This window comes from Balaenoptera borealis (assembly GCF_965194805.1).
Source record: "Balaenoptera borealis genome assembly, chromosome: 6".
NCBI lineage: Eukaryota > Metazoa > Chordata > Mammalia > Artiodactyla > Balaenopteridae > Balaenoptera > Balaenoptera borealis.
The window spans coordinates 118,415,280-118,626,185 of NC_138863.1; the positions used below are offsets into that span (position 1 = coordinate 118,415,280).

At 45.4% G+C, this 210,906-nt stretch overlaps 3 protein-coding genes, 3 long non-coding RNA genes and 1 pseudogene across 23 annotated transcripts in view; 5 read left to right on the plus strand and 2 right to left on the minus strand.

Moving 5' to 3' along the window:
• The window catches only part of LOC309631468, a 102,757-nt gene extending 61,232 nt beyond the window's left edge, over positions 1-41,525 (minus strand). For 4 of the 6 annotated variants that reach the window (XR_014246268.1, XR_014246270.1, XR_014246271.1 and 1 more), the window contains exons 1-5: positions 41,300-41,523; positions 39,835-39,958; positions 37,151-37,216; positions 32,320-32,423; positions 28,961-29,010 (exon numbers count right to left, since the gene is read on the minus strand). This is a non-coding gene — a long non-coding RNA (uncharacterized lncRNA). Of the gene's footprint in view, positions 1-6,652; positions 6,718-19,653; positions 19,800-28,960; positions 29,011-32,319; positions 32,424-37,150; positions 37,217-39,834; positions 39,959-41,299 lie in introns of all 6 variants that reach the window. The other 2 variants (XR_014246269.1, XR_014246273.1) reach the window with 2 other exon arrangements.
• A 76-nt stretch (positions 41,526-41,601) lies between these two features.
• Positions 41,602-58,511, plus strand: DDX18 (DEAD-box helicase 18). Of its 2 annotated transcripts, XM_082397892.1 has the most exons (14): positions 41,602-41,784; positions 43,264-43,641; positions 46,142-46,282; positions 47,736-47,871; positions 48,230-48,330; positions 48,451-48,650; positions 48,744-48,858; positions 51,039-51,178; positions 51,932-52,093; positions 52,425-52,577; positions 53,225-53,338; positions 54,789-54,845; positions 55,169-55,346; positions 56,796-58,511. In XM_082397892.1, the coding sequence occupies exons 1-14, from the start codon at positions 41,700-41,702 to the stop codon at positions 56,936-56,938; spliced, it is 2,103 nt and encodes a 700-aa protein (XP_082254018.1). In that variant the 5' UTR covers positions 41,602-41,699; the 3' UTR covers positions 56,939-58,511. The 2 variants fall into 2 exon arrangements, with proteins under 2 accessions (XP_082254018.1, XP_082254019.1); XM_082397893.1 differs by lacking the exon at positions 54,789-54,845.
• A 23,397-nt stretch (positions 58,512-81,908) lies between these two features.
• On the plus strand, positions 81,909-98,941 carry LOC309631448 (5-hydroxytryptamine receptor 5B-like; annotated as a pseudogene). Its single transcript, XR_014249529.1, has 5 exons — positions 81,909-82,691; positions 94,909-95,254; positions 97,347-97,473; positions 98,637-98,718; positions 98,816-98,941. The product of XR_014249529.1 is annotated as a 5-hydroxytryptamine receptor 5B-like (transcript).
• Positions 98,861-107,649, plus strand: LOC309631455 (uncharacterized protein; the record flags this gene model as incomplete). The annotated part of the gene is made up of 3 exons (XM_082397931.1): positions 98,861-98,941; positions 105,262-105,497; positions 106,370-107,649. The coding sequence occupies 3 exons, from the start codon at positions 98,861-98,863 to the stop codon at positions 106,719-106,721; spliced, it is 669 nt and encodes a 222-aa protein (XP_082254057.1). The 3' UTR covers positions 106,722-107,649.
• Positions 101,152-186,613, minus strand: CCDC93 (CCC complex scaffolding subunit CCDC93). 2 transcript variants are annotated; one of them, XM_082397890.1, is made up of 24 exons: positions 186,174-186,613; positions 181,882-181,995; positions 180,272-180,366; positions 173,088-173,199; positions 169,010-169,108; positions 168,178-168,234; positions 158,079-158,179; positions 150,647-150,683; positions 147,913-148,005; positions 147,575-147,625; positions 146,627-146,713; positions 134,838-134,954; positions 131,156-131,218; positions 127,524-127,597; positions 126,317-126,398; positions 125,361-125,432; positions 124,025-124,078; positions 122,504-122,566; positions 119,319-119,427; positions 117,317-117,399; positions 115,239-115,276; positions 113,594-113,678; positions 110,725-110,838; positions 101,152-106,271 (listed from the first exon to the last, which is right to left on the minus strand). In XM_082397890.1, exons 1-24 carry the CDS (start codon positions 186,528-186,530, stop codon positions 106,218-106,220), a joined length of 2,211 nt encoding a protein of 736 aa, XP_082254016.1. In that variant the 5' UTR covers positions 186,531-186,613; the 3' UTR covers positions 101,152-106,217. The 2 variants fall into 2 exon arrangements, with proteins under 2 accessions (XP_082254016.1, XP_082254017.1); XM_082397891.1 differs by having other exon boundaries at positions 147,575-147,622; positions 186,174-186,612.
• LOC309631492 lies at positions 134,963-140,075 on the plus strand. Its single transcript, XR_014246309.1, has 2 exons — positions 134,963-139,150; positions 139,476-140,075. It is a non-coding gene; the product is annotated as an uncharacterized lncRNA (long non-coding RNA).
• A 13-nt stretch (positions 186,614-186,626) lies between the features above and the next one.
• LOC309631469 lies at positions 186,627-200,012 on the plus strand. 10 transcript variants are annotated; one of them, XR_014246279.1, is made up of 4 exons: positions 186,627-188,626; positions 192,009-195,459; positions 195,822-195,932; positions 198,835-200,012. It is a non-coding gene; the product is annotated as an uncharacterized lncRNA (long non-coding RNA). The 10 variants fall into 10 exon arrangements; XR_014246281.1 differs by having other exon boundaries at positions 192,009-193,508; positions 195,372-195,459; positions 195,822-200,012; XR_014246275.1 differs by having other exon boundaries at positions 192,009-198,942; positions 199,808-200,012.
• Positions 200,013-210,906: the final 10,894 nt, after the last annotated feature.

Sequence of the window (210,906 nt, forward strand, 5' to 3'; positions counted from 1 at the left end):
GGAGGAAAAGAAGATGGATTAGATGAAGAAGAAGAAGAAGAAGAAAAAGGGGAAGAGGAAGAGGAAGAGGAAGGAGAAGGAGGAGAAGGAGATGGAGGAGAAGGGGAAAAGGAAGAGGAAGAAGGGGAAGGGGAGGGGGAGGAGGAGAGGGAGGGGGAGAAGGAGGGAGAGAAGGAAACAACAGGCCCAAGGTGGGGCCACTGCCCCCAGTACTGCAAACTAAGACTTAACTGCAGTTCCTGATCAGCACTAGTGAGGTAACCTTGCTGGAAACAATCCTTTCTTTTCTTTAGCTAATAACCTCCTTCTCCCTCTAGGTTCTATAAAAGCCTTAATTTTGTACAGCTCCTCAGAGCCCCTTTTCTATTTACTAGATGGAATGCTGCCTGATTTGTGACTTGTTGAATAAAGCCAATTAGATCCTAAAATTTACTCGTTGAATTTTGTTTTTTTAACACTACTAAGATGCTCAGTGCTCAGGTTGGCAAGACCTGTTTAGAAGGTGGAATGTCCCTGGTCTGTACCAAGGTGGGCCTCGGAGATCCTTTGCCAAGACTTCCAAGCACCTCCATTCCCGCCCCGCCCCCCCCGGCAACCTTGGCTCTGTGGAGCCTCCGTTCCATGCAGGGTACTGTGGACAATCAGGACCTGGGTCTCCACTTCTCATGGAGACCACCACCACTCCCAATCTCTCCCTGGTCATAGGAAAGCCATTCACATTTCTGGGGAACAAGAGAGCCAAGCCAGGGCTGCCTCCTCAATTCCCATTAAGAGACCCTCTGCCCGTCATTTCGATGAGCTACCACCAGATAATACCTAGGTAGGGCCACACAGACACCTGGCTACCTTCATATACTGAAGCAAGGGAGAAAACCTCTCTGTCTTTCAAGTTCCCTAAAGTTTGCTCATCAAGGGACTTTGTACAAATAAGAAAAAAGTACCCCTTCCTCAAGACACATCACACATCACTGCCATCTGTCAGAATATTTTCCATGTTTTTTAGAACAAGACACTTATTGCCATCTTCCAGGTTTTGTGTAGTAAGTACACAAAGCCACAATGTATACAACATAATGGAGTCTCCTTAGACAAGGAGCCTTTTTGCAGTGCACAACCTGCACAACTTATAAGCCTAGTTTACAACTGTACATGGAGGCTCTGAAAGCAAACAGCAAAAAGCAGGATGCAAAATAAAACCCAGTACAAGAGGGCAAGGATGCTGAACGTTCTACCTGCTTAGAGAATGCACGCATTCTCTACGGCTTTCACAGTGCCTGTTTCCAAATTTGAATTATGCACCAGGCAGTCTGCTCTGAGATGCATATACGCAGAATGCAGACCACAGGCCTCCAGTATGAATACGAAAAATAACGGAGCACGTTTTCTCTTACTCTTTCAAAGTATCCAAGTTCTTACCTTATGGGGAGAAAAGACGCCAGAAGCCAGTCATCCAACCGCAAGTGCCAGCTTTCCACTTAAGCTGCCTTCATGGCCCAGTGATAAGGAAAACACTCCATACATTGTGCTCAGAGAATGGTTCCTACACCGCGTCAACAACAGCTCTAAAAGAACTGCATTTGGCTTCATTCACTGAGTGATCTTTGGCAGAGGTTTAAGGAGCCATGCTCCGTGGCCTGGGGTGATAAAAAGACCATTCAAATGCCTGGAGGGGGTGCATGGTGAAGCCAAGGTACATTTAATCGTAACAGCTTCTGCAGAGCTGGAAAAAGGAATCCAGGGAAATAGGCAAGGAGAGCAGACAATATATGTTTGTGCTGTCAACAAACTGAGACCCATAGAGAAAATCTTTTGGTGGCTGCCCCACGGTGACAATCCATCTCAGTGACACAGGGTTATCAGGCCAGTGCCTCTGCCTGCTCTGTCATCCCTCCTGTGAGCCAGTGCCCTGCGCACACCCGGCATAGCTCATGAGGGCCATTTGAGAGCTGGAGTGCCATGTGTAGTCACCACTTAGACACTGCTTCCCGGCCCTCTCTATGCCTTTATTCTCAGGTGTGCTGACCTGTTGTTCTCCATTCTCATCTTGTTCTTCAGCCTCGACACTTCGCCTGTTTCTCCAGGTACAACCTTGTTTCCTCTAGACATTGACCTTGATAAGCTCAAAATAATCCTCATGCCAAATATTATCTTTGGCATATTTTGGGGTGGTGAAACCCACTCCCCTTCAAGCCATAGACAACTATTAAATTGTTTCAGAGTTTTCTGGCAAGCTTGGATCCTTATATTACTTATATAGAATAAATTCCAAATGGAATTATACACTAAACCCAAACTTTCCTTCCTTCCTCCTTTTCTTCCTTTCTCCCTTCCTTCCTTCCCTCCTTCCCTCCCCTCCCTCATCCTCCTTCTCTCTTTTTCTCTTTCTTCTCTCTCTCTCTTCTTCTTCTCCTCCCCTTCCCCACCTCACCTCCTTCCTTTTCTCTTTCCTTAAATGGCTCAGTCCTTTTCTCATCTAGACCCCCATTTGCCTCCTTATGAAGTTTTCTCAATTAACCAGTTTGAATAGTCCATTCATTTCTCAACTTCACTCTTATAACTTAGCTCTTTTAAAGTTTCATTGGTTGACCTTTTTTTTTTTTTTTTTTTTTTTTTCAAATAAAGCAGAGTCTGTAGAAATCATGACTAAGGGAATAGGTCTTGGAGTCAGATAGCCCAGGTTCAAATCCTGACTCTGCTGCGGTGGACACTGCAGGCTGGCTCATCCAATTTCTATTTCCAACATCCTTATCCTTCATCTAACTCTGTTATGGAGGCTATAAATGCTAAAGGCTAAAGCAGCTAGAATTGCCCACAAGACGCTTGTCTTGTAAATGAGCTATTACTTCTTGATATTATTTAAAAATATGGTGGGAGTTAAGTGGGGTAGAGTGTGACTCGTGCCATACGGCGTGCTAGGTGCATTATGATTTTCCATTAGAACCATTTCTTCTATTTCCACAGGCTCTGGAGTACAGAATTTGAATTTTTTTTTTTTTTTTTTTACTAAAATGTTGCTGAAACCTTATTCCCCATGCAGTAGAATGTAGTATAAGTTGAGGTCCACATACTTCTTCCAGCAAATCCTTGGGGTCGAAGAGTCAAAAGGTCTTAGAAGATGATACCCTCAGCCATCTGCCTAGGGCTTTGTGTTGCCTGCTTCTGAGTTGGGGAGGGCAGTCAGGACTGAGCATGACCCATGGTCCCAGAGCAGGCTGGCTGAGCTGGGGAGGCAGGCAATTTTGGTCAACGGTTCCCTAACAATTCCACCAGGTTGTTGACAAGTGTCACTGAACATATTCTCTGAGAACACTGATCCTTCAAGACAATGGAAGAGTTTACCTGAAAATTGTATATTGTGGAAAACATGTACTTAAATAAATGTCAGCAACTCTACTTGAAAATATCTTAAACATTTACTGTGCAGATTTATATTGTTAATATCTGACAGGTGATATTTAATGCCATGTCTCTCAGGCATTATTTTTAAAGAACATTTTGGGAACTAGAATTACACAAATACCATTTGCAGATTTCTGACTTGATCAGCTCCCCTTCCTAGACCATGTCTGTAACCGAGCAGGACCCTCTGGGGCCTTCCCAGAACAGACCCCACCCCCATATCCTCTGCTTTAGCTCCTCTCTGAAGTACCGGATAATAGTATCTGATGCACATTTCATGAGTTGTTTTACAGATGCTAAAACCCCCAACGAATGAAAGAAATTAACTACTTGATGACCATGAATGCATAGCCCCCAGACCTCCCGGCACCTGAGGACTGATGATGTTGACCCCTGTGACACTACCCTGTTTCCTCACCATCAACCAATCAGAGAATTGTGCATGAGCTGATCACATACCCTGCAACCCCCCTCCCTCACCTGGCATTTAAAATGTTTTGCTGAAACCCATTGGGGACTTTGGGCTTTTGAGCACTAGCTGCCTGGACATTTTGCTTGGTGCCCTGCAGCAAACTCACTTTCCTTCACCACAGCCTGGTGTCAGTAGATTGGCTTTGCTGTGCGTGGGTGAGTGGACCCAAGTTTTGTCCAGGAACACATCTTGCATTTTACTGGAATCACCCCTGGGTAAGACTCTTAATGAGACAGGAGGGAAGGGGGCAGGGCACAACCTTTAAAGCAATGACATAGCCATAGGACATGACAAAAACTCGTCAGAACCAGCTAGGTCCAAGATGGTGGAAGATTCGACTTCCAGTGGACATTGAGCCTTATTATAGGCTCATTGTAATACATCAGCATGCTAAATGACACACCCACCAGCACCATGACAGTTCTGAGGCTAACCATAAAAGGCGAAAAAGTGGGCAGTAGCCCAATTCCTGGAAATCCCTGCCCCTTCCCCAAATAATTAGAATAATCCTCCTTCTCATTAGCCTATGAAATTACCCAGCCCATAAAAACTAACCACCCATATTTCGGGGCCTCTTGCCTTCTGAGATGGCCCACACTCTGTCTATAAAATGTGTATCTCTCTAAATAAATCCACTTCTTACCTACCACTTTGTCTTTCACTGAATTCTTTCTGCAACGAGACATTAAGAACCTGAGCTTCATTAAGTCCTAAGACCAGGTGTGTGATCTCAGTTAAAAGACTGTGGGTTCAAGTTCCAATCTAAGTTTCAGCCAGGTTCTAATCCTGGCACATAGGTTCAAGTCCCAATCTGAGGTGCACGGTTTCATTAACAGTGGAAGTTTCAGGCAATAGAGCAAGAGAATGAGGAAGAAGTGCTGATTCCTGGGTCAGATTTTCTAAATTCCTACTGTTCTACAGCTGTTAGACCACTTGTGGGTGAAGCCAACCCTTCTAGAAGTCAGGGTGGACACCTCCTTGGGCTGAGTGTTCATTTTTCCAAAGACATCCACAGAAAAGCCTTCATCTTAATCAACAACAGGAAATTCACCTTCTTCATATTATTAACAAGAAATAAAGATAAAAAGAAACCTGGGTCTCAAACATATTCTGTAAATCAGCAAGCCGGCAGCAAAATCGCTCCGTTGGCAGTGTCGAAAGGGGGAGCTCAAGCAGAGAGCAGCAGGGTAAGGGAAAACAAAAGGGGTTAAAAATCCACATTTCCCATCATCCTGGAAAGTTCCAAAGGGAAATGATTTTGTAAAACAACAAAATATGTATAAAGGACGAAACTAAACTATTCTTGTCCCACGCAGGCGGTGTTGTCCCACTGACAGCCGAGTGTTCTAACTTGGGAGTGTCTCCTCTCTCACGGGAAGAGGTAGCAGCCCCCCTCTTACTGGAAGTCACTGTGGACAACTTGCCCCCAGAAAAGCCTGCCTTCTTTGTACCTGATCCCAACAAATCTGCAGGCACTGTTGGCTCTCTTTTTGCTGTTTGCTCTCAGGCAAAACTGCCATTGATTTACAAATGCCAGTTCCCATACAAAGAACAACTGAAAGAGGAGAATTATGCCCCAGAATATGTGAGAACTGAAAACATCCCTCTTCGTGTTAATGGATGAGACTGCAAACGATAAAGGATGTCAATGTGTGAGGCTACCTCCTCCACCCCAGGGAGGTAATGACCCTGCAGGTAGAATTCTATGTGACTGGAGGGGGAATGGGAGAATGATTCTCTCAACAGAAGTTTCAGGGGACCTTCAACCAGAGGCATGGGCTTCCAGAACTGAAAACAACAGAACTCAGGAGACTCCAAGTCGGTATCTAACCCTGAAAAGTCCAAGGCCAGTACTGAAGATGGGGCCATGAAGCCAGGATCCAAAATTCATGAGCAGAAAGAAAAAGAGCCTGGTGTTTTTCATAAATTATCAAACATAATTCTCACAACAACCCTGCAAGTTTGTTGTTACTGGTCTCGGGAGATAAGCGACTTGTTAAATTAACACAGCCATGGGCAGTAGAACCAGCATTTGAGAGGGGTCTCAACCTTTCTGCTATTAAAAAATAAGACTTACTAAAAGTTTTAAGAGTTTATTTAAGCAAAAATTGATTCAAATTGGACAGTGCCAAACCAGAAGTGGTTAAAAGAGCTCCTCCAACAAGAGCCAGGGGAAAGATTTATACAGAGAAAGTACAAGAACAAAGAAAGGAAATTATTTGATTGGCTAAAGCTTAAATCCTAGTTGGCTATTTGTGATTGGTTGTCTTTAGCATTTAGCATTTTGATTTCATAACCTTGAGGCATTTACAAGCTCAGATTTCGGTTTGCCGTTGAAGGGGAGCAAAACTTGCCACCCCAAAATGTCTCTGGCATGCATGTGTGCTATTTCAAGCTGAAAACAATCAAGGCCCAAAAGACTGAGGAAGAAACTTTGACCTCCCCTCTAACTGCCGAAAAGAATTTTGACAGAGAGCCTGTTCCCCGAATACATCCATCACCAGAGAGATCTGCAAGGAATATGGGCGAGGTTAGGGGGGCGGAACAGGGCCTAGAGATCAAAGTCCACTGTGTGTCCCATTGTCTCTGCCCAGTCTAGCAGACCTTTATCTACCAAACATTTGCTATTCCATCTCCTTGTGAATTGCCTTCCTCCCCTTTGAAGTCCCAACCCCCTACCCCCAGCATCCTCTTTTGTCTTTAGCTGAAGATGGTATTTAAGATGAGGGCTTCAGCCCTTTGGGCGAGTTACTCATTGTAACATGTATACGTGTTACTAACCTTTGTTTGATCTTCTCCTGTTAATCTGTCTCATGTCACTTTAAATTTTGGACCAGCCAGAAGACCTAGAGGGGCAGAGGAAAATGTCTTCCTCACTGACAGTACTACAGCAGTAGAGCCACATCTGTCTAATGGCCTCCTTGTTTAATTAATTTAAACCCCCTCCAAGGCAACCGTTGCCTGGAACAGTCACTTCCAACTGACTTCTATTTAGTTTTTAAAGTCACATGAGTAATACATGAGTATGGTCTCTTCCCTGAGTAACAGGAACTCTCAACTATAACAAATAAGCTCCAACTCCTACTTGGCCACTACCCCCAATCCTGTCTTCTGAAGACAACCACTGCTACCCTTTGGCATCTCTGCTTCCAGAGTTTCTCCTTGCATTTACATCCACGTATGTGGACCCATGAAACATACAGTACGGTTTCATGGGAGTAACTCTCACCTAAATGGTGTCATAGATTGCTCTGCAGCTCACTTTTTTTACACAACAGTACATCTTTGAGATCTTTCTCTGTTAGAAGACCCAGAACTACCTCATTCGCTTTAGCCACAGCAGTGCGTTTAATAGCATGGCTGTGCCGTAACTTACGAAGACATTCCTCTCTGGTTGGGCATTTTAGTTGTGACTGGCTTTTTTTTATGTATCAATCTTGCCATGACATGTGGTGGTGATCCAGGCACATTTTAGAACTTGAGATAGGCCAGACCTCTGAGAATTAGCTCAGAAAGCACCGCAGGAGAGAGGGATGCAAAGCCTGTAACTGAAGCTGAGGCTCTGGAATTTCTGTCTGAAGATCCTCATCCTGCTTTCCCTAGTGGCTACAGATCAGATTTGTTGGAAACTGAGAAGTTACTGTTAAAGCAAGACACAGCCCATCTTCCAGTTTAGGAGGAGACTACAAAGAGAAACACATTTAAAAGCGGAATCAAATCCCTCCCTGGAACCAAAGCAATTAGTCCTTAAAGACTAAGTAATCCGTGCATCCAAAACCCAAACCAACTTGAAAGGTTAATATTGATCAAGTACGGAAATTTCAGCTCTACAAACCAAACAAAGAGGTTTTGAAAGATGCTACTCATTTTAAGTATTTATGTTTTTCTTCATTTTAAACAAATGAGAAAACAGATGAGTTCCCGATCCAATCCATGAAGGTGGAGGGTTACATTGGCTAAGAAAATCCACTGATGTGGACAAATGGAACCTACTACACCAGAAGGAGAGGAAATTCATTTTATTCATCATCTTTACCATTCCAGTTCGTCTTGGATTGCATGAAGCTCCAAAAGATTCAGTTGTATTCTGCTTGTTTCCCACCAGCTATGCCTGGGGAACTCCTACAATTCCTTCTTGACTCTGTCCAGCATCCTCTACTGCAAGGCTGTCCCTTCCCTCCCAAACTAATTTCAATACCAGCATAAGCAGTGCGTACATATCTAAATATCACAGCACTTCTTGATTGGCGTTCAAATAAATTACGTGTAAGCTTTTTCAGAGGAGATACTACGGTGTGTGTATTGTGTTCCCCCAATACATAACACAGTTTCTAGCGCATAGAAAGTTCTCAATAAACATTTATTGACCTGAAGATCTCTAAGGAAAGAGAGTACTCTTCTCATTCAATAATCGCTAAAGGTTTACAGAAATCAGACACGAGGGGAAAGCAGTAAGTCACTAACTCATTTCATCAATTCACCTCTAACTCCTCAAGGAATTAACTCTAAGAAGTAAAGGTTTTTCTTTCCCTCATTAAATTCAAGTACACTTCCTAAAATCTTCAGAATCTGGGATTTTATATTAAGGATTCTTGGTTAAATGAATAGATTTTAGAATCAAAGAACTCAACAAAACGTTCTACAGTTAATTGCAGCAGTAAGATCTAATACAGAATCTTTCACCTTTTCTAAAAAGCGTCTTTCCATTTGATAGATAAAAGCTCTCAGGTTCCACTCGTGGAGATTCTGTTGTGTCTCCTGCCTCAGGCTGAGGAAATGCCTCACGCCTGGGTGAGAATCTCTTGGCTGTCTCAGGAGCTGAGCTGAGGTTCAGGAGACTAGAAACCACTTCCAGTATTTCCTTTATGAAAGCACATGACCTTGGGCATATTTGTCAACTCTTGTGCCTCAGTTTCCCCATATGCAAATTGGGAATAATAAATATGTCCTGCCTACCTAATCAGACTGTCAGATTCTATCACTCCTTACACCACGGCCAAGCATCACCTCAGCTGCTGGAGGCTTCCTTAGCACTGCTGTTATACACATTCCCATCAAGAAAAAGATTAGATGCAGCTGCAGCGGACTGCATATTCTAAAAATGACCGCAGCAATATCTCTAGTTTCACATACTCGTCCAGTATGTTGCTACACCCCCCATTGAGAGCTGGAATCTATTTCCCCTCCCCTTGACCTTGAACAAGTCTCTGTGACAGTTTCCACAAACAGAATGTATGAAAGCAGTGCTCCATAAGATTCCAAGTTAGGTTATAAAGGACATACCTATCCATCCTTCTATCCACTCATCAATATATTTTATTTTTTGGATGCATTTCAAAGTAAGTTGCAGACATCAATACATATCATCCCTAAATACTTCAGCATGCCTGTTGCTAAGCAGAGCCCAATATTTGTTTGCAGTTCTTTTTTGGCAAAATGTACAGAAAGTGAAATACATAAATCTTACATGCCCAACTGAAGAATTTTATTTCTTCGTTTCAGTCATTGATATTTGAAGTCGTTTGTTACCATAGCATAACCCACCCTATCCTGGCTGATTCATTCCATTGAATGTTGTGTTGCCCTGTGATGTCACCCGCCCAGACGCCCTAAATCTTCCATTCAGTCTGCCACACACACGGACTGGAGAGAGGAGATGGTCAAGGAAGTCCCCAGTATAGTGATGTGGTAGCAAAATGGGACAGTGTACGGAGTGGTCAAAATGCAAGTAGAGATTAAGAAGTCTAAACTAGAAGACTGTGGTGTCAGAGGCAACTTGAAGACATGCAAGTATTCCTTCTCCCCCTCCCCACCACCCCCAAGACCACTAGAAAATATTGGAAGGAGACCCTGAGTATCCCCTTATACCCTGGCTGGGGATTTAAGCCAACTTGACTTTGTTGGCCCAGGTGATTACTCCCTCCTCCTTGAACACTTTCTTGGTTTGCCCTCCAGGATCACCCTCTATCCTGGTTTTCCTCTTAGCTTCCTGGTTACTCCTTCTCAGACTCCAGTTTCTCCTCACCTCTAAATGTTGGAGCACCCCAGAGATCAATGTCTGCATCTCTTCTCTTTCCCTTCCATACTTAGCCCCTTACAGATCACATCTAGCTCCATGGCTTTAAATACAATCAATATGATAAAAATTTGCAAATTTACGTTTCCAGCATGGATTTCTCCCCTGAACTCCAGATATCATGATCTGACAGCCAATTTAACTATTGGCTACCATTAAGTCTAATAGGCACCTCAAACTTAACATGTCTAGAATGGAACCTCTGATCATCCCAACTTTCATTCCTCTTGCTGTCTACCCCAACTAGGTCATGTTCACGGCAACTTTGCTCTTCCCATCGCTCAAGCCCAAAATCTTGTGTCTCTCTCTCTCTCTCTCTATCTCTATCTGTCTTTATCTCTCTCTCTCTCTCTCTACTTACTACGTCGATTCATTATTATCTTTACCTTTAGTATGTATCCAGATTCTGATGACTTCTAGACAATTTTACCACTACTGTCTTAGCCTAAGCTACCTCCATCTTTCCCCTGGATTATGTCAATAGAGTCCCAGTAGGTTTTCCTGATTCTATCTTTGACCTCAACAGTCTATTCTCAACATAGCCTGAGTGATTCAGTTACACATAAGTCAGAACACAGCATGCTTCTGCTTACACCTCTCCAATGGTTTCCCATTCACTGAGCTAAAAGTCCCTAACAAGCTACAAAACCCTATCTGATTTGGTCTCCCCTTACCTGCTAACCTCACCTCCTTCTATACTCCCTCTCATTCACTGCTCTCCAAACACATGGGCCTCTTGTCTATTCAAGCACCCTCCTGCCTGCCCTAAATCAAAGGAATGTTCTGCTAACCTAATTAGAAGATGAGTCAGTCGCAGGCTTGCTCAGAGATCAGTGATGTCCACAAGGATGAGACTAATTTTCTCCTTCTAGTCTGCAGACTTCAATACAGAGGCAACAATCTCCTTTTATGGTCGCAAGGGGAGTTGTCACAGCTCTAAGCCTTGCATCGTCCCATGAGAGTGTCCGAAAGAGAAAGCAAGGGAAGTATTAGCAAAAGGGCTCGAATCTCAAGTGCCTCATCTTGTCAGGGAGGTAAAACTCTTCCAAAGGGCACCAGCAAAGTGCCTCTCATATACCATAGTCCACAGCATACCCACTAGCAAAGAGGAACGTGATTCCTGAGAACTAAAATATTGCCTGCCATACCAGTAAACAAAGGCTGTTGCAGCCATCAAGCCATTACATTTCAGCTGCTGGGATGGCGACCTCTGAGGGAACTCAGGATGGAGACAAACGGGCTGCCCACTGCCAAGCCCATCTAGCAGCCAGCCCCTGCAGCCACCCCCATGGTGCACCCTGACGAGACTCAGGATGAGAAAACACAGGATACTGGCCCCAGATAGCTGAGGTGCATGTCAAAAGAATGATTTCAGTGAGCCCAGACTCTCGCATCTTCCCATACATAGAGAAGAGCTAAATTCCTTAACTTGAGATGTCTGGTTTTCTTTAATTAACAGTAATCTTTTGATGTTCCGAATACCTGGTCTTTGTTGCAAAAACTCCTCTATATCCTGATTCCCCCTCCCCCCTTGACTCTTTGGAACAGTTTTCTCAGCGTTATCTGAGATGCTGTGTCCTGAGCTTGAAGTCCTCAGAAAGTTCGCCGAATAAAACATAACTCTCCACTTTTAGGTTGTGCATTTTCTTCAGTCAACATTACCATGATAGTCACCATCTGTCTCACTGGGGCTGGGCATATTATGGCAACAACAAAGTAGACATTATAGGAGCAAGGAGGAATGGGGCAGCCAGCATCTCCTAGGCACCACTGACAGGCCACTAGATTCAGAAAGAGGAACCCTGGACCCAATACTTGCTCTGCCATTAAACTTACAACATTTATAAGTAATGCCCCCCTTGTAGATCACTGCTTCCTCATCTGCAAAATGAGGAGGCTGGTCTAGACATTGCCTTCCACTTTGAATTTTCTCTTATTCTGTGAACTTCCACGTGTCGTAAAGATCTGAGTCTTCCTATGTGCCATTCCTCATATATGTATACATCTCCTAAAATGATAGAAATGCCAGGATCTTTGATCATCTATTTCAAAAAGAGAAGGGAAATTTTAATGAGAACATTTTGTACTGCTCATTCCCGGCTGGTCTTTAAGAATAAAGGATCTTTTTCTACCATTACTGACACTTTAAAAACAGCCTTTCACATTCAGTAATTAGGTCCCAAAATCATTCAGCATAAAACTATGGCTTCCCAACAATTATTCTAGTGAGGAAGTTAGAATGACCTCTCATATCTGTGTTGCTAATGGTAATTCCTAGCCATTATCTTATTACTCGATTTAAATACAAGAAAATGGAAACAATTCTCTCCTTGACACCAGGACCTCCGTCATTAACAGAATATAGGACTGAAGTCTTTATATGACCATATGAGTAGTCTTGACACCCTGCTCTCTGAGGGTAACTGGCGCTGAGAAGCCATACAACAAATAGTGAGCTCCAAAACCTCCAGTGGAAGGCATAGGGAGATCGATCTATCTATGGAAGATGAGAATGAAAAAAATAGACGAAACTAAACCATGTGTTTTTACGTATTGCATGAATAAAGGGACAAGTAAATCAATTGCTTTGCCAGAAAGCTCCATTTAGATGCATCTTAGAATCTGCACAAATCAGCCATCTTACTTCCTCACTCCCTCTGCCTTTGGCAATGATTCACCTTGACTATTATCATTTGTCAGCCCTACTTCTTTGATTCTCGTGTTCCTGCAACAGTAATTGCAAAAATGCTTAGAGATAGTAAAACACAATTCAGCCCTTGGCCCTTGCACACAGAGATTCTTTCAGCTGACCTCTTACCAGAGTGGAATGGACATTGATTCAGGTAAGCCCTCTCTCAGCACCTGTTTTCACAGGGTGTGTCAACTTTTTACCCCCAGCCACTGTCCGTTAGGGCCTTTGGGTCCATACTTAATTGGTGACACAAAATGCGCACACCTTAAGCAAGTGTAACATTAAACATGCTGCTGCCTTCTGGTATTTATCAAAAGCTCAGTTTAGAGAAAAAATTATGATGGAGAATGTGTAAAATCTATCCTTCCATCCAGATATTCTAAGGTCCACTCTTGAATTAAGCTAGACCAGCAGGAATTTGTGAACTAAGACTGTCTTTTGCCTTTCTCCCTTTCATATTCTCAAAGGCTTTCACTGACTTGGGCTTTGGTGTGACGCCATCAGTCTACATTGAGAAACACAAGAGACACACCAGTGGAGCCTCAGGTGTCTACACGGAGGAGGTTGAGGACACTGCTGCACTATACAGTGTGCTCATTAGAGAGAATCCCAGAAGGAATGTTATTCTTGCCATAATATCAGAATGAACTGTGCCTCTCCTTAGGGATGGGTTTGTTTTTATTCTCATGTACTCTGAATAGTACAACCAAGCAAATGTTCCTTTTCATTTAGTCTCTAGAATACTTACAGAACAATTTGAGGCCCATCTGTTTCAAGAGTAACAGATTGTATAGTCTGCATTTTTGTTTTGCCTTCATTCCTGGCCCCTTTTCATATCTCCACCAGTACATTTCTTTCTTGTTTCTCACCTAATCCTATTTATGGTGTTTTAAAAAATTAAATGTATCCTTATAAATGCTTTAAATCATTTATGGACAATGGAGGGGAAGATTTTTATTCATTTGTTCAGGCAAATTAACATGAAAGTAAATCTTACCAAATTTTAAGAGGCATTTTAAACGTGGTCCTCCTTCCCAAAACCTCTGGGAGATGTGGTAACACACACAAGACATTCTGACGATTTGCTGGTAAGTGGCAACTAACAAGTGCTTCAATCCACAATGGTTCAAAGGTCTACGAGAAGGCTGTGTCTAACAACTGTGCAGAGGGATAACTAAGGGCGGGAAGGAATGTGGTTACCGATTACTGGCCCAGAACTGGAAAGATGGGCAGCAAAAGCAAATATTGTGTGTTTGAGACTTTTTGCCAAAGCCTGGCTTTAGCATGGTAAAGAGCAATGTGTGAAAGACTCCAAAAGTTTGACTGAAGGAATATTGGTAGCACAGAATGCCACATCAGGCCAAAACAGACAGCATGTGATACCCATAACAATTCCACACAACCCTGAACCACCACCTTGGTTGACCAGATCATGCAATTGTCACATGTATAGATTAGAAAGCTTCACTTTTACTCAGAATGAAGAAAGTTTAAGGTTGAAAATGAAAAAATAAGAAGACTTGATCAGGGCTTCCCTGGTGGCGCAGTGGTTGAGAATCCGCCTGCCAATGCAGGGGAGACAGGTTCGAGCCCTGGTCTGGGAGGATCTCACATGCCGCGGAGCGGCTGGGCCCGTGAGCCACAACTACTGAGCCCGCGCGTCTGGAGCCTGTGCTCCGCAACAAGAGAGGCCGCGACAGTGAGAGGCCCGCGCACCGCGATGAAGAGTGGCCCCCGCTTGCCGCAACTAGAGAAAGCCCTCACACAGAAACGAAGACCCAACACAGCCAAAAATAAATAAATAAATAAATAATTTTTTTTTTTTTAAAAAGAAGAGTTGATCATATCAGCTGCTGTAAAGAAAAATATAGCTTGCAAATTTTTTAAAGGCTAAATCTTTAAATTCTCTGGGCTGAATATTGGGAGATGGGGGGTGGAATCTACAACAGATGTAATTCAATTCTTGCATTATATGTTGCTAAAATGACATTGCCTGATATTAAAAGTTCCTATAAAATAAAAAATCCTCATGAACAGCATCAGAAATAAAAACCAAGTCCTGAAAAATTACACCTTCCAGCCCAGCCTCATTCCAAATCAAAATATGTATCTCTTTTATTCATAAAATGATGCATATACTTATGAATAAAAGCCCAAAGCTGGGCATTTTGAAATGAGTTATCTAACCTCAGAAAGCAAATAAGATCATTTCCTGTCACATTTCTTCACTCCTAGCAATTACCTGACTGAATTTTAAACTGACTCTAAACAGGGAGGGAGCATCTATTTGCCCTGGCTGAATATTACAGCATCCATACGCATGTTTTCTTCCTTTCTGAAAGTCTATCTCTTAATAAGATTTTTTATTAATTTCCTCAAGCAGATTTCCACTATCAGATATGCTGGTCATGCCTCACAAATGGCCTATGTTTTAGTGGTTACTGGTCATTATGTAAGGAAAGAGGGGAACATCTCCTTCTGTGTGACTCAATGATTTAATAATTATTAATGAGACATTATGCTTTTGTACATTTCTGACAGATGATTAAGTACACTATAAATGTTTAACATCGTTCGTTCTCTGTGGTCTGGAAATGTGATGCCAGATGCCTACCCATGCTTCACACAATCAGAAAAGACAAATTAGATCATGGCAATATGGCAGCATTGTTGATTTTTTCAGTAATATTTACAATCTTCAGGTAAAATGTGAAATGAGAAAAAACATGTATGATGATGGCAGGTCCTTTTTTTTTTTTTTTTTTTTTTATTTATGGCTGTGTTGGGTCTTCGTTTCTGTGCGAGGGCTTTCTCTAGTTGTGGCAAGTGGGGGCCACTCTTCATCGCGGTGCGCGGGCCTCTCACTATCGTGGCCTCTCTTGTTGCGGAGCACAGGCTCCAGACGCGCAGGCTCAGTAATTGCGGCTCACGGGCCCAGTTGCTCCGCGGCATGTGGGATCCTCCCAGACCAGGGCTCGAACCCGTGTCCCCCGCATTGGCAGGCAGACTCTCAACCACTGCGCCACCAGGGAAGCCCGATGGCAGGTCCTTTTAATTGAAAGATTTTCCCCACTCATTTGGAAGCAATTTATCTTGTAGGCAGTGGTGTTGGGATAACTCTTGGGCAAACTTCTTGAGCTGTGTCATCTTGCATCAGGCTCCGGATGGCCAGAGGAGTCTCATTCTCACCCTTTGACTCAAGGCTCATTTTTGCCAATCCTTGCACACAGGAACTTTGGCCCACAGACCAAAGTTGCATGTCAGAATCACCTCGAATTTTGCTTAATATAGATTCCCAGGCCTCCCTTAGCCCAATTAAACCAAAATCTCTGGAGGTGGTCACAAGCACTGGTATTTTATTTTTAACTTCAAAGTGTTTCTAAAATACAGCCAGGATTTGAGAACCCCTGATATATACAATCTGCTGTGCCATATTTAAAACATGGACCCAAAATCCTTTGACAGGTGTCCCATTAGGAGGAGAGGTCTAGGGTCCCTCCTCTAGAATCTGGGCTCCATGACAACTTGACCAATACATTAAGGCAAAAGTGACACCATGCCAGTTTCCAAGACCAGTCCTTACCAACTGGCAGCTTCTACTTCCTTCCTGTCTCTTAAGACCTCATCCTTGGAATCCAGCTACCATTCTGTGAGGAAGCCCAAGCAGCTGCCCCAGAGTCTAGCTGAGCAACTAGGCTTCCAGTCATGTGAATGAGCCACTTTGGAAGTGGCTCCTCCAGCCCGCAGTAGACCTGCCCCAGATCTCATCACAGAGACGTGCTGTCCCTGCCAAGCCCTGGCCAGACTTCAGATTCATGGGCAAAATAAATAATCAGTATTTTAAGCCATTAAATTTGTGGTGGTTTGTTAGGCAATAAATAACTGGAACAACTGCTCCCCCAGATGGTGTCATGGAAAGGGAATTGCCCTTTGAAAAGTTGAATCACAAGCATTAATGGGCTCAGTGCCTCAAAAAATGCAGGCTTCCACCTTCTCTTTGGCCAAAATAATGAAATTCCTCTCCCTTCTTAACACACGATATAGCTCCTCCATGAAGCCTTCCCAATCTGCATTAATTCTCTGTAATTTTGTCCAATCATCTCAAGTCTTGTTTACAAAATTAATTAGCACTTCGGTCACATAAAATTATGAACTCAAAATTTTGGATATCAATTTTCATTTGAAAGATAGTTTGATGAGAAGATAATAATAGTCTTTGAAGAGCCAAATTCTGGAAAAGGGTACAAAGGCTTAGATGGAATTGATAAAAATCAGATTGAGTAAGTAAAGAATGCAATGATGGATGGAGAAATGACAACGTGAGGGGGTAAAGGGGGTTGTTTACATAGTGAGGAGCTAAGTGTCAGCAGTGGGCCTTAGAATATTCACTAGTTGGCTCCGGTTGCCATAAGAAAATACCAGACTTGGCTGGCTTAAACAACAGAAATTTGTTTTCTCACAGTTCTGGAAGCTGGTAGTCCAAGATCAAGGTGTGAAGGTTTCTGGTGAGACCTCTCTTCTTGGCTTGTAGATAGCTACCTTCTCGCTATATCTACATATGGTCTTTCCTCTGTGCATGCTGGGGGAGAGAGAGCTCTGATGTCTCTTTCTCTTCTTATAAGGACATCATTCCTATCAGATCAGCCCCCAATCCTTATGACCTCATTTAACCTTAATTACTTCCTTAAAGGCCCTATCTCCAAATATAGTCACATTGTAAGTGAAGACTTCAACAGATGAATTGGGCGATACAATTGGACACAATTTCATCTATAACAGAATGGGAAATCCTTGGAAAAAATGGAGAATTACACCTTCTCTACATGCCCCAGGCTGGGTGGTCATTTTGCCATAGCTGTTACTAATAACAATAACAATGACAATCATTATTGATCAAAAACCAAGTACCCAACATTTCACATTATCACATTTGCTCCTCAGAACAACTCTATAAAATAGGTTCTATTTTCTTCATTCTTACAGCTGAGGAAGCTGAACATAAGAAAGTTCAATAGTTTACCCATGACCTCATAGCTGGGAAATATCAGAACACGAATTTGAACACAGGTCTGTGGTCTTCAAAGCCCCTGCTTGCAATGCTAAACCAAGCTACCTATTTCTTTCATTCATTCCTTTGTCCCTTCAAAAATTATTGAGCACCCATTATGATCCAGGTCCTGTGTTTGATCCTAGAGATGCAAAGTCGAGCTGCAGAAAAAAAAGTATTCTGACACCTGTTAAGACAGTAAGGAAGACTTTATTCAAGGGACTACCACAATTTGGGGTGGGGGGGAGGGTGCAATAAGGGAGAGAGGTCAGGCTCAACCCTGAATACAACAAGGACAAGGGGGGGTTTACAGCCAAAAGCAGGGTGAAGGTCAGTGGATGAAAAATTACTAAGGTAGATGAAAAATTACTAGGAGGAAATAGTAGGAATAAGGAGAATTCTTGCTAGACCAACTCAACAGTATTCTTGCTGAAGGCAGACAAGGGTGATAAGATATTGATAATTTTTCAGTGGATGAAAAATTACTAAGAGGAAACAGTAGAGATAAGGAGAATTCTTGCTAGACCAACTCAACAGTATTCTTGCTGAAGGCAGACAAGGGTGATAAGATATTGAGGGTGAGGGATTTGATTAGATATCAAGGGTAGGGGATTTTTTGATAAACTGACCCAGCAGGATTTTTGCTTAAATTGGACTAAGTGGGCTAAGGACAGCATCCAAATCAGGATCTAGTCAAGAAGAGGGCTCAGAGGACCCTGACTAAAGTCAGGTCAAGGAGAGAGTCTTTGCTACCCTGCTTGCAAGGAGTTTATGGTTCAATGAAGAGAAAGACGCCAGTCAGCAGTTGCCGTGTGGCAAGATAACTCTGTGGATCTCTTACCACCCAAATCACTAGGCTTCCTCCAGTTCTCAGAAATAAGTATTTGCACCTATATACTCTGGTTTTGAAACTGGCAGAGAAAAGTGCAGGAGGTGCTGTGTGTGCCCCTGTTGAAGCCAAGCCAGAGATGCCACGACTGTGAGACGCTGCTTCACAGAAGTTAGAAGCACTTGGAAGTGATCTCAACCACGGACCAGGCTCCACTTATTTTTGACACTCAATAGCTTCAAAAAGCAGGTTATCCCTAGAGGCCTCCTACACAGGTTTCCTCAGAGCAAATCAGTCATTTCTCCGTGACACAGTCTTTGGTTTTCCTTCTCATCTGTTTCCTTGGTGCCACTAACCAAATTCCTGACTTGTGCTCAGCCAGCCCGAAAACACAGAATGTTACTGGATCATCCTTGCCTCTTGGTTCAACTTTTATTTTAAAAGCTGGATTCCTTTGCAGGGCAAAAAGAATCTGCCCCTAAATTGATTGGGAGGCTTTAAGAACTCCAGCAGAATTAATGGCCCCGGTTTATCCCAGTTCCCATCACAGACCTGGATATACTGCCAGATTGACTGGAAATGGCCCGGAATGATTCTGAAGTTGCTCCTAGAGATTAGAGGCACACGGCTGCTTTCTGGGATAGTTTAAGCGCTGACCAGTATTGCCAAGAGGATCCTGAGGGAAGAAGCCTCGAGAGGTTCCTGCGGTCCACGCCTCGCCCTCTCTGCTTCCTCCACCATCAGTTCTTACACTTGCATCTCTTTCAGCCTTCTCTGTGCCAGAGCCTCACCTCTGCCTCTAGCCTCTGGCAAGAGCACAGAAATTATCATTTATTGTTTTCAATTTTTAATATTTGAAACTGCTTTTTTCCCTACACTTTCCAAAACACAGCACTGCTGGAAATATTTTAATGTTCCACATAAAACAAGAAAATTGTAATAATTTGTCCCAAAGATTTTCAGAAAAGAATATAAAACACTGGCATAATTACATAGTCTTTAGCTCAGGGTATTATATTTCTATTATATAGTTATGGACCTGCCTTTTCTTTTATTCCCATTGGATAGAACAGTTTGCTTTAAAACCTTTTTTTAAAAGTTCTGTTTTAAACGTCACAAAATTTATATACTGACAAACCTGTATTGACATTTTCAAACTCTGAGGTATTTCCACAAGACAGTTTACATCTGGAGCAGCCCGGGCGTATATGTTCTGGATGATAAAGCATTTAGATGTTTGGGGATGTCAGGCAAAATTCCAGTGAGGAAGGAGCATGAGATAACCTAAAAAAAGATGTCAGGATGGGAGACAGTGAGTTTGGGGAAAACCTTCTTTCCTGACGGACAACTAAAACGCCCTGGGGTTCACCCTGGCAAACAGGGTGCGAATAACTGAAACTCTTTTTTTTCCAGAGATGTTAATCAAGAAGTGAGTTCAGGCAGTTGCATAGTCAAACTGCTGAATTCTTTCAGTTGAGTAATATCGCCAGTGCAAGTAGGAAATGTGTTTAGATTTTCTCAGTGATGTAAATAAACCATGTTTAACCTAGTTCTGTTATACTCTATTAGAATAGATAGAAAAGGGGTCTCATGTTCAGTGACCTCATACCTCGTCATGACCTAGAAAAAGTGGTCACGTAGGTAACATACAGAGTGAAGCTTCCTGGGTGTATTATCATTGGATGTAACATAGGCATGAGGGTGGGAGACCAACAAGACATGCCTGATTTGACCCTTAGTCGTCTGGTTTAAGACTTTTCTGACCCAGAAATTCTAGGATGGTGGACATACGGACTTCTATGGTATGACAGTTAATTTTATGTGTCAACTTGACCAGGCCACGGGGTGTCCAGATATTTGGTCAAACATTTTTCTAGGTGTATCTGTTTCTGGGTGAGATTAACATTTGAATCAGTAGACTGACTAAAGCAGATTGCCCTCCCCAGTGTGAGTGGGTCCCATCTAATCTGTTGAAGGCTTGAGTAGAACAGAAAGGTTGAGTAAGGTAGAATATCTCTCTCCCTGACTATCTTCAAACTGGGACATTAGTCTTCTCCTGACTTTGGACTTGGACTGAAAGTGAAACTCACACCATCGGCACTCCTGGGTCTCAGGCTTGCCTCTGCAGATCTTGGGACCTGTCAGCTTCCATCATCGTGTGTGCCAATCCCTCATAATAAATCTCTTTATATATGTCATTATATGACATACATATATAACTATATGTATATAATCATACATCATCTTCTAATGGTTCTGTTTCTCTGCAGAACCCTGACCAATATACTTGGTAACCGTGGGGCGCATAAATCAGGCCCTGCCCCAACAGAGGAATCAAGAGAGAGACAAACAGATGCATACAGGTACAGAGCAGAGACACACAGAGAGAGGCAGATAGAAAGAAACAGAACAAACACACATGACAGAAAGAAAGCAGGAAGGTATGCACACAGACATATATATGCACAGAAGCACAAAGATAAGAAAAAGGTGAGAAAAAATACAATCCCTCATTATGTTCTCTCTGATTCGCTCACGGAGCTTTATTTCTCGATTTCAGGGAGCACATCTGAGGGGGAAACATGCCCCTTATATCTTAACTGCCCCTCTGCCCAGTCAGAACCAGCTGTCAAAGATGCCTGTGAGCCAGCTACCTGAGCGGACCGCACAGCGCCCGGGAGGAGAGGAATGGCTCCGACACTTCCTGGATACTCACATACGAACCTGCGGCCACACCCCAAGCCTGAGACCCTCTGTAGGTGACACCATGTAAAGATGGCTCACTGTAAACCGGCATCTCAACGCAGCTGCCCACTGAAGAATCCTCAGACCTGACCCGCCCTGGACCAGTTAAATCAGAATCTCTAGGGCCGAGGCATTGCTGCTTTCTGGAAGCTCCTCAGGGGAACCAGGAAGCAAACAGGTTTGGGTTCTACTGCTTAAGTCCATTCGCCTGGGTTGCAGAGCTCAAACCTGAGAGCGATGCAAGTAGCCAGGTTCGATGATGTTTGTCACCTGGGCACACGACAGTTATCACTGACATCCCACGAGGTCTACTTTCTGTGCCACTTTCAAAGCTCCAAAGAGCACGGACTAATCCCAATAGCACACTGTCACCCTCTGGTGCCAGGCTAAGTGCTCTACAGATGTTGCCTCATTTACTCCTCACAACACCCTGTGTCGTGTAGGTATTACCCCCGTTTTTCAGGTAATGAAACTGAGGTCAGAGCGATTAAATGGTTTGCTAAGGTCAAATAGCTAGTACGTGGCAGAGGCAGGGTTTGCGACCAGATCTTCCACTCTGCTGCACAGAAAACACAGTGATGGGAGGCTTGGGTTTTATTCCTTTCGTGTTTCATGCTGTCTTCCACACAGATCGTTCTGAAAACGAAAACCAGCATTGCCTTCTGTGCAGATCACAGGGCCACACACAGCAAGGCACGCGGCGCTTCCGCCTGGGTGATCTTATTCTGGCCACACCAACTGCACAATATGCTGTCACTTACTTCTCCTGGCCTGGGAAAAGACACAGTTAGAGCAACAGCCCACCGCAAATGAGGGGGTGAAAGAGCTTTAAGCGTCTTCATTGACTTTAATTAAGCTCACCAGAGAAGTAGATCACAGGGGATTCTGCAGAACTTTCTTTAGTTTTATTTATCTTATTCTTAATTCCGATTTAACAGAAAAATATTTTCCTCAAACCTATTCCACCAGTTTAGGGCTTTCTTTATCTATTAAGAAACGGTGCCATCTACTGATACATTTTCACACTGTTCATATAAACCATGAAACAAATAATCACTGTTGTTTACACCTTAATTATGAATGCTTTCCAAGATGTGGCCCTCCTTTCCAAATGTCTGTTCTGCACTTACAACCATATATATTATTTTCTTTTATAGTGCAAATGACAAATGAGTTTGGAATTCCACTAGGACTTTCAACCATAGGTCTTGAAAAATGGTGCCTCAAATCAAGATTTAATGAGGTGGGGAGCCAGGAGGCCCTGCACAGCAGTGACCACACCTGTTCACCTGAGCCTGCCTGGGAGCTGCACAGCCAACCCAGGAGGGCATGAACCCTACATTCCAAAATACCTAGGAATCAACCTAAAAATAAGTGTGTTTGACTGCTACACAGAAAATTAGAAACATTATTAAGAGAAGTCAAAGTATATCTAAATAAATGGAAAGCTATACTATGAATTGGGATACATATTCACAACAGGACTGAAATCTCCCCCAGAAGGAATAAAAATTGGTTCTGGAGGGATGAAAAATCTTACTGTCCTTATCTGTGTGTAAGGCACAGATATACGGTATCTCTGTGGCATTAACATTTCATGGAGGTAGGGGGGTAATTAGAGGGAAAAAGTCTAAAAAAGACTTCTTGGAGGAATATTAGGGAAAAAAAGGTTGAGAAGCCTGAATTAGGAGATTCAATATTGTAAATGTATCAATTCTTCCAAACCAATTCATAGATTTAATTCACTTCTAATGAAAACTCCGAGAGAGAGAGAGAGACAGTAAATTGACAAGCTGGTCATAAATGTATATTGAAGGGAAAGGAAGGATGGGCAGTTTACCGTATATCAAGACTCAAGATAGTGCTACAGTAGTAACAAGACAGTGGTACTGGCCCAGGCCAGGCAAAGAGACCACTGTAGACTGGAGAGCCCAGAAACAAATACATGTACTTTTTGACACTTGGTTTACAGAATAGTGGAGAGCGGACTATCTTGTCAACAAATGGTACTTGGATTTCCATAGGAAAGAAATGAAAACTGACCCTTCATAACTTCTGGTGGATCATAGGTATAAAGACCCCAGACCAGCAGTATCAGCACCACCCGGGAACTTGATAGAAATGCAAACTCTCCAGCCTCGCCCAAGATGTGCTCAGCCAGAAAGTGTGGCAGTGGGTCTCGGCCAGATGGGTTCAGTCAAGGCTTTCAGGTGACTCTGATGCACAGGAAAGTGTGAGAGTCACTGTTTTAGATGCTAAATTAGGGGATTATTTGCATGATCAAGGTAAGAAACGGCTTCCTAAACAAAACATAACTATAAAGAAAAAGATGGGTAAATAAAAATGCAGACCTTCTGTTCATCAAACGAGACCGCAAAGAAAGTTAAAAGGCAAACTAGGCAGTGGAAGAAGAAACTTGCAACACAAAACTGACAAAGTCTTACATCCAGAACATATAAAGAACTATCTATCAGTAAGAAAAAGGCAGACAACCCAAAAGAAAAATGGGCAAGAGACCTGAATAGACATTCATTAGAAGATAACATCCAAATCGCCAGGTACCCAGTAAATTTAGAAATTAGAGAAATAAAGGTTAAAATTACAGTGTAATACGATTACAGACCCATCAGAATAGCTGAAATTAAAGACTGGCAACATCCAAGTGTTGGTTGGTGAGACCATAGAACAGGAGTTGGCAAACTCTCCTTATAAAGTGCCAGATGCTAAAATTTTTAGGCTGTGCAGTCAAGAGATAAAACCAAGGATATATACACATACATGTATGTATATGTGGTGCTTACATACATACATGTTGTACTTTACAATTTTAGTTTTATATATATGTGCGTGTATATATATATAGTTAAAATTGTAAAATACATATATTCATATATATATATATATTTCATGTTTAGCTCTGCCTCATTCTTGGCACTAGATACTCAATGCACAAAATAACAAATGAATCAATTACCTTTAAGAAAGTAAGTACCTTTCTCTTTAACTTTATTAATTACATAAATAAAATAAATTGCACTTCCTCCAGAGCTGATGTCAGTCTCAGTTTCCACATCTGCAAGAGAATGGCTCATCAGCTTCAACTCCAAATACTTCGAAGATTTTTTTTTTTTTTTTTTTTTTTGGCTGCGTTGGGTGTTCGTTGCTGCGCATGGGCTTTCTCTAGTTGCAGCAAGCAGGGGCTACTCTTCATTGTGGTGCACGGGCTTCTCATTGCGGTGGCTTCTCTTGTTGCGGAACATGGGCTCTAGGCGCGCGGACTCAGTAGTTGTGGCACACGGGCTTAGTTGCTCTGTGGCATGTGGGATCTTCCCAGACCAGGGCTCGAACCCGTGTCCCCTGCATTGGCAGGCGGATTCTTAACCACTGTACCACCTGGGAAGCCCCACGATGATTTATTTATTTCTTAAAGACTTTTTAAAGATTCCAGGATGATACCTGAAGGCACTTCCGACAAGTGCCTTGCCAAATGTTGTCACCTCTCTATTTGAGCTGTTCTTAGAAGACTGAACCCAGGTATCCATAAACACAACAAAATTCAATAAAGGAGCCACATTCAGTCCTGCCTTATTTATTCAGTGATGTGAGGGAAGGCAACTTTTATGATACATTGAGTTTGTCTCTTTTGCATTTAGTAATTCATCCATTCAACAAATATTTACTTAGAGCTTACCATGCCAAAACTTTTATTTTCACCATTTTAATGCAAATATTTCTGAAATATTTTATATCTTTCTCTGCCTTTTACACAAAGAAGGTTGAGCATAATTTAATCTTTTCTTAATGATTCAGCCTCACCATGGAACCAAACTATAAACTGTTGGCTTTCAAATACTATACATTTTAAGCGAGAAGCCTCATTATACAATTCTAACATATGAAATAGATAAAAAGAAGAGTTGAAGTGAGAAATAGGGGTGTGGCAGAATCCCACCCACTTGGTATTTCTGGGACAACACAGAAAACTAAGATTCCAGGAATCATCATTAGAAACTTCCGGTGCCACATAGTAACACTCTCAAAGGCTGCTGAAAGATAGAAGGCTACTCCTATGCTCAATAATCCTAAATTACAGTCCAAAATTTCTGTCATTTTTTTAAGTTTGAATGTGTTTTATAGTGTCCTTCTCAATGTCAGCAATCGCTTCTTGCTGCCTATCAGCATGGCTCTCTGTATCTGTTCTCCTCCGCCCACCCACCCCCAACGTTTGTGGTTTCTGCAGATGAGAAATCAAAGTCACCATTCTTCATAGGAGTGTGGGTAGATCAAGAGTCCAGAGATTAGTAGGACTTGAGAGGCTCTTTCCTGAATAAAAGACATGGGCTTTACATTTTGGACCTTGAGCGATCTATTTTGACAGTCACACATCTGTTTTTCTAATTTCCAGATTGCCAAATATATACTTGAAGATAAGTAACCTTTAATGAAATCATAGCATTCTCTAACACCATATACAAAAATAAACTCAAAATGGATTAAAAATGGAAACGTGGGCTTCCCTGGTGGCGCAGTGGTTGAGAATCTGCCTGCCAATGCAGTGCACATGGGTTCGAGCCCTGGTCTGGGAAGATCCCACATGCCGTGGAGCGGCTGGGCCCGTGAGCCACCACTACTAAGCCTGAGTGTCTGGAGCCTGTGCTCCGCAACAAGGAGGCCACAATAGCGCCCGCGCACCGCGATGAAGAGTGGCCCCCCCTTGCCACAACAGGAGAAAGCCCTCGCACAGAAACGAAGACCCAACACAGCCAAAAATAAATAAATAAATAATTAAATAATTTAAAAAAAAAATGGAAATGTAAGACTGGAAACCATAAAACCCCTAGAAGAAAACATAGGCAAAACACTCTTTGACATAAACTGTAGCAGTATTTTTTTAGATCTGTCTCCTAAAGCAAAGGAAATAAAAGCAAGGAAATAAAAGCAAAAATAAATAAATGAGACCTAATTAAACTTAAAAGCTTTTTCACAGCAAAAGGAAACCATCGAGAAAACAAAGAGACAACTTAATGAATAGGAGAAAATATTCACAAATGATATGACCAATAAGGGGTTAATATCCAAAATATATAAACAGCTCATATAATTCAACATCAAAAAAACAAATAACCCAATTAAAAAAATGGGCAGAAGACCTGAATACACATTTTTCCAAGGAAGAGATACAGACGGCCAACAGGTACATGAAATCATCAGAAAAATGTAAATTAGAACCAAGATGCGTTATCACCTCACACCTGTCAGAATGGCTATCATCAAAAAGACCACAAATAACAAGTTTTTGGTGAGGATGTGGAGAAAAAGGAACCCTCATACACTGTTGGTGGGAATGTAAATTGGTGCAGCCACTATGGAAAACAGAATGGAGGTTCCTCAAAAAACTAAAAATAGAACTACCATATGACCCAGCAATTCCACTCCTGGGTATTTATCTGAAAAAAAAAAAAAAAAGAAGCACTAATTCAAAAAGATACATGCACCCTAATGTTCATATCAGCATTATTTATAATTGCCAAAATATGGAAGGAACCTAAGTGCCCATCAACAGACGAATATATATATACACATATACATTGGGTTGGCCAAAAAGTTCATTCGGGTTTTTCTGTAATGGAAAACCTGAATGAACTTTTTGGCCAACCCAATATATACCACATCTTCTTATATATATATATATATATATATATATATATATATATATATATTCTGTGTATATATATATATTCTGTGTGTGTGTGTGTGTGTGTGTGTGTGTGTATATATATATATATATATATATATATATATAAAATACAATGGAATATTACTTAGCCATAAAAAAGAATAAAATTTTGCCATTTGCAACAACGTGGATAGACTTGGAGGGTATTATGCTAAATGAAATAAGTGAGACACAGAAAGACAAATACTGTATGACAGGGGTCCACAACCACTGGTAGTGGTCCGCGGCCTGGTAGGAACTGGGCCACACAGCAGGAGGTGAGCAGTGGGCAAACGAGCGAAACTTCATTTGCTGCTCCCCATCACTCGCATTACCACCTGAACCATCCCGCCACCCCCGTCCATGGAAAAACTGTCTTCCATGAAACCAGTCCCTGGTGCCAAAAAGGTTGGGGACTGCTGCTGCATGATATGACTTATGGGACTTCCCTGGTGGTCCAGTGGTAAAGAATCCGCCTTCCAATGCAGGGGACGCGGGTTCGATCCCTGGTCGGGGAACTAAGATCCCACATGCCGTGGGGCAACTAAGCCTATGCACCACAACTACTGAGCTCGTGCGCCTCAACTAGAAAGCCTGCGTGCCACAAACTACAGAGCCCATGCACTCTGGACCCCATGCACCACAACTACAGAGCCCACACATCCTGGAGCCCTCGCACCACAACTAGAGAGAAGCCCGAGCGCCACAACGAGGAGCCCACGCCTCAATGAAAGATCCCGTACGCCTCAATGAAGACCCCGCATGCCGCAACTAAGACCCAACGCAGCCAAAAAAAAAAAAAAAAGAAAAGAAAATAAATAAATAAAATAAATAAATATTTTAAAAAACATATTAAAAAAAAAAAAAAACAGATATTACTTATATGTGGAATCTAAAAAGTAAAACAAACTAGTGAATATAACAAAAAAGAAACAGACTCACAGATATAGAGAACAAACTAGTGGTTACCAGTGGGGAGAGGGAAGAGGACAGGGGTAATATGCGGTAGGGGATTATGAGGTACAAACTACTAGGTATAAAATAAATAAGCTACAAGGATATATTGTACAAAACAGGGAATATAGCCAATATTTTATAAGAACTATAAATGGAATATAATCTTTAAAAATTGTGAATCACGATGCTGTAAACCTGAAACTTATATAATATTGTACATCAACCATGCCTCAATAAAAAAAGAAGATAAGTGACCTTTAGTTAAGTAAGGAAATTCTCTACCATCAATTCAATGAGACTGAATTAGCATTGTAGATAGTAATTCCATTTTCTCAATTGAGGAATGTTTCTAGAATCTCTAAGAACCATATCTACTAGTAACTTTCAAATGCAAATATTTGGATTGACTCCTGTACATTTAAATTTACTTATATAAAATACTTATCTATAAGAACTGGGGAAGAAATTATTCTCCGCACCACACACGTACATAAACACAAAATCTGTGCCCTTCATTTAACCCAACAGTCTTGGAGTTCACTGAATGAAAGAAGTTGTTGCCAGAAATAAACTGTTAAATTCATTCTAGGATGATATGCTCACCCCTGGCATTTTGGAGCCCTACTAACGGCAGCTGTCTTAGCAAACTGACATAATTTCTTGGTATTATGAGAGCACTGGGTAAAAGAACGCATCAAATGGATTTATAAGGTGAAAATCTAAAACATACAAGTTGACAAAGAGCAAGCACACCATAAAGGCACACAGATTCAGTTACATCCAATGACCAATTACAGAAACAAATTCAGTTCAATAACTTAACCCTGAATATATGTTTCTCTATGGGCCTTAAGCATCCTGCAAATTCACCTTCAACTTTATTTCATATCACAAAAACATTTTGTCTATATAGAAACTGTGGAGTTTGAGGAAACAACAGTTTTAATAGAACTGAATGTAGTATCTGATTTCACATATGTATAAAATCTAAAATGTGAATAATGTCTTAAAGGACATCTCTACTCACCAGATTTGTGATACTTGAATCTCTCCTTCTGATTCTTGGCAAGTGGTTATCTGTTTATCATTGAATACAGGGCCAGAGAACTTTCTGGATTAGTTCTATATTTATTCATTTATATTTATAAATTATTCATTATTATTTATATATTTATTACTAGAATATATTCATGTATTATTAAATAGTTGTATTTGGTACAACTTTAATTTTGAATTCAATGTAGGTTTCATTAAAACTATAAAATTCTTTCTAATACTTGAGAATACTCATACTTCAGATACGTAATGCTAAACCTGCAAAAGTCAGTTCAAAACATAAGCAGACTAAACAGATAATCTTTCATTTCTTCATAATAATAAAGCCTTACTTCCTGTATCTCATTTTTAGTGGTATGAATCCCTCCTCCCCAAAGGAGATTATTTAAATAAAAATGCAATATTTTGAAATGATGCAAAGTCTGCTGATAACTATCTGAATGTGAGAAATATTTCTCTAAAAATTTAAATGGATTGCCCAGATTAATAAAATTAGTTTAAGGCTACAAATCATATCCCTTTTGAGCAATTAACAGTTATCTTTCAGGTAACATAATTAAGTATTCATTTGAAAATAATTCAAGGTTCTTGAAATAGATCTAAAGGAAAATTCAGCATAGATCTGATGCAAAGGATGGGGTGTTAAGAAAACTCACCATACACTCAGAACAGACTTTGCAAACCCCCAGTTATTTTAGCTCAGTAAAAAGACGGACAAAAAAGTTAGCTGTTTTCTTTTTTGCTTCTAATTTAAAAAGAAATAAACCTTTTTTCTTACCACAGCGAATATCAAATTTACACAAAACCTTAGCTCATCAAATAGAAGCCAAGGTATAAAAGATTATTCAACATTACAGTAAAAACTTGATAAAACGCAGAGTACATCAAAGCTATTTCAGCAGCTGCTGCTACATTCTGGGCAAAAATATCCATGGGAGAAAGCCAAACTTTAAATAGGGTCCAAGGCACCCCTCCAATTTGCACCAGGGATATTTTATCAGCTCTGCTCATTGAAAGAGACTACGGTCCTAGAAATCAGATAGAAACGCTTTCAGGGCCCCCTGGTGGTGATTTATAGACCTCCGGCATCAGATACAAATGACCCTGAATCAAATAAACCAAAGCAGCCAGGGCCCAAGACCAGGTTCTACAAACTAGTATCTCCTCTACATGACGCTTAGCATTTTTGTGTGTATAGTTTGTCTATCTCAGCCAGAGTTGATTCAATCTCTCTACATGTAGCCTACCACAAGAAAAATGTTTTTTCATTCCTCTCAATTTGCTACAACTTAAATAAAAGAACATTTAGTACCTTGACACAAATAACCCTCCCTGTCTCCCTCTTTAGATAATTTTAACAAAAAGCATATTGTACAACACTGTGCTTAAGTGTTGTGCAATACAAACGCATAAATCTGCATGGAATCTACTTATTCTCAGCACTGGCAAATGAATTACTGTCGGCTTAAATCTTTCAAGTGTCAATATGTTGTTAAGAGTGGTGGATTTAACAGGATAGAAAGGAGTATATAACTGATTTTCACCAGGAACTACAACCCAAAAAAAGGAGCTAATCAATGGCCTATAAAGTCTGGAATGCTCTACCTGGCCAGGTGAGGTTGATCCAATAAACCAGTCCTCTAAATCTACCAGAGAGATAGATGGTCCTATTGGTAGAAACAGAATTCACCAAAGAACCTGCACAAGGTGTTCAACACTTAGCCAAATATTATAATCAACTGAGAAATCTTTTATAATGAGGAAGCCAGCCTACTCCCAGAGATTCTGATTTAATTGGTTTGGAGTGAGGTCTGGACGTGAGTACTTTATAAAAGCTCCCCAGGTCACTCTTAAGGACAGTCAGAGCTGAGAAGCGCTGCACTATTCCTAGGGGCTCTAAGCTAGGCAGTCAGTCAGGCTGCACCCATGCCTGTCTGTGGCTGAGTCCAGACTACAAAGGGTCACTTCTCTCATTCAAGTTGCAAACAAAATAAAGCATAATCTTACCGCAATTTACATTAAAGTTACATTGTTGGAAAATTCTACAATGTTAAAATCATGCAAAAATACTTTGTATTTCTATGTGAAATGGAGTTCAGTGCCAAGCTCAGATAATTAAACACATAAGTACATATGAAAGTCATGTGTGAAGTGAGACAATACCTTGTATAGAAGACTGTCCTGTGAGCTGTAGGCAAACACTCTGTTCCTCTCCCGCTAAACGCCTCCTACTATTTTGGGGTACAAACAAAAATGCTCCCACAGATTTCCAAAGAGCCTCCTAGGTGGCAGCACTGCCCCCACAAGAGGCAGGTAATACAGCCCTTGGCTTTAGTATTTATACACGCCGTGTGCACTCATAGAACCCTGCTTTTCCTTTATAATGATACAGCCACATGTAAATATTTGCTTAATGTCTGACACCTTCATACTCAGGGCACCAAGGGAACAGCGACTGTGTCTGCATTTTGCTCACCATTGTGTTCCTAGTGCTTTGCACGCTGCCAGCACACAGTGGGCACTCAATCAATTTTGCTGAATGAATGATTGAACATGATTCCTCTGGTGCTGAGTGCTGACACAGCAGACAGCTCCATGCATGGCTGTGTACTAGAGTCAGAAAAGGCACTAATGGGAGTCCAGAACAGTCAACAGAACTATTGCCTTGATTATTAGAGTTCATGTGTATGTTTCCTGTTGTCTTAGATCAGGTTGCTATAACAAAATTCCATAGATTAGGTGGCTTATAAACAATGGAAATTTATTTTTTACAGTTCTAGGGGCTGAAAGTCTAAGTCAGGTTGCCAGCATTGTGAGGACCCTCTTCTTGTTGCAGATAGAGGATGTCTCATTGTAGCCTCACATGGCAGAGAGCAAAAAGCAAAGAAAGCTCTCCAGTGACTCTTATGAGGGCACTCGTGACCTCATCTATTCCCAATGGCCTCCCAAAGGCGCCACCTCCTAAAACCATCACATTGAGGTGGTAGAGCTTCAACATAAGAATTGGGGGGTGACACAAGCATTCAGTCCATAACATCTATTAAATTTAATGCATTGTTCCTTAAGAATTATGAAGTTAAGCTTGTACTCTCCAGGCTCATTGGGGTGCAAACATTGCAGAGTTTGACTTTTTTTTAAATTTTTAAAAAAAATTTTTTTTTTTGAGTTTGACTTTTTAAACTCTTACCCTGTCCTGTCAGATCCCTGTATCTGTTGTGTTGTGAGGTCCCTTAAAAATATTTCAGTTTGATTCTATAACTTCTCATCTTTAGTTATTTAAAAATCTAGCTCTTGAATATGTCAACCTCTTATTCAATTCAAATCTCTCACCTCCCTCTAGAGCAGTCTAGGTGTTCCTCTCCAAAGATTTGAAGAGGAGGAATGAGGCCTTTGTCTGTTACATTCTTCTTCCCTCCTCTTTCTTGTGCTTGTTCCTTGGGTATCACAGTGAGGAGAAGGAAGAGGAAAAAAATGTAGAACACAAGGGAAAATAACTAACCATGTATACTTTTCTAGCACTTTTAGCTCCATTGCAATGCCTTATCTAAGAAAACTGATGGAAGATAAACCAATGCAGGGACTAAAGGGTCCACAAAACGTAGATGAGATTGATGTTGTAGATGTTCTGGAGCGGTTTACTGCATGGGACAATGAATGGGGCACGCGCCTGACAGGAAGATACTCAGAGGCTGCCACCTAGGGGTCAACTGGAAGATACGCGTGCATCACAGAAGGACCACCAATGCCTATGGGAACTTCTTAGGGAGTTCCTTGTCCATGGAAACTGCTGGGGCAGTTTGCCTCCCCCTGTGCCGGCATTGTGGTAAGGAGCTAGATAAGGGATGGTGACTAGAAAAATAGGTAGAGTAACCTCCCTATTGCCAATACGTGATTGTTTGCCTAAGAAGAAAGCACTTCCAAGTAACAACAACAACAACAAAAGGAGAACCAACTCACCATGGAAAATCAAGAAAAGTACAGTTGTACAGTACAACAGCTGGCATCCAGGGTCTGGCATCGAGTGAACATGCAAGAAGAGTTACTGACTGGAGGAGGGAGAGGAGGTGGGAGATGGTAGAGCTGAAGGATCGTCAGCAATAGGAGACAGGGGGCAAGCCGCAATGTCACTCACGCCTGACATGGATGGCACAGGTTCTGGTTCCTTGCTAGATTCACTTCTATCTACGCTCTTGAAAAAACGATCCAGTGATGTCTGCGTGGTAGCTTTTTTTTTCTCGTCACAGATGACACGGTAGCACTGGATTGCATTCTGAACAGCTGTTGCAACCTTCAGGTACCATTCTATGTTTGGGTACTGTATCTCAAAAACTAACAGGGCCTCCTCAGATAAAGAAAATCCCCTTGCCATTTCCTGTGTCGTGAATCTCTTTGGTTCTTCAGTTACTTCTTCTTCCTCTTGTCTCTCTTCGTCCTCTCTCTGGGCCTCCAATTCCATCAGGTCTTCATTAGTAAGCTCCTCATGTTGCACAGCAAGGAGTTCAATGAAGTCATCCTCTTGCAAATCTAGCTCCAGCTTCGGGCTAAGTGTCACTAAAGCTGCTGAAGACCTCTTTGGACTCCTCATCCACCTTCTCAAATCCACCAAAATCACGAATAAACTGCAGGCAAAGGTTCTTCCAAACCCTATTCATGGTGATGGCCATAACCTCACACCAAGCAAAGTCAAGGTTTTTTATGGCCTTCTGGATGAGCAACAATACTCCTTCCAAAATTGCTGCAAGGTTGTTCCTGTTTTGTCACTTGCCTTTACTGCCTGACAAAAAGTATGACATAAATAATATTTCTTGAAAGTCGCTATAACCCCCTGGTCCATAAGTTGGATGAGCAACGTAGTATTCGATAGCAGATGCACTACTTTGACGTTGGGATGCAAGTCATCCATGAATGGGAGGTGGCCCCGAACATTGTCGAACAGCAAAAGACTGTTGAATGGGACGTCCTTCTCCAAGCAATATTTCTCTACCTCCAGGATAAAGTGGTGGAAAAACCTGGAAAATGGTCTGTGTAACCCAGGCTTTGGGGTTACTCTTCCACACAACAGGAAGAGAACCCTTGGCTATATTTTTAAGGGCTCTTGGGTTCTCTGAATGATGAACTAAGAGAGGCTTCAGCTTCATATGGCCAAAGCATTGCTACCAAACAACAGAGTTGGCCTATCCTTTGCTGCTTTATAGCCTGGCATCAACTTTTCCTCCTTACTGATGTAACTTTGGTCTGGCATCCTTTTCCAGTACAGTCCTGTCTCATCCACATTAAAAACCTGCTCAGGTAAGTACGCGCCTTCATCAATAATTTCTCAAAGTGTTTCAGGAAATTCCCGGGCAGCTACCGTACCTACACTCGCTCCCTCCCACTTACTTTTACCTTGTGAAGGTTGGCTCTAGCCTTGAACTAATGAAACCAGCCATGGTTGGCATGAAAAGATGCACCCTCTGATTCTTTGCCATGTTTCTTTTTCAAGTCTTCATAAAGGCTTTTAGCTTTCTCTTGAATCAGCATTAAGCTGAGGGGGACTCAATGCTGATGCTGGTCCTGCAACCACACACTGAGAAGTTTCTCCGTCTCCTCCCTCACTTTTCCACGCTTCTTCGATATTATTGTCAACATCATCGGCGCAGCAGACTTCACATGTTCCACGATCTCGTCCTTGTTCTTTTGAACCGTGCCGATGGTTGAACAATTCATGTTATAAGAACGAGCGATGTCTACCATCTTTTTGCCTTGCTCCACTCTCTATTTTCACTTTTGTTTCCATCCTTATTGCTTGGCGCTTCTTAGCAGTACCAGCTACATCACCGCTGCTTTTACGCTTGCTTCTGGACATCCTGGGCTTGAAATAAAGATACTGTACTACATACTCTATACAGTATTGTAAAGTACACAAAAGCACAACCACTTGTAGCGGATGCGCGCACATGACAATGTACGCCAGACATGTGAACTAACTTGTGTGACTGGACATGCGAATTCACGTCCGCATCTTTGAAAGTTTGCAGCTTGGAGGTCAGTATGCAGGGGACTTACTGTCTATGGCAGTAAGTATGTTCCAGACGGAATTTATTACTCCCATTACAGATCACCACCCCCACTCTACCCTCAATGAATACATCAACTCTATAGGTGACAGTTCTTCTTTTGATTAAATTAATCAGTAAATCTCTCCAGTTTTATCCTCCAAATTCACCCTTGATCCATACTTTTCTTTCCATTTTCCCTGTCATTAATTTATCCAACATAATTTAATTCAATTCACTGAGTACCTACTATGTGCTAGGCAGAGTTCTGGAACCGAAGGATAGTATCTCTGTCTTTAAGTAGCTCACAGGGTACTAGAAAGAAAGATATTCCAGAGAACACATTACCATCCAGGAGCATCAGTAGAAACACAATGCACAGGCAGTCCCGAGGAGGGAGTGAGCAGCTCAGCCCACAGGGGTTTGGGGGAGCTCCCCAGAGGGGGGCTGCACTGAAACAGAGTCTTGAAGGATGAAGAGAAGGTAGCTGACTGGGGGGGGGGGGCAAAACTAAGTGGAGGCAGGGAAGGAGGGGAAGGTGTGCCAAGCAATGGAGACCACATGGGGGCATGAAACAAGCACCATGAAATCCCATCACTTTATTCCTGGACTAGCAAAACAGCCACCAGCCAGTCTCAATTCCCTCCCGTATCCAATTCCTCCTGAACATTGCTGACAAAAAAGTCCTCCAAGAGCATAACTTTGGTCATCCCCACTGCCCTTCTCAAGAGCCTATATTGTCATACATTATGCCTAAACTTCAGGCTCTTACTTAAGGACCTTACAATCTGTTTCCACATTTCCTTATCTTCCCTATTACTTACCCAACTGCCCTCAAAAACTTCTAATGACTCTACTCCTTTGCTGACAGGAGGTTCAACCCCAGCTTACACCTCTGTTATGCCATTCCACAACCAAATTCTATCCATGCTTAGGACCCAGGTCCTGTGCCACCTGTTCTTGTTCCTCCTTTACCTGCTCCGGCTGCCAAGAATACTGGGCAATTAGCATCACAGACTCAGAATTTTATACAGAAAAAACATTCGCCCCATTTAGTCCATCTTCCCCATCTTTCCGTTGACATTCAAGCAGCAATCCATCCCTACCTTCACTCATTCAAGAGGTATTTGTGGGCCCTCTATTATATGTACTTCTTCTCAAACTAAATGTTCCCACTAAGCTCATTTTCCCTTTCCCCTTCCTCCTCTCCACCACTGTCCTCCAAGCTTTCTTCTCTTCCTGTATTCTATACAGCACATCTCAAGCTGGAAAATTCAGAAGCATCCTCTACTCCTCCCTCTCTCTTAACTCCCTCATCCAACTGGTCACCCAGTTACGTTAATTCTTTCTCAGAAAATATATTGAAATTCACTCTGTTCCAGCCCCATGATCTTCATAATGTCCCTACTGAACCATTGCAACACCACCTGATTGATCATCTCACCTCTATTCTCTCCACTGCTGTCAGAGAAGTCTTCTCAAAACAGGGTGTCAAACATTTATTGAGGGTCTACATAAATCCAGGCACTGTGCTGGCATGGGAAGTCTAAATGGGAAGGGAGACATCTTTGACTTTCTCCAAAATTGTGAGCATGTTGACAGAGGGAGCTTTGGCTAATTTAACTTTATATTGCCAGCATATAGCCAATTACCTGTCACATCATCATGGATTCATAGATACTAGTTTGAAAGAATCAGTGAATGAATGGAAAGTTCTAAATGTCGGTGGTCTCTAAAGATGAATGAAACAACACTCCTGTCTTCAAGAATGGAAAATTAACTGTGAAGTAAAGACCCAGACAATAGGTGTAATATAGGAAGGTAGTTTGATAAATTGCATGAAATCAGTTGGTGAAGAGTCAGACTTCTCATAGTTCTCACTGTAGTAAAGCAGCTAGGTAGAGGGTTGGGGGGTAGCAGTTGCTTCCCTAAACTCATTCTCTGAAAGTGGCCCATTTTCAAAATTCTTTTAGGGAAATAAGTTGACCTGGTGGTTGTTAAAATTACTATGACAACACTACCTTGGGAAAGACAGGGTAAGTAAGCATGGGAGGAGGAGAGATCTTCGGTTGTAAAATAAAGAACCAGTAAAAATGACATGTTAGGAAATAAGATGTAGAACTTACCAGGTTCTGGCTGGTAGCCACTACCCTCATTTATTCACATGGATTATTTAGAAAATGGCAAAAATCCTGGGACAGAAAACAGATATTAGTGGAAAGACTGGTGAAATCTGAATAAATCTGTAATTTAGTTAATAGTAATTTGCCAGTCTTAATGTCTTAATTTTGACAAATGTCTTACAGCTACATGAGCTGTTAACATAAGGGGAAGCTGAGTGGTGGGTACTATCATTGCAAAATTTTTGTAAATCTAAAGTCATGCCAGGACTTTCCCCGTGGTGCAGTGGTTAAGAATCCACCTGCCAATGCAGGGGACACGGGTTCGAGCCCTGGTCCGGGAAGATCCCACATGCCACGGAGCAACTAAGCCCATGCGCCACAACTACTGAGCCTGCGCTCTAGAGCCCGCGAGCCACAACTGCTGAGCCTGCGAGCCACAACTACTGAAGCCCACGCATCTAGAGCCTGCGCACCGCAACGAAGAGTAGCCCCTGTGCAGCAACGAAGACCCAACACAGCCATAAATAAATAAATAAATAAATTTTAAAAATAAATAAATAAAGTCATGCCAAATAAAAAGTGTATTAAAGTAAATCCCAATTCTGAACTCTTATTTCCACAAGGTACTGGATGAGCAAAGGTCAGTCTATGATTCTGTCATCAGTGGTCAGATTGGAGGGCTCAGGGGGCAGGTAGTCAAAGGAAGGTGTCTTTTTGAAGTTCTCACTTTCCCCCACCAATCCCTATACCTTTTCAAGCCTCCCTCCCCAAGCCTGGCCCAAGCCCTGGACTCTCCCCTGCATAGCTGCTCTTGTGGTCCTGTACTGTTATTTAATGGAATACTAAGGCTTGTCATTGCCAGCCTTTTCTCTGGCCTCAGATCTTTGCATGGCTGACTTTGGCTCCACAAAAATACCTCCCACCCTGAGTAGCATGCTGCCCTGGCCTCCTATCCGTCTCTCTCTATTATATGACATCATCTTGTTTTAATGTCTCTCCAGCATTTAGCTCCAAGAAAAGTTACGTTGTTCGCTCACTTATTTAACTGATTAATATCTGTTTTACTGTACTACTGTACAGTAGTACCTCTCTAGGCACTTAGTCCCTCTCTAGGCACTAAGCTCCCTGGAAACAAAGACCTTGTCTGTCTTGTTCACTGCTGATTCCCAGGGCCCGAAACAGTACCTGGAACAGAGTAGATTTTTTTAAATTACAAATGAATACACTTAGAGAAAGGTTATATACTCTAGTCCCTAGAACCACTGCAATAATCATGACTTGGAGAATTGTGGCAATGCTCCCTAAAATGCTCTCTCATTTTCATATCTGTCAGTTCATTGATGAAGACATTTCTCAAGCATCTGCCATCTGCTTAAGACAATACCGAGAACCAGGGTCAAGCCACATGAAGGGTGCAACACCCCACTTACTTACAGCAATGTAGCACTTTCCTACACACTAAAGGGTGGTTAACCTTATAGAAAATAGCATTTGAAAGTCCCTAGGAAAACGTTTCAAGCATCCAAATACAGTGATTAGAGAGTGAGTCAGTTATTTCTGACAAATTCTAAGGGATTTGTGAAATAGACTGATTTCTTTTCCCAGTGAAGTGAGGCTTTTTTTTTTTTTTTTTGAATGAGAAGAAATTTTGCACGGACAAATCTGCTTTTTATTATACAAACACTTGTCTAAGCCTTAAGGATCTCAAATGAAATTGAAAGAATGGTATGGGTAAGGAATATGGTCCATATTAAATTTAAATATTTCTAGTAGGCAGGTAAAAGACATCATCTCCACGCCCTGTTCTGCCTGCCTCTAGCCCAGTGTACATGCACAGTGGGTACTGAATGAAGGACTCCACTTCCAGACTAGGGTGTTTTTCCTGTCATGTACTTCCCTTCTCACTGCACAGTTTACCATGGTTGTTTTCCATGTACGTTCTGTAAGCTCCACAAAGGCGAGCCACATCGATCTTACCCACAGTTCTATTCTCAGAACTTAGCACACACCAATCACATACTCATAGCACAGATATGCTCGGAAAATAATTGCTAAATGAGTTAATAATTGAGAAATGAATATATTCTGGGGAGACAGACATCTGGGATGGAGAACCAAGGCAAAAAGTTCTAAAGACATTTACAAACATATACTAAATAGATATTAAGATAGGCTCTAGCAGTGAGAGACAAAAGGATTTTCAGAGGCACATGTTTTTAATTGCCACCTCTCCAAACCTCACAGATATTTTCTGAAGTCCAATCCAGTGATACTTATTTGTTTACCAGACCTGGTCTTGGAAATTCACTCTGTTAAAACTCCTACCCCCAATTTTGAGAGTTGATGCAAGGTTATCACCTCTCATCCCTTTCCTAAAAGTCTAGAAAAAGTGGCATCAATAGCCTTATATATGGCTACTGAAAGGTTGCCAATCCCTAAAATTAAGCACTTCCATGTACCTTAAGAAAGTATGGAAGATATTAGTTGTTGCACCTAAGAGTGATGGATGTGAATTTCAAAGTCACAGACCCAATATTCAGGTGTGTAATCATGTGAATATATGTTTATGTATATATAGAGAGAATTAGATATGTATGTATATTCTGTGCTCTTTCATGTGATCGTCAGGTATGACCACAAGAGGAGACACAGGAGAGGCTCACGAAAACAAAGTTTATTATACTCACAGGTACTAGAAGGAGGAGGCATGCCACACCATGCAGGGCCACATGGGAAAGCACCAGCATCCCATACAGGCAGAAGCGGCAGGACCAAAGGGAGAGCCTAGGCCACAGCCTTTACTGGAGGTTCCTCAGGAAAAGCAAAGCAAGGAAAAATAAACAGTTTGCAGTTGACTGGTTTAAATAATTTAGGTGGGCTGTAAACTATAGGAGTGGTCCATAGTTGCTTGGTACCTGGCCCTGGGATGATTAAGGCAGAGGAATATTGCCTCTTGGGGTACATGGGCCAGATGGAGGAGGTATGGCTCTGCATTACTTAGTTTGCATATTAAAGGCATGCTCCTGGCTGAGTCTTTTGCTCTCTCTAAAAACTGGCTAGTCCCTGGAGGAGCAATCTCTCTCCAGCCAGAGTTTTTTAAGATGTCAAAACTTCACAATATACAAAAAAATTTTTAAATATAAAAAATACAATGTATATAGACAAATATATAAACTGATATATATCAATTTAAACTGCCACATATATATTTAAACTGAGATATGTGTGTATGTATGCATGTATGTATATCTGTGTGTCTGTGTGTGTGTGTCTGTGTGCCTGTGTGTGTCTGTGTGTCTGTGGGTGTGTGTGTCTATGTGTGTGTGTCTGTGGGTGTGTGTGTCTATGTGTGTGTGTCTGTGTGTGTGTGTGTCTGTGCGTGTGTGCCAGTTTAAATTTCTGACTCATCCGTTAACCCACCGAATTAGTAACAACTTAAGCACATCATGGTTTGTCTCAATTTCTAGTCCAATTCAACGTGATTTCTCAGTCAGTTTATTTACATTCTGTTTAAACTCCCTCCCAAGTTTTCTCCCTCTCTCTTCTTCCCTATGATTATGTCTAATCCCTATGAGCTCATGCTCTGCCACTCCAAGTGAACAAATTATTCTAGCTTTCATTAACCCTTCCAATTATCGTTCAGCTCAAATTGATTATTGCCAAGGGGAATTTGAGCCCATTAGGACCAATTTTTAAAGAAAAATGTGAATTTCCACAAGAACTATCCCAAATTTTTAATGTTGATAACATTTTTTTTTTTAATGTACCCTCTTCCACACACACAAAAATGTCTACTGGCCAGCCAGATTGTAATTTCTGTCCTGACTTCTGAAGGGTCTGTGGGTATGAGCTTTGGGGATTATAAACCTTCATTTTTCAAACTGCAGCCAATCCTTTAATAGAGTAGTAAAATCAATTTAAATGCATTCTAATCAGAATATTTAACGGACTCAGAATTTAGGATGGGATGAATGGTATCGAAGGAAAAACATCAAAGTGAAACAAGAATTAGGGTATTGCTTTGAGAAATGTTATATTTATGTGTGGATTACTGGGTAGCAAGTGACATGGAAAGTGCATTTCTCACTAAGGAGAGCGATCAAACAAGTTTGAAAACACACATATACGAAATTCAGGTACTACTCAACTTACATCGTCCAGGATCCAAAGAGGGTAGGAACATAAGAATGGAGACTCCCTAAGGCCCTCTCCTCGGCCTTGATTTTTCCCACTTCCCCCGGAGAAGCTCACACTACCAAATGTCCCCAGTGCTCTGCAGGCTCGGGCACACCGGGAAGGAACACAGTGCAGAGCCAGGCCTACGTTCCCCTAGACGGCGCTGCAGAGAATCCGTTCTCCCAGGGTAAGACGGCGCACGAGCCCGGAAGCATTTCCGCTCCGGGCCCACTTCCGCTCCGCCGACCGCGAGCGCTCCTGTGACGTATTTCCGGCTGGCTGAACTGAGCTCGTGTGGCCGGGAAGGAAGTAACGTCACCGGGGAGAGCAGAGAAGCCGGGTTGCGGCGCGGCCGTGAAGGCGCTTCACCGACAACATGTCTCATTTACCGATGAAACTTTTACGCAAGAAGATCGAGAAGCGGAACCTCAAATTGCGACAGCGAAACCTAAAGCTCCAGGGTGAGATGCGCTGAGCTTCGCGGCGGCCTGGGTTGCGGAGGGAGCCAGCACGTGGGCCGTGGCGCCCTGCGGCGGCCGCGGGGCCGAGCGGCGCTGGTGGGGAGGCCCTGCGGCCCCGATGTAGCGCTGGCAGCGTCCCCGCAGAGCGCGCGTGCTTGCGGAGCGTGGAAAGGCAGCCCGGGGCGGCCTCCCGTCGGGCCCCGCGCAGATGCCGACTCTCCGCGTGGCCCCCGATCTGCCCTTTCTGAGCAGCAGTTTGTCCTTACAGAGTTCGGGCAGGAGGCCTCTAGAGTTCGTTTCCAGCCTGCCCCACTTCCACCCTCCCTTTCTGACTTCCTCACCACCTCTAGGGTCATCCCCAACCCCCATTTCCAATCAGGCACGTGGGACTTTCTCACCTCCCCCCATCTTCCTTTCACATCATCTATCTCATGTCTCTGTCGCTTCAGAACAAGCTGGGTGTCATTCTTCACAGAACATTCCTGATAACCTTGCCTTCCCCTACGCACCTGCCCTCTGTTTCGACTCTTGAACTCCATCATTTTCAGCTCCCAAAATGTCTTTTTGCACATATCATACGCATGTGCGTAATCTCGTGCCCTGTCTTCCTGTCACCCCTAACTTTAGGTTGTAAATTTCTTAAGAACTTCTACGTATTTGCATCTTTAAAGACTTCCGTGAAAAGCATTTTACCTGAATGTCACTTTTCTTTACCTACCTCATTTGCAGTCCTAACTTCCTGACAGTGGGTCAGACATCCTGAAGTTATGATAACCTTTTTTGGTCCTGTATAATTCGGAAGCCCCCTAGGGCAGTGTCGGAGGCATAATGCCTTACACTAGCTGGTTTTCTGCAGAGATTAGTTGATTGAAAGAAATTCTGGAGGAGAGAAGAGGTGTGTGGGTTTTAGGAATAATGTTTTTGAAGTTCCCTTATATTTCCATTTCCTATAGAATAACAAAGCATTGCTAACTACTTCTTAGTTAAAGGTAACAAAAGATGGTGCTTCTTCTGTGTGTAAACAGAAGCTTTTGTAAAGACAGTCTTAGGCATTTATATATGATAAATATCAAGACAAATAAGTGGTTATATCAACAGAGTTTTCAATTCACTGATGTCTAGGAAAGTATATCAAATACCTAATATTAGAATGTATATTTTGTAAGTAACATTGGCCCCATTTGTTTATTTAACCTCACTGAAGTTTTCCTGATCCAGACTTTTAACTCCTTACGGACAGAGATGTGGTTTTTGAAGTTAAAAAATCAATGCAGCTTTCCTTTTTTTTTTTTTTTTTTTTAATTTATTTGTCCTGCAGTAGAACACTGTAAAATTGGAAGGTGTTTTAATATACATGACAGGGAAGTAGAAACTAAATCCTTTCAGTCCTGGAAGCCGTGACATTTCTCATTTGGGATACCAGCGTTTCCAAGTAAACCTCTCCTTCTTTGTCACTGTGTGTGCTCTGTTTTTAAACAGGGGCCTCAGCTGTGAGCTTGTCAGAAGCTCAAAACGGAGATGTGTCTGAAGGAACAGTGGGAGGTGGAAAAATTAAAAAGGCCCTAAAACAGTCTGTGACTGTGGGCTTGTCAGAAACCCAAAATGGAGACATCTCTGAAGAAGCAGTAGTAGGTGGAAAAGTTAAAAAATTCCTGAAACAGTCTATGAATGCAGGCTGGTCAGAAGCCCAAAATGGAGACTTACCTAAAGAAACAGTGGAAAATGTAAAAGTTAAAAAATCCTCCAAGAAATCTACCACACTGACCAGTGGAGAAGCAGCATTGCAGTCTCCCAATTCAGAATCAAAAAAGAAGAAGAAGAAGAAAAAGAGAAAAATAGTGGATGATACTGGGCCTGGTATGTATTTTCTTTGAACTTAAGCTATTCAGGTTTTCAAGTTCTCATTCTGCTTTTCCTCTCTTCTTCTTATGTCCACATGACACGCAAGACTCCTCTGTACTTACTGGCATACGAGAAACTAGCCTGGTAGCTAAAGCAAACGTTGTGGGGGGGGGCGGATTGCAGTTTAACGTTTCTCAAAATACTGCTCTTCTTTGGCAGTTAACTATCTGAGCTTTTTATGATAAACAGAACGTACTATGACATAGTATTGGGCTGGCCAAAAAGTTCATTCGGGTTTTTCCATAAGATCTTATGGAAAATATTTTACGTTTACCTGTTTCCAAAGAGAATTATGGAATTACTGACACTAAAGAAATCTGGGCTGGTAGTAGAATCTATCTTCTTGGGTCTTTATGTGTCAAGGACTTTGCATTAGTGATTCTTCTCATTTACGTCTTTTTTGCCCCATTCCTTTTTCCTACAATAAATTCCTACCTTCGAAAGGCAACTTAGTGATAATTTGGATATGCAAAGTGTATAAAATAGCAGTTAGGAAACTTCTGAATAAATGGAACGTTAATTTCCAAGTGAGTAGAATGGCCAGGATTGGGGAGGCAGGGCTATTTTCTTTTGCAAGATTCTTGGATTGAATAAGCTTAGGTGAAAGAACAGGCATTTTAATTGAAATGTGAGCAAGCAGAGATTTCAAGACAGGATAGAACAGGTGTCAGCAAACTATTCAGCCTTCTGCCTATTTTTGCAAATAAAGCTTAATTGGAACACTGAGATGCCCATTATTTTACTTGGCCTTTGTGGTGATAGAGACCATATGGCCTGCAAAGCCTAAAATGTTTACAGTCTAGCCCTTTATAGAAGTTTGCCAGCACTTGTGTTAGCATATCCTATTCATCTTTTGTCTGAAATAAAGGTTTCATTTAGAAAGACACTTTGAATTTTCCAAACATGCATGGCTGTCTTTTTGCTACCTACAGGCTATAATACATTTGTAAGTTATGGGAAATCGTTTAAACAGAAAGTGAAATAAGATAGAGAAAAGCATGAGGATTAGACATTACAGTTTTGATTTAAAGTGATTGTAATCCTATTCTAAAATTATTAGTGCCCTTAGGATTCTTGTTCTGAGTATGCCTAAGGAAGTGATATTATTTCTTCTCTCAAGCATTGAATCACAGGGCTGGGAGTTTAAATCCTATTGGTAACCTTTAAGAACTGTCTTAAGGAAAACAAGTAATAAGCCTTGAAGACCAGCTGATAATATCCATGGCCTTTGAACGTGTGGGTCCTGCAGTGTTGACCATTTCCCAGAAGGGTGGTAGTAAGGTCCAAGGAAGAGGCCAGTCCTGGGCTACAGAGAGTCCTGAGTTCTGGTTTAGGTCGATTCTGTTCTAACGAGCATCACTAACTGCCAGAAACTTGTCAAAGCCCAGCACGGCAGTCAACCCATTTGGCCCAGGGTGGAACATTTAAGAGCATGATGGGAGGTGAGACTGGGAAGGTAGTTTAGGGGACTGTGTTACGAAAGTCGTGGATGTAGAAATGAAAAGCCAGGAGGCCTTCCCTCTCCTCCCCTCACCACTTACATTCAAGGAACAGGCCAGGTTCTGTCGCCCAGCTAAGTAGATTGTTGCTCTTGCTTTGTAGTCTGCCTCTAGTACCATGAAGAGCCTTTTGTGTTTCTGTTCCCCTTTAAAACAAAGTTAGCTTTTATAGAAAATTTATGTTTAATGGCATAGGAGGAAAGACCACGCTTGTTATAAGTTTTTTTTAAAAACGTTAATGACTTGCCCTTGTTTTTCTCAGTGAAGTTTATAGAACTGGGTGTGATTAACATACTTAAATTGTTTAGTTCAGCTTATAAAAAATTTCTTGCTCACTTAAGATGGTACAATATATAAGTAGTAAGTCAGACAGAGAAAGAAATATTATATGATATCACATATATGTGGAATCTGAAAAATAGTACAAATGAACTTACAAAACAGAAACAGACTCACGGACAGAAAACAAGCTTACGGTTACCAAAGGGGAAGGGGGTGGATGAATTGGGAGTATGGGGTTAACAGATGCGTGCTACCATACATAAAACAAAGAACAAGGATTTACTGTATAGCACAGGGAACTGTAGTCAATATAATGAAAAAGAATTTTTAAAAAAGAATGTCAACATATACATATATGTATGTAGAACTGAATCACTTCGCTATATACCTGAAACCAACACAATATTGTAAATCAACTATACTTCAGGAAAAGAATATGTATTAAGAAGCCTAAAAAATAAAGTTTGTTGGCAAATCTGTGTGTCCCACTGGGTTTTTTAATATAGCCAGATTTTTTAATCAGGAAAAAGAGATTCTTAGCAAATTAAAACTGAAAATATGTTAAGCTTTTGAAAATACGCCTTTTTGCATCACACATCTTTTATTTTGTGGTCTCATTTGGTATTCTTATTTTAAGAAAAAAATTTGTGGGGGGTTTGTCCTTTAATCCAAAGATTCCAAAAAAGCAAAAACTGAAGACAAAGGAGACTCTGAAGATGGTGCCCAGGCTCCTGAAGAAACAGGAAACAGTGTGGAGAAGCCAGACAATGAGGACGATGACAGCATGGTGCCCAGCCTGCCCCTGGGACTGACAGGTAGCTATCAGTGCTTTCCAGATAGATCTTCTCTAAAATGTCATGCCTCCTTGGATTATCTAAAAGTTCAGTTGTGGCATTTAATTTACCTGGAAAAGATAAGTATTGACAAGAAATGGATTTATAGCTTAACTATTTTTATCATCCACGTTGTGTGCCTTAGTTCCTGTTGTTTCTTTCTCTGTTTTTCCCTTTTCTTTATTTCTAACACTAAATATTTTGACATGCACACGAATAGCTCTTGGGGTCCTCTGTTCCTTTGGTTTGTCACTTTCTAAAGCTCACTTCATGTAGTAGTAGGAAAATCATTGGCCCGGAAGTCTGGAACCCAGAGGTTCGTTACTGGCTCCGTTACTAAAAGAGAAGGGTGAAATTAACATTATTGAGGGGCTTGTGCCAGAGTCACCTCCTTTAGCCTCTATTTCTTTACCTGTAAAGTCAAGCGTTTAAGCTAGAATCAGTTGCTCCTAACCAGAAATATCTAGCAGTTGCTTGGGTTATTTGGTTTGGGTTTTTTTGTTTAATAATTGAGGCCCAGCACCCAATCTCCATAATCAAAATTGCAAAGGTTATGGCAGTGGTTCTCAAACAGGGTAATTTTACCTCCCAGGTAGGGTGACCAGCTCATCCCAGTTTTCCCATTCAAAGTCCTGCATCCCTTAAACCTCTGTCCCAGGCAAACCATGAGGGTTGGCCACCAATATGTTTGGTTGTCAGAACTGAGGGCAGGCTACAGGCATCCAGTAGGCAGAGGTCAGTGATGCTGCAGGACATCCTATAATGCATAGGACAGCCTCTCACAACAAAAAATTATCCATCCCAAAATGTCAGTGGTGTCAAGGTTGCCAAAACTTGGGTTATAGCCAGGGCACGTGTGGGGCGGGGAGCTCCCGGGTGATCCTGATGCCTCCCCCTGCTGGAGAGCCACAGCACACCTGATCTGTGGGTACAGTCTAACCATCTGTGGCTACATCTGACTCTTCTCAGTTGTCTTTTTGGAGTGAGAGTTACTATTTTGATTGATTTCATATTCAGTTTTTATTACACTGAATGTTTTCACTTTTTATTTCACATTTCTTAAACATTTCATTTCTCTCTGAACTCTCCCCCAGCAAACCACCCCCATCTCTCCCCTCTCCCCTTCCCACCACCTTGGCATTTTCATTTCATACAAGTCCCTTGACTGTACCACCTCTCCGTCTGTTATTTTGTTACAGTATAGGCTCTGGACTTTACATCACACAGCCATTAGCAGTGGAGAAACTTTGAAAGTATAAGGTTTTTTTCTTGATATTCTATAGGAATGGTTGGGGTTTATTCTTATTGGAAGAAGCTCTTCTAAGCTTGACACCAACCCAGTAATGTTTTCAATCAGCAAAACTAATTTAGGAAACTAGCAATATTAACTATTAAGAAAAGATAAATTTGCTAATGATAACTGTCTTCTCCTTAGGAGCTTTTGAGGATACTTTGTTTGATTCTCTGACTAATCTTGTCAATGAGAACACTCTGAAGGCAATAAAAGAAATGGGCTTTACAAACATGACTGAAATTCAGCATAAAAGTATCAGACCACTTCTGGAAGGCAGGTATGATTAACATTGAGGTTTGGGCATTAGTATCTCTATTTTTAGCGCTAGTAGTTTGGAAAGAAAATACCAGTATGTTCTATCGATCTTGCACCGTGTTGGGTAACATACCCAACCTTCGTTAAAGGCTTTAGCTTATTTACTGATGTTTGGAGAAAATTGTTCGCTTCTGTTTTTAGCACAATTCTTATTTTTGAGTTGAGTATTTAACCCACGTGATTGATTTCAGTGATAGAGAAGGTGGGGACTTTTTTCTTGTTATGATCTAGCCTCAGTGCCTAAAACATGTGTGATAGTACATGGTACTTGTTGAGTGAGTAGACTAAATGTCTCTCTCCTTTTCCTTTTTATTTTTTAGGGATCTTCTAGCAGCTGCAAAAACAGGCAGTGGCAAAACCCTGGCATTTCTCATTCCTGCAGTTGAACTCGTTGTTAAGTTAAAGTTCATGCCCAGGAATGGTAAGTCTGTGGTCCCACTGTTTCTGCCAGTATCTCACTGGAAGTCTGTTGTAGCTGTTGGTGGACTCCTGGTGATAACTACAGTTGGACTTTCACTGTATATCCTGTTTTGCTTTTTAGGAACAGGAGTCCTTATTCTCTCACCTACTAGGGAACTGGCCATGCAGACTTTTGGTGTCCTTAAGGAGCTGATGACACACCATGTTCACACGTATGGGTTAATAATGGGTGGCAGCAACAGATCTGCTGAAGCACAGAAGCTTGCCAATGGGATCAACGTCATTGTGGCCACACCAGGCCGTCTCCTGGACCATATGCAGGTAAGAGAACACTGTTGTGTGGTCCCCATCTTTTGTCTGTGTGAAACATAAACTTGACAGCTAACAGTTTTTCTTTGTCCTTTGTCTTGTCAGAATACCCCAGGGTTTATGTATAAAAACCTACAGTGTCTGGTTATTGATGAGGCTGATCGTATCTTGGATGTTGGGTTTGAAGAAGAATTAAAGCAAATTATTAAACTTCTGCCAAGTAAGTAGGTAGCATCTGCATGTGGTTTGCCGAGTAGCTGTTGGAAGTAGATGAGAGTTTTTCCTGTATGAAAACTACTAATGTCAGAATTTTAATTTAGCGAGTGAAGTGGTTGTGCCGGTCACCCTCAGATGTAGTTTGCAACATAAGCATCACTCTCACTAGTGACTTAATGCAGTGGTTTTGCCATTTGAGAGGCTGCCGTGCGAGCCGAACAGTCTTAACGTACGTCTCGTTCCCGTCCGTCCCCGCCCGTCCCCGCCCGTCCCCGCCACCCCATCTCACATCTCCTGGTAGCCATCGACTTGCTGCCTTCTGTGTTATGTTTGAGTGGTACATACCTTGGTTATAGTACTTGAAACATTATAAACTGCTTATGTCTATAAAAACACCATGGTTCGGTGCATTATACAATTAGTTTTTTAATGCTTCATTGAGGTATAATTAACATAATAATCTACATATTTTAAATGTATGCTTTGATACGTTTTTGTCCTGTTTACACCTCGAAACCATCACCACAATCCATACAGTGAACATTTCCATAACCCTCAGAACTTTCTTTGTGCGCCTTTGTAATCCCTCCCTCTCACTGTCCCCCGCTTCCAACAGCTGCCACGCACCTCTCTCTCACAGGTGACTGTGGATCTGATTTCTGTCATTGTAGATCGGTTTGCATTTTCCAGGGATTCATATGAATTCATATGCAGTGTAACTCTCTTTTTGTCTGGTTTCTTGTGCTCAGCAGATGCTTCTGTGATTCGTCTGTGCTGTTACACATATCAGTAGTTCTTTGCTTTATTCCTCAGTGACGTTCTCGTGTATAAATATGCCACAACCTGTTTATCCATTTAACTGTTGATGGACCACTGTGTTGTTAACGGTTTCTGTCTACTACAAATAAAGTTGCTATGAACATCCATCTGCAACTCTTTTTGTGGGCATATATCTCCTTTTCTGTTGGGTGATTACCTTGGAATGGAGTGGCTGGTGAATGTTTAACTTGTACCAGTTTACATCCCCATCAGCAGTGTATGGATTTCCAGTTCCTCCTGTTAAGTCTTGAAATTAGGTAGTGTTAACCCTCCAACTTTGTTCGTTTTCAAAATTGTTTTGGCTGGTCTTGTCCTTGGCATTTCTATATGAATGTTAGAATCAGTTTGTTAATCTCCGGGGGTCTTGGGGTTGTACTGAATATTGATCATTGGTGGAAGACAATGTTGAGTCATTCAACACGTGAATGAGGTAGATCTTCGTTTATTAGCACCCTGATTTCTCTCAGCAGTGTTTCAGAGTTCAGTGTACAGGTTTTTTCATATCTTTTGTGAGATAAAATTTTTCACTTAATTGTTTTCTTGCCCGATTGAGCTGGCCAGAACCTCCAGTATAATCCTGAATGGAACTGGCAAGAGAAGACATCTTTGTCTTACTCCTGATCTTAGGTGGGAAAGCATTCAGTCTTTCACCGTTAAGTATGATGTTAGCTGTAGATGCTCTAGATATATATGCCCTATTATCAGACTGAGGGTGATCCCTTTTGTTCCTAGTTTGCTAAGATTTTTCTTAAATTAGAAATAAATGTTAAATTCTGACATGTTTTTTCTGTGTCTGTTGAAATGATCAGATGTTTTTTCTTTAGTCTGTTAATATGGTAAATTATATTGGTTAACTTTCAACTGTTAACCAACCCTGCATTCCTAGAATAAACCCCACTTGGTCATGATGCATTATCCTTTATATATATTTCTGGATTCACTTTGCTAAAACTTTGTGAAAGGTGTGAGTTGGGAAATAAGCTCTCTTCAATGTCCTGGAGAGTTTATGAAATATTGATAATATTTCTTTCATAAGTGTTTGATAGACTTCAACAGCAGAGGCCATTGGGGGCTGGAGTCTTCTTTGCATGAAGATTTTAACTATAATTTCCTTAATAGATACAAGGCTATTCAGGTTTTCTATTTCTTCTTGAGCAAGCTTTAGCAGTTTCTTTTTCAAGGAAACTGTCCATTTCATCTTAGTTGTCAAATGTCTAAAGTTGTCCCATGATGTTCCTTTCTTACTATTTATAGTGATACCATGTCTCTCATTTCTGATAGTTCCACTGAGAGCATTTTTAGTTGTGAAGCAATTCTAAGGGTTCCCTGAAGGATCTGGGTCATGTTTATGTGGGTGTGTTTCAGCCCGCAGACAGACCATGCTCTTTTCTGCCACACAAACTCGAAAAGTTGAAGACCTGGCAAGGATTTCTCTGAAAAAGGAGCCCTTGTATGTTGGTGTTGATGACGATAAAGCTCATGCAACCGTGGACGGTCTTGAGCAGGTACGTTTTGTCAATACCTTCAATTTTAAGGGTCGTTGGTGTTTCCTTGCAAGTGTTTGGAGGATCGTCTAGAAAGCAAATGGGTTAATGAACTGAATATATCACTGCCAATTTTAGATGAGTAAAAAACATTTTGCTGTTTAATAATCTTTTGCACTAAGATGTGAGGTGAGCTAGAAGGCGGAGAGGCTGGTTTCAGGCGCCTCACTGTGGAAATGAGGTGACAGAGATCCAGACTAGCTTGATTAAAAATAGAGCTTAAGGTTGAGTCTTTTGCTGAATGATCTGTTTCCTGTAACACTTCAGCTTAAAAACCTTTCACTGGTTGTTGAGTTTTTAAAAATATATTCACCCAGCTTTGTTATCATGTTTAGGACAGTGCACTTAAGCTGTGGTTATTTGAGGTCTTGCTGTTAAGGACCTTCTAAAAATGAAACATTGATACACTTTGAGGGTTCCAGTTAATAGAGGTATTGGTACATTATGATTACAAGAACTTAATAACCGGTAGTCTCAGAAATATGGGAAGTATTTAGTATCCAGTGATTGTAGTCAATAAAAGGAATCAAAAGAGTTAAAATTAGTCTTATTTTAGGAATGCATTGTTATAATGAAGGCAGTAATTTTGCTGTAGGTGAGGCATAACCGTGTATGTGCTGTATTAATCTGTGCTCTCCATCAAATTATATTAGTTGATGAAGCTGAAAATGTCCGTTTGATTCTTCTGTGTCTGTCCACTTGCACCTCTCCTAGGGATACGTTGTCTGTCCTTCCGAAAAGAGATTCCTCCTCCTCTTTACATTCCTTAAGAAGAACCGGAAGAAGAAACTGATGGTCTTCTTTTCGTCCTGTAAGTCCGTGAAATACCACTATGAGTTGCTGAACTACATCGATTTGCCTGTCTTGGCCATTCATGTAAGTGATTATGATGAATTTATTAAAAACAGGTTACACTTATCAAGCTATATAGATCGTGGGGATTGAGGTATTGCTCTCTCCTCCAAACATAGTTCTAAGTCGTTTGGGCAGTAGTGGGTGACTGGTCCTGTGTGGAGGGAGCTTTGCTGGGGGTGGAGGGGTGGGAACCAGAAAGGAGGAGCGGACACCATCCCTTGAGGAAATAGGACAGGTTATGAACTTGAAATAAAGCAGGGTAATAGTTCCACAGTTTGGGGATTCTACATCGAGACCTCCCACAAACAACTTCAAGTTTTCTGTTCCAATGGATGTTTTGTTTTGATTCTAGGGAAGGCAGAAACAAAACAAGCGTACGACCACGTTCTTCCAGTTCTGCAATGCAGATTCGGGGATCTTGTTGTGTACAGACGTGGCAGCTAGAGGGCTGGACATTCCTGAAGTGGACTGGATTGTTCAGTATGACCCGCCGGATGACCCCAAGGTTCCCTGAGAAATACCGCATTCCGCAGAATACCCCTCTAGTGTGCAGTGACTGCAGGACTTCTCTGAGGCTGATAGCATTCAGGGCTTTTGCAGGACCCAGAGAGGGTGTGTGCAGGGAGATTCGACAGGTGTCAGTGGGACTTAGGTTAGGCATGTTATATGCTTGGAAGGATCGGTTAAGAGCAGTAGATGTCAGAAGGAAATAAAATTTGCTTACAGAGATAGATACCATTCTTTACTATATGTAGTAAAATAAGTTTTATTGGGTATTTCAACAAACAATAGATTATATAAATTATCAGCCAGCATTTAAATGTGTTTCCCAAAGCCCTTTTGAAGTTGAAGCACACTTAATAGTCATCTGATTAGGTCATAGAATTAATGTGAATGTTCTGTCTAGCTTTCCTTGGCCCCGGGCATGGCTGTGTTACCTCTGTGCGGATGCTCCCTGCGGAAGGAATGGGGGGCCAGCTTTGGGGAGCTTGGTCACGGGCTGTGTGGCGCCACTAGGTGGAGGTGGGGGCCGTCTCACACTGCTGTGCTGGCACACTGCCGTCCACTACCGTGCAGGTTCTGGACGTGCAGATCGCCACAGGTTGCCATGGAAACCAGTGTGTTACCTCAGGTTTTCTCTCTCCATCAAAGGAATACATTCATCGTGTGGGCAGAACAGCCAGAGGCCTGAACGGCAGAGGGCATGCCTTGCTCATTTTGCGCCCTGAAGAATTGGGTTTCCTTCGCTACTTGAAGCAATCCAAGGTAAAGCCCTTCACTTGGAGAACCTTAAGCTGGGGACAGATTGCTCTCGGGAGGAACTGGTTACTGGTGCACATGGCCTTAAGCACCATTTCTCGGTGTGTCCGAGGAGTCCGGCGTCGTCGCCATGCCGTTCAGACAGTTGTTAGAGCAGCTTAGCGGGTGAGATTTACGTGGTCGCCCCCAGGAACTGTGAGCGGGAGACTGTCCCCGAGGCCCCGTCCCTGAGCTCTGTGTCGCGCAGGGTGCGTCCCTGTCCCCAGTCTCCGCTCTCGTCCCCGCAGCCCTGTTTGAAACCGTCTCCACTCCTTGTGAGCGAGCTCCCTCACGCCGGTCATCTCTGCCCCTGCTCCCCCGCTGCAGCCCTTCTCCACGTGTCTGCACCTCGCCCCAAGCCCAGGGAGCCCATGCCCTCCTACCTCTTCCTCCTTCGGGCCCCTCTTCGTTGACTCCGTCCCTCCCTGGCACTTCGCTCTTTACCATCTCAAGTCTCTGACCAAAAAATAACTTCAACCCTAAACCCGCTCTCCTCTCACGAGGTCCAGCGTGGCTACTGCCTGTCGCCTTTCCTCAGTCTGCCGTTTTGAAAAGTGGGTTACATTTCAACTCCTCTGATTTTGGTCTCCAGTCCGCCCTCATCTGGCTTTGGCCTCTCTGTCGCCAGGTCGTGAGAATGCTTGTCGGGCCTTGTCTTGCCTAACATTTGCCTCTTCACGGCACAGTGTCACCTGGTGGATTTTCGTTGCCCCCATCGTGGAGCGGTTCCTAGGGATTGCCATCAGCCCTCGCACGTTTTCTCCAGATGCCTGTTTCCTGGCTCTCAGAGAGCCTCTGCTTCCGCTAGCTGCTGTCTCCTCTGGGAGGCCCTGCTCTCCTCATGACCCCCAGCACGGGTGCTCGGCAAGTTGTCTCATCACTTACCTGTCTCCCCACAAGGCGGCAGGCTCCCTGACGGCAGGGCCCGTGACTCGGGCAGCTGTTCTTTTCCCCCAGCATCTAGCACCGGTCTCGCACTTTCCCAGTCATCTAATAAGTTACGACTGGTAAGAAATATCCTTCCTGTAGGAGTGTGTGATCACTGTGACCTAGTGTCACAGACCCCAGTCACAGGGCAGTGTGGTGTTGGAGAGAAGGGCTAGTGGTTCTTTCAGCTGGAAGCTTCAAGCTGCTTCATCACGTTGCACCCACCGAGATCTTTATTTAGAGAGAAGGGCTTCAGTGGTTCATTGCCCCTGCCAGTTTCTCGCCTTTTCTTTCACGAGGATTCCATAGCATGATTCACGTGCAGTCAGCAGAGGGAGGTTAAGCCTGTCCCATTGGCATTGGGAGACGAGCGAGCAGGTGTCTGGCCCGTGGGAATTCCACAGGCCTGTTCCCCTTCCGTCTCTTCAGTGCCTGATGAGCTGCATCAGAGCCATCCTGCTTTACTAACCTGCATGCTTTTGTTTTCTAGGTTCCTTTAAGTGAATTTGAGTTTTCCTGGTCCAAAATTTCTGACATTCAGTCTCAGGTATGCAGGGCAGAGGGGGAGGAAGGGTCGTCCCAGCACCACCTTCGTAGCGTCTCACTGACACTCTCTGTCCTCCGAGTCTCCCTGTTCATAAAGTGAGAAGTTCGGACCGAGCGATTGTTTCCGTGTCTTGTTGCGCTGGTGACCACATTCCAGAGCTCTCTACCTTGTTTCCGTCCGTATCTTACAAGAATTTTGTCGTCATTCTTAACTGCAGCCTGATTTTGCAGATATTACAAAGCTTGGAGCAAGTGTAGTGGAACAAATGTTTTATATGACGTGCTTTTTTATTTCATTAAAAGCAATATTTCTTTCTGTTTCAGCTTGAAAAACTGATTGAAAAGAACTACTTCCTTCATAAGTCAGCCCAGGAAGCGTATAAGTCATACATTCGAGCATATGATTCCCATTCGCTGAAACAGATCTTTAATGTTAATAACTTAAACTTGCCTCAGGTTGCTCTGTCGTTTGGTTTCAAGGTGCCTCCTTTTGTTGATTTGAGTATCCTTTTCTTTGTGGTTATGAATTCGTCCAGGCACTAAGGGACAGAAGCGTGACCGGGGGCCTTGGGGCTTAGCACTTGGGCTGGTGTGTCTGCTCTGGCTGAGGCCTGCAGGGCCCAGGCCTTCAGGCTGGTCACTGACCTCTTGTCAGTGCTCACGTGGGGTGGGCAGGGGTTAATTGTCAGGGTGGAGACTACAGAAGCGAGACAGTTCATGGCTTTAAAAAAGATCGCCGAATTTGAGTGGCAGACAGCAGGGGGAGTTGTACGTTGTGTGGAGAAGCTCAGAGGGGCGGGGCTTGGCGGTGTGTGGCTTCACTGTACAGGGTAAAGCTCAGAGGGGCGGGGCTTGGCGGGGTTTGGCTTCACTGTACAGGGTAAAGCTCAGAGGGGCGGGGCTTGGCGGTGTGTGGCTTCACTGTACAGGGTAAAGCTCAGAGGGGCGGGGCTTGGCAGGGTGTGGCTTCACTGTACAGGGTAAAGCTCAGAGGGGCGGGGCTTGGCGGGGTGTGGCTTCACTACAGGGTAAAGCTCAGAGGGGCGGGGCTTGGCGGGGTGTGGCTTCACTGTACAGGGTAAAGCTCAGAGGGGCGGGGCTTGGCGGGGTGTGGCTTCACTGTACAGGGTAAAGCTCAGAGGGGCGGGGCTTGGCGGGGTGTGGCTTCACTGTACAGGGTAAAGCTCAGAGGGGCGGGGCTTGGCGGTGTGTGGCTTCACTGTACAGGGTACACAGAGGAGCGGGATATCTTGAAGCTGCAGACAAGATGGGACCTCTCAGAGGGCTTTCATCCTCTCAGTCCTTGAAGCATTTCGTGCAAGGAAATGGCAAGACCAGCGAAAGAAAATAGCCTAAGAGCTACTCAAGATAAAAGGCAAAGGGAACACGTCCAGTTGCTTCTGTTGTGATATGTAATATGTGTTTTATTACACACTTTCAACAGAAGCAGCAGCCAGCTGGAGTGAGGCCTGCTCGCTAACACCGTGGTAGTAACTCCCACGGGGACTTGGAGGACCACCTTTGGGTGGCCGTCCGCATCGTGGGCATCGAGTCAGTGTCTGCTGTTGTGAACACATGTTGAGTCCCCGTGTGACAGGAAGAGCAGCTCCACTCGGTCAGGCACCTCTGAATCAGCTCCCAACAGAGGTGAAAGTCATTTTGTTTTGACACTGGGAGTATTTCTTAATGTGTTCCTACACACTTAACCGATTTACCTCTTCGGCTTCATTGCGTGGAAGAATAATAGAAGTATTACACTGGCCTTAAAAATCTATCCTGCTAGTTTTATTCCACCGTCACGTGGCCACTGATTGTCTGGAATGTTCGCGTGTGTTCGTGGCCTGGGGAGGGGTGGTGGGGCCCCTGGGGTACAGCTGGCTGGTTCTTCTGCAGACGGTAGACTGGAGTCCTTGTCTTTGTGTTGCTTGATTTCCTTAACGTCCCCCTTTAGACGTGAACAGCAACGACGGCAAACTTAAAAAAAGGGGCGGCGGCGGTGGCTTCGGCTACCAGAAAGCCAGAAAAGTCGAGAAGTCCAAGATCTTCAAGCACATAAGCAGGAAACCATCTGACGGCAGGCAGTTCTCTCACTGAAGACACGCCTTTGTCCTGAAATGGAATTTTTTTTTTTTTTCTTGCTCTAACAAAGGAATTGTTGTTGCCGTAGGATTTGGGACTCGTCTAACGAGTATGAATGGACTTGGGGCGCCGGCACTGACATTTCCAGTGGGTCTCCTCTTCGGGGATATAAAACAGTTCAGTATTTCTTGATTGGCCAAGGACGAAGCAGGGGACCTTCTTAGTCTGTGTGATGATAGAATGTGTTTAAGTTTAAATCTTTTCTTCCCCAGACTGGTTAGTGTTGTAGTGTAACTCCTTTGGCACCTTTCCTTCCTGGCGTCTGAAGATGTGTATGGCTTAGGGTGCCGTGTCAGCCTGCCACACAGGGCAGGTGCCACACAGGGCAGCTGACACTGGACAGCTGAAATTATCTCAGTTTATTTTTTTGGTTTTGGTTGTTTCTTGGACCTTTCGTTGTTTCTTGGACCTTACTTCAGTAGTTTTCTGACCCCTCCTGAAAATGCTGCCACGTAAAAGGGCAGAGAGCTTTGGGAAATACCTAAGACGCACCTCCGGTTAAAGGTGGCACTGTGTTTTTTATATGTTGGATTTTAAAACAATGATCCTTTCTCCATTTTACTTTTTTAAGGGTAAGAAATACGGGTTGTCATTGTTATTTGAATAAAGTGCCCCAGCAGTCCTGACATGGAGGGTAGGGTGGGGATGAGATCTGAGAGTTTTGAGCCTCATTTACAGGTGTAATACTCTGCTGTTCTCCATTTGGTAACTTAGCAGACTTTTGTTTTTAAGGCACAGAGAATGGTGACACTCCTCAGTCAAACTTGTTTGTTTGAAGTGGTTTGGATTTTGGTGAGCCCTTCCAACTCTTCATAGTACTTAGAAGGCAAAGCATCTTTTTGAGAAAAATTGCCTCTTCCAGATCCATGAAACAAAAATAGATTTATGGTGAAAATTGAAAATGAACACACATCAGAATGAGCAACAAAGTCAGTGGTTTAGTCAGATGGGGTTTTTTGTTGTAGGAACTTTTGATTTCTGGTGTGTTTTATGTTTTATTTCTAGTGTGTTTTGTAACTACAGAATGGTTATTACATTTTGTAGTTATTTAAAACCAAAGTTGCTAGCATTTTGCTGTTGTACCAGTTCATGTTCATAGATTCCTATTAAATATAAGTATCAAATGTAGAAGAAACAGTCTGGTAAACAGCACTGCAGTAGGAAAAGAAAAGAATGATACACTGTTCCACACCTGGGCTGGACCACTGTCCCCCTAGCTAGACATGTCCTGGGTTTCAGACCTTGATTGCTGGACTTCCGGCATTTAATAACTCTTTCTCTTTCCAGTAACTATTCTTTTTTGTTTCAGAAATAATCATGTTTCAGAAAGTACACAAAAGCAAAGAGAATATTTAATCACTGAACAGAAGTAAATACTGCCAATATTTTGATACATAACCCTCCAGTGTTTTGTACACATACTTTTTCATTTTTTTTATCAAAGGTGTAGTAAGTCATCCTTACCCACTATTTGTAACCATCTTGTTTCATAACATTATTTTCCTGTGTCATTAAATAATTACATCAACTTTGTATCTCATTTATTACTATGCTTTAACCTTGCCTGGTCTGCCTGGATTTGAGTTCTGGATGCCTGCATGTCCCACACTGGCTCTCCTTGTCTCAGTGTGTCTAGTGCCTGTTTTGTCATTTGTGAGAAAAGTATATAAACAGGAGGTGGAAAGATTGTTCTTGCTATGATAACGGCTTACTTCAGGACTTGCTGGGAGTCCTATGTGAAATTGTGCTGGCAGGCTGGTCCATCCTCGGGACATCCAGGCAACCACACTTGACCAACCTGGCCAGGATTCACATGTGAGGGAGCGGTCACTAGAACCAGATACGAGGGCAGGGCAGCACCATCTGCAAGGCTTGTTTGCACAAAGAGAAGGCCCCCTTAGGTTCCTGTGCTAAGAACACAGCTGCTGGCGGCATGTGTGCGGCCACTAACTTGACAAATGGGATTAAGTGGCCTCAGCCAGGAAGGCCAGGCAGTGTGGACTTGAAGCCACGCAGATCACTGCCAGCAAGTAGAGACCTTTGGGTCCTCTGGGCTGCACGTGTGTCACTGCTATTTCTAAATTCATGTTGGTCTTAGCTGCCCAAGTTAAAGCTGAATTTGGGATATCCAAAAAAAGGATCTTGTTTATTCAAAAATACATAGTGGTGGGACTTCCCTGGAGGCGCAGTGGTTAAGGATCTGCCTGCCAATGCAGGGGACGTGGGTTCGAGCCCTGGGCCGGGAAGATTCCACATGCCGCGGAACAACTAAGCCCGTGCGCCACAGCCACTGAGCCTGCACTCTAGAGCCCACGAGCCACAACTGAGCCCGAGTGCCATAACTACTGAAACCCACACGCCTAGAACCCGTGCTCCACAACAAGAGAAGCCACCGCAGTGAGAAGCCCACGCACCACAAAGAAGAGTAGACCCCGCCCGCCGCAAGTAGAGAAAGTCCGCGTGCAGCAACGAAGACCCAACGCAGCCAAAAATAAATTTATATTTTTAAAAAAAAATCGTAGTGGTTAAAAATGAGTGCTCTGGAACCAGAATGCCTGGGTTCAAATTCCAGCTCTGCCTCTTTTCTGGGCCTGTGAAATGAGTAGAACAAAGAAAGTAATAAAACCTACTTTGTAAGGTGGTAAGAATTGAATGCACTAACATGTAAGGTGCTAGGACAGTACGAAGTACCTGTTAGTGGTCTTTATGAATACCTAAATCCTACGCCAAAGGCCTGCTGCCCAGCGGAATCAGGCACAAGGACTCACTGAGAAGCCTGAGCTATCTTGGGCCTTCTGGAGAACAGGCCAAGGATTTCTGACAGCCCAGGTCCCCTGGAATTCTGATCAGACCCAGGTTTTGGGAAGTGCTCCAATCCTGCAGTACCTTCCTAAGGTAACTGTCAAGGTGATTCATGCAGTTGTCAAGGCTGATTTGTATCGGGTGTTTGCTGGAGGGAACAATGACTTTGGATAATGCTAAATGTTCATGAATCAAGAGCCTGCTAGGTGCCAGGAACTGCAGAGGACACAGATGCGTGTGGCTGAGCTCCTCTTAGGAGCCTGGTAGGTCTAGAGAAGATAGATGTCGTAAGCAATTGTAATATTGTTTTCCAAGTCATGTGACATGCAGATATATAGAGAAATGTCCCAGCTATTTCTAAGCCTGGAAATTCTGCATCCTTGGGTTCGGGTGGACTTTAGCTGATAAAGAGCTGTTGGAACCTTCTCTACCTATGGAAGACAGGCTTCTGTTCTGGGAAGTGGGTTCCCAAATGCCACACAGGAAATGTGCCACACAAGAAACCCCGAGATTTTTTTTTTTTTTTATGATTTTTCTTGCCCATGCCCAGGAGATTGTCCATATAGGCCTTTAGCAGGGCAGAGGACTCTGGATGATTCTCAGCAAGGCTAGGTGTGGGAACATCCAGTCTAGAGTACAAACACAGACAGTCTCTTGCTAAACCTTGTAATGTTCTCATCCTGTGAAGTAAAACTGCCAAACACAGGAAATGGCGTTAGTGTGTTTAGCCATCCACAAAGCAGGGTGGCCAGAGGAGACACCTAAGACTCAGGCTTTCCAGCAAGAAACAGCTGTGCCTTTGTCTGAATGCCTTACGTGGGAAAGCACAGTGCAGGACAGCACAGCAACCTTGGCCCCCTTTCCTGCCCCAGCCAGCCAAAGCCCCGAGATCCCCCAACAGTGCTCCGTTCAACTGGGATCCAGTTGGTTGGCGTTAGCACAGGAGATGTCATTAAGAAAGCCATTCTCCCCTCTAGGACTCAGCATCTCATCTGTAATTTAAGGCAGGGGGAGGGGAGGGGATGCAAACAAATTTTAACTAGATGACCGCTGTAGTGGGCATTTTTGGTTTGTGGGGCTGCCCAGCATCTAATCTCCTTCCTGGCTTCAGAGACCGAGCCATGTAAGTCCTGGTGCGTGGGCAGGACCACTTCCCATCGGAAAGCAGAAAGCCTCCCCTCTAGTCAGGAGGGCTGTGACCTAGGTGTAACCTGAAGGTATCAGAATGCTGAATCAGGTACTAAAAAAGACACAGACGCAAGTGGCGGGTTCCTCATCCATCTTCCAGAGGCAGCTGCGTCAGGAGCAGAGGTGCCTCCAGCTGTGGCGTGCAGGCAGCAGCAGGACTTAACGCCAGATTGACTGTGGGACGTGACTTTGGCTGTGGTCCTGCCCATTATCGACCTGCCCCTATTTCTGCCTCTTCTCCAAGCCGGGGTCTCCAGCCATCCACTGTCATTTCAATTAATTCCTTTCAGTTTAGATCATTGAGTGGCCTTTTGTTGCTTATAAGAAAGAACCTAAAGAAATAACCTCTAAGGCCCCTCTAACACTCAAGTGACTCTCAGATTTGGTTTCTCTCTCTCCCTCTGTTGGGGGAGGGTAGAAAGTCCAGGTTGCTTCCCACCATCCAGGCTCTCCCCGCGCAGACTCCTGCCTCCTACACAGGGAAGATGGCTGATGTGGAGCAAAGCCAGGACTTGAAACATGCAAACATCCTTGAGGCAAGGACGCATCAAAGGAGGAACAAGCGGCAAGTTCACCACCTCCAGGGAGAGATCATGGAGTACTGCTCTGGATCTGGGGGCCTGCGGGGCGGGAGAACGTGGGGCCTTCGCATTTCTCAGAGCCTCGTGTGGAGGATTGGCGCTGGGAACGGACCGGGCTGCCCTCATCGAACCTTCCAGGGCCGCAGCTTCTGGAGTCACAACCTGTGTGAATCCCGACTCCACCACTGACCGTGAGGCTTTGAACAGCGACTTCCCTCTCTGGGCCTCAGTTTCCTCATCCACAGAAAGGGAGGAAGTCACGGCATCCGCAGAATTAAACGCTGTAGAGCAAGGGAAAACTTGGGCACCGAATGGAGCCGAGTCAGCTCTTGGAAATGACAGCTATTGAAGCTACTACCGAGAACATCAGAAAAGGGATAGGGTGGGTCAGAAACGAAACAATGTTTCCTCGGACGTACCTGCTTTCTCACACCCTCTCCCCACCATCAAAACGTCATGGTTTCGGACGTAGGCCAATAAAGCCCGGGAGGTGTCGTGCGCTTTCTGTGATTCCGCATCTCGCCAGCAGGGGGCGCGGCAGCCGAGCGGGAGCGACCGGCGTCTGCGGCTGCGTCTGCGCTCCCGCGGCCCCTCTGCGCAGAATCCGCGGGTTGATCGGTCTTCCTTTTGTTGGCAGAGGAGGGACCTAGGGGGCTCCTTCCCCCGGCCCCAGGCTAGAGGACAGGGGGCGGGGCGAGTAGGGGGAGAGCAGGGGTGCCCGCTCGCCAGGCTCCATCCTGCTCGGGGCTGGCGCGGGTGTCCCCAGATGCAGACGGGACACAGAGCCCCTGAGCCCTGACAGAGCGGGCGATGCAGGCCGAGGGTTCAGGAGCCGTGCCTCGCAGCCCTGATGCTCCGGTCAATAGGGCTACCAGGGCGGCTGTGATAGAGGAAAAATGTTAAAGGTCAGAAACCACGTGAGCGCTGGGCCTCAACTTTGTTCAGGTAACGTGTATTTGCGCATCTACTAAGGGTGGAACCCCAGGAGTGTAGGGGCGGTTCTGATGCCATTCTAGAAGCTTACTGTGAGAGGGATATGACATAAATACAGGGACAATGTACTATACAGAGAGAATAACCATCTCCAAGGGTTAAATGATAGAGAGCAGCTTTGGGAAGGTGTGACGTCAGAGCGGAGTCTTGCAGGAGGCTTTACCTGGAGCAAAGGGGGTGACGGAAGGGAGGAACCAGGTGTCCAGGCAACGATGTGAACAGCCTGAGCAAAGGCAAAAATGAAGCAGCTTGGGTAAAACAAGAACGGCACCGTCTACCTCACTGGGCTGCTGTAAGGAGTCTATGAACCAATATAAGCACTTCAGATAAACTAGCTGCTCTTAGCCAAGCAGGACGTGTACTTTAGGAGGCAGTGAGAGACGAGACTAGGAACTTAGGTGGAACTCAGAGAAAGGAGGCTAGAAAGCCAAGCCATGAAGCTTGGACTTTAATTTGGTTTGCAGTGGAAAGAAAGCGGGTGCAGTGTCAGATTGTGCATTAGGAATCATGCTGGCTAATGTTTAGGGTGGAGAGGACCAGGGTGAAACTGGAGGTGGGGAAAGCTGGGAATTAGAGAAGGAAACAAGAGCAGATATGAGACATTGTGATGCTGCAGTCCTCCAGACACGACACTGATGGTTTCGGGGGTGACACTGGGGTGGCTCAAAGAAGACAGTGTGCTGACCACAAAGACGGGGGGGGGCGGGGGGGGGCGGGGGGGGGCGGGGGGCGGAGAGGAATGTGGTGCCATTAGCAAATACAAAGAAGCCGAGGTGTCACCTTCACCTTGAGCATGTAACCTTAACTCATTAACTCACTTTCCTCCTCTAACTAATGGAAAACCATCCCTGCCTCGAAGGATTGTCGTGAGAATGAAATGAATCAACAAATGCAAAGCAGCTTCTGCATAGCAAGGACTGAACAAGTTTTAACCCCCTCGTCTCCCATCATGAAAATGCTGTCTTGTGTTGCCTTTTAATTATTTCATGTGACGAAGCTTTAGATTCTTGGCCAGTTCATCAGTGTACATACAAGTATTTTCCAAGTCTCCAATTTAATTTTCTTACAGATCATTTTCGTACTTTGTGCTTACATCTACCTCATTTGGAAATTTTTCTCTCTCTGTTTCTTGATGTCTCTGCATCTAGACCAGTGGTTCTCAACGGAGGTCAGTTTTGTCTCACAGGGGACATTTGACAATGTCTGCAGACGTTTTTGGTCGTCATGATTGGGAGGAGGATGCGGCCAGCACTTATCGGGTGGAGGCCAGAGATGCCGCTAAACAATCTTCAGTGCACAGGACAGGCCCTCACAACAGAGAATGATCCAGCCCCACATGTCAGTGGCATCAAGAATGGGAAACCCTGATCTAGACCCTCCTTGAGGGCATGGCTCTGGGTCTTATTTATCTTTGTACCCCTTGTGTCTAGCACACAGAGTTAAGAGTTTAATAAACAGGGATTGAACAGAAAAGAAATCAGGAAGAGGTGCTGATTTCTGGGGAAGAAGAGGGACTTCGGAGCAAGCCAATGTTGAGAATTCAGCAGGATCTCCAAGGGAAGAGGCAAGAAGGACCAGAAGTAATAAGAGAACTTGCAGCAGGACATTTGGAGTCATTCCGTCACCCATGAGAACTGTACTGAGTAACTGCTTTGGATGAGGCGCTGTGCTAGACGCTGCAGCAGCAGAGGGGAGCAACTCCATCCCAACTCATTAGGAGCTTGTGGTCCACGGGAGGAGGAGACACTCGGAAGTAAATCCATCATGAGCAGAGCCTCGTGTGAGCCCTGAGGATGGGCCGCTAATGCTGCCTGGGGATTCATGGATGACGCGAGCATTGACCAGAGACAGGAGGGCCCGGGAGAGATCTCTTGGGTAAAGAAGAAGAGCAAGGACTGGAAAATATTCCAGGTGGTGGCAACTGCTCGTGCCAAGCGAAAATGATGGAAACTCCGGGGGCAGGGCTGCATGAGAGGATGGTGAGGAGTGATGTGTGGTGGGGAATAGCAGGTGAGCCAGGGCTCTGTATTTGGAGAAGGGTAGGAAGCATTTGTAGGTGGACACAAAGACAGAGGGCGGTGAAGAGTCCTGTACGGCAGCTACACGGTGTCCTGTGTAATGAGCACTGATTTCCTATTAAATAAAAGGATTCTTGAACTGCCACCTTGCCTAGGTCAAGAGCCGCTGTAGTGTCCTGGGAAGGTAATGCTGTTTGCTTTTTTAGGATAGAAGAGGCTTAAACATATCCTTGGGCAAAGGAGCGAGAAGTTGAAGATGGAAAAGAGAAAGTGACGGTAGTCGAAGAAGCAAAGCCTCAGAGAAGGCTGGCAGGTGAGTAATTGATTTAAATAGGATACTTTCCTGTTTGATGTCTTCCCCACTCTAAGTAAAACTTAAGAAGTGTCTGTTTCCTAACAGCATCCCTGAGCATCCTTGGCTTTGACATTCTAGCTCCCCTGGCACCAGATCCTGGAGGTTTTCAGCTCAATAGGGACCCAGGTGAAAAGACCAGGTTCTGGTTAGAGCAGGAGTACCTCGGATATGTTGGGATCTGTGGCAGCCAAAATAATGCCCCCCCCAATAATGCCCATGTCCTAATCCCCAGAAACCATGAATACACTACCTTACGTGACAAAAGGGACTTTGTGGATGTGATTAAGTGATAATCTTGAGATGGAAAGATATCCTCGATTTCCCAAATGGGCTCACTGTGATCACAGGGGTCCTTATAAGAGAAAGGCAAGAGGGTCAGACTCAAAGAAGGTGATGTGACAACAGGAGCAGAGATCAGAGAGTCAGGGAGAGATTTGAAGATACTACCCGGCCAGCTTTGAAGACAGAGGAAGGGCTGTGAGTCAAGGAATGCAGGCAGACGCTAGAAGCTGGAAAAGCAAGGAAACATTCTCTCTGGAGCCTCCAAAAGGCTCTGCTGACACTTTGACTTTAGTTCAGGGAGGCCCACTTTGGACTTCTGATTATTGTAAGATAATAAATTTGTGTTGCTTTACACCACTAAGTGTGTGGTAATTCATTACAGCAGCCGTAGGAAACTAATATAGCACCTTTCCCCCATTTTGAGTTGAAAGACTTCTTTGTACCTGTGCACATTTCCCGGGATCCTTGGCAACCATTTGGAAGACACAGGCTGTAAAACACTGGACTTCTGCATTCAGCCTTGGAACAACTTTCACAGCTGTGGAAACTGGAGTTTAAATCTTAATAGAACTCCACAGGAATTTAAGACGCTTTAAAACAAGCTATCTTTTGACCCCAAATTAGACATCTGGCAGTCTCATTACAGACTCTTCTGCAAACCCCAGTGTGGCAAGGAATTAAATTCACCAACATTCTCTGCTTCAGAGAAGTGTCCTCTGCGAACGCCAGCTGGATTGAACCCTTCCACATCTGTGATGGACAGAGTGCCGCAATGTATTCAATACCTACATGTTTGTTTCCCTTAACTCTTTCAGGTGCCTTTGGGGAATAAGCGGTGCTGGAATGGTTGGAGTACTCAGTTTTTTCGTCCACCTTCATTTCCCTCAACTCTAAGTAACAGCTTTACATGCCGGAATAGGTTACCATAGCAATATTTTCTAAGCAATAGATGATGGGCTGAATTGCACTATTGAAGAAGCTCAAGAGAAAATATGAATAACAACCTGGGAGAGTCCAGCGTGCTACAGAGCCTCGAGGCTGTTAAAACAAGGGGCTCAATGGATTCGCTAGTGATCGATCAGAAAGGTGCGACCCCCAGGTCATATAAAGTGCAGTGTGGGCAGCTATGAATCACCCTCAGAACTCCCACCTCCTCATCTCCAAGTGACCCATCCATGAAGCTCAAATGACAAAAGACCAATTAAATAGGTTGGGGGGAGGAATCTTTGAAATTCATATCAAAAAAGGGTACTTGACAAAGCTCTCCTACAGGGCTCCTAGGAAGATGGTGGTCACCCTGACAGAATAAGTTTTTGATTTTTCTGAATCCCCACCTAAAAACAGAGCAGCCAGAGAGCAAAACAAAAAACCACAGACAATAATTACATCAAAACAGAGCAGCCAGAGAGCAAAGCAAAAAAGCCACAGACAATAATTACAGCAAAAAGTAGGTTACAGAGTGTCCCGTTGAATCCCAAAGCACAGGTGAGTGGGACAAAGCAGCAAACAGCCACAGACCTGCTGGTTATTGGCAAAGTGCAGGAGGAAACAGTGGGAAATAATGCAGCAGCTGATGGATCTAAGAACAGGAGAAGCCCAAAAAGAACAAACAGGGGGCCAATTTGAGACCAGCAGCTGAAACTGGAGGTTTTCCCACTCTATTGTGAGTGAGGGCAAGGTTGGAAGGGCTGGAGGAGTCCAATTCCTTTGAACCCTTTTTTGGTAGCTCTAATGAGATATAATATATATTATTATACCATTCATGTACCATACAATTCACCCACTGAAAGTTTTTTTCACATATTCAGGGAGTTGTGCAACCATCACCACAATCAATTTTAGAACATTTCCACCACCTCAAAAAGAAAGCCGGTACCCATTAGCAGCCCCTGCCCCCTGCCTCCAGCCACTGGCAGTCAGTAATCTACTCTCTGTTTTTATAAATATGCCTATTCTGTATCTTTCACATATATGGAATCATACAATATGAAGCCTTTTGTGCCTGGCTTCTTTCACTTAGCATGTTTTCAAGATTTATCCATGTTGTCACGTGAACTAGTACTTCATCCCTTTTTATGGCCAAATAATAATCCATTGTATGAATATACCACATTTTATTTAAACACTTGTCCATTGACAGGCATTTGAATTGTTTCTGTTTGGGGGTATTATAAACAATGCTGCTATGAACATTTGTGTACAAGTTTTTGTGTGGACACATATTTTCATTTCACTTGGGAACATACCTAGGAGTGGAATTGTTGGGCCAAATAGTAACTCATGTTTAACTTTTTTGAGGAACCGCCAGGCTGTTTTCCAAAGTGTCTGCACCATTTACATTTTTAACAGCAGTGTATGAAGGTTCTAATTTCTCACATCCTCAGTGACACTGGTTATTGTCTGACTGTGGCTTGTAGCCATCCTAGTAAGTGTGAACTGATATCTCATTGTGGTTTTGATTTTCATTTCCCTGATAGCTAATGATGTCATGAAGATTTTCCTCCATGTTGTCTTCTAAGAATTTTACAGTTGCAGCTCTTACATTTTGGCCTTTGCTCTATTTTAGTTAATTTCTGTATATGGTATGAGGTAAGGGTCTAACATAATTTCTTTACGTGTGGATATCCAGTTGTCCCAGCACCATTTTTTGAAGAGGATGTTCTTTCCCCCATTGAATGGTCTTGGCATCAATGTCAAAATCAACTGGCCATGAATATATGGGATTATTTTTGGACTTTCTATTCCAGAGGTCTATTGTGTCTGTCTTTATGCCAACACCACACTATTTTGATGACTGTGACTTTGTAGTAACTTTTGAACTTAGGAATTATGAGTTCTACAACTTTGCTCTTCTTTTACACAATTGTTTTGGCTATTGGCGGTCCCTCGAGACTCTGTATAAATTTTAGGATCAGGTTTTTTATTCTGCAAGAAGGCCATTGTGATTTTGATAGGGATTACATTGAATCTATAGATCACGTTGGGGAGTATTTCAGTCTTAACAATATTGTCTTCCAATGCATGAACATAGGATGTCTTTCTGTTTCTTGAAGTCTTTTAAAATTTCTTTCAGCAATATTTTGTAGTTTTAATTTACAAGTCCTGAACCTCTTTGGTTGATTTTATTCCTAAGTATTTTATTCTTTTTAATGATATTGTAAATGAAATTGTTTTTAATTGCCTTTTTGGGTTAGTCACTGCTTGTGTATGGAAATATTCATTTTTGCATGTTGATCTTATAGCCTGCAACTTTGATGAATTTGTTTATTAGCTCTAACAGTTTTTTGTGGAATCTTTAGGGTTTTCTTCATATAACATCATGTCACCTGTGACATGTCTTAGTACCTTCTTTCCAATTTGGATGCCTTTTATTTCTTTTCTTGCCTAATTGCTGTGGTTATAAACATGGTGAACAGAAGTGATGAAAGTGGGTATCCTTGTCTTGTTCTTAATCTTAGCTTTCAGACTTTTTCACTACTGAACATGATATTATCTATAGGTTTTTCATTTATATCCTTTATTATGTTGAGAAAGTTCCCTTCTACTCCGAGTTTATCTAGTGCTTTATCTTCAAAGGGTGATAGATTCCTCAAATGCTTTTTTGCATGCAGGCATAATTTTTAAAGATTTGGAAACAATACCCAAAGATTACCTTATACTTTTCCTCTATTTCGTGTTCAAAACATATAAGGAAAAGAAAGAAAAGAGAGTTTTATTTTCCTTTGTGATTGACTGCCATTAGCCCTTCTTGAAGTCATTAATGAAAATAATGGCTAGTATTTGGCTAGGGAAGTTTTTAAAGAAAGACAGTCTGAGGATTCCAGAATTTGTCACGAAGTCAGTCATGGCAGGGTAAGAGGTGGGTCTGGTTGTAGCTACTTCCATAGTCCTGTATCATTTCACCCTCAATAAAGAACACTCTGATGCTGGGAGTTTCATATCTTGCCAACAGAATATAAATGTTACTCAAAAGAGACAACAAGGACTATCAGCTCTTTTGACTAGATGAGTTCAACTGTCAAATTGCTCAGGAAACAGAAGAATCTCCACTGGACCGTACAGGCATAACACTAGAGACTTGACAAAGAAACACAGAGAAAGAAAATCCTCCATGACAAGATCATCTAGGAAGTGAAAAGCAATTTGAATGGAGAGCTTCGTAACACAAAATGTGAGCTCTTTTAAGGCAGCTTAAGTCCAGTGTATCTATTTCTAAAAGGCTTGCAATAAAAATCAATATAGAGCTAGGTTATTAAAATTGTTGCAAAGTAAGAAAAAAGAAATATACAAAAATAATTTCTGCAATTAAGAATGAAATATGAACCACAATGATATACCACTTCACATCTACTAGGATGTCTATAGTTTTAAAAATGGAAAATAACAAGTGTCGGTGAGCCCGTAGAGAAATTGTAACTCTCACACATTGCTGGTGGAATGTGAAATGGTGCAGCTGCTGTGGAAAACAGTGGGGTGGCTTCCCAGTAAGTTAAACATAGAGTTACCATATGACCTAGCAATTCCACTCCTAGGTACATACCCAAAGGAATCAAAAACATGGACTCAGTTACTTGCGTGCCGATGTTCATCACAGCATTATTCACAATAGCCAAAAGGTAGAAACAACCCAAGTGCCCATCAACAGATACGTGGTTAAACAAAATGTGGTTTATACACTTCAGTCCAATATTATTCAGCCATAAAAAGGAATGAGATGTTGATACATGCTACACATCGTCCCCGCCCAGATGCCAAGCTCCCTTCTCACGCCACTTGCATCAGTGGAATTTTCACCCGCCTGCTTTCCTTCCTCCAATTTAGTCCCAATGCTAACCCGTCATAAAAACTGCTGGCAAAATATCAATAATACTCCTAAGCACACAAACCCAGGAGGGGGAAATCATGGCAGTACACGCCCTGGTACCTCTCTCAAACTCCCTACACTATGTGCCAACATCCCAGGAGGGGGAAAGTGTAATTGCAATGGAACAGTCAAAGGTTGATAAAACAGCTACACATGTAGTGAAATTTGGATCCAGGTTGTCATTTACAACCAAGTAAAAAATAGTGGATTTTTGTTAAAATAAGTAAAATTAGGAGTGATTTTCAATAACTGGCATCAAGTATTACTATGAAATCTCTGCCCACCTGGCCCCAACAATGAATCAGTGTCACCAATACCTAGATAAGCTTCCTTGTGTCCTCATCTGCTCCAATATGCCTAATTGCTCCTCACCGCTTGTGGGTATTGGATGTCACAGCCTGGCTGTCAAAGTTCTTCCAAATCTAATATTTTACCACAATCTAGCATACCCTATATCTAGCTCCCTCCCACCCCCCATCAAATGGTGTTTGCTTTGCCTTCCTAAAACTCCTGTTTCACAAACTAGGGATGTTCAGTCTCAAATTGCTTGAGTGATTCCCTCTGTCAAAAGCATCCTGTGTTGTTCTTCTTTTCCAATCCTACCCATCAAGAAGTCCCAACACTTACAACACCTCCTCCAGGAAGCCCCCCTCACTATTTTCACCCCATTGAAATTTTCCTGTGAATGTGTTTTTTGAATGGTAACTTAACGACTCATTAGCCTTCATCTTGTATTGCTTTCAACCTATTTAATGTGCACTTCCTCATCCATCAAATTGTGTCTTCGGTATCCTACCTCATCACAGCTGTTGCAGGTGGAATTCCCTAGGACACAGATGCTGGGGTGGAGATTAGTGTGCAGGAAGTTTATTGGGGTGTGGCTCAGGGGAAAACATCACCTTCAGGGGCTGAGGGAGAAGCTGAGCTGGGACACAGTCACCAAAAATTCACAGCTAAGCCCACTGGGGGCTCTGAAGCTGAGAGGATCCTTCTGAGTCTCAAGTTGGAAAGGGGGGCTGAGACTTTATAGTCTGTGTTGGTCATGGCTGAGCGGTCCTGGGAGGGGCTGCGACCTGGGCCAGGGGCTCCCTTCAGCAGAGGCAATTCCAGAATAAGCCAGGGGTGGAGGACTCTCTGTGGCAGCTCCCCCAGCTGCCAGGGGACCAAGTCCTTTGATCCTAAAGGGGGAGCTGGTTGTCAACTCTGAGGGCTTGAAAGGAAGTGAGGAAAGAAAGGGGGAGATGGAAAAGAGGGAAGAAGGGGAGGGGTCCATCGTGTTACCCTGGGTCTTGTTTGGAGCGGGATGTGACAAGATAGTCACTCCCTTATTAGGGCGACAAGCTACAAGGAGACAAGAGGACGGCCATGCAGAGCAGTGGTGTCCTGACCAAGGGGCTCTGCTGGCCGCCGGTTGAGCTGGGATTTGCACCCACGCGTGTCAGGCTCCAGGGTCCCCCTTCATTGTCCTCTCAGTTGGCAAACTGAGCCTCTGGTCACGTCATCGTTTGGGAAGCATCTGGAGATGTTGAAGGAAAAGCGGGCTCAAAACCAAGAAAGAGAATTTTGAAAGCCCTCTGCTTTCTCTGTAATCCTTAGAGACTGAAAGAAAAGTTTCATAGAAAGAAAATAATTCCGTGCACAATAAAGGTATTTTCTTTTAAGGTAAAAGTTAAGTTTGCCTAAAGTAAAGAGTATCCAGAGACCAGACTTTCTGTAAAGCCCAAAAAGGAATTCAAACTTTTGGAGATAAAAGAGTGTGCCTGGAATGTGTTGGAATCTGAAATTATAAACGTCAAAGAAAGTCCACGGCGCAGGCATGATAATGACTCCCTCTTACAACCCGCAGAAAATCAAATTCCAGGAAAGAGAAAGATCAAAACGATAGAGGCAGGGAGGAGAAGCGGAGGCAGAGGTGAGCCCAACTGGCATGGCTTGGGCGACTTGAAGGTATTATTCCCGCTTCCAACTTCTGAAGCTCATTTAGCAACCAGTTATCACAGCAGGGAAATAGGAACCACCAAGGCCTTTCCTGCAGCTCAAGAATCTGAATTCATCTCAGAACACCCTCCCTCCCCCCAGGAGGAATGAAAGTCCAAGGCTTCTAGAAATCATAATACCTTCTGCCCCCAAGGATCTTGGGCCAAACTGGGGTTTTCATCCAAGACTGTGAGGCAAGACAGTGAGTGAGGAATTTTTCCTTGAATCCGTACTTAAATCCATGCCTTTTTCAAAATATTTAATGCTTTTCTCTAACACCTTATAGTTAAAATTCACCAACAAGCAACAGATTGGTAGGATATTTCTTTATGGCTCTCTGTATTCATCCTATAAATCTATACATTAAATATACCAAGTATCATCTGGTCTTGATCGATTTTTCTAATCTGTACTTCTCTCAGTGAGGTGTTTCCTAATTGACCTCTCCAAATTAAGAGACTTAAGAGATCTTGGATTTATTCTGTTTTCTAAGCACTTCTCTCTTTTGCTCCTCTGGAGTTAGAAATTGCAACTATTGGTCATTCTAGGGCTGATGTTTCAGTTACAGGATCTGGGGCTAAATCAACAGCTCAGATAGGGTTCAGGGTGCAAATTAGCCTGCAGGGGGAATGTGGGTAATTCCAGATCTCATTACAGCCGTGCTTTCCAATTTTGCCTTCCTGTGAACTGCTTAAAATGCGGGAAAAGTCCACTGAGACACCCCTTCTCTTCCATGCACCCCCTCGTCTTCCTTATTCTGTTTCTAACCCCTTCTGATGCTGGGAAGCAACATGTGGGAAGGTGAGCCAGAGGTAATTAGACTGGCTAATTCCCTGACTGGTGGGAAGAGACCACTGAGCGTGGAAAACACTGAACTAGGCAGGGCCCTCCGTTCAGTGGAACCACCCTGGGATGTAACCTATTGATGCAGGGTCTTGGTGGCTCTTGGATAGGCTTTATTATCATCATTGACGTTGGAGAACTTTCAGCTGTAGGCCAAGAGTCTTTGCTAGAGGTCTTTGCTTTAGTAAGAATGGAGGGATTTTCAAGGGTTGAGGTTTGAATGCATGGAAAATAAATTACCTTTGGTCCTGGAAAAGAAAGTAGCTGGGGAAAAAAATGGAACCCATCTGCTAATTAAAACTCCAAGAGTTGTAGGAGGAGCAATTACCCTAAGGCACTATCTCTCCCACATTCCTGCAAACAAATTGGCCTCAACACCCACACCGTGGAAAAACAAACGCCAATCATGCCTGGATGTTTCCTTGAACATGTTTCCTCTTCCCCGTCACCACCTGAACATTAATGTTACTTTGAGACTGAGTTGCAGATAAGCTCGTTGCTTATCTGGAAAAATTATTTTTGCCCACTTTTATTCTAAAGCAAAGTCACAGGAGTGGGGAGGCTGGGACCAACACCAAACCCAGATCAATTCCTTCCTGTGTGTGAGGTGAGAAAAAGACCACCTTCTTCCACTCCAGATAGAACACAAATCTCTGGGTGGCTGAGGGCTAATTATAGTCATTCATAGCGTAGGAGAGGAATATGCTTTAATTGTTAAATTTCAATGTAAATCATAATTGAGGAAATGTGGCTAAAAATCGTTTTATAAAGGCAGATGACACTATGACATATGTTAATGTATAGAGGATGCGTTTCTAGATTTATTTCTAACTATGGATACAAAGGGGTACCTGCCTGAGGCTAGTCCTTGTGCTTTTTAAAACCTTGATAAAGACAAGCAGTGGGTGTGAGGAGGAGAGATGGCTATTTTAAAGTCACAGGCAGCTATTGCTTTCTCTGGAGGTGGGCACCTGAATTTCACCTTTGCCGGCAGGCAGTTCCTTTGAGCATTTTGGTTATGCCAAGGTAGGGGTGCAGTCCTTTCTGGAATAGAGATGTTCAGGAAACACAAGGAGGGAAACTGGTCCGCATGGTTCCATAAAAGGGCATGTTCACTGGGTGTGAAATACGGGTCACATTTCCTTTAGGGGAAAAAAATTCCTCCAAATGTGGATTTAGACCATACTGTCCTTAAAGTTTCTTTGTTCTTGTGTGTGTGTGTGTGTGTGTGTGTGTGTGTGTGTGCGCGTGCGTGCACGTTCATGCAGAAGCATTCTTGTTCAGGAATTTAACCGTCTGTATTAGGAGCAAAAAGGAGCTGGGATGGTAGCCGGAAGGATACAGTGACATGTCTGCATTTCACACTTGCTTTGTAAAGCTTCACACCAGGCGTCAATGCAGATTAAATAACTCTGCTGTCAGGGAAGGTACCCCTTTGGGTTTTGCTATTGTCTAGGTGAGGGGAGCGACTAAGGAAAGGCCTTAGGAGGAACATCTGTTTCTGATGGGACCTTCTAAGGGCCAGACACCCCAGAAATGGGCTGGGCTGTGAGGACTGAGGGGTTGAGGCTGGCACTCCAGATGGGTGAGAACTCCACAGGGGCCAACCCTTGGAGGGACCTTATCACCTACAATATGGTGATTTGGAACAGCCATATCCAGCCCCCAGTGCTGTTGTCTGATTCCTGAGAAGCTAAGGCAGGGGCCATGCCAATGTGGAGGAACTTTCTCTGGGAAGCCATAGGAAGGGAAACTAGTAGGACTAAGACTTCTGTGGTCAAGCAGGACATTTGAGAGGGGAGAGGCCAGCCAGAGAGACATGTCTGAAATACCTAAGTCAGTGGTTCTCAACTTCAGGGGCTTTGACCCCCAGGAAACATCCGGCAGTTTCTGGAGACATTTTTCGTTGTCAGCCCTGGGGAGGTGCTGCTGGCATCTAGTGGGTGGGGGTCAAAGATGCGGCTAAACATCCTACAGCAACAGACTTCTCCTCCCACAGCAAAGAATATCTAGCCCAAAATGTCAACAGTGCTTAGGTTGAGGAACTCTGACCTAGATGGAGGTAGTAAATGTGCTTAGATGTTCATATGCAAATATACTAAAAGCTCTGTCTCAAAGATACTAGTAATGTTGGTTTTAAAAGAAAAGGTTGTCGGGCCAAAAACAAGACAACGAGATGTGTTTATTGAGGGTCTAGTGTGTGTTTGGTTTTGTTATGTGTTCTGGGGTCCCAGAAACCAACAGGACAAACATCTTGTCCTCATGGAATTTATATTCTAGTCGGGAGGGCAGGCCCCTAAGAATCGGGTACACTTCAGATCATAATTATGCTATCAGCTCTTGTGAATTAACACATTGAATTCTCCCAACAACCCATAGTGAAACATGTGCTACTATAATAACCTCATTTAAAAAGACACTGAGGCCTTAGACCGTAAGCACCTTGTCCAGGGTCCCACCACTGACAGTGAGTCCCAATCTTGACAGCATTTAAAATTGCTCTTACTGTCAAACAGACTTTAGAGCTTCACTAGCTATATAATTTTGGTACCATAATTTAATTTCTCTTGCTTCTTCCTTTATGTGTAGAATGGAGATTATAAAAGTGTCACAGAAGGTTTTTGTGAAAATTAAGTGTGTCGAGTGATAGAAAGCGCTTGCACAGAGTGAGGGTTAATAGGTCGTATAAGGAAAGTGGAAAGTAGAGAGAGAATAGCTGAAAACCTGCTTTAGACCAGTGGTCCTCAAAGTGTGGACCCAGAGCAGCTACATCTGGGAGCTCATTAGAAATGCAGACTCTTGGCCCCCAGCTCAGGCCTAACTCTGGGGCTGGGCCCCAGCCATCTGGGTTTAATACGCTCTCTGGGTGACTGTGATGCACGTTGAGGTTTGAGAACTAATGCATGAGACCAGTCTGAGGCGGTGGTGTTTGGGCTGTGATATGGGGGTGCTTCTCCACTAGATCCTAACTTCCTCCCCAACTACAAACTTTTACTTTTTTTTCAGTTTTTTTTGAAACTCTATATTTCCTCCCTTCTCTTTTGCTGTTTCTTTACTTTTGCTTGGCTTCGTGCTTAACCGAACCCTTCTCCTCACCTTCCACGACCAGATATCTTCCCTGATACCCTTCCACACCCTCAACTGCTCTCTACCTTCAGTTAGCTGGTTCTTGGCTCTCTTCATTCATTCATTCACTCACTCATTCATTCATTCATTCATTCACTCACTCATTTGTTCTTTCATTCACTCATTCATTCATTCACTCATTCATTCATGCATGCATGCTCGCTGAGCCACACCCGGCACTGTGTAGATGCTGGGAGGAAGGGCAGGGAGCGACCCAGCCATAACCTCAGGGATCCTGCTGCCTTCCATGGGAGAGGCAGAAACCTGCCCTGTCCCAGGACTGGCCTCAGGGCCCAGCCAGAGCAAGAGCACTGCTGAGGCTGGGGGTGGGACAGAGGTGGGGACCAGGACCAGCTCCTCAAAGGAGGTGACACTTACACTTGGTCTGAGACGATGAACAAATAGGAAAAGAGCCCGATAAAATAACATTAAAAATCATCTGGGAGAACACAAGGGCAATAATATCAAAGAACAAATGCTTTTTTATTAACAGCAGAAGAAGGTAATCATGGGAGATGCATGGAAACACTAAAGAGAAATAGCGGGATCAGCTGACTAAAGATGATTGAAATGTTCTACCTCTGTTTTCTTTAAAAGCAAAACCTGACAAACCAGAAGGCAATGAACTGCTGTTCAGTCAATGTCGGGCACTTCCTGATTATTCTCTGCCGGTGCCTTGGGTTTGTTGTTGTTTTTGTTCTTCTTCTTTGGCCTCCAAGCCTTTGCTCACCCTCTTCCCCCAGCCGGCTCTGCCTCCCTCCTCCTTCACCTCCATCAGGGAAAGTCCTCCATCTTTTAATGTCCAGGTCAAAGGCTGCCTCCCTCTCTGCTCCTTCCCATGGGAGGTGACTCCTCTCCCCCAGCAAGATCAGACACCTTTGTTTCTACTTCTAATCAGAAGTTGGCACATTTTGCTGCATTCCGGTCATGCAACAGATGGATGAAGGGTCTTCGGGCCAGGACAACATCTCACCTGCATCCGTACCACCTCAATGTCTTGCCCTCAACAGTCAGGGCTGGGCTTCGCTGCGGACGATCACACAGGGCCTGGGGATGAGAAGGCCGATCACCATCTCCTGCTGCACCACACACAACGACTCCAGAGGAATCAAGGAGTTGAATTCCCAAATCCATCCATACACTTGAGAAACAGAAATAAAGGGCAGCAAAGAAATTTACAATTGCAAAGTAAATTGCAGACATTGGTGGAGACAAGATCAATGAGTCCTATTATATAAAGCAAATAAATTATTCAACAAAATGTAATAAAATTATAAACATGAACACAGGAATGACAGAAAAAAGTATGTGACAACAACACAGATGAAAATCTGCTCTATAATTACACTGAAATTGATCAATAGTCATAAGGTCGGTACCCAGATTCCTGTATAAAGTAGTTAAAAGGAGATGAATGGTTTCTACACAAGAATATATAGACAGTAAATCACCATGTGGAAAAATCAGGGCTTTTTTTAGCCATTGAAGAAATGCAAGTTAAAACAATTAAAATAGATCATTATACACCAATTAAACTTTTTTTCGAATAAAAAAATTGATTTTGTCAAGGCTGTCAGTCTCTCTCTTGTTTCTCCAAAGCCAGGGCCAACACAACAGTGAATCCAATAAATCTCTCTAAGGTAAAGTTTGAAAGTATGTAAAAAGAACAATCACGCAGTTCCTACAATTCAACTCAGTTATTAGATTTGGGAGAAAATGTATCAAGGAAATAATCTCAAAGGGGCAAAAGAATTTTGCTAATTGTAATTTAAAAATCAGCAAACCAGAAAGACCTGGCAAGTACTGTGCAGGGCCTGGGAGTTTACCTGGCTTGCAAGCTAACAAGCTACGCTGTAACTGTTTCCTAGATGCTGTCAGAAGACAGGAGACCCCCAGGTCAGAGACAGAGGACTTTATTCCTCTGGAGAAAAGCTGTAGCCAGAGCTCCAGGTTCATGTATGCCGGCTCCCCACGTTTCCCAAGTCCCATGGGGGTTACGGAAAGGGCCTGGGCTAGATCCTGCACAGGCAGGGGTCTCTGTTACAGGAGAGGAACACTGAGCTTGGGGGGCTCACCACGGCTATAGTAACAGAAGCAAGCTTGCCTTTTGCCCATGGGGAGAGGTTACTTCATCCTTTAAGGTGGCTTGCTGCACACACAACTCTGAGAAATGGCCTAGATAATGAGTCAGGGCCTTGTAACCTTGGCCTGCCCTACATGAATGTGCAGGGGGGCTCGGGGCTCCAGGATCACCTCTCCCAATAGTGACTCATTTACTCATTCAACATATCCATTCAAATTTATTGTCACCTTCTATATGCCTTGCACTGAAATACAGTTGACCCTTGAACTGTGCAGGTCCACTTATACACGGATTTTTTTTTTTCTATAAATACCTACTACAGTACCGCGTGATCTGCAGTTGGTTGAATCAGCAGATGCGGAATCACAGATAGGAGGGGCTGACTAAAGTTATAGGTAGATTTTCCACAGCGTGGCACCCCTAATCCTCGGCATTGCTCGAGGGTCAACTGTAGAAGTTAAGGATACAGCGCTGAATAAATTTCCTGCCTGAGAAGAGCTTATATAGTAGGGGAGGCAGGTATCCAAAAGGAATTAAATAACATGATGGCACTCTGCGAACTGTTGTGAAGACAAATAAAGCGGAGGAGTGGGATAGAGCCGTCTTTAGACAGACCGATGGACTATAGATCCGATGGTCAGGGAAGGCCTGAGATGGTGACACTGGACCAGAGACCAGAAGGAAGTGAATAAGCCACACGCCTACCTGAGGGAAGAGCATCCCAGGCACACCCCAAAGCCCTGAGAATGGGACGTGCTTGTCACCTTAGAGGAATGGGAGGCCGCGCAGCTGAGGTGTGGTGAGCAGGGGAGAGTGGTCTGAGATGAGAGTAGAAAAGCCCAGAACGACTTGTAATGGAGACAATATGATTTTCTAAAATGACAAACAGACTTTTTACATAAAACAATTTATGCAGAAGAAGTCAATGAAAACCATCAGACTGAAGCCCCAGTCCAGTGAATGGAGGGCCACTTGGTGTCATGGACAATTGGGGGATGGGGGTCGGAAGAGCTAAGCCCCCCCCCCGCCATCAGTCACCAGGTGACAAACCTCTCGCTGTTTCTCCATCTGCAAATAGGAAAAATGCCTAAAAAGCTTGCGGGTACGATCAAGTGAAATAAAATGTGTGAATGTATTTTGTAGTTACAAATACTTGAGAGAGTAAAACTGTAATAAATCGATCTGCATCAAACATCACAAGAGAATGGAATCTAAGCTCTGAACTAGAAGTTAAAAATAGTAGCAATTGTCATCATTTATTGAACACTTAGTCAACTATGAAACCATACTTTTACAATAATCTCCTGACAGGTGTTAATTATCCTCATTTCTAAAATGAGGAAACTGAGTCTCAGAAAGCTTAAGTTGCTCGAAGTCTCTCACCTAATACATGGAACAATGTAAAAAGTGTAACTATGAAGAGAGTATATAGCAACACGAAAAATGTTAAGAGAAATCTGGAAAATAAGAAATTGACTTTAGGCATGAAAAATGTATGTGGATAGAAGCAAAGACGGGAAAATAAAAGCATGTCCTGCATCCGACTGGGGCAAGATGAATGCTTCTACATTTTTGATATTGTTTGCTCTCGTTACAATGTTTGCCCAATAAAATAGGAAGGAAATTCTTGTGAAACTATTTCAAATGCTAGTCACCATTTCCTTCTACAGGATGGTCTTTGTCATGTCAATTTTCGTCCCAAATCCAGCTTTTTCCACCATCAAGTGCAAACCCTGCTCCTTGGCATTTGCACTCTGCATGTCCATCTCCTGGTGGCTCTGCCCCAGCTACTCACACTCTGGCCAGGTCCCACCCTCCATTCATCTCATCCAACATCTAAATACCTTCCTGACAGTTCAGTAAGCCTAAGGGCTTCTCTGACCACAGCTGCCCCCATCTCTGTGATCCCTGAACAACCTATCATTTCTGAGATTTTTTGTCAGCCACTTGACACTTACGCCTGCAAGTCCAAGTTTTTTTTTTTTTTTTTTTTTTTGGCTGTGTTGGGTCTTCGTTTCTGTGCGAGGGCTTTCTCTAGTTGCGGCAAGCGGGGGCCACTCTTCATTGCGGTGCGCGGACCTCTCACTATCGCGGCCTCTCTTGTTGTGGAGCACAGGCTCCAGACGCGCAGGCTCAGTAGTTGTGGCTCACGGACCCAGTTGCTCCGGGGCATGTGGGATCTTCCCAGACCAGGACTCGAACCCGTGTCCCCTGCATTGGCAGGCAGATTCTCAACCACTGCGCCACCAGGGAAGCCCAAGTCCAAGTATTTTTATCTTGGCTCCTTATGCCCCAGGAGTGAGTCTGGGTGTGTAAGCAAGGCCAGTCCCACACAGGATGCAGAAGGCAAGAGTCCCCACTCTGTGAATGGACGAGGAAGGGAGAGTAAGGAGGACATTCTCTGTGTCCCTCCTGCAGGGTCCAGATCCCCAAGGATTGCCCCAGATGCCAGGGGTGGGCTGCTCAGAGGACCAGGGAAGAAACACTTCCCCCCGCTGCAGCCCAGGGAACCTTTCCAGAAAGAGCCTCTTCTGGGCGCCCTGCTCAGCCTGAGGCTGTTCCCGGGGTGTTAGTAAGAAGCCAGTGAATGGCCGCCAGTCCGGCTGCCCTGACAAGAGAAGGGGCGGTTTGGGCTCTGTGGTCTTTAGGTTTCTAGTCTACTCCCAGGCACAGAAGTATTGCAGCTTTAGGCCGATTTTATTATGACTGAACTATTTTTTAAAGTGTAAGAGACTGAAAATGGGGGTTGGGCAGCGGGTTAGGGGAATTTCTCTTCTCACTGGTTTCCACCTTTGCCCAGGGGTCCACAAAATATAAGCCGATCCTCACCCTGGATGTGAAAAACTGGAAGACGTACACTCGGGTCAGGAACTTCCGCAAAGGGAGGGCGGGGTGGGAATGCGAGTAGGGACGTGATGGGACGGGTTAGCGATGGCGAGGAGGTGGCGAACCCTCCCGCGTCAGAGCCGCTGCCAAACTGCCTAGAAGCCGCCTTCTTTCTGCACAGAGCCAGCGAGGGAACTTCTCAAGGCAGCCGGAAGCCTCGCCGGGCCGAGGTGCGGCAGGCAGGATGGAGCCGGGTTGAGGAGCTTCCCGTTTGACATACCCAACACCTGAGTCTCTTAGTTCACCTAGGATGGGGATCGAGGAGACCAGAATCTCTCGGTCCGGGAGAGGGCCGGTCCCTCCGTTTCCGGATGTCAAACTGTGCCCCAGGCTGGTCCCAGGGATCCGCGAAGGTGGCGGCCGCGGGATTCCTCGGCGACTGTGAACCTTCTCCGCGGACTCCCGCGTTACGGTTCTCTCGGCGCGGCGGGGGCGGGGAGACTCGCGGGACGGCCTGAAGGCCCGGCTCCAGTCGGCGGGCTCTCCGGACCACCCGTCCCCGCGCACCCCGGGCGCAGCTCGGCTCCAGGGGCCGCCGGCTCGTGGTGGGGTCCACTCTCCAAGCCCGCCCTGCGCGCAGACACCGCGTGCTCGCGGATTCCCAGCCCTACGACAGCCCGCTGCCCCGGGGACGGCGAGGAGACGCGGGAAGCACCGGCGCGCCCGGCGCAGCTGGACTCCTGAGGGGTCCCACTCTGTTTTGTTTTTTTTTCCTCCACTGGAAAAGAGGTCCACGAGGGCTCCAAGCAGAGGCGCCAAAGGAGGGCTGCGGCACAATGAGGGACCGTGGTAGGACGAACTGGACCCCCTCTGCCCTCCCCGGGCACACGGGGCCCCCCTCCGACGCCCGCGCCCTCCCTGTCCACGCTGAGCGCCAGGGGCGGCTGCGTCCCCGCCGAGGAGCCGGGATCCCGCGCGCCGCGCGCCATGGAAGCAGCTAACCTCTCGTTGGCCTCCACCGGGGTCGCGCCCTTCGCCTGGGACCCGAAGCCTAGAGCAGCAGCCCAGGCCCCGGCGGGGTCGTCCAGTTGACCCCAGGCGGCGCCGCCCTGCCTGGTCGAGAGCCACCCTTCTCTGTCTTCACGGCGCCGGTGGTGACGCAGCTGGTGCGGCTGGTCGCGGCCACTTTCCTGTGGAACCTGATGGTCTTGGTCACCATCCTGCGCGTCCGCGCCCTCCACCGTGTGCCGCATAACGTGGTGGCCTCGACGGCCGTGTCGGACGAGCTCGTGGCAGCGCTGGTGCATCACGCCCCTAAGCCTGGCGAGCGAGCTGTCGGCCGGGCGACGGTGGCGTCTGGGCCGGAGCTTGTGCCACGTGTGGATCTCCTTCGACGTGCTGCGCTGCCCCGCCAGCATCTGGAACGTGGCGGCCATCGCCCTGGCCCGATACTGGACCATCACGCGCCACCTGCCGTACACGCCGCGCACCCGCCGCCGAGCCTCGGTGCTCCTGATCGCGCTCACCTGGGCCCTCTCCGCGCTCATCGCCCTCGCGCCGCTGCTCTTCGGCTGGGGCGAGGCGAACGACGCTCGGCTCCGGCGCTGCTAGGTGAGCCAGGAACCCTCCTACGCCGTCTTCTCCACCTGGGGCGCCTTCTACCTGCCTCTGGGCGTGGTGCTATCTGTCTACTGGAAGATATACAAGGCGGCCAAGTTTCGCGTCGGTCGCCGCCGCAGGGCTGTGCTGCCGTTGCCCGCCACCGTGCAGGTGAGGCGCGGGTTGAGCAATGGGGCTTTGGGGAAGCGGGTCGCTGCGGGAGGAGGAAGCTTGGCGAAAGGGAGAGCTGGCGGTGAAAGTTTGCGCACTTGGCGCACGCGCGAAAAGGTTGGCCCCCAGCGGAGCCGGAGCGGCCGGGGAGTTTGCTATCTGCTCTCCTGCAGCGCACACCGAGGGGCGCATCACCTGCGCCTGGCGCGCACGCGAAGGGTCCGCCAGCTGCGTAGCTGGTGCGCGCGGGAGAAGGGGTTCCAGCACGTGCACACTGGGGCTGGAGCTGGACCCAGCACCGCTGCACCATGCGGCTGAAGGGGGCGACAGGGGCAGCGTTGCTCGGTAGCGGTGAGGGCACGTCTGATTTCGCTGCGCCCTCTGTTGCTTTTCCCCTGGAGCTATTGTGTCCTTTCGAGTCTTCTGCCGCCAACTTCCTAGTCCCGGCTAGACCAAGCGTGACTGCAGGGGGCTGGGAATACGTCCTGCAGAGGAGCGAATTCCTGTGACCGTTCGCCCCTTATTTAATGTCTCCACTGCGCCCCCGTCCACACCCTGCTGTCCAGAGACGATTCCCCAACCCTATCGGCCAGCTCCCTGCCAAGGCGGAAGTGAGGATAAAAATGAATCCAGGTGTCGCTTTGCTTTCACTGTCCCAACCTCAGTGCTATCTTTCAGTGACTTCGGAACGAGATAGAACCGTGGGTTGAAATCCCAGCTGGGGACATTGGGGCAGTTGCTTAATCTCTGTGGGCTTTGTTTCCTCAACTTTGAATAAGTGAATTCCTACTTCATAGGGCTGTTGGTTTACGTGAGAGGAAGCATGCGAGGCACCTAGCACAGTACCTGGCAAACGGGGAATGGGGGGCAGAGCTGGCTGGAGGAAGGAGATCCACAGCGCGTTGCCTGGCAATCTACAATGGGCCCGCGCATAAGCCTGGAAAAGACTGAGATGGAGGAACCTGCATTTGGCAGAACTTCTCTCCATTGTATTTAGAGTCGGGGCTTTCTGCCTTTTGGCCAGACCCTAACAGATGACAGTTCCCTCCTCACCCTGGAAGCCCCAAACTCTCCTTTTGAGTGAATGGGGGTTTCAGGCTCTCAGTCCTAGAGAATAACAGGACTTATTGCCCCTTTCCTAATACAGTATATGGACCAGGGAAAGGGGGCATGAGGGGGGAGGGAAAGAGACGGGGTAAGTTCTTCTGTTGTTAGTTTTGTTCTACTTTTGAAAGTTAACTCCGATACTTAGGTTATTCAAACGTGTGTATTTTTAAAAGCAGGCGTCTCGCCAACCCGCACGCCCTTCATTAAATGGCAGAGGAGTTTTGTAGGATAAAATAGGAATGTCAGCTGGAAAGTGTTGGTAGGGGAGAGCTTTATTCAGAATTAATGACGTCCTTTGAAAGGTCCCTCGGAAATCTTGGGGTGATCATCGCTTTTCTCTCTGCTGGCCGAGGTAGGGCTGGCTTTTACTGACTAGTGCGCACCCAGAGAAATCATGGTGAAACGGATGCCAGAAAGGCTTGCCAAGCCTGAGTTGAGTGTTCATTTTTGACAGAACCCATTCAGGCGGGTGATACAAAGCAGATGTGCCTGGTCGGGAGCCTGGCCAATGGGGAGGCCACTGGCAGGGAGAAAGAGCTGTAGGAGGCGGGGCAGCGTGGTGCCCTGATTTAGCCACCCGCTGGCGCCACCTGCTGGGGCGAGCCCCTTCCGCACCTTGTGCTGCAAGTCTCTGCTCTAGGACACAGCATTGGTCTAAGTCACGCTGAGTCCTGACTCATATGATGCTGAGATACATCTACAGATGAGATGGGGTTCGAGAACACCCTGCTTCTTTAGGCTCCAGCAAGCTGTCACTCAAAACTCCTGGGTACTGTTGCTGAGTCAGCATTTGCAAGCTTGCTGACCACAGGACACCCAGACAGAAATTTAAAATAATGTGCCGGGAGTACTCTCTCCATGCGTTCCCCCACCTGCTTTTGTCTGCCCTCCGGGGAAATGAGTCAAGTTGCATTTAGGTCCTGCAAAGTGTCTTTACTGCTTTCTGTGGGTGACGGAAGCACTTAGGAAGGCAGAAGGCCTCTGGTCATGAGGCTGTGCACACCCTTCATCTATTTTCAGGATTCTGTGACTAGGTCCCAACACTAAAATAGTATCCGAAAGGGATCTGCAACAGTGCCTCAAGTTTTTAAAGTAGAGAAGGAAAGAAATGCTGACTGAGTTCCCTCTTTCAGGCACTGTGCCACTTTACCTACATCCTCTTATTTAATCCTCAGGGTCCAGACAAATTGGCACTACAGTCTCTGTTCGTCAGGATAAGCTAAGATATGCTGTGTAACATAGAACCCCCAGACTAACGGTTTATCTCACTCTCATTCAAAGTTCAGTGTGGGTCTGCCGGCCCTCCTCCTGCTCAGCTCTCCTCCAGGCGGTGACTCATGGATCCGGGCCCCTTGTCATCCTTTAGCTATGCTGTCCTGAACATGTGGCTTCCAAGGTTGCTGTGGAAGGGGAAGCAAGACCTGCAGATACAGCATCTTTTACCTGCTTTACCCTGAAGTGGCCCTTCGGGTCACAGTCCGTTGGCCAGACACGGTGAAAACTTGGGGAGCCTCTGGCTATTTGGTGAACACTAACGGTCTTCGCCACACAGCTCTCATTTTACAGATGATCAAACTCAAGTGCCATAAAGTGAGTTCATCCACGACCACACAGGTACGGGGTGGAAAAGCTGCAGTTTGTCCCGGATCTAAAAGTCACTGTTCTTTTCCACCCCTTTTTCAGTATGCCATGCTCTCTCCAGGAACGTAACTTCTGAGCACTGTCACAAGCATCTCACAAGCATCTAGACCTGCATGGGAGAGAGGCAGTCATATCACAGTCAAGGTGGGTCATGGGGATGTCAACTAAAAAAAAAAGCACAGCCTAAAAGATGAGAAGTATGTTTTATTCAGTGGACTTTCTGAGGACTTAAGCCCGAAGACAGCCTCTCAGGTCTCTCTGAGGGACGGCTCCAAAGAGGTAAGGAAGGAACCAGGATATATAGAGAAAGCAGGTAGTCGGAACTTCAAAAGATTACTGTTAATTAAAGAAAACCTGATATCTTAAGTTTGTTTTTTTATAAATTTATTTATTTATTTATCCATCTTTGGCCATGTTGGGTCCTCGTTGCTGTGCACAGGCCTTCTCCAGTTGCGGCGAGCGGGGGCCACCCTTTGCTGTGGTGCACGGGCTTCAGTGGTGGCTTCTCTCGTTGCGGAGCACGGGTTCTAGGCGTGTGGGCTTCAGCAGTTGTGGCGCACGGGCTCAGTAGTTGTGGCTCGCGGGCTATAGAGCGCAGGTCCAGCAGCTGTGGCGCACGGGCTTAGTTGCTCCGCGGCATGTGGGATCCTCCCGGACCAGGGTTTGAACCCGTGTCCCCTGTCTTGGCAGGTGATTCCTAACCACTGGGCCACCAGGGAAGCCCCAGATATCTTAAGTTAATGAATTTAGCGCTTATCTATGTACGGGAAGATGCAAGAGTCTGGGCTCATTGAAATCATCCATTTGATTTGCACCTTAGCTATCTGGGGCCTGTATCCTGCTTTTCTTTGTCCTGAATCCCCTCAGGGTGCACAGTTCCGTGGCTGATGGCTTGAGGGCCTCAATATCCTCTGTTTACTGATATGGCAGGCGACATTTTTCATGCACAGGGAGCAGGATCTCAAAACTAGGCCCGTGAACACCTTTCCAGGAGAGCTGAACACAGTTGAGCACAGAGGTACTGCCAGCTTCTCTTGGGAGACGGGATTAATTCCCACCTGCATCCCTTTTTTCAGCCTCATAGACTGAGCACGACACACAGAGTATATTCTGCCCTCACCATGCACCTCCCAGGGGTTATGACTGTTTCCTTCTGCCCTGTGCCTTTTACTGCTTGGAAGAAGAAAAAAACAAAGCCAATAGAGATGATTTGTTTGGCTTTTAAAATGCGACATCGAACATTTTGTTCTTTTTAATTATCTGATATCTGTGCACAAGTTGATACTGGGGCCATTTTATTCATTAGGCACGGTGAGTACACTACCGAGAGCCAGCATACTTATAGGGGCCCGTGGAAATAGTTTAAATTTAATTTCTTTTAGAGGAAAAAATGAATATAATTGTTAATGAATATGTAATAATGAGCCCAGCCTCGATTACATTAGTCTTTATAATAATATGGTCATAAAATATAATTTTTAATATTTTTTAATGGAGGAAGGACCCACAGAGGCAAGGATGCCTCGGGTTCGTGAAGGTTATAACGTGGCCCTGGGTGATACCCTTCACTCATTCACTCAATCAATAAACATGTGTTGGGAGACAGTGTGCACAGTGGTTAAGAGCGTGGGATTTAGAAGCAAGGAGACCTGGATTTCAATTCTTTTTGTGCCACTTATTAGCACTTCAGCCAAGTGAGTTCATCTCCATCTGCATTCCCCTGCAGGTAAAATGGAAATATTGCCATCTGCCTCTTAAAATTCTTGTGAAGAGTAGATGAGATAATAGTGTATGTGGAGTGACTAAAATAGTAAACCCTAAATGATAGCTGCTGCACTATCTTCATTATTACTTTTTGAAATTCTTCTTATAAATTATAAGTAATAAACTATTATTTTATACCTCTTACCATTATAGGTGGGTTTGCTATTTATGTCTTAACAATTAGTGCAAAGCTTAGCGTCTTAAGACCACAAACATGTATGAACTCACAGTTTCTGTGGGGCAGGCATGGGGAATGGCTTAGCTGGGCGGTTCTGGCACAAGGTCTCTTGTGGTTGTAGCTGTGGCTTGTTTGCATGTCTGTTAGCAGGACGTCTCCACAAGGCTGCTTGAGTGTCATCACAACATGGCCTCTGGCTTCCCCTAGCCTGAGACAGTGAAGCAAGGAGGAAACTGCAGTCAGTGCCTTTTATGATCTGGTCTCAGAAGTTATATTCCATCACTTCCCTTATATTCTATCCCTTAGAAGTGAGTCACTAACTCCAGTCCATACTCAAGGGAGGGGGAATTAGGCTTCACCTTTGGGAAACGTGTCAATGAACCCGTGGATGTATTTTAAAACCCCTTCAAAAAGACACGCAGATGGGTTCAAGGTTACTTGGCTGACTTGTAGTGACCTATGCATCAGACAATGTAGTAGCCTTTGAGGTTTCATAGAAGTGGTCTCTGCTCTCAAGGGATTAATTTTAGTAAGCCACAATTACAGAATTAATAATAAATTCTTATAGGTGCTTTTCTAGAAGTCTGTCCAGACGGCAGTGATCCCAAAAGACTGATAGTGTATGGGAAAGCACTTTGGAACCTGTAAAGGTCAAAATAAATTTGTAGTATTGAGCTATAGCGTTTACGATGACTTGGATTGGAATTTTAGATAATGTTATATTACAAAATATTTGGCTCTCCAGCCCACTTCTCCACATTAGTAGATTTGTGTTGCGAGCATACAGTATATAAGCCCTAAGTGACCTGAAATCTGTACAGAGCCCTTGACGTTTTTGCCACTTTTCCAATGTTTAGTTGTCATCTGTTCCTCTCCAAAGACCAGCGGCTGGTGGGCTTGTGTACAGAACCATGTGTGAGACCTGGGTTCAGTCAGAGCTCAGATATGGGAAGAGGATGGTGGAAAATCATCACCCTTGTTCTGATTCCACCTATTAAAAGAAATATGACTGAAACACATTCCCATGCCAGACTGCAAGGTTATTTTAACTTTAGAAAAATAAATTGTATTAATCAAATTGTATCAGTGGTAACAATACATCTGGCTTATGGTTTGATTCTTTTAAGATTGGCACTGAGAGTTTCCAGAACTACTTGGGTGGATGAAGGAGCGTTTTCTCTATACTTTTAGAAACATCCCTGGCTTTCCCCTCTCTATAAACTTCTCCCTTGTTCTCTTACATCATTCTGCTCATTCTGTCTCTTTACATCTGCTTCCGTTTCTCTTTTCTCTGATTGGACTGTTGGGGAAGAGTGGAAAGGGCAGGGGAAACGAAAGGGGATGTAGATGGGCATGGTGCAGGGATCATGTGTTTTCACCAATGACCTTTAAATCCATGTAGTTCTTGGAAGAGATTGAGCTTCTCAGTGGTAGAGTGACATCCAGACTCCATGGTTATTAACCCTTTGGTAAGTCACAGAATTCGTTGAAGACTGAACAAACCTTTGGACTTGCTGTCCAGAAAGGCATGTAGGCACTTGCTTGCCCAGCGTGCCTAGGGCACTCCCTGAAGCCCATCTCTGGAGAGTGAACACTCAGCCTTTCCTCCTACTGGCTCTCCCAAGGGATGGAACCCCCAGTGCAGCAGGAACTGGGCCTCTCTGAGGCGGGGCCGTGGTGGTCAGGGGGAGCCATGGCCCCCTAAGAAGGCCGGTCAGAACACTGAGGCTGGACGATGCGTGTGCAAAAGGCGAAACCCCCCCTCTCTCCATGACACCCTCCTTCTGTGCACAGACTCTCTGGCCTGGGAGTCTAGGCACCTCGGGGTAAGAGCTCTTGCCTCAACAGATGACCTTCCATTGGCCTCCACCCATAAAGGGGGGTGACTAGATCAGATGACGTAAGAGCAGAAACAAATGTCGTGTAACTTTAATTAACACGCTTGATTACAATTTCCCCTTCTCAGCATTAACTCCAGTGGTGCCTTAGCCATTCCAGGGTGACTGACAGGCCCCGCCAAATCCATGTTTTCCAAATATAAGATTAATAGTAATTGTACTTTATATTATCATCATACCCAAAAGTTTAGCAAAACTGTACTCTGTGGTGTATGTAATTACCCTCAAGGGAAAATTAATCTTTTTCAAGCCCAGCAGTGCTCTGCTTTTATTTTTTTTACAAGAAAACATCCTTAATTTATTTTCTGGCTTCTTTTGCACAAGAGAAGCCGCTGAGAAGATTTCCTGGTCTAGTTTGTCAGATAAGCTAGACAACTCCTGTTTACTTTGAGGGGCTATCTTGGTTAGTTATCTCTTCAAGATGCCTTTAGAAATGCAGCTTGGAGCTTGGTTATCTCAGTGCACCTTGGGCCGAGAGAATGGAGCTCTGGATATTCCAACTCCTGACCCTCCGAGCTCTGGTTAGAAATGGGGGATTCCAGTGACAACCCAGATTGCCTTCAACCGAAATCGGAAACGTCTCAGTGCCCTCTGCCCTCTGCCCTCTGCCCTCTCTCAGATGTTGCAGGGCTTGATTAGTCACTAGGGTTAGTGTGCCTCCTCACACCAGCCTTGTGAAAAGCCTCCCTGTACTGGGTGCCTGACCATGCATCACAATGCAAACTGGTTGGTCCCAGAAGCGATTAGTAACCTTCCTTCTTTCTGCTTTCCTTTTCTAGTTCGCATTAGGTTGTTCATCCGACAACATTAGAGGTTTACATATGTGGCAGCTGGAATTTTTGTTTTTTTAATTGGGGGGGTGGGGAAGGGACAAGGGGACATGAAGCTGACATTTCTGAGGTCCTGCCATGTACTACTGTCTCACTGTCATCCTTCAGGGAGCCCAGCATATAGATAAGGTTCTTCGTGGTTGGAGATGTGGAAATGGGGGCTCCGACTGGAATCCTATCTAATCACTAACTTGCTCTGAGCCTTGGTTTCCTCATTCCTTCTTTACTGGCTGCTGTTATAACTGAGGAAGATGGTGTGTGGGACCACATGGCAAATACTAAACCACTCTCAGGAACTGTGAAGGTCTGAGATTTTAGCCTGTTTGCAAGCAAACAAGTCGGCCTACCCTAGTTTACTGGACCCTGGCAGAAGGCAGGAGACCCCCAGATCAGAGTCAAAGGCCTTTATTACTCATGGTACACAGGCAGCACAAGCTTCATGTGTGCGTCTGTTCCCCCTTTCCTTCAAAGTTCCATGGGAGTCACATGGAGTGGCCCACTGGATTGGCATCACAAATTAGTAGAGAAACTCCCAGATTAGGGAACTCAAGTCTGTATTGACCAGGGTTGGCCAATAAGTAAACCTGCCCTTTGCTCTTAGGAAACATGAATCTTTTATGATGGGTTGCAAGTAAACCTGCCTTCTTTTCTACTGGGAGGCACTATCTCTATCTTCCAAGGCTGTTTGCTCTTCAAACATCCTTGATAAGCTAGTCCAAAACAAGGGCTGTCAGTGTCTTTGCTAGCAAAATGTGCAGAAATGCAAGAGACTTAGAGTTTTCTCCCCCAAATATCTATTTAGTCAGTAAGTGTTTATTGAGATTTTACTATAGGGCATATATTACAAGGTGCTGGGGACTTTTCAGTGGACGGGACACACGAGGTCCCTGACCTCCTGGAGTGTTGATCGTGACACAATATTCAGAATGATGATTCAGAATCCATGCCCTGATATCAGGGTGCTTATGGGAATAGTGGTACAGAATATTTGAAATTGGGACTTGATGGGGAATTCCGGTATGTAGTCCCTATATCCACAGTAGGTGATTCATAAATCTCTGAGAATATATTGTCTGGCTGATTTGGTCCTTAATTAATTTTAGGTGGAAAAGCCTCAGACTCTATGGAGATGTTTAGGTGAACGCATCTTTTAGGTCATGTCCCCTTCTCCTCCCTTCCATTCCCTGGCAGAAAGAAACCATACAGGCCTGGAACCAAACAGGCTGGGCAGGCACCTTGGTTCTGCTTTGCCCTGCTAGCGTGGCCTTGGCCATGACATCTGATGTCTCCAAATTTCTGTGTGTCCAGAGCACCTGTCCTTTTACAGCAGGACCAAAAAGTGGCGGGTGCTACTGGTTTTGTGCCTTCAACAGTCCGTATTTTTGCCTTCAGATTAGTGGATTCTAAGCCAGCGTCAGAGGCTTGTTAAACCTGAATGGTCAGTTTTCCCACAGGTGTACAGAGGAAAGTCAGGGCAAAGAGGCTGAGGAGACACCCAACCAAAGAGGAAAGACAGAGAAGCTCAGGGATGGCCCCAGAGCTGGTTGCTAGAGCTCCTAGACATTTCCTAGGAAGCCGTAGATGTTCATTCTGAAAGCATCCCAAGCACAAATGTGATCCTAAGATAGGTTCTGTGTTTTCTCAACTGTAAAATGGAGATAATCCCTCAAAGGATTGGTGTGAGGATGAATCAAAGTCATTCATTACAAGTGTTTAGCATAGTCTCTGTTTTACAGTGGCTTTTCTGGAGTTGTTCTTAGTGTCTTTTGGTTTACTGTTGGATATTACATTTCAAATGAAAAAAGCCAACCTTGTCAGTCTCCTAGCAAACCAGGGGGACTGCCTTTTCTTTCTACTGCCTTTTCTGTTTCTCTTCCCCCAGGATCCCTTTGAACTGAACTGACCCCATGTCTTTACTTCTGTAGCATAACAAGGATTTGGAATTGCATTAACCCAGGGAGGAACTCAAGTGCCTGGGAGGTCATTGAGGTCAGCGGAGAAATGGCTGGGAAAGTGCCCATTAATGAGCTGAGTGGGAGAAAGACAAACATCACCTGACACTTCCTCTTGTGCTCTGACACTACTTTTCCCTCCGGAAAATGGACTGCTACGATTCACGGGGTGATTTCAGGGTGACACGTTTTATCCCCCAGGCTTCCTTTGGTGGATGATGGTGGTCTACTATGAGGGAATTGGTCAGTGTTATCTCTTCTAAAGGGGAGAGGTGACCTGCAACTCCCACCTGTCTTGGGACCGGAAACCTTGGGACGGCTCATTAAAGAGGGGGAGCCCGCTGGCCCCCAGAGGGTGTGTGTTTGCCAAGACAGGCCTTTGTAAGGGGCAGAGGGATGGAGAGGAGGGAAGTGCTGGTTGGTCTCCACGAGAGACCTTTTCCTTCTCTCTCTCCAAGTGGCAGCGGGCAGATGCTGGGTTTACACTAACAAAGGAAAGGACTCAACTTTGTCCATATCGCCATGATCTGTTTCAGGCTGACCTAGTGATTTTCTGAATAAATAGAGATGAGGGTGGGGAGGAGTAGCAGAGACCAAGAATTTGAAGGTAGAGCTGAGGGTGAGGAGCCCCAGGTGTGCCAGGTCAGACCACGTGGTCGCCTTCTTGGCTCCCACCGTCCTGCCCCAGGCGAGAGGAGACAGGGCTCTTCCCTCTGTGGACACTGTGAAGTGCCCCGCGGTTGGGTGGCTCTCCTGATGCCTGATGCCAGTTGTGTCTGGGAGGGAAACTAGATGCAGTCCTTGCCTGGGAGCCCCTTGCCTCTGAGTTTTCTCCAGCATCATGACTGGCAGCATTCCGGGAAGGAAGAGAACTGCAGGTGCAGACCATGCTGTTGAAATGGCAACTTAGCAGCTGTTTCCTGGGCACCTGTCAGGCGCCAGGTGGTGTTGCCAGGCAGGTGCCGTACAAGGAAGACCCAGGCCTGCCCTTGTTCAGCTTGGCCCCGAGGGGTGCCACATATAACACCCATGATCACACACATTGCTACAAAGGAGGGGAACATGATATCAAATCACAGGGAGATGTGACTGAGTTTAGAGGGGTGCTGACTGAAAAAAAAGTACAACGTGGGAGTTGTGACTTCTTAAGTTTTATTTGGGGCAAAATGAGGACTATAGCCTGGGAGACAGCATTTCAGATAGCTCTGAGAAAGTGCTCCAAAGAGGCAGGGGGGAAGGGCAGTATATATGTGATTTTGGTGAAGGTGGAGTACATACAATTGAGCACATATTTTTTTGCAGAAGGTTTCTGCTAGTCACGAGGAGCAGTCGTCACCATGAAGGATTTTAGTGCTTTTCTATATATGAGGCAATGCAAGAATTGGGCTCATAAAATCGTCTCCTGAAAATATTTAACTATCTGAAGACCTGTTCTGCCAGTTTTTCCCAGAGCAAAGAGGACCTCATTCCTGCTCTCCACCCTGAACGCCTTTCAGGGGGTGTTGAAGGTCAGCCACTGCAGCGGCTCATGATTTAATCCTTGTAGAGGTAGATGGCAAGTGCCAGTTTGTAGTTGACAGGGGCAGGAAGGCCACTCTGAGAGGGCTGGTGGTCTTTAAGCTGAGACTCATCAAAGAATGGGGGTACAATGGAATACTACTCAGCCATAAAAAGAAACGTAATTGAATTATTTGTAGTGAGGTGGATGGACCTAGAGTCTGTCATACAGAGTGAAGTAAGTCAGAAAGAGAAAAACAAATACAGTATGCTAACACATATATATGGAATCAAAGGAAAAAAAAAAAAAAAGGTCATGAAGAACCTAGGGGCATGACGGGAATAAAGACACAGACGTACTAGAGAATGGACTTGAGGATATGGGGAGGGGGAAGGGTAAGCTGGGTGAAGTGAGAGAGTGGCATGGACACATATACACTACCAAACATAAAATAGATAGCCAGTGGGAAGCAGCCGCATAGCACAGGGAGATCAGCTCAGTGCTTTGTGACCACCTAGAGTGGTGGGGTAGGGAAGGTGGGAGGGAAGGAGATGCAAGAGGGAAGAGATATGGGAACATATGTATATGTATAACTGATTCACTTTGTTGTAAAGCAGAAACTGACACACCACTGTAAAGCAATTATACTCCAATAAAGATGTTAAAAAAAAAAAAGAATGGGAGTGAGAGGGTGGAGAGAGTGTGCCTGAGGCTCCTTAAATGGTAGCTAATTATCACCACAAAGGCATTCGCAGCTTGTTTATTTTAAGCTAAGCAATACAAAATTATCTCCCAATTTAAAGTGAATCCCTTAGCACAGGAGCTATAATTTCTTGCAGTATTGATGTTTACAGGCTGCCTCTCCCGGGAACTTTGTGAGGGGCAGGCCTGGGTTTGTTCTCTCCGGGGCCCTAGTCCCAGCCCCGCCCGCCTCCACAGTATTGAATGGTGAGTGCTGTGCACGCAACACGTTCCCAGTTCCCGACCATGGGGACTTGGTCGCCCGGCTTCCCAGGTCGGGGAATGCCTCGGCCGGCGGGGCGGGGGCTCAAGCCAGGGTGTGACACCAAGGCACCGGCTCTTAACCGTCTCCTCGTCCCCAGCTTTTTAGATCATATTATTTGACATTGTAGGGACCACCACTCTCACTCCCTGAAAAGCCTTCAGAATTTATTTTAACCTACAGTTTCAAGGACTTTTTCGCCTAATATTTACTGATGGAGCATGGGATCAATGCGTCTTGAGTGAGGCTGGAGGGGAGGGGTCGGCCAAGGTTGGAGTGGCCTCATGTCGCTGTACCATCCGATGATACGTTTTATTTCTGAATTCCACGTTTCCTTTGTTCCCAGGTGAAGGAGGCCCCTCCCGAGGCTGAGATGGTGTTCACGCGGGTGGCCTTTCAGATGAACAGAGCCTCGTGGCGGAAGCGTGAGGAGAAGCGGGCGGCCGTGACGGTGGGCGTTCTCATCGGCGTGTTCGTGCTGTGCTGCAGCCCCTTCTTCCTGACGGAGCTCATCAGCCCCCTCTGTGCCTGCAGCCTGCCCCCCATCTGGAAAAGCGTATTCCTGTGGCTTGGCTACTCCAACTCTTTCTTCAACCCCCTGATTTACACGGCATTGAACAAGAACTACAACAATGCCTTCAGGAAACTTCTCACCAAGCAGAGATAAACCCAGGGCTTGGAGAGACACGCAGGTAGGGTTGTGGGGAGGGAACTGGGATCTCTCCCCTTCACCGGAGATCTGGGTGGGAGCCTTCCCCACAGCTGAGTATTAATGACGTTTGGGAACCGTACCACTTGGGCCTGGACTATAGGAGCAGCAGTGCCAAAGGTTCTCCAGAACAACAGCAAATGGTTGGCAAGCGTGCAGCTATGTCCTCTTGCCGTGTATGTGGCAGACATTGCTAATTGATCTCGGCACATCTCCCCACTGAGGAGGAACCTGGCCTCAGAATCCTCTTCAGACAGCACATCAGGCGGTTACTGCAAATTGGCTAGAATTCATACAAGACTCAAAGCTGATTTGCCCTTCCTTTATCTAATTAGCATATTCCTCAGCACAGGGTCCCAGTGGCCTGTTTGGTGGCCCACTCAGGAGCCTGTCTTCTTTGTGAAACAGCCCTCCCCTCACCCTTATCCACCCAATTCAACTTATCTTTCCCAAATTCCAAGGCAGTGTATCCCAATTTGGGTGACAAGGATCATCTGAACTTTTGTTTTCTAAAAAAATTGTCCAGTTCAACCCATATCTACTGAATCAGACTTGCAAAGAAGAGGTCTGGTAATTTATATTTTATTAAGTTCTCTAGATGATCTTTTTTTTAATCAGTGACACTGCTGGATGCTTAGGCTGCTCTTTAGAGCAATTAAATTGGCATTTCTGGGGGGTAAGATCCGGGCAGTAGTGCTTTTTAAAGCTCCCTGGGTGATTCCACTGTGTCGCCAGCACTGGGAACCCCCGTGAGGCCTTTCCTCTGCTTCTGTGCAAGGGAGAGCAGCTGTGAGAAATGCTTCCATTACTTCACCATTCTGACTTGTAGACGTAATAAAGTACTTCTGAAGCATTCATTTCTGGGTTCAGAATCATTCACACGTGATTGGTCACACACACGGATACATGTTCGTATGTACATACACTCACGTGTACGTCACTGTGATGGGGAAAATGTCTGTTGTGAAACTAAAACACAAACACCACCACCAACTCCTCCCCCTCAAAACTGCCACAGTGAATCTTGGCCTTCCCGAAAATATTAAATGTGGCCCAGGTATGGAGGAATCCAGAGACCTTGATGAGGGGGGGTGCCTGGACTAAGTCATCTTGGCCAGAGTCTACCTGATTTTGGAGGTGGCTGGCTGCCTATTGATTAGGTGTTTTAATTTACATGAAACAGTTCACCCCACCACTGGCTCACTTGATGTCTGAGGTATGCAGACCATCTTTCAACTAACAGTATAGAGTATCTGTACTTTGGAGTTTATCACAATATAGGTCCACTGGGCCTTTTCCAAAATCTTTGGGACAGATAGAATCCCTTTTTAAGTTTTAGAAATGCAATATGGTGTGTAATCCATAGATTAATTAATACCCCCAGCTGGTCTGGGCCAGCAGCCTCTAATCAAACACATGGGTACTTCTGCAGTAAAATGCATGAATATTTACACTGTGAGAAAAGAACTAAAAATAACCTCACACTGGGTCAGATCAGATTTTATCATCAAATGAGTTAGAAACAACCTTTGTTTCCTGAGCTTTCTGTGCTTTGCTATTGAGGACCCGTATAACCTCAAGCCATCTGAAGTCCCAAACTTGCTCAGCCCTGCTGAGAGGAGGGATTCTGCAGGGAGTCTGGGAAGAGTACGTGGTCCAACCATTCCTTTGCTGCTAGAGGACGGGACATGGCCCCTAGGACAGCCTTCTTGGAGTCGTAGTTTGGAAATATGTTCTTCTCTTTCATTGAAGGTGCTTCAAGAAATAGTCTTATGAAACTTATCAATGCCTTTGACATAAAGCTGTAGTTGAAGTCATCTGATTACACTCTTTGTGAAGGCATGTTTTCTTATGATAATGGGAACTTTTAATTGACCATCTTTCTGTTTTTATTCTGATCAGGAGGCAGAACCAAATATATGGCTTAACTTTGGAATCTATGTAGGAAGGGGTAACCTACTTGTGTTTGATGTTCCTAGCCAGTCTATAATCCCAATTCTTATTTAGGTTCTCCCTATTCTGGCGTTTTATGTCTTATTTGTACTTTACCATCATATTCTGTGTATTTCCTACAGGCTGCCTCAAATCCTCTGTGAACTGAGACAGGGAAGAAAGGACCGGGAGATGACTGACAAGCTGGATACAGTGGAAAAGGTGGGCACATCATTACTGATCAAATGGCATCCTCAAACATCGTCACCGGTGGGTTTTAAGGGCCATAGCTCAAGCTTGGGGCTAGTGAGGATCCTCCCCTCTTGGTTGAAAGACGCTAGGTGGTGTTAATGGTCTTCTCCCCGTCCCTCCCCTCATAAAACACACAACCAGGAATACATTTAACAGTACTCTTTATTGAGCACCCACCGCGTGTAGCTGCTATACTAGGTTTCATATACAAATACTCGTTTAATCCTACGTCTATCCTACAAGGTAGGTACTGTCCTCATTAAATCATGTTCCAAGAGGGTGAGAAGCTTGCCTGTGGTCACACAGCACATGGTAGAACAGTACCTGGACTCAAGTCTGCCTGAATCCAAACATGGGAAAGTGAAGGGGACACAACAGAGATCTGACTGGACTCCATGTTTCAATGTTGGCTTGCATTCCGCAGCACGGAATCCACACCTGGTGTAGCAGCCCCACTTGCATTGTTCTGGTTGGATTTCAGGCAGGAGCCTTAGAGGAAGAGTCTAGGTATGGTTGGGGGGTGGGGAGGGGAATGCAAGTTTTTGGTTTACTCTCACTATTGGATAGGATGCTTTATCACTGTGTTCATTTGGCCTGGGCTTTGACTTAATGCAGGATCATTATGGAAGCATCCCAGGCAGAAGGAATCATTTATGTTGAGTTCTTCTTGAAAGGGAGTTGCTGGCCGGCTAACTTGATGGCAATTTCTGTTGGATCTTTCAGAGTTGAACTTTTTCTTCAGTTAGTGAGGCCTTCCCTGACTACTCACTATAATTTACAAAATGCTCAGTTTCTGAGACAGAGCAGTTGATGATTAACTTTATGTAAGGATGTACTTGTAATTCCTTTCAATACAGAGTATCAGAAGTAGAAATCTATAGACAAACTAATGGATTTACAATAAACATTGCAGGAACTCCCTTAAGCCTAATGTCTCTGTTCTGCCTCAAATCTCTCTGCCTGTAGGACATGAGGGAGAGAGGGTTGGGAGGCTGTAAGAGGAATTAATCTCTTCCTTGCCAGAATTTATTTGCTGATTAAGTTATCACTAAAGGGTCTTCATGTCCAAATCCAATTCCATAAAGTTCCAGGCCTGTAGGGTGGGTGTGGCTAACCTCATAGTTTTATTTTGTAAATTTAGTCCTGCATAAAGTATGCTCCTTTTCTCCCCTTTATCGCAGCCTCCATGTTTCTTCAGGCGTGTCTGAAGGGAATCTGGATTCTGCTCACGACTGCTGTCCTCTGTGAGCATCTCTTCCACATGTGGGTACCACCCCCGGAAGCCCTCTCTTCTGGCCCCTGACCTTCTCCCTCCACACTAAAGCTGGATGATACAGAGAAGTGTCTTTTAAAACTCCAGGTCACAACTTGTCATGAAATCAATTGGTGATCATCTCAGACAGCTATGTTCTCAGTGTCTGTACACAATCACTACAGAATCTGGGTGGCGCAGAGCGACAAGCCCTCACTCCCTGCTAAGGTGTCTGTGAGTTGCTGGGATTTCACTGATCCAGGCTGGGCTCTTCTGGGCTCAGCTTCAAGCTGCGGGTTGGTCTCCATGTATCTCTGAACCTTCTCGGGCCAGCAGGGTAAGTTCTTTTCCAGAGAGATGTGCAAGGGGACAAGCCCGGCACACAGCACATTCTCAAACCTTTGCTCCTATCAAGGCTGCTAATAACCCACAGACCAGACTGAGCCCAAAGTCAAGGGTGGGGAAGCACATTCCATCTGCCAGGGTGCCGTGACAAACGTGTCCGCTCTGGGGAGTGAAGAATGCAATCCAATAATTCAATGCTTAGCATTTTCCAAAAGTTACGTAGGACAGGAAAAACAGCAGAGTGTAGTGTGGAAAGGTTAAGCACTGTCTCATAAAACCCCTTCCAGGCACGTTTCAGCTGGATTATCAGTCACCGCTTAGCCGGACTCCCCACTTCTGTCCTTGGCGCCCCCTGCAGTCCGTAGTCAGCACAGCCGCCAGAGGGGTCTCTCCTGAAATCTTCTCAAAACCCTCCAGTGGTTTCCCACGCAGGACCCCTTCCTGCTCCTCGGACTCACCTGCTAGGCCTGCTCCTACCTACACCTTGACACTTGCTACCCCCTCTGCCTGGAATTCTCTTCACACGGTATCTATCTATGTGATTCATCCCTTCACTAGTAGTGAGGTTTTGTTTATTAATATTTATTTAATGCTAAGAACGCAGATATCCTAAAGAAGGGGCCGACAATTAAAGAACAGTCTTTTTTTTTTTTTTCTAAATAGGATTTTCGTAATAAAACCACTAGTGATTCAAACCACTAAAACAGAAAAGCACACAAATCTAGAAAAATGCACAACATATTTTCTCTCTTACTGGAATTAATCTGACAACACCTAAATATTATCTTTAAGAAAGAGCAATATTAAAATTGTGCAAAGAGACAGTACCCATAGCTTTTAAACCATGAAACCAGTACCTGGCGTGTAATCAAATGAAAGCATGTAAAACAGTCTGCAGTTTATAGAATCGAAAGAAAATCAGGGTGACTAAAAAGTGAAAGAAAGGCAATTAGGGGGGCTTCCCTGGTGGCGCAGTGGTTGAGAATCTGCCTGTCAATGCAGGGGACACGGGTTCGATCCCTGGTCTGGGAAGATCCCACATGCCGCGGAGCAACTAGGCCCGTGAGCCACAACTACTGAGCCTGCGCGTCTGGAGCCTGTGCTCCGCAACAAGAGAGGCCGCGACAGTGAGAGGCCTGCGCACCGCGATGAAGAGTGGCCCCCCGCTCGCCGCAACTAGAGAAAGCCCTCGCACAGAAACGAAGACCCAACACAGCCAAAAATAAATAAATTAATTAATTAATTAAAAAAAAAAAAAAAAAAGAAAGGAGGAGGCAAGCGGTCCCCACGTTGGTTCGGAAGCTCGTCGTGCCTTCTGGGAGCCAGGCTCCTTCCAGCCTTTCACTCAGGGTGCCGCTGTCCCTTCTGACGGCCTGGAAATGGCGAAGGCTGCTCCAGCGCCCTGCTCCTCCCCAGCCACCTGCGGAACAGAAGCGCTTCTCTGCATCTCGTGCTGATCATCAGCAGGAAGGAGGTCTCCTCCGTATTGGCCGTAACTGGGCTAGACACCCAATTATGTGCACGTCTGTAGACCAATTCTTGGCAAACAGAAATAGAATTCTCATGACTGTTTTAGGACAGCTGTCACGATTCCTCTCCTGGGGCTGGACACACTGCCGCCCAGAGCTGGACAAAATTGGTTCCGCTGCCCAGGAGAGGGACCACCCACATCAAGTTTCCACAGAGGGCAGGCGCAACTCCCCCGGGCCATGACTCAGAGGTCCCACCTCCATCTTTTAAAGCCCGAAAAGCCAGAGCAACACGGGTTGTGCCGTGATCCTCATGAGACGGAGGCAACCATACAGCAGCCCTGGTCTGTTCCCGGGATGCACTCACTTCACCGTCCCCCTGACCGCGTCCCCTTCACTGCCACCCAAACCCACTCACGTAATCAGAGCAGAGCCACTCTCACTGCTTCGTCTCCCCGGAGCTGTTCCTCCGGAAGAGGAGGGCGCCCGCTTCGCTTCTCTATTTCCCCCAAGACCCAAGACAAGGAGATTAACTACTTCGGGCTCAAGGACTTTCAATTCCTAAAGAAAGCAGATGCAGTGAACAAGAATCTGATGTCATGTTTCTATTGTTTAGAATAGTAAACAAAGTTAAAATTTAAAAACTTTATTTTTTGAATAGATAATACATGTACATGGTACAAAATTCAAAAGGTACAAAAGGTACAGAGTGAAAAGTCCCCCCCAGCCCTCTTCCCAGAGGCACGCAAGGCTGTCAGGTTCCCGTGGGTCCCTTCAGAGGCGCTCTATCTGCACACACACACGTACGGACAGGGACAACCACAGGCATTTTCTCCATCCCCTTCCATTTTTTTCTTTTTTTTTTTTTTTTAGAAACAAACACTACTAAGCCAAGAGCCTCTTTTTCCCCACTTAACCATGCATCTTAGGGATCATTCCATGGCAGTACATACAGAGTGGCTTAATATTCCATTGTATGGATTTGCCACAATTTATTTAACCATTGCCCTATGTTGGTGGTAGTTTCCAACTTTTTACTATTACAGATAATGCTGCAATGAAAATCCTTGTATATAGGAAAAATCCTTACAAGTAGCATGGCTGGCCCGAAAGATTTGTGCATTTGCACTTTTGACAGGAATTGTCTGACTACCCTCCAAGGGGATGTACTGCTCATACTTCTGTATCCAGAATGCTGTATCCCAGGGCTGCTTCCCACTTGTTGGTTTCATGTGGCTCAGTCATTTCATCCAGACAAGTTACCTTTATGCGTGGCTTACTTTGAGCCAAAACATACTCATGACCCGATCACTGTCAGTAATGTGCTTCCTTTCTTCCCCCTTCCCCCCATCTACATGGGGAGAAGATACTTCTGTAAAACATAATTCCTTTGAAAGGCCTGAATCCTCTGACACCTTTCTCATCCCAACTATCAAGGTTAGAGTGTAACAAAGACTCTGGGATCCTCTAAAGCTGCGGAATAAAATTGCCTCCTTGTTCTCAAGCTAAGCATAAAATAGATGAAAGGTTCAATCTAAACTCTGCTAATACGGGGATGCATTGCTGCAATTTGGAGAAGCTGTTTTATCCAGCCAGAATTTCCTCATCAGCCACTCTAGCCAGACGCCGAGGAGACCGCGGGGAACAATACAGGCGAGGTGCCTGCATTTGCTGCTCTTACACACCAGAGGGGAGGGCAGGCAACACATGTCACAGAAGACTACATAAGAGTCCAACAATGACGTGTGCCATCAAGACAGCACAGGGGAGAGGGCAGTGTGTGGTCAGGGCTGCAGGCTGACACTGAGGGGGCTGTGTGAGCAGCGGGGGGTCTGTGAAGGCCCTTGCCCACGATCTGGGAGGGAGGGCAGTCCAGGCAGAGGCAAAGCAGATGTGAGCCTGGCACTTTTGAGGAACTGACGTAAGGCTGACGCGGAGAACCCGTCGTGGTCCCCACGCTGTCAAAGAGGCTGCAGACCAGCCACTAAATCTCCCCTAATGTTTTTACACATTTATTGTGAGAACAGGGGAGACCATAACATTATTTTTTAGTAGCATTTTCAGCCTATCACCATGTGCTGTGAGAGGGAATGCTGTGGGCTGGCGGAAAAGGACCAAGAGAGGGCCTGGGGACTCTGAAGACGCATCACACAGGCCCCCCTCCCGGCCAGTGCCCAGCCACCCGGACAGACAGCGGGCCCTCACCCTACGTGGGCTCTTCACCGTCCGGCTCTGCAGCAAGTCGTGCTTTCCTTGAGGCCAACGCTGGCCATGTGCGACTCATAAAGTACCTCCTTCCTCAGAGTGTGTTCTAAGCCAGGGATCCCTGACTCCCAGGGCGGTAGTGGTCCGGGGCCCGTTAGGAACAGGGCCGCACACAGGAGGTGAGCGGCGGGCGGGCGGGCGGGCGAAGCTTCATCTGCTGCTCCGCATAGCTCCCCATCGCTCGCATCACAGCCTGAACCACCCTCCCGCCCCCTTCTGTGGAAAAACTGTCTTCCACGAAACCGGGCCCTGGTGCCAAAAAGGTTGGGGACTGCCCACTAACTGCAGCTCAGGCTCCGCCTAGTAACTCAGCACGTGCTGCCAAAAGGTCCACTCCCCTCTCACACTGGTCACCCGTCACCTGCAGAGAGGGCGACACAAGGCCGTGCTGAGGCGACGGAGATGAGGGTGGCACAGGTTTGCAGGCCACAGCTGACGGCCCAAAGCGCCCTCGGGCAGGGCTGCTCTGGTCACTACAGACGCGATCGGGGCTGTCAGCCTGACAGCCTGCGGCCTTCCCCATCCCCTGCGCCTGGTTTCAGGAGGCCCAGGAGCTGCGGGGTTCGTCAGGGAGCGGATCCTCAGCCTGGGAAAGGCCTCCTGTCTTCTGGCCCCGCTGCCGGCCCAGTGGACACTGGTAGGACCCGGCTCTCCACAGAACATGGGCAAGGAACCCACACCCAATTAAAACCATACCCTGCAGACTCTAAGAGAGCTCAGGCCTGACGAGCTTGGGCTGTGCCCTCCCTGTTAAAAAGGGAGACAGGCCCCTGGCTTGTAACCTCAGCGCCTCCCTCGGGTGTGATTAGCTGAGCCCAGTGAGCCAGGAGCCGGAACCCAGGCCAAGGACTGCAACAAATACATCCCCAGACGCCTCGTGATCGTCTGGCATGTCCTGCTCACAGCAGCTCTGATTTCCGTTTAAACCAAAGCAGCCCCGTGTACTCCCTGAGGTGCAAGTGGGATGGAGGGGAGCCCCAGCCCAGAGGCTCCCCGAGAATCCCAGGGCACCTGCCGTCAGCAAGCTCACTGCTCTGACTGAGCAGGGACAATGGACCGCTCCCCGGGGAATCCCTGTTCCTCCCGAAGCACAGGTTTCCTAAAAGTAACTTACTTTTTAGCTCCAGAAAAGCCTGTGGGCTTAGCAGAACAGCCAGCCATACTCTGTGGGCACACGGAAGGACACAATCCTGGGAGGGCCCCCTGAAGGGCTTCTGAAATGATCAGGGCCTCGCGGCATCTCCTCAGCCTCTGAGGCCTAACTGTAAAGCACGTCCTCGTTTTATGTCCTCATTACTCACAAGGGCACCGTCCGCCCTGTGGCTTATCTGTGGCAAACAGAATTCTCAAGACGGGCTTCTGTAGTTTAATTCAAAATGTGCTCAAGGAACAGAAGTTGATTTATTATCTGGCTTAGGCCTCGTAGATTAAAAAATGGGAAAAGATATCTACTGATAACCTCCCTACACCAAAACCAAACCAAACGAAACTGTTTAGAAACAGCCCAAAGTAAACGCCCGTACTTTTAGAAGAATTATTGGTTGCTTTGGATTAGTCGTGCCCTACTTTCCCCGATCATCTAGAAGGAGGACCGCCACAACCTCCGATATTACCTGCTCCTCCTCCCTACCACCTGTGGATAATACACGAATAATCCAATTGCTCAAAAGTTGTTAGTTAGGGAGTGGGCCTATGAGCTTCTCAACAATATAACCAAGATGTTTCTCTGAACCCGAAACGGTTTCCAGTCAAACTGTCGTCTCCTTCCCCTGCCCCCGGGGCACCACCTGCTCTTTGGCAGTCACTTGCTTCAACTTCATCGAGTCCTTTCAGAACCCACAAATGACCGGGCTCAGGGCACGTGAGAAGCGCACGGCCCAGGCGCAGTGCCCTTATCACTGGGCACCGGGGGCGGCCTCCTCATGGGGTGGGCCTCGCTGCCAGGACACAGAAGCCAAGGGCTGCTAATCCAGCAAGAGGCTGTTTAAGTCTGTACGCATCAGCCCTGCTTAACGCATACACCAGGGAACTAAAAATGAGCGCGGTGTCCCCGTGGCTGCACTGAGAGCCCTACTTGCATGTTTCAGCTTTTATGTTTTATGGCCCAAACCTGCTGACTGGTACGTGTGCAAGGCGCGTGTGGAATGACGTGCAAGTCTCGTGCTGGGTTCACTGACCCCAAGCTGCCAGATTCCCCAGGGCTGGGGCAGGAGGAGTTCCGTCTGGATGGACTGCTCCTTCCGGAGGAGAAACTTGAGCCCTCCACCTTCCCTTCAAGGCCCTGCAAAGGCGGGTCCCAGCCCACCTTTCCAGACTGGTCTCTAAAGCCTCCTGCAGAGACTGGCCGCTCACTCCTCTCTCCACAAGCATGCCTTGCACTCTCCCCACACCCTCTTCAGTTTTAATCATAGCCATACGTTATCCAAAGTGGCCTTCCCACCAGTCTCTGCTATTACATTGCTGTTCCCCCTTCAGATCCAGCCCAGCCCCAGCCGGCTCCACGAGGCCCTCCAGATCTCCACCCACCTCGCTGCTCTTCCTGCTGGGACGCCCTCTGGCACCTGCTCACGGCTGGTCCCTCCGCCACTTACACGCTGGCCTGGATGGCCGTGCCCGGTGGGAGAGCCCATCTCCGGGCCCAGCCCTGACCTGTGCAAGCGGAGGGCGTGTGATGTGCTCTTAGCGAGGGGGAGGCACAGGACCATCCACGGGTAGGCTGGGACTCCCAGGAGAAGAGGGCGAGGTGAGGGGTCATTCTTACTTACGTGTCCTCAAGCTGAGGCCCTTGTTTTCGATTTCTGGTGGGATGGACTTGAGCGGAGCCTGAGGGTGAAGCCAAGGCAGGTGCTGAGCTTTCTTTCTAGTTGCTACACCATCAAACCTGCTGGCTGGCACCCGAGGGGACGGGAACAAAAGGCACCACGGGCAAGTGAAAGGCCCAGGTGAGCAACACTCACCTGGGCTGGTCATTCAGCTAAAACCCTTGTTTATTAGGGAAAAAAAGTCCCGGAGGTCAAGCTCTGGGGCCACTCGCCGGGAGCCTGGCAGCAGGGTCTGCGCCTCCCTGCTCTCTCCCTCAGCGCCTCCGTCTCAGCGGCTGCTCAATTAACATTACTTTATTCAGAGTCCAGACAAACATGGTACCTTCATATGTGCAATGTCACTGGGGAAATAAGAGCTGAATCGACACAGAGAACAAATACTGCCCACATTTCTTCACCGGAGGATGGGTGTTATCCGAGCCACAACGGTTGCACCATCTGATTCCATCGACAGCAATGGAAGCAAACAGGAGAAAGGAAATATCCAGGGTGTCGAGATCATCACACCTGCATCTTTGCTGCAGTGTTCAGAACCATTTCACCATCTTGTAGTAGATACACGGCATTTAGAAAAAGACATCAGTGACGTACGATGCCGTCTGGGAATTTTCAGGAGGCCTTGGCTTTCACCTTGGACAGCAGCACCTCGTTCTTGCGGCCCTCCTGGAGGGGAAGCAGAGAGAGAGAGAGCAGAGAGGTGGGGGCCGCGTCAGCACCCGCGTGAGGCTCCGATGGCCTCTCCATCCTTTCCCATCCCGCAGGGAGCCCTGCGGACCATGGAGCGGCCTCCTTGCACGCCGCCACCGGCATGGCATAGCTTCCTGGCCACACGCTGACCTTCAAGGCCCCAGCGGCTACAAAGACGACTGGTTTCTGGCCTGTCAGACTGAGGATAGGAGAGGATTCGGCACTGTCGTTCCAAAAGACTTCAAGACGCCTCTAAGATCCCAAGGGACAGAAGCAGAAAGCAGACACCTATGTGCCAATCTCGGACCCCTCCAGCGAGGAAGGGGGAAAGTCCTCGGAGACCACGGCCTAAGGAGTTATAAGAGGCAGCCCCAGTCCACACAGCAGGCAGAGCACGTAGAAAAGCTCCTACCCCGGCAAGAGTGAAGGTTAAGAATACCCTTGGCTTTACGAGAGAAACCCACAGAAGACAGAGGGAGAGAGACGCGTCAAGGGACGCCGCCCCCTCAAAGTGAGCTGAAGGAGAGCCCTCACTGTGCGCGCAGGGGTCACTGGGGCCTCCCCCGCGTGGGGAGTCTGGCGTCCAGGGTGCAAGGCCACCGCTGCATCGTTCTGTATCCCCTTCTTCCAAAGCTTATCACTGTGTGTCCTCCTTCCCCCTTGTTCGTGGTGGCCTTGACAGCTCAGGGTACCTCCATCTGCTAGCACACCATCTCCACCCCTTCCCCGGGCCACGTCACAAGGAGCCGAGTGAGAGGTGAATGCGGTAGGGGGAAGCGCCTGGAGGGGTCGAGCCTGAGGGTGCAGGCCTGGCTGTGTGGCTAGGCCTCCAGTTGCCATGCTTGGCTGGAGATCCACTTAGTGTGGAGGAAAAATTTTCTGTCACCCTTGGCCCCTCTGCATCCAAGACCCCTAAAGTCAATGTTTCCATCTCCCTGGGCCCGGCCAGGCGCTCCCACTTGTCTGGAGGCCCTTTGGTCTTTCTGGCTGCAAGGACCCTGGTTCACCCGTCGGGTTTCTGCGTATCTTCCACTCAGACCTGGGGAGGCTCTGGGCTGGGCGGGGGTGAAGCTGAATTGTTCTGCCAGAAGCAAGATACTCGGACATTTTTTAAGCACGTGCTTTTGGAGGGGTAGATAGTTAATTTTTCCTGGGGATGGGAAGAAAAAGAAGGTGAAGATAAGTAACATTTGTTGTGTCAGAAAAGGTGAGAAGAAAGTTTTCTTATTTAAAATGAGTTACTGAGATTTGCTTGGGCGAAAAACCTCCAGCCAAAAAAAAAGGCGGGGGGGGGGGCAGGGGTAAAGACAGAACAAGACAGGCAGAGTCATGCTATTATACTGTTACACTACTTTCTCTACTTCCGTGTGTTTTTCAAAATTTCCATAATAAAAGGATAAAACAATAAAACAATGAATAAATAACTTTTGTTACCCACCTCACCTTCTGAACAAAGAAAAAAACCCCAAAAACCAAAACAAACAACTCGTAAGCGTCAAAACACTGCTGTGGCAGAGACCACCGGGGTGATTCTGCTCGTCACACCACACTGAGATGATGCTTGAAGTTCTCAGTAAAGACATCCTTGGCTGTCACCTGGTGCGTGAGCACTGATTACATTTCATGGAATCTCCTCAGAGCCTTTCGGGACTACAAAATGATACTGTCTGTCTGTTCAAAGCAAATACAGAAAGGGCCCTTTAGGTATTTCTTTCTATAAGAAAAGGGAAAATGTCTCCTCCCTCCTGCTTCTTTCCTGCTGAAGACGGTACGGGGCTCGCTACGTGCCAGACACCCTGAGTTCCGCTCACCGGAGATTACGTCCAAAAGCCAGCGTTATAAAAATGTATGGCTGGCATTCGTCAGAACCAGGCTAGAATCTGAATCTTGGTTTGGTGACCTTGTGACAGACTGTGCTTTGAGAAACACAATTAGTTGGTGTAATAATGCGATTCAGGTGATTCCAGAGTATGTGTTATTTCCTGGCAGACTGGTTATTAAGAAACCGTCCCAGAGCAAGCAAGCTAATGGGATTTTAGAGACAACCCGATGTTGCCAGTCAAAAAGGCCTTGATCCCAGAAGAGGCTGGATCAGGACGAGGCCATGACCCGGTGCCGGCACGGAGCCCACAGGCGTCATGGGGCTCAGTTAACGTGGAGTCAACTGAAGCATAAAGGGACGATGGCAGTGGTCAAAGGCCACGTTCTGGCTAACACCGTGCTCTGCAGGAAGAACCATCACTGCCCAGGACGGTGCTGGGGACCAGGCGGCAGTGAGGGTTCAGAACTGGGGAGCAGAAACGCAAGCAGGTTGGGCAGAGGCACAGACAGGAGGCAGGCAGAGGGCTCTGGGAGGAGAGTCCATCCTGGGATGAAAGTCTGCCTTTTCGAACTGTGTTCCTTCCACAAATGAGATCTTACCTGACACTGCAATACGTAAAAGAGCAGAATTCCTCTGCCTGGGGGAATGGGGTGGAGACTGGGGAGTAGCAAGCAAACCTCAACACCTGTGATGGCCCCAAGTTACCTCAGAGGATCTTGGAAAAAAAATTTTAAGATTTGGGAATGCTAACCTGTGGTGGTTAATTTTAAATTTTTGCCAAGTAAAATGATAAAAAAAAAAAGGAATGCATACTGTCACTATCATTTTATAAGAGAGAGCAATTTTAAACATCAAAAAACAAGGGGACATGCAATTTTTTAAAAAGGTGAGTCCTTTAAGTGAAATACACTTAGCTATCTGAGGAGCATATTACATTCCACCTTCCCCCTTTGAAAACTGAGGCCAGCACCAGGTCCAGCCTGGGGTCTTCTCGGGCTCTGAGGGCCCCACCCTCAGTCTCTGACTGAGAGTAACTGTGCCGAGGAGGCGGGAACGTGGAAACCTCAATCTTGACACGTCTGAGGGAACCTTTCCTTCAGAGATCACCCCAAGCCTTCAGCCTGACAGCCTGCAGTGCAACCATGAGCTTTTCTACTTCACTTTCATTTGCTTTGCTTCTGACAGCTTATACTTACCCTCCTCAACTCATCTGCTTTCTGGTCCTGCTGTCAAAGGGCAGTGCTGGCGTTCACGCAACACGTGAAATGTAATTCTCCTCTGGGCCTCTTCTCTTTGCGCGTTATTTGGGAAGAGCGAGCTCTGATGGGGAGCAGCGGGTCCCTATCTGTTCCCTGTCAGCTCCAACTCCTGCCGGCCACAGGGGCTCCCAGGCCCGGAGCACCTCGCCTGGCCACTCTGCCCAAGGCCAGGTCCTTCTCGTTGGAGAGAGGCCTTCCCTGACCACACCCTCTACATTAGTCCCCGCCAAGGCAATGGCTACAAGTACTTCTTACTTGTTACTACTTGTTTATGAGGGTCTGCTTCCTAGCTTGCTCTCTGTCTCCCCGACCACAGTGCAAGCTCCCGGACACAGGGACCCAGTCTGTTTTACGACCTGACGTATCTATCCCAGGGCCGTGGCAGGAGCTGGAAGAAATTTGTTGAAAGGACGAGAGAATCTGAAACGCCTACGGTTGTGGTTCTCAAAAGTTAAGTTACAAAAAAGGGAAGGAGAAGTAGAGAAGAAAAAGACAAGGAAGGGAGAGGGAAGAGCCTTAAAACAGGTAAGGACCAAATTACTGTTATGGAAAGATTGTATTTTTTATTCCGCTGACCACACCCCAGGATACAACTACCTTTAGCCGCCCCCTGTATTTTCAGCAATCTCTAAATTCACTAAAACCACATGGATTTACATTAGAAAGGGGGAAAAAATTCCTGAAAATAAAGCTGATGAGACAGATCTTGGCAAGCAACAGAATGAAGTCTCCTTTCTGGAAGTTTTCTTAAGAAAAGAGCACGTTTCCTTCTGGAATGATGGAGAATAATCCTGCCCAAATGCAGGGAGAAAAGACAGGGGCAAACAAAATTCATCTACGTGTGGGTGTGACAGGTGCCAGACACAGACTAGATGCTCTCCTCTCTCATCTGACCCAACAGGGATGAGGTCCCTCCCCACCTGCACAGCTGGCGAGTGGCAGGATCTGAACGCAAGCCTGCCACACTCAAATTCACTCTCCTCCCATGTGGCTTCTCAAGGTCCCTCCCCAGTCTAAGACTGGGAAGAGGGAAAATGCTAGACCTGAACCCATAGCAAACACTGTTTCCAGGTGGGCTGATGATGCCATTTTACTTGTGAGTTTAATGTGGTTACCGAGTGTTAGGAAATTGAAGTGACGTTTCTTAGAATGTTCAGTTAGAGCCTCAAGATGGGCCACAGAACGATGCAATCGCGATGCACGCTTTACTGTCACATCGACTGCCAACTTGCTATCTCCCATTTCAGACCAGTGGAAAAACAAAGCAATGCTCTGGTTTGCAAAGGCTCATCTGGGGGTGAACACAAATCTCGCCCAGCCTTACATGCCAGCCCAGCCCTCCTCTTACCTCCTTGAACTCTTTCACAGTCTTAAAGTACAGCCTCTGTTTTTCTAACAGTTCCAAGTACTGGTCGTTCAACTGGTCTCTTCTCATTTTGTTCTCTTGCTTCTTCTTCTCCATCTGTTGAAACAGTTTGGGAAACGGTGATGAAAGGCATGTTCTGACCAAGGGCAGCTGGCAATGTCCAACTATTACTAACACTTTCATGAATTTCCTTCCAGTAGTTTCCTTCTATGCATCATTTTTGAGGTTGGTTTATTTATTTGCATAATATTGCACAGAGACTCTATAATTTTTCAGCAATTCTCCTATCACTGGGCGTTAACTGTTTCATTTACAGTAAGTCCCCTATATACGAACCTTCAAGTTGTGAACTTTCAAAGATGAGAACGTGCATTTGCGTGTCCAGTCACGTAAGTTAGTTCACGTGTCTGGCATACGCTGTCATGTGTGTGCATCCTCTACAAGTGGTTGTGCTTTTGTGTACTTTACTGTACAGTACTGTATAGAGTACAGTAGTACAGTATCTTTATTTCAAGCCCAGGATGTCCGGAAGCAAGTGTAAAAGCAGCGGTGATGGAGCTGGTACTGTGCTGTACTTTTCAAGGTGCTATACTGTAAGATTAAAAATGTTTTCTTTATATTTTTGTTTGTTTTTTATGTATTATTTGTGTGAAAAGTATTATAACCTATTACAGTACAGTACTGTATAACTGATTGTGTTAGCTGGGTACCTAGGCCAACTTTGTTGGACTTAAGAACAAATTGGACTTACGAATGAGCTCTTGGAACGGAGTTCGTTTGTAGGGGACTTACTGTAATGAGTCTTTGTGTGTGTGAATGTAAACAATTTCACAAGAAACAGGCAGGCAGTTCCCTCTTTATTCAGCAACTCTTCCATGGACACCTCATCTGTTGCTCGCACTCACTGCTCGTCTGTTCCGTGTACACCCTGCACCTGACAGTTCCGGGGAAACCTGAGCTCTGGGGTACACACCCCCCCCCCCCCGCCACCTCGATCTGAGCAGGACCCATCATGACACCCAGATACGGAGGGCTATGATTTTGTTTCTTGTAAATAAACACAACAAAAGACATCCATCCAAATGAGCACTGTTCTGCAGAGCAGACTTACTCCATTCGAGTGCCAGTCAATATTCAGACCCTACCTGGAACCCTCGTTGAGAACTGCTTTTGGAGTCAACAGAATGAATTCACTTAAAACAGACAGTCCTTGGGTGCCTGCTACGGGCCAGGTGCTGCTGTCAGGCACCAGCAGCACAGACCCGTGAGGAGAGAGCCCTCCCTGCCCCGGGACCCGACCATCCTTCTGGTGCCCGGCCACCTCGCGGGGGCACGGGCACAAGGGCTGCCTCCTTCGCTGGCCAGCTACTGAGGTGCCTTCGCCATGAAGCCTGGGGGAGGATGGAGAGAAGGAAGGGGTCGGGCCCATTTCTTTCCCCAGGAATGCATCAGAGAGTAAACAAAGGGGAAGCCAAAGGGGAAAAACCCCAGTAACTTCCCGTTGTTCTTTACTATGAACAAGAGCATCTCCCTGAGGACGAGCATGGCGACTGGAAAGGTCCCCGCACTGAGGCTGGGTGGTTACAGGCCTGCGGTTGGCCAGGCTCTCTGCCCCCACTTCCCTCTCACCCCAGATCATCAAGAAGGGACTCCACTCCCTCTTGCAAGAGAGCCTGTCCACCCTGGGTAAGGGTCCACGCACGGGGACAGGTGCTGCCTCAACTTTGCCCTCATTTTTGACGTTGAATAGTCTTGTCACCAGTGACATATTTTTACTTTTTTCTTTTTTTTTTTGCTCTTTTGACATGATTTTATTGATGTCCTTAATAGTAAGATGAATATTTTGCTACAGGGAAAGGGATATGGCGAGCTTTTACCCGCAGTTCATCTCTGGTGAGATGGGATTCCAGGCAGCTTGAATGAGTGCATTTTTAGGACAGGTCCTACAGGCAATCCTTCCTTTCATGTGTTTACACTCTGGTTGCCCTCATTGGACCACTTTGCCCCAGGATTGTGAGAGGAGTGCCCTAAGTCCCCAGAAGGTTTCACTGCCGTGCCCGAGGACCAGGTGTGTGATATGTTTTAAAAACACGACCAAAAGCAAGAGACACTGGAAGCACTAGTTAGGATTTGTCTGGCTATGGTAGTGGGAGGCTGTGGCTGCGTGTCCGGCTTCCAGACCGTCAGCAAGTCTTCTTTCCTTCTGACCGAGTGGCCCCTGCAGAGCCACAGAGCGTGGAAGTCCCCACGCTGCGCCCCGTCTGGATGGTTCTCTGCAAAGCTATCTCTGGAGCACCCACACCCCTCTTCAGTTCCTCTCTTTTCTCTTCTGACTTCTGAGACTCAATATCCTCTCACTTTAGCAGAGTTCAGCAATTACTTGCACTTTTTACAGGGGGTTCCTGGAAACTAAAATGCTCTGAAGATGCTAAGGAATGAATCCCTAACGGTAGAATGTCAGGAACCAAAGAGCCAGTGAGGATGTGATTCTGGGCAAGAGAGAAGGCCTGCTGGTGAAAGTCAGTTTCCTCATCTGTGAAATGGGGGGAACCCCACTCACTTCAGAGGGCTTTTAGGAGGATTAGCACAGTGCTTGGCACATGGTAGGTGTTCAGTCCACAGAGCTGTTGCTAAGAACAGCCCGTGAACGACCAGTGCAGGTAGCCCATGGAGCTGGCCTGCCCACTGCAGGGTCAGAGGCCTGGTGGGACCCCTTGCAGAGACACTGAAGATGTGTCTTCAGAATTGAGAGCACATTCCCAGGACAAACAGAAGAGGCCTGCTTTCCCCAGGGCCTTCTTCACCACCAGTGTGAAACCCTGGCTGCATTACAGAAAGGAAACCATCTGACCTTCATTCGATTTTGCTTAATTCCTTCTACGATCTGTTCCATCTGACGTAAAAACTGGTCCCGGGAAGCGGGGGAGGCCATGGCTCTGAAAGAAAGACCAGCAGAGGTATGACCAGCAAACAGGACTCTCAGAAAAGAGGAGGCGCCGAGGAGTCAGCCCTGTACCCAGATAACGCCCCAAGACGCAAGCAGGCATTTGCAAGGCAGGATGGACCCGTGGGGCCCCCGAGATTCCAGGCAGCCAAAGATTCTAAACTCCGAGGAAGGCATGAAAACTAGCCTGGTCTTGTAACTGAATAGTAATCTTCTTTTCCCACTCTCCCTATAGTTTTCTTACTAATACATATTTTCTTAAATAAAATAAAACGTGACTAAAATTAACAATTTTTTTTTTTTTAATTTTGAATGATGGCAGGCTCTGCTTAAGAACCTTAGTTTTTAAAAATCTGCAGATTTAGAGGCACTGCTCAAGACTGAGAGACATTTTCTGAGATTTTCCTAAAACCAGGCTGGGAAACCTGGTCCTGTTTCCAGGAATAGCAGCTAAAGAAGTGATGTCCTAAAACATGCCCCTTCACCTCCAGTTCTGCAGAGGAAATGACATCAGAAGGATCACAGCACACGGATACAAGAATAAGAATTCTTCCAAAGGACAGGCTGACAGAAAGCAGAATTCGCCACAAAAACACTCAAACCTCAGCTTCTCTCAATGATCAGGGGATAAAGACGCAGGCACCATTTTTAGAAATGTCACAAGGTTGTTAAGTCACTAACTGAATCTGAATATTAAATGGGGCTGTGAGGATTTTTGTTTGTTTTTAGTTAGAAATGAAACTTAAAGTCTAGAGCTTGTTATCCATTAAGATCTTAGTTGCTGGTCACCTGCCAGGGGACAGCAGAGACCTGTGCTGGAAGGAGAGGAAGCCTGATGGACGGAGAGCCAGCCTGGGGCTGCCCGGATGGTGGGCAGGCCAATGGCCATGCTTGAGGGCTGGTATGATTTGGGTACAGATGGGCCTTGCCATCCAACTTTTGGAGAACATATTTATACCTGAACGAAGTAGTTTAGAGTATGCACATGACTTAAAAGACAAAATCTACCACAAGATTTGAAAAGTATTTTAAAAAATCATATAGATTATTTCATTATTTAAATTTTATTTTATCTTATTTTATTTTTTGGCTGCGCCACGCGGCTTGTGGGATCTTAGTTCCCCGACCAGGGACTGAAGCTGGGCCCTCGGCAGTGAAGGTGTAGAGTCCTAACCACTGGACCGCCAGGGAATTCCCTCGTTATCTAAATTTTAAAGTATCTCTATGTGCTCAAAAACAAATGTTATTAATCTAATCCTAGAAGGACAAAAGTAATCTATGAAGAAATCATAGTAGTTAGGCATAGTCAAATTATTTGAAAGTTCACCTTTTCCCTAAGCTATTCCTTGGTGTTTTTAAAATTCACTGTATCATTAAGTTTTTCCAAGAACTCAAGCTCTGCGTAAACCAAGGCACATCCGCACGCAGCAGCAGGGGTGAAAGCGTAAGAATCCCACCCTGGGCACTGAGCCTTGCTCGATCAGGCAGAGGTGAGGCAACAAAAGTGCAGGGCACACGAGCTACTGACGGGAGGAGGACCGAGAGCACTTACTGTGAGAAGTTCTCATGAACTGAGTTCAGCAGGCTAATCTGGGGAGGAAAGAAGAACAGAAACAACAAGCAAAGGCTGAAAGATGCCTGGGCTAAACCCCAGCCACTGCAAGCTTGTCACGTGTCTCTGGAGGCTGATGCTGAGATGAACACACCTTGTTCGCACAGATGAAAGTAACATGAAAAAAAAGAGCAACGTGTTCTCACCTCCAGAGTTTCCCCGGAGCATCTAGCTTCCCACAGCCATGACCACAGGAATGACGGAACCCAAATCCCAGCTGGGAAGCCTAAGCCAACACTAGGGCCCTTAGGGCTGCACCACAGCCCTTTCGATCTCACCAGACACTGCCCTTTATTCTCAGGGCCATCAGCTTAGCAGAGGGTCAGTGGGCGCAGAGGGTGACAACACTGTGCCCGTTCGTTCTACTCCTTCCCACAAAGTCTCTGCCAATGCGGCCAGCTGCCGGGCGGCCCTGGGAGCCTCCACGGGGGGAGGGTGCGCCATTCAAGGCCCCTCTCCCCTAGAAATGCCATAGCCCGCACCTAGGACCCTCTATCTGTCCTGATGATCATCCAGGGCAGGCCTCTGAGTCTGGAGTCTAGAAACCTAGGTTCTCTTTCTGGCTCTGTCACTGACTCGGCTTGTGAGCTCAGGACTGGGCATTTACTATACTTGGACTCAGGTTCACACTCTGTAAAACGGAGATGATATTCTTGGCCTTGTGACTCCACAGGCATGTTGAAAGCTAAAATATCACAGGTATAAATAGACTTGAGATAAAATGTACAGTTTATCCAAATGCAAACTTCTAACCGCATTAGTATGGCTTGGAATTAAACAGCCCCACCCCCTGCATACTCCTTGTTTTTACAAGAATGCAACAATTTTAAACACTGCTGATGAAGAAAGGTCAGTGGGGTTCGAGCCTTCCTCAGAAGGGGCTGCCCGTCTTCCCTCACCAGGCGGGAAGACCCCAAGGCCAGGGCGTGCAGCAGAGGTACCCCCAGGGCTGACGTAAATCCCCCAAACGCACTCGGATCATCTACTCTAACGTTTAGCAGATGCCTGTTCTGTGCCCATCACTGGGTACGGCCCTGGATACAGAGAAAACAGAACCCAACCCCTCCTCAAGGAGTGCCTCTCGGAGAAGAGACATTGATCTGGTTTGACTGACAAGAGGCAGTCGAGGACAGTACTCACTGATGTCTCCATTTGGGTCCAGGTAAAAGACACATCTGTAATATTGTTCTTAGTAAAGTGGTAATTAGTGCGGGTTGCAGGATGATGATAAAATAAAAATAGGTTCTGTCACCCTCAAGGGGAGGGGGAGGCAGGAGCTAACACATATCACCACGAGCGAGGGACTTCACAGGCATTGCCTCGTTCTGTCTCCATCACTGCAGGAGTTCTCCCCGTTTTACAGGTGAGGAAGGTAAGGCCGCACTGACACCCAAACCCGTGTGAGTCCAGAGTGCCTGCTGGAGCCGCCACACTGCTGCCGACGGGAAGACAGCGCTGCTTCTTCCTAGACACAGCTGCACACCTGCCCCGATCGTCTGCCTTCCATCGAGGGCCCTGACCACCAGCGGATCTGGCCTGAGCCAGAGTCACACGGAGGGGCAGCCCCGGTCACCCCTCCCACTCCTGCTTTCGTTCTCACAATTCTTTTAGTTCACGCCTCTGTCTGCCGCTGAGGATTCAACCGCCACCTCCCCCCGTCAACTCTGACAGCCCACCCTCCCCATTTCCTTTAGCTGGTTCTTTCCTTCCTCTAAAACTCAAACTACAGTTTCACCAACTCCAGGCCCTCCTCCGTATGCAGCTCTCGAGCTTCCAGGATGTTTCTTTTTATGACGTCGTCTCTCACGAGGCACCACACAGCTGCTGGCCACCCTGCGCAGTGGGAGCCCCGACGAACCCGCACTTTCTGACTCTGGACCCGGCACTGGGCACACGACAGGTGTTCCTCCCACTTCAGCCGAAGGCGTCGCGACACCAGGTCCGTGTGAACTTCCCGCGCTGACAGCACGGGTAGCTGCTCATCTGATTATGCTTCTTCTTTCTATAAAGGCTCTTACCTCTTTTTCCAAATAAACCTTTTTGTCATCCAGGGTATTATACAGAGTGAAGAACTGCTTGGTTTCTTTGTGCACTGCTGAAACTGCAAATGCAAAGAAATCAGCACATGAGTGAGAAAATGTATCAGAACAATCCTGCGTACCCTCTCCCCGCGGAGGCACCGCAGGACTCGGACCTGCCAGCGCTGGCTCTCACTCGCCGTCTGTGCGGAGGCCCCACGGGGCACACAGGCCGGCGCAGGGCTGCCGCAGGCTGACGGCACGCGTGTGGCAGCCAGGACGCGGAGCCAGCGGAAGCTCCCTGTCGGCGTGCGGGGCTCGGGTCTGTCCGAAGCCCTCCCGGTGAGGGGTCCCGGGAGGAAGGCGGAGGGACGAAGCAGCGCCATGCCAGCTCTTCCTGCCTGCGGGCTCCCTCCCTTCCCACGCCCCTCAGCAGCAGCAGCCACAGCCGGCTCACTTTCCTGAAGCCCGTGCTTAGGGAGAAAGAGTTAACTTAAGGCAGGAACTATTTTCTGCTGAGAAACTGCCATCGTTGACACCTGCCCCTGATCACCTGAGTCAAATGGGAGGACCGCATGAAACATCAGGGTGGTGGGGTTAAGACGCGAAAGGAAGCGTGCGTCTGGACCCATGTTCTGAGTAGGGACAGTGCTCCGGCTTGAAGCAGGAAGGATGGCTGAGACGCCAACATCTCAAGGGAAGATCTGGGGTATATTCTGAAAGAAGACTTGGAGTTTTCCAAGCGGGAACTGCAGGGCACTGGCCTCCTGGGCCTGGGACCAGCTCACAGGGGTGGGGGACACAGGGACTGCAGGGGGGCCAGCTGGCCCAGACAAGGCAGGACTTAGGATTCTGAAGACTGTCCACCCAGTTATGGGGAGCTATTAAGTATCAAGGCTTTTAAAGCAAGAGTGTAAAATGATCAAATTGTGTGTGAGAAAGACCCCTCAGGCAAGAGTGCAGACAAGGGGTTAGACTCTGGGCAGTGATGAGAAGGTGGCTGCAGCAGAGACGACAGGGGGGTCTAAGTGGGCTTGACAGCGATCCCAGTGACCGAGGGGAAAGACGGGGAGGGAGGCAAGTTCAGTCTTGTATGTGCTGAGTTTGGGGTACCCGGGAGACAAGCAAGAGTGGGAGCCCAAGGAAGGGGTGATGGTCCAGGATCTGTTTACAGAGGATGTGAGCTGGGCCTTGAAGGATTTTGTCTAACAGAGTGAAGAAGGGGTCCCAGGCGCAGGTTAACAGGAGTCAAGGCCTAGGATGTCAAAGTGCATGGTGTGTTCAGAGGCAGCATGTGGACTGAGGAGGCCAGAGTGGGGACTGAGGGCAGGAAATCGGGACCTCCAGGCAGGCCACTTAGACTGGGGAGGATCCTGGGCAGGATGAGGAGAGAGGCTTTCTTCAGCGGGTCTAGGAAGCGCCTGAGGATTTGCCACTGGAGAGAAGTGATGTGACTGGATGGGTGGATGACGGGCTCACAAGGGGCTGCAGACCAGCTAATACTCGCTGGGCTGAGCTAGGATGCCAGGGAGGACAGATATGGCAGCAGCATGCGCTCACTGATTTAGGCCGAGGGAGACCCAGTCCTGAATCCCTGGGTGAACGTGGTGCTGTTAAAGGCAAGGACCACACGAGCAAGAAGGTTTGCAGAGGAGAAGAACAATGGGCGAAGGCTGATCTAGAGATGCCGGGGTCACGAGGTTCCGTGTGACGTTGGAAAGTGGAGCCCGATGACTGACAGGGATGAGGGTGGGCTAGAAGCATCGCTCTCAGAGCTCAGTCAGCGTTAAGTATCTGTCCAGGGAGAGGGCAGTCAGAGCTCCATGGTGTTTCTCCTGGGCTTCTGGGCTACATGAAATGAGTGGGCCTGACGATGAGCTGGGGGCCCTCCCAGGGGTGGCTTTCATGGACGGCGCCACCACGCTGAAGTGGGACAGAGCCCCTCGCCTCCTGCCCCTCCCAGGGTCAGCCTCGGGAGCTTGTGTGTGGTCGATGCACCTACTCTGGCGGTAGAGTTCGATAAATCTCTTCTGATACTGTATTAGCTCGGCTCTGCTGGGCACTTCGTCAATCCTGCGATGCAAAATTGCTATTTCTCGGTTTCTTCGAGCCTAGATGCAAAAGGGAGGGCGAGACAGCACTGTTTGGTGAAAGGCCTCACGTGCCCTCTGGGGAGCCAAAACACTGCCCCCACCCACCGTGTGCCCACACACCCGCCCTGGAATGCAGGCACCCGACGCGGCTGCGGCCTGAGGCGCGCGTCTCAGACCCTGACTCCCCCGGCAACACAGGGAGAAGGCGTCAAAATGATGGATCGGAGGGAGGATTCTGAACGGGAGGGCATGTGTGGATGGTGCCGCCAGCCAGCCCACCAGGCCCCCAAGGACTCCAGAGCAGCTGACTCCCGGCGCCAGGCAGGGACCAGACAACAGAAGTGCTTCCCAGGTGACAAGGGGGCTGCCCTGCTGCCTCCGTGCAAATCCCAAATCCCTTAGCGTGTTTGGAAAGCTCCTACAGTTCCCTCCCAAAGCAGCTTTCTGGCACTTTCCCCCTCCTGTGAAACGAACTGGGCTCTTCTAGCTGAACTGCCCCAGGTGCATCCGGGGAGGCAGGGCTGTGCGTGGCACCGGGGAGACCTCGGGCTCCGAGGCGGGCGGCTTCCCCGAGGGGCAGCGCTGAAGAGGGCCACCCAGCTCCCACCACAGGTTCACGGCCTCCCCGTCCTCCCCGTCTCCTGGCCCACTTTATCACAGCGGTAGACGGGGACCTCTAATTCATTAGGGTGCAAAAACCCCTCCAGGCGCAAAACCCACTATCGACTCTCGTGATCAAACCAAAATAGTGCCTGCTGCTCCGGCTAGAGTGGAGGGAAAGATGCACGTCTCCCTGTGGCCAAGGCTGCACCGCCCATGCGTGCTCAGGCTCTGGCTCCTATACCTTCTCAGGAATCCAAAGATAAAATCATGCACTCTTTTCACTGTTTCTTTAACCTCTCCTTTTCTACTGGCTTCTTCTCATCGGCATTTAAATACGTTCAAGTCCCTGACCCTTAAAAAGGCCCTTCCTTAAACCCTGATCACCTTTCAGCTTCCATCTGTCTCCTCCCTTTAACAGCACAACTTCCCGAGAGCAACGTGCCCCACTGGCTCTGACCCCTCCACTCCCCTCGGTCGTCCTTCAACCCGCTGCCGCTAGCTGCTCCCAACACCCACTGGCACCACTCTTGCCAAGGTCACCGCAGACCTTCTCTCTGCACCTATGGCAATTCTCAGCTTCCCGCTTTCCTGACTTCTGGCAACACCGACCCTTCTCTCCACTGGGCTCTCTGCTCAGCTGCCATGAGACCTCGGGCTCCTGTTTTCCCTGGGTCTCCGGCTGCCCGGTTGGTCTCAACCCTCATTGGTGGAGTCCTTCTTTCCCTCTTCTCGGCCTGTATTTTCACATCCTAGGTTATCACCTATACAGCGCTGACCCCCAGATCTCCAGCCCAGACTATTCCTACTTGGGTGAGTACCCCAACCTTTAAAGGCCCTAAACAGATCTCATGAACACTTCTATTCACACTCCCATCCCCTTCAGCCCTATCCTTTCTCCTTTAGGCTTTTGCTCAATGAATAACACAAGGATCCACGCTGGTGCCCAAGTCAGAAATTCCCCCACCATCCTCGACTCCACTTTTTCTCTAACCCATCCCAAGTTCCATGGATACAGCTGCTCAGCCTCTCACCTGCCAGTTTATTTCTGTCCATTTTCACTGACCCAGCCCTGGCTCAGGCTTCAGCAGGCTTAGGGTTCTACTGCACCTTCCCTCTAGCCAGTATGTATGACTGACCCCCAGGTCTCCAGCCTGCAGTATGCAATTCGCATACAAGCCCCCTTGTACTTTGATGTATACGGACATATCTTGGTTCTCAAACAGCTAGCCAGCTCCCAGAAGATAGAGCAACCCATTTACTATTCCTGGGATCTAATGCAACACTGAACACATAGTAAGCACACAGTCAAAAAGTTTCCAAGGATGCAGCTGTACTGTCCTGATTTTATTTAATTCTGTGTCTCTTTAAGATTGGTACAGTGTCTTTGTATCAGGACAAATTTGACTCCCCGGAATTTAGCCAAACAACTCAGCAAAATAAGCACGGGCCAGAGAAAGGAGAAAGAGGGTCCCATTGGCCCCTGCAGCCCCTTGGCCACTCCCGCCAGAACCTGGCCTTCCTTTCCCAGAGAACAGAGAGAAGGCCCAGGCCAAAGTGCAACACAAGTTAACTCCTGGCTTTTGAATGTGCATGAGCCAGACCCTGGCAATGTAAAAGATTCTATAATGTAATTTTGATCTATGTGAATTTAGAGCCAACTTTAAAACTCCCCATATTTGATGGCCTTCTCACAAACCCCTAAGGTTATCTATCAATTAAGACAGCTAAAGTGGGCACTTAATTTTAGGGGAAAGGTACTAGACAAGAACACAATATTTTTAAGTCTACCTTATCCTCCCCCTGACTTTTTTTTAAACAGCTATGAGATATAATTCACAGGCCATACATTTCACCCAAAGTATACAATTCAATGGTTTTTAGTATACTCACAGAGTCGTACGACCAGCACCACTACCTAAAATTGCAGAACTTTTTCATCACCCCAAAAGAAACCCGTACCAATCAGCAGTCACTCCCATGTCTCCCGACCCCTTACCCCCACCATTAGGCAGCATTAATTCACTTTGTCTCTACAGATTTGCCTCTTCTGGACATTTAACAATTTTTTGTAGTTTGCGGAGTACAAGTTTTACAATTCTTTTGTTAAATATATTCCTAAGTGCTCTGTTCTACTGTAAATAAAATTTTCTTAATTAAAAAAAAAAAGTACTGGACAAGAACATTAGACCTCTAATCTTGGCTCTGGCACCTTCCAGCTGCTTGTACTTCACAGATGTGAGTCAATTTCTTCATACAGAAAATGAGGCTAATAGCTAACTTTCCACCCATCTCAAATCAAACGAGATGATGGTGAAATAACATACCAATGTGAGGTGTTACAACCAACATAATCCACTGAGCTGCACTCCAGATAGAAGAGCAAACAGCAGCTTTCCCGAGTCTCTCCACTCTTAGATGCTGAGACTTTCTACTTCTGCTATAGGCACACAAGCCTAGTTAGAGGCATTTATTGGCTCTTGTTTTCACTCACCTGTAGTAAACGGATCTTGTAAAGCTTCTCTTTCTCCATATTATACCGACTGTCTAGGTCTTCCTGAAATTGGAAAAAAACACAATTATCTGGGAATAGGAAATTTTCATTTTTTGATGAAATCTTTTGAAGTTGAACAGTTTTTATATATCTCCCTCATCCTGAGGTTCCAAATTTCTTTTTTCAAATGGCCGAGTTCAGGGTCGGGTCCTAAGTCCCTTGACACTCTTTCACATCACTTTATAACAACTCTTCCTTCTTCCGGGACCCAGGCTGCATCCAGGGTTCTTAAGTGAAGTATCCCCCAAGTCCACGTGCCCTTTCCTCCCGCACCAAAAAAAATCCACGAGGAGGAGGAGACAACCGTTATTTAAAAGCCTGTTGTTCTATGTCTCTGTGTTTGGAGATGATGATGGCTTGCTTCCTATGTTTCTGTTTAGACCTGCACCCTCCAATATGATAGCCACCAGCCACAAGTGGCTATTTAAATTTACATTAACTAAAACTTAAAAATATTCAGTTTCTCAACTTCCCTAGCCACGTTTCAAGTGCTCAGTAGCCACATGTAGCTAGTGGCTACCATATTGGACAGCATAGATAGAGAACATTTCCACCACTGCAGAAAGGCCCTTTGGACAGAGCTGAATTAAAAGAGAGAAACTAGCCCCTCACTGAACCCAATGGGGTAAAAGACATGGCTGGATGGTTTGCTGAACTGGGGAAAGCTACAATAGTGTCAGAGGTGCCCCTTTCCCACTGTGTGCGTGCACACACACACACACACGCACACCGCAGCTCCTCCATGGGGCTCAGCTGCAGGCAAACCTCAGTAGCCTTCACCATGGGAGTCCCGAAGCTCACTCTCTAGGAGCCTCTGAGGGCACGAAGGGAAGAGAAACCCTAAAGGAGGAGAATGTGAGAGGCTTTTCCTGTTTCTCTCTTCCTTCTCCTCTTCCTTTTCTATTCCTTTCTCCTAGAAGCACCTGTTTAACAGGGGTCCGCAAACTATAGCCCAGCAGCTAAATCCCACAGCCCTCGGGTCAAATTCGCCTCTGTGCTTAGTTTTGTAAATAAAGTTTTACTGGAATGTAGACATGTCCTTTCACTTATCTATAGACTACGACGACCACAGCGGAGCTGGCCCACAAAGCTGACAATATTTACTACCCAGCCCTTTACAGGCTGCTGACCCTGGAATGCAGTCCCCTCCAGAGAGAGCTCTCTCCCTGTGCACTGCTCGCCCCTCGGAGCCTGGGCTGTGACGGGCACGTGTGGACCACACAGGCCTGTCCCCTTCCCGGCTCAGATGCCAGGGTGGGGACGGCATGCCTTGTGCCAGGTGCCCGCCGTCAGGGCCGTCCCCGGGAGGTCCTGCTCCACCCAAGGGGCGGATGCGGAGATGGAGCCACGCCCCGAGAGCCCGAAGACAAGGAGGTGGCCGCAGACGGGATGAAAGGACGCGTGAGGAGCTGCCACACCCGCAGAGGACAGCGGCGGTCCTGAGAATGGGCAGGTACTTACGTGGTGCGTCATCGCCGGCGTTAGGGCACCGTGCTGCTCTCCCCCGGAGAGGGTCTGCAATGAGGAAAAGTAAAAGAAAAAAAGAAAAAAAATGTTTCTGAGGAAAGGGATGGGACAGAAAAGCTGAGGGTCCAGATGTAGGAAGGGGGGGGGGTGGGCAGACCACGTCTGAACAGGGCAAAGCCTGCACACGGGCCCCAGATTTTAAATTGTTCTTCAATGCCTCTCAGCCACACACTAACAAGCTAAACTCTAACTGTCTTTGAATGTGAGTCAATCCCTCTAACAAGGTGTGACTGCTAAGAAGAGAAATGCCGTCCTGAAAGTCTGTGATTTGTGCAAACCCAGAGGCTGGCTGAGCTCATGTGAGCCTCTGAGCTCCAAGTCTTAGAAACAACTGGAAAGGCTGGATGTGGGTGGGTGGTCCCAGGACACCACCCACTGCACGGCCTCACTCTGCTATCCCCGTGCCAGTCCTCACGGCTGTGGCTGGAGTGGCACAACCCATCAAAACAGGGAGGTGGCACCTCTGAGGCCCATCTCCCTGCTGAGCAGGGCAGAGTGCCACACAGCCCCGGTGGAAAGCATCTGGACTCATGCTGGCTGCTTGGACAAGTCCCCTCCCCTCTCTGAGCCCCAGGTTCCCTATTTCCCCAAGAGAGAGGGTGCAGTCGATGGGGTCCAAAGCCACACTCAGCTCTCACATCTTAAGCACAGGGAGCCTCAGCAAATAAGCCTTGACTGGAGTGTGAGAAGGGACAAACCACAGCGATCCCTACGATCTCATTTGGTGAGAGAAACAGACTTATTTTTCTGCCCTTGTCCACACTAGCTCCTTGGAAGATCAAGGCCTCTGTTCCGAGAGCCAGTGGGCCGTGTTCCTGAGCCCGGGGTGTTCCCGTGCTGCCAGAGCTCTGACCTCACATCCCGTGCTGCTCTCGGCTGCCTTCCTGTGCCCCCGGGCAGGAGCGCAGGGTGAAATGACCAAACTGGCACAGAATTTACAGGCAGATGGCACGAGTGGGAACAGAGCTCAGGGGCCTCCTGCAAACACCCTGTCCCTAACAGAGGGGGCAGCCGCGCTTGTGACCCGTTAATTCTTATCTGGAGTTGCTGCTGGCCACACCTGTGGACGCTTTGACCCATAGAAGGAAGACAAAGGACAGGGACAAATATCTCAGAAAACTACTTGAGAAATGTGTGTTCAGAGGACCAGGCCGAGGAAAGTCTGGTCTTTTTCCGCACCAGACTCTTCGCTGGTGAGTGCTCTAGAAACCCCTTCACGGTGGAAGTCACACAGCCCCAGCAGACGGGAGCGCTCCTCCACAGCCCGTACCTTTTCATCTCTGCCTGGAGCCCTCTCAGCCTTCAGGGTTTCAATGTCCTGCTGCAGCCGTGCCATCTCCTCCTTAAAAAGTAATACGAACATTCGTAAGATCTGGACAGGCTAGTAATCGGAGGTAATTATTTACCTTGATCTAGAGTCTTTTTTTTCACATTTCGTGAGTTTACGTGGAGACAGAAAGTCCATTAGGCAGTAGCTCCCCAGACCCCCGATTTTCAGCCTGGGAAGGTTTACTCAGGAGGATACAGGCAGCTGTACCTCCATCAGAAGGCACCTTTCTTCCTAAAGGACAGGCGAGGCTCGCAGTAACCCCTGGGACACGGAACGAACGAGTGGCTTAGAGCCCGGTCCAAGCCTCCTTCTCCGTGCCGACCCTTCTCCACCTTTCCTGGGACCTTGCGGCCCAGAGCCCTGCCTCACCAAGGCACTCCTCCCCTGCCACCCGGCCCTGCACAAGTCAGGCCAGCTTCCGGATGCCTCTGGCGCCACGGCGGCCTCTCCCCCTGGACTCACACACGACTCAACTCCCTTTTCTTGCCTCCCACGTGGTCACCTGAGCACGTGCCCGCTACCGGACCACGAGGTCTCACGTGGCAGAACACGCAACACACAGACACGCCAGGTCTTCAGGGCGTCCCTGGTCTCCTAAGATGCTATGCCTTTCGCACTCTGTGAGACTTTTCTTTTCAGTACATTTGGAAATTAGGAAACATCGTTTGTTAGACTGTGCTCTCAGTCTGGGGGTTTGGCACACCTAAGTCACTTGCGGTGTCCTCGGAGGGCACCTACCGTAGTCCTCTACTCCTCTCACACACTGCCGCGTGCCCGCTTGGTGAGCCTGCTTTTCCGACCGCACCTGGACAGGACCCTCGGCAGCACAAGGGAGGGAAAGCAGGAGACTTTACAAGAATCTCGGTTAACGTCTGCCGACACCGAGCAACACTTACTCGACAATGTGCTTTAAACTCCTGTTCCTGACTTTTCAGATTTTCATTCATGGCTACAAGGGCTCTCAAGTTCTGCAGGATGCTGAAAAGAAAAGACCAAAAAATGACTGACTTGAGACAAACTATTATGATTTTATGAATCACGGGGAAAACCAAGACCCCAGATAAAAAGGGATTTCTTTCTTAATTTCCTTGTCTCTCCCAAGAGTGTCTAACGGGCTTCCCACAAATGGTTATGACTACCCTTTAACTGACATTATTATTCATTTATACGCCGAGTCCATCAGGCCACATCCAAACAAACACTATAGAATTCAGCATTAAAATGTCAGCTGCAGAAACAACAAGGCGTTTCAAGATTACTGTATATTTTTAATGACACTAATTACTTAACAGACTCAGAGCACAGACAGTATCGTAATTTTAATTCCCATTTTTCATTTCCCTTCTGAAAGGAAACGAGTTGCTTAAGGTCATTAAAAGCACTAATTTGAAATTTAAAATGTCAAGTATCTAATAGTACTTTGCTCCACATCATGAAAAGAGGGTTTCTAATCATAAAGCCAAGTAATCTGTAGGTACTTCTTTGCTAAAAATATCCACCAAACCCAGAACTGCTCAATCTGTCCCTGAAGCATTTTATTATTTCATGATTTCACTCAAGTGAGTGACACTTGGGAGATTTCACCACCCAAACAGTTTGGTGTTAAAACGGTCAAATGTCAGTGATTATATTTAATTTAAATTGTCTAAATACAATTAATTGAAAAACAAAACAAAACACAAAAACCCAGCAGCTGTGTCTTGGTCAAAAAAGACTGTACCTTCACTCCCAAAGGACAGGGGACATCCTAAAACGTGTGCTGTTAAAACCTGGTAACAATGGTTGATTCTAAAGGGAGGGGGGCAAGGGCGGGAGGAGACTTTTCGGCGCACGTCCTTTTGAACCTTGAATGTATTACTTAGTTTTTAAAAACAGAAAAAACAAAACAAAACGCAAAACGAGCTGCTCCTGACCCCAGGGGGAACTGGGGGGAAGAGGAACGAGGCTAACTCAGCACCCCCTGGGCAACAGGCGCGCCCCAGACCAGCGGAGAAGTAACTGAGCGGCACGGGGCCAGCAGCAGTGACCCCCGGCTCGTCAGCCCTGCACTCAAACCACCAGACACCTTCACGGAGAAAATAAGCACATGCTGAAACCTCTTACCCTGGATCAGCTTTGGCTTCTACCTTCTCAAGGGCGGCCTGTTCTTTGTCCAGTTTCTCACCATAACTCTTGAGCTGCGAGAGACAAGGAGGCACGTTGGTGGGACAGGAGATGTCCTCTCCTTCCCGGCTCACACCTGCACCCCCTTCCTGACAGCCCACTGGATTTGGCTGTATGTTGAGAAAATAGGTGGACGAGAGGAAGAGGATGGGGGTGGAGGGACAGCATGGAGAGGTCAAAACCAGACCCTTCGTGACACGTTCTGTTGGTAAATGAGACCTTAAAGGCAGTACCTTTAAATCACAGCAGCAAATGGGTGGAAAGCCAAAAGTAATGCTGACAGCAGGTGCCTTTCAGTAGGAAGAGGTAAATAATAACAGTGGCTGTGAGAGACAGACCTGGGTTTCAATTTCAGGATACCACTATCACGGCTGCTTGACAGGGGCAGGGTTAAATCTCCCATCTTGAAAAATTCCACTTTCTTTTTCTGAGTCAGACAGTTGGGGATTTTAAAAAAGAAATTAAAAAAAAACTCAGATTTTAATTTTTGAGGTGTGCAGATCTATCACACAATAGAATACTAAGCTGCTATTAAAAAAAGAAAGAATAAACAGCTCTTTTATGATGCTCTCTAACATCTACTGTTGGTTGAAGAAAACAACATATAAAACCATGATTCCAATGTGCCTGCAATGTGTATAAAGGAAGGTATACATTGGATGAACACAGGTATAAAAGAACCTACATGTTATTTGTATATGCATGAAAATTTTCTGAAAAGAGTCACAAGAAACTGGTCACCCTCTGGAGAGAGTAGCTGAATGCTTGGGTTACAGGGGGACACCCTTCATACTTTTTGAATTTTGAACCACGTGAATGGGTTACCTATTAAAAAAAAACAAGTTAAAGAAGTTCTAAGAGTTCTAGCTGAAAATGGAAGACCAAACACAAGCTGCAGCAAGCTCCTCTTGCCTCAAGTCCTAGAAAGTCCAGGCGATTCTGCTGGATCACAGGAGTTGGGTACCTCGGGGACAAGGAAGATGGCAGCAGAGAGGAAGGGCCCGTGGAGGACTGCCGTGTGGACCCAGAGGACGCAGGAAGGCCTGGGGTGCAGGGCTGGGGTCTGCATCAGGACGAGCCAGCGGGCTACGCAGTGAAGCCTGGCTCCCTTAACCCAAGAGCTGGCGCATGGGTCCCAGAGGCAGGGCAGCCCCCAGAGAGCTGGCAACACGCGGCAGCAGAGACGGTGCCCCAGCCCCGAACATCAGGTACCACTGGCTGATCCCACCAAACAGTGGGACCCACCCTTCCAGAATAGTCACTGCATAAAATGGACACAGAACCCATACAGTTGGTAACAGAAAATTTCAGAATCAACAGTAAGCACACCATGAAGAATTATCAAACATTTGAAGAAAGATATAACCATAAAAAATGTATCAATTCAACAAATGAATTCTGATCTGAAGGAATAGTTTATAGATCAAGAAAAACTTCAGACACAGTTAATGCCCTCAGAGAGGCAGGACAGGATACTGCATATTTAAAACAGAATGAACCTCTCACGTACAAAATCAAAGCTGTGATTGCTGAAATTGAAAGCGCACAGGCTAGAACCTGGGGGCCTCCGCTAACGCAGGGGCCTGCGGCAGCCCCCATCCCCCCGCCACACGTCAGGGCTCCCTTCTGTCCTCTACCTTCCGTGCTCCGCTTCACTTTTCCTAAGGTTACTGGGAAGGCAGATCTTGCCTGTTTTCCAGTGCTACCAGGTTATCCTGCAAGGCAGGTTTTGCTGAAAAGGTAAAACCTGGGCACACTGGCATGAAAGGGCTCAGGGTGCTCATCCTGCCCAGTCCTTGCCTTGAACAGATAAGAAGATTGAGGCCCAAAGGCAAAGTTCATTACTACTGATTCAGGTTCACAGTGTTCAGTATTCTGACCAAATCCGTCTTCCATGTAAGTTGTTCAGCACTAGGTTTGGGACAGCCTCCCATTTTTCTAGACGGGAATCAGTTTGACTGCCCTCCTAGACAGCAAGCTCGCTAAGAGGTCATTGGTGCCAGACTGTTAGCCGTGGAATCTGAACGGCCCCTCGGCTTTAGTTTCTCCAGCTGCAGAACAGGGATATCAACAGTGTGTTGCCAGGGCTGTTATGAAGATTCAATGACTAATACAAATGATGTGCCCAGAGCACACCCAGCACACTGTAACGTTAGCTGCTACTGTTATGTGAGGATAGGAAGACTATCTCCTATTATTGACTTAACTCATACCTTCCACCTTTCTAGCACTTGTACGGGGCTCAAAAAATATTTGATTTAGTGCTTAATACCAAAAGTGACTTGATAGCCATTCTGGATTTATATCCTAAGACAAGTAAGTGTTTTGGGAAATTGATATCAAGATGTTTTGCCTTTAATCTCTTCCAGATTGTTATAGAAAGATGGATCCATGACTTGGCAAACTTCAAGCCAGGGACTGTGTAGCATGAAAAGTAAGACAGCCGCAGGGATTCCACCCCAGGAGTTTGCCATCTAATCCAGAAGGAATGGAGTCACAGAATAGTGTAAAGAAAGCTGATGTGTCCAAATGCAACACAGGCATCTTTAGAAAGAATTTTTTGAAAAATTCCTCTAATTGTCATCCTTGCGTCTGCCCTTTTCAAACATTCTGACAATAATTGAAGCCACCAGTCCAGCTCAGAATTACAAAGCTTTGTTGGGTTTATAGCAAAGCAGTGAACTAAGTGCTGCATACCGCTAGAGAAGTGACAATTTTAAAGGGGCAAATTTCATGTGAAATTAAAAAAAAAAAAAATAGGGACTGCCTCGGCTTCAGAGATGCCTTTGAAGGCCAGTCCCGCTTCCACGTGGTCCAGAAAGCACTAGGTGGGGCCCTCGCGGGGAGACCCTTGTGAAGTACAGCTGTAGCCCGAGCACCAAAATCACAGTGGGTAGAGCTCTTCAGACCTGGGTGAGGATTAGCTTTCCATGGAAACAGGGACAGAAATAAAAAGAACTAAACTCCTCGCATGGCAGAGCTGGTATCACCAATGTTTGTTTTCCTCGCCTGGCTTCCGAGGCAGTCGCAAGCGGGAGGTAAGTATGCTGTGATGCTGACGGAGGACGGCACGGTCGCCATCTGGGTCAGGACACGGACCACAGGGTCAAACAGACCCGCAGCCCCTCTTCCATTCCGCCTAGGAGATCACCGGCAATTGTGAACAACAAATTACACCCTCTGTAGTCGTGTCATCTCACAAAAAGAAACCTTCTCACTCTCAAGGAATCCAGTGTTCTGGAGCAGGGGCCCTTTACTGTGAAAGACGCACCGTGTTCTTCAAAGTGGCCGCCTTGCCTGTCAGGCCCACTGTCCTCAGGAAGCCTCCCTGACCCTTGCAGCCCAAAGCGATCTCTCCCACCCAGACTCTGATGGCTTAGAACACGGCAGTGGGGATAAACTGATGGCTCGAGCCATGCACTACCATGTGACTGTCCTTTGTCCCCAGATGGGCCTGAGCACTGAGGAGGGGATGGTGACCCCTCCACATGGACTGATGATGCAGGCATCCCATCAGCAGTGCAGGTCAAACGACTACCAGCAAGACCCATGGAGGAAGGAAACCTGCTCACCTCTGTCAGGGTTTTCTTTTTTTCCTCGTATCTGGCTTGTAGGTCGGAATGACTTGCCTGCAGCTGTAAATGAAAGATAAAAGACATCTGTTCTCATCTGATCCTCACAATGGCACAGATATGGGAGGTATCTGCATTTCACAGATGAGAAAAGGGAAGCTCAGAAAGATTTAAACTAAACAAATATGGACGTTTTTGACTCAATTAGCACCACCTACATGTCAGGTGATACACTAGGTTTTCTGCGTAAATCCTAACAGTGAATCCTTACTAAATTCAATGGACGAAGACATTATCCTTATTTAACAGATGAGGAAATAAAGACTCAGAGGGGTTAAGTTACTTTACTAAAGTTTCGTAGCTGATAACTGATAAGGCCTGGGTTCAAATTCAGGTCTCACTTCCTTGTATGGCTACAATCACTTCAGTTAACAAACTTGCCCGTTCACAGGATACAAACTGCATTGCTGCACTCGAGATGCTAGCATAGAATTTGACTGGATGGCAAACAACGCCAGACAGAAGAAAGGATTCAGGACTTCAACGTGAAGAGAAAGAAAATGAACTACCTTTACTGCTCCAAGTTATACAATCGTAAACTTACATCTCAAAAATGTCATTTCCCTTTTCCTTACAAAAAAGGTATATCTTGTGCTGTCTATGAACTTTTAGATATCTGAAAACATTCCATTCAAAGCTCAAAGCGTTTGTTACATTTCTACTTTTGAAAAGGGGATGTGGTAGAAAACCACAGTTAAGTCTCATCAGACACTTTGGTTGTTACCTGCGTACAAATTAACAATGAGAAATTGTATTTTGTATCTCAACGATTATTTCAAAGTAACTCAGCCCATTAAAAACATTTATTTATTTATTTATTTATTGGCTGTGCCGTGTGGCTTATGAGATCTTAGTTCCCCGACCAGGAATTGAACCCGGGTCCCAGCAGTTGAGAGCATGGAGTCCTAACCATTGGACCGCCAGGGAATTCCCAACTCAGCCCATCTTTGAACCTGTAAGCAACCTATTAAGAATTATGTCACCTTCAGAAATCATTACTCTTAAACTGTGCTTCTAGTTACCAGTCTTCACAACTGATGAATTTCCAGCCAGGCCTCTCAGGAAGCCACCTCAAGCAGAGGGCAGGAGAGAGAGGAGGGAAGCAGGGGGGGCTCTGGCTTCTTGCTTTTCAAAGTGTGCCATCTGTGCGACGAGGACTTTTATTAACCTGTCTGTGTCACCAGTAGATGAGAGCATTTCTGGAGAAAGTTTGTTTTTCTCTTGAAATCCTAATGACTTAACTCTTGAAGCTCCAGGAAGTCTTCCTGCTATTTTCGCACCTGCTTCACCGACCTTCCTGCCCCCCTCTCTCCCCTGCACCCACCCACCCATCTGACATGTACCCAAGGCTCTGCTCAAATGAGGTGTGCAGTGGAAGGCAAAGAGCATGGCACAGGCCTTTCCCTCAAGGAGCCGAACCAGTAAACTGGGGATTAAAGTGTGAGAAGGGCTGGGTCACAGACAGGCCCCGGGGAGGCCAAGGAAAGAGTCGGCTTGCTCATCAAGGAAGGAGTCACCGACAAAGACACACGGGGGCTGGATCCTGACAGGGAAGACATCGCTTCTCTTTAATTAACGAATCACAGATCTGCCCAGCTTTTCTCTAACAGGGGCTGTCCCAATAGCTTAGCTAAGTTTTTGTCTTGCTGGAGTCCTCCATGATTCTCCCATCTCCATCTTCTTCTTCATCATGAACCCCGAGACTTACCCCCCAAACTTCAGCTGCTGGTTAACACTTCCTTTCTGGATTCCTCTTTCTTCAACCTCAGGTTTCTTGTCAGCTATCTACTAGCTGCCTTCCTGCTCTATGCCTTTGGCAGCATATTCCCCTATTGGACCATGTTCTTCATTCCTTCTCCTTCTTTTACTCCTCCTTCCATCTCTCTGTTGGGCTAAGGCTCTCTCCGTGGTTCTCAACACCAAGGTCGCAGGAGAATCCTGGTCACTTTCTACCCTCGTGGCCTTGTAGGAGAGGTTCTTGGATTTAAAGAGTTTGGATTTTCTCATATACTATTGGTAGAAGTATAAATCAGTAAAACAATTGGTGAATAATTTGACAGTTTCTAGAAAAATTGAAAATGCATATTTTTTTGATCCAGCAATTCCACTTCTTAAAATCCGTTTTACAGAAATATTTACATACTTGCACAAAGATGACTGTACAAAGATGTTCATGGTAGCATAAATTTACAACTGGGAAAAAAGTCCTGGGGAAAAAACCTCATAAATTGAGGACAGGTGAAATAAACTACAGTACATATATACTGTGTATATATACGATGTTCTTTCATCAGAAAGAATGAGGTAGATCTATATGTTCCAATCTTGGTTCCACTGCTAATAAGCTGTGTGACCACAGGCAAAACTACTTCACTTCTGTGTCTCAAGTTCTTCATTTGTAAAATGAGCGTAATAATAGTACCTCCTTCACAAGAATGGTGTGTGAACTGAATGAGTTAAATTTTTTTTTTAATTAATTAACTTATTTATTTTTGGCTGCGGTGGGTCTTCGTTGATGTGCACGGGCTTTCTCTAGTTGTGGCGACCGGGGGCTACTCTTTGTTGCTGTGCACGGGCTGCTCATTGCGGTGGTTTCTCTTGCTGTGGAGCACGGGTTCTAGGCGCGCAGGCTCAGTAGTTGTGGCCTTAGGGCTCTAGAGCACAAGCTCAGTAGTTGCAGCGCACGGGCTTAGTTTCTCCGCGGCATGTGGGATCTTCCCGGAGCAGGGCTCGAACCTGTGTCCCCTGCGTTGGCAGGTGGATTCTTAACCACTGTGCCACCAGGGAAGTCCCTGAATGAGTTAATTTTGAAAAGCACTTTGTAATTACTCTAAAAAAAAGTCCTTATTAGACATTACTATTACTGACAGAGAGATATCTGTGAAAAACAAACTCAATTTTTATAACCAGACAACCCCCTCTCCCCAGGTGAATGAGCATATATAAGAGCTTGCAAAGCCTAGGAAACAGTGGGTTGCTCTAGGGAATGGGACTGGGCAAGAGTACAAGGGGATTCCCATTTTTAACTTCATACAGTTCTATACTATTTTGTTTATTTACAGTGAGCTTGTATTATCCCTATAATTTAAAATTAATGAGCTGAAGCATTTAAATTTATAAAGACAGAAAAAAATGATGTATTTGTCTAGAGTATGTCTCCTCATCACTACCTTCCGACCCCTGAGAGCAGAGATCGTAACTTGTTCCTCTTTCACCACCACGGCCTAGTTCAGTGCCCAGCACAGCGGTGCTCAGCTAATCTTTGTGAATTAATAAACGCTCTTCTTGCCCTGTGATCTTCTTCTAGAACAGAGGTTGGCAGATATTCTCTGTAAAGGGCCAGACAGTAAATACTTTAGGCTCTGTAGGTCTCAATTCTGCCACTGGAGCTTGAAAGCAGCCACAGAACATATGTATACAAGTGAGTGTGCATGTATTCCAATAAAACTATTTACAAAAACAGGTGGCGGCTGGACTGCCCGAGGGCCTGCGAGTGTCGACCCCTGTTCTGGAATCTCCTTTGACCATTCTGACATGGAGATCTTAACTCCTTCCCCAGTTTCTCTCTTCTTGAAGAATGGTTTTATTTTACTTGAATAAAATTATGAAAGAAAACACTCACCTCTTCCAGTTGTTTGGTCTTCTGCAGAATCTGCTTGTTCAAGGAAATCACTTTATGACGATGTAGTTGGGAGGTTCCTAATTTTTCTGGACTTTCTTCCGCTGATAGCTCAGACTGCTGTGGGAAACAGACGGAAGACCCAAAGGCTTTAATGAGCCCACCCCAGTGCATTAAGACAGCCCTGTCCCTGCTCAGTCTGGGCAGAACACTACTGGGCAGCCGGTCACAACCAAGCCAGTGGGGCCCCGGGGTCCAGTGCAAAACCCAATTCAGAGAAGAAGATGTTGACCCAACGACCAAAAGCCCTATTAAGAGAGTCTACATTCCTGGCACAGTGAACAGCATGTGCAGAAGCACAGGGATAATATAACTGCGGTTAGGTTGATAGCACATAAGCAATAGGTCCTCATCAAAGGGTCTCAAATAGAGGAATAACATGGTCATCTTAGTATCTTCATTAAGACCATTCTGCAGTTATCCAGAATGATGAATTGATTCACTTTCATCAAAGTATTATAAACATATGGTTAAAAAGTTTAACCATTCGGAAGCACTTACAATGAAAAGAAACAGTCTCTCTCTCACCTTATTCTCCCCATCCACGGGCCCATTTCTTATTTCTATTCCTCTGGTGTTCACAGAGGATAGATTTGAGAGGGGTGAGAGTTGCTGAGAGGGGCCAGGAGGAAGGTGCTGAAATTGTGTAAATGACGAAGGGATGGAGAAGAAGGGCTGGACAGGACGTAGAGACTGTCAGGACGGGAGGTGAGGAAGGGAGAGATTTCTGGTTGGGGTGATGAGATGAACATAGCAACGTTACCAAGAAACCATGCAAAGAAGGGGGCAGCTTGGCGCAGATACTGAAAACAAACACTTGCCTCAAGACCCCAGAGAGGGAAGTCCCAGGAACAAGAAACAAGAAGTTTGACCCTATTCCAATAGGCATCTTTAAAACACTTCTTGGGTGATCACAGAATAGACAGCTTCAATGACCAGCCAATGAACACCCATTATAACCACACTGCCTTCTTTACTGGAAGTACACCAATTCCAAGCTAATCACTGATTTTAAGCCCAAGCACAACGAAACTGTATGAATATCTGATTTTCCCTGCATGTTTTAACAGTGATCATGAGCTTCAAAGTTTTGGAAGGTTTACCTCTGGTGGAAAGAGACAGAAAAGTGAGACGGAGAAGAAACTGGATGGTACAGTCACCACTTATCTTGGTTAAGGATTTCCCTGAATAAGTCAGAGGCACTATTAATAGAGGATAAGTTTTTTGCTGCTTAATGACTCTAGAGGTGGGAGTCAACCGGCAAGATACGGCTGCATAAAATGGCAGGAAACATCATTTTCTACCTTGTGAGCTGCTAGGCCATAAAGGAGAACCAGGCGTTACAGACTAGCTAGCCTTGAGACCAGGGATCTTTGGAGAATGTCAACTAACACACTCCAGCTTATCTGAATTTCTTCATTCTGGAGTTAACTTTTAAAATGCAATTAACTCTGGGCACATCAAGATATTTACAACCTGCAGTCAAGGGAAGGAGAACTGTTCCTGAAAATTATTCGAGAGCGTAAAAAAAGGGGGAAAAGGAACGAGCACTCCCTCTTGATTTTCCAATCACTTGTCAGAAACGTAATTATAATTAACTGATTATATCTCCTCCACTTGGACTACATCATCCTGAACTATGTTATCAATTTGGCCACTTTTGTCTGTTATATATTTAGTAGCTTTCTTCTTATAGTTCATTTCAGATTTGGGTTTTAACATCCAGCTTAGATTCCCTTGATACTGATTTCCAAAATGTCACTGGCATATCCTCAGAGCGTTCTGCTTTACTAGCAGAATTACGTAAACCTTCCGTCTCATGATTTATTGATGTCTGAAATGGAATTAATTCCCCAATCATAGGAACTACCCCACGTGGTAGGTCTCTATGTTTGATGTCAGGATTATCTTGAGTGCCCTGACCTCCTCTGGCTGTCTCTCTGGCTTTGGATCAGGTCAAGCTGTGGGCAAGTAGTCTCCAGGGGACCCACGTCTCGGTCACCTCCCGGTGAGACCTCCCTCCTCCGGTCTGTGGGGGTGAGGGGTAGGCACATACTCATTCAGTGCTGTCCTGCACCTTTGGCATGAGTTGGATGATGTCTCCCCCTCTTAGCATGCCTTCCTGCTGAGAAACTGCTTTTATGGCCAAGGTCCCCAAAGAATGAAAACTGCATTTCCCACCCAGCTTCCACACCCTCTCATCAGTGTACCTGGCAACACGCACAGCTTTGTTTAAGACTATGACCTTTGACTTCACTTCCAAGAACCCTTCCTGCAGGAAAACCAGTAGCTAGCTTGCAACCTGGGAAGAGGACTTCCAGGCTAGCTGGCTATTCCTCCCCACTGCCCCTGCCTCTCTCTCAATTTAAATTTTTAGCCACATGGTCCCTTAAGATCCTTTCAGGGGGTCTTTGAGGTCAAAATCCTTTTCATAATGATACTAGGATATGATTTTTTTTTCACTCATTCTCTCATGATTGTACAGTGAAATTTTCCAGCTGTTATATGACATGTGACGGTATCACTGCTCTGATGTTAATATGTAATGCATTTATCATTGTTATTTGTCAATGAACTAATATGTAAGTTTTTAGGACCTCCTCAGTAATTTTTAAGGGTTCTTATAGGGTCCTGAAACTAAGAATTTTGAGAAGCATTACTTTAAGGGGCTGGCTCTCTTGGGAATCTACTCACAGACTGGGGCAGCCTCATTACCCTGACTCCAGCCAATGCAGTGGGCCCGCCCACGATACTGAGAGGGGAAGCGCTTTCTGATTCCACCCTCACTAGACAGCTGCTTCAACCAGCCAGAGAGAAAATACTTGTAGTGCACCGACAGGATGCTCAAGTCTCCATACGAACGTACTATTACATCTCTGTTATGACAGTGTATGTCCCAAGCAAACATGGGCTTTCAAAACCCTTTCTCTTGCTGCCAGGTAGCAATTCTCACTGCTCTGTGCCGCCCCTTAAACGTGCATCTGCAAAGCACTCATGTACATGTCAGGCTATTAAGTGCCATTTCCGCATCTGACATTTCTCCAGTGCAATTAAAATGAATAATATGCACACGAACTGGCCCACCGTACATATAAATTTGTGAATTCCTCCATTTGCCCGAGTCTAGAGATGGTGCTGTGCAAACTGCTTTATTTAATGGGAAGTTATTTTTGTAACAGAAAAAAAATCATTTATTCCAGAGCTGAAACTGAAGAGAGTTCTTAACCTAGTCAACGGAAAGCTGATTGCTCTATATTTCAAACACACTTTTTATTAAGTAACTGAAACTTTTCATTTCTTTCCAATACCCTCCTCAAAGCCAAAAGAACTAGACCGATGAGGGCAGCAACAGGTCTTTGAAACAGTATGGCTCATCTGACATTCTGTTCACTGACAGTCACAGTGGGAAGAAAACTGAAGATCACCAAGTTGGATCCTAAAGGATGAAACAAAGTTGGACGGATGGAGAAAGGAGAACGGGCTTTACAGCCAATCCTGGACAGAAAAAAATTAAGTCCCCGGGGTATATTAACTGATTTTTACTTGAAAAGCCCAACATCTCTCAAAGAATGCCAACCATCTATAAATATTCCTTTGTGTTTACATTAGAGCAGGGGCTAAAGTGCCAATCTAATTTTGTTCAACAATTTCAGATTAAGAACGTGCTTTCAAAACCACAGCGTGGATTAAGATGACTTCTAGTGCAGATTCAATGTTTTCTAATAACTGACAGATGTTTGCAATTTCTGTTCTTAGGGGAACCAGATATAAATGTCACTCGATAATATTAGTCCAGTTCAAAATAGTAAATTCCTAAGAGAAACAAAAAAATGATTACTTTAGCTAAAACTATATACTTTCATAATGAAAGAGACCCAAAAGGTTATCTACATATCAACCTTCCTAATACAGGAATCTCTCCTATGTCATCCCTCTCCCATTCCCCCACTAAAATATGGCTACTAAGCTGTCAATAATAAAAGATCCTTATCTCATGAGGGTGCCACAAGTTCTCCATACTGAATAGATGAACTTCAGTTTCTGGACCTTGACAAACCCTCCCACTGAAAACAAGTAAACAGACAATATAAAATATTTATTTTTTTAATCTTAAAAAGAAAAACCTATGTGCTAGCAAGAATGTAAGAAATCCTAAAAGGCCAAAAAGTTAGTAAAAGTGGGAATCCAAGAGGTAGGTGTACCCATGGAGGTTGGCTTTTTTCTTGAGAGTACTTGCCAAAACCAGTTGATCTCAGGCTTTGATTTTTTTTTTTTTTTTTTAAAGAAATTCACGTTCTTTTATTTATTTATTTATGACTGTGTTGAGTCTTCGTTTCTGTGTGAGGGCCTTCTATAGTTGCGGCAAGTGGGGACCACTCTTCATCGCGGTGCGCGGGCCTCTCACCGTCGCGGCCTCTCTTGTTGCGGAGCACAGGCTCCAGACGCGCAGGCTCAGTAATTGTGGCTCACGGGCCCAGTTGCTCCGTGGCATGTGGGATCTTCCCAGACCAGGGCTCGAACCCGTGTCCCCTGCATTGGCAGGCAGATTCTCAACCACTGCGCCACCAGGGAAGCCCTCAGGCTTTGATTTTTACAATTCAACAACTGCTTTGCATAATCCTTGACACAGATGTAGGAGGAAAAAAAAATCTGCAATGAGATTCTGTGACAACAGATTTGCCCTTGTGCAGTTATATAATCTAAATTCACACACTACCTGGATGGTCCAAAAAACCTACAAGTCAAGACTATGTGTACAATGGGCCTGAGCTGGGGTGTGCCCAAATGCGTGTCAGAGCAAAAGAAAATCCTCTCTGGAAGAACAGAGCTTCAACTCTAGGTCTCAAAGAATTTCTATAGATAAATTTCCAAGCAGTATGAACTGACAGTCAAAAATCAAAAGCATGGGCTTCCCTGGTGGCGCAGTGGTTGAGAATCTGCCTGCCAATGCAGGGGACACGGGTTCGAGCCCTGGTCTGGGAAGATCCCACATGCCACGGAGCAACTAAGTCCGTGAGCCACAATTACTGAGCCTGCGCATCTGGAGCCTGTGCTCCGCAACAAGAGAGGCCGCGACGGTGAGAGGCCCGCGCATCGCGATGAAGAGTGGCCTCCGCTGGCCGCAACTGGAGAAAGCCCTCGCACAGAAACGAAGACCCAACACAGCCATAAATAAGTAAATAAATAAATTTAAAATAAATGTGATTTGAATAAAATATAAAATCTGGTTTAAAAAAAAAATTGTGTCAAAAAAAAATACCTAGGAATAAACTTAATCAAGGAGGTGAAAGAACTATATTCTGAAAATTATAAAACACTGATAAAGGAAATTGAAGATAATTCAAAGAAATGGAAAGATATCCTGTGCTGTTGGATTGGAAGAATTAATTTTATTAAAATGGCCATACTACCCAAAGCAATCTACAGATTTAATGCAATCCCTATCAAAATACCCATGACACTTTCCACAGAACTAGAATAATCCTAAAATTTATATGGAACCATAAAAGACCCCAAATTGCCAAAACACTCTTGAGAAAAATGAACAAAGCTGGAGATATCATGCTCCCTAACTTCAGACTATGCTACAAAGCTACAGAAAGCAAAAACAGCATGGTTCTGGCACAAAAACAGACACGTAGATCAATGCGACAGAATAGAAAGCCCAGAAATAAATCCACACACCTATGATCAATTCATCTATGACAAAGGAGGCAAGAATATACAATGGAGAAAAGACAGTCTCTTCAACAAGTGATGCTGGGAAAACTGGACAGCTACATGTAAAAGAATGAGATTAGAACATTTCCCAACACCATATGCAAAAACAAACTAGAAATGAATTAAAGACCTAAATGTAAGACTTGAAACCATGAAACTCCTAGAAGAGAAAATAGGCAGAACACTCTTTGACATAAATCGTAGCAATATTTTTTTGGATCTGTCTCCTAAGGCAAAAAAAAATAAAAGCAAAAATAAACAAATGGGACCTAATTACACTTAAAAGCTTTTGCATAGCAAAGGAAACCACTGACAAAATAAAAAGACGACTGTTGGAATGGGAGAAAATATTTGCAAGTGATATTACCCACAGAAGGTTAGTATTCAAAATACATAACAGCTCATACAACTCAATATCAAAAAAACAAACAACCCAATTAAAAAGTGGGCAGAAGATCTGAACAGACATTTTCCAAAGAAGAGGTACAGATGGCTAACAGGCAAACGAAAAGATGTTCAACATCGCTAATTATTAGAGAAATGCAAATCAAAACCACAATGAGCTATCACACATCTGTCAGAATGGCTATCATCAAAAAGTCTACAAATAACACATTTCGGTGAGGATGTGGAGAAAAGGGAACACTTGTACACTACTGATGGGAATGTAAATTGATACAACCACTATGGAAAACAGTATGGAGGGTCCTCAAAAGCCTAAAAATAGAACTACCATATAATCCAGTAATTCCACTCTTAGGTATATGTCCAAAAAACTGAAAATGCTAATTCAAAAAGATACATGCACCTCAATGTTCATAGCAGGATTATTTATACAACAGCCAAGATGTGGAAGCAACCTGAGCGTCCACCAACAGATGAATGAAGAAGATGTGGTGTATATACACACACACACCCCACACACACAATGGAATATTACTCAGCTGTAAAAAATGAAATTCTGCCATCTGCAAAAACGTGGATGGACCTAGAGAGTATTATGCTCAGTGAAATAAGACAGAAAGACAAATACTGTATGTTATCACTTATATATAGAATCTAAAAAAACACAAATGCACAGATATAGAAAACAAACTAGTGGTTACCAGTAGGGAGAGGGGTTGGGGGAGGGACAAGATAGGGGTATGGGATTAAGAGATACAAAGTACTACGTATAAGATAGATAAGCAACAAGGACACATTGTACAGCACAGGGAAATACAGCCATTATTTTGTAATAACTTTGAACAGAGTATAGTCTATAAAATACTGAATCGCTATGCTGTACACCCGAAAGTAATGTAATGTTGTAAATCAACTATACTTTAATAAAAAAAAATTTTTTTAAAGTACCTGGCACTGAGAAGGCACTCAGGGTAGATTCTTCTGATTCCCCAAGACAGATCTGTGCCTCTAGATGTACAAAATGTTTTCAGATCCTGTCTCAGGGAGATGTTGACCAAGAATGATTTAGTTGCAGATGAGTCAAAACGGTGTACAGCTGATCAACATGCGGCATTGAGGAGAGTCCCCTCCTGCCTTTCTAGGTACCCTGAACCTTCCCTGGCCCAGCCTTGCCTGGCTCAGCTTCCTTTCCTTCCTTCTGGGATAGCAGAGTGGAAATATTTTGGGGACAGTCAAGCTTTTAGTTTTCTGCAAATCGCAGTACTAGATTCTTCTTCCCTGTAAAAATGAACGCTACGATGCAGTGAGCGTGTTGGTCAGTAATACCACGAAGCACAGCGGCGCCTCACCAAGTACATTCTGGGAAGAGTGTCACCCTCTGGAAACAAAGGGAGACGGTCTCCCCGGCCGGAGCCTGCTGACACTCATGAATTATATTATCTGGAAGCTTATTCACACTCCTCTTCCCTGCTTTACAGGAACCATATTAAATTGAGTTATGTATCTCAGGGACTTGCTCTGAAAAACACGGATTATGTACCATGTGACACTGTTGTAAGAACCTGTGAACTTTACAAATGAAAGAGAAGCCTGCACATCTTTTTTACTTCATTTTTATCTCTCAATGCCTGTCGACTTTCCAACCACTCGCACCAGGCAGGCTGTTTGACTCATTCCCTAGTCACAAAATCACTTTCACACTTCCATCCTCCCGAAGTTATCGTGTCCCTTTTCTTCACCAAGCAAAAATCCATCCTGATCTCAGCCTAATTTGGGTTTCTTTCAAGTGCCACCAAAGGCTTTCCTCCTGAGCGTTCCTCAATCCCATCTCTACTTTCAAGGGTTTCATTACTGAGGCCAGGAAGGTAGGGGCATGGGTTTTTACATGAATTGCCAGTGCCCTGTTTCAGCCCAATTTATGGCAGTAAGATTAAAAACAAATACGCTGTGGTGGGCAACCTTAACAGAGCCCCACAGTCTCTGCAAACGCGGTGGGATGCATGTAATTGCATGTACATAATTATGCCACATAAAACTGTAATGTCTGTCTGTGGGGAGGTGCTTCCTTTGCTGGCTTTGATGAAATAAGCGATGTTGGGGAGGCCCACCTGGCAAGGAACTGAGGGTAGCCTCCAGCTGACTGCCAGAACTGCTGACCTCAGCCAGTGGGTGTCAGGGAACTGAATGCTGCCAACAACCATGTGAACCTGGAAGTGGATCCTTCTCCAGTCAAGCCTCAGAGGAGACTGCAGGCCAGGTCAGCACCTTCACTGTAATCTTGTAAGAGTCTGAGACAAAGGACCCTGCTACACTGTGCCAACCACCGACCCACAGCAAGTGCAGTAATAAACTATGTTATTTTAGGCCACCGCATTTGTGTACTATTCCTGTGCAGCAATACATAACTAAATTCAGAGAAAGAGAAAAGCAGCCCCTGACATCTGAGAGCTAATCTGGTACTCTCAGCAAGGCCTTGATGTTGCTGGGAGCTGGCCTGCATGTATACTAGGCTTCGGTGTTAAATATAAATAATTCCAGAGAACAGCGACATCAGACAACCACAAGGACCGACCACTCTGTAATCATGCTTGTACACGGACAAAAACCGAACATTGTTCAAATCCCCTAAATGATCAAACATCCCCATATACCAGATAACACGGGCATACAAGCTTTAACCTTGATTCACTTCCCTCGTCTCATAGATTTCTTTAGATTCCATTCACTGAATTGCCCCTCCTTAAGGCATACAACACAGAGCAAAGCTCTACTTTCTTGAACCTTCCCCCAAATCCCCTAAAACAAGTCTGAATCCCATAAGTCTTTCCTAATGCCTCCTTACTGAGATGCTGTATGATTCCCCATTGGTGTGTGGTCTCCCTCACTGCAACCAGCAATAAACCCAACCTGTTCAACTGTGGGTATGTTCCTAGTGGTCTCTGGCTGGAGGACACTGACAAGACTATAGCAAACAAATAAAGCAAATAACAAAAACAAAAAAGCAAACATGATTTTACCATGGAACTTGCATAAAAATAGAAGTATAAACCAATAGAGCAAGAAAATGCATAGTTTAAATTAGATCTAAAATACAAAAATATAACAAAGTATCTCCAAATGAGTATAAAGAAGTTATTTGGTAAATGATATTAAGTGGGTAGGAGCAGGAAAACTAGGCTGGATGTACATTTAGACTAAATAAAAATGAACTCTACATAGGTTAAAGGATTAAACATAATAAAAAATGAGCTGAAATGTAATGAATTACTTTATCAGATCCATGTAAAAACTATTTTGAAGATTAGAAACATGGAAAATGTTTAGAATTTGATGTGACCAAAAAAAAAAAAAAAAAGCAGATTGTAAAAGTGCAAATAAAGCCTACCATTAGGTGCATGGCTATAATGTGCCAGGAACTGTTTTAGGCATTTTGTTCACATTTCATTTAATCTTCACAACGCCGTGGCAGGAAAGTTATATTATTCCCATTTTATAGATGAAGATACTAGAGCAAAGAAGTTAAATAAACTGCCCAAGGTCACACAGCTGGGAAGTTGAGGAGACAGACATGAACCAAGATAGGACTCCAATGCTGTGTTTTTAACTACACTGTTCTACCTTTTAGACACACATGATGATTGCAACTAGGTGTTACCATGGTTAACTGGGGACAAACACTGGATTAAATATGCAAATGTGAAATAACTGTGATACGGGAACAGGATTAAAGGCAATTTAATTTTAAAAGCACTCGTCTTTAATGCTATATATTTAATGCAAACAACACAGACAATCAAGCAATGAACTGGTGAACTCCAATTCTCCATGAGAAGTTTTAATTACATACGTCCTTGGAAAAAGACCTGTCCAAAACTACTATTTCACTCTTTTCTGGAAGAACAGAACAGATGTGGAGAATCAAGAATACAGAATGCAGCCATCAGATCACTGTACAAGGGTGAGGTAGGGAACGCTCAGGGGATAGAGACCCAGCAGGAATTGCTGAGCTGACGGGGAAGACAGGTAAGCTTCAAGACTCGCAAGCAAGGACAGGTAAACTAAGGAGGGTCTGCCTACTTGCTTCCCCTCTTATAACCTGAGCTCCTATCTACTTGCAGTGGGCAAGTATGAAGATAAACATCAGAGTCCCCGTAGGAACCGCAGTGAGTGCCCCATCCATTTGTCTTTTTGTAAAAACTGGATTCAGCAAAGCTATGTGGCAACCTAAGGGCAGGTACAGACTCACCCTCTTGCCACTCAGGTGTGTGAGCTGACTGCACACCAAGATAACTTCTTCTTAGGGCAGTGAATTAATCACTCTTTCCACAACTATGTCTTCAAGTCTTTTGATTTTACTGGTACTTTTAGGATGACCTAAATCTTTTTCCGGTCAAATCTCAGATGACACTTTGACAACTGTCACCTTTTCTAGGTGGTAACTTAAAATACAGGATACTCTGGATTCTATGAAAGTTGGATTAGAAAACCCATGTTAAGAAGCATTGATTTGGAGGGTGGGGAAAACAAGAGAACTCCATTCCCCAGACATTCTATGCCATTTTTAAAAAGCTGGTTTATAACATTACATGAATTTATGTGTACAACATTTTATTTCGACTTCTGAAAGTGTGTTCACCAACAAAAGTTGTTTCCATCCGTCACCGTACTGTTGACTCCCTTTACCCATTTCGCCCTCCCTCTGCCTTCCTCCCCTCTGGTAAGCGCTACTCTGTGCCATTTTACTCAGTCTTGCTCAGAAGGCCCCTCACTTGGCGGGAGATGACCACCTGCTGTGTTTACGGCAGATTATAACTACCAGATTACAGGTGGCACCTGTTCCCCAACTACATCATCTGTGCAACTGCTTCAGAAGAATATTGCTCAGAGGGTCAGGGCAGAGCTAATTTGTCGTCAAGCCTTTTGAGACAGGGAAGGCAAAGCTGGATGCTTCAACGGACATCAAAGTTTTAGTGGGGCAGCCACTAAAACGTGGGGAAGGAAGGATGTGAAACAATGCCCTGTAAATCTGATTTTACCGATACTACATTTCAGCCAGACCAGAATCAGTTATGTGCAAAATGATTAATCACTGTCTCCCTGAAATATTCAAGGTCCTGCTGCCTATTCTTAGGATGGAAAAAAATCTAACGCTGAAATATGACTTTCAGGCTTTTGTTCATTCTATACCCTTTTAATAAAGCAGAACACAAAATTTTGCCTTGGGCTTGGCTGACTTATGGGGTTTATCTCCTAAGTGGCAAAGTTTCATCCCTCAGCCCCATCACCAAACTGAGCCCAAGTTATAAGAAGCCTGGTAGAGAAGGAAAGACGCAGGTGCTGTACCTAACACATCCATTTATCAGATGCAATAACTGCTCTGAGGGACAGGTTTTCTCTTTATATTTATAGAAAAACAGGCACTGCAGAAGAAGATGAATTCAGCTAACGGGTAGGCAATTGCGGATGGCTCTGTATGGTACATGTTTTGGACAAACGTGGCTGATGAATTACAACTTGCCTCCCTCACTGCTGGGAGGGGGGAGGGAAGCAGGAGAAGGCCTTGGGGCATTATCTGAGGCAAAGGCTCCAGCTGGGTCCCCACATACCTTCTCTGCATACTCAGACACAATCTGCTTGATCTCGGCAGAGCAGAGGCCCACGATCTGGCCCACGGAGCTAGCGGTCAGACGGCTCTGCAATCACAGTGGGGGGGTGTTCTCAAGGCCGTGCACTGTCTTTCACACCACTGGAAACCCTGAACACTATTAAAGTAAAATAGATAATATTCCCAGGGGAAAAAATAATTTGGCTTTTGCTCATGTGTTCGGAAACACGGAAGGGAGAAAACAAGCTTCAGGGCGAAGGTGAAGTCACCTCCCTCCTCCTGAGTCACTCAGCAGACTGTGTTAGATTCTCCTCGGACCCTGGGTATTCTGGAAAATCATTCCAGGGTTTTTACTGCTGAGGATCACTAAAAAGAGCCTGAAGGGAACTTGGCAGGCATAGGACTCAGAGGAAAAAAGGACAAATGGGAGAGGAAAAGGGATCTCAGAATTCCTGAGCTATCTCTTGACTGCCACAGGCCCCTCCTGCCCTAAAAAGGAATTCTCCTTTCAAGGCACTTGGTTAAACCTTTTACACAGGTCATGAGCTCTGGGAGGAGTGAATACAAATTTAGGACCCTATCATCTACCTAGGTGGTGTAGGAGGGAAACCAGGGCTCCTTTGGCACGGGATGCCACATGCAGTTATGGAGGGGCAGGGCTGAACCACAGCTCTCCTGCAGAGGCCCTGTGATGCCATCCCAGCTGGGACAGCCTGTCTTCACATGGGTCCTTCAAATCTCCCTCCTAGAGGTTCCCATGGACGGCAACACCGTGCATGTATATAAATGGTTTCCAAAAGAAAGATCCCAAGGAAACGGGAAGCAGGGTGCTGAAACGAGAGGGCCCTGAAGGTGGACACTCGGAAGAGGCCCCCTCATAGCAGAGCCGGGGTGGTGCCAAGTCTCCACCTCCACACCACGCCCACCCACAGGACCACGCCTGCCTCACCTCCTCACGTGCCATGGCAGTCATCTTGGTCATCAGGGACTGAATACGCTGCTAAAAGAAGAACGGGGAGAGGTAGCAGTGAGCAGGTCTGACCACACAAGACTTAAGCAGGGTGTCGAAACAGGTCTTCGCAGTGGCATCCAAGGGCTGTTTCAGCCGGTCTCGTTTTACGGTGAGCCTCATGGGAGGTGATGAAAGGAAGCTGAAAAGGGCGTGAAAGGCCAGCCAGCAGCAGCTGCCTGTGGGAGGCAGCTGGCCATCCTGGAAGGCTGCGGATGAAAGCGAGATTTCCCCCACAGACTTAGGCGGAAACCTCAGGGGCTACATGGACCGCTCACCTCCTCAGCAGCCTGAAGCTCGTCTTCCTCGCGGGCGTCGGCTTTCTCTGCAGCTGACAGCCCTGCGGGAAGTGCCATTTTCTTGTCCTCGGCCTGGAAGGGAAGACGGGAACACAGCTGAGCACTGCAGTTGGAGATTCAGTAGAGAAAGGACAGCGCTGCAAAGGAGCATGAGTCTGTGAAAGAAAACACACAGATCTGGACAAGTCACCCAGTCCCCGGGAAAGAAAGCGAGATCCAGAGACCGGGGCTTCCACTACAACCACAGACCGAGCAGCTGCAGCCTCGGGTCTCGCCCAGTGCCCGCCTCCATTTCTGAACTGCTCGCCGACGCAATTCCTATCGGGTCATACACCTTTGCCAGACTTACCCTTACACTTTGCTTGGGTCTTCCCCTACTTTAATTCCTGCCAGGAGCAGATCACTGCCTTAAGATCACTGCCTGCTTTTCAGCAGAGACCCATTAGTGGGATATGAAAGTAATTTAGCAGGTACGATTGGCATCTAAATAAAACTAAATAAAAATAACAGAACACAACACATCCAAGTGCACTACAGGTAGTAAAGGGTTATATACCGCTTTGTGAAACTTTTCTTTTTGGGTTTGTATCTGCAGGTGTGTGCAGTGTGTGTGTGTGTGTACTGAACCATGATGAAAAACAGAATTCTTACTGCCAAGAGTGGTCAGCAAAGTTTGAAAACCACTGGTCTGAAGGATAAGACTCTAAACTGCTTGCCCTGGTGCTCAAGCTCCAGGCTGTGGACGCAGCTCAAGCTCTAAATGTACCGCACCACACTCAGAACACCTGGAGTAACGGCTGCTTCCCAAACCTGGGCTGCAAGTCTAGGGTTCTTGGTTTTAGCTCCATCTTTGCCATTCACCAGCTGGCAACCTCAGGCTTGCCTTCTCTGGATACTGGGGTCTTCTAGGGTTGAACGAGAGGACTGCCCTCAGACACCCTTCTGGGACCATCCCAGTTCTGAGATGCATTTCTATAACAAGCCTATGACTGACCCTGGGGCATGACCTGAGCGCCTGCATATATCTACAGGGGATAAGACTTCCAGTTCAAATGTGCCATCTTACATGAGAATGATAAGGCAAGGCCAATGTGAATAATATTTCATGGGTGTCTCATGATTTTTCCAATCATAACCAAATTGCCTTATTTCAGAATATAGTCATATACATAGACATTTTTTTCAGACTTAAAATTACATATTACACATACACATCAAATTCTTATACACTAGATGCCACGTGACACTCAAAACCGGAAAAAAAACCTTGCTTTGGAGGAAATGGCTGTTTGGTTGAGTGAAAACACAAATGTGAAAGAAATAATAAGAAAACCAAAAAAGAAGATGTCATAATGAATGCATAAATGATTGTTAATGATAATAATAATGATGATAGTTAATGCTTAGTAGATGTGCACTATGGGTTGGATTATTCTACATCCTTTATATTTTAATCTTCACAACAATGCTGTGAGGTAGTGCAGTTTCTGCCATTTTACAGATGCTGTGAACTAAGGCACAACAAAGTATACTGACCAAAGTCACACAGTGAAGGGGAGGAGCTAGGATTTGAAACCAGCCAGTCTGGTTTTAGAACATATGCTCCAAGTCACCGTCAGTGCCCTCCACGGACCGAGACAATGACCACAGAAAGCAGAGGGAGCCCGGGGTCAGGGAAGGCTTCCCGGAAGGACTGAGGAATGGGGGATCTGGACAGAGGAGGCGTGGCAGGAGAACAGCAGGGGGAGTGGTGTCTCATTCAAGAAAATCTGGGGCTCAGGAGGGAAATGAGGAAAGAGGTTTTACTAGATCTCAAGCTGTGGACTCTACTTTTTAAGAGGCCACTGGCCACTTTAGTTAGCATGTCATTATTGAAAAGGCAGTGGATAAGAGCACAGGCTTTGATGTCACACAGATCTGGGTTCAGATTCTTATTATGGCACGTTAGGAGCTGTGTGATCTTAGACCAATCACTGAGCCTCTCTGAACCTCAGCTTTCTGCCCTGAAAAACAGAAATAAGTATCTTCCTCATAGGGTTGTTCAGAGGAATAAGTGAAAAAATACACGTAGAGCCCTGAACAAAGGGCCTGAACACAGGAACGGTTTGGCACTGTAAGATTTATATGCCTGCCCTGCTGCTGACAATTAAGAATCATGAATGAATACTGATACATACAAAAAAAAATACATGAATGAAGAGAAATCCTTGAGGCTCTTTCATGAACTTATAAAACCCCATCTTGACTTTCCGTTTCTTCCACACCAGGCTGTCTTAGTACAGGGCCAGCCTGTAACACATGCTGTGCTCTCTCTCACCGCCAGCAGCCTGTTCACACCTGTGTCGGGCCTCTCTCATCAGATGAGGAGCGCTCAGGGCTCTGGGACTGGACTTCACCTCTACAGTTGTCGAGTTACTGCAGGCCATCTGTCTGACCCTGGTGTCATGACTTCCAATCACCCTTCACTTCCAGCCCCGCGATGAGGCGCTGCCTCAGCTCCCCGGCCTGCAGGAGCAACAGACCGGGGATGCCACGAGGCAGATTCAGGGGCCACAGGCAGGCAGCTGGCACGTCCCCGCTGCCCGGGGTTGCCCAGGGACCAGAGCCCTGCTGTCCCACCCCTGCCGGGAGCCTGTCCGTGTCAGACAGAGGCAAAGGGGAGGAGCGCTTGCGTCTCTCAAACATTCTCTCCCATTAGCCAAGCTTTTCTTACCTTCTCTGCTTTGCTCTGGCGGCTAAATCCATACCTCCTGCAAGCCACAAAAGAGGGGAGTTCAATTACTATTAAAAAAATAAGTTTGATCACATGCATTTTAGTTGGATTTTTATATGAAAAGCACCAAAGAGAATTTAGGCTATTTGGTGACTGGAGAACATGTTTCAAGTGCCTAAACCAAAAACATATTCCACTGTTTTCGAATAAAGGGCCCGCCATTCTATTTGCCATATAAATACTATAAATGGGAGCTCTTCCTGCAGAGTGCAACGTTCTCTTTAAGTGCGATTATTACTCTTTGAATCGGGAACTGGATTTCAGATCCACGGTTTAAGCTAAAAGCCTTAAAAATATCTGTATGATATGTGAATGTGTTTGCTCAAGCTAAACGTGCTCTCTAATGACTACTTTCATAACCTCATGTCCAGCCCATTTTTTATTCTCAAACACAATCCAAGCATGACGCCAATAATGTTGTGTGCTCACTTTACGCAAGCTTAAATTCAAAGACGCTCACAAATGCACTTTAGTTTAAATTAGCTTTTCAGGTTCTAATTAATATCTATTTTTTAAAGCAATGCAAAAACCATTCGACCTAGAACAAAACACCCAAACTCACTTACCTTTAAATAGTTTTTAAGGAAATAAAATCACATGCAACCATTTAAGAAAAACAAATTAAGGGCTCCTGCTCTGCCCTCACTCACACCGCACCCTGCTTGCTGGGTCATGTGCTGGCCTCTGAACTGGTCTCGGGCCTCCACGCCCCCTCTTCCTTCCCCATCCCTTATTCAACCTCCCGCTGGCCTGGTCCACATCTGTCACTGGCAGGGAACACATGCCCTTGTGGGCACTGTCACTAGGGCCTCCCTTCCACGGCCCCGCCTAACAACCGCTGAGCCTCACCGCCAGCAGGTCACCTTCCCCACTCCTGGGCATCGGCCCCTGAGCGGAGCTCTGCACACACTGTGCTATTCTCCTGGCTCCTCCTACTTTCCTATTCACTCCGCACACCTCAGCTCTAAAGCCACCTCTTCTCTGAAGCATTCCCAGACTTTGCTTTGGATGGTTTTAGTCATTTCCAAAAGTCAGTTCCACTTTCAATCTGAAAATCTCAATCTGGGACCAGTGCTTTGCCTGCCATGTGATGAGCACGAAGGGAAACACACACTTGGGCACAGGATTTCTTAGAACTTTGCTGACAAATCACAGGCTTAGTTTACAGTTGAGTCTGGTATACAAGGTGGGTTGGGAAGTAGAAAAGTCAGGACAATGGGTTTAGCTAGAGTCTTCACTCTGGTGCCAGCAAACTGTGTTACATGGGGGAAATTGCTTCACCTCTCTGAGCTTTGTACCACTGATATGGGATTGCAAACATGATCCCAAGCCCTGTTTAAACAGCGTCCATAGGATTTCTATAAATTACCACTGACGGTACGGGAGGGCCGGAAGGAGATACAAACTACAGGCTGGGTAGTTTGGGTTGGAAACTTGTCAATTGCTCAAACACTCTGCCCTGGCTGATCCATCCCTGTGCCTGTACGTGTTCCCCCTACTTCCTGGACAGAAATCATGTCCAACTCCCTGTTTGCCTGTCTGCATCCTTCTCCAAGAAAATGGAGAAATCAAGAAGCCAAAAGTATCACCAGACCTTGCAATAGGTTGTCTTATAACTGGAGAGACCAAAAGTCACTGCTGGTTACACTGTGTCCATCCTCTAGGCACAGATCTACAGGTCCAAAGTGCAGCAGACCAAAGTTATGTTTTGAGTATCCACCCAAATCCTGTACAGGACCTTATGGCAGATTCTGTGAACTGGCTTAGTCAACATCTAGCATCTTTCTATACTGTGGAGGCAGGAGAAAAAAACAACTCTATTTTCCACACTCTCTTGCACCTGGGGTTCTGAATACCACTTAGGTTCCATCAGTGAGATGCATTTGCTGGAGTTTTCAACGTGTAGCAGTTAGAGAAGGAGACAGCAAAAGCACAAAGGATCTACTGCACTGGTGCGGATCACAGTAGAAGTAACCTGGTCCTGGGGCCAGAAGCTGTCACGGTGGTTTTCTGATTTTGGCAAAGTGGGTGGTTTCTTTGTCAGCAGCTGCAGTACCAGCTTCCCAACTCCACAGGCTGTTCACTAGCTTCCTGATGATGGAGGCAGAAGCAGAATCCTAGGCAGCCCAGATCTAATGTGACACTTGGGAAGTGACCGTGCTCAGCCTACGTCACATCTCTTAACTCCTCCCATCCAACCCCTGCAATCAATCCTTTCTGCTGAAACTAGTGGGAAGGTTTTGTGTCCTGAACCAGGGAGCGCCGACCAACAGAGGGTCTCTCTGAGGTTTCCCACTCCTAGAAGTGTCCTTGCACCCTGGGTATTCTTTTGTTTCCCAGGCCTTCAGTCTGTGGAGACCTTCAGGGCAGAAGACATACCCTCAGGCAGACGGGCCTTATCTAAGGCCCAGGAACTTTACAGATTTTCCAAATAAAGCAGTAAACAGCTAAATCTGAGTAATTCAATTCCCAGGTCCCAGCTACTTCTCCTTAAAGACAGAGGCTCTGGGAAGACTTTTCTGACCACCCAAAACTAGGTCAGGCCCACACAGATATGCACTTCTGTGTTGATACCCATGGGGTACAATAATTATGTGTTATGTGCAATCTGTCTGTTGAGCCCTGGAGGGGAGGAAATTTGCTTCATTCACTTTTTTTTCTTTACATTTTTTAAGTTGAGGTATAATTCATATAACATAAAATTCACCATTTTAAAATGTATACTTCAGTAGTTTTTAGTGTATTCACGATTTTGTGCAACCACCACTACTGTCTAATTCTAGAATAGTTCCATCACCCAAAGAGCTCCACACCTAATACACATAAATAGCAGTTAGTCCAATTTTCCCCTATCCCCTTCCCCTGGCAACCACTAATCTACTTTGTCTCTGTGGATTTGCCTATTCTGAACATTTCATATAAATGGAATCATACAACACGTGGCCTTTTGTGCCTGGATTCTTTCACTTAGCATGCTTTCAAAGTTCATCAATACTATAGCATGAATCAGTACTTAATGCCTTTTCATGACTAAATAGTATCCCATTGTATGAAAAAAACACATTTTGTCTGTCCATTCAGCAGCTGATGGACATCTGGTTTGTTTCCACTTTTTGGTGACTGTGAATAGTGCTGCTATGAATATTCACTTTTGTATCCCCAGCGTCTAGTGCAGTGCCTGGCACATAGTAGGTAGTTGATGAACGTTTGCTGAATGAAGAGTCCCGCTGACTCTTCTAAAGGTTTCCTTCTCCATGTGACATAGTGGCAACGCTTCCATGACACAAAAGAGCTGTCCTCAGCTGCCTAACAACGCCTGCCTCATTTGCTCACTGGTCCCACATCTCTGGGAGACTCTTCCGTGCTGTTTGAGTTTCACCAGGAGAACATGATACCCTTTTGCCACCTATCATCCTCACAAAAAGCAGGGAGACGCTTCATCTTATTTCTACTACAAACACTTTTACTTCTCTTTCATTCTTCCTAGAGCATCCTTTCATGCTCTATCCTACAACCTACCTTTCCTCTTGCCCTGTCAGCTGGGCCCTTTCCTCTCAAGCGCCAGCCTGATATGCAGTGCCACATGCTTCAGTGTGCTCCTGGATTTCCCGTTGTTAGCTCTGACCCGCCAACCTGGCTGACGTCTACACCGTCAACACCAACAGAGCTCCAGCCCTCTCACCACCCAGTCACTTCCTCACACTCCAGACCCAGGACTTGGTCTTTATCATCAAGGATGTACATCTTCTAGAACTTTAAATTAGTGTTCACATACCCAAGTTATTCTGGACATACTTAAACATATTCCAATAACTAAAGCATGTATTAAAAAAATTTAAATTTAACTTAATTATTAAAATTCTGTTCCTGAGCCATACTGGTCACATTGTAAGTGCTCAACAGTCGCATGTGGCTACTGGCTACCATACTGCACATCACAGTTCTAGAAAACAAACTACCTTTCTGCCCTAGGGCAAAGTAAGACAGATATCAAATCATCTGGAATCCAGAACAAATCAGGGGCATAAAAAAGCCCTAAATACTAAGGACTGTGGATTCTGTTCTTTGTTCATTCAACAAGCATTTACTAAATACCTCTATGAGCATGTCATGGGCCTTCAGAGGGGACACAGGTTGGGAGAGACATGTCATATGCACTTAAAATGCATCTCCCCACAGTGACAGTTTCATAGTGTGGTTAGTTGTTTAAGTTAGCTCCTAAAAGTTGACTGGACCCATAATATAATTGAAATACTATAAAGATACAATTGTGTTTAAGTCTAAAATCGAAACTATGAGTCTTGTTTTTCCAACAACATAACATTTAAACAAATATACCCAACATGTTTTTAACAAGACACACAGTCCATAAGGTCCTCAGCATAGTTGGCCAGGCTCAAAGTCTAGCCTTATTTGAGCAACTGAAAGCCAAAAAAGGGAGAAGAAACTGGGATGCTGGCCTCAAAGCCAGATGCTCTGTGGGCTTAGGCTGATGACTGACCTCTAACCCCAAAGAAGAAACACTGTTTTCTGACCTTCTTATTCTAGGAGTCAAAGTATTTTCCCTCTTGTCAAGAGGTGAGATGAAGAGGAAAACACGGACAACAGATGAGGGATTAGGATTCCCAGGTGGGGATGAGCAATTAAGGGACGCCCCAACAGTGAGGGGGAGGCAGGAGGAGTGGAGTGAGTCCCAGAGGCAGCAGGGGCCCAGCCCTGCCTGATTAGGAAGGAAAGCGAAGAGGGTGAGGCTTCTCACAAAGGGGCTGGAGGGAGGGCTAGAGCTGGGGGTAATGAGAACACAGGGACGAGGAGAACTGAAAGGAGAGGCTGAGGTTAGGCTCCTCATCTGAACCTAAAGGTCACATTTAAGGGCATTTGAGAACTGAAAACTGCCGCTGCTCAGGATGATGGTGATGAAGATGATGGTGGTGATGGTGACGGTGATGAAGATGAAGATGATGGTGATGATGATGATGATGAAGATGGTGATGGTGATGAAGATGGTGATGGTGATGAAGATGATGGTGGTGATAGTGATGGTGACGGTGATGAAGATGAAGATGATGGTGATGATGATGATGGTGGTGATGGTGATGGTGATGATGGTGATGATGATGATGGTGGTGATGGTGATGGTGATGATGGTGGTGATGATGATGGTGGTAGTGATGGTGATGATGGTGGTGTTGGTGGTGGTGGTGACAGCACCTAACAGTTGACATTTACTGTTTTCTACATGAGACAAACTGTTCAAAGTCCTTCATAAAGACATTGTTATGTAATCCTCATCGAATGGGAGAGATCTCAAGCAGTGGAGAGTATTGACTTAAAACCCTAAGGGAAGAGTAAGAGAGACAGAAAGGAGGGGAGCAGCCTTCCCAAGGAAGGGGAATAAAAGAACACTTCTTGGGGCTATAAGTTTTATCCCATTTGCTCTGTCAGTTGTAATAACCACTCTCTGGTTGTTCAGTCTCAGATCAAACAACCAAGGCTGGGCCTGTCTTCCTAAAATCAAGAACCAAACTCTCACCAGAGGCTCAAACAACATTTGTAGATAATAACGATGACATGTTTTTGGAGTCCAGCAAACCTGAGTTCAAGTCCCAGTTTGAGGCTCTTACTAGTTCTTAAGAGTTAGCACAGTTGACCTTGGGCAGGTTATTTTTTAACCTTTCTGAATGCTGTCTTCATCATTCTCAAAAAGGGGAATGAGCTGAATAAACCATCAGAATTCTCCACCTTCACAAACTCACCCTCTCCTTACCAGAAAAGCTTAAAAAAAAAAAAATGGCAAAATAACCCCATCTCCTAAAAAACAAGCAAAAAAAGCCTTCATCAAACACCCACCCCAGGCTCAGAAATCAGGAGTCAGCATGATCCCACCAATAAGAGCTAAGGCTAGTTCTGAGACACGTACTGGACATTGGAAAAAATGGAGGTATGAACAATACAAACTACCAAAAACCACACTTCCCTAAGTCTTCTCTGGCTCTGGAACATGTGACACTCCCAGAGGCTGCCTCTCCAGCTCTGGCTCGCCCGGACCAGCGCAGTCTCGTGTGCCCGCCTGCAGCTGAGGGGTGGCGAGAGAGCCCCCCTCACAGTGTCCAAGGCGTGCAACTCGTCCAGTGGCACGGGACCTGACACCCGAAGGGCCCCGCATGTGGCTGTTGCCGCTGTCGTGAAATCCTTAATGATTAACCATTATTCATGATTCTCAGGGGCCTAAGGTGCCCTGCATCTTCATTTTACACTGATTGGGCCCTGCAAGTTATGTCGCTGGTCTGGAGGTGCCCGACTCAGAAGCAGCTCAATTCGCAGCAACAGCTGGTGAGCTGTGGGGCAGCCCTCACGCTCAGGTCGGGGCCAGAACTAACAACTTCCTTTGAATGAAACGGACTAGCTTTCATTCTCAGGAAGAAAGGATCTGAGCCCACATTACTCTCTCAAAAACAAACAAACGAACAAACAAAAAGTGGCAACTGCAATTCCATCTGAGAGATGGAAGAAGTGAGGCAATTAAGCCTTAATTTCCTTCTGGTTGTCTCCAGTACCCTGGAGGGAGAAGCCATCAGATGCTCACTTGGAGATGCTGGTGGCAGCGCTGTTACTTCCAGCCCCCCAGTGAGGGCTGGGTTATGAGCAGGGCAGCACATAGCAATCACTCGGAGCAGAGGGGAAGGAAGAACAGGCGACATACTCACATCAAGGAATCAGTGACCCTGAGTACAAAATTCAGGACACAAAGGAAGATTAATACCCAGAGTCAAGCAAAAAATTCAACGAGGAGAAGCATTTCCGTGTGTGTGTGTGTGTGTGTGTGTGTGTGTGTGTGTGTGTGTGTGTAACTGAAAACTGAGGCTATAAGAACTGTATTTTTAAAAATTAGAGATGTTTTTAAGAAGTGACAAAACTACTTCTAAATTCTTCATTTTCCCGGTCAGGACAATTCTTCACAGGAAACCAAAACTATTAGACTCTGACACAAAGTAAAACTGCTGTAACTGCTTTCAATTCTTAGTTTACCTGAAGATGTTAACAAGTGGCAGGGGCGTGAAGGGCAGGCCACCTGAGCCTCTGCGAATGCCCCACACTTCCCAGCTCCCTGAGCAGGGCGGAGCCGGGGATGGGGGCTTGGTGAGGAACTTTGAAGATCAGGTCTCTACCGCCATCAGAGAAGCTACCCACAGAAACTGAGCTAATTCAACACCAGGGAGAAAAGCCCCCGGTGCTGGCAATCGCAGGCTCAAACCCGTGAACTCAGTCAGGTGAAAACCAACCAAGTTCATCCCAATGAAGCCATTTAAATTAGCTTTTCCTTTCAATGGTTTTACCAAACAGACACTTCGGACGGGGCCGCCTTTGTTACCTGCCATATTCCAAAAGCGTAGTGTGGATCCGTGATTCTTCATCCAGCAGCTCCTCGGCTGCCCGCTGGCGTTTGTACTTCCGACGGGGCTTGTAAGCATCCTAAGAGGTGGATGAGGCAGAGAGTTACTAAGCGTGAGGAGGCTGGTCCAGCCTGTCAGGGGCGGGAGTCCTTTCCCATGGCAGTGGGTATACAGCTCCCCTTCCGGAGGACAGCCGGCACGTGGCGACTGCCTTCAAGGAATCTGCCCCTTTGATCTTTATGCTGTAGCAAATATCTCCACCCAATCTATGGCTTGTCAACTTTGTTTAATCTTGTTGGTTTTTTTGTCCTAGGACATTTTTTTTTTTTTAAACTTTTTGGGTTTATTTATTTTATTTATTTATTTATTTATGGCTGTGTTGGGTCTTCGTTTCTGTGCGGGGGCTTTCTCTAGTTGTGGCAAGTGGGGGCCACTCTTCATCGCGGTGCGCGGGCCTCTCATTATCGTGGCCTCTCTTGTTGCGGAGCACAGGCTCCAGACGCGCAGGCTCAGTAACTGTGGCTCACGGGCCTAGTTGCTCCGCGGCATGTGGGATCTTCCCAGACCAGGGCTCGAACCCGCGTCCCCTGCATTGGCAGGCAGATTCTCAACCACTGCGCCACCAGGGAAGCCCTGTCCTACGACATTTTAATATTTCATGCAATCAAACTTATCAATCATCTTACTTCCTAACCCAGGGATTGTAAAAAAAAAAAGCTCTTGTATGCTATTTTTATAGATTATATTTAGCCTTTCAATCTATTCAGAATTTTTTTGGGGGTCTAGTGAAAGGTAGGTATCTATAGATATATGTTTTTCTCTGAATGGAAAATTAAGAATCCCAACATCACCAATTTAATAGTCTATCCTTTCCTTGATTTAAAATGACAACTATATACATATATATAAAACATGTACCAATATTATCCTCTTCAATTCCTCTTGCTTTATGAGTCTTTATCCTGTCTCCACTGTTCTTTTTCAAATTTCCTGGCTATTCTTACACATTTTCTCTTCCAAATGAATTCTAGCATCAGCTTGTCAAGTTCATTATGAAAAACTGTTGAGCTTTGACTAGAATCACACCAAATTTATACATTACTTTGGGAAGAACTGACATCTCTATAATACTGAATCTTGCCTTGAAAAGCAAGATTTATCTTTCTATTCAAATCTTTTTTATTCCTTAATAAAATTTTCCAGAAAAAAATACAAATTTTCCGGTCACTACATATCCAGACCTTTCTACCACCCAGAGGCATAAACCGTGCAACAATCACAGATATACATGTTAACCTAGAATGTTTAAAAAAAAAAATTCTCTCATGGCATAGAAATCTCCATTTATTGAACTCCAATACCAGAAAAGGAAAGTAAATACAAACCCTTCAGAGACATATATCTCTTTACAAACGTGTTTTGAGGTTTATCCTTAAAAAACTTATAAGAACACAAAACACACTTTAAACTTTCAGTGACTTTTTTAGAGTATTATTTAGTTATAAATGTAGAAACACAGACCTCTTTTGTGTAGGACACATTCTGAAACTGCATATATATATATTTCCTAAACAAAGTACACGGCACGTAGTAGGTGCTCAATTAATGTAGGTCTTCAACCCCAGATGACCTGGTTTGCCATTCTACCCCAAATGAATGTCCTTCTTGACTGCCAAACTGGCATCAAACAAAACCTTAATAATATTTGCTCAGGGCTCCGGGTGCAAACAGGCAGCTGTTTGTGCAAGGTATTCCAGTTTGTCCCTGGATCTTTTCTTCTCCACTAGCGGAGTTCACCACACCTAATCTCTACCTGGACATCACCAGGACAAGCACACTATCAGGTTTCTGCAGACAGTGGTATTTTTATGCTAATTAGAATTGTTCCCCTCTTGATAATTCTTGTTAATTTTATTATTATCTCGTTTTTTGTGATGAAAAGTTTCAAACATACAGAAAAACATCCTTTCTGTCACATATATAATCTCAACAATTTTGTGGAAAAGGAATGAAACAGGTGCTGGGATGACCCTGGAGGGCTGTTCTCGTAACTCACTGCCGCAAATACTCCTAGGTTGCTGCTGGTGCCTACATGAATAGGAAGCTACAAATAACACAAAACAGATTTATGGGGAAATGAAAAACATAATAGACCCATATGACGTCAGTTACTGTGTACGATTTAATTTCCACAGAGCTCTACCATTACAGCGGCACTATAATGATTGAGCTTAACTGCTACTTTCCTTAGTTACCATTCATAGAGTCAACAACCCCAGACAGGAAACTGGAGTCTGAAGAAGGACTGACTCCAAAACAATAGCATACTGAAACCGACAGCCACAAGGGCCTTTTATTCTGCCAAACAATGACAAATGCTGGCCTTTGTGTAATTATCCTTATACTTTAAAGCACATCACATACATCTCACCTTTTACATTTTATAACCACACCATGAGGCAGGAGCAGGGCAGATGCCATTACCGCCACCTTGCTACTAAAGAAGCAGCGATTAAATAATTCGCCTCTCAGTTACGGTGGGCAACCCCTTCAGGAAATACCCAGCGGGCAGCAAGACAGCCACGAGCAGCCACTGCCCTCCAGAGCTCCAGGGGGCCGGACCACACCCAACTCAGCAGGAAGCACATCTCATTCTCCCAGGGCTCACCTGGCAGCCCAAACCCAAACCCTACTCTCACGGACACACTCCGCCCACCAGCCCCTGAACAAATGCTGCCTTCCACCCAGAGGGGCTCCGCTGATGTTCCCATCAGCGAGTGCGGGGCCCTGAAACACCCCATAAGAGAGTCATTATAACTGAGACAAATCAGGTTGTTTTCTTCATTCTCAAATGAATAAAACAACCACCACCACCGCAAAAATGAAGCCCTGGGAACTGAGTGAGGGAATGCTGAGAGACGGATGGCAATCATGTCTATGGGTAGGAAAGTTAGCTGGGGAGGTAGGGTTTTCTCCAGACGCCCCTAAACTTTGTTCTTCCTCTATTCTCTTTTACACGAGCTCCGCCATGCAGGCCTGTCTTCTGTTCTTTGAGGTCTGGCACAAGTCCCACCTCAGGTCCCCTTGGGTTTGTACCAAACGGTGTAACTCGGTGGGTAAGAATGAGGTCACTGCTTTGTATACACGAGCCAAGATGGCTTCTGTATGTTGACTCCTAGGTTTACTTCTTCACAGCAGGCTGAGACCCACAGCTCAAAACCCTCCAGCGCCAACCTCAAACTTTTCACAGACCCAGCTGTTTAAAAGATGGCCCCACTAAGCGGAGTTTAGCGGCTTACAGCCTGTCCACGTTGCATGCTCTGCAAAACTGCACCTGACATTTGCCAACCACAGACAGGATAAGCCCCGTAGCTATAAAGACCCCAGGCTGCAGCTGCCCTTCGGATTTCTCTAACCTGCCCCGGCCGAGGCTCCCTCGTTTCCTTGCGTCCCCTTCTGAGTGGCGGCCCCGGCGCCTAGGCCTCGGGATGGTCTGGGCACTGAGAGCCTCTCCACCCTTCAGGCAAACCTGTCAAAGCACCGCCCAGAGACCCTGTGTGTGCTACTGCTAAGCCCCCGTCACATCTCTTCCCTTGATGAGGCCCGAAATCCCCTGAATCCCTTACAGCTGCAATGCTCCTGCTTTCACCTCATACCCTAGAACGCGGTCTGGCACACAGTGAGTGCTCAATTACTATTACGGAATGAATATATGGAGGCAGACAGACAGGGTTTTAACCCGTGCCCCATTACTACCTCTCTGATTTGGGGCAAATTACTTTAACCTCTGAGGTTTTCCATCTGTAAAATAGGTATATGGAGAGAGTCGTAAGGATTAGTCAATCTATCTAACATTATCTGATACACATTAAGGGCTAAGATATACATACATGTGTATATTTGCTATTATTGATAAAATGTACTAATATATATATATATATATATATTTTTTTTTTAATTTATTTATTTTTTTATTTTTGGCTCTGTTGGGTCTTCGTTGTTGCACTCCGGCTTTCTCTAGTTGTGGTGAGCGGGGGCTATTCTTCGTTGCAGTGCACAGTCTTCTCATTGCGGTGGCTTCTCTTGTTGCGGAGCACGGGCTCTAGGCACACGGGCTTCAGTAGTTGTGGCACGCAGGCTCAGTAGTTGTGGCTCGCGGGCTCTAGAGCACAGGCTCAGTATTTGTGGCACACGGGCTTAGCTGCTCCGCAGCATGTGGGATCTTCCTGGACCAGGGCTCGAACCCGTGTCCCCTGCACTGGCAGGTGGACTCCTAACCACTGTGCCACCAGGGAAGTCCCTAATATATATTTTTTTACTTATGTTGCCACGTTTACATTTCATGTCCTGGATAGAAAGGCCCTCCTCACAGCGTTTCGTATGGAAGAACACAGTGGAGTCGTAGTTTTAAATGACCTGGTCTCTTAGGGGACCCATAAGAAGTCTTTTTTTTTCCCTCTGTCCCCTCTGTTCTCATACAAAATTCTAAACATTACCAAGAAATGCTCAACAAATAGTAAGCAAATGTATCTTTGGGGGCTTTGGGTAAAATTTCACAGCTACTCTTTACTCAAGGTTGAGAGGGAGTAAAAGACCTCACTGCACAGGTCAGATACTTCATGAATATGGAAGGCTGACAGTTCAGAAAAGGAGGAAGTAGGCTGTACAACAGCACATTAGGTGAGACAAGTGAGCGATTATGATTATGATGCGAAAGTGGAAGGGTAAGGGGAGGCCTGTCCTGGGCAATAGTTTCATTTTCTTATGTCCTTTGAAAATACCACCTCCCATCAAGCAGGCCTTCTACAAAGCGGCCACCTATGCCATGAAAAGGAGATATGGAGAAGTCAAGAAAAGAACACATTTCAAAGGAGAAGCAGAAGTACTGGGAATAATCCCCAGGACGAAGAAAAATGAGGCCAAGACAAAAAGAGAGAACACTGGAAGGTGATGAGCTCAGAAGTTAAAAGTTCACACAACAGCCTTTCTGCCAGGCAATCTGGCAAGAGGTACTAACAGATTGAGGCATAACCTCTGAACCAACTCCACTTCATGGAATGCAACCCAAGTAAATAATTAAAGATAAAAGAAAAAATTTAGCTATGGGGATGTCCTACATAATAGCCAAAACAAAACAAAACCAAAAAAACCCCAAAAAACAAACTAAGCTAGTTAAATGAGTACCACACAATGCATAATGTACAGCCACTAAACATGCTATGGAGCTATATTTATGGGCATGGAAATATATCCTTGATTATACTGTTGAGCAAAATAACCACACAACAGAACAGAATATGTAGTATCATGTCATTTTTTGTGATCTCTAATTTTCTATATTGATATCCATAACTATATATTTCCTTTTTTTTTTTTTTTAGATTTTTAGAAATTTCATGTAATGTCTGAAACATTTATATTAACATATTTCCATACATATTTCCATACAAATACAAATATAAGATTTTTAGAAATTTCATGTAATGTCTGAAACATTTATATTAACATATTTCCATACAAATAACCCAATGAAAGTTTAGTATTAGTTGTTTTGTTTTTTTATACTGCAGGTTCTTATTAGGCATCAATTTTATACACATCAGTGTATACATGTCAATCCCAATCGCCCAATTCAGCACACCACCATCCCCACCTCACCGCAGTTTTCCCCCCTTGGTGTCCATATGTCCATTCTCTACATCTGTGTCTCAACTTCTGCCCTGCAAACTGGCTCATCTGTACCATTTTTTTAGGTTCCACATACATGCATTAATATACGATATTTGTTTCTCTCTTTCTGACTTACTTCACTCTGTATGACAGTCTCTAGATCCATCCACGTCTCAACAAATGACTCAATTTCGTTCCTTTTTATGGCTGACTATATATTTCCTACTAGGAATAACAGTGGTTATCCCTGGCTGGTGGTATCATGGGTGATTTAGTCTTTGTACTTTTTCTCCATTTCCTAATTTTTCATTATTACCACAGTAGTAGTATGAAAGAAAAATAACCTTTTGTAAAACAAAAAAATCATGCATCAAAAAAATAGATGAGGGGCTTCCCTGGTGGCGCAGTGGTTGAGAGTCTGCCTGCCAATGCAGGGGACACGGGTTCGAGCCCTGGTCTGGGAAGATCCCACATGCCGCGGAGCATCTAGGCCCGTGAGCCACAATTACTGAGCCTGCGCGTCTGGAGCCTGTGCTCCACAACAAGAGAGGCCGCGATAGTGAGAGGCCCACACGCCGCGATGAAGAGTGGCCCCCACTTGCCGCAACTAGAGAAAGCCCTCGCACAGAAACGAAGACCCAACACAGACAAAAATAAATAAATAAATAAATAAATAAAATTAAAAAACAAAAAATAGATGAGCTACATAACCAAGGATGAATGCAAAAAATTGCAATAGTCCTACAAAGATGGCTAAAGACAAGACAAGCTTATATTCTTATACGTTAAAATTTTTTGAAAAATATTAAAATGTTTAATATTTATTTTTAAAAAGACATGTAAGCAAGAGTAAGTAAAGTCTGCTTGTTGAGGCACAATGATAACTTGTTAATAGATGGAAAAAAAGACAACAGGACAATCTCCACTTGGCACCCATTCTCCAGCTGGACAAATGGTCTTCAAACAGGCAAAGGCAGAGTAGATGCCCTCACAAGGGCAGAGCACCCAACCACTCTGCATGCATTTGAGTCTCTGGGACCCTGATAAATAATACCCCAGGGTCCTGAAATCAGTCAGAAACATTATGGCCAAATCAGTGTCAGGGATGTGTAGGAAATCAGAGACCAGGTGAAGAGTGAGAAAACTAGAGAAGCACCAACACCTGCTGTGTTTGAGGAGCCAGATGTAAAATGAAAACCTGGCTGCCTCTTCTCAGCTCTGCAACTGTGTAGGGAATTTATTAACCTTTCTGAGTTTCAACTTCCTGATTTATAAAACGGAAATATAACACATAAGTCCTTGAGTGTTGATGAGGAGTACATGAGATAATGCTTGTAAAATGCCTCATTAGATGTCAAGCACATAGAAGGCACTCAGTCAGTACGCGGCAGCTACATGCATATTTTATAAAAGGCTGGCTCTAGAAACCTGGCGCTGTATGTAAGACCAAATTTTAATCCTTAATTTACCATTCAGAGTTTAAATTTGGGATTCTACGTTTGTCAGCAAGGGGCAGGTAAGAAACAGTGATGAGACATCTGAAGGGCAGAACTGGGGAGAGGCTGGAAGGAGAAGAAAACATTCTTGAGAAACTAAGACTTGCAAAGAGCTACACCCTGGTCACCTAGGAAAGACTTTATTCCCTTTACGAGGGGAGGGGCTCTCCTTGGAGAGAGTGACAGCAAACAAAACCCAGCAAGCTGTTCCATGTCTTGCACTGACTCACAAGAAGAAGACAGGGACATGGAGCCCGGAGTCTCTGACAAGCTCCTGGGACCCTCACTCCAAGGCCGCAAGCAAGCGTGTGCAGAAGTGGTGGGTGGGAAGGATGGAAGTTAATGGCAGCAGAGCTCAGCTCAGAAACCTAAGAAGACAGCATCTAGAAATGGGGGAGTATTTTCAGTAGATGGAGAAAGAAGAAAACAAACAAACAAAACCCAAAGGCCAGCTCTGGCTATCCATAAAAATTTTTTTATCATTCCTGTTGCAAATGTATTGACAGTCAACCAAGGAGTAAGTTCACACGTAAGAAAAGGAAATAAACTAAGCAATTTGAACTATTATCAGAGACCTACAATTTTTTTTTCCATTTTCCTTTATCTTGATATTATTTTCTAATGAGCTGCAAATGGCATTTTATCTAGCATTTTATCGCATCCTGGCTCCATCATCACCAATGTGACCTAGGGCAACCTACATAACTGATCTGTGCCTTAGTTTCCTCACCTGTCAAAAAAAAAAATACTATTACTTCATAGGATTGTGGTGAGCACTAGATAAGTTATATATAAATGCTTAGAACAATGTTTGGGCACTATATATTTGTCACTGTCATTATCTCCTTAAATTCCATTAAGAATTTAAGTCATGTTGCCAAGCAGAAGACGATTATCTTTAAAAACTCCATTACAAACGAGAAGAAGAAATAATGTGTCTCTAGAGGCCTGAAATGTTTAATAGGTAAAGAGACATCAGGCCCAGTTTGATCAACAGCTACACTGGCCTTTTATTCTTGGTGATACAGCCAAAAAATGTAATGTTTCTCACTCTCTACCCAGGGCTCCAAGTGAGATTTGCACATGAAGATATTCAATTAAACATTAAATATTTTTTACACTATCGATTCTATGTATAAAATAGATAACTAATGAGAACCTATTGTATAGCACAGGGAACTCTACTCAGTGCTCTGCAGTGACCTAAATGGGAAGGAAATCCAAAAAAGAGGGGATATATGTATACGTATAGCTGATTCACTCTGCTGTACAGCAGAAACTAACACAACGTTGTAAAGCAACTATACTCCAATAAAATAAAATTAAATAAAACAACATGCTGAAAATATAAAAAAAAAAGAATTGGATTTTATAAGATTTGATATAGTAATATATGCCTGTAGTTGTAATTTCGGAAAAATAAACTTCCTACAGCTTCTTAATTAGAAAAAATTAAATAGTTTTTACGTTATTGTCTTTGAATAGGTAATACACAGACTTAGTATAAAATCCAAATAGTACAGAGTTTATAGGGAAAAGAGAATTTCCCTTCCTCTCCTGCCACTGGCTCCCCAGCTCCCTGTATCAGAGGTAATGCTGTCACCTAATTCTCAGATCTTTCCAGAAATGAAGCATCATTTAAAACAAGGGAAAGCAACAGCACATCCAACCAATTGGTTATTATTTGCCATGAAAATGCGATTAGGAGGAACCTTTAACAGCATACAAGACTCTATATTGGTAAGTGGAAAAAAAACTACAAAATTACCTTCAAAGTATAATTCTAATTTACTATAAAAATACACATTAAAAACACAGAAGAAATATGTCCAAGCATCAAAAGTGGCTGCTTCTGTATTGTTAGATTAAGGTTGATTTTCTTCCTCTCATCTATCAATCTTTTTAAAGAAAACTTTAAAGATGTTCTAAACTGAACATCTACCTCACAGCCAGGAAAAAAATTACTTGCTGTTCTGTCATGTCCTCTTAGTGTTATTATTTAATACTGCCACCAAATCTGAAAACAGCATCTGGCTTCAGAGTGTAACTATGTTAAAGGTTTTCCATTTCTCCCATTTCCAAAATGGAACTGTGGAAAAGATACAAATTACAACCATAAACTGACAAAGGCTTTTTTGTTTTAAATGAGCATTTCATGTCTTTCATCATCAAAGTAGTGTTATTCTTTTCACAGTCATCACCTGGGGAGACCATACATTTATTCTTAAAAGTAAAAAAAAAAAAAAAAAATGCAGAATAACTCTAGACATTATTTTCTAAAGAAAGTGAATTTACACCCAGGCATTGAGACTCCATTCCCATCAGCTCAAGTAGGAAGGCTGGGGGGTGAGGAGAGGGTAGCACTGACAAGGTTCTGCTGGGCTCTGGCCCAGAGTGTTTTGAAAAGGCCCAAAGCTCTCCTCTGGCCCTTGCACTGGGGAAGTGGGCACATGAGTGCAGACCCTGTGGTTAAGATACACTGTGCTTGGGGACAAAGGCCATCCCAGAGCTTCCCACACAAAGCTCAGAAGCTACTCTGCCTCTCCGAAGCCGTCAGGGCGGGGGTCACCTCAATGCATCGGCTCTAGTTCGTCGTCTGCTCTTTGGAGCTATGTGAAGTTTACAGCTGCCACTGGCACAAATGAGGAAGGGCTTCGGGTCTGGAAAACTGGAACTAAGGGGAACACAGGGCAGTGGTTGTGGCACGTGCTACCCTGAAGGCTGGCTTCGGATACCGGGCACGTATGGCAGGCAGGGCCTTCCTCCTGTGTGCACCTGAGGTCAGCTCCTGGGCAACTCGGCAGATAGAAACCTCGGGGGGTACGGGCTTCTGTGATTTAACTCAAAGGGCTACTTGGAGGCTATGACCCTATGTTCTTCCCTTACAGAAGAACTCGGGCAGGGAACTCACCGAGAGGTCAACAACTGTCTTGATGGCCTTTTCTTTTCTCTTGATGAAGTCATCATCCTGCAAGACAAGAAGACACAGGGATGAAACAAATCTTCCTGCGTAAAGACTGAAACTCAACTGGACTGCTCAGCAGTCCGTCTTATAAACTGACTTCTCATCACAACTTTGCCTGAAGAAGTCTCAGTTTTCTAACAAATTGGAATATATCCTGCATGGGAAAAAGCTAGGGCCTCTGCCGATGGCTGCAAAAGAGATCCCTATAACCGGTGAGAAAAAGGGGGACCACAGAGTGCAGTGGTGAGGACAAGCGTTCTCACTTCAGATCCTTATGAGCTCTGAAACCTCAGCAAGTTACCGAACCTCTAAGCCTTAGCTTTTCCACCTGCAAAACGGGGATGACACAGCCTGTCTCAGGGAGCAGTCATAAGGATCAAAAAGTAGAAGGCATGAGATGTGCCGGGACTGGAATGTAGCATCCGACAGTGATCAGCCAGTATTGCTGTTGTGACTATTCAACTGTGACTACAGGTGCGTCCCAAGCAGGGGGTCTCTCGAAAACCTTCATATGACTCTACAAAAATACACTCACGCTCTTGTAATTTAACAAAAGGTCCAGATCAAGTACCACAATTGAGAGACAAGGACAAGACTGTAGGGCTTGACACTCAGTGCCCATCTAAACAGGCACTTCTAATGAGGCAGGAGGCCCAGTCTCAGGGCTGATCCGGAGGGGGCGGGCGGGAGTGCAGGGGCGCCTGAGGGCGCTCTGCGCCGTCCCGGGGTCCCTCACGGTGCACTCAGCTTCTCAGCTGGACGAGGAAAGAGCACGGACCTCAGGGAGGCTGTAGGTTCTCTGGAACTGGGACACGGAGTAGCAGCGGATGTAGTCACCCATCTCTTCTTTTGTTTCTATGGCTCGTTTCACCAGCCACTGGGGAAGAAAGTGAGGAAACGTTGAGCTGATAGGGATGAGACACACCGCGGTAAAGGCCGACGCAGAGACGGCACCGGTCCTGCATCGGAATCACGGGATGTGAACTGCCCAGGCGACGAATAACCATCAACACACACTGCCCTGCAGGAAAAGCAGCCGCTGGGTGTCTGGAGGCTGAGATCCGGGGGCACCTGAGCGGACAGCCGCGCAGGAGCCTTCGAGCCTCGCTTCAGGTGCCCGGGCCTCAGTTTCCCTCTCTGCTAAAGAGGAGGTGAGAGTGTCAGTTCCCTTCACGTCACAGGGCAACTGTGGGAGCAAATGAAACACAAGTGCTAGACAGCTCTGTGAACACCTGGAGCCCGACACAGACAGAGCTGCCCCCGAACCTCCCTGCGCCCGGTGGCGGATCTCACTGGAGCTCTGTCCTTCCCGTGCTGCTCGCACCACAGACCAGAGGAAGGGAAGGGAACCAGTGAGAATGCCTAGTGTAACCCTTGTCTGACAGGTGGAGAAAAATCCCCCCAACATTCAGACTTGAGACCAGCTGTGCTGAGTACAAGCCCTAGGCTTCAGGGTAGCTCGGCACTCAAAGCATAGCTCTCGAATCCACCCAACACTATAAGGTAACTGGCACTGGCCGCGTTTTACAGAATCGGAGGCTCGGAGAGACTACGTGATCCGCCCACCGATCCACAGCCAGCAAGCCACACAGCTGCCGGCCACATCAGGACACCGCACGTCTGGGCTTCACGCCATGTTTCCTAGGTCTACGGGGTTCATACGCACAAGGAGCCGCTCCTCGTGTCCGCTGACTTACAACTCCAGGGAACTGAAACACACACGTGCACACACCCACGCCCCACAACCTGCGGAAGGCCCAGGCGCTCTGAGGGTGAGAATGCAAAGTACAAAAAGAGCCTTTGCTTCTCCTCCTGACTCTTCATTCATTCCCGTTATTACTAAAGAACTTTATGGAGGGATGCCATCCTCTCTCCAGAGAGAGCTACTACATCTCAGGAGCAGTTTCTGGACGGTCGCTGTGCTTCCCCAGGGCATGGCCACACGTGGCAAGGTTCAGACACATGCACATGGCGCAGGGCTCCTGCGGGGACGGCAGGAATGCGCGCTCAGGGAGGGCGGCCAGCTCAAGTAAAGGACACACTTAGGAAGCAGCTGCCCAGGAGAGCAGTGGCTGCAAATAATTCTATGAGGAGTATTCCTTTGTTGCTAGTATCTTCCATTTGTTTCCATCACTCCACTCCACCCCACCTCCAAACAGTGACCTCAGGCACTGACTAAAATCCAGAAGGGCAGGGGCAGAAAATCGGACGGCATTTGGGGCTACTCCAGCCCCTCACCTGTACCCCAGCACCGGCCCCGGACATCTAAGGAGGCTGAGTCACTGTTCAACTCAATTTCTCTCTGCTTTGCTTTGCATCGGGAGATCCAGGTTCTGGCCTTTCACTGCTGTTGCCTTTTCAGATCTGCCTCTGTTAATTAGATCGACACTGAGTAGTAACTTGGCTGGATCCTGGAGAACATGTTCAGATGAGGAAGGCAAAGCCCGTTGATTCACAGGATTCCTTAGACTCGACTGCTGTGTTTTGGAGTTCCCAGCATGAAGGGCTGCGGAGGGAACCTCTAGGACAGCTGAGCTCTCCCACAAGCCCCTAGCATTTGAGAAAAATACCTACCCTCACAGGATTCACGGGCCCCACATGGGAGAAAAAGATGTGACCTGGAACTACCAGTAGCCGGAAGTTAGCTCTTCTTTCCTCCTGGTTGCATTCAGAGAGTGTCACCACAGCTGTGCTGAACAGCGTGAACAAGGGTGGTGGACTGCTAGTCCCACACAAGACAACCAGTTCAGTGGTTCCCAGTGGCTGGTCCACGATTGCTCTTTCACTGGTGTCTGGCAAAACAGAAAACTACAGGCATGTGGCGAGTTTTTCATAAGGCTACATGTATTCCATTTGAAGGACTGTCCTTTATTCTGAGAGTGAGAGTTAAATGGCCTTTCTTTTAGGAAATGGTAAAGAAAGCAAAATAATTGTTGCCTTTAAAAACGTCCCTTCCTGCCAAAATACAGCTTGCAACCACAGGTCAACCTCTATTTGCGCTTTAAAATTTTACAGATCCACGAAATTAAGATATGGGGTAACCATTAGCGAGGCTCTCACATCCAGACGGGGAGTCCTCCGACATTCTGCTCACAACACAACCATTAGATACTCAAAATGCCCAAACCAACTGCAGACAATCACTTCCCTTTCATCCCCTTCTCATATATGGACTAGGGTTTTGGTCCTCAAAGTTCTAGCATAGTTTTGAGTAAGGTCTAGTCACTAGAGATCCAGGTTTCAGGGGAAAGGGCAACAACTTCACAGTATGATGGGATTGGAGGTTTCTGTAAGAATCTACACAGACTCCCTACTACTTACTTTCACAAAACGATTGGGTACCATCCCCTAACAAACAAACAAGTCAAATCCTGAGTTAAAGTCCTGGCCTCAAATTTACAAATTTCAGTTATAAATTTCAACATATTTGATTTGAAGTCTAGTGCAGGGAAAGATTCCCAATAGCAGTTAACAACAACAGAAACAACTATATAACACTTACAAAGCACTTACTGAAAGGTCCCAGCCCTTCAATCAAGTGCTTTACACATACTAACTTACTCAGCTTTCATCCCATCAGGTAGGTACTATTATTATTTCTACTTATCAGGTAAGAAGTTAAGTCATTTGCCCAAGATCACACAGCTAGAAAGTGGCAGAGCCAAGATGTGAACCCAGGAAGTCTCCAGAGTCCAGGCTCTTAACTGCTACACTACCTAATCTTAACAGAATCACAAAACCTCTCTAGCAGGGGCTGCGCGGCTTTCCTCTGGGTGGCTGCGTGGTGGTGGAGGGGAAAGTACAGGCTTAAAGACAAGGAGTTTAGAGGAATCTGCCTCTCCACTCACTAGTTCTCTGCCCTTAAGCAAATGGATTATCCTCTCCGAGTCTCACTTTCCTCAGATGTAAGACTGGGATTACAATAGATGCTTCAAAGAACTCTATTAGGATCCGAGGCAAAGTACTGTCCACAGAGCAGGCAACAAAGGTAAGTCCCTTTGCTCCTCCTCTTTCTGTGGTGCCTGGAGGAGGGACTGAGACACAAGAACCGCACAGAATACAGGGACTTGTACAGCACGGCCACTTAATCACAGGGCCTTGGGGAAAAGCCGGCGTGGAGATAAGTCTCCTGTTAGAAATTTAGTCCTCTGTAGGACTGAATGCCTACAAAGTGCCAGACATTCCAAGAGGTGCCGGAGACACAAGAGCAAGCAGGACAGCCATGGTACCTGCCCTCAGGAAGCTTACAGTCTGATGGGAGAGACGTACAAATAACCAAACACTGAATGGACACAGTCACAAACTGCAGTGAGGAAGATTCCTGTGAGGGTAGGGAATATGCCGTATAAGAGGATATAGCAAAGGAACCTGCTCTAGATCTGGCAGTCAGGGGAAGCTTTCTTGAGAAGGCTTGGTGGAACTGAGATCTGGAAGATAAAGGTAAGGAGAGAAGGGAAGACCTTCCCACCCTGAAAGGCCCCATGACAGGAGGAAGCACAGTGTGTATGAGGAAATTTGAAAGAAAGTCAGAGGGGCTAAAATAGAAAGAACAAAGAAAAGCAAAGAATAAATTGAGGCTGGAGAGGTCAAAGGGGACCAGCGCATGGGCTTCCATCTTAACCAGAAGGGCAATGAAAAGCTACTAATGGAAACATTCAAAGATCAGAACAGGTGATGGTGGGAAACTAGGGTAGACTGAGTACTGGCAACGTTTTGAGGAGTGTCCTCATGTTCTGCTGCCACCAAATCCACGCCACACCCATCAGATCCAGGATCTAGGCCAGACGGCCCAAGAGCCAGACCCGTTACAGGAATTCCAGTGTTCAGAGGACAAGAAACCCCACAGATGCTCTTACCTGGACAACGGGAAATATGTGAATAAAATCCATCCCCTGAATCTGGTGGGGCTCCAGCTGGTGTGGACACTTCATTCTTGGCAGGACGGAGACAATTTTTTCTGATAGAGCTCTGCTCAGAGAAAAACAACAAGCCAAGAGTGAGAACACACCAAGTGGCTCTTAAGACATCTCTCAAGTCTGGCTGCAACCCAGAGGGATCTGAGGTTTCTCAATACCAGACCATGACCACATTTCTCCTGGCTGATGGCAAATTGAGAAAAATAAGCACAACTTAGGCGTGTGTGTGTGTGTAAGGAAACAAAACGACCTTCATCCTTAATTCTAAGATCGTGTTCGTCCTACTTTTTATATTAAAATATTTTGTTTCTTGAAGTTATGGTGATGTTTGAGGTAGTAGCTATTTTTTTTAACATCCTTACATGGTAAAATAAAAAGTTATTAGTGCTGCATATTCTTTTACATGTCACTTTACTGCCCTACTTTTTCCAAGTCTGGAAACCATTAGGTTAAACATTAAAAAAATTGTTCTAAGTATCATTCAAGCAACAAATAATTACCAGACTCTGTGCCAGGTGCCAAGAATATTAAGACAAAACATGAGGCCTCATGCTCAAAAAAAAAATAAAATGAAGTTCTCTACTCCAATACAAAATATTTTTGAAATAAAAAATAGCCTTGGGCTTCCCTGGTGGCGCAGTGGTTGAGAGTCTGCCTGCCAATGTAGGGGACACGGGTTCGAGCCCTGGTCTGGGAAGATCCCACACGCCGCGGAGCAACTAGGCCCGAGAGCCACAACGACTGAGCCTGCGCGTCTGGAGCCTGTGCTCCGCAACAAGAGAGGCTGCGACAGTGAGAGGCCCGCGCACCGCGATGAAGAGTGGCCCCCGCTTGCCGCAACTAGAGAAAGCCCTCGCACAGAAACGAAGACCCAACACAGCCAAATAAATAAATAAATAATAATTAAAGGTGCTAATAATTAAAAAAAAAATAGCCTTTAATTTTTTTGATACTCTAAAATTAATCCTAGGTTTGGAGGAACCATACGCCCTCACTCTTCCTCCCAGAGAGAAGGTGCTTTCCACCTCTCACAAGGGACACTTGATCTCTCTCCTACACCTTGCTCAGCCTTCTCTTGAAGTGGCTGGAGGAAGAGAGCAGGAGTCAGGCTCCTTGAGGCCCAGAGCATCGCCTGCCTCCGTCAGGAGCTGAGCACCCACCCCGCTGGACGCACAGCTGAGCCCTGGCCTGGGAGGGGCCGTTTTATGGCAGGAGTGATAGAGGGACTTGTGTGCAAGTCCACTTCACCACAGATTTAAATCTTCTCTAACCAGCTGCTATTTGATCTCCAACCGTCTGGTTCCTATTTCTTATACCTTAATCGGATCACATTCAAAAGGAGAAAACAGAGGTTATTTAATGGGTCCGCTAACCCCCAAAGCCATGGTACATAGCCTAGGAAGCCTGAGAAACAAGTCACAAGCTGTGGCCTTGTGAGGCCATGTGGAGAAACGGGAGCTCTGGCTCAGCCTACATGGATAGTTTAGGTTATACCCCATCTAAGGCACTAAAAAAAAAAAAAAAAAAAAAAATCGTAGCTAGTTACAGCAGCTACTGTGGCCTCATCTACAAGTGTCAGACTTTTTTCTAATAGATGAAGGCCCTGCTGAACAAGGTCACCAGGTTCTTATTAGATGCTTCAAATGCAGTAAGTTTTGGGTCTATCTACCAAAAGTATTTCTTGTTCAAAGAAATCTTGTATACTTTTGTCTTTCTGCAGTTCCATAATCCTTCTCAGGGGACAGACACCCTTAAGACCGACATCTAACTCAGGCCTGGATGAGAGTACTTCCTTACCTATGTTCCCTTCAGTATGTTTCATGCCCTCACTCTTGGTAGGAACCAAGGTAGCAATCTAGGGACAGAAGCCAAACAGCTCCCAGAGAATGATCCCTGGAGAATATGCTACAAAACCATGTTTATACCTACAGTAGCTTTACCAGGTGGGACCAAGGTTAACACTGCTGAGTGGAAACAGTCACAGCCCCAGCTCCACTGATCACAATATCAAGTCCAATAGGTTAACAGAAAAAATTTGGAGAGGGAAGACTGATCCCTGCTGCACACATTCACACAAGGAAGGACTACCCACCTCCCAGGAGAGAAGTACACGGGAGGACATTCTCACTGCAAACAGAAGGGGTGTGTGTGTAATTTATCCAAAAGGTCCGAGACGGGGAAGGAAAGTGTCATCTGACTCCCAGCGGCCCCTGCAGGCCCTCCTCTCTGAGCAGCCCGTCCTTAGGACACATGCATCTCCTCTGCCACGAGGTACATGTCCTGCCCCAGTGGGGAAGCCTCTGGTCGTCCAACTCTTCCTGGGGCCCGAATGGGACAGTTTAGTAGGAAGGATTGGCAAACCCATTTGGCAACATAGCTAAGGCTCTCTCTCTGATAAGCTTTACTTTTTTAATGTGATTTCCGTAAGACTCCCATTCCTTGTTGCTTAATTTCTTTGAAACCTGTGAGGGGAAGAGATGGATGCTTAATTGGCCCTGCTCCCCAGACTCCAAGCTTAGCAAATGAAGATGGTCCCCAGCTCCGGCTTTGCGTCCTTGCTCGGGGAAGGTCTTCACTAGTCATTCACATCTTGGTTCGGCAGGAGGAGAGCGCCCTCTAGTGGCTACAGATCTGTGGGTCTGTGCAGGGTCACTGATTGCCTGCAACCGTTCAGCAGCTTACAAATCACCATCCAGCCAACCCTCTACCTTCAGACAAGGTTCTCCCTGGCCACTCCTCAGAGACGGCCCACTCTCCCAGTTCATAAGGGCCCTGAGGGAAGGACGCCCAGGGTCATCTCAGGGTTTACAACCCTCTTAAACCCGCTTCCCAGAAATGACTGCCAAGTCCGCAGCGTCAGCGACATGTGGAAGGGGCTGAAGGCACTAACACTGCTGGTGGGGGTGGGGGCCGGAGGGAACACAGGCCGGCTGAGGGGGCAGAAGTCAGGAACGCTTCTTGCGGAAACCTACCAGCCCCCATTCGGCTTCTCCCTGGAGCTCAGAGGAGATCCTCTGACTTTCCGAAAATCAGGGAACATGACAGTCTCAGAGGTCACCAGATGGGCTTCCTAATCTAAGATTCCTCATCTAACAAGCCCACGTTTCATTACAGGTGACTGGTTTGATTCCTTTAGTTTTCTAAGTGTTCAGTGCACTGTTTCCTCCTCCGCTGCAAACAGTGTGAAAGAGAGTGAATTAAACCAGGGTCTAAATTCCAAGTTGCATCACCTACCACGGAACTTCTGGCAAGCCACCCGGTCCCACTGGTCCAATAATCCCATCATAAAACAAGGGGTAATCCCTGTCCTGCCTGTTCAAGGGTTGCTGTGAAGGTAAAATAATAAAATGCATGTGTAAGTGCTCTGCACACAGGTCGCCAGTAAACATGTGCTGTAGAAACGAACCCAGTTGTAAGCCTAAAATCTCATTTATGGACCTCAGAACATAGCACTCTGTGGTAATGGGGTTTTAGGACAGGCTGGGGATAGAGGGTCGAAGCTCACGGAACCCACACGAAAGAAGGATCAAGAAGGAGGACAAGGTCCCGGCGGAGCCTGGAAGAAAACCGTGCCCTGTACAGGCAAGTGTGCCCCTCAGAGGTGCTGCCGGCCCCCCTCCCAGCAGCCGGGGTGTGCGGAGGCACTGCAAACACACGGCACTATTAGTCTGATCTGCAAGTAACCAGAAACTTTGTGGGGAGGCCCCCAGACACAGAACGTATTCCAAAACCAAACAGAAAAGATTCTTGGATAATTCAGTGCCCTACGGCTATGCTATTTCTCCTGCAGATAATAAAAGACCCAACTGTCTGAGGCACTGCTAGGAGTCTGCTGGGTCTTTACAAGTTAACCCTTGTCAACAGCTTTGCCTTCAATTTTAGTTCATGGCTCTGCACTTAAAAGCTACACATCAAATACTTACCAGTGAACGTAATACGCCCTCAACCACTTATCCAAACCCTTTAGGAGCAGATGTGTTTCAGAAGTCAGAATTCTTTAGATGTTTGTACCTTAGTATACCTGAGGGGCACATACTGTGTATTAGGTAACACCCAGTGAAATCCAGAGCAGCACCCTATAATCAAAGAAATGAATATTTCTGCAGTAAAACATATGAATATTCATATAAATGGGATCAATAAAGACTATAAATAACCTTAAGTCAGTTCAGGTCATGTTATGCTTCCAAATAAGTTTTGTATCGGCACTTGAAAGAAAAAAAAACCCATTTTCAGTGTTTTTTAGATATCAGAAACACAGATAAGGGATTGAGAATCATAGCCCAGATGGAATGCACTGGAAAGAAATCCCAGAACATTAGGGGTGCCACAGGTGTAAGAAGCAATGAGCTCAAACTGGAACAGAAAGAGGCTTCAACCAAGAGTGTACTCAAGAAGACAGTGAATTCATGTTAGTCGATGGACTGATTAAGAAGCTGGCTGATCTTCATTACAGGTGAAACTACGTGCTTCTTCGTCATCAAGAAAAAAAAAAGGCAACCAGACATGCAAGGGAAAAAAGCCGTATAAACATGAAGCAAATTGCAGTGTGCTTGATTCCCAATGACTTGCACAGACCATCTCCACTCGCTCAGGCCAAATACTTCAGAATCACCCTCAGCTCCTCTCTTACGCTCCAAATCCAATGTCTTGAAATCCTGTTGGTTCTACCTTCAGAATAGATCCAGAATGCCACCACTGCCAGCCCACCGTTCAGGGCACCATCATCTCCTGGGAGGATTACTATAATACGCTAAAGAATCTCCCTGATTCCCCTTAATTCGGTAATCAGACCAGGGTTCCTTCTTAAACACAGAACAGATTATGTTCCTCCTCTGCTCAAAACCCTCCAAGGATTTCCCATCTCACACAGAGTAAGCCCCAAGTCCCTACTCTGACCTACAAGGCACTGCACCTGATCTGCCCCCATGACCTCTCTGCACTGACGTCCTCTGCTCCCCACTCTGCACTCCACTGCAGGCAAGCTTCTGCTTGGGGCCTTCACGGTGGCAGTTCCCTTCGCCTGGAACCCTCGTCCCTCAAGTCTTAGCTCTGATATCACCCTCTCAGTGAGGCCTACACTAACTTAAAACAACTGCCTCCTGCCCTACGTCCCTCCTCGTACCCCCTCCCAGCTTTAATTTTTTTCATAGCACATATTATTTCTATATATAATTTAGTTATTTATTAAATTAGTTTTTGGTCTGTCTCCCCCAACAGACCATAAGCTCCATGAGGGCAGGACATTTTTCATTAACGTATCCAGAACAATGCCTGATTGTTCAGTAAATGTAGGAGTTTGATATTTACTGAGTCTATGAATAAATGAAAACAGATTGCTTTTGACTATGATACACTGAATATTTTCCTTTAAATAGCACCATTATGGTCCAGAAGATTACAGTTCCTTCTTTCTGACCCCATCACAATTCTCAGTTCTTATTGTAAATACTGTTTATAGATTTGTTTTTAGAATTTACCTGTAGATAAAGCACGGACAATTTAACTGCTACTACAGAAGAGACTATAAATATTATACGCTAAACATTATAAAAGTGATGTCATGATGGTACATGGAGGCTGAAGGATAGAAGGAAAGATAGAGATACTAAAATGTTTACTCAGTTAGGACCTAGGAGAAACCACCTTATGTTAATGGGTCAAGAAACAGAAGCTTAAGTAGATTCAAATTATGCAAGTGATCATAGAAAAACCAGAAAACAATTAAAAGAGTGGAAGATGGGAGACAAAGGGGATGTAGTGAGTGGTACAGGTGAGCCAATTTCCTCCTCTCATTAGACTTGAATGAAACAGACTGTATACATAGTTGGAGATGTATTAGTGACCACTCCGAAGAATCTAAAACCTGGACAGCCAAAGATGACTGTTTCCAGGGAATAAAACTGGGGTGTAAAATGGGAAGGAGGAGAGACATCAGCTGTATGTTTTGCTCCCTTTGGTAGTATCTGAATTTTTTTTTTAACCTTCAAGTATGTAACACCTAAATAAAAACAAACAAAAGAACAAGAATACCATCTACCTCTGGATTGAGCTGGACCGGCAGGGAGCAGGCCACACGCCTGGACTCCATCGTACCCTCCCAGTGGAGGGCTTTTCACTGCGGGTCGCTGGACATGATGCCACAGCCCCACACAGGTGTCAGGACACAGAGCCCACTACTCATGGCCGGGCACTGATGACAGTATCTCTGTGTCAAACAGCATGTCCTCCTTAACAAGGAGCCAAGAGATGCCTTTTGGTCTTTGTGTTAAGAATTTTGGTGATTCACAGGGACCTATTTTTCTTCTACTGTATGGAAACTGTAAATTGGGTAATTTAGCATGTTTTTTTCTTCTTTTCACAGTCAAATCTGTGTCCCACCCTTGGAAAAACAGGGCCTTTATGGCCCCTCACAGGTGTGTCCCTTATCCCCAACTCTGCCCTTTGTTTCCTTTTTTTTTTCCTTTTGCTTTGCTTCACTTTTCCAGTATTACTGCTCCCCATGCGTGTTTGTAAACTATCTTTAATCCATTTAGGGGAGGATAAGGCTTCAGAAAAATGAGTAAGTCAGTCACAGAATCACACAGATCTGAGATCACAAACCCTCCTTCTTACAGAAAAGGGAACTAAGGTTTGCCCAAGGTCACACGGCTGCCCAGGGAGGGCTGAGCAGAACTGGGGATCCCAATGGTCTCATGAAATCACCAAGCCCCTGTTGAGCTACGGATGACCAGCCAGGGCACCCTCCCGTGACATCTCTAGCGAGGAGCCCAGGCTGCCTTCTCTCGATGGCAGGCAAAGTGGGGCTCTGCCTTACCCAGAGGCAACGGGGAGGGAAAGATTCCCCTTCTCTCACCTATTCAACTTCCATGCAAATTCACTGCCTTTGGAAAGAGATACATGAGCAGTCGACAGAAACTGTGATCAAGGAAAAGCACCAGAAATAGCCTATATAACATTAGAATAACATTAGGCGACTCTCGTATGTTAGCTGTGTGACCTTGGCTTCTTTCAGCCTATAGGTAAACCAACCGTCTAACACAACTTCTGGCACACAGCACACGCTCAAGAGTTAGCTCTTTTCTCCCCCTTCAGTCTCTTCCGTGGAAAGCCGGATAACTTACATTTTCTGACCTATCGTAGAGTTCTCCTGAAAGAGCAAATCAACATCCACATCAAAGCTGCAAGTGGTGATGCACCAGGTCATTCCTCCTACCACCTGAAAGACACAAAAAAATACCTATTTTCTCTTCCTAGTTTGGGAAGAGGGGAAGAAGCGGAAGGTAGATAAAATATAAGTCGTTTTTATGTACAAAATTGGGTACCCTCAGAGAGAGAATACGTATCCTGACTCCATCCACTACAATTCACCTAAACAGCGCTGCTGAACACTGTAAAGCTTTCTGCAAAGACGGGAACAGTCTGTATCTGCACTGTTTAGTACAGCACTGTTAGCCACGTGCAGTTACTGAGCACTTGACTCACGGCCAGCGGACCGAGAAGCTGACTTCTATTACTAAATGGACCTGTGATGCATAGATCCTCTTTATACTGATGGGACAGACATTAACTCTCAGCTGGGTGAAGTCTTAATCCAATTACAGGCAAGTGCCAGACTGCAGAGAAATTACGTATTTTATGGACCAGATAGGTGGGTAACAAGGGTGACATTCTGTGACTCATTACTTAATTTCCATACATCTCATTTTTTTTCTACTACCTAAAGGAGATGAGAAACCTTGCTCTAGTTTTGTCATGGGATTTCTCCGAGATGCAAATGAGACTGAGGCTAAAAATCCATTCCGAAACAAAACATTTTTAGACACAGCTTGATGTTAGAAAAGCACAACAGTGAATCTTATCCCTGGCTATACTGTAGACTCATGTGAGATGCATAATAAAAATACAGATTCCAGTGCCCAGCCCAGACCTAACAAACCAGAATTTCAATGGCTGAGGCCTAGATATCTGTATTACAAAAGAATCTGTTACGTGCAGCCAGGGCCGTGGCCCACTGGAGGACTCAACGCTTTCTTCCACCAGGAAGCTTTCCCGGCCTGCCCCAACTGATCCGAATGCTTCATTTCTGTGCATAATTCACTGTGGCACTTACCGAATTGTGCCATTTAGTCTATGCACGATGTTTTACTTGCCTCTCTTCCCTACTCTTTAGAAGTCAGGCTCTTTGGGTATAAGGCCTTTGTTCTTATCCTTGTGCCCTCAACACCTACTGCTATGCCTTGTGCATAAGAACTGTTCAAGGTTTTGCTGAATTAAATGACTTCATCCCATAGTGACTTCTTCCTCCTCTAAATCCAGTGTTTACCACCCACAGAATACCTGGCAATTGTCTGTGAGTGCCCCGACTTGGGATAGCTCCCTATTACTTCAAATTATTTTATCTTACATAAACTTTATCTCCCCACCCAAGCTTTAAGTTCCTTGAAAGAAGGAACTATTTATTTTGCTTATTTGTATATCTCAAAGCTTCGTGCACAGAAAGGACGTATTTACTGATACATGATTATTTTCTTTTAATAGGAAATTTGAACACTTCCATAATGAATCTGAATCCAGGAGAAATGGCAACAAGGACGTAGAGAAAGTAAAAACGCAGTCTCTTCCTCCTTTCCACAGTAAACCATGCCATCCTAACCAAAAATACCCTAATGCCACAGTAAACCGTGCCGTCCTGACAAAAACTAGCCTAATGCTTAGAAAGACTTCGTCTTACCTTGTCAAAAGGTGACAAGCCTTTAATTCTTGCCCTGAAATATCCAGCTGCAACCAAGAGCTCCAGAATCTCAGTCAACTTGACATTTTGTTCTTCATCTTCTCTTGTTTCTACCTAAAACAAAAGCAAAAGGCTGGTAAAAGCTACCTTGAATAAAGGAACACCAGGTATATTTCCGATGCCACAATCTCACTGCCAAGGAGCAGATGACATTGGCTGTATCACTGCATTCATGCAGGAGTGTGGGGACACAGTGCTGCCAGAGTCGCACAGAACAGGGTCCCTGGTCCTCAACCAGCTGTTAATCGTCACAGGTGGGGCGAGAAGACGTGCACAGGTAGTATGGACTGTTCATCAGGTGCTGAAGGAATGCAGGGAAAGGAAGATTCCAGCACATTACCGCCCTGTTCTCTAACATGTGACTTGTATGGCAGGCTTCTCGACTGGATTATAAACTCCTTTCAAACGGAACAGGTAGTTTGGTTTGTTTAAGTTTATACTCATCTTGATCCTAGAAGTTACTGACAAGAGGGGCAAGAACAAAGAGTTCAAACATGTGTCTCCACCTGCACTTTGATCTCTACAGCAAATATAAGGAAGGCTTTCAACCCAGATATATTACAGGGAGATTACTACCACATAACAGGATTGCCTTAAAGATAAAATAATCACTTAATATATGTAAATAAGGATTTTATTTAAATGTTTTTAATTAATATCCTACCTTCGCTCTCAGGTTGTTTATCTACAAGTTCAATATACCTAAATATTCCAGTACTTTTGCCTCCATTTACTTTCCTGAACTGTGCCTTTCCTGGCTTCCATTATTGCAGGAAATAAAAAACTACCTCTCTACAGAAAACAACGCCAAGGTTCCCTGGTTTAAATCCTCACACCCACCTCTGACTACTCCCTTACCCAACGATGCCTGCTAAATCTTCCTTAACTACACAGCTCACGTTTATCCTCCCTTCCCTTTTCTTTGCACACCATGCCAGGACTATGGCAACTGCCTCTCAATCTTCCTTCCCTGTTAATTTCTCTTGCTCATTCCTTCCTAAATCACGGCTTTCTCATCATCCCTCTTCAGCTCAGCCCCCGGCCCTCATCATTAAGGCATCGTTCACTGTCTATCAGATAAATTCCAAACGTCTTGGTTTGGCATTCAGATCTTGGGCTGCAACCTATCTTTTCAGCTTCATCCTTTACCTCCCGCCAAAACAATACAGACATGGCTGTGGCCAACCTAAACAAGCCCTGCTCACTCTCATTCCTTCACTGCTCTCTTGATATTCTCTAACCACCCAGACACCATCTTCAAACTCTAGCTCCTATGCAACGTCAACCCTACGGCTTAAAGTGGTCACTCCTCTGCATTTCTATTTTATTTATAGTCTGTCATTCATACAATGATCAACCTCTTCTGAGTGAGATGTCTGGTGTTAATGTATATGCCGGTCTTTCCAAATAGACTATTAGCTGGTTCAGGGGAGGACCCATATATTCCATGTGTTATCCACCCATGTTTACTCCTCTGTTCTGAACAGCATTAGGGTCCAAGAACACACTTGTTAAATATGGAATGACATGCTCAAACATTACATAAAGTGCATGACCTAAGCCAGTCATGCATTAACAAAATGTTTTCATAGTCATGACACTGATAATGGAAATTCAAGTTTATTTCAAAGTACAAACTGCCAGGAGAAGGAGCACACATGTTAACACATAGCTGAACATGGAAGTATTAAAGTGACTGTTAATCTCTTGCAATGGGCGGTGATGGAAGAGACAGCCTTGCGACACTGCTCATCTTACTTCCTTCTCAAATGACCCTGGTCTGGCCTATCAAAGATTCTGAAGGTTAGCACTCACTAATTCCTAGGAGACATGCAAAAGTAAATATTAATTATTCACACATTCTCTTCCTTGGCAAAAGATCTGTGGCGGTTGAGAACCATCTACAAGCCAAGAGACACAAAGAGAAGAGAAAATAAAGAATAGTTATGGTTCATAAAAATAGAATTGAAAAGGAAGATGGGATGATATAAGTATTTGCTTAAAACTCCCGGGATTGGGCTTCCCTGGTGGCGCAGTGGTTGAGAATCTGCCTGCCAATGCAGGGGACACGGGTTCGAGCCCTGGTCTGGGAAGATCCCACATGCCGTGGAGCAACTGGGCCCGTGAGCCACAACTACTGAGCCTGCGCGTCTGGAGCCTGTGCTCCGCAACAAGAGAGGCCGCGATGGTGAGAGGCCCGCGCACCGCGATGAAGAGTGGCCCCCGCTTGCCGCAACTAGAGAGAAAGCCCTCGCACGGAAACGAAGACCCAACACAGTCATAAATAAATAAATAAAAGAACGTGAATTTCTAAAAAAAAAAAAAAAACTCCCGGGATGTAAAACAGGAACCCTTCATTCGTTCAATCATGTATCGTGAAAACACTTCCAAGAAGAGGACAAGACATCTGGGGAGCGGCATCCCTGCCTCAGCTTGCACCTAATGAGCTCCCGCTGCCCACACCATGGCAGGTGCCTGGCCCGTGCTTCCCATCCACTTATCCCACGAATGGAGAAGTGTACTTTTGCAATGCACCCCGCGAAGTAACTTTTTAGCACGAGACAATGAATGGAGAATGTTGATAGGACTCCAAATTCAATTCACAGATTAACACTAGAACTAAATGCAAAAGGGTCACTGGCTAACATGCAGGGAATGAAAGAATATCCTCTCTTTAAGCCATAAAAAGCCACCAGGCTGGGTAATACATCCCATTGTTAAAACTAAAATTCTGATAAAGATGAATGCTGTGAGCTCTTAAACCAGGCACACTAAATTATCAGTTGTCTGACACCGTAGTTCACGTAAGCTGGAAGGCAGAGCCACGTCTAACTATATCTCTATCCTTCACGTACATACAATAAAGGGCTTACAAAATTAAATTTAATGAATTAACCAGACTACTGACAGCTTAATGACGTATTCATATGTACTGGTCTTTGAACGAAGTGATAATAATTGGATTATTATGTTCACCCTGTTTGCCTCCTAATTGCCAGGAACGTGGAAAAGTGACAAATTAGACCCAGTCTCCTGACAGTGAAAGGTTAAGCAAAGGACCAACAGGAGCAAGTTGCTTTTTATTTTAGAAGGACCCTACTGGTAGTACAGTGGGACAATGAAAACGTCAGAAAACTTGCTAGGTTTTCTGGAGATAACAAAATGGATTTGCATTCTGGGAGCACACACTGACAGCTTAAGTCTGTCCTTCCATTACTACACCTCCAGCTTTTATGCACAGAACAGTGATCCCTCAATTAGTGGTACTAGTGGGATTTAACAACTCAGGATGCGGATGCGGGGAGAGGGGCAAAGAAGCAAGACTGACCATAGGAAGCTAAGTGTGAAGGGACCACGCACCATGTCAAGGAATCGGTCCCTCTGACAAATGCCTGTTTCAGAACCCTAGAAAGGGGACAGAGGTGCAGCGTGGATTCCATTTCTTTCAAGAACCTAGTAAACTAGACTAGCTTTTGAGTAAATCAACTGGAATAGAGGACAGATGCAAAGCACCTAGCTAAGTGATATTTGCAGCCAAAAGGAAATGCACTTTTCCTCTCCTCCCAGGTAATGTGTGTGTAAATCCAGAAACCGTTGATCATCCTGTTCCTCAGGACCAAGTGAGTACTTAATAACAAACACCTCCCTTCTGGAGATACAGCGACCGTTTCCGCCCGGCCACTCTGCACGGCTCCCAAACTTCCTCCCGCCGGCTCGGCGGGGCGTGGGGACAAACGCAGGGCGGCATTCCCTCCCGATACGAAGGCGGCGGGCGCCGGCCGCCAGGACCCCGTGGGCCCGGGGAGGCGGCGGCCGGAGCCACAAGGTCACCGCCCTTTGCACAACCCGAGCCCGGACCGTCCCAGCGCGCGTCTCGTGACTACTGGGCGCAGCACCCCCTGTCCTCGCGGCGAGCCGAGCGGCGCCGGGGATCGCGGGGGAATGCCAGGGGAAGCCGGAGACGTGGGACCCCGGGCCCCGCGGGGCCTGGGGCTGCGTCGGCGCAGGTATTGGGCTGGGAAGGCTCCCTCCGTCCCGGGAGACCCGGCACCGGCTGAAGTTCGTCCCCGCCCACGCCCACACTTGCTCGGCCCCCAGCGGACAGGGCCGGTGCTCCCGGCTGTGGACACACCTGAGAGAGGGGGCGGGGTGCCCTCACCGCAGCCGGCCCCGTGGGCTCGGCCCTCTTTCGGAAACCCGGACGTGTCAGGGAGGGAGGGGGGGTTCCTTACCTCCGGGAGACCCTGGCCTTCCGGCCCCTTGGGCAACCCCATGATCCCGTCGGACCGCCGTGCGGCGGTAGCGAAGCCAGCGGAGCGTCCGGAGGAAGCTGTCCCCGGCCCCGAAGCTGCTACCGGGGTGGAGTGCAAAGCGGTAACTTCCTCCCGCCGCCGCTGCTGCCGCCGCCGCCGCCGGCCGGGAGCGCCCCGGCCCGGCGGAGCATGCGCATTGGGAAGGGAGCGCTGCGCGACTACGCATGCGCGAAAGGAGCCCCGGGAGAGGTCCGGACCCGATCTGGCGCGCGAGCTGCAATCCAGGCCGCCTGCCGAGGTCCAGATTCTGCGGAGCTTCGCGCCGGGGCTCTGCATTTTCCTCGAGGTGCTTTATGAAAAGGATTATTCCTCTATCTTGGGGAAATTTAGCATCCAGGTTCCCGTCTCTGCTTCTCACGGGCATCAGATGCCCCACGTGGGTTCGGTCCTCTCCGCGAGCCCGCTTGCTTCCGGGTCAAGGCTTGAGCACCGATGAGCTTGGCGATTCAGACGCGGCTGGCTGTGGCTCAGAATCGGGGTGTCCCCTGATTAACAAGCACTTGGGCAAACTTCTTGATATACGGTCCAGGGAACCGAGTACCCGAAGAAGGATTCTTCAGCTCGCTGCCTCCCCAGTGTCCGAGCCGGGAACTCACCCCCACCATCCCCAGTTTCACGTTCTTCCTGAGGAGAAGGTCGTCTCTGAGAACGCGACTCCGGTATTGACGTCATTTTAGCTACATTTGCCCGAAGCACCCCTTGTCTGTCCCAGAGGATGGCAGCTATATAAAGGAGTTGTGTCCCTAGCCACAAGCCCCTCGCACCCGCTCCATAATGGGCTTCTCCAGCCTTTTTTTTTTAAGTGATGAAGAAAGAGGTGACATGTGAAAACTTTTCTGCAGGAAAGATCCTTCCCTCTGTGAGTGTGTAGGGTGGGGCGGGAGGGGGCAGAGCGAGGAGGGTGAGGCTTTGAGCCCCTTGAGATCAAAGAGGTTGTGTGTGTGTGTTCCTCTCTGCATCCCCAGCGTCTTAAAAAGTAGGTACTCAGTTAATGTTTGTCCTTGAAGAAATTCTTTGTGCCTTTTGTGCTCCTCCTGGAGTTTATCCTGACAGAACAGAGATTTCTCTAGAACCAGAGTATACAAATTGTTGGAAGCATCCTAAGAATGACCGTTCCCTTTTAAAATGTAGTTGGTAAATATTGCTAACAGTATTTAGCAGTAATTTGAGAAATTTGAATATGCAAATTAAGGTGCTATGAGAACTCTCTTGACTGTGTTGTGTGATATTTTGCTCTCACCCGTTGTGCAGCCAGTGAAACTCAGTGTCTAAGGTGCCCACTCTCATAACTTCCCAGATGTGTTATCTTTGGAATCTTAAAATTGTCCTTCCCTGAGATGGTATAGGATGAGGGGGACTAAAGGTGGATAATTTGTAGCCATTGTTGAATGACCGGACAGGTGTTGATGCCTAGGGAACGGGTAGCACAATCTCACATAGCAGCAAGCCTAAATAGCTGTATTTAAAGTAGCTTGGGGAATAGGACCTGGAGAATAATAGGACTCAGGTAGGCCACACTGGACTTCCCTGTTGTAAATGACTTTGCAATGTTTTAAATAAACACGAGCAGCTATCTTTCCCAGTAAGAAACCATCCCGTCTATGTAGGGTGACAGTAGCAGAGTCAGGGTGGCAACATGCCTTTTTTTTTTTTTAAAGATCCAGCAAGGGGTCTTCCCTGGTGGTGCAGTGGTTAAGAATCCTCCTGCCAATGTAGGGGACACGTGTTCGAGCCCTGGTCTGGGAAGATCCCACATGCCACAGAGCAACTAAGCCTGTGCACCAGAACTACTGAGCCTATGCTCTAGAGCCTGTGCACCACAACTACTGAGCCTGCGCACCACAACTACTGAAGTCCATGCACCTAGAGCCTGTGCTCTGCAACAAGAGAAGCCACCGCAATGAAAAGCCTGCACACTGCAATGAAGAGTAGCCCCTGCTCGCCACAACTAGAGAAAGCCCGTGCACAGCAATGAAGACCCAACACAGCCAAAAATAAATAAATAAGTAAATTTATATTTAAAAAAAAAAGAATCCAGCAAAATAGCCATGGCAACAATCAAGAAAGCTTGAGTAGGACCCCAATGTTCATTGCAGCACTATTTACAATAGCCAGGACATGGAAGCAACCTTAATGTCCATCAACAGAGGAATGGATAAAGAAGATGTGGTACATATATACAGTGGAATATTACTCGGCCATAAAAAGGAATGAAATCGTGCAATTTGCAGAGATGTGGATGGACCTAGAGACTGTCATACAGAGTGAAGTAAGTCAGAAAGAGAAAAATATAGTATAATATCACTTATATGTGGAATCTAGAAAAATGATACAGATGAACTTATTTGTGAAGCAGAAATAGAGACACAGAGGTAAGGAACAGATGTATGGATACGAGGGGAGGTGGGATGAATTGGGAGATTGGAAGTGACATATATACACTACTATGTATAAAATAGATAACTAATGAGAACCTACTGTATAGCACATAGAACTCTACTCAGTGCTCTGTGGTGACCTAAATGGGAAGGAAATCCAAAAAAGAGTGGATATATGTATACGTATGGCTGATTCACTTTGCTGTACAGCAGAAACTAACACAACATTGTAAAGCAACTATACCTCAATAAAAAATAAGAAAAAAAGAAAAAAAAAAAAGAAAGCTTGAGTAGGGACTTCCCTGGTGGTCCAGTGGTTAAGAATCTACCTCCCAATGCAGGGGACGCAGGTTCGATCCCTGGTCAGGGGACTAAGATCCCACATGCCGCGGGGCAACTAAGCCCCTGCGCCAAAACTACTGAGCCCACGCGCTCTGGAGCCCACGCACCACAACCAGAGAGAAGCCAGCGCACTGCAACAAAGAGCTCGTGCATCGCAACAGAGATCCCGCGTGCCACAACTAAGACCCAATACAGCCAAAAATAAATAAATAAATAAAATAAACATTAAAAAAAAGAAGAAAAGAAAGAGCATCTCATCACAAGAAAAACAATTTAAAAAAAAAAAAAAGAAAGAAAGTTTGAGTAGCCCAGGTTTGCCTTAGAGAAGACCTCAAACAGATAATATCAGAAGAGGAGCTTTGCGAGGACTCAGATAAATGCATCTCTCCCCTTCTTCTGGCTCAGGGTGCCCATACACACATTTTATCTCCCTAGTGGGGCATTTGGGGATTAAGGATCAGTCTGTCCCTCCTCTGCACATCCAGTACAGAGATGTGTGATGTTCTTCTAAGAGCAATATTCTCGGGAACTCCACAGATACTTTCCTTTTCCAGGTAAAAGGTTGCTATGGTAAAGAGCTTCCTGTTAGGATCACCTTTATCCTGGGTGACAGTTTTACAAAGCCTCAGTCATTCTGTCCTCACGTTTCTCCCAGCTCTTCCACTCCAGGGCTCTTACTGTAACCAAGAAGGGGAATTGTGAAGTCTTGAAGCAGGAATTTAGACGGCAACTATGGGTGTTTAGAAAAGTAGAGTGACACAATTTAGGGCACATAGCATGTTATTGGCAGTGCTGGGACTAGAGCCCCAAATTTCTGATTCACAGTGTCCTTTTATCCTTCCATCATCCATCCATCCATCCAACAGATACTCCTGAGTTCCTTTTACGTCAGTGGCTCTCAAACTTGGCTGCACCTTGGAATCACCAAGGGAGTTTTAAAAGGTACCAGTGCCTTGAGTTCTACCCCCAGAGATTCTGGTTTAATTGATCTGGGATGAAGCATGAATACTGAATTTTTTCCCTTGGAATATATTGTTTATATATAAAACAATACAGGTATATGTACCTGGGCAACACAGTAACTACAGTGACTACATTATTATTATGTTTCTTTTTAGATTACAGTGGCATACAAAATTTAAGATTCCTAAACAAACTAAGAGTCTTTAAGTTAAGTGAGTTCTTCCTGAAAATTCTTAGTTGTATGCTGATCTATTCTCATGCAGTAAAATTTTACAACACACTACCCGGTATTTAGCATGTCACATTTCTATAGTAAAAAATAGAGGCACAGACGATACAAGCAAACCTAACCCTCCTCTGCTTCTGGACACAACCCAGCACACACACACACACACACACACACACACACACACACACACGGAAACACACACACTTGGATGAGTTCTTCTAGTGCATTTTCCCAAACGTGGTAGTTTTATTAAAGAATTCCAACAATTTCCATAATTTTCACAACCACACTCTATTCACTACATTAGAAAGGACTTGACGAGGATCCAGCTACACAGCAATGAATAAATGCTTGAGAACATCTCTTACATTCTGTATCTCCTGCAGAAAATGATATCTAACATTTTCTTGGTAAAACGATTGGGGAGGCAAGTGGATTTTTAAAGCTTCACAGGTGATTTCGATGAGCGGCCAATTTGACAACCACCCTCTCTGTGCCAAAGACTCGTTCCTGGTGCTGGAGATACTGCAGTTAGCAAACCAGACAAGATGATTACTGACAGAAATTAAACATGTAAATTAATAAGATAGTATTGGGTACAAATAAGTGTTCTTCACAGAAAAGAAACAGTGTAATGGGATAGGGAATATTTGGAGTCAGAGGCTCTTTTAGATCTGTCATCATGTACATTTTTTAGATGAAGGGGTCCGTATAGGGCTTTCAGGTGCCATTTGAAGGGAGACCCAAATCTTAAGAAGGTGCCATGGGAAGATCTCCTTCCAGGCAAAAGGAGCATCTAGGTTGTTCTGGACAACCTCTCTTTGCCCCTCCAGACCCACTCTTACCCCCTCGCCTTGCTTGCCGCTATACAAAGCTGGCCAGTAAGGGTCCATCAGCAGGACCTGGGATACAGGTGCCTAGGATGTGAGGATCTGGAGTGTCGATCCTGGGGTGTCAAGTTCTGGGGTGTGGGACATGGAAAGTAGGGTATCAATGGTAATTTGGCAAACTGTATCAAGAACCTACAACATATCCTTGGACATGATACTTCCATTTTTAGGACTTATGTACAAAGATCTTCATCATGATGTCATTTATGAGAGAAAAACCTGGAAACTCTGTAAATAGCCCATGAAAAGGGAATGGGTAAATACATTAGAGTATGTCCTTTTGGTGCAACATCATGTTGCCTGTAAAAACGTTCACTGCAGCAGGCCAGGAAAGAAAAGGGTAAGAAATGAGGCTATATAAATATTAGCAATGTCTGCCTGTCAAAAACTCATTAAAACATTTAAAAGGCAAACTGGAAAAATATTCATTACCAGTGACAAGAGCTTTTGCAAATGAGGAAGAAAAGTTTAATAGAAAAATGAGCCAAAGACTTGAATAGAGAATTACTCAAAGAAATTGTCACTGTATATATGAAAAAAATTCTCAGCCTCACGTTAGCTATAACCTTTGCACCGAAGAAATAATTAATGTTTTGAGGACAGTAATGCCATAACACTCCCTCATCATTAAGGTTTTGCAAGGGTTTTGGAGGGTAATTTGGCAAAGTTAATTTGTTACCAGATATCCATTGAGTGCCTACTGTGTGCCAGGCGCTGAGAAGCGTTCTCAGTGGGGGTGGGAGGTGTGATTCAGCACCCAAGGGGCATTTGCAGTTTTCACAGTGACTGAGAGTCATTACCAACAATCTAGCACCCAGCCATTGTGGATGGCAAGTGCCCTGTATTGAACTTGAGTCATAAGAATTGCTCTGGCTGGAGGAATGAGGGAAGATATGAGACTGCGCCAGTTCTGGGTGGGGAATGCTAAGAGCCCTTCTGTTCATTCCAACAGTTACGAGCACGTACCCAGGCAGCGACGGCTCCCTCTGCCTGGATCCTTCAGTGAGAAACAGAGAAGGCAGCAGACCTGAGACGAAGCCCAGCCAAACCCAGCCCAGCCAGCCGCACGAGTGGGATATCAGCGCGAGCACTGAGATTTGGCGGTTGTTTGATATCATCATCACAGCGTAGTCCGACTAATGCACCGCACAAGGAAGAATTGTCTCTCCATATGCCACAAGCACCCCCAAACCTCTGACGGAAAAACACTGGATACAGTAAGTGAACAAAATGGAGCTGTGAGATGAACGTGCACAGTCAAAAAATAATCACATCAAAACTACAGGATTGCAGGTGAAATAAGTGCCCTTCATGGCAGGCTGAAAGGTGGGATGAGAAGGAGGACCAGGAAGAATGGTCTTGAGTGGGAAGTCCGTGAGATTTTCTCCAAGGATATCCATTTAAGACCTGGAGTGGAGTAAGAGACACCGTAGGGGAGAGCGTCTGGGGCTGAGGGATGTGCGCGAGGGCAGAGTGGGGAGGAGCTGGGGGAGCCTGAGGGGCTGGAGTTCAGAGAGCGGGAGGTGGAGGGGCCCCGCCCACGCGGGACCTTGCGGGCCACCCCCAAGGTGCTCGGATTTCACCTAAGCGCAAGGACAGCCATCAGAGAGCTTGAAGAAAAAGAATTTCATAAGCATGTCCATTGTATCCCTGGAGTCAGTTCAGCCCTTGGTTTACAGAAATGGACTTTGGGTTTCAAATGTCCCCCAGTGACAAGATTGCTCATGTAAAACTCCTACTACTGTCCATGTTATGGGGACTCAGTAAACAGCAACAGCCTAAACCCAGCCCTTACACCGTCTGGAAATGGTAGGGGAGGAAACAATTGACTCAGGAAATGTATTTCTAAATAAACTGCATTTATGTAACGTTATCCAAGGAACCACAGTTCCATCAAGTTTCTGTGTGAAGCTAAATGAAAAAAATCCAAAATTACTTTAGAAGAGAGACCAAACAATGATGTTTTCCTGGATCAGTAGGAGAGACTTCTTAAATAGTCTTAAATAAAGACATATTATGCTTTCATTATCTTGAAATCAAATAAAATGGAAATAATTTACTAGTAAGATTTACAATTATGTTGTAGATTTCTGAAATGTTCTCCTAAGACCCTTCACATTTCTTGGCAAAGACAAATGATTGCTGCAGTGTTTCTGGATTATTTGATTGGATTTGTTAAAACAACAAAACTGCTCTATTTACTCTACCTGCAAACAGAATGACATGGAAGTCGTCAGCTTATAAGATTGGCATTTAAATAACCTAAAATTAGAAAACATCATCCTAAAAATTTTAATTCTAACAGGCTTCTTTTTTGAACCATTACTTAATAGCAATAAAAGTAAGAGAAAAAGAAATCAGAATTAAATTAGTAGAGAGAGAAAAAAATCATCTTGTTGCAGTTCTGCATCCTCAAAATTGGACTTATCGCAAGGTGGGATCAACTTGGAAGGTAAGTCACTTCTGTTCTCAGGCTGTGTGGATAGAGGACTGAATCCAGTGCTTGGGGTAGTGACATTTCTTGTTGAGAGTAGAGGATGTGATGGACCGGCAAAGACCCTCAATAGAGAAAATGCCTGGGGAGTTTCCTCCTCACTTTCCAGAACAGGGCAGGGAGTTTCCTCCTCACTTTCCAGTTGCAGGACAGAGGGTCCTCTTTTCAAGAACTACACATGTGGACAAGGAGGTGTGCATGAGATTGTTCACGGCAAGCATTGTTTGAGATAGAAAAATACAATGACCTAAATGTTCATCAAACGAAGAATGGATATATATAATTTGGGATATCTTCATACAATGGTTTAATATCCAGTGGTGAAAATGAACTAGAGTTATGTGTTTGAAGATGGTTCATTGTGAAACATACAAAGTTGAAATTTTTTTTTTATTAATTTATTAATTTATTTTTGGGTGTGTTGGGTCTTCGTTTCTGTGCGAGGGCTTTCTCTAGTTGTGGCAAGCGGGGGCCACTCTTCATAGCAGTGCATGGGCCTCTCACTGTCGCGGCCTCTTATTGCGGAGCACAGGCTCCAGACGCACAGGCTCAGTAGTTGTGGCTCACGGGCCCATTTGCTCCACGACATGTGGGATCTTCCCAGACCAGGGCTCGAACCCGTGTCCCCTGCATTGGCAGGCAGATTCTCAACCACTGCGCCACCAGGGAAACCCCAAAGTTGAATTTTTAAGAAAAGCAACATTCATAAGGATTTGCTAAGTTAACAAACATTCAAAATAATATTAGTCAATGCTTACGGATACATAAATATGTAGTAAAAGTGTGAAAGCCTGCCTGGGAATTATGCTCATGGCTGTGATTCGCTTGGGGTGGGGGGAGATGGAGCAGGGAAAGGAGTGGGAAGGAAGGTCAGAGATCATCTATTCTATCTGTAATGTTTTATTTCCTGGGGAAAGAAGATCTGAGGCAAATATGATATAATGTCAATATTTGATAAAGGTGGGTGATAAATACATGGGCAATTTTATTATTCTTATTTTCTGCATATTTTAACTATTTATAGTAAAATATATTAAAAATGAAATAAAGAAAAACTTTAAAGTGAATTAGCGGCAAGAAAGAGGGGACAGAGGATGTAGACTCCTCTGTGGAGAAGCTTGGTTATGGATTGAAGGAAAGAAATAAGATGGTTAGGGGTACGTGATTGATGGAGAGTTTGTTTCTTTGGCTTTTTTAAAAGACAGCAGGGACTGGAATATCTTTTATTAAATTGCAAGGAAGAAGCCAGTTGAGAAAAAAAAAAAAAAGTTGAAAATACAGACTTGAACCTTAGTGCCTTAGCTCTTACAAATCTCCCTAAAAAATGCATGTTTTTCTCCCCGTTAGATTGTCAGCTCCTCAAGGAAGGACAAGGGCTGTGTGTTTTCTGTTTATCTTCATGCTCAGAGCCTGCCTCGAACAAGTGCACAATGGATGTATGGATGGATGATGGATGGATGGGTGGATGGATGAAAAGGTGTGGGCCAGGTGTGGAATATTAGCATAATGTGTGCATCAGAATGGCCACCAGGTGGCAGATGTGACAGTGATTATCCTTTCAGAGAAAAGAGTTCAGACGGACCACAGTTATAACTGTTCTCTTGAGTAAGCTTACATAAGTGAAATACACCCAATATTTACATGGGAATTTGGGACTGTCCTATCATCTACTGATTTCTCATTTCAAACATCAGTAGGTCAACTTAATCATTCTTGGAAAAAGAGCTGTTGGTGTAAAAAAATGCAGTTGCGTTGATTTGTGGTTAAAAAAGGGACTGGACTAGACACATGTGTCCATCTTCTTTCTGTCCTGATATCCAGATAGTATGATAGCGAAAGTATGACTCCACAAGGACAAAAAGAATGGAAGAAAATGGAAGAGGAAACCAAAAAAAGCTATTATAACCAGGTCAGTAAACGGGTTATACTCGATAAGCTGCAAACAGGAAGAAACCTGGTTTTCCTCCCACCCACCTTCTTTAAAGTTGCTCTGTTAGAGTTCCTTTCCCCCCCATCTGGATCAGATCTTGTGCAGATCCTAAGGCTCTTATGGGCACTTTGGGAGGTTAAAATCGTCTCCTTGTCAGGTATTAAAAAGTCCAGTCTAATCTAGTCTTCAGTCTTTCATCCAGTTCATACCTTCTCCCCCTTCCTAGCTTGAATCTGACCTGGAGTTCTGCAAAATGGAAGCAGGGGTTCATGGACTATTCTTTTAGCGCTCTCACCCCACTTCTTCCCACGTTCGCTAACTGATGCTTCTGCCCCTCCCAGTGTCATGCCCAAGGGGAACCGGAATGAGAAGGGGAAAATTGTATTTGATTGGGCTGTTGTGCCTGTCATTGATGCCTCTGTGTGACAGGTGTCCCAGGCTGATCCTTTCTGGTGAGCATGCCGTTGTAGTAATTTTTTTGCCAACTGTCTCGTGGGACTTTTGACCTTGCTCTGTTCTCCCCACACTTCACTGGGGGAAGCACCATGCTGCTGACATCTCAATCTCATGCAGTTCCCTCTGTTCTCCTTCCATGTGCTCCTGAAGAAAGCTCATTCTGCTAATGCATAACTGTCAGGTGGGGGGTCCTTTCAAGCTCACTCTTACCTTCCTGGTTTTCCACTTAGTTCCTGGAACTCGTGAATCCCCATCCAGTCCAACTATGAAAGTTCATAGACTGTTCCCACTCTAGTCTCTTCTTTGTTCTACACAGGTATTACCAGGTAGCCTCAGGTGATTAGAAGGCACTAATCTCTCCACCCCCCCCACCCATCAGACCCCTTAAGTCCAGAGGACATGAGTCTAGTTCTCCCCCAAAGCACTCTCTTCCCACACTTTGCCCGACTGCCCAGGTTGCAGCATAGAGCAGACCTACAGGTGTCTGCAGCTCAGCAGAAGCTGGCTGGGGCCCAGGATGTTAGTCTCTACCCATGGCAGAGAATCCCAGGGTCTTGAGTGTGTGTTGAGAAGCCTCCCTTTGCTGGGCCTGAGGGGTAGAGAGAAGCATCCACTTTAAATGTTCCCACTCCCACGTATAATTCTTTAAGAAAATCTTGACTCACTTTGAAGAGTCTCCAGCCTTTCTTTTTCCCTCCCTCCCTCCTTCCCTCCTTCCTTCCTTCCTTCTTTCTCTCTCTCTCTCTCTGTCTCTCTCCCTCCCTCCCTCCTTTCCTCTTTCTTGCTTTCTCTTCATTTATGCATAGAGGTGGAAGGTAGGCTAAGGGCACAGGACCTGTTTCACAATCTCATAGTGAGTCTTATATGAATGGTCTAGCATCTTTCTTTGGAATATGGGGGTACATTACATTCTAGGTTTTAAGCCTCAGCCAAAACTCCAAATTTTTTTAAAAACCTCACTTCACAGCCTTGTATGCTGTACTTATATAATTACAATTATAGATATTTACTAATTATAATTAATAATAATTCACATATGAAAGGGAGCCCTTGGAAATTAAAAAAAGATAGCTGATTAAAAATCAGTAGAAGAGTTGGAAGATAGAGCAAAGGAAATGTCCAGGAGGTCAGACATCATAATAGAAGACAGTAGGGGAGGCGATTTTCAAAGATATAATAAAGGGGTGTCCAGATTAGAAAGACCCTCCAAATGCCATGCATAATGAATGGAAAAGTGATTCACACCAAAGCACAGTATAATGACATTTCACAACACTAGTGATGAAGAGAAGATGCCAAGATTTTACAGAGAGGAAGACCAGGTCACAGAGAAATGAGAATTAGAATGGCATGATTTTGCAACAGTAGCACTGGAAGCTAGAATAAAACGGAGGAACACATTCAAAATTCTAATGAAAAATTATTTTTAACCTAGAATTCTGTACTCCAGTAAGATTTTAATCAACCAGGGGAATAGAATAAAAATATACATAAACATGCAAAACGTACTTGCTAGTCACCTATGACGTCCATTCTTCCTTGCTTCCTTTGTAGTAGAACCTGTTGGGTATAAAAATATGCTCAGTTAAATTTCTAACTAACCTTGAAACCTTCCTCTGCCTGAAGACAATAAGTTTCCTCTTTGATCAAAGCTGGTGACTTAATGTGTTTTGTTGGTGTCTGTATCCCCAATGCCCAGTGGAGTAGGTTTTCAATGACAGGTTTTTCAAATGAATAAATGAGCCAAACAGTGAAGAAATATCATCCTCCTCTATCACCTTCCAAGATATGCCCACCCTCCTTTAAGACTTCAGCATTTAATTCATAGTTTATTTTCCTCACCATCTTTGGCTCACAGCCTCCATGACTTCAACGCCCACAGGATCCTTCCAACCTCAGACCTCACTGTGCCTCGACTTCTAAGGGGATGAACTAGATTACTCCCAGATTCTGTTCCTTGCATCTGTATTTTCGTCTCCCACAATTTGTTATTGGCTCTCAGCAGAACAATTACAATACCTTCCAGTACTCTTTCATCCCATGACACCGCCACCCGATTTATCATGTGAACAATGCAGCCCCCTGATACAAAAACCCATTTATTAGAAATAGTCTGAGGATTTAGTTTCCCCTTCACAATCTCGTCCCAGCATGTCCTCCTCTCCTAACCTCACGCAGCCACCCTAGATTTCTCACCTCTTCTCAGAACCCGCCTGGAATCGTCCTGGTTCTTTGCAATTGTTTATACTGTTCCCTCTGCCTGGAACTGAACTTGCATTCCCTCCAGCCCACAGTGCTTCATCTCAGCCAATTAAAAATGTACCCATTGTCCTAGGACCTGTTCCAATACCACTGTCTCCCATGAAGCATCCCCCAATGATTCAAGCAGAATTAATCCCTGAAGCCTCTATGACTGCAAAACACTTTGCTCTTCTGTCTATTACAACATTTATTAGGACAGTTAATAGTACACTCATTGAGGATGCTCCATTTCTGTGATACTCCAAGACTTAGCTGTATGCACTGTATGTGCCTAGCACATAGTACATACCAAAAGTGGTTAGATGAACTGAATTGAGGTTCAAGGAGCTATCTCTGACTGTGATTTAAGTCTAGTGACTTGTGGAAATAGGCAAGAGAGCAATGCATATCTCCTCCCTTAGGGACACTGCCTCATAATTATTTTAAAAGTTTTCTATTTTATCAGAGCCTTAGAAACTGCTCCTTTTTAAATCTCCACCAAAGTATTATTTTCTGAATTAATTATTGCAGAAGGATAACTATTGCATAAATCAATTCTCAACTTAGTTTGATCGTGACCACTAATGAACTAGATTGGAGATCTGGAGCCCCAAAGAGAATGTTTTCAGACGAATAATATATTTTATTTGTCAGCAGTCCTCAGCCTCAATTTATGGTGAAATTAACTGAAAGTGGATTGCATGTAATTGTCAGCTCATTGTCAGTCTGCGTTTCCAAGGCCGGGAGAAGATAGAATGACGAAAGGTAATTTCATTTTTCTTCATAATTGCTTCTGGATGATACCAGAGCCTTTGAAAGAGAGCGTAAGGCTCTGCATTTTGAAAATTGCAAAGCAAATGCAAAGCTTGGGTTGAATACCAAAAATTCTGAATATGTCAGCTAGAGCAGAATTAACATTTCTATATATATATACTTTTGCAATTTCTTCCACTAAAACTGTCTACAACAGGTAACACGATTTTGGACTTGAGATATGAAAAACACTATTTTATGTGCCATCAGTGATAGGATGGGGATTTGAGTCCAGTTAGCTTTATGGTAATTTCTAAAAAGGGTTAAAGAGCAATAAACTTTCTTTCAAATGATACAAAGAGTTGGTGGAAGTTTATTAGGTACTTAAAATTACCAGGGCAGAGAATAATCTACAGCCGATGCAGATGAATGAGCATCCAAAGAACAAATGCAGAAGATGCACAGATAATGTTGAAGGAGGAATTAGAACTTGATGAAAGACAAAACTAAAATAGCAACTTCAGTTTTCTGTCATTTATTTATATTTATTCTAAAAATGAATTAAGATAAAGGAGGCTATTGCTTGTTGTAATGAATAAATCACTAATTAGTAAGTCGTGCCAAAGCACTGTGCTGTCAGACTTCAGATCACCATTTCCCACAGTGTGTTTCATTGAGTAATACCTTGACTTGCTCACCTCGTTCACCCCACAAAAGGGCTCCATGGGTCAAATAAGTTTAGAAATGTTGTGTATTGTTTCCCACCCCACCCCGCCTTAGAAAGTCCTAATGCATATTCATATAGGAAACACCTGGAGAAATCCTGCAATAGAAAAACTGTGTGCTTTGTGTATCTCACAAATGTATTTGACTACAGATATCAACTGACGCCTTGTGAAGCACTGGTGTTCCCATGGAAGCCTTCCTGGGCAATGGTGCACTCGAGGACCATGCCGGCTGCTGAGGCAAGAGGGTCTTGATCCGTACATTTAGGTGTAATCCACCCTAAAGGTTCTATCTGGGAGAGGCGTGCATGCACGATCCTGTATGTATGTCAGAGACTTACTCAGCGGGACTGTTGTCTTGTAAAGAATGGGCAGGAAAAGTGGGAGAGAAGTTATATTAAATGAGGGGGTCTCTATGAAATGAGGGGATCCCCCTAAGTGCAAGCTGAACAATAAAGTATTGCTATAGAGAGATCCTCAGTTGTCAACTCAGCCAATAGAAAAAGTACCTGAATTGAACATCCACTGTTTTCTAAGTCATCTATGATGTGTCTCTCCTTGCAAGCCCCTCCACAGGTCCCAGAGCTGAGTGCAACACCTTAACACGGGCTGCAAGTAGCTGCCGGCTCTGGCCCGAGCCCGCCTCCTCATGCTTGCCTCACACACTCCCTCTTGTGGCTCTAGCCTCCCTGGCGCCCTTTCCCATCTTCCAGGGGTCAAGCTGTTCTCCCCTCAGCACCTCCTGCAGGTTCACCTCTGTGAACCCCTCTTTTCTACTTCTGACTTCCTTGGGAAAGCCATCCTGGACCCCACCCCCCAGATCAGATCAGGTGCTCTTGTAGGACACTAGTTTTTCTTGGTAGCACTTATTGCAAATGATTAACTCTATATGGGGACATTTGTTAACATTGTATTGGGGTATAACATACACCCAACGAAGCGGCCAATCTTGAAGAATTTTTACATATGTCTAAATCCAAGGAGCCACCAGCCAGGTTAAGCATAAAACATTTCTAACATCCCAGAAGGCTGTGCTCTCCTCTCCCATAAATGATTCTCTTTTTTAGCTTTTATCACCATAGGCTAGTTTTCCTATTCTTGAACTTCTTACAGATGCTCCGCATTGTGGCTGTAAGATGCAACCAGATTGGCATGGGTAATAGTATTTTATTTTACTAGCATTTTGTAGCATTTCACTGTATGTATGTACCACAGTTTATTTATTCTGAATATTTTTGACTCTCTTTCCCTCTTTACTGTAAACTGCATGAAGCTGCAGAGTGGGTGCCTGTGACGTTGACTGGAATGTCCTTAGGCTTAGGACTGTGCTTGGCGAAGAGAAGGAACCCAGACTTTTTGTCGAAAAATGGAGCGTTTTTGTTGTTATCGCTGTTGGTGTTAATCCTTTTAAAAAGCTAACACAATTCTCTCATTTTATGGATGGAAGCATTAAAACCTGAAACATAAAGAAGTGAAGCTAAAGTTAAGACAAATTCTCAAACCCAACCATATACAGTTATGCAGCTGCACGCCAGGAAATGTCTCAGATGGCCAGCAAACCGCCGGAAGTAGGAAGAGGCAAGGAAGGATTCCCCTACAGGTTTCAAAGGGAGCATGGCCTTGCTGACACCTTGATTTGGACTTCTAGCCTCCAGAGCTGTGAGACAATGAACTTCTGTTACTTTAAGCCACCTCACTTTTCATACTTTGTTATGGCAGCCCTAGGAAACCAACACAGAGTGCAGGAAGAAGGAAAACCACAGGTCTCCCCACTACCCTACTGGCTGATGACACCTTTGTGGCGCCCTTGAGAACGCACCTTTCAGATCTCCCACTGCAGTGAGTGCAGTACGCACCTCTCAGATCTCCCACTGCAGTGAGTGCAGTACGCACCTCTCAGATCTCCCACTGCAGTGAGTGCAGTACGCACCTCTCAGATCTCCCACTGCAGTGAGTGCAGTACGCACCTCTCAGATCTCCCACTGCAGTGAGTGCAGTACGCACCTCTCAGATCTCCCACTGCAGTGAGTGCAGTACGCACCTCTCAGATCTCCCACTGCAGTGAGTGCAGTTTGCTGCTGACCTCAGGGCCACGCTTTCCTGCTCCAGTGACTGAGCCCAGGAGGGGTACTTGGGACTCTTCTAGGCAGCTTTGACTCGAGGACTTCTTCCTTCATCTCCCTAACCTCCTCTGTAAGCTGGGAAAGGGGGTGGGGTGTCTGCGATGGAGGCTCTGGCCACCTCAACCTCAGTGATGCAGGTGACCTACCAAAGAAGCTGGAGCATTTCGCCATAGAGCTGCGTACGTGCATGACCAAGAATTCGGAGAAGCTGGAGGCGATCTGTGGGGCTGGAGATCTGTGGGGCTGCGGGGGGCTGCGCTGCAGCGGGGTGAGCCAGCAGATCAGTGACAGCGTGCGGGGGCTGCACTGGTGCCTCGTTCAGAGCGTAACGGAGGCTGCTTCCCTTTTCTTCTTTCCACACTTCGCACTGACCCCTCTTGTCACCCTACCCCAGAAGCACACAGGGAAGGGGATTCTACCAAGTGTAGTTCCTGTCTAGCTAAAGCGCCCCAGTACAAACCACCACTGTTTGTACTCTGCGTTGTGCCTGGAGAGCTCTTTCAGTGTCTTGGTTGGGGCATACACACCTGACTACTGGTGTCCCGGTAAAAGACAGGAGACAGGAGGGGGCTTGAGCCGTGAGCCACATTAATCCCTCGGTTTGGGGCACAGAGCCTCATCCATGACCCCCCTCTGCTAGGGGTTCCTGGGTTTCACTGTCTCCAAAGATTAATTCTCTGGTTTCTTGTGGGAATCAGGGAATCAGTGACCCAGCTATAAATGACGGAGGAAATTAGGGACAATTGCTCTGGTAGAGGCTTCAAACAACCTTCCTGTATCAGCCTGGAGCCTAACTCCTGCTCTCCAAGCTGCCGGGTGCCTCAGCCCTGTGGTTTTCAGGGTTCCCGGTGGTAAATCACTCCCCACTATTAACCCAAGTGGGCTCGGAGAGGGTCTCTCTTCCTCTCTTTTGTCTGTTTTCCCACTTCCCAAAATGTCAGCACATTTCTCATCTGCAGTCATCAAATTTCATCCACTGTGGTCTCTCTTGTGTTCATTGTTTTTGCAGGTTAAGCTGTTTTTTTTTTTCTTCCCATTTTAGTTGCGTCTCAGGAGGAAGTAAGTAGTCATCAATATGCAGATCCAACCTACCAATGTTGACACAACGTTTTTCCATTCACTCTTTAACCCCCAGTCCCCTGGCCTTGCTTCCCACCATCCAAGGAACTCCTGGTGGGAGTCTCCACTGTCCTAATTGCCAGGTCCCTAGACTCTCCAATCCTCATCTAGATTAAATTGTCTTACTTGGCCTTGCGCATACTTTTTTTTTTTAACTGCTGCCTGGTGGACATTTTCTCCTGTAATGAGTCTCTTGAAAACTCCCCTATGGCTCCCCCGGTCTCCTTTGCTGGCTTCTTTTCCTTTGCTCTCTCCTTACATGAGCTTCCTTAGAGCTTCATCTTTGGACCTCTTTCCCTGCGCTCGCATCATGTTTCAATGATTGTGTGTATGTGATGGTCCTCAAATCTGTATCTTCATTTGTCTTAGGTGAGGACTCCTTGTTGCAAGAGACAGAAACCTGATTCAAACTTGCCTGAGAATAAAAGGGGAATTTATTAGCTCATTGATGTAACTGGAGACTCAACCAAGATGCCCAAAGCTGTACACACATGGGGACTTGTCTCTCTCTGCGTCTCTTAGCTCTGCTTTCCTCCGCGTTGACCTCGGTCTCCCACAGTCCTCTCTACATGGTGACAGTTTGGCCACTGGATGCTCCATCATTTCATGGTTTACTTGTCTCAAGATCCCGGAGGAAGAGGGTGTCTCTTTCCCCACAGCTGGAACGTGGTCCTTGTGAAGCATGGGGCTTTGCCAGACCTGCCTATGTGCCCTTCTCTGGGCCTGGTGCAGGGGCTGAACGGGATGGCTGGGGCCTAGGAAAGAAGTGGGTCCCCAAGGGAAGGGAGGGCTGGGGGAGGAGTAGAGAGGGGGAAGGAGATACTGCATTCGTTTCGACAATTTGAATGAGGAGGTCTGGCTTCGGGAATCAGGGCTGTCATCCTGGCTCTTCAGGCTTTGTGTCCCTTGTCTCTACAATGAGGAGGTTGTACTTCTAAGGCCTTCTAGTTGCCACCGTCTTTATTTTTATTCTACGAACAATGGACATAAAGCAGAACCTTTTGGCGGTGCCTCTGAGTGCCATCTGAGGGGCAGCAGAGCATGGCAGCTCAGAGCACGAGTTCCAGACTTGGATGGCCTGGGTTCTTCATGTGTCCGTCATCTCGGCGACTGCTTCGTGGGTGTGTGACCTGTACAGTCTCTCAGGACGCCACGTGCAGGGAGCCTCACCCTTGGTTTAACACTCTGCTGTCACTCTCTTGGAATTCTTGATAGTTTCATCTTTGACCTTACGTTTTGTCAGTGAAGTTGGACCGGACGTTGGAGCACGCATGTGGGTAGAGGAGATGAGAGAGTGTGGGTGTCCGCCGTTCCCTGCCAGCTCATCCCCTTAGAGAGTTCACAGTGCCTCGTAAGCACATAGCTCTGGTGGACCTGCCTATGTGGGAGTTCAGTGAGACCCCGAGTGCGACAAGGTAAGTGTGTTATGTCTGTGACTGACTTTCCCTTTGAACCAGAACTTGCTTTGAACGTGGAAAGAAGGCAGTGACGGTCTAAGAAACACAAATGACAGGGAGCCCTACCACATCCTTTCTTATATTATTCCTCTGTATTAGCCAACCACTTACACTGCAAATAATGTCATAGAAGGAAAAAGGATTATAATCCCTTTTCCCTTCAGTCCTTCCTCACTCATCAGCAAGCCAAAGGTAGAGAGTGCTGGCAGAACATGCACGGATCAAGTGGAATCGGAACAGCTGAGTTAGTTCTGTGAAGCCTTTCCACTGTTCTGGTAAGAGCAAAATACATACTACAGGTATAAACTGCAAAATAATGAATTGTGTAGTTTTGGTTCTTTTGCATATGAGTTAAATATTTGCATTTAAAACTGGCATCGCACCATATAAAAATGAATGGTAAAGTTCATACTAATAACTTAAAATTAAAGTTTTCTTTGCTTAGAATGGCATTAAATAGCAAATACAAAAATCGTAAGTTGAGAGAGAGAGATGGGGGAGAATGGATAAAGCTTTATATTTTTGTACCTTTAATGGCACTTTTTTCCTGCTTTTGAAACAAGAAACCCCATGTTTTCATTTTGCACTGGACCCTGCGAATTATGTAGCTCACCCTGCATCAACAAATTACTTTACTTCCCCAGTGTCTCAGTTTCCTTATTTGTAAAATGGGCACGATAACAGTGTCTCCATCATTGGATTGTTGCAAGAATGAATAGCGATGGGCACTCAACAATCAATGAATGTGAGCTCTTATTATTAAGATGAGTTAGGACTTCCCTGGTGGCGCAGTGGTTAAGAATCCACCTGCCAATGCAAGGGACACAGGTTCGAGCCCTGGTCTGGGAAGATCCCACATGCCGCAGAGCAACTAAGCCCGTGCGCCAAAACTACTGAGCCTGCGCTCTAGAGCCCGCGAGCCACAACTGCTGAGGCCCATGCGCTTAGAGCCCGTGCTCCTCAACAGGAGAAGCCACTGCAACGAGAAGCCCGCGCACCACAACAAAGAGTAGCCCCTGCTCGCCATAATTAGAGAAAGCCCACGCGCAGCAACAAAGACCCAATGCAGCCAAAAATAAAAATATATATATAAAAAAAAGATGAGTTAGTATAAAGTAAATCTGTAGGTGATTTGGTGATCAATCTTAAATTTCCCTCAGTAATGACTTTATGTAACCTAATTAGTTAACTAGCTAATTCCCGCTCGTTTACTTCACCTGCATCAGCGTAGTTTGAATATTTCACTGTAATTTGTTAGTGGGTTCACTTACTTTGCCACTTAGATGATGCTATTTAAATTAGTCAGTAGAATACTTTAGTCAGTAGTGGGGCAAGTAAAGTCTAGAAAAATATTTCAGGAAGAAAACACTGTGGATCAAACTTTTTCAATTCCAAATAAAAGCTGAGATAAGGATTAAGCTATTGTTTCTGTGAAAAAACAGAAAAGGATATTTTCCACTTCCCAACAACAGGTGGCGATGTCGCTAAGCAAATGGAAGGTGTTCCTTGGTAGAGAAATTCTGTGATCAAGTGTGAGGAAGCACAGCTACAAACAACATATGGAAAACAATGCATATTTTAATTAGGTGTTAATAACTGAATGTCGAATTCTTGTCTTCCTCCTAATTCACAACAGTGTTATGACAGCTAATTAATAAGTGATTGTAGAGGAAATGATTAATTATTTACAGTAATAATTAGAATAGCTTACATGCTTGTAATCATAAAATGGTTTTCAGAAGTAGATGGAGGCAAAGCAAGTTATTGTTCTGCTGTTGGAAGGATATGGCGGCGCCTTTTTTGGAATGATTTCTGTTATCATTCCACACTGTCTGGGTTTAATAAACAGGTACCATTATGCGTTTGTTCCATCAAGGTTCATTCCAGCCATGGAATATAAAATCATGCATGTGTATTTTTTTACAGGATCCCCTGTCATCCTTATTTGAAATTATGTACATAAGGGTAAACGTGAAAGCTTCCTTGTGTAGGTGAACTCTTTGGAAAGATACCAACCACAGAACAAACTAAAAATAAAATCCTGGACCTGAAGAATAAAGCCTCCCCCTAGAGTCTCTGTTTCTTCATATATAAAAACAAAACTAAAAAGCAAGTGTATAAGCCCAAACTTCTCCTCCTCCACTTCTCATTCCATATTTCAAATCTCTTTGAACTGCCTCATGTCTTCGGGATATAATGAAATCCCTTGCTCTGGAAGGAAGCCACAAAAGATAAATTTCAAAACCTTTTCCTTTCCTCTCTGCTAGTAGCAGAGCTAATGCAGTTTACTTATTAGATGAGTCACCATGGATACTGGTACAGTCAAGCCAAGTCTATCCGAGTGAGGGGAATTGGAGAATTGAGGCAATTATCCTCATAATTTAAATAAACAAAGTCCCCCTCATTTTTGTTTCTGTTACCTGAAATTTTCAGGTGCATGTCTAATTTTAGCTTTGAATTATTAAAGGTGGTTCTTGCCTCAACTCTTATTAAATTTGCAAGCAGAACTCTGGACTCCTTTGCCATGAAGCACCTTAAGAAAGTGTCCCCAAGGCAAATGGATTCCTGTGCTCTCGGTTTTAACACCCCGAGCATTTCTACCTGGCATTTGGGTAAACAATGTAGATAACTCAGGTCTAGGATGAAACATTTCTGAAGGGTAGACAACATTCAGATCTGGAAATGGTTGCTTGGAGAGACCAGATATTTTTAATCAGACAAAAGACATTCCTGATACCACGTCCTTCCTGTAAATATGGTCCCCAACATGTCCTGCATGGACCACATGTTTCTCCACTGGCCCCAGTCCAAGCCACAACCTGCACTGACGCTTCCAGTTGGGATTTTATGGATGGTCTTGCCTGCCTCTCCGAATCTCCTTTTTCTCCTCAGGTCATGTCCCAACTTTACCCCTGTGAATTCCCTCATCTGAGTACCCTTAACTTAATGCCAATGAACATTTTAGTGGAGCTTTGTAAGTACAGGGCATGACTGTTATTTCCAAGTAACGAGTTATCATATTATTGTTGTTTAATATTCATGTTCAATGTTTGAATTATTTATCACCTTGTCTTTAAGTCACCATTGTTAGGGTTCAAAGAGAACCCTGGTGATGATAATTGCTGTGGTGTAATCCCCACATGACTATGCTCTGCACCTTTTTTTCCATACTGTGCATTTTTGAAGGCTGACTCAACTTTCAGCTTTCACACTGCCTGCCATACATTTTGCTCTGTGACTCAGCATTGAGGGCTTCTATGGCGACCTTGTCTCTAATTCCTTCCCACCATGCAGCAGCTGTGTGGCACATTCGGAAGTTGAGTATCTGTCTGATTGGACAGTATTTTGTGGTGGAAGGGGCTATATGACAGAGATGGGACATCGGCAGCTGACTGACCTGGGCTTCAAGCCCATTCCTTCACTTCCATGATGTATCCCTTCTGAATATGTCTTACCTTCTCTGAACTTCAACTTTTGTTTCTGTGAAACAGGGAAAATAATACAGGTCTCGCAGAGTAGTGATTGGAGATAACTTATGTAAAGCGTCTGGCATGAGGGGAGTGTTTAATAATGGCGGCCATCATTAGAACCGCTCTTCAAGCAACAGGAGCCCAGGTACTTTTATTCTATTGCTCTTATGCTTCATCTCCTTTCCCCATCTTTAAACAGGACTTTATCCATCAATACTTACTTTCTGAAAACATAATGGGAGCCCAACACTCCAGGGAACACAGATAATATGTGTTTGCAGTGATTCTGCCTTTAACGAATTGCTCGCTTGTTAAGAAAAGGCATGAAAGAGAGTAATAATAATAATGTTAGTAATAATAGTACCTAATACTGATTGAGAATTTTACTCTGTCATGCTTCGTGCTAAGTGCTGTACAAATTGGAACTCATTTCATCACCACAATAACTCATTAAACAAACAGTATTATTGCCATCCCTGTTTTACAAAAGGGGAAAGTGGGGCTCAGAGAGGTTAGGAGACTTGCCCAAGGTCAAGATCTTAAACTTGGGCCATCTGACTCTAGGACTTGAGCCTTCAATCATTCTGCTTACTTGTTCATATGGGCAGTATTAAGTGGTACTAAGAGTGGTCTATTTTCAGAGAATGGAGAGGCCAGCATAGGGTGAATTCACCTGGAAGGTGTTTTGGGGGAGAGTTATCCGAGTTCCACAAGGCTATCTTTACAAGGGAATAGTTAACAGCAAAATGTAACAGTCACAAGAAGGTGAATTAAAAGTTCCCCGTGAAACCACGTGTCCGTCATTTTTCTGCTTGGGTTTATGCCAATGCCTGAATCTTCCCAAGTAATTCACTGCTGGTCGAGGTGTCCCCTCCATCCTGTGATCTTACTTCTCTTACAGCAATCATTTGGACCCCACTGTTTACAGAATTAAGGGATGTTGTGCCAGAAGGGATGCCAGGAGTCCCACTGTGAGCTCCAGAGAGAGGGTATGAGTTACCCAAGATGATACCCAGGAAGCTCAGCCAGCAATCAGGCCTCCTGACTGCCTCACTGGTTGTCTTTCCACTTTGCCACCTTGGGCCCTGCCTTTTAACGCACCAGAGATGGGAGTATAGATTTTACAAAAATTCTTCCAGCTCTTGTGGAAGTGCTGGGTGTACAGCCCTATTTGATACCCATTTCCTCCCAGATCCTTTTCTTCTCTTAATCAGGGCAGTAAGTACTGATATTTACCGAAAGACATTATTGGTCAGTCTGCATCTCCCTCATCAAAATGCCACTCTATTGTCTTGCTTAGAACCAAACCCAGTATGCAGGGGCCCCTTCTTCCTGCTGAGAAGTCATGCTGCCCCTCCAACTGGAAGCCAAGAGTGTTCACACTCAAAATCCTGAGGGTTTGCTGAGATTTTAAAGTTGGCCATACACCCTCTTCCTGTCACCCAATATATTATGTGTTTGGCTGGAGACTCTTTTGTTTGGAAATAATGTCTTTATTTCAAACAAAAATTCAGAGCCTGGTTGGACAGATGCATAAACAGGTATCCGATTCGGAGTGGCTTCTTCGAAGAGGCCGCCTCTCGCTGGCTGTCAGTTGGTCCCTGCTGAGTTGTTTGATGCATTCACCGCATTTTATATTACTAAATGTGGCTTATGTATCTGCCAATAAATCTGAAATACAGGTCACAGAATATGCAGCTCAAGGAAATCCATAAAAGTAGTAGAGAGAGGCTTCGCTAACTGCATCAGATGGCCAAAAGCTGAGGTCATTTCCTCTTGCTAAAAATCTAGAGCTTCATAAATTATTTTTATCACCTCCAGAGCCAAGCAAACAGTTTTGCACAGATGCCAAAGGGGTTTCATTGCTTTTGTTTCTCTTTAAGCTGAAAACATCTCTCGTCTTCTCCAAAATGATTGCGCGCTTTTTTTTTTTTTTTTTTTTTTTTGGCATTATTTACATCCTAGCAGATCGCATGTAAATCTAGCAACAGAAATGCAATTGCATCTGGTCGGGGTCTTCAGTGACAGTGCCACAAGCACCTGCGCTCAGAAGATGGTCGTGACCTAGGTTTAATTACTCCCTGTGATTGGGAGTTGACATTGTTTCCTTTAAAACATGTATAAGGAGATGTTAGGTATGCAGAGATAGTAAAAATGAGCAGTGAACATTCAGTGAAGAACTTTATAGAAAACACTACTGAATTAACTTACAGTACATTTGTTAAACATGAGCACCTCTAATAATGACATTTCATTTAACAATGCCCTTTGTCTTTTCAGTTCATCAGTTACCTATTTCAGTAATGAACTGCAGTCATACCATTCTGATTTTCTCCTAATGTAAAGGCTCAGCTCACTTCACTGCCAGTGAAGCATGATGCTATTATTCAGTTCCTGGCTTAGGAAAAAAGCTATAGAATATATCACAATTCTAATTGGCTAACAAATATTAAATCCTATGATTGTTAAGGGCACCCGGTGATTCTGTTTAGCTTTTGATGGGGATAAGTAAAATAAAGAAAGGGAAACGGTTTGAAGAAGAAAAAAAAGGTTAGCGTGTATACTTTATGAGCAGTAACCCAAGTATCCGTTGAAAAAATATGAGCACACATTATATTTAATAGCTCAAGTGTTATCTTAATTCTTTATCAACAATTCATGCAGATAGCTTAATACCAAATATTTTAGTTAGGATTAACAATCTGTGAAACGGAAGGTTTAGCAAATGAGAGGTGGAATTTGTTCTACCTGCAGCTGTAAGAGGAGGCAAATGTGAGCTCCTGGAAGGCTGGGTCATGCATGAGACATTCTTTTTCTGCCAAGTAAATGTGGCTAGATTTGGAAAATATTATGTCTCTTGTAGCCCTGATTTATACTTCCCACGGAAGGTAGTGAAGCCTGTGTCCAAACTTATTTTTTGTCCCTTTTGCAAAGCTTTCCTGGGAATGAAAGATAGGAGTCTTCCTTGTTTTCCTTTTTCCATGTGGCAGAATCCTCTAAGCATCTCCGCCCCCCACCTCTCTTTTGAACTCACCAAAACATCTCATTAGTAAAGGCAAGATGCAGATCACCATAATCTTTC

Bases quoted from the DNA above. Each gene is read 5' to 3' on its own strand.
- DDX18 (XM_082397892.1), top strand. From the start codon at position 41,700: ATGTCTCATTTACCGATGAAACTTTTACGCAAGAAGATCGAGAAGCGG. The intron at 47,872-48,229 runs GTATGATTAACA...TTTATTTTTTAG, and splicing joins AGACCACTTCTGGAAGGCAG to GGATCTTCTAGCAGCTGCAA. The intron at 48,859-51,038 runs GTAAGTAGGTAG...GGTGTGTTTCAG, and splicing joins AATTATTAAACTTCTGCCAA to CCCGCAGACAGACCATGCTC.
- CCDC93 (XM_082397890.1), bottom strand. From the start codon at position 186,530: ATGCAGAGCCCCGGCGCGAAGCTCCGCAGAATCTGGACCTCGGCAGGC. The intron at 125,433-126,316 runs GTAAGTGTTGCT...TTACTTTTTAAG, and splicing joins AGTTTAAAGCACATTGTCGA to GAGGAGATGGCACGGCTGCA. The intron at 113,679-115,238 runs GTAAGTGCTCTC...TCTTTCTTTCAG, and splicing joins GTTCATGAGAACTTCTCACA to AGCCATGGCCTCCCCCGCTT.